Source organism: Pseudophryne corroboree, unplaced genomic scaffold (genome assembly GCF_028390025.1).
Source record: "Pseudophryne corroboree isolate aPseCor3 unplaced genomic scaffold, aPseCor3.hap2 scaffold_320, whole genome shotgun sequence".
In the NCBI taxonomy this organism is placed as follows: domain Eukaryota; kingdom Metazoa; phylum Chordata; class Amphibia; order Anura; family Myobatrachidae; genus Pseudophryne; species Pseudophryne corroboree.
In genome coordinates this window covers 444,442-719,903 of record NW_026969881.1, presented here as the reverse complement: position 1 = coordinate 719,903, position 275,462 = coordinate 444,442, and the positions used below count along the sequence as shown (strand labels likewise).

The 275,462-nt window shown below is 42.4% G+C and overlaps 113 non-coding genes and 7 pseudogenes across 113 annotated transcripts; 42 read left to right on the top strand and 78 right to left on the bottom strand.

The window, feature by feature from the left end:
* Positions 1-586: 586 nt before the first annotated feature.
* On the bottom strand, positions 587-749 carry LOC135017837 (U1 spliceosomal RNA). The gene has a single exon (XR_010215623.1). It is a non-coding gene; the product is annotated as a U1 spliceosomal RNA (small nuclear RNA).
* Positions 750-902: 153 nt separating this feature from the next.
* Positions 903-1,064, bottom strand: LOC135017667 (U1 spliceosomal RNA). The gene has a single exon (XR_010215461.1). It is a non-coding gene; the product is annotated as a U1 spliceosomal RNA (small nuclear RNA).
* A 674-nt stretch (positions 1,065-1,738) lies between these two features.
* Positions 1,739-1,901, bottom strand: LOC135017842 (U1 spliceosomal RNA). The gene has a single exon (XR_010215628.1). It is a non-coding gene; the product is annotated as a U1 spliceosomal RNA (small nuclear RNA).
* Positions 1,902-2,053: 152 nt separating this feature from the next.
* Positions 2,054-2,218, bottom strand: LOC135017850 (U1 spliceosomal RNA). Its single transcript, XR_010215636.1, has one exon. It is a non-coding gene; the product is annotated as a U1 spliceosomal RNA (small nuclear RNA).
* A 670-nt stretch (positions 2,219-2,888) lies between these two features.
* LOC135017900 (U1 spliceosomal RNA) lies at positions 2,889-3,051 on the bottom strand. The gene has a single exon (XR_010215679.1). It is a non-coding gene; the product is annotated as a U1 spliceosomal RNA (small nuclear RNA).
* A 152-nt stretch (positions 3,052-3,203) lies between these two features.
* Positions 3,204-3,367, bottom strand: LOC135018090 (U1 spliceosomal RNA). The gene has a single exon (XR_010215848.1). It is a non-coding gene; the product is annotated as a U1 spliceosomal RNA (small nuclear RNA).
* A 971-nt stretch (positions 3,368-4,338) lies between these two features.
* LOC135018092 (U1 spliceosomal RNA) lies at positions 4,339-4,502 on the bottom strand. The gene has a single exon (XR_010215850.1). It is a non-coding gene; the product is annotated as a U1 spliceosomal RNA (small nuclear RNA).
* A 674-nt stretch (positions 4,503-5,176) lies between these two features.
* On the bottom strand, positions 5,177-5,339 carry LOC135017965 (U1 spliceosomal RNA). Its single transcript, XR_010215732.1, has one exon. It is a non-coding gene; the product is annotated as a U1 spliceosomal RNA (small nuclear RNA).
* Positions 5,340-5,491: 152 nt separating this feature from the next.
* On the bottom strand, positions 5,492-5,655 carry LOC135017744 (U1 spliceosomal RNA). Its single transcript, XR_010215534.1, has one exon. It is a non-coding gene; the product is annotated as a U1 spliceosomal RNA (small nuclear RNA).
* A 692-nt stretch (positions 5,656-6,347) lies between these two features.
* On the bottom strand, positions 6,348-6,489 carry LOC135017816 (U1 spliceosomal RNA; annotated as a pseudogene).
* Positions 6,490-6,641: 152 nt separating this feature from the next.
* LOC135017693 (U1 spliceosomal RNA) lies at positions 6,642-6,805 on the bottom strand. The gene has a single exon (XR_010215487.1). It is a non-coding gene; the product is annotated as a U1 spliceosomal RNA (small nuclear RNA).
* A 33,236-nt stretch (positions 6,806-40,041) lies between these two features.
* On the top strand, positions 40,042-40,205 carry LOC135017683 (U1 spliceosomal RNA). Its single transcript, XR_010215478.1, has one exon. It is a non-coding gene; the product is annotated as a U1 spliceosomal RNA (small nuclear RNA).
* Positions 40,206-40,357: 152 nt separating this feature from the next.
* Positions 40,358-40,520, top strand: LOC135017906 (U1 spliceosomal RNA). Its single transcript, XR_010215685.1, has one exon. It is a non-coding gene; the product is annotated as a U1 spliceosomal RNA (small nuclear RNA).
* A 674-nt stretch (positions 40,521-41,194) lies between these two features.
* Positions 41,195-41,358, top strand: LOC135017746 (U1 spliceosomal RNA). Its single transcript, XR_010215536.1, has one exon. It is a non-coding gene; the product is annotated as a U1 spliceosomal RNA (small nuclear RNA).
* A 150-nt stretch (positions 41,359-41,508) lies between these two features.
* LOC135017824 (U1 spliceosomal RNA) lies at positions 41,509-41,672 on the top strand. The gene has a single exon (XR_010215611.1). It is a non-coding gene; the product is annotated as a U1 spliceosomal RNA (small nuclear RNA).
* A 9,811-nt stretch (positions 41,673-51,483) lies between these two features.
* Positions 51,484-51,647, top strand: LOC135017682 (U1 spliceosomal RNA). Its single transcript, XR_010215477.1, has one exon. It is a non-coding gene; the product is annotated as a U1 spliceosomal RNA (small nuclear RNA).
* Positions 51,648-51,799: 152 nt separating this feature from the next.
* Positions 51,800-51,962, top strand: LOC135017905 (U1 spliceosomal RNA). Its single transcript, XR_010215684.1, has one exon. It is a non-coding gene; the product is annotated as a U1 spliceosomal RNA (small nuclear RNA).
* A 674-nt stretch (positions 51,963-52,636) lies between these two features.
* On the top strand, positions 52,637-52,800 carry LOC135017745 (U1 spliceosomal RNA). Its single transcript, XR_010215535.1, has one exon. It is a non-coding gene; the product is annotated as a U1 spliceosomal RNA (small nuclear RNA).
* A 150-nt stretch (positions 52,801-52,950) lies between these two features.
* LOC135017823 (U1 spliceosomal RNA) lies at positions 52,951-53,114 on the top strand. The gene has a single exon (XR_010215610.1). It is a non-coding gene; the product is annotated as a U1 spliceosomal RNA (small nuclear RNA).
* Positions 53,115-62,935: 9,821 nt separating this feature from the next.
* Positions 62,936-63,099, top strand: LOC135017844 (U1 spliceosomal RNA). Its single transcript, XR_010215630.1, has one exon. It is a non-coding gene; the product is annotated as a U1 spliceosomal RNA (small nuclear RNA).
* Positions 63,100-63,251: 152 nt separating this feature from the next.
* LOC135017851 (U1 spliceosomal RNA) lies at positions 63,252-63,414 on the top strand. Its single transcript, XR_010215637.1, has one exon. It is a non-coding gene; the product is annotated as a U1 spliceosomal RNA (small nuclear RNA).
* Positions 63,415-64,088: 674 nt separating this feature from the next.
* On the top strand, positions 64,089-64,252 carry LOC135017718 (U1 spliceosomal RNA). Its single transcript, XR_010215511.1, has one exon. It is a non-coding gene; the product is annotated as a U1 spliceosomal RNA (small nuclear RNA).
* A 151-nt stretch (positions 64,253-64,403) lies between these two features.
* On the top strand, positions 64,404-64,567 carry LOC135017853 (U1 spliceosomal RNA). The gene has a single exon (XR_010215639.1). It is a non-coding gene; the product is annotated as a U1 spliceosomal RNA (small nuclear RNA).
* A 13,225-nt stretch (positions 64,568-77,792) lies between these two features.
* On the top strand, positions 77,793-77,956 carry LOC135017680 (U1 spliceosomal RNA). Its single transcript, XR_010215475.1, has one exon. It is a non-coding gene; the product is annotated as a U1 spliceosomal RNA (small nuclear RNA).
* Positions 77,957-78,108: 152 nt separating this feature from the next.
* On the top strand, positions 78,109-78,271 carry LOC135017964 (U1 spliceosomal RNA). Its single transcript, XR_010215731.1, has one exon. It is a non-coding gene; the product is annotated as a U1 spliceosomal RNA (small nuclear RNA).
* A 9,806-nt stretch (positions 78,272-88,077) lies between these two features.
* Positions 88,078-88,241, top strand: LOC135017717 (U1 spliceosomal RNA). Its single transcript, XR_010215510.1, has one exon. It is a non-coding gene; the product is annotated as a U1 spliceosomal RNA (small nuclear RNA).
* Positions 88,242-88,392: 151 nt separating this feature from the next.
* On the top strand, positions 88,393-88,556 carry LOC135017822 (U1 spliceosomal RNA). Its single transcript, XR_010215609.1, has one exon. It is a non-coding gene; the product is annotated as a U1 spliceosomal RNA (small nuclear RNA).
* Positions 88,557-102,730: 14,174 nt separating this feature from the next.
* Positions 102,731-102,893, bottom strand: LOC135017953 (U1 spliceosomal RNA). Its single transcript, XR_010215726.1, has one exon. It is a non-coding gene; the product is annotated as a U1 spliceosomal RNA (small nuclear RNA).
* Positions 102,894-103,045: 152 nt separating this feature from the next.
* On the bottom strand, positions 103,046-103,209 carry LOC135017789 (U1 spliceosomal RNA). Its single transcript, XR_010215579.1, has one exon. It is a non-coding gene; the product is annotated as a U1 spliceosomal RNA (small nuclear RNA).
* Positions 103,210-103,883: 674 nt separating this feature from the next.
* LOC135017828 (U1 spliceosomal RNA) lies at positions 103,884-104,046 on the bottom strand. The gene has a single exon (XR_010215615.1). It is a non-coding gene; the product is annotated as a U1 spliceosomal RNA (small nuclear RNA).
* Positions 104,047-104,198: 152 nt separating this feature from the next.
* LOC135017741 (U1 spliceosomal RNA) lies at positions 104,199-104,362 on the bottom strand. The gene has a single exon (XR_010215532.1). It is a non-coding gene; the product is annotated as a U1 spliceosomal RNA (small nuclear RNA).
* Positions 104,363-105,036: 674 nt separating this feature from the next.
* Positions 105,037-105,199, bottom strand: LOC135017841 (U1 spliceosomal RNA). Its single transcript, XR_010215627.1, has one exon. It is a non-coding gene; the product is annotated as a U1 spliceosomal RNA (small nuclear RNA).
* A 149-nt stretch (positions 105,200-105,348) lies between these two features.
* Positions 105,349-105,513, bottom strand: LOC135017896 (U1 spliceosomal RNA). The gene has a single exon (XR_010215675.1). It is a non-coding gene; the product is annotated as a U1 spliceosomal RNA (small nuclear RNA).
* Positions 105,514-106,183: 670 nt separating this feature from the next.
* On the bottom strand, positions 106,184-106,346 carry LOC135017793 (U1 spliceosomal RNA). Its single transcript, XR_010215582.1, has one exon. It is a non-coding gene; the product is annotated as a U1 spliceosomal RNA (small nuclear RNA).
* A 152-nt stretch (positions 106,347-106,498) lies between these two features.
* Positions 106,499-106,662, bottom strand: LOC135017731 (U1 spliceosomal RNA). The gene has a single exon (XR_010215523.1). It is a non-coding gene; the product is annotated as a U1 spliceosomal RNA (small nuclear RNA).
* Positions 106,663-107,336: 674 nt separating this feature from the next.
* Positions 107,337-107,499, bottom strand: LOC135017911 (U1 spliceosomal RNA). Its single transcript, XR_010215689.1, has one exon. It is a non-coding gene; the product is annotated as a U1 spliceosomal RNA (small nuclear RNA).
* Positions 107,500-107,651: 152 nt separating this feature from the next.
* On the bottom strand, positions 107,652-107,815 carry LOC135017739 (U1 spliceosomal RNA). Its single transcript, XR_010215530.1, has one exon. It is a non-coding gene; the product is annotated as a U1 spliceosomal RNA (small nuclear RNA).
* Positions 107,816-108,489: 674 nt separating this feature from the next.
* On the bottom strand, positions 108,490-108,652 carry LOC135017888 (U1 spliceosomal RNA). The gene has a single exon (XR_010215667.1). It is a non-coding gene; the product is annotated as a U1 spliceosomal RNA (small nuclear RNA).
* Positions 108,653-108,801: 149 nt separating this feature from the next.
* Positions 108,802-108,966, bottom strand: LOC135017894 (U1 spliceosomal RNA). The gene has a single exon (XR_010215673.1). It is a non-coding gene; the product is annotated as a U1 spliceosomal RNA (small nuclear RNA).
* A 670-nt stretch (positions 108,967-109,636) lies between these two features.
* On the bottom strand, positions 109,637-109,799 carry LOC135017813 (U1 spliceosomal RNA). Its single transcript, XR_010215602.1, has one exon. It is a non-coding gene; the product is annotated as a U1 spliceosomal RNA (small nuclear RNA).
* Positions 109,800-109,951: 152 nt separating this feature from the next.
* LOC135017730 (U1 spliceosomal RNA) lies at positions 109,952-110,115 on the bottom strand. The gene has a single exon (XR_010215522.1). It is a non-coding gene; the product is annotated as a U1 spliceosomal RNA (small nuclear RNA).
* Positions 110,116-111,087: 972 nt separating this feature from the next.
* LOC135017832 (U1 spliceosomal RNA) lies at positions 111,088-111,251 on the bottom strand. The gene has a single exon (XR_010215619.1). It is a non-coding gene; the product is annotated as a U1 spliceosomal RNA (small nuclear RNA).
* Positions 111,252-111,925: 674 nt separating this feature from the next.
* Positions 111,926-112,088, bottom strand: LOC135017985 (U1 spliceosomal RNA). Its single transcript, XR_010215749.1, has one exon. It is a non-coding gene; the product is annotated as a U1 spliceosomal RNA (small nuclear RNA).
* A 152-nt stretch (positions 112,089-112,240) lies between these two features.
* Positions 112,241-112,404, bottom strand: LOC135017708 (U1 spliceosomal RNA). The gene has a single exon (XR_010215501.1). It is a non-coding gene; the product is annotated as a U1 spliceosomal RNA (small nuclear RNA).
* Positions 112,405-113,075: 671 nt separating this feature from the next.
* Positions 113,076-113,238, bottom strand: LOC135017812 (U1 spliceosomal RNA). Its single transcript, XR_010215601.1, has one exon. It is a non-coding gene; the product is annotated as a U1 spliceosomal RNA (small nuclear RNA).
* A 152-nt stretch (positions 113,239-113,390) lies between these two features.
* LOC135018093 (U1 spliceosomal RNA) lies at positions 113,391-113,554 on the bottom strand. The gene has a single exon (XR_010215851.1). It is a non-coding gene; the product is annotated as a U1 spliceosomal RNA (small nuclear RNA).
* Positions 113,555-114,228: 674 nt separating this feature from the next.
* On the bottom strand, positions 114,229-114,391 carry LOC135017942 (U1 spliceosomal RNA). The gene has a single exon (XR_010215716.1). It is a non-coding gene; the product is annotated as a U1 spliceosomal RNA (small nuclear RNA).
* A 152-nt stretch (positions 114,392-114,543) lies between these two features.
* Positions 114,544-114,707, bottom strand: LOC135017699 (U1 spliceosomal RNA). The gene has a single exon (XR_010215493.1). It is a non-coding gene; the product is annotated as a U1 spliceosomal RNA (small nuclear RNA).
* A 144-nt stretch (positions 114,708-114,851) lies between these two features.
* On the top strand, positions 114,852-114,967 carry LOC135018030 (U5 spliceosomal RNA). Its single transcript, XR_010215788.1, has one exon. It is a non-coding gene; the product is annotated as a U5 spliceosomal RNA (small nuclear RNA).
* A 270-nt stretch (positions 114,968-115,237) lies between these two features.
* LOC135018084 (U5 spliceosomal RNA) lies at positions 115,238-115,354 on the top strand. The gene has a single exon (XR_010215842.1). It is a non-coding gene; the product is annotated as a U5 spliceosomal RNA (small nuclear RNA).
* Positions 115,355-115,640: 286 nt separating this feature from the next.
* Positions 115,641-115,753, top strand: LOC135018079 (U5 spliceosomal RNA). Its single transcript, XR_010215837.1, has one exon. It is a non-coding gene; the product is annotated as a U5 spliceosomal RNA (small nuclear RNA).
* A 4,814-nt stretch (positions 115,754-120,567) lies between these two features.
* On the bottom strand, positions 120,568-120,730 carry LOC135018086 (U1 spliceosomal RNA). Its single transcript, XR_010215844.1, has one exon. It is a non-coding gene; the product is annotated as a U1 spliceosomal RNA (small nuclear RNA).
* A 144-nt stretch (positions 120,731-120,874) lies between these two features.
* Positions 120,875-120,990, top strand: LOC135018044 (U5 spliceosomal RNA). The gene has a single exon (XR_010215801.1). It is a non-coding gene; the product is annotated as a U5 spliceosomal RNA (small nuclear RNA).
* A 270-nt stretch (positions 120,991-121,260) lies between these two features.
* Positions 121,261-121,376, top strand: LOC135018058 (U5 spliceosomal RNA). The gene has a single exon (XR_010215818.1). It is a non-coding gene; the product is annotated as a U5 spliceosomal RNA (small nuclear RNA).
* A 286-nt stretch (positions 121,377-121,662) lies between these two features.
* Positions 121,663-121,778, top strand: LOC135018012 (U5 spliceosomal RNA). The gene has a single exon (XR_010215770.1). It is a non-coding gene; the product is annotated as a U5 spliceosomal RNA (small nuclear RNA).
* A 275-nt stretch (positions 121,779-122,053) lies between these two features.
* Positions 122,054-122,169, top strand: LOC135018060 (U5 spliceosomal RNA). Its single transcript, XR_010215820.1, has one exon. It is a non-coding gene; the product is annotated as a U5 spliceosomal RNA (small nuclear RNA).
* A 6,626-nt stretch (positions 122,170-128,795) lies between these two features.
* On the bottom strand, positions 128,796-128,959 carry LOC135018008 (U1 spliceosomal RNA). Its single transcript, XR_010215766.1, has one exon. It is a non-coding gene; the product is annotated as a U1 spliceosomal RNA (small nuclear RNA).
* Positions 128,960-129,630: 671 nt separating this feature from the next.
* LOC135017978 (U1 spliceosomal RNA) lies at positions 129,631-129,793 on the bottom strand. The gene has a single exon (XR_010215743.1). It is a non-coding gene; the product is annotated as a U1 spliceosomal RNA (small nuclear RNA).
* A 152-nt stretch (positions 129,794-129,945) lies between these two features.
* LOC135017756 (U1 spliceosomal RNA) lies at positions 129,946-130,109 on the bottom strand. The gene has a single exon (XR_010215546.1). It is a non-coding gene; the product is annotated as a U1 spliceosomal RNA (small nuclear RNA).
* A 668-nt stretch (positions 130,110-130,777) lies between these two features.
* On the bottom strand, positions 130,778-130,941 carry LOC135017918 (U1 spliceosomal RNA). The gene has a single exon (XR_010215696.1). It is a non-coding gene; the product is annotated as a U1 spliceosomal RNA (small nuclear RNA).
* Positions 130,942-131,093: 152 nt separating this feature from the next.
* LOC135017677 (U1 spliceosomal RNA) lies at positions 131,094-131,257 on the bottom strand. Its single transcript, XR_010215471.1, has one exon. It is a non-coding gene; the product is annotated as a U1 spliceosomal RNA (small nuclear RNA).
* A 670-nt stretch (positions 131,258-131,927) lies between these two features.
* Positions 131,928-132,090, bottom strand: LOC135017969 (U1 spliceosomal RNA). Its single transcript, XR_010215736.1, has one exon. It is a non-coding gene; the product is annotated as a U1 spliceosomal RNA (small nuclear RNA).
* A 152-nt stretch (positions 132,091-132,242) lies between these two features.
* On the bottom strand, positions 132,243-132,406 carry LOC135017673 (U1 spliceosomal RNA). Its single transcript, XR_010215467.1, has one exon. It is a non-coding gene; the product is annotated as a U1 spliceosomal RNA (small nuclear RNA).
* A 702-nt stretch (positions 132,407-133,108) lies between these two features.
* On the bottom strand, positions 133,109-133,243 carry LOC135017961 (U1 spliceosomal RNA; annotated as a pseudogene).
* Positions 133,244-133,395: 152 nt separating this feature from the next.
* LOC135017788 (U1 spliceosomal RNA) lies at positions 133,396-133,559 on the bottom strand. The gene has a single exon (XR_010215578.1). It is a non-coding gene; the product is annotated as a U1 spliceosomal RNA (small nuclear RNA).
* A 2,361-nt stretch (positions 133,560-135,920) lies between these two features.
* LOC135017997 (U1 spliceosomal RNA) lies at positions 135,921-136,076 on the top strand. The gene has a single exon (XR_010215756.1). It is a non-coding gene; the product is annotated as a U1 spliceosomal RNA (small nuclear RNA).
* Positions 136,077-136,750: 674 nt separating this feature from the next.
* Positions 136,751-136,914, top strand: LOC135017814 (U1 spliceosomal RNA). The gene has a single exon (XR_010215603.1). It is a non-coding gene; the product is annotated as a U1 spliceosomal RNA (small nuclear RNA).
* Positions 136,915-137,066: 152 nt separating this feature from the next.
* On the top strand, positions 137,067-137,229 carry LOC135017949 (U1 spliceosomal RNA). Its single transcript, XR_010215723.1, has one exon. It is a non-coding gene; the product is annotated as a U1 spliceosomal RNA (small nuclear RNA).
* A 3,303-nt stretch (positions 137,230-140,532) lies between these two features.
* LOC135017692 (U1 spliceosomal RNA) lies at positions 140,533-140,696 on the bottom strand. The gene has a single exon (XR_010215486.1). It is a non-coding gene; the product is annotated as a U1 spliceosomal RNA (small nuclear RNA).
* Positions 140,697-141,388: 692 nt separating this feature from the next.
* On the bottom strand, positions 141,389-141,530 carry LOC135017929 (U1 spliceosomal RNA; annotated as a pseudogene).
* A 152-nt stretch (positions 141,531-141,682) lies between these two features.
* Positions 141,683-141,846, bottom strand: LOC135017755 (U1 spliceosomal RNA). Its single transcript, XR_010215545.1, has one exon. It is a non-coding gene; the product is annotated as a U1 spliceosomal RNA (small nuclear RNA).
* Positions 141,847-142,514: 668 nt separating this feature from the next.
* On the bottom strand, positions 142,515-142,678 carry LOC135017917 (U1 spliceosomal RNA). The gene has a single exon (XR_010215695.1). It is a non-coding gene; the product is annotated as a U1 spliceosomal RNA (small nuclear RNA).
* A 152-nt stretch (positions 142,679-142,830) lies between these two features.
* Positions 142,831-142,994, bottom strand: LOC135017710 (U1 spliceosomal RNA). The gene has a single exon (XR_010215503.1). It is a non-coding gene; the product is annotated as a U1 spliceosomal RNA (small nuclear RNA).
* A 670-nt stretch (positions 142,995-143,664) lies between these two features.
* Positions 143,665-143,827, bottom strand: LOC135017967 (U1 spliceosomal RNA). The gene has a single exon (XR_010215734.1). It is a non-coding gene; the product is annotated as a U1 spliceosomal RNA (small nuclear RNA).
* Positions 143,828-143,979: 152 nt separating this feature from the next.
* On the bottom strand, positions 143,980-144,143 carry LOC135017786 (U1 spliceosomal RNA). Its single transcript, XR_010215576.1, has one exon. It is a non-coding gene; the product is annotated as a U1 spliceosomal RNA (small nuclear RNA).
* A 2,361-nt stretch (positions 144,144-146,504) lies between these two features.
* LOC135017996 (U1 spliceosomal RNA) lies at positions 146,505-146,660 on the top strand. Its single transcript, XR_010215755.1, has one exon. It is a non-coding gene; the product is annotated as a U1 spliceosomal RNA (small nuclear RNA).
* A 674-nt stretch (positions 146,661-147,334) lies between these two features.
* Positions 147,335-147,498, top strand: LOC135017804 (U1 spliceosomal RNA). Its single transcript, XR_010215593.1, has one exon. It is a non-coding gene; the product is annotated as a U1 spliceosomal RNA (small nuclear RNA).
* A 152-nt stretch (positions 147,499-147,650) lies between these two features.
* LOC135017948 (U1 spliceosomal RNA) lies at positions 147,651-147,813 on the top strand. The gene has a single exon (XR_010215722.1). It is a non-coding gene; the product is annotated as a U1 spliceosomal RNA (small nuclear RNA).
* Positions 147,814-151,117: 3,304 nt separating this feature from the next.
* Positions 151,118-151,281, bottom strand: LOC135017691 (U1 spliceosomal RNA). The gene has a single exon (XR_010215485.1). It is a non-coding gene; the product is annotated as a U1 spliceosomal RNA (small nuclear RNA).
* Positions 151,282-151,973: 692 nt separating this feature from the next.
* On the bottom strand, positions 151,974-152,115 carry LOC135017928 (U1 spliceosomal RNA; annotated as a pseudogene).
* A 152-nt stretch (positions 152,116-152,267) lies between these two features.
* On the bottom strand, positions 152,268-152,431 carry LOC135017945 (U1 spliceosomal RNA). Its single transcript, XR_010215719.1, has one exon. It is a non-coding gene; the product is annotated as a U1 spliceosomal RNA (small nuclear RNA).
* A 692-nt stretch (positions 152,432-153,123) lies between these two features.
* Positions 153,124-153,265, bottom strand: LOC135017871 (U1 spliceosomal RNA; annotated as a pseudogene).
* Positions 153,266-153,417: 152 nt separating this feature from the next.
* Positions 153,418-153,581, bottom strand: LOC135018001 (U1 spliceosomal RNA). Its single transcript, XR_010215760.1, has one exon. It is a non-coding gene; the product is annotated as a U1 spliceosomal RNA (small nuclear RNA).
* A 6,744-nt stretch (positions 153,582-160,325) lies between these two features.
* Positions 160,326-160,441, bottom strand: LOC135018070 (U5 spliceosomal RNA). The gene has a single exon (XR_010215829.1). It is a non-coding gene; the product is annotated as a U5 spliceosomal RNA (small nuclear RNA).
* Positions 160,442-160,716: 275 nt separating this feature from the next.
* Positions 160,717-160,832, bottom strand: LOC135018006 (U5 spliceosomal RNA). The gene has a single exon (XR_010215764.1). It is a non-coding gene; the product is annotated as a U5 spliceosomal RNA (small nuclear RNA).
* A 274-nt stretch (positions 160,833-161,106) lies between these two features.
* LOC135018042 (U5 spliceosomal RNA) lies at positions 161,107-161,222 on the bottom strand. The gene has a single exon (XR_010215799.1). It is a non-coding gene; the product is annotated as a U5 spliceosomal RNA (small nuclear RNA).
* A 275-nt stretch (positions 161,223-161,497) lies between these two features.
* On the bottom strand, positions 161,498-161,613 carry LOC135018047 (U5 spliceosomal RNA). Its single transcript, XR_010215805.1, has one exon. It is a non-coding gene; the product is annotated as a U5 spliceosomal RNA (small nuclear RNA).
* A 274-nt stretch (positions 161,614-161,887) lies between these two features.
* On the bottom strand, positions 161,888-162,003 carry LOC135018018 (U5 spliceosomal RNA). Its single transcript, XR_010215776.1, has one exon. It is a non-coding gene; the product is annotated as a U5 spliceosomal RNA (small nuclear RNA).
* Positions 162,004-162,267: 264 nt separating this feature from the next.
* Positions 162,268-162,383, bottom strand: LOC135018053 (U5 spliceosomal RNA). Its single transcript, XR_010215812.1, has one exon. It is a non-coding gene; the product is annotated as a U5 spliceosomal RNA (small nuclear RNA).
* A 270-nt stretch (positions 162,384-162,653) lies between these two features.
* Positions 162,654-162,769, bottom strand: LOC135018035 (U5 spliceosomal RNA). The gene has a single exon (XR_010215793.1). It is a non-coding gene; the product is annotated as a U5 spliceosomal RNA (small nuclear RNA).
* A 144-nt stretch (positions 162,770-162,913) lies between these two features.
* On the top strand, positions 162,914-163,041 carry LOC135017991 (U1 spliceosomal RNA; annotated as a pseudogene).
* Positions 163,042-163,634: 593 nt separating this feature from the next.
* LOC135017681 (U1 spliceosomal RNA) lies at positions 163,635-163,798 on the top strand. Its single transcript, XR_010215476.1, has one exon. It is a non-coding gene; the product is annotated as a U1 spliceosomal RNA (small nuclear RNA).
* A 152-nt stretch (positions 163,799-163,950) lies between these two features.
* On the top strand, positions 163,951-164,113 carry LOC135017860 (U1 spliceosomal RNA). The gene has a single exon (XR_010215646.1). It is a non-coding gene; the product is annotated as a U1 spliceosomal RNA (small nuclear RNA).
* A 1,191-nt stretch (positions 164,114-165,304) lies between these two features.
* On the bottom strand, positions 165,305-165,467 carry LOC135017904 (U1 spliceosomal RNA). The gene has a single exon (XR_010215683.1). It is a non-coding gene; the product is annotated as a U1 spliceosomal RNA (small nuclear RNA).
* A 152-nt stretch (positions 165,468-165,619) lies between these two features.
* Positions 165,620-165,783, bottom strand: LOC135018083 (U1 spliceosomal RNA). The gene has a single exon (XR_010215841.1). It is a non-coding gene; the product is annotated as a U1 spliceosomal RNA (small nuclear RNA).
* A 20,614-nt stretch (positions 165,784-186,397) lies between these two features.
* On the top strand, positions 186,398-186,561 carry LOC135017665 (U1 spliceosomal RNA). Its single transcript, XR_010215459.1, has one exon. It is a non-coding gene; the product is annotated as a U1 spliceosomal RNA (small nuclear RNA).
* Positions 186,562-186,713: 152 nt separating this feature from the next.
* Positions 186,714-186,876, top strand: LOC135017852 (U1 spliceosomal RNA). Its single transcript, XR_010215638.1, has one exon. It is a non-coding gene; the product is annotated as a U1 spliceosomal RNA (small nuclear RNA).
* A 674-nt stretch (positions 186,877-187,550) lies between these two features.
* LOC135017877 (U1 spliceosomal RNA) lies at positions 187,551-187,714 on the top strand. Its single transcript, XR_010215656.1, has one exon. It is a non-coding gene; the product is annotated as a U1 spliceosomal RNA (small nuclear RNA).
* Positions 187,715-187,866: 152 nt separating this feature from the next.
* Positions 187,867-188,029, top strand: LOC135017835 (U1 spliceosomal RNA). The gene has a single exon (XR_010215622.1). It is a non-coding gene; the product is annotated as a U1 spliceosomal RNA (small nuclear RNA).
* A 674-nt stretch (positions 188,030-188,703) lies between these two features.
* LOC135017798 (U1 spliceosomal RNA) lies at positions 188,704-188,867 on the top strand. The gene has a single exon (XR_010215587.1). It is a non-coding gene; the product is annotated as a U1 spliceosomal RNA (small nuclear RNA).
* Positions 188,868-189,019: 152 nt separating this feature from the next.
* Positions 189,020-189,171, top strand: LOC135017972 (U1 spliceosomal RNA; annotated as a pseudogene).
* A 685-nt stretch (positions 189,172-189,856) lies between these two features.
* On the top strand, positions 189,857-190,020 carry LOC135017713 (U1 spliceosomal RNA). The gene has a single exon (XR_010215506.1). It is a non-coding gene; the product is annotated as a U1 spliceosomal RNA (small nuclear RNA).
* A 152-nt stretch (positions 190,021-190,172) lies between these two features.
* On the top strand, positions 190,173-190,335 carry LOC135017846 (U1 spliceosomal RNA). Its single transcript, XR_010215632.1, has one exon. It is a non-coding gene; the product is annotated as a U1 spliceosomal RNA (small nuclear RNA).
* Positions 190,336-191,009: 674 nt separating this feature from the next.
* LOC135017795 (U1 spliceosomal RNA) lies at positions 191,010-191,173 on the top strand. The gene has a single exon (XR_010215584.1). It is a non-coding gene; the product is annotated as a U1 spliceosomal RNA (small nuclear RNA).
* A 152-nt stretch (positions 191,174-191,325) lies between these two features.
* Positions 191,326-191,488, top strand: LOC135017834 (U1 spliceosomal RNA). Its single transcript, XR_010215621.1, has one exon. It is a non-coding gene; the product is annotated as a U1 spliceosomal RNA (small nuclear RNA).
* Positions 191,489-192,313: 825 nt separating this feature from the next.
* Positions 192,314-192,476, bottom strand: LOC135017879 (U1 spliceosomal RNA). Its single transcript, XR_010215658.1, has one exon. It is a non-coding gene; the product is annotated as a U1 spliceosomal RNA (small nuclear RNA).
* A 152-nt stretch (positions 192,477-192,628) lies between these two features.
* On the bottom strand, positions 192,629-192,792 carry LOC135017769 (U1 spliceosomal RNA). Its single transcript, XR_010215558.1, has one exon. It is a non-coding gene; the product is annotated as a U1 spliceosomal RNA (small nuclear RNA).
* Positions 192,793-193,466: 674 nt separating this feature from the next.
* Positions 193,467-193,629, bottom strand: LOC135017913 (U1 spliceosomal RNA). Its single transcript, XR_010215691.1, has one exon. It is a non-coding gene; the product is annotated as a U1 spliceosomal RNA (small nuclear RNA).
* Positions 193,630-193,781: 152 nt separating this feature from the next.
* LOC135017784 (U1 spliceosomal RNA) lies at positions 193,782-193,945 on the bottom strand. The gene has a single exon (XR_010215573.1). It is a non-coding gene; the product is annotated as a U1 spliceosomal RNA (small nuclear RNA).
* Positions 193,946-194,619: 674 nt separating this feature from the next.
* Positions 194,620-194,782, bottom strand: LOC135017878 (U1 spliceosomal RNA). The gene has a single exon (XR_010215657.1). It is a non-coding gene; the product is annotated as a U1 spliceosomal RNA (small nuclear RNA).
* A 152-nt stretch (positions 194,783-194,934) lies between these two features.
* On the bottom strand, positions 194,935-195,098 carry LOC135017762 (U1 spliceosomal RNA). The gene has a single exon (XR_010215551.1). It is a non-coding gene; the product is annotated as a U1 spliceosomal RNA (small nuclear RNA).
* Positions 195,099-195,772: 674 nt separating this feature from the next.
* On the bottom strand, positions 195,773-195,935 carry LOC135017876 (U1 spliceosomal RNA). Its single transcript, XR_010215655.1, has one exon. It is a non-coding gene; the product is annotated as a U1 spliceosomal RNA (small nuclear RNA).
* Positions 195,936-196,087: 152 nt separating this feature from the next.
* On the bottom strand, positions 196,088-196,251 carry LOC135017761 (U1 spliceosomal RNA). The gene has a single exon (XR_010215550.1). It is a non-coding gene; the product is annotated as a U1 spliceosomal RNA (small nuclear RNA).
* A 674-nt stretch (positions 196,252-196,925) lies between these two features.
* Positions 196,926-197,088, bottom strand: LOC135017908 (U1 spliceosomal RNA). Its single transcript, XR_010215686.1, has one exon. It is a non-coding gene; the product is annotated as a U1 spliceosomal RNA (small nuclear RNA).
* A 152-nt stretch (positions 197,089-197,240) lies between these two features.
* On the bottom strand, positions 197,241-197,404 carry LOC135017705 (U1 spliceosomal RNA). The gene has a single exon (XR_010215498.1). It is a non-coding gene; the product is annotated as a U1 spliceosomal RNA (small nuclear RNA).
* A 674-nt stretch (positions 197,405-198,078) lies between these two features.
* LOC135017890 (U1 spliceosomal RNA) lies at positions 198,079-198,241 on the bottom strand. Its single transcript, XR_010215669.1, has one exon. It is a non-coding gene; the product is annotated as a U1 spliceosomal RNA (small nuclear RNA).
* Positions 198,242-198,393: 152 nt separating this feature from the next.
* On the bottom strand, positions 198,394-198,558 carry LOC135017849 (U1 spliceosomal RNA). Its single transcript, XR_010215635.1, has one exon. It is a non-coding gene; the product is annotated as a U1 spliceosomal RNA (small nuclear RNA).
* A 671-nt stretch (positions 198,559-199,229) lies between these two features.
* Positions 199,230-199,392, bottom strand: LOC135017936 (U1 spliceosomal RNA). Its single transcript, XR_010215710.1, has one exon. It is a non-coding gene; the product is annotated as a U1 spliceosomal RNA (small nuclear RNA).
* Positions 199,393-199,544: 152 nt separating this feature from the next.
* Positions 199,545-199,709, bottom strand: LOC135018059 (U1 spliceosomal RNA). Its single transcript, XR_010215819.1, has one exon. It is a non-coding gene; the product is annotated as a U1 spliceosomal RNA (small nuclear RNA).
* A 972-nt stretch (positions 199,710-200,681) lies between these two features.
* On the bottom strand, positions 200,682-200,845 carry LOC135018091 (U1 spliceosomal RNA). The gene has a single exon (XR_010215849.1). It is a non-coding gene; the product is annotated as a U1 spliceosomal RNA (small nuclear RNA).
* Between the last annotated feature and the right edge of the window lie 74,617 nt (positions 200,846-275,462).

Sequence of the window (275,462 nt, the reverse complement as noted above, 5' to 3'; positions counted from 1 at the left end):
CATCTTGGGACAACAACTGCAGGGAGAACACATATTTTCAGATGAACATGGGAGGGCAAAAGGCTGCCTAATACTGAAGCACCCCCAAACAACAAACCAAATGCAACAACTAGTGCAAGCATTCCTGGGGGAAGTTCTGCAGAAGACGGATTTGCATACGGTGATGTCATCCAAGCAGTGGGTCAAAGTTGGCTTCAACCCTCATCTGCATATGAAAAGAGAAAAGGGGCGTGCAGGGCATGGCGGCCTTTTGCGGTGCTTGGATGACCCCTAGTTCGCATTAAACACCTCCACCCTCCTTTGGTGTGGGGCTCATGTTGGCCATGCCCCATCCCCTGAAGCATTCAAGCTGATTTCTTGCAGCAGCTGGGCACTGTAACAGCTCCAGAGCTGCTCTGTAAGGCAAGTAAAAGGGTGTGGGCCCTGCAGCACTACCTGTAGTTTGCATTGTGCATTGGAAGGCACAAAGTAAGCAGACGGGAGGAGAAGTCAGGATAGTGCACAAGGGTATAGAAGGGAGCGGCTGAAGAAAAGAGAAGTGGAAACAGACAGCAAACTAGGCTGGAGAGAGACCTGAGACAAAGAGATCTGAATTATACGAGAGCCGACCAGGGGAAACACAAATTATGCAGTCAAGTTTCCCACATTTGGGGAAATCGCAGGGGCAGCACACCCAGAGTGCAATGGGTGAGCCTTGCCCTGGGAGAAGCACCTTCATGATCATAGTATCTCACCTGGCAGGTAAGTAGGAGTTGGGCTAGAGCTGGGGAAAGTCGCTGTTCGGGCACCCCCCTGTCAAGTGAAAGAGATCCAACTGAGGCAGCACAAGGGAACTCTCAAAAGAAGAACAAGGCTAGAGGAAGATCTGAGACAAAGAAATCTGACTTTTTCCAGAGCTGACCAGAGGAAAGCACAAACACAGTCCCCACTACCACAAATAATGCAGTCGAGTTTCCCACATTTGGGGAAATCACAGGGGTCAGCATACCCAAAATGCAATGAATGAACCTCACCCTGGGAGAACAATCTTCATGACCATGGTATCTCCTATGCAAAATAAGTATGATTTGGGATAGGGCTGGGGAGGGCCGCTGCTCATGCACATCTCTGTCAAGTAAAGGAGATTCAACTGAGGCAGCACAAGGAAACTCTCATCTGGGGACAACAACTGCAGGGAGAACACATATTTTCAGATGAACATGGGAGGGCAGAAGGCTGCCTAATACTGAAGCACCCCCAAACAACAAACCAAATGCAACAACTAGTACAAGCATTCCTGGGGGAAGTTCTGCAGAAGACGGAATTGCATACGGTGATGTCATCCAAGCAGTGGGCCAAAGTTGGCTGGAACCCTCATCTGCATATGAAAAGAGAAAAGGGGTATGCAGGGCATGGCGGCCTTTTGCGGCGCTTGGATGACCCTTAGTTCGCATTAAACACCTCCACCCTCCTTCGGTGTGGGGCTCATGTTGGCCATGCCCCATCCCCTGAAGCATTCAAGCTGATTTCTTGCAGCAGCTTGGCACTGTAACAGCTCCAGAGCTGTTCAGTAAGGCAAGTAAAAGGGTGTGGGCCCTGCAGCACTACCTGTAGTTTGCATTGCGCATTGGAAGGCACAAAGTAAGCAGACAGGAGGAGAAGTCAGGATAGTGCACAAGGGTATAAAAGGGAGCGGCTCAAGAAAAGAGAAGTTGAAACAGACAGCAAACTAGGCTGGAGAGAGACCTGAGACAAAGAGATCTGAATTATACGAGACCTGACCAGGGGAAACACAAATTATGCAGTCAAGTTTCCCACATTTGGGGAAATCGCAGGGGCAGCACACCCAGAGTGCAATGGGTGAGCCTTGCCCTGGGAGAAGCACCTTCATGATCATAGTATCTCACCTGGCAGGTAAGTAGGAGTTGGGCTAGAGCTGGGGAGGGTCGCTGCTCGGGCACCCCCCTGTCAAGTGAAGGAGATCCAACTGAGGCAGCACAAGGAAACTCTCGAAAGAAGAACAAGGCTAGAGGAAGATCTGAAACAAAGAAATTTGACTTTTACCAGAGCTGACCAGAGGAAAACACAAACACAGTCCCCCACTACCAACAAATAAAGCAGTCGCGTTTCCCACATTTGGGGAAATCACAGGGGTCAGCATACCCAGAATGCAATGAATGAACCTCACCCTGGGAGAGTAATCTTCATGACCATGGTATCTCCTATGCAAAATAAGTATGATTTGGGATAGGGCTGGGGAGGGCCGCTGCTCATGCACATCTCTGTCAAGTAAAGGAGATTCAACTGAGGCAGCACAAGGGAACTCTCATCTGGGGACAACAACTGCAGGGAGAACACATATTTTCAGATGAACATGGGAGGGCAGAAGGCTGCCTAATACTGAAGCACCCCCAAACAACAAACCAAATGCAACAACTAGTGCAAGCATTCCTGGGGGAAGTTCTGCAGAAGACGGATTTGCATACGGTGATGTCATCCAAGCAGTGGGTCAAAGTTGGCTTCAACCCTCATCTGCATATGAAAAGAGAAAAGGGGCGTGCAGGGCATGGCGGCCTTTTGCGGTGCTTGGATGACCCTAGTTCGCATTAAACACCCCCACCCTCCTTTGGTGTGGGGCTCATGTTGGCCATGCCCCATCCCCTGAAGCATTCAAGCTGATTTATTGCAGCAGCTGGGCACTGTAACAGCTCCAGAGCTGCTATGAACGGCAAGTAAAAGAGTGTGGGCCCTGCAGCACTACCTGTAGTTTGCATTGTGCATTGGAAGGCACAAAGTAAGCAGACGGGAGAAGTCAGGATAGTGCGCAAGGGCATAGAAGGGAGCGGCTCAAGAAAAGAGAAGTTGAAACAGACAGCAAACTAGGCTGGAGAGAGACCTGAGACAAAGAGATCTGAATTATACGAGAGCCGACCAGGGGAAACACAAATTATGCAGTCAAGTTTCCCACATTTGGGGAAATCGCAGGAGCAGCACACCCAGAGTGCAATGGGTGAGCCTTGCCCTGGGAGAAGCACCTTCCTGATTATAGTATCTCACCTGGCAGGTAAGTAGGAGTTGGGCTAGAGCTTGGGAGGGTCGCTGCTCGGGCACCCCCCTGTCAAGTGAAGGAGATCCAACTGAGGCAGCACAAGGAAACTCTCGAAAGAAGAACAAGGCTAGAGGAAGATCTGAGACAAAGAAATCTGACTTTTACCAGAGCTGACCAGAGGAAAGCACAAACACAGTCCCCCACTACCACAAATAATGCAGTCGAGTTTCCCAAATTTGGGAAAATCACAGGGGTCAGCATACCCAGAATGCAATGAATGAACCTCACCCTGGGAGAACAATCTTCATGACCATGGTATCTCCTATGCAAAATAAGTATGATTTGGGATAGGGCTGGGGAGGGCCGCTGCTCAGGCACATCTCTGTCAAGTAAAGGAGATTCAACTGAGGCAGCACAAGGGAACTCTCATCTGGGGACAACAACTGCAGGGAGAACACATATTTTCAGATGAACATGGGAGGGCAGAAGGCTGCCTAATACTGAAGCACCCCCAAACAACAAACCAAATGCAACAACTAGTGCAAGCATTCCTGGGGAAGGCCTGCAGCAGATGGATTTGCATACGGTGATGTCATCCAAGTAGTGGGTCAAAGTTGGCTTCAACCCTCGTCTGCATATGAAAAGAGAAAAGGGGCGTGCAGGGCATGGCGGCCTTTTGCGGCGCTTGGATGACCCCTAGTTCGCATTAAACACCTCCACCCTCCTTCGGTGTGGGGCTCATGTTGGCTATGCCCCAGCCCCTGAAGCATTCAAGCTGATTTCTTGCAGCAGCTGGGCACTGTAACAGCTCCAGAGCTGCTCTGTACGGCAAGTAAAAGGGTGTGGGCCCTGCAGCACTACCTGTAGTTTGCATTGTGCATTGGAAGGCACAAAGTAAGCAGTCAGGAGGAGAAGTCAGGATAGTGCACAAGGGTATAAAAGGGAGGGGCTCATGAAAAAAGAAGTGGAAACAGACAGCAAACTAGGCTGGAGAGAGACCTGAGACAAAGAGATCTGAATTATACGAGAGCCGACCAGGGGAAACACAAATTATGCAGTCAAGCTTCCCACATTTGGGGAAATCAGAGTGCAATGGGTGAGCCTTGCCCTGGGAGAAGCACCTTCATGATCATAGTATCTCACCTGGCAGGTAAGTAGGAGTTGGGCTAGAGCTGGGGAGGGTCGCTGCTCGGGCACCCCCCTGTCAAGTGAAAGAGATCCAACTGAGGCAGCACAAGGGAACTCTCAAAAGAAGAACAAGGCTAGAGGAAGATCTGAGACAAAGAAATCTGACTTTTACCAGAGCTGACCAGAGGAAAGCACAAACACAGTCCCCCACTACCACAAATAATGCAGTCGAGTTTCCCACATTTGGGGAAATCACAGGGGTCAGCATACCCAGAATACAATGAATGAACCTCACCCTGGGAGAACAATCTTCATGACCATGGTATCTCCTATGCAAAATAAGTATGATTTGGGATAGGGCTGGGGAGGGCCGCTGCTCAGGCACATCTCTGTCAAGTAAAGGAGATTCAACTGAGGCAGCACAAGGGAACTCTCATCTGGGGACAACAACTGCAGGGAGAACACATATTTTCAGATGAACATGGGAGGGCAGAAGGCTGCCTAATACTGAAGCACCCCCAAACAACAAACCAAATGCAACAACTAGTGCAAGCATTCCTGGGGGAAGGCCTGCAGCAGATGGATTTGCATACGGTGATGTCATCCAAGCAGTGGGTCAAAGTTGGCTTCAACCCTCGTCTGCATATGAAAAGAGAAAAGGGGCGTGCAGGGCATGGCGGCCTTTTGCGGCGCTTGGATGACCCCTAGTTCACATTAAACACCTCCACCCTCCTTCGGTGTGGGGCTCATGTTGGCTATGCCCCAGCCCCTGAAGCATTCAAGCTGATTTCTTGCAGCAGCTGGGCACTGTAACAGCTCCAGAGCTGCTCTGTACGGCAAGTAAAAGGGTGTGGGCCCTGCAGCACTACCTGTAGTTTGCATTGTGCATTGGAAGGCACAAAGTAAGCAGACGGGAGGAGAAGTCAGGATAGTGCACAAGGGTATAAAAGGGAGGGGCTCATGAAAAAAGAAGTGGAAACAGACAGCAAACTAGGCTGGAGAGAGACCTGAGACAAAGAGATCTGAATTATACGAGAGCTGACCAGGGGAAACACAAATTATGCAGTCAAGCTTCCCACATTTGGGGAAATCGCAGGGGCACCACACCCAGAGTGCAATGGGTGAGCCTTGCCCTGGGAGAAGCACCTTCATGATCAAAGTGTCTCACCTGGCAGGTAAGTAGGAGTTGGGCTAGAGCTGGGGAGGGTCGCTGCTCTGGCACCCCCCTGTCAAGTGAAAGAGATCCAACTGAGGCAGCACAAGGGAACTCTCGAAAGAAGAACAAGGCTAGAGGAAGATCTGAGACAAATAAATCTGACTTTTACCAGAGCTGTCCAGAGGAAAGCACAAACACAGTCCCCCACTACCACAAATAATGCAGTCGTGTTTCCCACATTTGGGGAAATCACAGGGGTCAGCATACCCAGAATGCAATGAATGAACCTCACCCTGGGAGAACAATCTTCATGACCATGGTATCGCCTATGCAAAATAAGTATGATTTGGGATAGGGCTGGGGAGGGCCGCTGCTCAGGCACATCTCTGTCAAGTAAAGGAGATTCAACTGAGGCAGCACAAGGGAACTCTCATCTGGGGACAACAACTGCAGGGAGAACACATATTTCCAGATAAACATGGGAGGGCAGAAGGCTGCCTAATACTGAAGCACCCCCAAACAACAAACCAAATGCAACAACTAGTACAAGCATTCCTGGGGGAAGGCCAGCAGCAGATGGATTTGCATATGGTGATGTCATCCAAGCAGTGGGTCAAAGTTGGCTTCAACCCTCGTCTGCATATGAAAAGAGAAAAGGGGCGTGCAGGGCATGGCGGCCTTTTGCGGCGCTTGGATGACCCCTAGTTCGCATTAAACACCTCCACCCTCCTTCGGTGTGGGGCTCATGTTGGCTATGCCCCAGCCCCTGAAGCATTCAAGCTGATTTCTTGCAGCAGCTGGGCACTGTAACAGCTCCAGAGCTGCTCTGAACGGCAAGTAAAAGGGTGTGGGCCCTGCAGCACTACCTGTAGTTTGCATTGTGCATTGGAAGGCACAAAGTAAGCAGACGGGAGAAGTCAGGATAGTGCGCAAGGGCATAGAAGGGAGCGGCTCAAGAAAAGAGAAGTTGAAACAGACAGCAAACTAGGCTGGAGAGAGACCTGAGACAAAGAGATCTGAATTATATGAGAGCCGACCAGGGGAAACACAAATTATGCAGTCAAGTTTCCCACATTTGGGGAAATCGCAGGAGCAGCACACCCAGAGTGCAATGGGTGAGCCTTGCCCTGGGAGAAGCACCTACATGATCATAGTATCTCACCTGCCAGGTAAGTAGAAGTTGGGCTAGAGCTGGGGAGGGTCGCTGCTCGGGTACCCCCCTGTCAAGTGAAGGAGATCCAACTGAGGCAGCACAAGGGAACTCTCGAAAGAAGAACAAGGCTAGAGGAAGATCTGAGACAAATAAATCTGACTTTTACCAGAGCTGACCAGAGGAAAGCACAAACACAGTCCCCCACTACCACAAATAATGCAGTCGAGTTTCCCACATTTGGGGAAATCACAGGGGTCAGCATACCCAGAATGCAATGAATGAGCCTCACCCTGGGAGAACAATCTTCATGACCATGGTATCTCCTATGCAAAATAAGTATGATTTGGGATAGGGCTGGGGAGGGCCGCTGCTCAGGCACATCTCTGTCAAGTAAAGGAGATTCAACTGAGGCAGCACAAGGGAACTCTCATCTGGGGACAACAACTGCAGGGAGAACACAAATTTTCAGATGAACATGGGAGGGCAGAAGGCTGCCTAATAATGAAGCACCCCCAAACAACAAACCAAATGCAACAACTAGTGCAAGCATTCCTGGGGGAAGGCCTGCAGCAGATGGATTTGCATACGGTGATGTCATCCAAGCAGTGGGTCAAAGTTGGCTTCAACCCTCGTCTGCATATGAAAAGAGAAAAGGGGCGTGCAGGGCATGGCGGCCTTTTGCGGCGCTTGGATGACCCCTAGTTCGCATTAAACACCTCCACCCTCCTTCGGTGTGGGGCTCATGTTGGCTATGCCCCAGCCCCTGAAGCATTCAAGCTGATTTCTTGCAGCAGCTGGGCACTGTAACAGCTCCAGAGCTGCTCTGTACGGCAAGTAAAAGGGTGTGGGCCCTGCAGCACTACCTGTAGTTTGCATTGTGCATTGGAAGGCACAAAGTAAGCAGGCAAGGTCCAGAGAACAGTTAGAGGTCGGAGTAGCACTATCTCAAGTAGTACTACGACAGCACGGATGGATTCTAAATATTCCAAAATCGCAGCTGATTCCGACGACACGTCTGCTGTTCCTAGGGATGATTCTGGACACAGTACAGAAAAAGGTGTTTCTCCCGGAGGAGAAAGCCAAGGAGTTATCCGACATAGTCAGGAACCTCCTAAGACCAGGCCAAGTGTCAGTACATCAATGCACAATGGTCCTGGGAAAGATGGTGGCTTCTTACGAAGCGATTCCATTCGGCAGATTCCACGCAAGAACTTTTCAGTGGGATCTGCTGGACAAATGGTCCGGATCGCATCTTCAAATGCATCAGCGGATAACCCTGTCTCCAAGGACAAGGGTGTCTCTCCTGTGGTGGTTACAGAGTGCTCATCTCCTAGAGGGCCGCAGATTCGGCATTCAGGATTGGGTCCTGGTGACCACGGATGCCAGCCTGAGAGGCTGGGGAGCAGTCACACAGGGAAGAAATTTCCAGGGCTTGTGGTCAAGCATGGAAACGTCACTTCACATAAATATCCTGGAACTAAGGGCCATTTACAATGCCCTAAGTCAGGCAAGACCTCTGCTTCAGGGTCAGCCGGTGTTGATCCAGTCGGACAACATCACGGCAGTCGCCCACGTAAACAGACAGGGCGGCACAAGAAGCAGGAGGGCAATGATGGAAGTGGCAAGGATTCTTCGCTGGGCGGAGAATCATGTGATAGCACTGTCAGCAGTGTTCATTCCAGGAGTGGACAACTGGGAAGCAGACTTCCTCAGCAGACACGATCTTCACCCGGGGGAGTGGGGACTTCACCCAGAAGTCTTCCACATGATTGTGAACCGTTGGGAAAAACCAAAGGGTGGACATGATGGCGTCCCGCCTCAACAAAAAACTGGACAGATATTGCGCCAGGTCAAGGGACCCTCAGGCAATAGCTGTGGACTCTCTGGTAACACCGTGGGTGTACCAGTCAGTGTATGTGTTCCCTCCTCTTCCTCTCATACCAAAAGTACTGAGAATCATAAGAAGGAGAGGAGTAAAGACTATACTCGTGGCTCCGGATTGGCCAAGAAGGACTTGGTACCCGGAAATTCAAGAGATGCTCACGGAAGACCCGTGGCCTCTACCTCTAAGAAAGGACCTGCTCCAGCAGGGACCATGTCTGTTCCAAGACTTACCGCGGCTGCGTTTGACGGCATGGCGGTTGAACGCCGGATCCTGAAGGAAAAAGGCATTCCGGATGAAGTCATCCCTACCCTGATCAAAGCCAGGAAGGATGTAACCATACAACATTATCACCGTATTTGGCGTAAATATGTTGCGTGGTGCGAGGCCAGGAAGGCCCCTACAGAGGAATTTCAACTGGGTCGTTTCCCGCATTTCCTGCAAACAGGACTGTCTATGGGCTTCAAATTAGGGTCCATTAAGGTTCAAATTTCGGCCCTGTCAATATTCTTCCAAAAAGAACTGGCTTCTGTTCCTGAAGTTCAGACGTTTGTCAAGGGAGTACTGCATATACAGCCTCCTTTTGTGCCTCCAGTGGCACCTTGGGATCTCAATGTAGTTTTGGGATTCCTAAAATCACATTGGTTTGAACCACTCACCACTGTGGACTTAAAATATCTCACATGGAAAGTGGTAATGCTGTTAGCCCTGGCTTCAGCCAGGCGTGTCTCAGAATTGACCAAAACAAAAAACTGCAACAAACGAGTGCCTAATCATCAAAATAAAAAGTGAAAACCAATACGTGTTTCATAGAATTAAATAATCACAATTTTATGTTCCTGATAGTCTGCGCTTGCCGGAATACTATGTGTAGTATTGTGGTGATAGCATAGAAAAAGAACAAACGGCTGCGCTGAATATCAGGAACGAAACATGATGTACAGAGAGCCAACGTAAAAAATAACAATGTTTATTAATAAAACATATAAAAAGATTAATTGTCAAATAACCGGTGAAAAATATATACAAATATATATAAGAACAGTCACTAGACGTGAACTAGTGGTATATTGTAATGACTCAGCTTATTGGGGTGAAAAGTTCCGTGATTCACTTGTTAGATAGTTGATAAATACCAGGTGTGTTGGTAGGATCCTAATGAATAAAAAAGTCCCTCAGTTGAAATTGATATTCAATACCTTTCCAAAATGGGCTGGTAAGAGCCGAGCGTCCTCGGCTTCAATGTCCTGCAATGCCCATATACGCTGTGCAGCGGAAAGGAATGGATCGTCTCTCTCACAACCCGGTCGTGGCGGCGTGTGCGCTGAAGCCGCTGATGTCGGATGCTGTAGAAGGAGGGTGCAGCGGGGACCAAGGAACACCTGGAAGATTTCACCTGAGCTGAGTGTGGATAGGGGCGGGTCCTGACGCGTTTCGTCACGTTCACGTGACTTTCTCAAAGGTAGAATGTTCTTATATATATTTATATATATTTTTCACCGGTTATTTGACAATTAATCTTTTTATATGTTTTATTAATAAACATTGTTATTTTTTACGTTGGCTCTCTGTACATCGTGTCTCAGAATTGGCGGCTTTATCCTATAAAAGCCCTTACCTAATTTTTCATATGTGGTGCCTGCGGCTACTAGGGACTTGGAGGATTCCAAGTTGCTGGACGTAGTCAGGGCCCTGAAAATATATGTTTCCAGGACGGCTGGAGTCAGAAAATCTGATTCGCTGTTTATCCTGTATGCACCCAGCAAGCTGGGTGCTCCTGCTTCTAAGCAGACGATTGCTCGTTGGATTTGTAGTACAATTCAGCTTGCACATTCTGTGGCAGGCCTGCCACAGCCAAAATCTGTAAAAGCCCATTCCACACGGAAAGTGGGCTCATCTTGGGCGGCTGCCCGAGGGGTCTCGGCTTTACAACTTTGCCGAGCAGCTACTTGGTCAGGGGAAAACATGTTTGCTAAATTCTACAAATTTGATACCCTGGCTGAGGAGGACCTGGAGTTCTCTCATTCGGTGCTGCAGAGTCATCCGCACTCTCCCACCCGGTTGGGAGCTTTGGTATAATCCCCATGGTCCTTTCGGAGTCCCCAGCATCCACTAGGACGTTAGAGAAAATAAGAATTTACTTACCGATAATTCTATTTCTCATAGTCTGTAGTGGATGCTGGGCGCCCATCCCAAGTGCGGATTGTCTGCATTACTTGTACATAGTTATTGTTACAAAAATCGGGTTATTGTTGTTGTGAGCCATCTTTTCAGAGGCTCCTTCTGTTATCATGCTGTTAACTGGGTTCAGATCACAAGTTGTACGGTGTGATTGGTGTGGCTGGTATGAGTCTTACCCGGGATTCAAAATCCTTCCTTATTGTGTACGCTCGTCCGGGCACAGTATCCTAACTGAGGCTTGGAGGAGGGTCATAGGGGGAGGAGCCAGTGCACACCAGCTAGTCCTAAAGCTTTTACTTTGTGCCCAGTCTCCTGCGGAGCCGCTATTCCCCATGGTCCTTTCGGAGTCCCCAGCATCCACTACGGACTATGAGAAATAGAATTATCGGTAAGTAAATTCTTATTTTCTGGACTGTGTCCAGGATCATCCTTAGGAATAGAAGACGTGTCGTCGGAATCAGCTGCGATTTTGGAATATTAAGAATCCAACCGTGCTGCCGCAACACTACCTGAGATAGTGCTACCCCGACTACCAACTGTTCCCTGGATCTTGCCCTTATCCGGAGATCGTCCAAGTAAGGGATAATTAAAACTCCCTTCCTTCGAAGGAGTATCATCATTTCGGCCATTACTTTGGTAAAGACCCGGGGTGCCGTGGACAAACCAAACGGCAGCGTCTGAAACTGATAGTGACAGTTCTGTACCACAAACCTGAGGTACCCTTGGTGAGAAGGGTAATTTGGGACATGGAGATAAGCATCCTTGATGTCCAGAGACACCATATAATCCCCTTCTTCCCGGTTTGCCATCACCGCTCTGAGTGACTCCATCTTGAATTTGAACCTTTGTATGTAAGTGTTCAAGGATTTCAGATTTAAATTAGGTCTCACCGAGCCGTCCGGCTTCGGTACCACAAACAGCGTGGAATAATACCCCTTTCCCTGTTGTAGGAGGGGTACCTTGATTATCACCTGCTGGGAATACAGCTTGTGAATGGCTTCCCATACCGCCTCCCTGTCGGAGGGAGACGTCGGTAAAGCAGACTTTAGGAAAACGGCGAAGGGGAGACGTCTCAAATTCCAATTTGTACCCCTGAGATACCACCTGAAGGATCCAGGGGTCCACCTGTGAGTGAGCCCACTGCACGCTGAAATTTATGAGACGGGCCCCCACCGTTTCTGTTCCTGGGAACTGGCTGTTTGCTGCAGCCTTTTTCCTCTCCCTCTGCCACGGGGCAGAAATGAGGAGCCTTTTGCCCGCTTGCCCTTATGGGGCCCAAAGGACTGCGCCTGATAATACGGCGTCTTCTTATGTTGAGAGGCTACCTGGGGTAAAAATGTGGATTTCCCAGCCGTTGCCGTGGCCACCAGGTCTGTTAGACCTACCCCAAATAACTCCTCCCTTTTATAAGGCGATACTTCCATATGCCTTTTGGAATCAGCATCACCTGACCACTGTCTTGTCCATAACCCTCTTCTGGCAGAAATGGACAGCGCACTTACTCTTGATGCCAGTCGGCAAATATCCCTCTGTGCACAACGCATATATAGAAAGCATCTTTTAAATGCTCTATAGTCAGTAATATACTGTCCCTATCTAGGGTATCAATATTGTCAGTCAGGGAATCCGACCAAGCCACCCCAGCACTGCACATCCAGGCTGAGGCGATTGCTGGTCGCAGTATCACACCCGTGTGAGTGTATATACATTTTAGGATATTTTACTGCTTTCTGTCAGCAGGTTCCTTAAGGGCGGCCGTATCCGGGGACGGTAGTGCCACCTGTTTAGACAAGCGTGTGAGCGCTTTATTCACCCTAGGGGGTGTTTCCCAATGTGCCCTATCCTCTGGCGGGAAGGGGTATGATGCTAATAACTTTTTAGGAATTAACAGTTTTTATCGGGGGAAACCCACGCATCATCACACACTTCATTTAATTCCTCAGATGCAGGAAAAACTACAGGCAGTTTTTTCTCACCCAACATAATACCCTTTTTAGTGGTACTGGTATTATCAGAAATGTGTAAAAACATTTTCCATAGCCTCAATCATGTAACGTGTGGCCCTACTGGAAGTCACATTCGTCTCTTAATCGTCGACACTGGAATCAGTATCCGTGTCGGCGTCTGTATCTGCCATCTGCGGTAACGGGCGTTTTAGAGCCCCTGATGGCTTTTGAGACACCTGGACAGGCACAGGCTGAGTAGCCGGCTGTCTCATGTCATCAATCTTTTGTAAAGAGCTGACACTGTCACGTAATTCCTTCCATAAGCTCAGCCACTCAGGTGTCGACTCCCTAGGGGGTGACAACTCCATTACAGGCAATTGCTCCGCCTCCACACCATTTTCCTCCTCATACATGTCGACACAATCGTACCGACACACAGCACACACACAGGGAATGCTCTGATAGAGGACAGGACCCCACTAGCCCTTTGGGGAGACAGAGGGAGAGTATGCCAGCACACACCAGAGCGCTATATATATATATATATATATACAGGGATAACCTTATATAAGTGTTTTTCCCCTTATAGCTGCTGTATTGTTATACTACGCCTAATTAGTGCCCCCCTCTCTTTTTTAACCCCTTTCTGTAGTGTAGTAACTGCAGGGGAGAGCCAGGGAGTTTCCCTCCAACGGCGCTGTGAGAGAAAATGGCGCCAGTGTGCTGAGGAGATAGGCTCCGCCCCCTTCTCGGCGGCCTTTTCTCACGTTTTTCTGTGGAATCTGCCAGGGGTTAAAATTCATCCATATAGCCCTGGGGGCTATATGTGATGTATTTTCGCCAGCCAAGGTGTTTCTATTGCTGCTCAGGGCGCCCCCCCCTAGCGCCCTGCACCCTCAGTGACCGAAGTGTGAAGTGTGCTGAGGAGCAATGGCGCACAGCTGCAGTGCTGTGCGCTACCTTGGTGAAGACAGGATGTCTTCTGCCGCCGATTTTCCGGACCTCTTCTTGCTTCTGGCTCTGTAAGGGGGCCGGCGGCGCGGCTCTGGGACCGAGCTCCGAGGCTGGGCCTGTGTTCGGTCCCTCTGGAGCTAATGGTGTCCAGTAGCCTAAGAAGCCCAATCCACTCTGCACGCAGGTGAGTTCGCTTCTTCTCCCCTTAGTCCCTCGATGCAGTGAGCCTGTTGCCAGCAGGTCTCACTGAAAATAAAAAACCTAAAACAAAACTTTCACTAAGAAGCTCAGGAGAGCCCCTAGTGTGCACCCTTCTCGGCCGGGCACAAAAATCTAACTGAGGCTTGGAGGATTGTCATAGGGGGAGGAGCCAGTGCACACCAGGTAGTCCTAAAGCTTTACTTTTGTGCCCAGTATCCTGCGGAGCCGCTAATCCCCATGGTCCTTACGGAGTTCCCAGCATCCACTAGGACGTCAGAGAAACACTGATAGAGTACATTATATTTATGAATTAATTGCTTTCAGATTCTGCAGCAGCATCATCAGCACCACCAGTGTTACTCACAGTCACTTCACACTGACTGCTGCACAACACATCACTTAATTTCCGGGCCGCCCGCCACCTGGTGAAGAGACATGGGAGATGAAGGACCAGCAGTGCCACGTTGAGCGGAAGTATTGTTAATTAGTTACCCACACACTCCTTGTGACACCTGCTCCCCGTCTGCCCTCCCACCCGCCGCCTGCCGTCCGGAACCCGCACTGACAAGTAAGTCTCAGCAGAATGTGTCTGCCAGCAGCTCCCAGTCCCTCCTAGAGGAACACTGCCAGTGGTGTGGCGGCCGCGGCACACTAGGACTGAGAGACCGCAGCAGGAGGAAAGCACAGGTGGGCGGGAGGAGAGCATGGGCGGACATCACCACGTCACATTGCAAGGTGACGCCAGTCCCCCCAGTGAGGCCGCCGACGAATGCACTCAGCATAGTATTAGCAGCAGGCAGAGGGGGGTCGGGTGCAGCGGTGGTGGGAGGTACGGAAATGAGCTGCAGGCTAGGCTCCACCGATCACACACTCAGCGATCACTGTGCTACTCAAGCGTGGCGTGCAGCGGTGCTGGACATTAGGGAGTGCCTGTGCGCACCAGGCACCCCCTGTACGCACGCCTATGCGCTACCACCCCCCATATGCCACACTACATCACTATGCTACAGCCCTCCCATATGCTGCACTTCATAATTACACTATACCCCCCATACAACATACTACATCACCACACTACACTACTCACAATAAAATTAAAACATCCCAGTTCCTCATTCTTAATGAGCTCACGTGAGTTCTCTCCCCAACGGAGCTCCAGACCAAGTAACAATGAAGACACCAGCAGCGTGTAGGGGGCAGGCCTGGTCCACTTGTCAGGAGAGAGCAGTCACAGGAGGGTAAGAAGGGGGCGGGGCCTAGTCCTACAGACGGGAGAGAGCACAGACAGGAGAGAGCAAGGTACAGGGGTAGAAGGGGACGGAGCCTATTCTTACAGGCTTTCAAAATTCGACTTTAAAATTCGACATTTGACAAATTCGACTTTTCTGCAATGGTACAAATGCGGCAATTCGACAAAAGTATATTCAATTGAAGTTTGTAAATTCGACAACAGTGCTTTTAAACAGTAAATTCGTCATTTTCAATCCGCCACACTTTGCTGGCGGAATCTAATAAAAAATTTTTAAAAACATGTTTTTTTTTATGCAGTTTTTTTTTTTTGGTAATAGCATATCTATTTATATTAGAAGGGATTAGGTACTTGGTTTGTCTTTTTTGGAGGCACAAGTATTATTTATATATTTTTTAAAATATTATTTATTTTTTAAATGGAATGTGAAAAACCCGGAAAAAAAATTGCGTGGGTCCCCCCTCCAAAGCATAACCAGCCTCGGGCTCTTCGAGCCGGTCCTGGTTCTAAAAATCCGGGGGAAAAACGGACAGGGGATCCCCCGTATTTTTAAAACCAGCACCGGGCTCTGCGCCTGGTGCTGGTGCAAAAAATACGGGGGACAAAAAGAGTAGGGGTCCCCCGTATTTTTTACACCAGCATCGGGCTCCACTAGCTGGACAGATAATGCCACAGCCGGGGGTCACTTTTATACAGTGCCCTGCGGCCGTGGCATTAAATATCCAACTAGTCACCCCTGGCCGGGGTACCCTGGGGGAGTGGGGACCCCTTCAATCAAGGGGTCCCCCCCCCAGCCACCTAAGGGCCAGGGGTGAAGCCCGAGGCTGTCCCCCCCATCCAAGGGCTGCGGATGGGAGGCTGATAGCCTTGAGAAAATTTAAAGAATATTGTTTTTTCTAGTAGTACTACAAGTCCCAGCAAGCCTCCCCCGCAAGCTGGTACTTGGAGAACCACAAGTACCAGCATGCAGGAGAAAAACGGGCCCGCTGGTACCTGTAGTTCTACTGGGGGAAAAATACCCAAATAAAAACAGGACACAGACACCGTGAAAGTATAACTTTATTTCCCACCTGCCGACACACACATACTTACCTATGTTGACATGAAGCAGTCGGTCCTCTTCTCCAAGTAGAATCCACGGGTACCTGAAAATAAAAGATAATTATACTCACCTGATCCAGGTTCCAGATTAAATCCACGTACTTGGCAAAACAACAAACCGAACACCCGGACCAGACGGACTGAAAGGGGTCCCATGTTTACACATGGGATCCCTTTCCACGAATGCAGACATCCGAATCTCGCGAGAATCCGACAGCGGGATGATGACGTTCGTGCGCGCTCGGGCTAGCCGAGCAAGGCGGGAAGGTTCGAACCTGCCTCGGACCCGTGTAAAATGGGTGAAGTTCGGGGGGTTCGGATTCCGACGAACCGAACCCACTCATCACTAGTATGTACGTGATTGTCAGGTGCCGTGCGCGTACATACGTGTCAGTGCCGTGCGTGTACGTACGTGTGTGTCAAGTGTCGTGCGTGTACGTGTGTGTGTGTGTGTGTCAGGTGGCGCGTACCTACATGTGTGTATGTCAGGTGCTGTGCATGTGTGTACGTACAGGCGTGTGTCAGGTGCCGCGCGTGTACGTACGTGTGTGTGTGTGTGTGTGCCAGGAGCCGCGCGTGTACATGCGTGTGGGTGTCAGGAGCCGTGCGTATACGTACATACGTGTAGGTGTCAGGTGCCGTGCGTATACGTATATACGTGTGTGTGTCAGGAGCCGAGCGTGTTCGTACATGTGTGTGTGTGTGTGTGTGTGTGTGTGTCAGGAGCCACGCGTGTGTGTGTGTCAGGAGCCACGCGTGTTCGTACATGTGTGTCAGGTGCCGCACGTGTAAGTGTGTGTGTGTTTTAAATTCCGCGTGTGTACGTACGTATGTGTGTGCCTGGAGCCGCGCGTGTACATACATGTGTGTGTGTGTCAGGTGCTGTACGTGTATGTGTGTGTCTCAGGTGCTGCACGTGTATATGTGTGTATCTCAGGTGCTGCATTTGTATGTGTCAGCTGCCACGTGGGTGTCAGGTGTTGAGCGTGTATGTGTTTGTGTCGCATCTGTATGTGTGTGACTGTCAGGTGCTGCACGTGTATGTGTGTGTCAGGTGCTGCATGTATATATGTGTGTGTTAGGTGCTGTTCATGTATGTGGGAGTGGCAGGTGCTACATGTGTATATATGTGTGAGTGGCAGGTGCTGCGTGTGTATACGAGTGTGTGTGAGGTGCTGCGAGTGTATGTGTGTGTTAGGTGCTCTGAGTGTATATGATTGTGTGTCAGGTGCTGTGCGTGTGTGCGTTAAATGCCACATGTATGTATGTGTGTCAGGTGCTGCGTGTGTGTGTGGGTGTGTCAGGTGCTGCATGTCTGTGTGTGTGGGTGTGTCAGGTGCTGCATGTGTGTGTGTGTGTGTGTGTGTGTGTGTGTCTGTCAGGTGCTGCATGTGTGTGTCAGGTGCTGCATGTCTGCGTGTGTGTGTCAGGCGCTGCATGTCTGTGTCAGGTGCTGCGTGTGTGTGTGTCAAGTGCTGTGTGTGTGTGTCAGGTGCTGCGTATGTGTGTGTGTGTCAGGTGCTGCGTGTCTGTGTCAGGTGCTGCGTGTCTGCGTGTGTGTGTCAGGTGCTGCGTGTCTGCGTGTGTGTGTCAGGTGCTGCATGTCTGCGTGTGTGTGTCAGGTGCTGCGTGTGTGTGTGTGTGTCAGGTGCTGCGTGTCTGCGTGTGTGTGTCAGGTGCTGCGTGTCTGCGTGTGTGTGTCAGGCGCTGCATGTCTGTGTGTCAGGTGCTGCGTGTGTGTGTGTGTGTCAGGTGCTGTGTGTGTGTCAGGTGCTGCGTGCCGTGTGCGTGTGTCAGGTGCGTGAGTGTGCGTGTGTCAGGTGCGTGAGTGTGTGTGTGTCAGGTGCGTGAGTGTGTGTGTGTGTGTCAGGTGCGTGAGTGTGTGTGTCAGGTGCGTGAGTGTGTGTGTGTCAGGCGCTGCGTGTCTGTGTGTGTCAGGCGCTGCGTGTCTGTGTGTGTCAGGCGCTGCGTGTGAGTGTGTGCGTGTGTGTCAGGTCCGTGTGAGTGTCCGGTGCTGCGTCTGTGTGTGTGTGTCAGGTGCTGCGTGTGTGCGTGTGTGTCAGGCGCTGTGTGTGCGTGTGTCAGGCGCTGCAGGGAGGGCGGGGGGGGGACGGACACACAGCAGGGAGGGCGGGGGGAGAACGGACACACAGCAGAGAGGAGGAGGGGGGGTGGACGGACACAGCGGGAGGAGGGGGGGTGGCCGGACACAGCGGGAGGAGGGGGGGGGTGGCCGGACACAGCGGGAGGAGGGGGGGGTGGCCGGACACAGCGGGAGGGGGGGGTGGACGGACACAGCGGGAGGGGGGGGTGGACGGACACAGCGGGAGGGGGGGTGGCCGGACACAGCGGGAGGGGGGGGTGGCCGGACACAGCGGAAGGAGGGGAGGGTGGCCGGACACAGCGGGAGGAGGGGAGGGTGGCCGGACACAGCGGGAGGGGGGGGTGGCCAGACACAGCGGGAGTGGGGGGGGTGGCCGGTCACAGCGGGAGGGGGGGGTGGCCGGACACAGCGGGAGGTAGGGGGTGGACGGACACAGCGAGAGGGGGGGGGTGGCCGGACACAGCGGGAGGGGGGGTGGCCGGACACAGCGGGAGGAGGGGAGGGTGGCCGGACACAGCGGGAGGAGGGGAGGGTGGCCGGACACACAGCAGGGAGGGCGCGGGGGGGAACACACTGCAGGGAGGAGGGGGGGACACACAGCAGGGAGGGCAAGGGGGGGGGCGACGGACACACAGCAGGGGGGGGAGACGGACACACAGCAGGGAGGGCGAGAGGGGGAAGGGGGGGTGACTGGTGACCATAGAGACCTTGATAAATACCGCATACTGCAGGGAGGGAGGGCCGGACACAGCGGGAGGAGGAGGAGGGAGGAGTGGCCGGACACAGCTGCCCGAGACGCCTCCTACTGCCAGCCGCACCACAGACGCGGGGAGGAGATGCAGGCAGCCACCAGGGAAGGTCCGGCGGGCGGCCGGGCACACAGCGGGCAAGCGGGCGGGCGAGCGGGCGAGCGGGCGGGCGGGCGGGCGGGAGGGGAGGGTGGCCGGGCGGGCGAGAGGGGAGGGTGGCCGGACACGCGGGGGAGAAGTGGAAGCTGGGTACACAGCGGTGGGCTGCCTGACAGAACTCACCCAGTGCTACGCAGCTCCGGCGATCTCCTCCCGCTTCATGGACCTCAATGAACTCACACGCCGGGAACCGCTGGCTGTCCTCCTGCAGCTCCACGTGACTCCTTCCCGCTCTGTCTCCTCGTGCCCAACTGCCAGAGCTACTCTCTGTACACCCCCTGCTGGCGGTCACTGCGCAGGCGCAATAAATTGAAATGCCCTATCTCTATAATGGGGCATATTTCTCTTAATTAAAAAAACCCTATAACTTTCTGAAAAACCACAACCCCAAAAGGCACTACACTGGGGCATACTCTATCTAGTAAAACAAACCCCAAGTCTTAATTCGTCCTCTATATTGAGTTATGCCTTCCCAAAAAAATCTTCATTCACTCTATAGGAAAACGTTGTCAAAAAGCCACAGAGGGAGTGGCAGAAAAAAACTGACAGTTGGAACTTTAGCTTACTCCCAATTCCTCATTTTTTATTATTTTGCCCTGAAATTTGGCCTGCAGCAGCGGGTGACGATTCTACGCGTCCATGCCAAATTTCAGCTCAGTACGTCCTATCAGTTTTGAGGTGTAGCCCCTCAAACACCATGCCCCCATCTCAGAAGTTCCCTATGGGAGAATTCCGTTTGTTCGATTCAGCCTTAATATAAGGGCACGACCGTGCCCTTATAATTGACAGTATTGTTTTCTTTCAAAAATCCACTTAATTTTCTTTACCCGATTATTAAAATGGTAATTGACAAAAAACAAACTACATTGTCACCAGAAGAGCAATACAAAATGTACAAGTGATATATTAAAATCATCTTTCCAGCTTGAATTTCAATGATGCATTGGGGCAACGATTTTGTGAGAAACATCTTCACCCTTAAATAAAGATTTTCTTAATTCCTTACCTGTGTGCTAATTAGATATCACCTTGTTTTCACATTAAACAGACTTCCACATGAGAAAACAGCAAAGATGCAGTGGCGTTAATGTTTCCTGGTGTCAACCTGTATTATTTCCGTAGACATTGAAATGAGGATGCATCTTGCTGCCTTTCCAATGAAGCAAGTTTAATTTAGTAATAGGTGAAAAACCATCCCTACAAAGATGTTAATCAGATACTTGGCTTTGTGGACACTTTTCAGAGAACAAATTTGTTATCATAAAAATAAAGCCAGAAAATGAAGAGCTGTTTAATCACTCAATTGGATTTTTCTGCCAGCATATTTCTTTTTCTCTGCAACCCACTGCTAAATTGTGCTTCCTAGCTGTTTTTATAAAATCACTGAATCAAATCTAACTCTGATTACATCAGAGAAGGCCAGGTACCCTACACCATAACAGGGGTTTTCGAAATTTTGACTTGTCTACTTAAAGATCAAAAAAATCTGATAACAAGGTCAATTACATCCCTGGGTGGGATTGAACCACCAACCTTTTGGTTAATAGCCGTACACACTAAGTGATTGCGCCACAGCGACACTTTGCAAAAGTCCATACTGACAAAGGCTAATAAGCATTCATCTAGAACGTTTCCTATAAAAACTTTAAATAGTCAATAATCTGGAGAGTTTTTGTAAGATGTTTCTTCCATCAACCAATGAAGAAACACATTGGTACTTTCCCATGATGAGTGAGTGCTTCAGGATCTCTTGCACTTACATGTGCAGCAGAGTACTGTAATGGAAGCATGCTGGGTCCATAACCCAGAGGTAGGCAGATTGAAACTATCCTCTGCTATATGCATTTTTTTTTGTTAATTCAAGTAATCCAAAACTGGGATTGATATTTTTGCTCTTTTATTTTTACTTAAAGTACAATAACTTTTACCATTTTAATTTGTTTTAATAGTATATTGACAGTATTGTTTTCTTTCAAAAATCCAATTAATTTTCTTTACCCGATTATTAAAATGGTAATTGACAAAAACAAACTACATTGTCACCAGAAGAGCAATACAAAATGTACAAGTGATATATTAAAATCATCTTTCCAGCTTAAATTTCAATGATGCATTGGGGCAACGATTTTGTGAGAAACATCTTCACCCTTAAATAAAGATTTTCTTAATTCCTTACCTGTGTGCTAATTAGATATCACCTTGTTTTCACATTAAACAGACTTCCACATGAGAAAACAGCAAAGATGCAGTGGCGTTAATGTTTCCTGGTGTCAACCTGTATTATTTCCGTAGATATTGAAATGAGGATGCATCTTGCTGCCTTTCCAATGAAGCAAGTTTAATTTAGTAATAGGTGAAAAACCATCCCTACAAAGATGTTAATCAGATACTTGGCTTTGTGGACACTTTTCAGAGAACAAATTTGTTATCATAAAAATAAAGCCAGAAAATGAAGAGCTGTTTAATCACTCAATTGGATTTTTCTGCCAGCATTTTTCTTTTTCTCTGCAACCCACTGCTAAATTGTGCTTCCTAGCTGTTTTTTTTATAAAATCACTTAATCAAATCTAACTCTGATTACATCAGAGAAGGCCAGGTACCCTACACCATAAGAGGGGGTTTGCAATTTTGACTTGTCTACTTAAATATCACCAAAATCTGATCACAAGGTCAATTACGTCCCTGGGTGGGATTGAACCACCAACCTTTTGATTAATAGCTGAACACACTAACCGATTGCGCCACAGAGACACTTTGCAAAAAGTATATACTGACAAAGACTAATAAGCATTCATCTAGAACGTTTCCTAGAAAAACTTTAAAAAGTCAATAATCTGGAGAGTGTTTGTAAGATGTTTCTTCCAGCAACCAATGAAGAAACACATTGGTACTTTCGCATGATGAGTGAGTGCTTCAGGATCTCTTGCACTTACATGTGCAGCAGAGTACTGCAATGGAAGCATGCTGGGTCCATAACCCAGAGGTAGGCAGATTGAAACTATCCTTTGCTATATGCATTTTTTTTTTGTTCATTAAAGTAATCCAAAACTGGGATTGATATTTTAGCTTTTATTTTTACTTAAAGTACAATAACTTTTACCATTTTAATTTGTTTTAATAGTATATTGACAGTATTGTTTTCTTTCAAAAATCCACTTAATTTTCTTTACCCTATTATTAAAATGGTAATTGACAAAAACAAACTACATTGTCACCAGAAGAGCAATACAAAATGTACAAGTGATATATTAAAATCATCTTTCCAGCTTGAATTTCAATGATGCATTGGGGCAACGATTTTGTGAGAAACATCTTCACCCTTAAATAAAGATTTTCTTAATTCCTTACCTGTGTGCTAATTAGATATCACCTTGTTTTCACATTAAACAGACTTCCACATGAGAAAGCAGCAAGGATGCAGTGGCGTTAATGTTTCCTGGTGTCAACCTGTATTATTTCAGTAGATATTGAAATGAGGATGCATCTTGCTGCCTTTCCAATGAAGCAAGTTTAATTTAGTAATAGGTGAAAAACCATCCCTACAAAGATGTTAATCAGATACTTGGCTTTGTGGACACTTTTCAGAGAACAAATTTGTTAGCATAAAAATAAAGCCAGAAAATGAAGAGCTGTTTAATCAGTCAATTGGATTTTTTTGCCAGCATATTTCTTTTTCTCTGCAACCCACTGCTAAATTGTGCTTCCTAGCTGTTTTTATAAAATCACTGAATCAAATCTAACTCTGATTACATCAGAGAAGGCCAGGTACCCTACACCATAACAGGGGTTTTCGAAATTTTGACTTGTCTACTTAAATATCACCAAAATCTGATCACAAGGTCAATTACGTCCCTGGGTGGGATTGAACCACCAACCTTTTGATTAATAGCTGAACACACTAACCGATTGCGCCACAGAGACACTTTGCAAAAAGTACATACTGACAAAGACTAATAAGCATTCATCTAGAACGTTTCCTAGAAAAACTTTAAATAGTCAATAATCTGGAGAGTTTTTGTAAGATGTTTCTTCCATCAACCAATGAAGAAACACATTGGTACTTTCCCATGATGAGTGAGTGCTTCAGGATCTCTTGCACTTACATGTGCAGCAGAGTACTGTAATGGAAGCATGCTGGGTCCATAACCCAGAGGTAGGCAGATTGAAACTATCCTCTGCTATATGCATTTTTTTTTGTTAATTAAAGTAATCCAAAACTGGGATTGATATTTTTGCTCTTTTATTTTTACTTAAAGTACAATAACTTTTACCATTTTAATTTGTTTTAATAGTATATTGACAGTATTGTTTTCTTTCAAAAATCCAATTAATTTTCTTTACCCGATTATTAAAATGGTAATTGACAAAAACAAACTACATTGTCACCAGAAGAGCAATACAAAATGTACAAGTGATATATTAAAATCATCTTTCCAGCTTGAATTTCAATGATGCATTGGGGCAACAATTTTGTGAGAAACATCTTCACCCTTAAATAAAGATTTTCTTAATTCCTTACCTGTGTGCTAATTAGATATCACCTTGTTTTCACATTAAACAGACTTCCACATGAGAAAGCAGCAAGGATGCAGTGGCGTTAATGTTTCCTGGTGTCAACCTGTATTATTTCAGTAGATATTGAAATGAGGATGCATCTTGCTGCCTTTCCAATGAAGCAAGTTTAATTTAGTAATAGGTGAAAAACCATCCCTACAAATATGTTAATCAGATACTTGGCTTTGTGGACACTTTTCAGAGAACAAATTAGTTAGCATAAAAATAAAGCCAGAAAATGAAGAGCTGTTTAATCACTCAATTGGATTTTTCTGCCAGCATATTTCTTTTTCTCTGCAACCCACTGCTAAATTGTGCTTCCTAGCTGTTTTTATAAAATCACTGAATCAAATCTAACTCTGATTACATCAGAGAAGGCCAGGTACCCTACACCATAACAGGGGGTTTGAAATTTTGACTTGTCTACTTAAAGATCACCAAAATCTGATAACAAGGTCAATTAAGTCCCTGGGTGGGATTGAACCACCAACCTTTTGGTTAATAGCCTTACACACTAACTGATTGCGCCACAGCGACACTTTGCAAAAGTACATACTGACAAAGGCTAATAAGCATTCATCTAGAACGATTCCTAGAAACATTTTAAAAAGTCAATAATGTGGAGAGTTTTTGTATGATGTTTCTTCCATCAACCAATGAAGAAACACATTGGTACTTTCCCATGATGAGTGAGTGCTTCAGGATCTCTTGCACTTACATGTGCAGCAGAGTACTGTAATGGAAGCATGCTGGGTCCATAACCCAGAGGTAGGCAGATTGAAACTATCCTCTGCTATATGCATTTTTTTTTGTTAATTAAAGTAATCCAAAACTGGGATTGATATTTTTGCTCTTTTATTTTTACTTAAAGTACAATAACTTTTACCATTTTAATTTGTTTTAATAGTATATTGACAGTATTGTTTTCTTTCAAAAATCCAATTAATTTTCTTTACCCGATTATTAAAATGGTAATTGACAAAAGCAAACTACATTGTCACCAGAAGAGCAATACAAAATGTACAAGTGATATATTAAAATCATCTTTCCAGCTTGAATTTCAATGATGCATTGGGGCAACGATTTTGTGAGAAACATCTTCACCCTTAAATAAAGATTTTCTTAATTCCTTACCTGTGTGCTAATTAGATATCACCTTGTTTTCACATTAAACAGACTTCCACATGAGAAAGCAGCAAGGATGCAGTGGCGTTAATGTTTCCTGGTGTCAACCTGTATTATTTCAGTAGATATTGAAATGAGGATGCATCTTGCTGCCTTTCCAATGAAGCAAGTTTAATTTAGTAATAGGTGAAAAACCATCCCTACAAAGATGTTAATCAGATACTTGGCTTTGTGGACACTTTTCAGAGAACAAATTAGTTAGCATAAAAATAAAGCCAGAAAATGAAGAGCTGTTTAATCACTCAATTGGATTTTTCTGCCAGCATATTTCTTTTTCTCTGCAACCCACTGCTAAATTGTGCTTCCTAGCTGTTTTTATAAAATTACTGAATCAAATCTAACTCTGATTACATCAGAGAAGGCCAGGTACCCTACACCATAACAGGGGGTTTGAAATTTTGACTTGTCTACTTAAAGATCACCAAAATCTGATAACAAGGTCAATTAAGTCCCTGGGTGGGATTGAACCACCAACCTTTTGGTTAATAGCCTTACACACTAACTGATTGCGCCACAGCGACACTTTGCAAAAGTACATACTGACAAAGGCTAATAAGCATTCATCTAGAACGATTCCTAGAAACATTTTAAAAAGTCAATAATGTGGAGAGTTTTTGTAAGATGTTTCTTCCATCAACCAATGAAGAAACACATTGGTACTTTCCCATGATGAGTGAGTGCTTCAGGATCTCTTGCACTTACATGTGCAGCAGAGTACTGTAATGGAAGCATGCTGGGTCCATAACCCAGAGGTAGGCAGATTGAAACTATCCTCTGCTATATGCAATTTTTTTTGTTAATTAAAGTAATCCAAAACTGGGATTGATATTTTTGCTCTTTTATTTTTACTTAAAGTACAATAACTTTTACCATTTTAATTTGTTTTAATAGTATATTGACAGTATTGTTTTCTTTCAAAAATCCAATTAATTTTCTTTACCCGATTATTAAAATGGTAATTGACAAAAACAAACTACATTGTCACCAGAAGAGCAATACAAAATGTACAAGTGATATATTAAAATCATCTTTCCAGCTTAAATTTCAATGATGCATTGGGGCAACGATTTTGTGAGAAACATCTTCACCCTTAAATAAAGATTTTCTTAATTCCTTACCTGTGTGCTAATTAGATATCACCTTGTTTTCACATTAAACAGACTTCCACATGAGAAAACAGCAAAGATGCAGTGGCGTTAATGTTTCCTGGTGTCAACCTGTATTATTTCCGTAGATATTGAAATGAGGATGCATCTTGCTGCCTTTCCAATGAAGCAAGTTTAATTTAGTAATAGGTGAAAAACCATCCCTACAAAGATGTTAATCAGATACTTGGCTTTGTGGACACTTTTCAGAGAACAAATTTGTTATCATAAAAATAAAGCCAGAAAATGAAGAGCTGTTTAATCACTCAATTGGATTTTTCTGCCAGCATTTTTCTTTTTCTCTGCAACCCACTGCTAAATTGTGCTTCCTAGCTGTTTTTTTTATAAAATCACTTAATCAAATCTAACTCTGATTACATCAGAGAAGGCCAGGTACCCTACACCATAAGAGGGGGTTTGCAATTTTGACTTGTCTACTTAAATATCACCAAAATCTGATCACAAGGTCAATTACGTCCCTGGGTGGGATTGAACCACCAACCTTTTGATTAATAGCTGAACACACTAACCGATTGCGCCACAGAGACACTTTGCAAAAAGTATATACTGACAAAGACTAATAAGCATTCATCTAGAACGTTTCCTAGAAAAACTTTAAAAAGTCAATAATCTGGAGAGTGTTTGTAAGATGTTTCTTCCAGCAACCAATGAAGAAACACATTGGTACTTTCGCATGATGAGTGAGTGCTTCAGGATCTCTTGCACTTACATGTGCAGCAGAGTACTGCAATGGAAGCATGCTGGGTCCATAACCCAGAGGTAGGCAGATTGAAACTATCCTTTGCTATATGCATTTTTTTTTGTTCATTAAAGTAATCCAAAACTGGGATTGATATTTTAGCTTTTATTTTTACTTAAAGTACAATAACTTTTACCATTTTAATTTGTTTTAATAGTATATTGACAGTATTGTTTTCTTTCAAAAATCCACTTAATTTTCTTTACCCTATTATTAAAATGGTAATTGACAAAAACAAACTACATTGTCACCAGAAGAGCAATACAAAATGTACAAGTGATATATTAAAATCATCTTTCCAGCTTGAATTTCAATGATGCATTGGGGCAACGATTTTGTGAGAAACATCTTCACCCTTAAATAAAGATTTTCTTAATTCCTTACCTGTGTGCTAATTAGATATCACCTTGTTTTCACATTAAACAGACTTCCACATGAGAAAGCAGCAAGGATGCAGTGGCGTTAATGTTTCCTGGTGTCAACCTGTATTATTTCAGTAGATATTGAAATGAGGATGCATCTTGCTGCCTTTCCAATGAAGCAAGTTTAATTTAGTAATAGGTGAAAAACCATCCCTACAAAGATGTTAATCAGATACTTGGCTTTGTGGACACTTTTCAGAGAACAAATTTGTTAGCATAAAAATAAAGCCAGAAAATGAAGAGCTGTTTAATCAGTCAATTGGATTTTTTTGCCAGCATATTTCTTTTTCTCTGCAACCCACTGCTAAATTGTGCTTCCTAGCTGTTTTTATAAAATCACTGAATCAAATCTAACTCTGATTACATCAGAGAAGGCCAGGTACCCTACACCATAACAGGGGTTTTCGAAATTTTGACTTGTCTACTTAAATATCACCAAAATCTGATCACAAGGTCAATTACGTCCCTGGGTGGGATTGAACCACCAACCTTTTGATTAATAGCTGAACACACTAACCGATTGCGCCACAGAGACACTTTGCAAAAAGTACATACTGACAAAGACTAATAAGCATTCATCTAGAACGTTTCCTAGAAAAACTTTAAATAGTCAATAATCTGGAGAGTTTTTGTAAGATGTTTCTTCCATCAACCAATGAAGAAACACATTGGTACTTTCCCATGATGAGTGAGTGCTTCAGGATCTCTTGCACTTACATGTGCAGCAGAGTACTGTAATGGAAGCATGCTGGGTCCATAACCCAGAGGTAGGCAGATTGAAACTATCCTCTGCTATATGCATTTTTTTTTGTTAATTAAAGTAATCCAAAGCTGGGATTGATATTTTTGCTCTTTTATTTTTACTTAAAGTACAATAACTTTTACCATTTTAATTTGTTTTAATAGTATATTGACAGTATTGTTTTCTTTCAAAAATCCAATTAATTTTCTTTACCCGATTATTAAAATGGTAATTGACAAAAACAAACTACATTGTCACCAGAAGAGCAATACAAAATGTACAAGTGATATATTAAAATCATCTTTCCAGCTTGAATTTCAATGATGCATTGGGGCAACAATTTTGTGAGAAACATCTTCACCCTTAAATAAAGATTTTCTTAATTCCTTACCTGTGTGCTAATTAGATATCACCTTGTTTTCACATTAAACAGACTTCCACATGAGAAAGCAGCAAGGATGCAGTGGCGTTAATGTTTCCTGGTGTCAACCTGTATTATTTCAGTAGATATTGAAATGAGGATGCATCTTGCTGCCTTTCCAATGAAGCAAGTTTAATTTAGTAATAGGTGAAAAACCATCCCTACAAATATGTTAATCAGATACTTGGCTTTGTGGACACTTTTCAGAGAACAAATTAGTTAGCATAAAAATAAAGCCAGAAAATGAAGAGCTGTTTAATCACTCAATTGGATTTTTCTGCCAGCATATTTCTTTTTCTCTGCAACCCACTGCTAAATTGTGCTTCCTAGCTGTTTTTATAAAATCACTGAATCAAATCTAACTCTGATTACATCAGAGAAGGCCAGGTACCCTACACCATAACAGGGGGTTTGAAATTTTGACTTGTCTACTTAAAGATCACCAAAATCTGATAACAAGGTCAATTAAGTCCCTGGGTGGGATTGAACCACCAACCTTTTGGTTAATAGCCTTACACACTAACTGATTGCGCCACAGCGACACTTTGCAAAAGTACATACTGACAAAGGCTAATAAGCATTCATCTAGAACGATTCCTAGAAACATTTTAAAAAGTCAATAATGTGGAGAGTTTTTGTATGATGTTTCTTCCATCAACCAATGAAGAAACACATTGGTACTTTCCCATGATGAGTGAGTGCTTCAGGATCTCTTGCACTTACATGTGCAGCAGAGTACTGTAATGGAAGCATGCTGGGTCCATAACCCAGAGGTAGGCAGATTGAAACTATCCTCTGCTATATGCATTTTTTTTTGTTAATTAAAGTAATCCAAAACTGGGATTGATATTTTTGCTCTTTTATTTTTACTTAAAGTACAATAACTTTTACCATTTTAATTTGTTTTAATAGTATATTGACAGTATTGTTTTCTTTCAAAAATCCAATTAATTTTCTTTACCCGATTATTAAAATGGTAATTGACAAAAGCAAACTACATTGTCACCAGAAGAGCAATACAAAATGTACAAGTGATATATTAAAATCATCTTTCCAGCTTGAATTTCAATGATGCATTGGGGCAACGATTTTGTGAGAAACATCTTCACCCTTAAATAAAGATTTTCTTAATTCCTTACCTGTGTGCTAATTAGATATCACCTTGTTTTCACATTAAACAGACTTCCACATGAGAAAGCAGCAAGGATGCAGTGGCGTTAATGTTTCCTGGTGTCAACCTGTATTATTTCAGTAGATATTGAAATGAGGATGCATCTTGCTGCCTTTCCAATGAAGCAAGTTTAATTTAGTAATAGGTGAAAAACCATCCCTACAAAGATGTTAATCAGATACTTGGCTTTGTGGACACTTTTCAGAGAACAAATTAGTTAGCATAAAAATAAAGCCAGAAAATGAAGAGCTGTTTAATCACTCAATTGGATTTTTCTGCCAGCATATTTCTTTTTCTCTGCAACCCACTGCTAAATTGTGCTTCCTAGCTGTTTTTATAAAATTACTGAATCAAATCTAACTCTGATTACATCAGAGAAGGCCAGGTACCCTACACCATAACAGGGGGTTTGAAATTTTGACTTGTCTACTTAAAGATCACCAAAATCTGATAACAAGGTCAATTAAGTCCCTGGGTGGGATTGAACCACCAACCTTTTGGTTAATAGCCTTACACACTAACTGATTGCGCCACAGCGACACTTTGCAAAAGTACATACTGACAAAGGCTAATAAGCATTCATCTAGAACGATTCCTAGAAACATTTTAAAAAGTCAATAATGTGGAGAGTTTTTGTAAGATGTTTCTTCCATCAACCAATGAAGAAACACATTGGTACTTTCCCATGATGAGTGAGTGCTTCAGGATCTCTTGCACTTACATGTGCAGCAGAGTACTGTAATGGAAGCATGCTGGGTCCATAACCCAGAGGTAGGCAGATTGAAACTATCCTCTGCTATATGCAATTTTTTTTGTTAATTAAAGTAATCCAAAACTGGGATTGATATTTTTGCTCTTTTATTTTTACTTAAAGTACAATAACTTTTACCATTTTAATTTGTTTTAATAGTATATTGACAGTATTGTTTTCTTTCAAAAATCCAATTAATTTTCTTTACCCGATTATTAAAATGGTAATTGACAAAAACAAACTACATTGTCACCAGAAGAGCAATACAAAATGTACAAGTGATATATTAAAATCATCTTTCCAGCTTGAATTTCAATGATGCATTGGGGCAACGATTTTGTGAGAAACATCTTCACCCTTAAATAAAGATTTTCTTAATTCCTTACCTGTGTGCTAATTAGATATCACCTTGTTTTCACATTAAACAGACTTCCACATGAGAAAACAGCAAAGATGCAGTGGCGTTAATGTTTCCTGGTGTCAACCTGTATTATTTCCGTAGATATTGAAATGAGGATGCATCTTGCTGCCTTTCCAATGAAGCAAGTTTAATTTAGTAATAGGTGAAAAACCATCCCTACAAAGATGTTAATCAGATACTTGGCTTTGTGGACACTTTTCAGAGAACAAATTTGTTATCATAAAAATAAAGCCAGAAAATGAAGAGCTGTTTAATCACTCAATTGGATTTTTCTGCCAGCATTTTTCTTTTTCTCTGCAACCCACTGCTAAATTGTGCTTCCTAGCTGATTTTTTATAAAATCACTTAAACAAATCTAACTCTGATTACATCAGAGAAGGCCAGGTACCCTACACCATAAGAGGGGGTTTGCAATTTTGACTTGTCTACTTAAATATCACCAAAATCTGATCACAAGGTCAATTACGTCCCTGGGTGGGATTGAACCACCAACCTTTTGATTAATAGCTGAACACACTAACCGATTGTGCCACAGAGACACTTTGCAAAAAGTACATACTGACAAAGACTAATAAGCATTCATCTAGAACGTTTCCTAGAAAAACTTTAAAAAGTCAATAATCTGGAGAGTTTTTGTAAGATGTTTCTTCCAGCAACCAATGAAGAAACACATTGGTACTTTCGCATGATGAGTGAGTGCTTCAGGATCTCTTGCACTTACATGTGCAGCAGAGTACTGCAATGGAAGCATGCTGGGCCCATAACCCAGAGGTAGGCAGATTGAAACTATCCTTTGCTATATGCATTTTTTTTTTGTTCATTAAAGTAATCCAAAACTGGGATTGATATTTTAGCTTTTATTTTTACTTAAAGACAATAACTTTTACCATTTTAATTTGTTTTAATAGTATATTGACATTATTGTTTTCTTTCAAAAATCCACTTAATTTTCTTTACCCTATTATTAAAATGGTAATTGACAAAAACAAACTACATTGTCACCAGAAGAGCAATACAAAATGTACAAGTGATATATTAAAATCATCTTTCCAGCTTGAATTTCAATGATGCATTGGGGCAACGATTTTGTGAGAAACATCTTCACCCTTAAATAAAGATTTTCTTAATTCCTTACCTGTGTGCTAATTAGATATCACCTTGTTTTCACATTAAACAGACTTCCACATGAGAAAACAGCAAAGATGCAGTGGCGTTAATGTTTCCTGGTGTCAACCTGTATTATTTCCGTAGATATTGAAATGAGGATGCATCTTGCTGCCTTTCCAATGAAGCAAGTTTAATTTAGTAATAGGTGAAAAAACATCCCTACAAAGATGTTAATCAGATACTTGGCTTTGTGGACACTTTTCAGAGAACAAATTTGTTATCATAAAAATAAAGCCAGAAAATGAAGAGCTGTTTAATCACTCAATTGGATTTTTCTGCCAGCATTTTTCTTTTTCTCTGCAACCCACTGCTAAATTGTGCTTCCTAGCTGTTTTTTTATAAAATCACTTAATCAAATCTGATTACATCAGAGAAGGCCAGGTACCCTACACCATAAGAGGGGGTTTGCAATTTTGACTTGTCTACTTAAATATCACCAAAATCTGATTACAAGGTCAATTACGTCCCTGGGTGGGATTGAACCACCAACCTTTTGATTCATAGCTGAACACACTATCCGATTGCGCCACAGAGACACTTTGCGAAAAGTACATACTGACAAAGATTAATAAGCATTCATCTAGAACGTTTCCTAGAAAAACTTTAAAAAGTCAATAATCTGGAGAGTTTTTGTAAGATGTTTCTTCCAGCAACCAATGAAGAAACACATTGGTACTTTCGCATGATGAGTGAGTGCTTCAGGATCTCTTGCACTTACATGTGCAGCAGAGTACTGCAATGGAAGCATGCTGGGCCCATAACCCAGAGGTAGGCAGATTGAAACTATCCTTTGCTATATGCATTTTTTTTTTGTTCATTAAAGTAATCCAAAACTGGGGTTGATATTTTAGCTTTTATTTTTACTTAAAGTACAATAACTTTTACCATTTTAATTTGTTTTAGTGCAAATGGCATATCAGCAGTCAGCACTAACTGGTGACATGCCATTTGTACAAGTAAACCATGTGTGACTAATATATAAACATACTTTATTAAATAACACCTCAAACTATCATACCCAGGATTCAAACCTATAACCTGTTGAATTCTAATCAAACACCCTACCCATGGAGCTACTTGATCCTGCATCTTTTCTAACCTCCAAAAACAGATTCAGTTGCATTTTCCAGCGTGTTTTGTTTGCGCCTTTGCAAATGTCTTACATCGACAAACTTATTTAGTACTATTTTGCAAATAGGGTTACATTGTCGCAACATTGTGTTCCCTAATTGCTTGATTTTTTAAATGCAACAATGCAGACACCTGATAATTGCTCTGTGGAGTCTTATTTTGTGTTTTGTGTTTAGTCTTTAGATCTGAATTTGAATGTACTTGTGAACTAACTTAATTTCCTACTTCTAAATTCATTCCTAAATTCACTACTTACATGAATCCTGTAGTTGGGCATTTTGGGACTTCGATTGTGGGCATTGTTTTGTGTCCAGACCAGCAGCAGGTGGTGTGCATTTGCTGGAAAGGCATCGAAGACCTCCGATATGCTGCATCTCCTGATGTGTGTCTCCCTCAAGTGGCTGTCAGCAAATGCCTGCTAGACACCCCATTCCAAGCTGATTGTGACATCATGGAACATGCATCATAGAACAGGCATGCTAAAACATGGGTCTTCAACCTGCGACCCTCCAGCTGCTGTGGAACTACACATCCCAGCATGCCCTGCCTCAGTTTTAGCATACCTTAATAGCAAAACTGTGGCAGGGCATGCTGGGATGTGTAGTTTCACAGCAGCTGGAGGGCCACAGGATGAAGACCCATGTGCTAGAGCCAAGCCGCAGGTACATTGAATGCTAGCAAGCTGAATATTTAAATCCTTTTTGTTCCGCAGCATTCCAATGCGGAAGATTCCATGGAACCAGAGATCCTTCCATTGAGAAGGACATGCTGCCTGGATGACTACACTGTGCAAATTAAATCACGGAGCCAGTTGGCTTGTGGGTGGCTCTGGTGACTGGGTGGTTGGGTGGGTGGTGTGTCGGAAGTGGAGCGCATGCAAATGATTGTGTATCATCCAGCTAGTGAGAGAGAAAACTCATGCAGGAGTGTGCCTGCTTGTCAGTGGGTTATGCACCTTGCCAGACGTTAAATCTACATAGAGCAGCTGGAGGGGACAAGAGCAGGTTTGCAAAATATAGATAGAAGAGCATATATGCTGGCGCATTCTCCATGATTGTGTCAGCTTATGTTTTGGTGCACTGCACTTTCCTCCACTAAGTTTTAGCCATTTTTGTTAAGCTCAAGTGTAGTTGCTTCTCGGCCTTTTGGCTGTGATCTTGTATCGTGGTTGAAGGGTCTGCTGGAGGGAGGGATTGTTTTCTTCATTGGCGAAAGACCAAAGATATTCCAGGATGGAAGGCTTGGGAACACTATCTGTTTTTCAGTTGTGGAAGAGCACAGAGGTCGGATTGGACTACATTCTATAGTAAAGGATATCTTTCTATTTATTGACCCTCCCCTTATATGTGTCTGTGTTACAATAAAGCTTCGGTTTTGTGAATCCCTCACCCTCTTACACTCCACACCCATAGCCTTATTAACTGTTGTATTATTGTATAGTTTAAATGTATAGTGCAGTTCATGATTTATAGTGTAGACTGGCCTGTGCTGTAGTTCTTGAACTGTACTATACCGTCAGCATTTGTATTGTGTTTTGGCTGTGCTGCAACACTGTATTTATGTGTGCAATGTTTATGTATGTTTTTTTTATGTCAATAAAGACTGCTTTTTCAAGCCAATATCTGAAAACAATCAATGTTTATCTTTGATGGCAATAAAAGTGGTATGATATTTGATGCTTTTGAAATCCAATATCTGATATGTCCCCTATCTGGGAACCATATATTAAATGGCTTTTCAGAAAAGGGAGATGGGAGAAGAGCTTTCAGTACTTGTAGGACCGATGCACATAAAGAAGCAAAAAAACATACATAAACATTACACACATAAGTACCGCGTTGCGGCACAGCCAAAACACAATAGAAATGCTGATGGTATAGTACAGTTCAAGAACTACAGCACAGGCCAGCCTACACTATAAATCATGAACTGCACTATACATTTAAACTGTACAATAATACAACAGTTAATAAGGCTATGGGTGTGGAGTGTAAGAGGGTGAGGGAATCACAAGCCCGAAGCTTTATTGAAAGACTGACACATATAAGGGGAGGATTAATAAATAGAAAGACATCCTTTACTATAGAATGTAGTCCAATCCGGTCTTTCAACTCTTCCACAATTGAAAAACGGATAGTGTTCCCAAGCCTTCCATCCTGGAATATCTTTGGTCTTTCGCCAATGAAGAAAGCAATCCCTCCCTCCAGCAGACCCTTCAACCACAATACAAGATCACAGCCAAAAGGCCGAGAAGCAACTACACTTGAGCTTAACAAAAATGGCTAAAACTTAGTGGAGGAAAGTGCAGTGCACCAAAACATAAGCTGACACAATCATGGAGAATGCGCCAGCATATATGCTCTTCTATCTATATTTTGCAAACATGCTCTTGTCCCCTCCAGCTGCTCTATGTAGATTTAACGTCTGGCAAGGTGCATAACCCACTGACAAGCAGGCACACTCCTGCATGAGTTTTCACTCTCACTAGCTGGATGATACACAATCATTTGCATGTGCTCCACCTCCGACACACCACCCACCCAACCACCCAGTCACCAGAGCCACCCACAAACCAACTGGCTCCGTGATTTAATTTGCACAGTGTAGTCATCCAGGCAGCATGTCCTTCTCAATGGAAGGATCTCTGGTTCCATGGAATCTTCCGCATTGGAATGCTGCGGAACAAAAAGGATTTAAATATTCAGCTTGCTAGCATTCAATGTACCTGCGGCTTGGCTCTAGCACATGGGTCTTCATCCTGTGGCCCTCCAGCTGCTGTGAAACTACACATCCCAGCATGCCCTGCCACAGTTTTGCTATAAGGTATGCTAAAACTGAGGCAGGGCATGCTGGGATGTGTAGTTCCACAGCAGCTGGAGGGTCGCAGGTTGAAGACCCATGTTTTAGCATGCCTGTTCTATGATGCATGTTCCGTGATGTCACAATCAGCTTGGAATGGGGTGTCTAGCAGGCATTTGCTGACAGCCACTTGAGGGAGACACACATCAGGAGATGCAGCATATCGGAGGTCTTCGATGCCTTTCCAGCAAATGCACACCACCTGCTGCTGGTCTGGACACAAAACAATGCCCACAATCGAAGTCCCAAAATGCCCAACTACAGGATTCATGTAAGTAGTGAATTTAGGAATGAATTTAGAAGTAGGAAATTAAGTTAGTTCACAAGTACATTCAAATTCAGATCTAAAGTCTAGGTAGGCCTCACGTCCTGGCAGCCGCCAGCATTTAAAAATGCCTTGATTAGAGGTACGGAATTAAATGTAGATAAGAAGTAGACACAAAATAAGACTCCGCAGAGCAGTTATCAGGTGTTTTTATCAATTGTTGCATTTAAAAAATCAAGCAATTAGGGAACACAATGTTGCAACAATGTAACCCTATTTGCAAAATAGTACTAAATAAGTTTGTCGATGTAAGACATTTGCAAAGGCGCATCCAAAACACGCTGGAAAATGCTACTGAATCTGTTTTTGGAGGCTAGAATAGGAAATGTGCATCGGTCCTACAAGTACTGAAAGCTCTTCTCCCATCTCCCTTTTCTGAAAAGCCATTTAATATATGGTTCCCAGATAGGGGACATATCAGATATTGCCTTTCAAAAGCAGCAAATATCATACCACTTCTATTGCCATCAAAGATAAACATTGATTGTTTTCAGATATTGGATTGAAAAAGCAGTCTTTATTGACATAAAGAAGCAAAAAAACATACATAAACATTACACACATAAGTACTGTGTTGCAGCACAGCCAAAACACAATACAAATGCTGTCGGTATAGTACAGTTCAAGAACTACAGCACAGGTCAGCCTACACTATAAATCATGAACTGCACTATACATTTAAACAATACAATAGTTAATAAGGCTATGGGTGTGGAGTGTAAGAGGGTGACGGAATCACAAGCCCAAAGCTTTATTGAAAGACAGACACATATAAAGGGAGGATTAATAAATACAAAGATACCCTTTACTATAGAATGTAGTCCAATCCGGTCTTTCAACTCTTCCACAACTGAAAAACGGATAGTGTTCCCAAGCCTTCCATCCTGGAATATCTTCAGTCTCTCGCCAATGAAGAAAACAATCCCTCCAGCAGACTCTTCAACCACAATACAATATCACAGCCAAAAGAGCGAGAAGCAACTACACTTGCGTTTAAACAAAATGGCTAAAACTTAGTGAAAGTGCAGTGCACCAAAACATAAGCTGACACAATCATGGAGAATGCGCCAGCATATATGCTCTTCTGTCTATATTTTCCAAACCTGCTCTTGTCCCCTCCAGTTGCTCCATGTAGATTTGACGTCTGGCAAGGTGCATAACTCACTGACAAGCAGGCACACTCCTGCATGAGTTTTCTCTCTCACTAGCTGGATGATACACATTCATTTGCATGTGCTTCACCTCCGACACACCGCCCACCCAACCACCCAGTCACCAGAGCCACCCACAAGCCAACTGGCTCCGTGATTTAATTTGCACAGTGCAGTCATCCAGGCAGCATGTCCTTCTCAATGGAATAATCTCTGGTTCCATGGAATCTTCCGCATTGGAATGCTGCGGAACAAAAAGGATTTAAACATTCAGCTTGCTAGCATTCAATGTACCTGCGGTTTGGTTCTAGCACATGGGTCTTCATCCTGTTGCCCTCCAGCTGCTGTGAAACTACACATCCCAGCATGCCCTGCTACAGTTTTGCTTTTAAGGTATGCTAAAACTGAGGCAGGGCATGCTGGGATATGTAGTTCCACAGCAGCTGGAGGGTCGCAGGTTTGAAGACCCATGTTCTAGCATGCCTGTTCTATGATGCATGTTCCGTGATGTCACAATCAGCTTGGAATGGGGTGTCTAGCATGCATTTGCTGACAGCCACTTGAGGCAGACACACATCAGGAGATGCAGCATATCGGAGGTCTTCGATGCCTTTCCAGCAAATGCACACCACCAGCTGCTGGTCTGGACACAAAACAATGCCCACAATTGAAGGCTCAAAATGCCCAACTACAGGATTAATGTAAGTAGTGAATTTAGGAATGAATTTAGAAGTAGGAAATTAAGTTAGTTCACAAGTACATTCAAATTCAGATCTAAAGACTAGGTAGGCCTCACGTCCTGGCAGCACCCAGCATTTAAAAATGCCTTGATTATAGGTAGGGAATTAAATGTAGATAAGAAGTAGACACAAAAGAAGACTCCACAGAGCAATTATCAGGTGTCTTTATCAATTTTTGCATTTAAAAAATCAAGCAATTAGGGAACACAATGTTGCGACAATGTAACCCTATTTGCAAAATAGTACTAAATAAGTTTGTCGATGTAAGACATTTGCAAAGGCGCAAACAAAACACGCTGGAAAATGCAACTGAATCTGTTTTTGGAGGTTAGAATAGATGCAGGATCAAGTAGCTCAATGGGTAGGGTGTTTGATTAGAATTTAACAGGTTATAGGTTTGAATCCTGGGTATGATAGTTTGAGGTGTTATTTAATAAAGTATGTTTATATATTAGTCACACATGGCTTACTTGTACAAATGGCATGTCACCAGTTAGTGCTGACTGCTGATATGCCATTTACACAAACATGCCATGTGTGACTGTATATGCATTTAAGGAGGGCACCCCTGCAAAACCACAAACCATTGAGTGTCAAGTATACTAGATATATCTTCATATCTCATGTGCTTTCTCTGAGACCAATCTTGTTATGCCCCTTCCCCACAAGGCATGCGCCTTTTGTCCATATTGCAAAAATGGGGGGGAGGGCATATAATTCTCTGTCACAGGGCACCAAAAAGTCTAGTTATGGCTCTGGTATGCATTATGTAATCTGGCAGACCATCTCTCCAACACTGGCTGGTTGGAATAGAAATCCGGTTATCTATGTGAGCAAATGACCATCAACGATTTACTCTCAAACACTAAAAAATGGACAAAAATGGTCCCCTAAACAAATTGGTTAAATTTTGGGTTTAACCAATTTGTGTAATGACCATTTTTGACCACTTTTCTAGTGTTTGGGAGCAAATGGTTAATTGACATTTGCTCCTATACATTACCAGATTTTCATTCCATCCATCCAGACTGGATAGATAGCCTGACAGATAATTGTGTAGTGTACGCCCAGGATAACTGTTAGTCATGCTTTATTTTATGGCGGCACATAAATGGGTGGACAGATCCAGGGCAAGCACTGCCCACTCATGCATAGTTGTCAACTGATGTGAAGTTCCAGGGGGCAATCTCAGTTATAAAGAGAAGTATCTGGAAATTGTCCCTAGTTAAAAAAAAAAAATTTGATCAACTCCATTTATTTAGTATGATATCCCAGGTGATAGGATGCCGGCAGTCAGAACAACATACTTTATTAAATAACACATCTCAAACTACCATACCCAGGATTCAAACCTATAACCTGTTGAATTCTAATCAAACACCCTACCTATTGAGCTATTTGATCCTGCATAAAAATTGTGAACATTATATGAAGCTATTGGTACTTTGCAAAAAAAAAGAATCAGCATTACAACGCAGCAGATCCATGCAGTTTGCAGCCACACACTACATGTATCTGCTCAGCCACAATGCTGATTATTTCTTCACAAAGTACAAGGTGAGCTCCAAACAGAATTCTCTAGCTTAGAATTATACCTTTCTTTGCCAAACCTAGAAGTCGGGCCCCCCACCCTGGGATCCCCCAGAGGGAGGCCTGCACCGTCATGCGGCAGGCTTGTCCGTTTTGGAAGCAGGCTGATGGGCAGCCCAGGATTGCTTCAGTCTGGGCTTGGCAGGTCTGGAAACATGAGCTTGCTTTGGGTATGCCTGACCTTGGGTACGCTTTACCTGGAGGATGAAACGGCCAAGAAAAGTACTTTTAGCCTTCTGCGTGGTAGGAGTCATACTAGGTAGGCAAGCTGTTTTAGCAGTAGCCAGATCAGCTACAATCTTATTGAGGTCTTCTCCAAAAGGAGATTCAACTGAGGCAGCACAAGGGAACTCTCATCTGGGGACAACAACTGCAGGGAGAACACATATTTTCAGATGAACATGGTAGGGCAGAAGGCTGCCTAATACTGAAGCACCCCCAAACAACAAATCAAATGCAACTTACTTGACAGAGATGTGCCTGAGCAACGGCCCTCCCCAGCCCTATCCCAAATCATACTTATTTTGCATAGGAGATACCATGGTCATGAAGATTGTTCTCCCAGGGTTAGGTTCATTCATTGCATTCTGGGTATGCTGACCCCTGTGATTTCCCCAAATGTGGGAAACTCGACTGCATTATTTGTGGTAGTGGGGGACTGTGTTTGTGCTTTCCTCTGGTCAGCTCTGGTAAAATTCAGATTTCTTTGTCTCAGATCTTCCTCTAGCCTTGTTCTTCTTTCGAGAGTTCCCTTGTGCTGCCTCAGTTGGATCTCCTTCACTTGACAGGGGGGTGCCCGAGCAGCGACCCTCCCCAGCTCTAGCCCAACTCCTACTTACCTGCCAGGTGAGATACTATGATCATGAAGTTGCTTCTCCCAGGGCAAGGCTCACCCATTGCACTCTGGGTGTGCTGCCCCTGCGATTTCCCCAAATGTGGGAAACTTGACTGCATAATTTGAGTTTTCCCTGGTCGGCTCTCATGTAATTCAGATCTCTTTGTCTCAGGTCTCTCTCCAGCCTAGTTTGCTGTCTGGTTCCACTTCTTTTTTCTTGAGCCCCTCCCTTCTATACCCTTGTGCACTATCCTGACTTCTCCTCCCGTCTGCTTACTTTGTGCCTCCCAATGCACAATGCAAACTACGGGTAGTGCTGCAGGGCCCACACCCTTTTACTTGCTTTACAGAGCAGCTCTGGAGCTGTTACAGTGCCCAGCTGCTGCAAGAAATCAGCTTGAATGCTTCAGGGGCTGGGGAATGGCCAACATGAGCCCCACACCGAAGGAGGGTGGGGGTGCTTAATGCGAACTAGGGGTCATCCAAGCACCACAAAAGGCCTCCATGCCCTGCACGCTCCTTTTCTCTTTTCATATGCAGACGAGGGTTGAAGCCAACTTTGACCCACTGCTTGGATGACATCACCATATTCAAATCCATCTGCTGCAGGCCATCCCCCAGGAATGCTTGCACTAGTTGTTGCATTTGGTTTGTTGTTTGGGGGTGCTTCAGTATTAGGCAGCCTTCTGCCACCCCATGTTCATCTGAAAATATGTGTTCTCCCTGCAGTTGTTGTCCCCAGATGAGAGTTCCCTTGTGCTGCCTCAGTTGAATCTCCTTTACTTGACAGAGATGTGCCTGAGCAGCGGCCCTCCCCAGCCCTATCCCAAATCATACTTATTTTGCATAGGAGATACTATTGTCATGAAGATTGTTTTCCCAGGGTGAGGTTCATTCATTGCATTCTGGGTATGCTGACCCCTGTGATTTCCCCATATGTGGGAAACTCGACTGCATTATTTGTGGTAGTGGTGGACTGTGTTTGTGCTTTCCTCTGGTCAGCTCTGGTAAAGTCAGATTTCTTTGTCTCAGATCTTCCTCTAGCCTTGTTCTTCTTTTGAGAGTTCCCTTGTGCTGCCTCAGTTGGATCTCCTTCACTTGAAAGGTAGTGCCCGAGCAGCGACCCTCCCCAGCTCTAGCCCAACTCCTACTAACCTGCCAGGTGAGATACTATGATCATGAAGGTGCTTCTCCCAGGGCAAGGCTCACCCATTGCACTCTGGGTGTGCTGCCCCTTGCGATTTCCCCAAATGTGGGAAACTTGACTGCATAATTTGTGTTTCCCCTGGACGGCTCTCGTATAATTCAGATCTCTTTGTCTCAGGTCTCTCTCCAGCCTAGTATGCTGTCTGTTTCCACTTCTCTTTTCTTGAGCCCCTCCCTTCTATAACCTTGTGCACTATCCTGACTTCTCCTCCCGTCTGCTTACTTTGTGCCTTCCAATGCACAATGCAAACTACAGGTAGTGCTGCAGGGCCCACACCCTTTTACTTGCCTTACAGAGCAGCTCTGGAGCTGTTACAGTACCTAGCTGCTGCAAGAAATCAGCTTGAATGCTTCAGGGGCTGGGGCATGGCCAACATGAGCCCCACACCGAAGGAGGGTGGGGGTGTTTAATGCGAACTAGGGGTCATCCAAACGTCGCAAAAGGCCGCCATGCCCTGCATATCCCTTTTCTCTTTTCATAAGCAGACGAGGGTTGAAGCCAACTTTGACCCACTGCTTGGATGACATCACTTGCTGCCTTTCCAATGAAGCAAGTTTAATTTAGTAATAGGTGAAAAACCATCCCTACAAAGGTGTTAATCAGATACTTGGCTTTGTGGACACTTTTCAGAGAACAAATTAGTTAGCATAAAAATAAAGCCAGAAAATGAAGAGCTGTTTAATCACTCAATTGGATTTTTCTGCAAGCGTATTTCTTTTTCTCTGCAACCCACTGCTAAGTTGTGCTTCCTAGCTGTTCTTTTATAAAATCACTTAATCAAATCTAACTCTGATTACATCAGAGTAGGCCAGGTACCCTACACCATAAGAGGGGGTTTGAAATTTTGACTTGTCTACTTAAAGATCACCAAAATCTGATGACATGGTCAATAACATCCCTGGGTGGGATTGAACCACCAACCCTTTGGTTAATAACCAAACACACTAACCGATTGCACCACCGAGACACTTTGCAAAAGTACATACTGACAAAGGCTAATAAGCATTCATCTAGAACGTTTCCTAGAAAACTTTAAAAAGTCAATAATCTGGAGAGTTTTTGTAAGATGTTTCTTCCATCAACCAATGAAGAAACGCATTGGTACTTTCCCATGATGAGTGAGTGCTTCAGGATCTCTTGCACTTACATGTGCAGCAGAGTACTGCAATGGAAGCATGCTGGGCCCCTTAACCCAGAGGTAGGCAGATTGAAACTATCCTCTGCTATATGCATTTTTTTTTTGTTAATTAAAGTAATCCAAAACTGGGATTGATATTTTTGCTCTTTTATTTTTACTTAAAGTACAATAACTTTTACCATTTTAATTTGTTTTAATAGTATATTGACAGTATTGTTTTCTTTCAAAAATCCACTTAATTTTCTTTACCCGATTATTAAAATGGTAATTGACAAAAACAAACTACATTGTCACCAGAAGAGCAATACAAAATGTACAAGTGATATATTAAAATCATCTTTCCAGCTTGAATTTCAATGATGCATTGGGGCAACGATTTTGTGAGAAACATCTTACCATTAAATAAAGATTTTCTTAATTCCTTACCTGTGTGCTAATTAGATATCACCTTGTTTTCACATTAAACAGACTTCCACATGAGAAAGCACAAAGGATGCAGTGGCGTTAATGTTTCCTGGTGTCAACCTGTATTATTTCAGTAGATATTGAAATGAGGATGCATCTTGCTGCCTTTCCAATGAAGCAAGTTTAATTTAGTAATAGGTTAAAAACCATCCCTACAAAGGTGTTAATCAGAAACTTGGCTTTGTGGACACTTTTCAGAGAACAAATTTGTTAGCATAAAAATAAAGCCAGAAAATGAAGAGCAGTTTAATCACTCAATTGGATTTTTTTGCCAGCATATTTCTTTTTCTCTGCAACCCACTGCTAAATTGTGCTTCCTAGCTGTTGTTATAAAATCACTGAATCAAATCTAACTCTGATTACATCAGAGAAGGCCAGGTACCCTACACCATAAGAGGGGGTTTGAAATTTTGACTTGTCTACATAAAGATCACCAAAATCTGATAACAAGGTCAATTACGTCCCTGGGTGGGATTGAACCACCAACCTTTTGGTTAATAGCCTTACACAGTAACTGATTGCGCCACAGCAACACTTTGTAAAAGTCCATACTGACAAAGGCTAATAAGCATTCATCTAGAACGATTCCTAGAAACATTTTAAAAAGTCAATAATGTGGAGAGTTTTTGTAAGATGTTTCTTCCATCAACCAATGAAGAAACACATTGGTACTTTCCCATGATGAGTGAGTGCTTCAGGATCTCTTGCACTTACATGTGCAGCAGAGTACTGTAATGGAAGCATGCTGGGTCCATAACCCAGAGGTAGGCAGATTGAAACTATCCTTTGCTATATGCATTTTTTTTTTGTTCATTAAAGTAATCCAAAACTGGGATTGATATTTTAGCTTTTATTTTTACTTAAAGTACAATAACTTTTACCATTTTAATTTGTTTTAGTGCAAATGGCATATCAGCAGTCAGCACTAACTGGTGACATGCCATTTGTACAAGTAAGCAATGTGTGACTAATATATAAACATGCTTTATTAAATAACATCTCAAACTATCATACCCAGGATTCAAACCTATAACCTGTTGAATTCTAATCAAACACCCTACCCATGGAGCTACTTGATCCTGCATCTTTTCTAACCTCCAAAAACAGATTCAGTTGCATTTTCCAGCGTGTTTTGTTTGCGCCTTTGCAAATGTCTTACATCGACAAACTTATTTAGTACTATTTTGCAAATAGGGTTACATTGTCGCAACATTGTGTTCCCTAATTGCTTGATTTTTTAAATGCAACAATTGATAAAGACACCTGATAATTGCTCTGTGGAGTCTTATTTTGTGTTTTGTGTTTAGTCTTTAGATCTGAATTTGAATGTACTTGTGAACTAACTTAATTTCCTACTTCTAAATTCATTCCTAAATTCACTACTTACATGAATCCTGTAGTTGGGCATTTTGGGACTTCGATTGTGGGCATTGTTTTGTGTCCAGACCAGCAGCAGGTGGTGTGCATTTGCTGGAAAGGCATCGAAGACCTCCGATATGCTGCATCTCCTGATGTGTGTCTCCCTCAAGTGGCTGTCAGCAAATGCCTGCTAGACACCCCATTCCAAGCTGATTGTGACATCATGGAACATGCATCATAGAACAGGCATGCTAAAACATTGGTCTTCAACCTGCGACCCTCCAGCTGCTGTGGAACTACACATCCCAGCATGCCCTGCCTCAGTTTTAGCATACCTTAATAGCAAAACTGTGGCAGGGCATGCTGGGATGTGTAGTTTCACAGCAGCTGGAGGGCCACAGGATGAAGACCCATGTGCTAGAGCCAAGCCGCAGGTACATTGAATGCTAGCAAGCTGAATATTTAAATCCTTTTTGTTCCGCAGCATTCCAATGCGGAAGATTCCATGGAACCAGAGATCCTTCCATTGAGAAGGACATGCTGCCTGGATGACTACACTGTGCAAATTAAATCACGGAGCCAGTTGGCTTGTGGGTGGCTCTGGTGACTGGGTGGTTGGGTGGGTGGTGTGTCGGAAGTGGAGCGCATGCAAATGATTGTGTATCATCCAGCTAGTGAGAGAGAAAACTCATGCAGGAGTGTGCCTGCTTGTCAGTGGGTTATGCACCTTGCCAGACGTTAAATCTACATAGAGCAGCTGGAGGGGACAAGAGCAGGTTTGCAAAATATAGATAGAAGAGCATATATGCTGGCGCATTCTCCATGATTGTGTCAGCTTATGTTTTGGTGCACTGCACTTTCCTCCACTAAGTTTTAGCCATTTTTGTTAAGCTCAAGTGTAGTTGCTTCTCGGCCTTTTGGCTGTGATCTTGTATCGTGGTTGAAGGGTCTGCTGGAGGGAGGGATTGTTTTCTTCATTGGCGAAAAACCAAAGATATTCCAGGATGGAAGGCTTGGGAACACTATCTGTTTTTCAGTTGTGGAAGAGCACAGAGGTCGGATTGGACTACATTCTATAGTAAAGGATATCTTTCTATTTATTGACCCTCCCCTTATATGTGTCTGTGTTACAATAAAGCTTCGGTTTTGTGAATCCCTCACCCTCTTACACTCCACACCCATAGCCTTATTAACTGTTGTATTATTGTATAGTTTAAATGTATAGTGCAGTTCATGATTTATAGTGTAGACTGGCCTGTGCTGTAGTTCTTGAACTGTACTATACCGTCAGCATTTGTATTGTGTTTTGGCTGTGCTGCAACACTGTATTTATGTGTGCAATGTTTATGTATGTTTTTTTTATGTCAATAAAGACTGCTTTTTCAAGCCAATATCTGAAAACAATCAATGTTTATCTTTGATGGCAATAAAAGTGGTATGATATTTGATGCTTTTGAAATCCAATATCTGATATGTCCCCTATCTGGGAACCATATATTAAATGGCTTTTCAGAAAAGGGAGATGGGAGAAGAGCTTTCAGTACTTGTAGGACCGATGCACATAAAGAAGCAAAAAAACATACATAAACATTACACACATAAGTACCCGCGTTGCGGCACAGCCAAAACACAATAGAAATGCTGATGGTATAGTACAGTTCAAGAACTACAGCACAGGCCAGCCTACACTATAAATCATGAACTGCACTATACATTTAAACTGTACAATAATACAACAGTTAATAAGGCTATGGGTGTGGAGTGTAAGAGGGTGAGGGAATCACAAGCCCGAAGCTTTATTGAAAGACTGACACATATAAGGGGAGGATTAATAAATAGAAAGACATCCTTTACTATAGAATGTAGTCCAATCCGGTCTTTCAACTCTTCCACAATTGAAAAACGGATAGTGTTCCCAAGCCTTCCATCCTGGAATATCTTTGGTCTTTCGCCAATGAAGAAAGCAATCCCTCCCTCCAGCAGACCCTTCAACCACAATACAAGATCACAGCCAAAAGGCCGAGAAGCAACTACACTTGAGCTTAACAAAAATGGCTAAAACTTAGTGGAGGAAAGTGCAGTGCACCAAAACATAAGCTGACACAATCATGGAGAATGCGCCAGCATATATGCTCTTCTATCTATATTTTGCAAACATGCTCTTGTCCCCTCCAGCTGCTCTATGTAGATTTAACGTCTGGCAAGGTGCATAACCCACTGACAAGCAGGCACACTCCTGCATGAGTTTTCACTCTCACTAGCTGGATGATACACAATCATTTGCATGTGCTCCACCTCCGACACACCACCCACCCAACCACCCAGTCACCAGAGCCACCCACAAACCAACTGGCTCCGTGATTTAATTTGCACAGTGTAGTCATCCAGGCAGCATGTCCTTCTCAATGGAAGGATCTCTGGTTCCATGGAATCTTCCGCATTGGAATGCTGCGGAACAAAAAGGATTTAAATATTCAGCTTGCTAGCATTCAATGTACCTGCGGCTTGGCTCTAGCACATGGGTCTTCATCCTGTGGCCCTCCAGCTGCTGTGAAACTACACATCCCAGCATGCCCTGCCACAGTTTTGCTATAAGGTATGCTAAAACTGAGGCAGGGCATGCTGGGATGTGTAGTTCCACAGCAGCTGGAGGGTCGCAGGTTGAAGACCCATGTTTTAGCATGCCTGTTCTATGATGCATGTTCCGTGATGTCACAATCAGCTTGGAATGGGGTGTCTAGCAGGCATTTGCTGACAGCCACTTGAGGGAGACACACATCAGGAGATGCAGCATATCGGAGGTCTTCGATGCCTTTCCAGCAAATGCACACCACCTGCTGCTGGTCTGGACACAAAACAATGCCCACAATCGAAGTCCCAAAATGCCCAACTACAGGATTCATGTAAGTAGTGAATTTAGGAATGAATTTAGAAGTAGGAAATTAAGTTAGTTCACAAGTACATTCAAATTCAGATCTAAAGTCTAGGTAGGCCTCACGTCCTGGCAGCCGCCAGCATTTAAAAATGCCTTGATTAGAGGTACGGAATTAAATGTAGATAAGAAGTAGACACAAAATAAGACTCCGCAGAGCAGTTATCAGGTGTTTTTATCAATTGTTGCATTTAAAAAATCAAGCAATTAGGGAACACAATGTTGCAACAATGTAACCCTATTTGCAAAATAGTACTAAATAAGTTTGTCGATGTAAGACATTTGCAAAGGCGCATCCAAAACACGCTGGAAAATGCTACTGAATCTGTTTTTGGAGGCTAGAATAGGAAATGTGCATCGGTCCTACAAGTACTGAAAGCTCTTCTCCCATCTCCCTTTTCTGAAAAGCCATTTAATATATGGTTCCCAGATAGGGGACATATCAGATATTGCCTTTCAAAAGCAGCAAATATCATACCACTTCTATTGCCATCAAAGATAAACATTGATTGTTTTCAGATATTGGATTGAAAAAGCAGTCTTTATTGACATAAAGAAGCAAAAAAACATACATAAACATTACACACATAAGTACTGTGTTGCAGCACAGCCAAAACACAATACAAATGCTGTCGGTATAGTACAGTTCAAGAACTACAGCACAGGTCAGCCTACACTATAAATCATGAACTGCACTATACATTTAAACAATACAATAGTTAATAAGGCTATGGGTGTGGAGTGTAAGAGGGTGACGGAATCACAAGCCCAAAGCTTTATTGAAAGACAGACACATATAAAGGGAGGATTAATAAATACAAAGATACCCTTTACTATAGAATGTAGTCCAATCCGGTCTTTCAACTCTTCCACAACTGAAAAACGGATAGTGTTCCCAAGCCTTCCATCCTGGAATATCTTCAGTCTCTCGCCAATGAAGAAAACAATCCCTCCAGCAGACTCTTCAACCACAATACAATATCACAGCCAAAAGAGCGAGAAGCAACTACACTTGCGTTTAAACAAAATGGCTAAAACTTAGTGAAAGTGCAGTGCACCAAAACATAAGCTGACACAATCATGGAGAATGCGCCAGCATATATGCTCTTCTGTCTATATTTTCCAAACCTGCTCTTGTCCCCTCCAGTTGCTCCATGTAGATTTGACGTCTGGCAAGGTGCATAACTCACTGACAAGCAGGCACACTCCTGCATGAGTTTTCTCTCTCACTAGCTGGATGATACACATTCATTTGCATGTGCTTCACCTCCGACACACCGCCCACCCAACCACCCAGTCACCAGAGCCACCCACAAGCCAACTGGCTCCGTGATTTAATTTGCACAGTGCAGTCATCCAGGCAGCATGTCCTTCTCAATGGAATAATCTCTGGTTCCATGGAATCTTCCGCATTGGAATGCTGCGGAACAAAAAGGATTTAAACATTCAGCTTGCTAGCATTCAATGTACCTGCGGTTTGGTTCTAGCACATGGGTCTTCATCCTGTTGCCCTCCAGCTGCTGTGAAACTACACATCCCAGCATGCCCTGCTACAGTTTTGCTTTTAAGGTATGCTAAAACTGAGGCAGGGCATGCTGGGATATGTAGTTCCACAGCAGCTGGAGGGTCGCAGGTTTGAAGACCCATGTTCTAGCATGCCTGTTCTATGATGCATGTTCCGTGATGTCACAATCAGCTTGGAATGGGGTGTCTAGCATGCATTTGCTGACAGCCACTTGAGGCAGACACACATCAGGAGATGCAGCATATCGGAGGTCTTCGATGCCTTTCCAGCAAATGCACACCACCAGCTGCTGGTCTGGACACAAAACAATGCCCACAATTGAAGGCTCAAAATGCCCAACTACAGGATTAATGTAAGTAGTGAATTTAGGAATGAATTTAGAAGTAGGAAATTAAGTTAGTTCACAAGTACATTCAAATTCAGATCTAAAGACTAGGTAGGCCTCACGTCCTGGCAGCACCCAGCATTTAAAAATGCCTTGATTATAGGTAGGGAATTAAATGTAGATAAGAAGTAGACACAAAAGAAGACTCCACAGAGCAATTATCAGGTGTCTTTATCAATTTTTGCATTTAAAAAATCAAGCAATTAGGGAACACAATGTTGCGACAATGTAACCCTATTTGCAAAATAGTACTAAATAAGTTTGTCGATGTAAGACATTTGCAAAGGCGCAAACAAAACACGCTGGAAAATGCAACTGAATCTGTTTTTGGAGGTTAGAATAGATGCAGGATCAAGTAGCTCAATGGGTAGGGTGTTTGATTAGAATTTAACAGGTTATAGGTTTGAATCCTGGGTATGATAGTTTGAGGTGTTATTTAATAAAGTATGTTTATATATTAGTCACACATGGCTTACTTGTACAAATGGCATGTCACCAGTTAGTGCTGACTGCTGATATGCCATTTACACAAACATGCCATGTGTGACTGTATATGCATTTAAGGAGGGCACCCCTGCAAAACCACAAACCATTGAGTGTCAAGTATACTAGATATATCTTCATATCTCATGTGCTTTCTCTGAGACCAATCTTGTTATGCCCCTTCCCCACAAGGCATGCGCCTTTTGTCCATATTGCAAAAATGGGGGGGAGGGCATATAATTCTCTGTCACAGGGCACCAAAAAGTCTAGTTATGGCTCTGGTATGCATTATGTAATCTGGCAGACCATCTCTCCAACACTGGCTGGTTGGAATAGAAATCCGGTTATCTATGTGAGCAAATGACCATCAACGATTTACTCTCAAACACTAAAAAATGGACAAAAATGGTCCCCTAAACAAATTGGTTAAATTTTGGGTTTAACCAATTTGTGTAATGACCATTTTTGACCACTTTTCTAGTGTTTGGGAGCAAATGGTTAATTGACATTTGCTCCTATACATTACCAGATTTTCATTCCATCCATCCAGACTGGATAGATAGCCTGACAGATAATTGTGTAGTGTACGCCCAGGATAACTGTTAGTCATGCTTTATTTTATGGCGGCACATAAATGGGTGGACAGATCCAGGGCAAGCACTGCCCACTCATGCATAGTTGTCAACTGATGTGAAGTTCCAGGGGGCAATCTCAGTTATAAAGAGAAGTATCTGGAAATTGTCCCTAGTTAAAAAAAAAAAATTTGATCAACTCCATTTATTTAGTATGATATCCCAGGTGATAGGATGCCGGCAGTCAGAACAACATACTTTATTAAATAACACATCTCAAACTACCATACCCAGGATTCAAACCTATAACCTGTTGAATTCTAATCAAACACCCTACCTATTGAGCTATTTGATCCTGCATAAAAATTGTGAACATTATATGAAGCTATTGGTACTTTGCAAAAAAAAAGAATCAGCATTACAACGCAGCAGATCCATGCAGTTTGCAGCCACACACTACATGTATCTGCTCAGCCACAATGCTGATTATTTCTTCACAAAGTACAAGGTGAGCTCCAAACAGAATTCTCTAGCTTAGAATTATACCTTTCTTTGCCAAACCTAGAAGTCGGGCCCCCCACCCTGGGATCCCCCAGAGGGAGGCCTGCACCGTCATGCGGCAGGCTTGTCCGTTTTGGAAGCAGGCTGATGGGCAGCCCAGGATTGCTTCAGTCTGGGCTTGGCAGGTCTGGAAACATGAGCTTGCTTTGGGTATGCCTGACCTTGGGTACGCTTTACCTGGAGGATGAAACGGCCAAGAAAAGTACTTTTAGCCTTCTGCGTGGTAGGAGTCATACTAGGTAGGCAAGCTGTTTTAGCAGTAGCCAGATCAGCTACAATCTTATTGAGGTCTTCTCCAAAAGGAGATTCAACTGAGGCAGCACAAGGGAACTCTCATCTGGGGACAACAACTGCAGGGAGAACACATATTTTCAGATGAACATGGTAGGGCAGAAGGCTGCCTAATACTGAAGCACCCCCAAACAACAAATCAAATGCAACTTACTTGACAGAGATGTGCCTGAGCAACGGCCCTCCCCAGCCCTATCCCAAATCATACTTATTTTGCATAGGAGATACCATGGTCATGAAGATTGTTCTCCCAGGGTTAGGTTCATTCATTGCATTCTGGGTATGCTGACCCCTGTGATTTCCCCAAATGTGGGAAACTCGACTGCATTATTTGTGGTAGTGGGGGACTGTGTTTGTGCTTTCCTCTGGTCAGCTCTGGTAAAATTCAGATTTCTTTGTCTCAGATCTTCCTCTAGCCTTGTTCTTCTTTCGAGAGTTCCCTTGTGCTGCCTCAGTTGGATCTCCTTCACTTGACAGGGGGGTGCCCGAGCAGCGACCCTCCCCAGCTCTAGCCCAACTCCTACTTACCTGCCAGGTGAGATACTATGATCATGAAGTTGCTTCTCCCAGGGCAAGGCTCACCCATTGCACTCTGGGTGTGCTGCCCCTGCGATTTCCCCAAATGTGGGAAACTTGACTGCATAATTTGAGTTTTCCCTGGTCGGCTCTCATGTAATTCAGATCTCTTTGTCTCAGGTCTCTCTCCAGCCTAGTTTGCTGTCTGGTTCCACTTCTTTTTTCTTGAGCCCCTCCCTTCTATACCCTTGTGCACTATCCTGACTTCTCCTCCCGTCTGCTTACTTTGTGCCTCCCAATGCACAATGCAAACTACGGGTAGTGCTGCAGGGCCCACACCCTTTTACTTGCTTTACAGAGCAGCTCTGGAGCTGTTACAGTGCCCAGCTGCTGCAAGAAATCAGCTTGAATGCTTCAGGGGCTGGGGAATGGCCAACATGAGCCCCACACCGAAGGAGGGTGGGGGTGCTTAATGCGAACTAGGGGTCATCCAAGCACCACAAAAGGCCTCCATGCCCTGCACGCTCCTTTTCTCTTTTCATATGCAGACGAGGGTTGAAGCCAACTTTGACCCACTGCTTGGATGACATCACCATATTCAAATCCATCTGCTGCAGGCCATCCCCCAGGAATGCTTGCACTAGTTGTTGCATTTGGTTTGTTGTTTGGGGGTGCTTCAGTATTAGGCAGCCTTCTGCCACCCCATGTTCATCTGAAAATATGTGTTCTCCCTGCAGTTGTTGTCCCCAGATGAGAGTTCCCTTGTGCTGCCTCAGTTGAATCTCCTTTACTTGACAGAGATGTGCCTGAGCAGCGGCCCTCCCCAGCCCTATCCCAAATCATACTTATTTTGCATAGGAGATACTATTGTCATGAAGATTGTTTTCCCAGGGTGAGGTTCATTCATTGCATTCTGGGTATGCTGACCCCTGTGATTTCCCCATATGTGGGAAACTCGACTGCATTATTTGTGGTAGTGGTGGACTGTGTTTGTGCTTTCCTCTGGTCAGCTCTGGTAAAGTCAGATTTCTTTGTCTCAGATCTTCCTCTAGCCTTGTTCTTCTTTTGAGAGTTCCCTTGTGCTGCCTCAGTTGGATCTCCTTCACTTGAAAGGTAGTGCCCGAGCAGCGACCCTCCCCAGCTCTAGCCCAACTCCTACTAACCTGCCAGGTGAGATACTATGATCATGAAGGTGCTTCTCCCAGGGCAAGGCTCACCCATTGCACTCTGGGTGTGCTGCCCCTTGCGATTTCCCCAAATGTGGGAAACTTGACTGCATAATTTGTGTTTCCCCTGGACGGCTCTCGTATAATTCAGATCTCTTTGTCTCAGGTCTCTCTCCAGCCTAGTATGCTGTCTGTTTCCACTTCTCTTTTCTTGAGCCCCTCCCTTCTATAACCTTGTGCACTATCCTGACTTCTCCTCCCGTCTGCTTACTTTGTGCCTTCCAATGCACAATGCAAACTACAGGTAGTGCTGCAGGGCCCACACCCTTTTACTTGCCTTACAGAGCAGCTCTGGAGCTGTTACAGTACCTAGCTGCTGCAAGAAATCAGCTTGAATGCTTCAGGGGCTGGGGCATGGCCAACATGAGCCCCACACCGAAGGAGGGTGGGGGTGTTTAATGCGAACTAGGGGTCATCCAAGCGTCGCAAAAGGCCGCCATGCCCTGCATATCCCTTTTCTCTTTTCATAAGCAGACGAGGGTTGAAGCCAACTTTGACCCACTGCTTGGATGACATCACTTGCTGCCTTTCCAATGAAGCAAGTTTAATTTAGTAATAGGTGAAAAACCATCCCTACAAAGGTGTTAATCAGATACTTGGCTTTGTGGACACTTTTCAGAGAACAAATTAGTTAGCATAAAAATAAAGCCAGAAAATGAAGAGCTGTTTAATCACTCAATTGGATTTTTCTGCAAGCGTATTTCTTTTTCTCTGCAACCCACTGCTAAGTTGTGCTTCCTAGCTGTTCTTTTATAAAATCACTTAATCAAATCTAACTCTGATTACATCAGAGTAGGCCAGGTACCCTACACCATAAGAGGGGGTTTGAAATTTTGACTTGTCTACTTAAAGATCACCAAAATCTGATGACATGGTCAATAACATCCCTGGGTGGGATTGAACCACCAACCCTTTGGTTAATAACCAAACACACTAACCGATTGCACCACCGAGACACTTTGCAAAAGTACATACTGACAAAGGCTAATAAGCATTCATCTAGAACGTTTCCTAGAAAACTTTAAAAAGTCAATAATCTGGAGAGTTTTTGTAAGATGTTTCTTCCATCAACCAATGAAGAAACGCATTGGTACTTTCCCATGATGAGTGAGTGCTTCAGGATCTCTTGCACTTACATGTGCAGCAGAGTACTGCAATGGAAGCATGCTGGGCCCCTTAACCCAGAGGTAGGCAGATTGAAACTATCCTCTGCTATATGCATTTTTTTTTTGTTAATTAAAGTAATCCAAAACTGGGATTGATATTTTTGCTCTTTTATTTTTACTTAAAGTACAATAACTTTTACCATTTTAATTTGTTTTAATAGTATATTGACAGTATTGTTTTCTTTCAAAAATCCACTTAATTTTCTTTACCCGATTATTAAAATGGTAATTGACAAAAACAAACTACATTGTCACCAGAAGAGCAATACAAAATGTACAAGTGATATATTAAAATCATCTTTCCAGCTTGAATTTCAATGATGCATTGGGGCAACGATTTTGTGAGAAACATCTTACCATTAAATAAAGATTTTCTTAATTCCTTACCTGTGTGCTAATTAGATATCACCTTGTTTTCACATTAAACAGACTTCCACATGAGAAAGCACAAAGGATGCAGTGGCGTTAATGTTTCCTGGTGTCAACCTGTATTATTTCAGTAGATATTGAAATGAGGATGCATCTTGCTGCCTTTCCAATGAAGCAAGTTTAATTTAGTAATAGGTTAAAAACCATCCCTACAAAGGTGTTAATCAGAAACTTGGCTTTGTGGACACTTTTCAGAGAACAAATTTGTTAGCATAAAAATAAAGCCAGAAAATGAAGAGCAGTTTAATCACTCAATTGGATTTTTTTGCCAGCATATTTCTTTTTCTCTGCAACCCACTGCTAAATTGTGCTTCCTAGCTGTTGTTATAAAATCACTGAATCAAATCTAACTCTGATTACATCAGAGAAGGCCAGGTACCCTACACCATAAGAGGGGGTTTGAAATTTTGACTTGTCTACATAAAGATCACCAAAATCTGATAACAAGGTCAATTACGTCCCTGGGTGGGATTGAACCACCAACCTTTTGGTTAATAGCCTTACACAGTAACTGATTGCGCCACAGCAACACTTTGTAAAAGTCCATACTGACAAAGGCTAATAAGCATTCATCTAGAACGATTCCTAGAAACATTTTAAAAAGTCAATAATGTGGAGAGTTTTTGTAAGATGTTTCTTCCATCAACCAATGAAGAAACACATTGGTACTTTCCCATGATGAGTGAGTGCTTCAGGATCTCTTGCACTTACATGTGCAGCAGAGTACTGTAATGGAAGCATGCTGGGTCCATAACCCAGAGGTAGGCAGATTGAAACTATCCTTTGCTATATGCATTTTTTTTTTGTTCATTAAAGTAATCCAAAACTGGGATTGATATTTTAGCTTTTATTTTTACTTAAAGTACAATAACTTTTACCATTTTAATTTGTTTTAGTGCAAATGGCATATCAGCAGTCAGCACTAACTGGTGACATGCCATTTGTACAAGTAAGCAATGTGTGACTAATATATAAACATGCTTTATTAAATAACATCTCAAACTATCATACCCAGGATTCAAACCTATAACCTGTTGAATTCTAATCAAACACCCTACCCATGGAGCTACTTGATCCTGCATCTTTTCTAACCTCCAAAAACAGATTCAGTTGCATTTTCCAGCGTGTTTTGTTTGCGCCTTTGCAAATGTCTTACATCGACAAACTTATTTAGTACTATTTTGCAAATAGGGTTACATTGTCGCAACATTGTGTTCCCTAATTGCTTGATTTTTTAAATGCAACAATTGATAAAGACACCTGATAATTGCTCTGTGGAGTCTTATTTTGTGTTTTGTGTTTAGTCTTTAGATCTGAATTTGAATGTACTTGTGAACTAACTTAATTTCCTACTTCTAAATTCATTCCTAAATTCACTACTTACATGAATCCTGTAGTTGGGCATTTTGGGACTTCGATTGTGGGCATTGTTTTGTGTCCAGACCAGCAGCAGGTGGTGTGCATTTGCTGGAAAGGCATCGAAGACCTCCGATATGCTGCATCTCCTGATGTGTGTCTCCCTCAAGTGGCTGTCAGCAAATGCCTGCTAGACACCCCATTCCAAGCTGATTGTGACATCATGGAACATGCATCATAGAACAGGCATGCTAAAACATTGGTCTTCAACCTGCGACCCTCCAGCTGCTGTGGAACTACACATCCCAGCATGCCCTGCCTCAGTTTTAGCATACCTTAATAGCAAAACTGTGGCAGGGCATGCTGGGATGTGTAGTTTCACAGCAGCTGGAGGGCCACAGGATGAAGACCCATGTGCTAGAGCCAAGCCGCAGGTACATTGAATGCTAGCAAGCTGAATATTTAAATCCTTTTTGTTCCGCAGCATTCCAATGCGGAAGATTCCATGGAACCAGAGATCCTTCCATTGAGAAGGACATGCTGCCTGGATGACTACACTGTGCAAATTAAATCACGGAGCCAGTTGGCTTGTGGGTGGCTCTGGTGACTGGGTGGTTGGGTGGGTGGTGTGTCGGAAGTGGAGCGCATGCAAATGATTGTGTATCATCCAGCTAGTGAGAGAGAAAACTCATGCAGGAGTGTGCCTGCTTGTCAGTGGGTTATGCACCTTGCCAGACGTTAAATCTACATAGAGCAGCTGGAGGGGACAAGAGCAGGTTTGCAAAATATAGATAGAAGAGCATATATGCTGGCGCATTCTCCATGATTGTGTCAGCTTATGTTTTGGTGCACTGCACTTTCCTCCACTAAGTTTTAGCCATTTTTGTTAAGCTCAAGTGTAGTTGCTTCTCGGCCTTTTGGCTGTGATCTTGTATCGTGGTTGAAGGGTCTGCTGGAGGGAGGGATTGTTTTCTTCATTGGCGAAAAACCAAAGATATTCCAGGATGGAAGGCTTGGGAACACTATCTGTTTTTCAGTTGTGGAAGAGCACAGAGGTCGGATTGGACTACATTCTATAGTAAAGGATATCTTTCTATTTATTGACCCTCCCCTTATATGTGTCTGTGTTACAATAAAGCTTCGGTTTTGTGAATCCCTCACCCTCTTACACTCCACACCCATAGCCTTATTAACTGTTGTATTATTGTATAGTTTAAATGTATAGTGCAGTTCATGATTTATAGTGTAGACTGGCCTGTGCTGTAGTTCTTGAACTGTACTATACCGTCAGCATTTGTATTGTGTTTTGGCTGTGCTGCAACACTGTATTTATGTGTGCAATGTTTATGTATGTTTTTTTTTATGTCAATAAAGACTGCTTTTTCAAGCCAATATCTGAAAACAATCAATGTTTATCTTTGATGGCAATAAAAGTGGTATGATATTTGATGCTTTTGAAATCCAATATCTGATATGTCCCCTATCTGGGAACCATATATTAAATGGCTTTTCAGAAAAGGGAGATGGGAGAAGAGCTTTCAGTACTTGTAGGACCGATGCACATAAAGAAGCAAAAAAACATACATAAACATTACACACATAAGTACCCGCGTTGCGGCACAGCCAAAACACAATAGAAATGCTGATGGTATAGTACAGTTCAAGAACTACAGCACAGGCCAGCCTACACTATAAATCATGAACTGCACTATACATTTAAACTGTACAATAATACAACAGTTAATAAGGCTATGGGTGTGGAGTGTAAGAGGGTGAGGGAATCACAAGCCCGAAGCTTTATTGAAAGACTGACACATATAAAGGGAGGATTAATAAATAGAAAGACATCCTTTACTATAGAATGTAGTCCAATCCGGTCTTTCAACTCTTCCACAATTGAAAAACGGATAGTGTTCCCAAGCCTTCCATCCTGGAATATCTTTGGTCTTTCGCCAATGAAGAAAGCAATCCCTCCCTCCAGCAGACCCTTCAACCACAATACAAGATCACAGCCAAAAGGCCGAGAAGCAACTACACTTGAGCTTAACAAAAATGGCTAAAACTTAGTGGAGGAAAGTGCAGTGCACCAAAACATAAGCTGACACAATCATGGAGAATGCGCCAGCATATATGCTCTTCTATCTATATTTTGCAAACATGCTCTTGTCCCCTCCAGCTGCTCTATGTAGATTTAACGTCTGGCAAGGTGCATAACCCACTGACAAGCAGGCACACTCCTGCATGAGTTTTCACTCTCACTAGCTGGATGATACACAATCATTTGCATGTGCTCCACCTCCGACACACCACCCACCCAACCACCCAGTCACCAGAGCCACCCACAAACCAACTGGCTCCGTGATTTAATTTGCACAGTGTAGTCATCCAGGCAGCATGTCCTTCTCAATGGAAGGATCTCTGGTTCCATGGAATCTTCCGCATTGGAATGCTGCGGAACAAAAAGGATTTAAATATTCAGCTTGCTAGCATTCAATGTACCTGCGGCTTGGCTCTAGCACATGGGTCTTCATCCTGTGGCCCTCCAGCTGCTGTGAAACTACACATCCCAGCACGCCCTGCCACAGTTTTGCTATAAGGTATGCTAAAACTGAGGCAGGGCATGCTGGGATGTGTAATTCTACAGCAGCTGGAGGGTCGCAGGTTGAAGACCCATGTTTTAGCATGCCTGTTCTATGATGCATGTTCCGTGATGTCACAATCAGCTTGGAATGGGGTGTCTAGCTGGCATTTGCTGACAGCCACTTGAGGGAGACACACATCAGGAGATGCAGCATATCGGAGGTCTTCGATGCCTTTCCAGCAAATGCACACCACCTGCTGCTGGTCTGGACACAAAACAATGCCCACAATCGAAGTCCCAAAATGCCCAACTACAGGATTCATGTAAGTAGTGAATTTAGGAATGAATTTAGAAGTAGGAAATTAAGTTAGTTCACAAGTACATTCAAATTCAGATCTAAAGTCTAGGTAGGCCTCACGTCCTGGCAGCCGCCAGCATTTAAAAATGCCTTGATTAGAGGTACGGAATTAAATGTAGATAAGAAGTAGACACAAAATAAGACTCCGCAGAGCAGTTATCAGGTGTTTTTATCAATTGTTGCATTTAAAAAATCAAGCAATTAGGGAACACAATGTTGCAACAATGTAACCCTATTTGCAAAATAGTACTAAATAAGTTTGTCGATGTAAGACATTTGCAAAGGCGCATCCAAAACACGCTGGAAAATGCAACTGAATCTGTTTTTGGAGGCTAGAATAGGAAATGTGCATCGGTCCTACAAGTACTGAAAGCTCTTCTCCCATCTCCCTTTTCTGAAAAGCCATTTAATATATGGTTCCCAGATAGGGGACATATCAGATATTGCCTTTCAAAAGCAGCAAATATCATACCACTTCTATTGCCATCAAAGATAAACATTGATTGTTTTCAGATATTGGATTGAAAAAGCAGTCTTTATTGACATAAAGAAGCAAAAAAACATATATAAACATTACACACATAAGTACTGTGTTGCAGCACAGCCAAATCACAATACAAATGCTGTCGGTATAGTACAGTTCAAGAACTACAGTACAGGTCAGCCTACACTATAAATCATGAACTGCACTATACATTTAAACAATACAATAGTTAATAAGGCTATGGGTGTGGAGTGTAAGAGGGTGACGGAATCACAAGCCCAAAGCTTTATTGAAAGACAGACACATATAAAGGGAGGATTAATAAATACAAAGATACCCTTTACTATAGAATGTAGTCCAATCCGGTCTTTCAACTCTTCCACAACTGAAAAACGGATAGTGTTCCCAAGCCTTCCATCCTGGAATATCTTCAGTCTCTCGCCAATGAAGAAAACAATCCCTCCAGCAGACTCTTCAACCACAATACAATATCACAGCCAAAAGAGCGAGAAGCAACTACACTTGCGTTTAAACAAAATGGCTAAAACTTAGTGGAGGAAAGTGCAGTGCACCAAAACATAAGCTGACACAATCATGGAGAATGCGCCAGCATATATGCTCTTCTGTCTATATTTTCCAAACCTGCTCTTGTCCCCTCCAGTTGCTCCATGTAGATTTGACGTCTGGCAAGGTGCATAACTCACTGACAAACAGGCACACTCCTGCATGAGTTTTCTCTCTCACTAGCTGGATGATACACATTCATTTGCATGTGCTCCACCTCCGACACACCGCCCACCCAACCACCCAGTCACCAGAGCCACCCACAAGCCAACTGGCTCCGTGATTTAATTTGCACAGTGCAGTCATCCAGGCAGCATGTCCTTCTCAATGGAATAATCTCTGGTTCCATGGAATCTTCCGCATTGGAATGCTGCGGAACAAAAAGGATTTAAACATTCAGCTTGCTAGCATTCAATGTACCTGCGGTTTGGTTCTAGCACATGGGTCTTCATCCTGTGGCCCTCCAGCTGCTGTGAAACTACACATCCCAGCATGCCCTGCCACAGTTTTGCTATTAAGGTATGCTAAAACTGAGGCAGGGCATGCTGGGATATGTAGTTCCACAGCAGCTGGAGGGTCGCAGGTTGAAGACCCATGTTCTAGCATGCCTGTTCTATGATGCATGTTCCGTGATGTCACAATTAGCTTGGAATGGGGTGTCTAGCATGCATATGCTGACAGCCACTTGAGGCAGACACACATCAGGAGATGCAGCATATCGGAGGTCTTCGATGCCTTTCCAGCAAATGCACACCACCAGCTGCTGGTCTGGACACAAAACAATGCCCACAATTGAAGGCTCAAAATGCCCAACTACAGGATTAATGTAAGTAGTGAATTTAGGAATGAATTTAGAAGTAGGAAATTAAGTTAGTTCACAAGTACATTCAAATTCAGATCTAAAGACTAGGTAGGCCTCACGTCCTGGCAGCACCCAGCATTTAAAAATGCCTTGATTATAGGTAGGGAATTAAATGTAGATAAGAAGTAGACACAAAAGAAGACTCCACAGAGCAATTATCAGGTGTCTTTATCAATTTTTGCATTTAAAAAATCAAGCAATTAGGGAACACAATGTTGCGACAATGTAACCCTATTTGCAAAATAGTACTAAATTAGTTTGTCGATGTAAGACATTTGCAAAGGCGCAAACAAAACACGCTGGAAAATGCAACTGAATCTGTTATTGGAGGTTAGAATAGATGCAGGATCAAGTAGCTCAATGGGTAGGGTGTTTGATTAGAATTTAACAGGTTATAGGTTTGAATCCTGGGTATGATAGTTTGAGGTGTTATTTAATAAAGTATGTTTATATATTAGTCACACATGGCTTACTTGTACAAATGGCATGTCACCAGTTAGTGCTGACTGCTGATATGCCATTTACACAAACATGCCATGTGTGACTGTATATGCATTTAAGGAGGGCACCCCTGCAATACCACAAACCATTGAGTGTCAAGTATACTAGATATATCTTCATATCTCATGTGCTTTCTCTGAGACCAATCTTGTTATGCCCCTTCCCCACAAGGCATGCGCCTTTTGTCCATATTGCAAAAATGGGGGGGGAGGGCATATAATTCTCTGTCACAGGGCACCAAAAAGTCTAGTTATGGCTCTGGTATGCATTATGTAATCTGGCAGACCATCTCTCCAACACTGGCTGGTTGGAATAGAAATCCGGTTATCTATGTGAGCAAATGACCATCAACGATTTACTCTCAAACACTAAAAAATGGACAAAAATGGTCCCCTAAACAAATTGGTTAAATTTTGGGTTTAACCAATTTGTGTAATGACCATTTTTGACCACTTTTCTAGTGTTTGGGAGCAAATGGTTAATTGACATTTGCTCCTATACATTACCAGATTTTCATTCCATCCATCCAGACTGGATAGATAGCCTGACAGATAATTGTGTAGTGTACGCCCAGGATAACTGTTAGTCATGCTTTATTTTATGGCGGCACATAAATGGGTGGACAGATCCAGGGCAAGCACTGCCCACTCATGCATAGTTGTCAACTGATGTGAAGTTCCAGGGGGCAATCTCAGTTATAAAGAGAAGTATCTGGAAATTGTCCCTAGTTAAAAAAAAAAAAATTTTTTTTATCAACTCCATTTATTTAGTATGATATCCCAGGTGATAGGATGCCGGCAGTCAGAACAACATACTTTATTAAATAACACATCTCAAACTACCATACCCAGGATTCAAACCTATAACCTGTTGAATTCTAATCAAACACCCTACCTATTGAGCTATTTGATCCTGCATAAAAATTGTGAACATTATATGAAGCTATTGGTACTTTGCAAAAAAAAAGAATCAGCATTACAACGCAGCAGATCCATGCAGTTTGCAGCCACACACTACATGTATCTGCTCAGCCACAATGCTGATTATTTCTTCACAAAGTACAAGGTGAGCTCCAAACAGAATTCTCTAGCTTAGAATTATACCTTTCTTTGCCAAACCTAGAAGTCGGGCCCCCCACCCTGGGATCCCCCAGAGGGAGGCCTGCACCGTCATGCGGCAGGCTTGTCCGTTTTGGAAGCAGGCTGATGGGCAGCCCAGGATTGCTTCAGTCTGGGCTTGGCAGGTCTGGAAACATGAGCTTGCTTTGGGTATGCCTGACCTTGGGTACGCTTTACCTGGAGGATGAAAGGGCCAAGAAAAGTACTTTTAGCCTTCTGCGTGGTAGGAGTCATACTAGGTAGGCAAGCTGTTTTAGCAGTAGCCAGATCAGCTACAATCTTATTGAGGTCTTCTCCAAAAGGAGATTCAACTGAGGCAGCACAAGGGAACTCTCATCTGGGGACAACAACTGCAGGGAGAACACATATTTTCAGATGAACATGGTAGGGCAGAAGGCTGCCTAATACTGAAGCACCCCCAAACAACAAATCAAATGCAACTTACTTGACAATGATGTGCCTGAGCAACGGCCCTCCCCAGCCCTATCCCAAATCATACTTATTTTGCATAGGAGATACCATGGTCATGAAGATTGTTCTCCCAGGGTGAGGTTCATTCATTGCATTCTGGGTATGCTGACCCCTGTGATTTCCCCAAATGTGGGAAACTCGACTGCATTATTTGTGGTAGTGGGGGACTGTGTTTGTGCTTTCCTCTGGTCAGCTCTGGTAAAAGTCAGATTTCTTTGTCTCAGATCTTCCTCTAGCCTTGTTCTTCTTTCGAGAGTTCCCTTGTGCTGCCTCAGTTGGATCTCCTTCACTTGACAGGGGGGTGCCCGAGCAGCGACCCTCCCCAGCTCTAGCCCAACTCCTACTTACCTGCCAGGTGAGATACTATGATCATGAAGGTGCTTCTCCCAGGGCAAGGCTCACCCATTGCACTCTGGGTGTGCTGCCCCTGCGATTTCCCCAAATGTGGGAAACTTGACTGCATAATTTGAGTTTTCCCTGGTCGGCTCTCATGTAATTCAGATCTCTTTGTCTCAGGTCTCTCTCCAGCCTAGTTTGCTGTCTGGTTCCACTTCTTTTTTCTTGAGCCCCTCCCTTCTATACCCTTGTGCACTATCCTGACTTCTCCTCCCGTCTGCTTACTTTGTGCCTCCCAATGCACAATGCAAACTACGGGTAGTGCTGCAGGGCCCACACCCTTTTACTTGCTTTACAGAGCAGCTCTGGAGCTGTTACAGTGCCCAGCTGCAGCAAGAAATCAGCTTGAATGCTTCAGGGGCTGGGGAATGGCCAACATGAGCCCCACACCGAAGGAGGGTGGGGGTGCTTTATGCGAACTAGGGGTCATCCAAGCACCACAAAAGGCCTCCATGCCCTGCACGCTCCTTTTCTCTTTTCATATGCAGACGAGGGTTGAAGCCAACTTTGACCCACTGCTTGGATGACATCACCATATTCAAATCCATCTGCTGCAGGCCATCCCCCAGGAATGCTTGCACTAGTTGTTGCATTTGGTTTGTTGTTTGGGGGTGCTTCAGTATTAGGCAGCCTTCTGCCACCCCATGTTCATCTGAAAATATGTGTTCTCCCTGCAGTTGTTGTCCCCAGATGAGAGTTCCCTTGTGCTGCCTCAGTTGAATCTCCTTTACTTGACAGAGATGTGCCTGAGCAGCGGCCCTCCCCAGCCCTATCCCAAATCATACTTATTTTGCATAGGAGATACTATTGTCATGAAGATTGTTCTCCCAGGGTGAGGTTCATTCATTGCATTCTGGGTATGCTGACCCCTGTGATTTCCCCAAATGTGGGAAACTCGACTGCATTATTTGTGGTAGTGGTGGACTGTGTTTGTGCTTTCCTCTGGTCAGCTCTGGTAAAAGTCAGATTTCTTTGTCTCAGATCTTCCTCTAGCCTTGTTCTTCTTTTGAGAGTTCCCTTGTGCTGCCTCAGTTGGATCTCCTTCACTTGAAAGGTAGTGCCCGAGCAGCGACCCTCCCCAGCTCTAGCCCAACTCCTACTAACCTGCCAGGTGAGATACTATGATCATGAAGGTGCTTCTCCCAGGGCAAGGCTCACCCATTGCACTCTGGGAGTGCTGTCCCTTGCGATTTCCCCAAATGTGGGAAACTTGACTGCATAATTTGTGTTTCCCCTGGACGGCTCTCGTATAATTCAGATCTCTTTGTCTCAGGTCTCTCTCCAGCCTAGTATGCTGTCTGTTTCCACTTCTCTTTTCTTGAGCCCCTCCCTTCTATAACCTTGTGAACTATCCTGACTTCTCCTCCCGTCTGCTTACTTTGTGCCTTCCAATGCACAATGCAAACTACAGGTAGTGCTGCAGGGCCCACACCCTTTTACTTGCCTTACAGAGCAGCTCTGGAGCTGTTACAGTACCCAGCTGCTGCAAGAAATCAGCTTGAATGCTTCAGGGGCTGGGGCATGGCCAACATGAGCCCCACACCGAAGGAGGGTGGGGGTGTTTAATGCGAACTAGGGGTCATCCAAGCGTCGCAAAAGGCCGCCATGCCCTGCATATCCCTTTTCTCTTTTCATAAGCAGACGAGGGTTGAAGCCAACTTTGACCCACTGCTTGGATGACATCACTTGCTGCCTTTCCAATGAAGCAAGTTTAATTTAGTAATAGGTGAAAAACCATCCCTACAAAGGTGTTAATCAGATACTTGGCTTTGTGGACACTTTTCAGAGAACAAATTTGTTAGCATAAAAATAAAGCCAGAAAATGAAGAGCTGTTTAATCACTCAATTGGATTTTTCTGCAAGCGTATTTCTTTTTCTCTGCAACCCACTGCTAAGTTGTGCTTCCTAGCTGTTCTTTTATAAAATCACTTAATCAAATCTAACTCTGATTACATCAGAGAAGGCCAGGTACCCTACACCATAAGAGGGGGTTTGAAATTTTGACTTGTCTACTTAAAGATCACCAAAATCTGATAACAAGGTAAATTACGTCCCTGGGTAGGATTGAACCACCAACCTTTTGGTTAATAACCGAACACGCTAACTGATTGCGCCACAGAGACACATTGCAAAAGTATATACTGACAAAGGCTAATAAGCATTCATCTAGAACGTTTCCTAGAAAAACTTTAAAAAGTCAATAATCTGGAGAGTTTTTGTAAGATGTTTCTTCCATCAACCAATGAAGAAACACATTGGTACTTTCCCATGATGAGTGAGTGCTTCAGGATCTCTTGCACTTACATGTGCAGCAGAGTACTGCAATGGAAGCATGCTGGGCCCATAACCCAGAGGTAGGCAGATTGAAACTATCCTCTGCTATATGCATTTTTTTTTGTTAATTAAAGTAATCCAAAACTGGGATTGATATTTTTGCTCTTTTATTTTTACTTAAAGTACAATAACTTTTATTATTTTAATTTGTTTTAATAGTATATTGACAGTATTGTTTTCTTTCAAAAATCCACTTAATTTTCTTTACCCTATTATTCAAATGGTAATTGACAAAAACAAACTACATTGTCACCAGAAGAGCAATACAAAATGTACAAGTGATATATTAAAATCATCTTTCCAGCTTGAATTTCAATGATGCATTGGGGCAACGATTTTGTGAGAAACCTCTTCACCCTTAAATAAAGATTTTCTTAATTCCTTACCTGTGTGCTAATTAGATATCACCTTGTTTTCACATTAAACAGACTTCCACATGAGAAAGCAGCAAGGATGCAGTGGCGTTAATGTTTCCTGGTGTCAACCTGTATTATTTCAGTAGATATTGAAATGAGGATGCATCTTGCTGCCTTTCCAATGAAGCATGTTTAATTTAGTAATAGGTGAAAAACCATCCCTACAAAGGTGTTAATCAGATACTTGGCTTTGTGGACTCTTTTCAGAGAACAAATTTGTTAGCATAAAAATAAAGCCAGAAAATGAAGAGCTGTTTAATCACTCAATTGGATTTTTCTGCCAGCATATTTCTTTTTCTCTGCAACCCACTGCTAAATTGTGCTTCCTAGCTGTTTTTTTTTATAAAATCACTTAATCAAATCTAACTCTGATTACATCAGAGTAGGCCAGGTACCCTACACCATAAGAGAGGGTTTGAAATTTTGACTTGTCTACTTAAATATCACCAAAATCTGATCACAAGGTCAATTACGTCCCTGGGTGGGATTGAACCACCAACTTTTTGGTTAATAGCCGTACACACTAACTGATTGCGCTACAGCGACACTTTGCAAAAGTACATACTGACAAAGGCTAATAAGCATTCATCTAGAACGTTTCCTAGAAAAACTTTAAATAGTCAATAATCTGGAGAGTTTTTGTAAGATGTCTCTTCCATCAACCAATGAAGAAACACATTGGTACTTTCCCATGATGAGTGAGTGCTTCAGGATCTCTTGCACTTACATGTGCAGCAGAGTACTGTAATGGAAGCATGCTGGGTCCATAACCCAGAGGTAGGCAGATTGAAATTATCCTCTGCTATATGCATTTTTTTTGTTAATTAAAGTAATCCAAAACTGGGATTGATATTTTTGCTCTTTTTATTTTACTTAAAGTACAATAACTTTTACCTTTTTAATTTGTTTTAATAGTATATAGACAGTATTATTTTCTTTCAAAAATCCACTTAATTTTCTTTACCCGATTATTAAAATGGTAATTGACAAAAACAAACTACATTGTCACCAGAAAAGCAATACAAAATGTACAAGTGATATATTAAAATCATCTTTCCAGCTTGAATTTCAATGATGCATTGGGGCAACGATTTTGTGAGAAACATCTTACCATTACATAAAGAATTTCTTAATTCCTTACCTGTGTGCTAATTAGATATCACCTTGTTTTCACATTAAACAGACTTCCACATGAGAAAGCAGCAAGGATGCAGTGGCGTTAATGTTTCCTGGTGTCAACCTGTATTATTTCAGTAGATCTTGAAATGAGGATGCATCTTGCTGCCTTTCCAATGAAGCATTTTTAATTTAGTAATAGGTGAAAAACCATCCCTACAAAGGTGTTAATCAGATACTTGTCTTTGTGGACTCTTTTCAGAGAACAAATTTGTTAGCATAAAAATAAAGTCAGAAAATGAAGAGCTGTTTAATCACTCAATTGGATTTTTCTGCCAGCATATTTCTTTTTCTCTGCAACCCACTGCTAAATTGTGCTTCCTAGCTGTTTTTTTTATAAAATCACTTAATCAAATCTAACTCTGATTACATCAGAGTAGGCCAGGTACCCTACACCATAAGAGAGGGTTTGAAATTTTGACTTGTCTACTTAAATATCACCAAAATCTGATCACAAGGTCAATTACGTCCCTGGGTGGGATTGAACCACCAACTTTTTGGTTAATAGCCGTACACACTAACTGATTGCGCTACAGCGACACTTTGCAAAAGTACATACTGACAAAGGCTAATAAGCATTCATCTAGAACGTTTCCTAGAAAAACTTTAAATAGTCAATAATCTGGAGAGTTTTTGTAAGATGTTTCTTCCATCAACCAATGAAGAAACACATTGGTACTTTCCCATGATGAGTGAGTGCTTCAGGATCTCTTGCACTTACATGTGCAGCAGAGTACTGTAATGGAAGCATGCTGGGTCCATAACCCAGAGGTAGGCAGATTGAAATTATCCTCTGCTATATGCATTTTTTTTTGTTAATTAAAGTAATCCAAAACTGGGATTGATATTTTTGCTCTTTTTATTTTACTTAAAGTACAATAACTTTTACCTTTTTAATTTGTTTTAATAGTATATAGACAGTATTGTTTTCTTTCAAAAATCCACTTAATTTTCTTTACCCGATTATTAAAATGGTAATTGACAAAAACAAACTACATTGTCACCAGAAGAGCAATACAAAATGTACAAGTGATATATTAAAATCATCTTTCCAGCTTGAATTTCAATGATGCATTGGGGCAACGATTTTGTGAGAAACATCTTACCCTTAAATAAAGATTTTCTTAATTCCTTACCTGTGTGCTAATTAGATATCACCTTGTTTTCACATTAAACAGACTTCCACATGAGAAAGCAGCAAGGATGCAGTGGCGTTAATGTTTCCTGGTGTCAACCTGTATTATTTCAGTAGATATTGAAATGAGGATGCATCTTGCTGCCTTTCCAATGAAGCAAGTTTAATTTAGTAATAGGTGAAAAACCATCCCTACAAAGATGTTAATCCGATACTTGGCTTTGTGGACACTTTTCAGAGAACAAATTAGTTAGCATAAAAATAAAGCCAGAAAATGAAGAGCTGTTTAATCACTCAATTGGATTTTTCTGCCAGCATATTTCATTTTCTCTGCAACCCACTGCTAAATTGTGCTTCCTAGCTGTTTTTTGATAAAATCACTTAATCAAATCTAACTCTGATTACATCAGAGTAGGCCAGGTACCCTACACCATAAGAGGGGGTTTGAAATTTTGACTTGTCTACTTAAAGATCACCAAAATCTGATGACAAGGTCAATAACATCCCTGGGTGGGATTGAACCACCAACCCTTTGGTTAATAACCAAACACACTAACCGATTGCACCACAGAGACACTTTGCAAAAGTACATACTGACAAAGGCTAATAAGCATTCATCTAGAACGTTTCCTAGAAAACTTTAAAAAGTCAATAATCTGGAGAGTTTTGTAAGATGTTTCTTCCATCAACCAATGAAGAAACGCATTGGTACTTTCCCATGATGAGTGAGTGCTTCAGGATCTCTTGCACTTACATGTGCAGCAGAGTACTGCAATTGAAGCATGCTGGGCCCCTTAACCCAGAGGTAGGCAGATTGAAACTATCCTCTGCTATATGCATTTTTTTTTTGTTAATTAAAGTAATCCAAAACTGGGATTGATATTTTTGCTCTTTTATTTTTACTTAAAGTACAATAACTTTTACCATTTTAATTTGTTTTAATAGTATATTGACAGTATTGTTTTCTTTCAAAAATCCACTTAATTTTCTTTACCCTATTATTAAAATGGTAATTGACAAAAACAAACTACATTGTCACCAGAAGAGCAATACAAAATGTACAAGTGATATATTAAAATCATCTTTCCAGCTTGAATTTCAATGATGCATTGGGGCAACGATTTTGTGAGAAACATCTTCACCCTTAAATAAAGATTTTCTTAATTCCTTACCTGTGTGCTAATTAGATATCACCTTGTTTTCACATTAAACAGACTTCCACATGAGAAAGCAGCAAGGATGCAGTGGCGTTAATGTTTCCTGGTGTCAACCTGTATTATTTCAGTAGATATTGAAATGAGGATGCATCTTGCTGCCTTTCCAATGAAGCAAGTTTAATTTAGTAATAGGTGAAAAACCATCCCTACAAAGATGTTAATCAGATACTTGGCTTTGTGGACACTTTTCAGAGAACAAATTTGTTAGCATAAAAATAAAGCCAGAAAATGAAGAGCTGTTTAATCACTCAATTGGATTTTTTTGCCAGCATATTTCTTTTTCTCTGCAAACCACTGCTAAATTGTGCTTCCTAGCTGTTTTTATAAAATCACTGAATCAAATCTAACTCTGATTACATCAGAGAAGGCCAGGTACCCTACACCATAACAGGGGTTTTTGAAATTTTGACTTGTCTACTTAAAGATCACCAAAATCTGATAACAAGGTCAATTACATCCCTGGGTGGGATTGAACCACCAACCTTTTGGTTAATAGCCGTACACACTAACTGATTGCGCCACAGCGACACTTTGCAAAAGTACATACTGACAAAGGCTAATAAGCATTCATCTAGAACGTTTCCTAGAAAAACTTTAAATAGTCAATAATCTGGAGAGTTTTTGTAAGATGTTTCTTCCATCAACCAATGAAGAAACACATTGGTACTTTCCCATGATGAGTGAGTGCTTCAGGATCTCTTGCAATTACATGTGCAGCAGAGTACTGTAATGGAAGCATGCTGGGTCCATAGCCCAGAGGTAAGCAGATTGAAACTATCCTCTGCTATATGCGTTTTTTTTTGTTAATTCAAGTAATCCAAAACTGGGATTGATATTTTTGCTCTTTTATTTTTACTTAAAGTACAATAACTTTTACCATTTTCATTTGTTTTAGTGCAAATGGCATATCAGCAGTCAGCACTAACTGGTGACATGCCATTTGTACAAGTAAGCCATGTGTGACTAATATATAAACATGCTTTATTAAATAACACCTCAAACTATCATACCCAGGATTCAAACCTATAACCTGTTGAATTTTAATCAAACACCCTACCCATGGAGCTACTTGATCCTACATCTTTTCTAACCTCCAAAAACAGATTCAGTTGCATTTTCCAGCGTGTTTTGTTTGCGCCTTTGCAAATGTCTTACATCGACAAACTTATTTAGTACTATTTTGCAAATAGGGTTACATTGTCGCAACATTGTGTTCCCTAATTGCTTGATTTTTTAAATGCAACAATTGATAAAGACACCTGATAATTGCTCTGTGGAGTCTTATTTTGTGTTTTGTGTTTAGTCTTTAGATCTGAATTTGAATGTACTTGTGAACTAACTTAATTTCCTACTTCTAAATTCATTCCTAAATTCACTACTTACATGAATCCTGTAGTTGGGCATTTTGGGACTTCGATTGTGGGCATTGTTTTGTGTCCAGACCAGCAGCAGGTGGTGTGCATTTGCTGGAAAGGCATCGAAGACCTCCGATATGCTGCATCTCCTGATGTGTGTCTCCCTCAAGTGGCTGTCAGCAAATGCCTGCTAGACACCCCATTCCAAGCTGATTGTGACATCATGGAACATGCATCATAGAACAGGCATGCTAAAACATGGGTCTTCAACCTGCGACCCTCCAGCTGCTGTGGAACTATACATCCCAGCATGCCCTGCCTCAGTTTTAGCATACCTTAATAGCAAAACTGTGGCAGGGCATGCTGGGATGTGTAGTTTCACAGCAGCTGGAGGGCCACAGGATGAAGACCCATGTGCTAGAGCCAAGCCGCAGGTACATTGAATGCTAGCAAGCTGAATATTTAAATCCTTTTTGTTCCGCAGCATTCCAATGCGGAAGATTCCATGGAACCAGAGATCCTTCCATTGAGAAGGACATGCTGCCTGGATGACTACACTGTGCAAATTAAATCACGGAGCCAGTTGGCTTGTGGGTGGCTCTGGTGACTGGGTGGTTGGGTGGGTGGTGTGTCGGAAGTGGAGCGCATGCAAATGATTGTGTATCATCCAGCTAGTGAGAGAGAAAACTCATGCAGGAGTGTGCCTGCTTGTCAGTGGGTTATGCACCTTGCCAGACGTTAAATCTACATAGAGCAGCTGGAGGGGACAAGAGCAGGTTTGCAAAATATAGATAGAAGAGCATATATGCTGGCGCATTCTCCATGATTGTGTCAGCTTATGTTTTGGTGCACTGCACTTTCCTCCACTAAGTTTTAGCCATTTTTGTTAAGCTCAAGTGTAGTTTCTTCTCGGCCTTTTGGCTGTGATCTTGTATCGTGGTTGAAGGGTCTGCTGGAGGGAGGGATTGTTTTCTTCATTGGCGAAAGACCAAAGATATTCCAGGATGGAAGGCTTGGGAACACTATCTGTTTTTCAGTTGTGGAAGAGCACAGAGGTCGGATTGGACTACATTCTATAGTAAAGGATATCTTTCTATTTATTGACCCTCCCCTTATATGTGTCTGTGTTACAATAAAGCTTCGGTTTTGTGAATCCCTCACCCTCTTACACTCCACACCCATAGCCTTATTAACTGTTGTATTATTGTATAGTTTAAATGTATAGTGCAGTTCATGATTTATAGTGTAGACTGGCCTGTGCTGTAGTTCTTGAACTGTACTATACCGTCAGCATTTGTATTGTGTTTTGGCTGTGCTGCAACACTGTATTTATGTGTGCAATGTTTATGTATGTTTTTTTTTATGTCAATAAAGACTGCTTTTTCAAGCCAATATCTGAAAACAATCAATGTTTATCTTTGATGGCAATAAAAGTGGTATGATATTTGATGCTTTTGAAATCCAATATCTGATATGTCCCCTATCTGGGAACCATATATTAAATGGCTTTTCAGAAAAGGGAGATGGGAGAAGAGCTTTCAGTACTTGTAGGACCGATGCACATAAAGAAGCAAAAAAACATACATAAACATTACACACATAAGTACCCGCGTTGCGGCACAGCCAAAACACAATAGAAATGCTGACGGTATAGTACAGTTCAAGAACTACAGCACAGGCCAGCCTACACTATAAATCATGAACTGCACTATACATTTAAACTGTACAATAATACAACAGTTAATAAGGCTATGGGTGTGGAGTGTAAGAGGGTGAGGGAATCACAAGCCCGAAGCTTTATTGAAAGACTGACACATATAAGGGGAGGATTAATACATAGAAAGACATCCTTTACTATAGAATGTAGTTCAATCCGGTCTTTCAACTCTTCCACAATTGAAAAACGGATAGTGTTCCCAAGCCTTCCATCCTGGAATATCTTTGGTCTTTCGCCAATGAAGAAAGCAATCCCTCCCTCCAGCAGACCCTTCAACCACAATACAAGATCACAGCCAAAAGGCCGAGAAGCAACTACACTTGAGCTTAACAAAAATGGCTAAAACTTAGTGGAGGAAAGTGCAGTGCACCAAAACATAAGCTGACACAATCATGGAGAATGCGCCAGCATATATGCTCTTCTATCTATATTTTGCAAACCTGCTCTTGTCCCCTCCAGCTGCTCTATGTAGATTTAACGTCTGGCAAGGTGCATAACCCACTGACAAGCAGGCACACTCCTGCATGAGTTTTCACTCTCACTAGCTGGATGATACACAATCATTTGCATGTGCTCCACCTCCGACACACCACCCACCCAACCACCCAGTCACCAGAGCCACCCACAAACCAACTGGCTCCGTGATTTAATTTGCACAGTGTAGTCATCCAGGCAGCATGTCCTTCTCAATGGAAGGATCTCTGGTTCCATGGAATCTTCCGCATTGGAATGCTGCGGAACAAAAAGGATTTAAATATTCAGCTTGCTAGCATTCAATGTACCTGCGGCTTGGCTCTAGCACATGGGTCTTCATCCTGTGGCCCTCCAGCTGCTGTGAAACTACACATCCCAGCATGCCCTGCCACAGTTTTGCTATAAGGTATGCTAAAACTAAGGCAGGGCATGCTGGGATGTGTAGTTCCACAGCAGTTGGAGGGTCGCAGGTTGAAGACCCATGTTTTAGCATGCCTGTTCTATGATGCATGTTCCGTGATGTCACAATCAGCTTGGAATGGGGTGTCTAGCAGGCATTTGCTGACAGCCACTTGAGGGAGACACACATCAGGAGATGCAGCATATCGGAGGTCTTCGATGCCTTTCCAGCAAATGCACACCACCTGCTGCTGGTCTGGACACAAAACAATGCCCACAATCGAAGTCCCAAAATGCCCAACTACAGGATTCATGTAAGTAGTGAATTTAGGAATGAATTTAGAAGTAGGAAATTAAGTTAGTTCACAAGTACATTCAAATTCAGATCTAAAGTCTAGGTAGGCCTCACGTCCTGGCAGCCGCCAGCATTTAAAAATGCCTTGATTAGAGGTACGGAATTAAATGTAGATAAGAAGAAGACACAAAATAAGACTCCGCAGAGCAGTTATCAGGTATTTTTATCAATTGTTGCATTTAAAAAATCAAGCAATTAGGGAACACAATGTTGCAACAATGTAACCCTATTTGCAAAATAGTACTAAATAAGTTTGTCGATGTAAGACATTTGCAAAGGCGCATCCAAAACACGCTGGAAAATGCAACTGAATCTGTGTTTGGAGGCTAGAATAGGAAATGTGCATCGGTCCTACAAGTACTGAAAGCTCTTCTCCCATCTCCCTTTTCTGAAAAGCCATTTAATATATGGTTCCCAGATAGGGGACATATCAGATATTGCCTTTCAAAAGCAGCAAATATCATACCACTTCTATTGCCATCAAAGATAAACATTGATTGTTTTCAGATATTGGATTGAAAAAGCAGTCTTTATTGACATAAAGAAGCCATAAAACATACATAAACATTACACACATAAGTACTGTGTTGCAGCACAGCCAAAACACAATACAAATGCTGTCGGTATAGTACAGTTCAAGAACTACAGCACAGGTCAGCCTACACTATAAATCATGAACTGCACTATACATTTAAACAATACAATAGTTAATAAGGCTATGGGTGTGGAGTGTAAGAGGGTGACGGAATCACAAGCCCAAAGCTTTATTGAAAGACAGACACATATAAAGGGAGGATTAATAAATACAAAGATACCCTTTACTATAGAATGTAGTCCAATCCGGTCTTTCAACTCTTCCACAACTGAAAAACGGATAGTGTTCCCAAGCCTTCCATCCTGGAATATCTTCAGTCTCTCGCCAATGAAGAAAACAATCCCTCCAGCAGACTCTTCAACCACAATACAATATCACAGCCAAAAGAGCGAGAAGCAACTACACTTGCGTTTAAACAAAATGGCTAAAACTTAGTGGAGGAAAGTGCAGTGCACCAAAACATAAGCTGACACAATCATGGAGAATGCGCCAGCATATATGCTCTTCTGTCTATATTTTCCAAACCTGCTCTTGTCCCCTCCAGTTGCTCCATGTAGATTTGACGTCTGGCAAGGTGCATAACTCACTGACAAGCAGGCACACTCCTGCATGAGTTTTCTCTCTCACTAGCTGGATGATACACATTCATTTGCATGTGCTCTACCTCCGACACACCGCCCACCTAACCACCCAGTAACCAGAGCCACCCACAAGCCAACTGGCTCCGTGATTTAATTTGCACAGTGCAGTCATCCAGGCAGCATGTCCTTCTCAATGGAATAATCTCTGGTTCCATGGAATCTTCCACATTGGAATGCTGCGGAACAAAAAGGATTTAAACGTTCAGCTTGCTAGCATTCAATGTACCTGCGGTTTGGTTCTAGCACATGGGTCTTCATCCTGTGGCCCTCCAGCTGCTGTGAAACTACACATCCCAGCATGCCCTGCCACAGTTTTGCTATTAAGGTATGCTAAAACTGAGGCAGGGCATGCTGGGGTGTCTAGCATGCATTTGCTGACTGCCACTTGAGGCAGACACACATCAGGAGATGCAGCATATCGGAGGTCTTCGATGCCTTTCCAGCAAATGCACACCACCAGCTGCTGGTCTGGACACAAAACAATGCCCACAATTGAAGGCTCAAAATGCCCAACTACAGGATTAATGTAAGTAGTGAATTTAGGAATGAGTTTAGAAGTAGGAAATTAAGTTAGTTCACAAGTACATTCAAATTCAGATCTAAAGACTAGGTAGGCCTCACGTCCTGGCAGCACCCAGCATTTAAAAATGCCTTGATTATAGGTAGGGAATTAAATGTAGATAAGAAGTAGACACAAAAGAAGACTCCACAGAGCAATTATCAGGTGTCTTTATCAATTTTTGCATTTAAAAAATCAAGCAATTAGGGAACACAATGTTGCGACAATGTAACCCTATTTGCAAAATAGTACTAAATAAGTTTGTCGATGTAAGACATTTGCAAAGGCGCAAACAAAACACGCTGGAAAATGCAACTGAATCTGTTTTTGGAGGTTAGAATAGATGCAGGATCAAGTAGCTCAATGGGTAGGGTGTTTGATTAGAATTTAACAGGTTATAGGTTTGAATCCTGGGTATGATAGTTTGAGGTGTTATTTAATAAAGTATGTTTATATATTAGTCACACATGGCTTACTTGTACAAATGGCATGTCACCAGTTAGTGCTGACTGCTGATATGCCATTTACACAAACATGCCATGTGTGACTATATATGCATTTAAGGAGGGCACCCCTGCAATACCACAAACCATTGAGTGTCAAGTATACTAGATATATCTTCATATCTCATGTGCTTTCTCTGAGATCAATCTTGTTATGCCCCTTCCCCACAAGGCATGCGCCTTTTGTCCATATTGCAAAAATGGGGGGGAGGGCATATAATTCTCTGTCACAGGGCACCAAAAAGTCTAGTTATGGCTCTGGTATGCATTATGTAATCTGGCAGACCATCTCTCCAACACTGGCTGGTTGGAATAGAAATCCGGTTATCTATGTGAGCAAATGACCATCAACGATTTACTCTCAAACACTAAAAAATGGACAAAAATGGTCCCCTAAACAAATTGGTTAAATTTTGGGTTTAACCAATTTGTGTAATGACCATTTTTGACCACTTTTCTAGTGTTTGGGAGCAAATGGTTAATTGACATTTGCTCCTATACATTACCAGATTTTCATTCCATCCATCCAGACTGGATAGATAGCCTGACAGATAATTGTGTAGTGTACGCCCAGGATAACTGTTAGTCATGCTTTATTTTATGGCGGCACATAAATGGGTGGACAGATCCAGGGCAAGCACTGCCCACTCATGCATAGTTGTCAACTGATGTGAAGTTCCAGGGGGCAATCTCAGTTATAAAGAGAAGTATCTGGAAATTGTCCCTAGTTAAAAAAAAAAAAATTTGATCAACTCCATTTATTTAGTATGATATCCCAGGTGATAGGATGCCGGCAGTCAGAACAACATACTTTATTAAATAACACATCTCAAACTACCATACCCAGGATTCAAACCTATAACCTGTTGAATTCTAATCAAACACCCTACCTATTGAGCTATTTGATCCTGCATAAAAATTGTGAACATTATATGAAGCTATTGGTACTTTGCAAAAAAAAAGAATCAGCATTACAACGCAGCAGATCCATGCAGTTTGCAGCCACACACTACATGTATCTGCTCAGCCACAATGCTGATTATTTCTTCACAAAGTACAAGGTGAGCTCCAAACAGAATTCTCTAGCTTAGAATTATACCTTTCTTTGCCAAACCTAGAAGTCGGGCCCCCCACCCTGGGATCCCCCAGAGGGAGGCCTGCACCGTCATGCGGCAGGCTTGTCCGTTTTGGAAGCAGGCTGATGGGCAGCCCAGGATTGCTTCAGTCTGGGCTTGGCAGGTCTGGAAACATGAGCTTGCTTTGGGTATGCCTGACCTTGGGTACGCTTTACCTGGAGGATGAAAGGGCCAAGAAAAGTACTTTTAGCCTTCTGCGTGGTAGGAGTCATACTAGGTAGGCAAGCTGTTTTAGCAGTAGCCAGATCAGCTACAATCTTATTGAGGTCTTCTCCAAAAGGAGATTCAACTGAGGCAGCACAAGGGAACTCTCATCTGGGGACAACAACTGCAGGGAGAACACATATTTTCAGATGAACATGGTAGGGCAGAAGGCTGCCTAATACTGAAGCACCCCCAAACAACAAATCAAATGCAACTTACTTGACAGAGATGTGCCTGAGCAACGGCCCTCCCCAGCCCTATCCCAAATCATACTTATTTTGCATAGGAGATACCATGGTCATGAAGATTGTTCTCCCAGGGTTAGGTTCATTCATTGCATTCTGGGTATGCTGACCCCTGTGATTTCCCCAAATGTGGGAAACTCGACTGCATTATTTGTGGTAGTGGGGGACTGTGTTTGTGCTTTCCTCTGGTCAGCTCTGGTAAAAGTCAGATTTCTTTGTCTCAGATCTTCCTCTAGCCTTGTTCTTCTTTCGAGAGTTCCCTTGTGCTGCCTCAGTTGGATCTCCTTCACTTGACAGGGGGGTGCCCGAGCAGCGACCCTCCCCAGCTCTAGCCCAACTCCTACTTAGTTGCCAGGTGAGATACTATGATCATGAAGTTGCTTCTCCCAGGGCAAGGCTCACCCATTGCACTCTGGGTGTGCTGCCCCTGCGATTTCCCCAAATGTGGGAAACTTGACTGCATAATTTGAGTTTTCCCTGGTCGGCTCTCATGTAATTCAGATCTCTTTGTCTCAGGTCTCTCTCCAGCCTAGTTTGCTGTCTGGTTCTACTTCTTTTTTCTTGAGCCCCTCCCTTCTATACCCTTGTGCACTATCCTGACTTCTCCTCCCGTCTGCTTACTTTATGCCTCCCAATGCACAATGCAAACTACGGGTAGTGCTGCAGGGCCCACACCCTTTTACTTGCTTTACAGAGCAGCTCTGGAGCTGTTACAGTGCCCAGCTGCTGCAAGAAATCAGCTTGAATGCTTCAGGGGCTGGGGAATGGCCAACATGAGCCCCACACCGAAGGAGGGTGGGGGTGCTTAATGCGAACTAGGGGTCATCCAAGCACCACAAAAGGCCTCCATGCCCTGCACGCTCCTTTTCTCTTTTCATATGCAGACGAGGGTTGAAGCCAACTTTGACCCACTGCTTGGATGACATCACCATATTCAAATCCATCTGCTGCAGGCCATCCCCCAGGAATGCTTGCACTAGTTGTTGCATTTGGTTTGTTGTTTGGGGGTGCTTCAGTATTAGGCAGCCTTCTGCCACCCCATGTTCATCTGAAAATATGTGTTCTCCCTGCAGTTGTTGTCCCCAGATGAGAGTTCCCTTGTGCTGCCTCAGTTGAATCTCCTTTACTTGACAGAGATGTGCCTGAGCAGCGGCCCTCCCCAGCCCTATCCCAAATCAAAAAAACACAAAAACTACCCACACAGGTGTGACCCTCTGTAGGAAATCAGTAGCGCTGTCCCCACCATTTATCGGAGATAATCAATAAATAATTAAAAAATGGCTAATTACTATTAAATTTTAAAACATATAAATCATATTTTATTAACATATATTGCTGCAGCAAAATTGACATACATAAAAATGCATATTGTGTATAGTGGATGCCTTTAATGTAAATGCTCCACATACACAAATGTATATACTTAATTACGTTTATTCTCTGAGGCTTGGATTTTAATAAGCTGACTTCAAAATGTCCACATAGATTAATGATAGACCAATGAGCTCGGCATTTACGGACACTGCTTGCATGAGTATGTCCTTAATTAATTAATGTCCCGAAAAAGATGTGTGCACACATATATCACTTTGAATGGATAGTTACCATGGGCGATAAGTTTTTCATTCACCTCTTTAGAACAGTCTGTTTAGGACCGTCCCAATTGGAAAGACTCCCTCTGCTGGTGCTTGTCCATTTACTGCAGAATATCTGGAGACAATATCCACGGGAATCCGTCCACAGTGCTCCGGCTCCCTCTGCTGGTGGCTAACCGCAATTGCAGGTGGACTGGCTGTTTTGTCGTAGCCAGAAGCCGGTGATCGTGTAAAACAAGCAGGAGGTGATAGTCACTGCCAGTAGGTCCTTCGAAAACGCGTTTCTCCGCCTTCCCAGTGCGTTCAGCGGCTTCCTCAGTTCGAATGACCATCATCCCAATGAACACTTTATATAGCCCCACTTATTTGAAATTCCCGCGGCCATTCGCGCATGCGCACTCAAACGTGCGTTCCAAGCCTCAGTCTCATTACAAACTTTAAATAGACTCCAGCGGCCATTTTAGCTGGTTAAAACACACGATCCAAGCCTCATTATCACACCCGGAAGTTGCATCCATCGTTCTTATTAACAATATCAGAATCAAGCCTCGTTTTAAAACATAATTATCTACAACTTCATATTCAATTATACTGAACTCTAATGCAATTTGCTCAACAAGATTACGTCACTTAGTTTAATCATAATTAATTTATCATGATTACAAGTAATCCATGTCTTATTTGACAACATCAGTACAAATATGACCGTATTTAAGAACAATATTAATACTAGTCAACACATCCTATTTTATTAGCACAGGTGATAAATATATTAAATATACTGCTCAACAGTATCATTACTCGGAAATAAAAGGGGACTAATTTTGATTATAATTTGTACTTTATAATTTATAATTTAGATCCCCACACGCCATCTTGTGGTTCAAATACATAATTACATTAAGATCGAAAATGACATCATTATAACAAATACTTTTGTTAAGGAGGTAGATCAAAACCGATATTTACATTACAAAAGTAGTCATTTACAACGATGGAAGGATAATATACCGAAGGGCCAGTTCCTTCGGATAAAAAGGAATTGTTCCACCAAAGAAGGAGCAAGAGAACAAATGGAATCTCTCTATGGGGCGTTTCTTACGCAGGGGTATCCAATATCTGTTCTTGACCAGGCTTGGAAGGAGGTGGAAAATATGGAAAGAGACCATTTATTGGATACCACCAGCAAAAATACTAGAAAGAAAAATAACAAAATGACGGATAGGACAACAATGTTTGTAACTAAGTATAATACTAGTGCATACAAGATCAAGAGGATAATTAAGAAGAACTTTTCTATTCTCAAGTTGGATGAGATGTTGAACTCCAATGTAGTCCTTAGTGAACAGGTAATATTTCGGAAGTCAGATAGTCTGAAGTCCGCACTAGCTCCAAGTTTTTTTAGGAGACCTGGGGAAAAATCCATGGCTCCAGATGCCCAAGGGGGACAAATAGATACATGGATACCCAAACCGCCATTAGGGTTCCATAAGTGTGGTAGACTAAACTGTACAACATGCAAACACACAAAAAAGAAAACCACACAATTTGTCTCATCTGTATCGGGAGAGAAATTCAATATAAAAAGTTTTCTGAATTGTAGATCCATGTATGTTATCTACGTCTTACAGTGTGGTTGTGGAGCACAGTACGTGGGGCGCACCACTCGGGCACTTCACGTTAGGTTCATGGAGCATAAAAGACAGATAGATAAAAAAGTAGGAAACACCTACCTATACCGCCATATTTTGGAATGCAATGGAGGGAAAAGTGATAATCTACAAATCATGGCAATTGAACAAGTGGCGGTAACCAGTAGAGGAGGTGATAGGTATAAAAGGTTATGTAAGAAAGAGGCTTTCTGGATCTTTAGCCTAAAAACCTTGATCCCGCAGGGTCTGAATGATACGGTTGAGTTAAATAAAATCTAAGTTCAAATGTTTAATATTTATAATATAAATATTTGATTTTTATAAATATCATTCTTGACATATAATATATGGGGGGGTGGGATAGGATATGGTTCCTTATGATGCTGGATTAAGGAGATGGAGATAACAGGATTATGTATAACAATACGAAGGGGTGTAATTATGTATTTGAACCACAAGATGGCGTGTGGGGATCTAAATTATAAATTATAAAGTACAAATTATAATCAAAATTAGTCCCCTTTTATTTCCGAGTAATGATACTGTTGAGCAGTATATTTAATATATTTATCACCTGTGCTAATAAAATAGGATGTGTTGACTAGTATTAATATTGTTCTTAAATACGGTCATATTTGTACTGATGTTGTCAAATAAGACATGGATTACTTGTAATCATGATAAATTAATTATGATTAAACTAAGTGACGTAATCTTGTTGAGCAAATTGCATTAGAGTTCAGTATAATTGAATATGAAGTTGTAGATAATTATGTTTTAAAACGAGGCTTGATTCTTATATTGTTAATAAGAACGATGGATGCAACTTCCGGGTGTGATAATGAGGCTTGGATCGTGTGTTTTAACCAGCTAAAATGGCCGCTGGAGTCTATTTAAAGTTTGTAATGAGACTGAGGCTTGGAACGCACGTTTGAGTGCGCATGCGCGAATGGCCGCGGGAATTTCAAATAAGTGGGGCTATATAAAGTGTTCATTGGGATGATGGTCATTCGAACTGAGGAAGCCGCTGAACGCACTGGGAAGGCGGAGAAACGTGTTTTCGAAGGACCTACTGGCAGTGACTATCACCTCCTGCTTGTTTTACACGATCACCGGCTTCTGGCTACGACAAAACAGCCAGTCCACCTGCAATTGCGGTTAGCCACCAGCAGAGGGAGCCGGAGCACTGTGGACGGATTCCCGTGGATATTGTCTCCAGATATTCTGCAGTAAATGGACAAGCACCAGCAGAGGGAGTCTTTCCAATTGGGACGGTCCTAAACAGACTGTTCTAAAGAGGTGAATGAAAAACTTATCGCCCATGGTAACTATCCATTCAAAGTGATATATGTGTGCACACATCTTTTTCGGGACATTAATTAATTAAGGACATACTCATGCAAGCAGTGTCCGTAAATGCCGAGCTCATTGGTCTATCATTAATCTATGTGGACATTTTGAAGTCAGCTTATTAAAATCCAAGCCTCAGAGAATAAACGTAATTAAGTATATACATTTGTGTATGTGGAGCATTTACATTAAAGGCATCCACGATACACAATATGCATTTTTATGTATGTCAATTTTGCTGCAGCAATATATGTTAATAAAATATGATTTATATGTTTTAAAATGTAATAGTAATTAGCCATTTTTTAATTATTTATTGATTATCTCCGATAAATGGTGGGGACAGCGCTACTGATTTCCTACAGAGGGTCACACCTGTGTGGGTAGTTTTTGTGTTTTTTTGTTCAATATAGGGATTGCAATTATCCCTGTATCAGGAGCAGCAGTCTCCGCCATTGTCTAAAATCTCCTTGATCCAGCGGGTACTGGCGCCGGAGAGTGTATACTTCTGTCCACACAAGGTTGGTGTGTGGGCGGTTGTGTACACATCCAGTATCATTTATTCTTTGATTTGATTGTCTTAGGTAATTGCATCTCGGGCAGCAGGTAACTTGGGGAACCATTGATATGGCAGCGCTTAAGTGCATAGCTGAACGATTGGAAAGACGCAATGTGTATTTAAGAGGGGGGGAAGATATACAAATTATGGAGAGGGATGAGAATTTGGAGGATATGCATGGTTTATTCAATAGACTAGAAAATCTATGTATAGAGGAAACAAGGCACTGGTGGGACCAGGTGTCCTTACAGAAATATTTAGATCAAGGTTTGATACCCAGGGGATTGAGGATTTTAAAGACCTCTACGTTTAAAGAGGACAAGCAGTTTTCAGAGGAATGGAATAAATTACTAGATAATTGTTCCATAAACCTTATGAAATTGCTTGTCAGATTTAGGGAAGACAAAGTTAGTGTGATACAGAAGGAAATTGAAAAGACCCAGGATTTGTTGAAATCTTTTTCTGAAGACGAAGGATTCAATGAAAGAGATCTGAGAGTAAATCGTAAGGTGGAGGATTTTGAAAAAACCTTAGTCTTCAGAAAAAACAACAAACTAAATCGGGATAAATTAGACTATCAAAAGGGAGAGGTTCACACTTACAATAGAAGGAGGGACAACATCTATGACCAAAAACCCTCTAAAAGGGAATTAGGACCCAGACAAAATCTTGAACATAGATTAGGTCATTACAGGGGACCAAGAACCCCAATTGATCGGAGAGATTCCAGGAGTTTTAGGAATCAGGATGAGGGGAATTGGGAACCAAATACCTATAGGAATAGGCATGATAATTTATTCCAACAAAATAGTGTCAAATCCCCAGCCCCATATTCCAAGTGGAGTAGAAGAGACTCTGGAAGGGATGATTGGGTAGATATGGGAGGGAAGAATAGGCAACAGTCGAACACCCATGGTGGCACAAATAATTTTTTGGAGGACAGCCACAGATTCCAAAACCGTCCACAAAGAAAGTACGAAGGAACAGGGTGGTCCGGAAAAAGGCAAAGAGAACAAGAGCCAGAGGAAAGAGAGGAAAAAAGAGTAGGTCAAGTAAAAAACATGAAATTAAAGTGAAGGGAAAAGGGGTTTTTAATTTGTCCTCAAAAAAGTTGGGTCCAGATCAACTGAGATTGCTTGAAAAGGGCTTAAACTTTGCTCCCGCCCAAAAACCCAACTTATTCGATCTATTCGTTGATCTTAATAGATATATCAGAACGCTAAGTAGAAAGCGATATTTCGCGATGAAAAATATGAAGAAAAAAGGTATTGAAGGTAATCCCATTATATTGGATCAGGATGACCAATTAATGGTTGATATATTAGAATCCTTGGCAGATGAATCAACGAATGAGTCGAATAAGGAGGACTATACTAAAATATTTGATGGTAATGGGACAAACAGATTTAAAAATAAGTCTGAGTTTTACCCGCTGACTTATAGAGGGCCCTATATTGAGAGCTTCTATAAGTCAACATTAGAACAATTTAGGGAGATGTGCCAAAAATCAGAGAAACAATCGTTAAAGGATAATTTGAGTACTAAGGAACGATCAGCACTTAAAATCTTGAGGGGGGATCCCTCCTTGACTATTAAACAAGCTGATAAAGGCGGTGGGATTGTGGTAATGGATACAGTGATGTACTTGGCGGAGGCCAATAGACAATTAAACAACGTCCACCTGTATTCAAGACTGACCCACAATCCCACCGCACAGTTTCAAAAGGAATTAAAAATCTTGCTAAATAGGGCAGTGGATTTAGGTGCTATATCCAGAGAAACTCAATGTTTTTTGTTTTCTGATAATCCGGTAATTCCCACGTATTATTGTCTTCCAAAAGTACATAAAACTTTAATTAACCCCCCGGGAAGACCCATTATTGCGGGGGTAGATTCATTGACCAGCAATTTATCTTTTTTTATAGACAGTTTTTTACAGGGTTATGTTGTCAAATTAAAATCACACATTAAGGACACTACACATTTTTTAAATTTAATTAAAAATATTAAATGGCAGTCAACTTATTGTTTTATCACATGTGATGTAGAATCATTATATTCTAACATTGAGCACCAGTTGGGGATTGAGGCAGTGGCATTTTATCTGTTAAGAGACCCTAATATAGGGGAAGAATTGCGGTGGTTGATTTTGGAGAGTATTAGATTTATACTCGAACATAATTATTTTATTTTTGATAAACGATATTATTTACAGACTAGGGGGACGGCCATGGGAACCAGGTTCGCTCCGAGTTTCGCCAACCTGTTTATGGGGCGGTTCGAGGAACAACATGTGTGGACCAGTGATCTCGGGGCGAGCCTGGTTCTTTATGGCCGTTTCATTGATGATTTATTTTTCATTTGGGAGGGGAGCACTGAATCAGCAGAAGAATTTGTTGCCAGTTTGAATTGCAATAATTATGGTTTGAAGTTTACGGGGTACTGCCACCCCACACAGGTCACTTTTTTGGATATAGCACTTAAGATCGAAAATGACATCATTATAACAAATACTTTTGTTAAGGAGGTAGATCAAAACCGATATTTACATTACAAAAGTAGTCATTTACAACGATGGAAGGATAATATACCGAAGGGCCAGTTCCTTCGGATAAAAAGGAATTGTTCCACCAAAGAAGGAGCAAGAGAACAAATGGAATCTCTCTATGGGGCGTTTCTTACGCAGGGGTATCCAATATCTGTTCTTGACCAGGCTTGGAAGGAGGTGGAAAATATGGAAAGAGACCATTTATTGGATACCACCAGCAAAAATACTAGAAAGAAAAATAACAAAATGACGGATAGGACAACAATGTTTGTAACTAAGTATAATACTAGTGCATACAAGATCAAGAGGATAATTAAGAAGAACTTTTCTATTCTCAAGTTGGATGAGATGTTGAACTCCAATGTAGTCCTTAGTGAACAGGTAATATTTCGGAAGTCAGATAGTCTGAAGTCCGCACTAGCTCCAAGTTTTTTTAGGAGACCTGGGGAAAAATCCATGGCTCCAGATGCCCAAGGGGGACAAATAGATACATGGATACCCAAACCGCCATTAGGGTTCCATAAGTGTGGTAGACTAAACTGTACAACATGCAAACACACAAAAAAGAAAACCACACAATTTGTCTCATCTGTATCGGGAGAGAAATTCAATATAAAAAGTTTTCTGAATTGTAGATCCATGTATGTTATCTACGTCTTACAGTGTGGTTGTGGAGCACAGTACGTGGGGCGCACCACTCGGGCACTTCACGTTAGGTTCATGGAGCATAAAAGACAGATAGATAAAAAAGTAGGAAACACCTACCTATACCGCCATATTTTGGAATGCAATGGAGGGAAAAGTGATAATCTACAAATCATGGCAATTGAACAAGTGGCGGTAACCAGTAGAGGAGGTGATAGGTATAAAAGGTTATGTAAGAAAGAGGCTTTCTGGATCTTTAGCCTAAAAACCTTGATCCCGCAGGGTCTGAATGATACGGTTGAGTTAAATAAAATCTAAGTTCAAATGTTTAATATTTATAATATAAATATTTGATTTTTATAAATATCATTCTTGACATATAATATATGGGGGGGTGGGATAGGATATGGTTCCTTATGATGCTGGATTAAGGAGATGGAGATAACAGGATTATGTATAACAATACGAAGGGGTGTAATTATGTATTTGAACCACAAGATGGCGTGTGGGGATCTAAATTATAAATTATAAAGTACAAATTATAATCAAAATTAGTCCCCTTTTATTTCCGAGTAATGATACTGTTGAGCAGTATATTTAATATATTTATCACCTGTGCTAATAAAATAGGATGTGTTGACTAGTATTAATATTGTTCTTAAATACGGTCATATTTGTACTGATGTTGTCAAATAAGACATGGATTACTTGTAATCATGATAAATTAATTATGATTAAACTAAGTGACGTAATCTTGTTGAGCAAATTGCATTAGAGTTCAGTATAATTGAATATGAAGTTGTAGATAATTATGTTTTAAAACGAGGCTTGATTCTAATATTGTTAATAAGAACGATGGATGCAACTTCCGGGTGTGATAATGAGGCTTGGATCGTGTGTTTTAACCAGCTAAAATGGCCGCTGGAGTCTATTTAAAGTTTGTAATGAGACTGAGGCTTGGAACGCACGTTTGAGTGCGCATGCGCGAATGGCCGCGGGAATTTCAAATAAGTGGGGCTATATAAAGTGTTCATTGGGATGATGGTCATTCGAACTGAGGAAGCCGCTGAACGCACTGGGAAGGCGGAGAAACGCGTTTTCGAAGGACCTACTGGCAGTGACTATCACCTCCTGCTTGTTTTACACGATCACCGGCTTCTGGCTACGACAAAACAGCCAGTCCACCTGCAATTGCGGTTAGCCACCAGCAGAGGGAGCCGGAGCACTGTGGACGGATTCCCGTGGATATTGTCTCCAGATATTCTGCAGTAAATGGACAAGCACCAGCAGAGGGAGTCTTTCCAATTGGGACGGTCCTAAACAGACTGTTCTAAAGAGGTGAATGAAAAACTTATCGCCCATGGTAACTATCCATTCAAAGTGATATATGTGTGCACACATCTTTTTCGGGACATTAATTAATTAAGGACATACTCATGCAAGCAGTGTCCGTAAATGCCGAGCTCATTGGTCTATCATTAATCTATGTGGACATTTTGAAGTCAGCTTATTAAAATCCAAGCCTCAGAGAATAAACGTAATTAAGTATATACATTTGTGTATGTGGAGCATTTACATTAAAGGCATCCACTATACACAATATGCATTTTTATGTATGTCAATTTTGCTGCAGCAATATATGTTAATAAAATATGATTTATATGTTTTAAAATTTAATAGTAATTAGCCATTTTTTAATTATTTATTGATTATCTCCGATAAATGGTGGGGACAGCGCTACTGATTTCCTACAGAGGGTCACACCTGTGTGGGTAGTTTTTGTGTTTTTTTGTTCAATATAGGGATTGCAATTATCCCTGTATCAGGAGCAGCAGTCTCCGCCATTGTCTAAAATCTCCTTGATCCAGCGGGTACTGGCGCCGGAGAGTGTATACTTCTGTCCACACAAGGTTGGTGTGTGGGCGGTTGTGTACACATCCAGTATCATCTATCCCAAATCATACTTATTTTGCATAGGAGATACTATTGTCATGAAGATTGTTCTCCCAGGGTGAGGTTCATTCATTGCATTCTGGGTATGCTGACCCCTGTGATTTCCCCAAATGTGGGAAACTCGACTGCATTATTTGTGGTAGTGGTGGACTGTGTTTGTGCTTTCCTCTGGTCAGCTCTGGTAAAAGTCAGATTTCTTTGTCTCAGATCTTCCTCTAGCCTTGTTCTTCTTTTGAGAGTTCCCTTGTGCTGCCTCAGTTGGATCTCCTTCACTTGAAAGGTAGTGCCCGAGCAGCGACCCTCCCCAGCTCTAGCCCAACTCCTACTAACCTGCCAGGTGAGATACTATGATCATGAAGGTGCTTCTCCCAGGGCAAGGCTCACCCATTGCACTCTGGGTGTGCTGCCCCTTGCGATTTCCCCAAATGTGGGAAACTTGACTGCATAATTTGTGTTTCCCCTGGACGGCTCTCGTATAATTCAGATCTCTTTGTCTCAGGTCTCTCTCCAGCCTAGTATGCTGTCTGTTTCCACTTCTCTTTTCTTGAGCCCATCCCTTCTATAACCTTGTGCACTATCCTGACTTCTCCTCCCGTCTGCTTACTTTGTGCCTTCCAATGCACAATGCAAACTACAGGTAGTGCTGCAGGGCCCACACCCTTTTACTTGCCTTACAGAGCAGCTCTGGAGCTGTTACAGTACCCAGCTGCTGCAAGAAATCAGCTTGAATGCTTTAGGGGCTGGGGCATGGCCAACATGAGCCCCACACCGAAGGAGGGTGGGGGTGTTTATTGCGAACTAGGGGTCATCCAAGCGTCGCAAAAGGCCGCCATGCCCTGCATATCCCTTTTCTCTTTTCATAAGCAGACGAGGGATGAAGCCAACTTTGACCCACTGCTTGGATGACATCACTTGCTGCCTTTCCAATGAAGCAAGTTTAATTTAGTAATAGGTGAAAAACCATCCCTACAAAGGTGTTAATCAGATACTTGGCTTTGTGGACACTTTTCAGAGAACAAATTTGTTAGCATAAAAATAAAGCCAGAAAATGAAGAGCTGTTTAATCACTCAATTGGATTTTTCTGCAAGCGTATTTCTTTTTCTCTGCAACCCACTGCTAAGTTGTGCTTCCTAGCTGTTCTTTTATAAAATCACTTAATCAAATCTAACTCTGATTACATCAGAGAAGGCCAGGTACCCTACACCATAAGAGGGGGTTTGAAATTTTGACTTGTCTACTTAAAGATCACCAAAATCTGATAACAAAGTAAATTACGTCCCTGGGTAGGATTGAACCACCAACCTTTTGGTTAATAACCGAACACGCTAACTGATTGCGCCACAGAGACACATTGCAAAAGCATATACTGACAAAGGCTAATAAGCATTCATCTAGAACGTTTCCTAGAAAAACTTTAAAAAGTCAATAATCTGGAGAGTTTTTGTAAGATGTTTCTTCCATCAACCAATGAAGAAACACATTGGTACTTTCCCATGATGAGTGAGTGCTTCAGGATCTCTTGCACTTACATGTGCAGCAGAGTACTGCAATGGAAGCATGCTGGGCCCATAACCCAGAGGTAGGCAGATTGAAACTATCCTCTGCTATATGCATTTTTTTTTTGTTAATTAAAGTAATCCAAAACTGGGATTGATATTTTTGCTCTTTTATTTTTACTTAAAGTACAATAACTTTTATTATTTTAATTTGTTTTAATAGTATATTGACAGTATTGTTTTCTTTCAAAAATCCACTTAATTTTCTTTACCCTATTATTCAAATGGTAATTGACAAAAACAAACTACATTGTCACCAGAAGAGCAATACAAAATGTACAAGTGATATATTAAAATCATCTTTCCAGCTTGAATTTCAATGATGCATTGGGGCAACGATTTTGTGAGAAACCTCTTCACCCTTAAATAAAGATTTTCTTAATTCCTTACCTGTGTGCTAATTAGATATCACCTTGTTTTCACATTAAACAGACTTCCACATGAGAAAGCAGCAAGGATGCAGTGGCGTTAATGTTTCCTGGTGTCAACCTGTATTATTTCAGTAGATATTGAAATGAGGATGCATCTTGCTGCCTTTCCAATGAAGCATGTTTAATTTAGTAATAGGTGAAAAACCATCCCTACAAAGGTGTTAATCAGATACTTGGCTTTGTGGACTCTTTTCAGAGAACAAATTTGTTAGCATAAAAATAAAGCCAGAAAATGAAGAGCTGTTTAATCACTCAATTGGATTTTTCTGCCAGCATATTTCTTTTTCTCTGCAACCCACTGCTAAATTGTGCTTCCTAGCTGTTTTTTTTATAAAATCACTTAATCAAATCTAACTGATTACATCAGAGTAGGCCAGGTACCCTACACTATAAGAGAGGGTTTGAAATTTTGACTTGTCTACTTAAATATCACCAAAATCTGATCACAAGGTCAATTACGTCCCTGGGTGGGATTGAACCACCAACTTTTTGGTTAATAGCCTTACACACTAACTGATTGCGCTACAGCGACACTTTGTGAAAGTACATACTGACAAAGGCTAATAAGCATTCATCTAGAACGTTTCCTAGAAAAACTTTAAATAGTCAATAATCTGGAGAGTTTTTGTAAGATGTTTCTTCCATCAACCAATGAAGAAACACATTGGTACTTTCCCATGATGAGTGAGTGCTTCAGGATCTCTTGCACTTACTGTACATGTGCAGCAGAGTACTGTAATGGAAGCATGCTGGGTCCATAACCCAGAGGTAGGCAGATTGAAATTATCCTCTGCTATATGCATTTTTTTTTTGTTAATTAAAGTAATCCAAAACTGGGATTGATATTTTTGCTCTTTTTATTTTACTTAAAGTACAATAACTTTTACCTTTTTAATTTGTTTTAATAGTATATAGACAGTATTGTTTTCTTTCAAAAATCCACTTAATTTTCTTTACCCGATTATTAAAATGGTAATTGACAAAAACAAACTACATTGTCACCAGAAGAGCAATACAAAATGTACAAGTGATATATTAAAATCATCTTTCCAGCTTGAATTTCAATGATGCATTGGGGCAACGATTTTGTGAGAAACATCTTACCCTTAAATAAAGATTTTCTTAATTCCTTACCTGTGTGCTAATTAGATATCACCTTGTTTTCACATTAAACAGACTTCCACATGAGAAAGCAGCAAGGATGCAGTGGCGTTAATGTTTCCTGGTGTCAACCTGTATTATTTCAGTAGATATTGAAATGAGGATGCATCTTGCTGCCTTTCCAATGAAGCAAGTTTAATTTAGTAATAGGTGAAAAACCATCCCTACAAAGATGTTAATCCGATACTTGGCTTTGTGGACACTTTTCAGAGAATAAATTAGTTAGCATAAAAATAAAGCCAGAAAATGAAGAGCTGTTTAATCACTCAATTGGATTTTTCTGCCAGCATATTTCATTTTCTCTGCAAACCACTGCTAAATTGTGCTTCCTAGCTGTTTTTTGATAAAATCACTTAATCAAATCTAACTCTGATTACATCAGAGTAGGCCAGGTACCCTACACCATAAGAGGGGGTTTGAAATTTTGACTTGTCTACTTAAAGATCACCAAAATCTGATGACAAGGTCAATAACATCCCTGGGTGGGATTGAACCACCAACCCTTTGGTTAATAACCAAACACACTAACCGATTGCACCACAGAGACACTTTGCAAAAGTCCATACTGACAAAGGTTAATAAGCATTCATCTAGAACGTTTCCTAGAAAACTTTAAAAAGTCAATAATCTGGAGAGTTTTTGTAAGATGTTTCTTCCATCAACCAATGAAGAAACACATTGGTACTTTCCCATGATGAGTGAGTGCTTCAGAATCTCTTGCACTTACATGTGCAGCAGAGTACTGCAATGGAAGCATGCTGGGCCCCTTAACCCAGAGGTAGGCAGATTGAAACTATCCTCTGCTATATGCATTTTTTTTTTGTTAATTAAAGTAATCCAAAACTGGGATTGATATTTTTGCTCTTTTATTTTTACTTAAAGTACAATAACTTTTACCATTTTAATTTGTTTTAATAGTATATTGACAGTATTGTTTTCTTTCAAAAATCCACTTAATTTTCTTTACCCTATTATTAAAATGGTAATTGACAAAAACAAACTACATTGTCACCAGAAGAGCAATACAAAATGTACAAGTGATATATTAAAATCATCTTTCCAGCTTGAATTTCAATGATGCATTGGGGCAACGATTTTGTGAGAAACATCTTCACCCTTAAATAAAGATTTTCTTAATTCCTTACCTGTGTGCTAATTAGATATCACCTTGTTTTCACATTAAACAGACTTCCACATGAGAAAGCAGCAAGGATGCAGTGGCGTTAATGTTTCCTGGTGTCAACCTGTATTATTTCCGTAGATATTGAAATGAGGATGCATCTTGCTGCCTTTCCAATAAAGCAAGTTTAATTTAGCAATAGGTGAAAAACCATCCCTACAAAGATGTTAATCAGATACTTGGCTTTGTGGACACTTTTCAGAGAACAAATTTGTTAGCATAAAAATAAAGCCAGAAAATGAAGAGCTGTTTAATCACTCAATTGGATTTTTTTGCCAGCATATTTCTTTTTCTCTGCAAACCGCTGCTAAATTGTGCTTCCTAGCTGTTTTTATAAAATCACTGAATCAAATCTAACTCTGATTACATCAGAGAAGGCCAGGTACCCTACACCATAACAGGGGTTTTTGAAATTTTGACTTGTCTACTTAAAGATCACCAAAATCTGATAACAAGGTCAATTACATCCCTGGGTGGGATTGAACCACCAACCTTTTGGTTAATAGCCGTACACACTAACTGATTGCGCCACAGCGACACTTTGCAAAAGTACATACTGACAAAGGCTAATAAGCATTCATCTAGAACGTTTCCTAGAAAAACTTTAAATAGTCAATAATCTGGAGAGTTTTTGTAAGATGTTTCTTCCATCAACCAATGAAGAAACACATTGGTACTTTCCCATGATGAGTGAGTACTTCAGGATCTCTTGCAATTACATGTGCAGCAGAGTACTGTAATGGAAGCATGCTGGGTCCATAGCCCAGAGGTAGGCAGATTGAAACTATCCTCTGCTATATGCGTTTTTTTTTGTTAATTAAAGTAATCCAAAACTGGGATTGATATTTTTGCTCTTTTATTTTTACTTAAAGTACAATAACTTTTACCATTTTCATTTGTTTTAATAGTATATTGACAGTATTGTTTTCTTTCAAAAATCCACTTAATTTTCTTTACCCGATTATTAAAATGGTAATTGACAAAAACAAACTACATTGTCACCAGAAGAGCAATACAAAATGTACAAGTGATATATTAAAATCATCTTTCCAGCTTGAATTTCAATGATGCATTGGGGCAACGATTTTGTGAGAAACATCTTCACCCTTAAATAAAGATTTTCTTAATTCCTTACCTGTGTGCTAATTAGATATCACCTTGTTTTCACATTAAACAGACTTCCACATGAGAAAGCAGCAAGGATGCAGTGGCGTTAATGTTTCCTGGTGTCAACCTGTATTATTTCAGTAGATATTCAAATGAGGATGCATCTTGCTGCCTTTCCAATGAAGCAAGTTTAATTTAGTAATAGGTGAAAAACCATCCCTACAAAGGTGTTAATCAGAAACTTGGCTTTGTGGACACTTTTCAGAGAACAAATTTGTTAGCATAAAAATAAAGCCAGAAAATGAAGAGCTGTTTAATCACTCAATTGGATTTTTTTGCCAGCATATTTCTTTTTCTCAGCAACCCACTGCTAAATTGTGCTTCCTAGCTGTTTTTATAAAATCACTGAATCAAATCTAACTCTGATTACATCAGAGAAGGCCAGGTACCCTACACCATAAGAGGGGGTTTGAAATTTTGACTTGTCTACATAAAGATCACCAAAATCTGATAACAAGGTCAATTACATCCCTGGGTGGGATTGAACCACCAACCTTTTGGTTAATAGCCTTACACAGTAACTGATTGCGCCACAGCAACACTTTGCAAAAGTCCATACTGACAAAGGCTAATAAGCATTCATCTAGAACGATTCCTAGAAACATTTTAAAAAGTCAATAATGTGGAGAGTTTTTGTAAGATGTTTCTTCCATCAACCAATGAAGAAACACATTGGTACTTTCCCATGATGAGTGAGTGCTTCAGGATCTCTTGCACTTACATGTGCAGCAGAGTACTGTAATGGAAGCATGCTGGGTCCATAACCCAGAGGTAGGCAGATTGAAACTATCCTCTGCTATATGCATTTTTTTTGTTAATTAAAGTAATCTAAAACTGGGATTGATATTTTTGCTCTTTTATTTTTACTTAAAGTACAATAACTTTTACCATTTTAATTTGTTTTAATAGTATATTGACAGTATTGTTTTCTTTCAAAAATCCAATTAATTTTCTTTACCCGATTATTAAAATGGTAATTGACAAAAACAAACTACATTGTCACCAGAAGAGCAATACAAAATGTACAAATGATATATTAAAATCATCTTTCCAGCTTGAATTTAAATGATGCATTGGGGCAACGATTTTGTGAGAAACATCTTCACCCTTAAATAAACATTTTCTTAATTCCTTACCTGTGTGCTAATTAGATATCACCTTGTTTTCACATTAAACAGACTTCCACATGAGAAAGCAGCAAGGATGCAGTGGCGTTAATGTTTCCTGGTGTCAACCTGTATTATTTCAGTAGATATTGAAATGAGGATGCATCTTGTTGCCTTTCCAATGAAGCAAGTTTAATTTAGTAATAGGTGAAAAACCATCCCTACAAAGATGTTAATCAGATACTTGGCTTTGTGGACACTTTTCAGAGAACAAATTTGTTAGCATAAAAATAAAGCCAGAAAATGAAGAGCTATTTAATCACTCAATTTGATTTTTATGCCAGCATATTTCTTTTTCTCTGCAACCCACTGCTAAATTGTGCTTCCTAGCTGTTTTTATAAAATCACTGAATCAAATCTAACTCTGATTACATCAGAGAAGGCCAGGTACCCTACACCATAACAGGGGTTTTCGAAATTTTGACTTGTCTACATAAAGATCACCAAAATCTGATAACGAGGTCAATTACGTCCCTGGGTGGGATTGAACCACCAACCTTTTGGTTAATAGCCTTACACAGTAACTGATTGCACCACAGCAACACTTTGCAAAAGTCCATACTGACAAAGGCTAATAAGCATTCATCTAGAACGATTCCTAGAAACATTTTAAAAAGTCAATAATGTGGAGAGTTTTTGTAAGATGTTTCTTCCATCAACCAATGAAGAAACACATTGGTACTTTCCCATGATGAGTGAGTGCTTCAGGATCTCTTGCACTTACATGTGCAGCAGAGTACTGTAATGGAAGCATGCTGGGTCCATAACCCAGAGGTAGGCAGATTGAAACTATCCTCTGCTATATGCATTTTTTTTTGTTAATTAAAGTAATCCAAAACTGGGATTGATATTTTTGCTCTTTTATTTTTACTTAAAGTACAATAACTTTTACCATTTTAATTTGTTTTAATAGTATATTGACAATATTGTTTTCTTTCAAAAATCCACTTAATTTTCTTTACCCGATTATTAAAATGGTAATTGACAAAAACAAACTACATTATCACCAGAAGAGCAATATAAAATGTTCAAGTAATATATTAAAATCATCTTTCCAGCTTGGATTTCAATGATGCATTGGGGCAACGATTTTGTGAGAAACATCTTCACCCTTAAATAAAGATTTTCTTAATTCCTTACCTGTGTGCTAATTAGATATCACCTTGTTTTCACATTAAACAGACTTCCACATGAGAAAACAGCAAAGATGCAGTGGCGTTAATGTTTCATGGTGTCAACCTGTATTATTTCCGTAGATATTGAAATGAGGATGCATCTTGCTGCCTTTCCAATGAAGCAAGTTTAATTTAGTAATAGGTGAAAAACCATCCCTACAAAGATGTTAATCAGATACTTGGCTTTGTGGACACTTTTCAGAGAACAAATTTGTTATCATAAAAATAAAGCCAGAAAATGAAGAGCTGTTTAATCACTCAATTGGATTTTTCTGCCAGCATTTTTCTTTTTCTCTGCAACTCACTGCTAAATTGTGCTTCCTAGCTGTTTTTTTATAAAATCACTTAATCAAATCTAACTCTGATTACATCAGAGAAGGCCAGGTACCCTACACCATAAGAGGGGGTTTGCAATTTTGACTTGTCTACTTAAATATCACCAAAATCTGATCACAAGGTCAATCACGTCCCTGGGTGGGATTGAACCACCAACCTTTTGATTAATAGCTGAACACACTAACCGATTGCGCCACAGAGACACTTTGCAAAAAGTAAATACTGACAAAGACTAATAAGCATTCATCTAGAACGTTTCCTAGAAAAACTTTAAAAAGTCAATAATCTGGAGAGTTTTTGTAAGATGTTTCTTCCAGCAACCAATGAAGAAACACATTGGTACTTTCGCATGATGAGTGAGTGCTTCAGGATCTCTTGCACTTACATGTGCAGCAGAGTACTGTAATGGAAGCATGCTGGGTCCATAACCCAGAGGTAGGCAGATTGAAACTATCCTTTGCTATATGCATTTTTTTTTGTTCATTAAAGTAATCCAAAACTGGGATTGATATTTTAGCATTTATTTTTACTTAAAGTACAATAACTTTTACCATTTTAATTTGTTTTAATAGTATATTGACAGTATTGTTTTCTTTCAAAAATCCACTTAATTTTCTTTACCCTATTATTAAAATGGTAATTGACAAAAACAAACTACATTGTCACCAGAAGAGCAATACAAAATGTACAAGTGATATATTAAAATCATCTTTCCAGCTTGAATTTCAATGATGCATTGGGGCAACGATTTTGTGAGAAACATCTTCACCCTTAAATAAAGATTTTCTTAATTCCTTACCTGTGTGCTAATTAGATATCACCTTGTTTTCACATTAAACAGACTTCCACATGAGAAAGCAGCAAGGATGCAGTGGCGTTAATGTTTCCTGGTGTCAACCTGTATTATTTCAGTAGATATTGAAATGAGGATGCATCTTGCTGCCTTTCCAATGAAGCAAGTTTAATTTAGTAATAGGTGAAAAACCATCCCTACAAAGATGTTAATCAGATATTTGGCTTTGTGGAAACTTTTCAGAGAACAAATTTGTTAGCATAAAAGTAAAGCCAGAAAATGAAGAGCTGTTTAATCACTCAATTGGATTTTTTTGCCAGCATATTTCTTTTTCTCTGCAAACCACTGCTAAATTGTGCTTCCTAGCTGTTTTTATAAAATCACTGAATCAAATCTAACTCTGATTACATCAGAGAAGGCCAGGTACCCTACACCATAAGAGGGGTTTTTGAAATTTTGACTTGTCTACTTAAAGATCACCAAAATCTGATAACAAGGTCAATTACGTCCCTGGGTGGGATTGAACCACCAACCTTTTGGTTAATAGCCTTACACACTAACTGATTGCGCCACAGCGACACTTTGCAAAAGTACATACTGACAAAGGCTGATAAGCATTCATCTAGAACGTTTCCAAGAAAAACTTTAAATAGTCAATAATCTGGAGAGTTTTTGTAAGATGTTTCTTCCATCAACCAATGAAGAAACACATTGGTACTTTCCCATGATGAGTGAGTGCTTCAGGATCTCTTGCAATTACATGTGCAGCAGAGTACTGTAATGGAAGCATGCTGGGTCCATAGCCCAGAGGTAGGCAGATTGAAACTATCCTCTGCTATATGCATTTTTTTTTGTTAATTAAAGTAATCCAAAACTGGGATTGATATTTTTGCTCTTTTATTTTTACTTAAAGTACAATAACTTTTACCATTTTAATTTGTTTTAATAGTATATTGACAGTATTGTTTTCTTTCAAAAATCCACTTAATTTTCTTTACCCGATTATTAAAATGGTAATTGACAAAAATAAACTGATGAGGATACTACTGCAGTCTTTGTTTCGTCTGTACCCGCTGAAAGAGCAGCAAAAGGTGGAGATCTTGATGGGACAGTTGAAAGGGCTTGCACTTAGAGAGGTTACTTCCTGGCCTACTGAAGAGAAGAAGACTGTGGACCAGATCCTCAACAGGCTTGCTACCACATTTGACACAAGGACAGTGTCAGAACTTAAAATGCACTTCTTTGCTCGAAAGCAACAACCAGGAGAGTCACTCACGGGCTATGCCCTCAGCTTTCAGGAAGCACTCAGAGATGTTCAGCAAGCAGACCCTGAGGAAGTGCATGACAAAGAGAAAATGTTATTGGACCAGTTCACTGAAGTTGCAAGGGGCGAATTTGTAAAAACTCAGCTGCGACTATTGAGATTGCAGAAGCCTGGAAGCACATTCCTGGATTTTAAAGAGGCTGCGATTAAAGTTCTAGGCTCCAGTCTTACTTCAGGGGCTGTTCCACAAGAGTCTATTCCAGAGATGCCACGGTATCAAGAGAATTCTGATGCCCAGGAGTCAAGTTTTAAAGGAGCTACTTACCCACCTACAGTAAAAGGAGTGACAGTGCCATGTTCAAAGACATGCATATTTGACTCTTCTAGTGAGTTACGAAGTCTGCTGGCTGAACTGACACGTGGTGTGACAGAGATGCGCAGAGACCTGCAGATTCTGAAGAGACAGCAGGCACTGCTCCATGAAGAAATGGAATGGTGCCAGGAGAGGAGACCACTGAACAGTTCCCAATGGGACCTACATAGAAACAGGGAGACACTTTTTTCCAGCCACTTTGCCTCCCAAAGGCGACCCATTTTTCAAAGCTGTGAAGGAAGCGGACAAATTAAGAGAGAATTTGAGCAGCCAGATCATTTAAACTCCAAATTCATGTGGTTAACCCGTTATGTTAGCCAATGCCCGGTGGTTCAAGTTTGCATCAATGGAGTCTCAATGCCCGCTCTCTTAGACACTGGATCACAAGTGACCACAATACAAGCAACACAGTTTGAGCAGCATTGGACTGAGGAACAGATGTTTCCGTCAACTTCCACATTGATAAACCCGATTGCAAGCAATGGGCACTGCATCCCTTGCAAAGGATACTGGGAAGCTGAAATTCAAATCGGACGAACAGTGCTACCACAGCAAGGCTTCATCATCACCACTGCCCAAGATGATGGATTGCCTCCAGTGATAGTGGGCATGAATGTGTTGCGGAACTGCTGTGAGGAGCTCGTAGCAGCACTCCAAGGAGAGTTTCAAACTGACAAGCTCCAGGAGAAACAAGGCCTTCAACCTGGGATAGCCAAACAAAAGGGAAGAATGATAACAGAATTATCTGTAAGAGAGGAACATGAAAAAAATAAGGCTAGCCAAATAATGATAGAAATGCCCATCTCCAGTGTCCAGATTATCCGAAAGAATGCTTCAATGTTAGGCATGAATAATATAGCATCCAGTTCTAGAAACTGTGAGCAACCTATTCAAGGAACCAGTTTTGACCACCTGCAAGATAAAAGTCAGATGATAAGACACCTCAAAGCCTTACTGAAGATTGGGAAATACCTGACCAAGCGACAAAGGCAAGAATCCTCGCCAGAACTCCTGAAGTTGTTGAGACAGCGAGAAAGGCTGTTTGAAGAGAAAGGACAGTTGGTTCGATGTAGTGTGGATCCTAATACTCATTATAGGATCAGTCAACTTGTAATTCCAAGACAAAGTGCTTGTTATGTGCTTGAAGAATATCACGACAAGTCAGGTCACCCTGGGTGCAAAAGGATGGAAACAAGCATCTGGAAAAAGTTCTTTTGGGTTGAAATGAGGGAAGACATCAAGAGATGGTGCCGAAACTGTCCAACCTGTTCTGTAAGAAGAACCTTGCTGCCTCTTTCTCTCCAGAATCCATTGTCCCAAACCAGCTGTGATACTGAATCCCAAGATGGAATGGAAGAGGCTCATAAAATGTATTTACAGCAGACTAAGGTGGTTTGTCACCGACAAGGAGGCAAGAAGACTAGGGCTTGCAAAACAGAAAACCACCATAGTCAGCTGCAGTTTTGTACAGCATGTCCCAAAGACAGTTTAGAAAGAGTTCAATACTCATCCATGGCAGGGGGGTTGAGGTTTCCTAGACAAACTTTTCAAGACCATATACTGTCCAGATTTCAACCGATTGCTCCAGGAGCATGTGTTAATGTACTATAGCACAAAAGGAATTATACCTATCAGATACTGATGTTAAAAATGTTGATAAATGTTAATGTTTCAGACATAATCTGTGTTCACTAATGAATGTGACTGGATATAGTGAGAAGTTTATATAGGGATAAAACCAAAATGCGTGAGGACACGCATGTTTTGGGGGGGGGCACGTGTGATATCCCATAACAACAAGGACATTTTTGACAACAGTGTAGTTGCCTGTGCCATTTTAAATAAAGTTTATTTAAAAGAAAATTGAACAGCAGTTTGAGAAGTCAGTTGGAGCCATGGTGAGGAAAGAGCTGGCGACGCCATTACGCAGAGATGAGCAGCTGAGAGAGGGGAGACAAATAAGCTGAAAATTGCATGAGAGAGTAAGCAGTAGTGCAAAATACAGCAGTGGAAGTGCAGCAATTAACAAGTAAGAACGCCATGACACTCTCAGCCAAGAGAGTGCACAGCAAGTGTCAGAGACAGGAGAGTATAAAGCCTTTATACCAATGCTGACTGGCCTACATCTGAGGGGAAACTGCCTCAGAAACATCTATTGACTGGGTGAGATAAATCCATATTTATACTGAAACCTACTCCACTGCAAAGGACATTATCCTATATTTACTATACCTATGCAGCGATTTACATGGGAAGCAGCTCCAGTTTGTTTTAAACAATCATCTTTACTACACAGAGCTACAATATTTTGTTCACAGCTAAAGGAGACAATAGCTGCATATAACTATGTAACAACATAACCGGGCCCCAACGTGCACATAGAGACTCCCTGCAGTGACACCAATGTTATCTGGGACTTAAATATTGTCTGCATAAGTTGATTTCTATTACTAAGCAACATAGTATTAATCTCAGATTTAGTTATATTACCATTTGTGTAATGACTTAAAGTGTATATGGTGTCTGTGTTTAAGTTGCTTGAATCAAATCTTTCCCTTCCCTACTGTAATCAGTTCCTTTTCTGAGTTATGTGGTAAACCATTTATTCTTTCATACAAAGCCCTGCCTGCCTTTCTTTGTGTCTGGGGAAACCTTGCCTCTCTGCCAGGAATAGAGAAGAGCTGCTGCTGAAGGAGGAATAGTCCATCAAGGTATCCCTGACCTGTTCCACATAGTTTACACACTTGTTATACCGGGGTGTTACATTGTGTGTGACTGACCTTAGGAAGAAACCGGAGCCTCCGCTGCAGTGACCCAGCAACCAGGGCACGGGAGTATACAGTGCCGCTGGGAGTGATGAAGCTGCAGTAAAGATGTCTATTAGACCTAGCCTGCTGCAGCCCTTGTAGATTCTCATAAAAAAAGTTCTTCTTTTCTTGTCAAAATTAATAGCTAAGAATAGGCTGCTTGAGGCAGGCCCCTGTTAAGTGGCCTGCTACTGAAGGCAACAACTACAAACTGAGCTCCCTGTTCATGGAAGCGGGGTTATAGAGGAGAATGCGCTGAGCATCTTGGGAACAGTCAAAAGCTTTGAGCCGGTTGGTGCCTCAGATCAAGATCCTACTCTACACCCCAATGTGAATCCTTGTGGAGTCCAGTGTACCCCACAGAAGAAATTAATGTGTCACACCCATTGGCAGCAACCTTAGAATAGCTGCTGATGGGCACAATTGAGAAAGGAAGGGGGGGGACATTTGAATCCAGCACATAGATGCAATTCAAATATGTAATTTGAACCTTCCTATTTTAAAATATAATGGATGAACCTCACCCTGTGAGAACAATCTTCATGATATAGAGATCTCATATGCAAAATAAGTATGAGTTGGGATAGGGCTGGGGAGGGTGGCTGCTCGGGCAGCCCCTCCCCCGTCAAGTTAAGGAGATTCAACTGAGGAAGCACAAGGGAACTCTCGTCTGGGGACAACAACTGCAGGGAGACCACATCTTTTCAGATGAACATGGGAGGGCGGAAGGCTGCCTAATACTGAAGCACCATCAAATATCAAACCATATGCAATAACTAGTACAAGCATTCCTGGGGGAAGGTCTGCAGGAGACGAATTTGCATACGGTGATGTCATCCAAGCAGTGGGCCAAAGTTGGCTGGAACCCTCATCTGCATATGAAAAGAGAAAAGGGTTATGCAGGGCATGGCGGCATTTTGCGGCGCTTGGATGACCCCTAGTTCGCATTAAACACCTCCACCCTCCTTCGGTGTGGGGCTCATGTTGACTATGCCCCAGCCCCTGAAGCATTCAAGCTGATTTCTTGCAGCAGCTGGGCACTGTAACAGCTCCAGAGCTGCTCTGTAAGGCAAATAAAAGGGTGTGGGCCCTGCAGCACTACCTGTAGTTCGCATTGTGCGTTGGAAGGCACAAAGTAAGCAGACGGGAGAAGTCAGGATAGTGCGCAAGGGCATAGAAGGGAGCGGCTCAAGAATAGAGAAGTGGAAACAGACAGCAAACTAGGCTGGAGAGAGACCTGAGACAAAGAGATCTGAATTATACGAGAGCCGACCAGGGGAAACACAAATTATGCAGTCAAGTTTCCCACATTTGGGGAAATCGCAGGGGCAGCACAGCCAGAGTGCAATGGGTGAGCCTTGCCCTGGGAGAAGCACCTTCAAGATCATAGTATCTCACCTGGCAGGTAAATAGGAGTTGGGCTAGAGCTGGGGAGGGTCGCTGCTCGGGCACCCCCCTGTCAAGTGAAGGAGATCCAACTGAGGCAGCACAATGGAACTCTCGAAAGAAGAACAAGGCTAGAGGAAGATCTGAGACAAAGAAATCTGACTTTTACCAGAGCTGACCAGTGGAAAACACAAACACAGTCCCCCACTACCACAAATAATGCAGGCGAGTTTCCCACATTTGGGGAAATCACAGGGGTCAGCATACCCAGAATGCAATGAATGAACCTCACCCTGGGTGAACAATCTTCATGACCATGGTGTCTCCTATGCAAAATAAGTATGATTTGGGATAGGGCTGGGGAGGGCCGCTGCTCAGGCACATCTCTGTCAAGTAAAGGAAATTCAACTGAGGCAGCACAAGGGAACTCTCATCTGGGGACAACAACTGCAGGGAGAACACATATTTTCAGATGAACATGGGAGGGCAGAAGGCTGCCTAATACTGAAGCACCCCCAAACAACAAACCAAATGCAACAACTAGTGCAAGCATTCCTGGGGGAAGGCCTGCAGCAGATGGATTTGCATATGGCGATGTTATCCAAGCAGTGGGTCAAAGTTGGCTTCAACCCTCATCTGCATATGAAAAGAGAAAAGGGGCGTGCAGGGCATGGCGGCCTTTTGCGCTGCTTGGATGACCCCTAGATCGCATTAAACACCCCCACCCTCCTTTGGTGTGGGGCTCATGTTGGCCATGCCCCATCCCATGAAGCATTCAAGCTGATTTCTTGCAGCAGCTGGGCACTGTAACAGCTCCAGAGCTGCTCTGTAAGGCAAGTAAAAGGGTGTGGGCCCTGCAGCACTACCTGTAGTTTGCATTGTGCATTGGAAGGCACAAAGTAAGCAGACGGGAGGAGAAGTCAGGATAGTGCACAAGGGTATAGAAGGGAGGGGCTCAAGAAAATAGAAGTGGAAACAGACAGCAAACTAGGCTGGAGAGAGACCTGAGACAAAGAGATCTGAATTATACGAGAGCCGACCAGGGGAAACACAAATTATGCAGTCAAGTTTCCCACATTTGGGGAAATTGCAGGGGCAGCACACCCAGAGTGCAATGGGTGAGCCTTGCCCTGGGAGAAGCACCTTCATGATCATAGTATCTCACCTGGCAGGTAAGTAGGAGTTGGGCTAGAGCTGGGGAGGGTCGCTGCTCGGGCACCCCCCTGTCAAGTGAAGGAGATCCAACTGAGGCAGCACAAAGGAACTCTCGAAAGAAGAACAAGGCTAGAGGAAGATCTGAGACAAAGAAATCTGACTTTTACCAGAGCTGACCAGAGGAAAGCACAAACACAGTCCACCACTACCACAAATAATGCAGTCGAGTTTCCCACATTTGGGGAAATCACAGGGGTCAGCATACCCAGAGTGCAATGAATGAACCGCACCCTGGGAGAACAATCTTCATAACAATGGTATCTCCTATGCAAAATAAGTATGATTTGGGATATGGCTGGGGAGGGCCGCTGCTCAGGCACATCTCTGTCAAGTAAAGGAGATTCAACTGAGGCAGCACAAGGGAACTCTCATCTGGGGACAACAACTGCAGGGAGAACACATATTTTCAGATGAACATGGGAGGGCAGAAGGCTGCCTAATACTGAAGCACCCCCAAACAACAAACCAAATGCAACAACTAGTGCAAGCATTCCTGGGGGAAGGCCTGCAGCAGATAGATTTGCATATGGTGATGTCATCCAAGCAGTGGGTCAAAGTTGGCTTCAACCCTCGTCTGCATATGAAAAGAGAAAAGGGGCGTGCAGGGCATGGTGGCCTTTTGCAGCACTTGGCTGACCCCTAGTTTGCATTAAACACCTCCACCCTCCTTCGGTGTGGGGCTCATGTTGGCTATGCCCCAGCCCCTGAAGCATTCAAGCTGATTTCTTGCAGCAGCTGGGCACTGTAACAGCTCCAGAGCTGCTCTGTAAGGCAAGTAAAAGGGTGTGGGCCCTGCAGCACTACCTGTAGTTCGCATTGTGCGTTGGAAGGCACAAAGTAAGCAGAAAGGAGGAGAAGTCAGGATAGTGCGCAAGGGCATAGAAGGGAGCGGCTCAAGAAAAGAGAAGTGGAAACAGACAGCAAACTAGGCTGGAGAGAGACCTGAGACAAAGAGATCTGAATTATACGAGACCTGACCAGGGGAAACACAAATTATGCAGTCAAGTTTCCCACATTTGGGGAAATCGCAGGGGCAGCACACCCAGAGTGCAATGGGTGAGCCTTGCCCTGGGAGAAGCACCTTCATGATCATAGTATCTCACCTGGCAGGTAAGTAGGAGTTGGGCTAGAGCTGGGGAGGGTCGCTGCTCGGGCACCCCCCTGTCAAGTGAAGGAGATCCAACTGAGGCAGCACAAGGAAACTCTCGAAAGAAGAACAAGGCTAGAGGAAGATCTGAAACAAAGAAATCTGACTTTTACCAGAGATCAGAGGAAAACACAAACACAGTCCCCCACTACCAACAAATAAAGCAGTCACGTTTCCCACATTTGGGGAAATCACAGGGGTCAGCATACCCAGAATGCAATGAATGAACCTCACCCTGGGAGAGTAATCTTCATGACCATGGTATCTCCTATGCAAAATAAGTATGATTTGGGATAGGGCTGGGGAGGGCCGCTGCTCATGCACATCTCTGTCAAGTAAAGGAGATTCAACTGAGGCAGCACAAGGGAACTCTCATCTGGGGACAACAACTGCAGGGAGAACACATATTTTCAGATGAACATGGGAGGGCAGAAGGCTGCCTAATACTGAAGCACCCCCAAACAACAAACCAAATGCAACAACTAGTGCAAGCATTCCTGGGGGAAGTTCTGCAGAAGACGGATTTGCATATGGTGATGTCATCCAAGCAGTGGGTCAAAGTTGGCTTCAACCCTCATCTGCATATGAAAAGAGAAAAGGGGCGTGCAGGGCATGGCGGCCTTTTGCGGTGCTTGGATGACCCCTAGTTCGCATTAAACACCCCACCCTCCTTTGGTGTGGGGCTCATGTTGGCCATGCCCCATCCCCTGAAGCATTCAAGCTGATTTATTGCAGCAGCTGGGCACTGTAACAGCTCCAGAGCAGCTCTGAACGGCAAGTAAAAGGGTGTGGGCCCTGCAGCACTACCTGTAGTTTGCATTGTGCATTGGAAGGCACAAAGTAAGCAGACGGGAGAAGTCAGGATAGTGCGCAAGGGCATAGAAGGGAGCGGCTCAAGAAAAGAGAAGTTGAAACAGACAGCAAACTAGGCTGGAGAGAGACCTGAGACAAAGAGATCTGAATTACACGAGAGCCGACCAGGGGAAACACAAATTATGCAGTCAAGTTTCCCACATTTGGGGAAATCGCAGGAGCAGCACACCCAGAGTGCAATGGGTGAGCCTTGCCCTGGGAGAAGCACCTACATGATCATAGTATCTCACCTGCCAGGTAAGTAGAAGTTGGGCTAGAGCTGGGGAGGGTCGCTGCTCGGGTACCCCCCTGTCAAGTGAAGGAGATCCAACTGAGGCAGCACAAGGGAACTCTCGAAAGAAGAACAAGGCTAAAGGAAGATCTGAGACAAAGAAATCTGACTTTTACCAGAGCTGACCAGAGGAAAGCACAAACACAGTCCCCCACTACCACAAATAAAGCAGTCGAGTTTCCCACATTTGGGGAAATCACAGGGGTCAGCATACCCAGAATGCAATGAATGAACCTCACCGTGGGAGAACAATCTTCATGACCATGGTATCTCCTATGCAAAATAAGTATGATTTGGGATAGGGCTGGGGAGGGCCGCTGCTCAGGCACATCTCTGTCAAGTAAAGGAGATTCAACTGAGGCAGCACAAGGGAACTCTCATCTGGGGACAACAACTGCAGGGAGAACACATATTTTCAGATGAACATGGGAGGGCAGAAGGCTGCCTAATACTGAAGCACCCCCAAACAACAAACCAAATGCATCAACTAGTGCAAGCATTCCTGGGGGAAGGCCTGCAGCAGATGGATTTGCATATGGTGATGTCATCCAAGCAGTGGGTCAAAGTTGGCTTCAACCCTCGTCTGCATATGAAAAGAGAAAAGGGGCGTGCAGGGCATGGTGGCCTTTTGCGGCACTTGGCTGACCCCTAGTTTGCATTAAACACCTCCACCCTCCTTCGGTGTGGGGCTCATGTTGGCTATGCCCCAGCCCCTGAAGCATTCAAGCTGATTTCTTGCAGCAGCTGGGCACTGTAACAGCTCCAGAGCTGCTCTGTAAGGCAAGTAAAAGGGTGTGGGCCCTGCAGCACTACCTGTAGTTCGCATTGTGCGTTGGAAGGCACAAAGTAAGCAGAAAGGAGGAGAAGTCAGGATAGTGCGCAAGGGCATAGAAGGGAGCGGCTCAAGAAAAGAGAAGTGGAAACAGACAGCAAACTAGGCTGGAGAGAGACCTGAGACAAAGATATCTGAATTATACGAGACCTGACCAGGGGAAACACAAATTATGCAGTCAAGTTTCCCACATTTGGGGAAATCGCAGGAGCAGCACACCCAGAGTGCAATGGGTGAGCCTTGCCCTTGGAGAAGCACCTTCATGATCATAGTATCTCACCTGGCAGGTAAGTAGGAGTTGGGCTAGAGCTGGGGAGGGTCGCTGCTCGGGCACCCCCCTGTCAAGTGAAGGAGATCCAACTGAGGCAGCACAAAGGAACTCTCGAAAGAAGAACAAGGCTAGAGGAAGATCTGAGACAAAGAAATCTGACTTTTACCAGAGCTGACCAGAGGAAAGCACAAACACAGTCCACCACTACCACAAATAATGCAGTCGAGTTTCCCACATTTGGGGAAATCACAGGGGTCAGCATACCCAGAGTGCAATGAATGAACCGCACCCTGGGAGAACAATCTTCATAACAATGGTATCTCCTATGCAAAATAAGTATGATTTGGGATATGGCTGGGGAGGGCCGCTGCTCAGGCACATCTCTGTCAAGTAAAGGAGATTCAACTGAGGCAGCACAAGGGAACTCTCATCTGGGGACAACAACTGCAGGGAGAACACATATTTTCAGATGAACATGGGAGGGCAGAAGGCTGCCTAATACTGAAGCACCCCCAAACAACAAACCAAATGCAACAACTAGTGCAAGCATTCCTGGGGGAAGGCCTGCAGCAGATAGATTTGCATATGGTGATGTCATCCAAGCAGTGGGTCAAAGTTGGCTTCAACCCTCGTCTGCATATGAAAAGAGAAAAGGGGCGTGCAGGGCATGGTGGCCTTTTGCAGCACTTGGCTGACCCCTAGTTTGCATTAAACACCTCCACCCTCCTTCGGTGTGGGGCTCATGTTGGCTATGCCCCAGCCCCTGAAGCATTCAAGCTGATTTCTTGCAGCAGCTGGGCACTGTAACAGCTCCAGAGCTGCTCTGTAAGGCAAGTAAAAGGGTGTGGGCCCTGCAGCACTACCTGTAGTTCGCATTGTGCGTTGGAAGGCACAAAGTAAGCAGAAAGGAGGAGAAGTCAGGATAGTGCGCAAGGGCATAGAAGGGAGCGGCTCAAGAAAAGAGAAGTGGAAACAGACAGCAAACTAGGCTGGAGAGAGACCTGAGACAAAGAGATCTGAATTATACGAGACCTGACCAGGGGAAACACAAATTATGCAGTCAAGTTTCCCACATTTGGGGAAATCACAGGGGCAGCACACCCAGAGTGCAATGGGTGAGCCTTGCCCTGGGAGAAGCACCTTCATGATCATAGTATCTCACCTGGCAGGTAAGTAGGAGTTGGGCTAGAGCTGGGGAGGGTCGCTGCTCGGGCACCCCCCTGTCAAGTGAAGGAGATCCAACTGAGGCAGCACAAGGAAACTCTCGAAAGAAGAACAAGGCTAGAGGAAGATCTGAAACAAAGAAATCTGACTTTTACCAGAGATCAGAGGAAAACACAAACACAGTCCCCCACTACCAACAAATAAAGCAGTCACGTTTCCCACATTTGGGGAAATCACAGGGGTCAGCATACCCAGAATGCAATGAATGAACCTCACCCTGGGAGAGTAATCTTCATGACCATGGTATCTCCTATGCAAAATAAGTATGATTTGGGATAGGGCTGGGGAGGGCCGCTGCTCATGCACATCTCTGTCAAGTAAAGGAGATTCAACTGAGGCAGCACAAGGGAACTCTCATCTGGGGACAACAACTGCAGGGAGAACACATATTTTCAGATGAACATGGGAGGGCAGAAGGCTGCCTAATACTGAAGCACCCCCAAACAACAAACCAAATGCAACAACTAGTGCAAGCATTCCAGGGGGAAGTTCTGCAGAAGACGGATTTGCATACGGTGATGTCATCCAAGCAGTGGGTCAAAGTTGGCTTCAACCCTCATCTGCATATGAAAAGAGAAAAGGGGCGTGCAGGGCATGGCGGCCTTTTGCGGTGCTTGGATGACCCCTAGTTCGCATTAAACACCCCACCCTCCTTTGGTGTGGGGCTCATGTTGGCCATGCCCCATCCCCTGAAGCATTCAAGCTGATTTATTGCAGCAGCTGGGCACTGTAACAGCTCCAGAGCAGCTCTGAACGGCAAGTAAAAGGGTGTGGGCCCTGCAGCACTACCTGTAGTTTGCACTGTGCATTGGAAGGCACAAAGTAAGCAGACGGGAGAAGTCAGGATAGTGCGCAAGGGCATAGAAGGGAGCGGCTCAAGAAAAGAGAAGTTGAAACAGACAGCAAACTAGGCTGGAGAGAGACCTGAGACAAAGAGATCTGAATTATACGAGAGCCGACCAGGGGAAACACAAATTATGCAGTCAAGTTTCCCACATTTGGGGAAATCGCAGGAGCAGCACACCCAGAGTGCAATGGGTGAGCCTTGCCCTGGGAGAAGCACCTACATGATCATAGTATCTCACCTGCCAGGTAAGTAGAAGTTGGGCTAGAGCTGGGGAGGGTCGCTGCTCGGGTACCCCCCTGTCAAGTGAAGGAGATCCAACTGAGGCAGCACAAGGGAACTCTCGAAAGAAGAACAAGGCTAAAGGAAGATCTGAGACAAAGAAATCTGACTTTTACCAGAGCTGACCAGAGGAAAGCACAAACACAGTCCCCCACTACCACAAATAAAGCAGTCGAGTTTCCCACATTTGGGGAAATCACAGGGGTCAGCATACCCAGAATGCAATGAATGAACCTCACCGTGGGAGAACAATCTTCATGACCATGGTATCTCCTATGCAAAATAAGTATGATTTGGGATAGGGCTGGGGAGGGCCGCTGCTCAGGCACATCTCTGTCAAGTAAAGGAGATTCAACTGAGGCAGCACAAGGGAACTCTCATCTGGGGACAACAACTGCAGGGAGAACACATATTTTCAGATGAACATGGGAGGGCAGAAGGCTGCCTAATACTGAAGCACCCCCAAACAACAAACCAAATGCATCAACTAGTGCAAGCATTCCTGGGGGAAGGCCTGCAGCAGATGGATTTGCATACGGTGATGTCATCCAAGCAGTGGGTCAAAGTTGGCTTCAACCCTCATCTGCATATGAAAAGAGAAAAGGGGCGTGCAGGGCATGGCGGCCTTTTGCGGCGCTTGGATGACCCCTAGTTCGCATTAAACACCTCCACCCTCCTTCGGTGTGGGGCTCATGTTGGCTATGCCCCAGCCCCTGAAGCATTCAAGCTGATTTCTTGCAGCAGCTGGGCACTGTAACAGCTCCAGAGCTGCTCTGTACGGCAAGTAAAAGGGTGTGGGCCCTGCAGCACTACCTGTAGTTTGCATTGTGCATTGGAAGGCACAAAGTAAGCAGACAGGAGGAGAAGTCAGGATAGTGCACAAGGGTATAAAAGGGAGGGGCTCATGAAAAAAGAAGTGGAAACAGACAGCAAACTAGGCTGGAGAGAGACCTGAGACAAAGAGATCTGAATTATACGAGAGCCGACCAGGGGAAACACAAATTATGCAGTCAAGCTTCCCACATTTGGGGAAATCAGAGTGCAATGGGTGAGCCTTGCCCTGGGAGAAGCACCTTCATGATCATAGTATCTCACCTGGCAGGTAAGTAGGAGTTGGGCTAGAGCTGGGGAGGGTCGCTGCTCGGGCACCCCCCTGTCAAGTGAAAGAGATCCAACTGAGGCAGCACAAGGAAACTCTCGAAAGAAGAACAAGGCTAGAGGAAGATCTGAGACAAATAAATCTGACTTTTACCAGAGCTGACCAGAGGAAAGCACAAACACAGTCCCCCACTACCACAAATAATGCAGTCGAGTTTCCCACATTTGGGGAAATCACAGGGGTCAGCATACCCAGAATGCAATGAATGAACCTCACCCTGGGAGAACAATCTTCATGACCATGGTATCTCCTATGCAAAATAAGTATGATTTGGGATAGGGCTGGGGAGGGCCGCTGCTCAGGCACATCTCTGTCAAGTAAAGGAGATTCAACTGAGGCAGCACAAGGGAACTCTCATCTGGGGACAACAACTGCAGGGAGAACACATATTTTCAGATGAACATGGGAGGGCAGAAGGCTGCCTAATACTGAAGCACCCCCAAACAACAAACCAAATGCAACAACTAGTGCAAGCATTCCTGGGGGAAGGCCTGCAGCAGATGGATTTGCATACGGTGATGTCATCCAAGCAGTGGGTCAAAGTTGGCTTCAACCCTCGTCTGCATATGAAAAGAGAAAAGGGGCGTGCAAGGCATGGCGGCCTTTTGCGGTGCTTGGATGACCCCTAGTTCACATTAAACACCTCCACCCTCCTTCGGTGTGGGGCTCATGTTGGCTGTGCCCCAGCCCCTGAAGCATTCAAGCTGATTTCTTGCAGTAGCTGGGCACTGTAACAGCTCCAGAGCTGCTCTGTACGGCAAGTAAAAGGGTGTGGGCCCTACAGCACTACCTGTAGTTTGCATTGTGCATTGGAAGGCACAAAGTAAGCAGACAGGAGGAGAAGTCAGGATAGTGCACAAGGGTATAAAAGGGAGGGGCTCATGAAAAAAGAAGTGGAAACAGACAGCAAACTAGGCTGGAGAGAGACCTGAGACAAAGAGATCTGAATTATACGAGAGCCGACCAGGGGAAACACAAATTATGCAGTCAAGCTTCCCACATTTGGGGAAATCGCAGGGGCACCACACCCAGAGTGCAATGGGTGAGCCTTGCCCTGGGAGAAGATCCTTCATGATCATAGTATCTCACCTGGCAAGTAAGTAGGAGTTGGGCTAGAGCTGGGGAGGGTCGCTGCTCGGGCACCCCCCTGTCAAGTTAAAGAGATCCAACTGAGGCAGCACAAGGGAACTCTCGAAAGAAGAACAAGGCTAGAGGAAGATCTGAGACAAAGAAATCTGACTTTTACCAGAGCTGTCCAGAGGAAAGCACAAACACAGTCCCCCACTACCACAAATAATGCAGTCGAGTTTCCCACATTTGGGGAAATCACAGGGGTCAGCATACCCAGAATGCAATGAATGAACCTCACCCTGGGAGAACAATCTTCATGACCATGGTATCGCCTATGCAAAATAAGTATGATTTGGGATAGGGTTGGGAAGGGCCGCTGCTCAGGCACATCTCTGTCAAGTAAAGGAGATTCAACTAAGGCAGCACAAGGGAACTCTCATCTGGGGACAACAACTGCAGGGAGAACACATATTTTCAGATAAACATGGGAGGGCAGAAGGCTGCCTAATACTGAAGCACCCCCAAACAACAAACCAAATGCAACAACTAGTACAAGCATTCCTGGGGGAAGGCCTGCAGCAGATGGATTTGCATATAGTGATGTCATCCAAGCAGTGGGTCAAAGTTGGCTTCAACCCTCGTCTGCATATGAAAAGAGAAAAGGGGCGTGCAGGGCATGGCGGCCTTTTGCGGCGCTTGGATGACCCCTAGTTCGCATTAAACACCTCCACCCTCCTTCGGTGTGGGGCTCATGTTGGCTATGCCCCAGCCCCTGAAGCATTCAAGCTGATTTCTTGCAGCAGCTGGGCACTGTAACAGCTCCAGAGCTGCTCTGAACGGCAAGTAAAAGGGTGTGGGCCCTGCAGCACTACCTGTAGTTTGCATTGTGCATTGGAAGGCACAAAGTAAGCAGACGGGAGAAGTCAGGATAGTGCGCAAGGGCATAGAAGGGAGCGGCTCAAGAAAAGAGAAGTTGAAACAGACAGCAAACTAGGCTGGAGAGAGACCTGAGACAAAGAGATCTGAATTATACGAGAGCCGACCAGGGGAAACACAAATTATGCAGTCAAGTTTCCCACATTTGGGGAAATCGCAGGAGCAGCACACCCAGAGTGCAATGGGTGAGCCTTGCCCTGGGAGAAGCACCTACATGATCATAGTATCTCACCTGCCAGGTAAGTAGAAGTTGGGCTAGAGCTGGGAAGGGTCGCTGCTCGGGTACCCCCCTGTCAAGTGAAGGAGATTCAACTGAGGCAGCACAAGGGAACTCTCGAAAGAAGAACAAGGCTAGAGGAAGATCTGAGACAAATAAATCTGACTTTTACCAGAGCTGACCAGAGGAAAGCACAAACACAGTCCTCCACTACCACAAATAATGCAGTCGAGTTTCCCACATTTGGGGAAATCACAGGGGTCAGCATACCCAGAATGCAATGAATGAACCTCACCCTGAGAGAACAATCTTCATGACCATGGTATCTCCTATGCAAAATAAGTATGATTTGGGATAGGGCTGGGGAGGGCCGCTGCTCAGGCACATCTCTGTCAAGTAAAGGAGATTCAACTGAGGCAGCACAAGGGAACTCTCATCTGGGGACAACAACTGCAGGGAGAACACATATTTTCAGATGAACATGGGAGGGCAGAAGGCTGCCTAATAATGAAGCACCCCCAAACAACAAACCAAATGCAACAACTAGTGCAAGCATTCCTGGGGGAAGGCCTGCAGCAGATGGATTTGCATACGGTGATGTCATCCAAGCAGTGGGTCAAAGTTGGCTTCAACCCTCATCTGCATATGAAAAGAGAAAAGGGGCGTGCAGGGCATAGCGGCCTTTTGCGGCGCTTGGATGACCCCTAGTTCGCATTAAACACCTCCACCCTCCTTCGGTGTGGGGCTCATGTTGGCTATGCCCCAGCCCCTGAAGCATTCAAGCTGATTTCTTGCAGCAGCTGGGCACTGTAACAGCTCCAGAGCTGCTCTGTACGGCAAGTAAAAGGGTGTGGACCCTGCAGCACTACCTGTAGTTTGCATTGTGCATTGGAAGGCACAAAATAAGCAGACAAGAGGAGAAGTCAGGATAGTGCACAAGGGTATAAAAGGGAGGGGCTCATGAAAAAAGAAGTGGAAACAGACAGCAAACTAGGCTGGAGAGAGACCTGAGACAAAGAGATCTGAATTATACGAGAGCCGACCAGGGGAAACACAAATTATGCAGTCAAGCTTCCCACATTTGGGGAAATCGCAGGGGCACCACACCCAGAGTGCAATGGGTGAGCCTTGCCCTGGGAGAAGCACCTTCATGATCATAGTATCTCACCTGGCAGGTAAGTAGGAGTTAGGCTAGAGCTGGGGAGGGTCGCTACTCGGGCACCCCCCTGTCAAGTGAAAGAGATCCAACTGAGGCAGCACAAGGGAACTCTCGAAAGAAGAACAAGGCTAGAGGAAGATCTGAGACAAATAAATCTGACTTTTACCAGAGCTGACTAGAGGAAAGCACAAACACAGTCCCCCACTACCACAAATAATGCAGTCGAGTTTCCCACATTTGGGGAAATCACAGGGGTCAGCATACCCAGAATGCAATGAATGAACCTCACCCTGGGAGAACAATCTTCATGACCATGGTATCGCCTATGCAAAATAAGTATGATTTGGGATAGGGCTGGGGAGGGCCGCTGCTCAGGCACATCTCTGTCAAGTAAAGGAGATTCAGCTGAGGCAGCACAAGGGAACTCTCATCTGGGGACAACAACTGCAGGGAGAACACATATTTTCAGATAAAAATCTTGGTCATGCTCTGGTTTCTCTTCAGAACGAACAAATCTTTCGCCTCTTACTAAAGATTTCCGTGGAGAGGAGCAAAACCGAGTTTTATCTCAATTTTTGCATGCCCCATCTTTTTGGGGTTTCTTTTACCGGTTTAAAGATAGAATGAGTGTGCTTTAATGTAAGCTCATTTGCATAGAAATGACAGTAAATGTTTATTTATGTTCAAACAGAACTTTCTTGACCATGCTACTTGCTTTAAAGATCTGGGAGCACATGGAATACAGTACAAACCATGCTTATAGCAAGGAGAAGCCAGGTGAGAAATCTGCTTTCTTTCAAATTGGGCGCTCACTTTGATCTGAATGAGGACTGCTGGCACAGCACTCAGGCGACAGGTGGAATCTTGGTCATGCTCTGGTTTCTCTTCAGAATGAACAAATCTTTCGCCTTTTATTAAAGATTATCCGTGGAGAGGAGCAAAACTGAGTTTTATCTCAATTTTTGCATGCCCCATATTATTGGGGTTTCTTTTATCAGTTTAAAGACAGAACAAGTGTGCTTTCTTGTTAGCTTTAATGTAAGTTTATTTGCATAACAATGACAATAAATGTCTGTTTCTTTTCAAGCAGAACTTTCTTGACCATACTAATTGCTTGAAAGATCTGGGAGCACATGGAAAAGAGTACAAACCATGTTTATAGCAAGGGGAAGCCTGGTGAGAAATCTGCTTTCTTTCTTTCAAATTGGGTGCTCACTTTGAGCTGAATGAGGACTGCTGGCATGGCACTCAGGCGACAGGTGGAATCTTGGTCATGCTCTGGTTTCTCTTCAGAACGAACAAATCTTTCGCCTTTTACTAAAGATTTCCGTGGAGAGGAGCAAAACTGAGTTTTATCTCAATTTTTGCATGCCCCATATCATACCTCCCAACTGTCCCGATTTTCGCGGGACAGTCCCGTTTTTTGGGGACTGTCCCGCTGTCCCACCTGCGGGCCGCAGTGTCCCGCGGTGGGGAGGACAGTTGGGAGGCTCTGTCTGTCGCTGCCCTGCTTAGCAGAGCAGCGGTGAATAGTCGCTGTGCGCACAGCGTCTATTCACTGAAGTCAGAGGGAGAGGTGGCATGCCAGCGGCTCACAGAGCGCTGGGCATGCCCCCTCAGTGCCGAAAACGGGGGCGTGACTCGCGATCGCGGGTCCTCCCGCGAAGCCATGCCCCTTTTTACTTAGGCCACGCCCTTTTTGGGAGCGCGTGCGACTTCGCCGCGCGTGTGTCCCTCTTTGCGAGCCGACAAAGTTGGGAGGTATGCCCATATTATTGGGGTTTCTTTTATCAGTTTAAAGACAGAACGAGTGTGCTTTCTGGTTAGCTTTAATGTAAGTTTATTTGCATAACAATGACAGTAAATGTTTGTTTCTTTTCAAACAGAACTTTCTTGACCATGCTACTTGCTTGAAAGATCTGGGAGCACATGGAAAACAGTACAAACCATGCAGTATCACAAGAGCCTTTATTTGATCTTTCATGAAGATAGAGCAGAATTGGGGACACGTCAACAATTTCTGCCGAAGGTGGTTCATCTTTCCACATGGTGCCTTTGGCCACTGACACCTTCGTTGAGTCAAAGTCTCTGGCTGTGGTCAGAACTTTGAAAATTTATGTCACCAGAACGGTTCAGATTAGGAAAACAGAGGCTCTGTTTGTCCTGTATGCTCCCAACAGGATTGGGTGTCCTGCTTCCATGTAGACCATTATGCGCTGGATCTGTGGTAAGATTCAGCATGCTCATTCCATGGCAGGATTGCCGTTACTGAATTAGGTGAAGACCCATTCTACTAGAAAGGTGGGTTCATCCTGGGCAGCTGGTCGGGGAGTCTCGGCATTGCAACTTTGCCGAGCAGCTATTTAGTAAACACTTTTGCTAAGTTTTACAAGTTTGATACCTTGGCCGATGATAACTTCAAGTTGGGTAATTCGGTGCTGCAGAGTCGTACGCACTCTTCCACCCGTTCAAGAGCTTTGGTATAACCCCATGGTTCTTAATGTGACCCCAGCATCCTCTAGGTCGTATGAGAAAATAGGATTTTAATACCTACCGGTAAATCCTTTTCTCTTAGTCTGTAGAGGATGCTGGGCACCCGTCCCAGTCCATACTGTGTCTGCAGTTATTACTTGTGGTTATACACATGTTGTGTTATGGTTCTGGTCAGCTTTTTGCTGCAATTATTCATGCCGTTGGCTTGTGTTCTGTTGAATGCCACGTTCTGCGGCATGCTTAAGGTGTGAGCTGGTAAGATGCTCACCTTAGTTTAACAATAAATCCTTTCCTCGAAATGTCCGTCTCCATGGGCACAGTTCCTATAACTGGAGTCTGGAGGAGGGGCATAGAGGGAGGAGCCAGTTCACACCCTTTGATAGTCTTAAAGTGCCCATGTCTCTTGCGGATCCCGTCTATACCCCATGGTTCTTAATGTGACCCCAGCATCCTCTATGGACTAAGAGAAAAGGATGCCCTTGCGCACTATCCTGACTTCTCCTCCCGTCTGCTTACTTTGTGCCTTCCAACGCACAATGCAAACTACAGGTGGTGCTGCAGGGCCCACACCCTTTTACTTGCCTTACAGAACAGCTCTGGAGCTGTTACAGTGCCCAGCTGCTGCAAGAAATCAGCTTGAATGCTTCAGGGGATGGGGCATGGCCAACATGAGCCCCACACCAAAGGAGGGTGGGGGTGTTTAATGAGAACTAGGGGTCATCCAAGCACTGCAAAAGGCCGCCATGCCCTGCACGCCCCTTTTCTCTTTTCATATGCAGATGAGGGTTCCAGCCAACTTTGGCCCACTGCTTGAATAACATCACTGTATGCAAATCCGTCTGCTGCAGACCTTCCCCCAGGAAGGCTTGTACTAGATGTTGCATATGGTTTGATATTTGATGGTGCTTCAGTATTAGGCAGCCTTCCGCCCTCCCATGTTCATCTGAAAAGATGTGGTCTCCCTGCAGTTGTTGTCCCCAGACGAGAGTTCCCTTGTGCTTCCTCAGTTGAATCTCCTTAACTTGACGGGGGAGGGGCTGCCCGAGCAGCCACCCTCCCCAGCCCTATCCCAACTCATACTTATTTTGCATATGTGATCTCTTGATCATGAAGATTGTTCTCACAGGGTGAGGTTCATCCATTATATTTTAAAATAGGAAGGTACAAATTACATATTTGAATTGCATTTATGTGCTGGATTCAAATGTCCCCCCCCCCCCCTTCCTTTCTCAATTGTGCCCGTCAGCAGCTATTCTAAGGTTGCTGCCAATGGGTGTGACACATTAATTTCTTCTGTGGGGTACACTGGACTCCACAAGGATTCACATTGGGGTGTAGAGTAGGATCTTGATCTGAGGCACCAACCGGCTCAAAGCTTTTGACTGTTCCCAAGATGCTCAGTGCATTCTCCTCTATAACCCCGCTTCCATGAACAGGGAGCTCAGTTTGTAGTTGGTGCCTTCAGTAGCAGGCCACTTAACAGGGGCCTGCCTCAGGCAGCCTATTCTTAGCTATAAATTTTGACAAGAAAAGAAGAACTTGTTTTATGAGAATCTACAAGGGCTGCAGCAGGCTAGGTCTAATAGACATCTTTACTGCAGCTTCATCACTCCCAGCGGCGCTGTATACTCCCGTGCCCTGGTTGCTGGGTCACTGCAGCGGAGGGTCCGGTTTCATCCTAAGGTCAGTCACACACACACCACCCTTCCGGATCACGAGGCCGCTGATGAAGGGGAGCGTGGCCGTAGGGGGTGGACCGTGTGCGCACTGGCGTGGACACTGATTACTGGGCAGCCGCTCCACTAGCCACCAGGTACAGTTAAGGAGCACAGGTCTGGGGGTTTTTCTCCTATATTAACCCAATTTTGTACTGCCCGCAGCGCATTGTGATAGGTAATAGGGCCTGATTCAGGTTGGATTGCAATCACAATAAGCGATCCAACTGCAAAAATTGCTAAGAGCATACGCATGTGCCTGCATTTTCTGCGGCACCGCGCAGAGAATGCGATCGCCTCTGCCTGTCAATCGGGGCGGGGGGGGATAGGTGGGTCAGCAACACTCCATTTCCAAGTCAGGGATGGAGCGGTGCGGGGGCAAGGCTTCAAAATGGGGTCTGCAACGGAGTAGACACAGGGGGCGTGGTCACAGCGGCTGTATGACATCACATTCAGCCGCTGTGATCACAAAAATGGTGGCGGCTTCCTGCGCGCACATACAGTCTGCACCAGCAGGAGGCTACACCATTTTTTATGATCACGCTGAACTGCAGTGCGACTGCAATTACAGCATGGTCAAGAAGGGAGGCGTCATGCTGGGTGGCCATGCCCTTTCACTGTGCAGGAGCCAGCACCGCTCACACACTAGTCCCCGGGTGCAGCCCCCAACCCCCGGGACACCCGGAGCAACAAAATGTAGATTCAGGCCACCAGGCCACGCCCCTACCTATGAAACCATGCCTCCTTTTTACCATTGCGCTGCTTATCTGCGCGCACTGCATTACAATCTCCCTCGCCACCTCTCTGGGTGTCACCAGTGATAGTGACACCTCTGCCATGCTTGTAGCAGCTGGTCCTAAGATCTACGCCTCAAGCCCTGAGTGTTTGCCCTTGTGACTTGTTGATCATCATAGCGAAGCAGATGCTTACAGAAAACTGCAGGGGCTTAGATTGAAAATAAAAAAATTGATTGGTATAAGGTAGAGAGGAGCGGGTTCGGTTCTCCGAGAACCGAATTCCCCACGAACTCCACGTTGTTTACACTGGTCCGAGGCAGGCTCGGTTGTTCCCGCCTGACTCGCAAAACCTGAACAAGGGAAAATGTCATCATCCCGCTGTCGGATTCTCGCGAGATTCGGATTCCATATAAAGAGCTGCGCGTTGCCGCCATTTTTACTCGTGCATTGAAGAGAGAGCGGAATGGACGTGGCTATGTTCTCTCAGTGGAAATCTCAATATCAGTGCTCAGTATCAGTGGTTACTTATTGCTGCTCAGTAATACTAGTAGTGTGTCTCTCCTGCTCAGTGTCAGTTCTCAGTAGTATCCTCATCAGTGCTCAGTATCACTGCTCATTGTCTTGTGCTGCATTGTGGTGCTCAGCATACTACAGTACATTACTAATAGTCCAGTGCTGCATCTTGCTGCTCAGTGTCAGTTCTAGTATCCTCATCAGTGCTCACTATCACTGTTCATTGCATTTTGGTTTTCTGTATACTACAGTAACATAGTAATATAGTAACATATAGTAACATAGTTTTTGAGGTTGAATAGAGGCAAATTGCCCATCGTGTTCAACCTGTTTTAAGTTGTGATGATTCTACATACTTGCTGAATAATGTTTTATGACTAGTTAGCTACTATAACTCATGTTACCCCCGGATTAACCATGTTGATATTTTAAGTATTATAACCTTAGATAGCTTTTTCATTCAGAAATGTATCCATTCCTTTTTTAAATCCAATTACAGAGTCCGCCATTACCACCTTCCCTGGCAGGGAATTCCACATCCTGATTGCCCTAACAGTGAAGATCATAGTATCTCACCTGGCAGGTAAGTAGGAGTTGGGCTAGAGCTGTGGAGGATTGCTGCTCGGGCACCCCCTGTCAAGTGAAGGAGATCCAACTGAGGCAGCACAAGGGAACTCTCGAAAGAAGAACAAGGCTAGAGGAAGATCTGAGACAAAGAAATCTGACTTTTACCAGAGCTGACCAGAGGAAAGCACAAACACAGTCCCCCACTACCACAAATAATGCAGTCGAGTTTCCCACGTTGGGGAAATCACAGGGGTCAGCATACCCAGAATGCAATGAATGAACCTCACCCTGGGAGAACAATCTTCATGACCATGGTATCTCCTATGCAAAATAAGTATGATTTGGGATAGGGCTGGGGAGGGCCGCTGCTCAGGCACATCTCTGTCAAGTAAAGGAGATTCAACTGAGGCAGCACAAGGGAACTCTCATCTGGGGACAACAACTGCAGGGAGAACACATATTTTCAGATGAAAATCTTGGTCATGCTCTGGTTTCTCTTCAGAACGAACAAATCTTTCGCCTTTTACTAAAGATTTCCGTGGAGAGGAGCAAAACTGAGTTTTACCTCAATTTTTGCATGCCCCATCTTTTTGGATTTTCTTTTATCGGTTTAAAGATAGAATGAGTGTGCTTTAATGAAAGCTCATTTGCATAGAAATTACAGTAAATGTTTGTTTCTTTTCAAACAGAACTTTCTTGACCATGCTACTTGCTTGAAAGATCTGGGAGCACATGGAATACAGTACAAACCATGCTTATAGCAAGGAGAAGCCAGGTGAGAAATCTGCTTTCTTTCAAATTGGGCGCTCACTTTGATCTGAATGAGGACTGCTGGCATGGCACTCAGGCGACAGGTGGAATCTTGGTCATGCTCTGGTTTCTCTTCAGAATGAACAAATCTTTCGCCATTTATTAAAGATTTCCGTGGAGAGGAGCAAAACTGAGTTTTATCTCAATTTTTGCATGCCCCATATTATTGGGGTTTCTTTTATCAGTTTAAGGACAGAATGAGTGTGCTTTCTTGTTGGCTTTAATGTAAGTTTATTTGTATAACAATGACAGTAAATGTCTGTTTCTTTTCAAACAGAACTTTCTTGACCATGCTACTTGCTTGAAAGATCTGGGAGCACATGGAAAAGAGTACAAACCATGCTTATAGCAAGGGGAAGCCTGGTGAGAAATCTGCTTTCTTTCTTTCAAATTGGGTGCTCACTTTGAGCTGAATGAGGACTGCTGGCATGGCACTCAGGCGACAGGTGGAATCTTGGTCATGCTCTGGTTTCTCTTCAGAACGAACAAATCTTTCGCCTTTTACTAAAGATTTCCGTGGAGAGGAGCAAAACTGAGTTTTATCTCAAATTTTGCATTCCCCATCTTATTGGGGTTTTATTTTATCTGTTTAAAGATAGAACGAGTGTGCTTTAATGTAAGCTCATTTGCATAGAAATGACAGTAAATGTTTGTTTCTTTTCAAACAGAACTTTCTTGACTATACTAATTGCTTGAAAGATCTGGGAACACATGGAAAAGAGTACAAACCATGTTTATAGCTAGGGGAAGCCTGGTGAGAAATCTGCTATCTTTCTTTCAAATTGGGTGCTCACTTTGAGCTCAATGAGAACTGCTGGCATGGCACTCAGGCGACAGGTGGAATCTTGGTCATGCTCTGGTTTCTCTTCAGAACTAACAAATATTTCGCCTTTTATTAAAGATTTCCGTGGAGAGGAGCAAAACTGAGTTTTATCTCAATTTTTGCATGCCCCATATTTTTGGGGTTTCTTTTATCAGTTTAAAGACAGAACGAGTGTGCTTTCTTGTTAGCTTTAATGTAAGTTGCCATAGATGCAGTGAAACACACGTGTAGGGCACGGCGTGTCCGCGTGTATTTGACTCATGTGAAATGTTATAAAACAAAAATATATGATTATGATGTTAGCTGTTAGTCTCCACTAATAGGGAATAGAAGCTGAGCTATAAGAAAGGAATACACTAGATATGATGTCACTTAGCAGATACAATGTCTAAAGTGCATACAGATAGCTACTAATAACTCTTGATAAGAAAGTATATCAGTGTGGGTATATTTATATGATGGGATATTGGGACTAGTGAATATATATCACTCCTGCTGTCCAGATTGGCAATAACCAGACAATTATGATAAGAGTAGAGATGTCACATGGGCTGCTATAGATATTAATTTAATGCTGTATGTGTCATTTGTTACAAATGGATACATTTTCTATGAGTCAGCCTAGCAGCTGCATGTTCTAACAGAACACTATCCTCACACAGAATCTGCTAACCTTGAGATAACTAAATGACAGTGTGTAACAGTCTCTTTACTATAAGACTGTTACAAAGTAATATATATATTTGAAGTCAGTCTAGCAGCTGTGTGTTCCAGCAGTTTATAAGACAAAGAAAATCTCCTATTGTGGAATCTAGACACATGGGACTGCTGGCCTGTGTCATACTATTTCTATGTAATACCAGTAACATGTATATAACTGTTACATAATTGTTACAAATGGATAAATCTTTGAGTCAGCCTAGCAGCTGCATGTCCTAACAGGACACCATAAATCCTTTACAGTGTAACAAATTGATTGGTAACACTTAAAGGCTGGAGAGCAGTTATATGCCTTACTAGCATACTCAATATACCACATTATTACACCAGTTACCACGATTATTGACAGCGCATTTGATATATTATATTACCCTCACACTGAGTCTGTTTACCTTTAGATAACTAAGTGACCGAATATGTAACAGTTTCTCTATCATAAGACTGTTACAAAGTGAGATAGATATATTTGGAAGTCAGTCAAACAGCTGTGTGTTTCAGCGGTTTATAAGAAAATTCCTCATTGTGGAATCTGGACCACTAAGGGTTATTATATATATAGCACATGGAATTGCCACATCTCCCTATATGATAATTTCATTACACTGTAACATAATAAGAATTAACTCTTTAACAGTGTAAATAGAGAGTAATGAATCTCTGACACATGGAATATATTATTTCTTAGATGAATTGGATAAACCATTATGACAGACACTTTGCTTCCTAATAAGAATTGAGGTGGCTATACCTCTAAGGAAAGCATTATTGCCTACGCCTAGATCAGATTAAATAAGATCTGGCTGAATATATGAAGGAAGGTTGCTATTTATATGAGAATTGGAATTGCTATATTCCTTAAGGCAACCCCACCGATTGATATATGTTGTCAATTAAGTATATCTGAACGGCTATATCTGGACCAGATTTAATAAGATCTGGCTGATTATATGAAGGAGGGCTGCTATTTATATTGGAATTGCCATATTCCTTAAGGCAACCGCACCTGTTGGTATATCTCGCCAATTAACTATATCTAAACAGCTAAATTAAAGCTATTCATCATTTTTTTAGTTTGGATATTAATAAATATGATCTTTCCATGATGCATAGAGATTTCCCTATCAAGTGATTCCTTATCCGATATAGAAAGCTATCCCCCTGTGGTATTGAATTTAGGAATATAGTCTTAGGGGACACAGAGAAATAAGTGATCCCCATCTACCTAAGCACCCCACAAATTGGAGGTTAGCTTACCGGTTATACTCAATCACCCCCACAAATTCGCCAATGGGGATGGCTTCCCGGGAGGTAACCCCTATTGAGTGAAGGGAGTATATAGGATACGACCCAGTGGTACCTGACGACATAGATACTAACAGCTATTTAATAACATTACGCTAGAAAGTGATTATTAGCAACATATATATCTATATAAACAACCCCGCCAGGGTTGTGCCTTCAAAAATAATCACACACGGACACGCTTTTTAAACCTTTTTTTCACATCTCTTTATTCTTCTTATGCACATGTATGTTAGTTCTGTGATTTTAACCTTTATGTTTCACTGCAGTTTGGGATAATAATATTAATATTTATCCAATTTTAATACATACTTAATAAAGGTTATATTTTATGATTCATTCATTCTGTCCAGTGCGTCAACAGTGCAGATTTCTTCTTGTTTTTTCTCCCAAATTCTATAACAATGACAGTAAATGTTGTTTCTTTTCAAACAGAACTTTCTTGACCATGCTACTTGCTTGAAAGATCTGGGAGCACATGGAAAACAGTACAAACCATGCAGTATCACAAGAGCCTTTATTTGATCTTTCATGAAGATAGAGCAGAATTGAGGACACGTCAACAATTTCTGCCGAAGGTGGTTCATCTTTCCACATGGTGCCTTTGGCCACTGACACCTTCGTTGAGTCAAAGTCTCTGGCTGTGGTCAGAACTTTGAAAATTTATGTCACCAGAACGGTTCAGATTAGGAAAACAGAGGCTCTGTTTGTCCTGTATGCTCCCAACAGGATTGGGTGTCCTGCTTCCATGTAGACCATTATGCGCTGGATCTGTGGTAAGATTCAGCATGCTCATTCCATGGCAGGATTGCCGTTACTGAATTAGGTGAAGACCCATTCTACTAGAAAGGTGGGTTCATCCTGGGCAGCTGGTCGGGGAGTCTCGGCATTGCAACTTTGCCGAGCAGCTATTTAGTAAACACTTTTGCTAAGTTTTACAAGTTTGATACCTTGGCTGATGATAACCTCAAGTTGGGTCATTCGGTGCTGCAGAGTCGTACGCACTCTCCCACCCGTTCAAGAGCTTTGGTATAACCCCATGGTTCTTAATGTGACCCCAGCATCCTCTAGGTCGTATGAGAAAATAGGATTTTAATACCTACCGGTAAATCCTTTTCTCTTAGTCCGTAGAGGATGCTGGGCACCCGTCCCAGTCCATACTGTGTCTGCAGTTATTACTTGTGGTTATACACATGTTATGTTATGGTTCTGGTCAGCTTTTTGCTGCAATTGTTCATGCCGTTGGCTTGTGTTCTGTTGAATGCCACGTTCTGCGGCATGCTTAAGGTGTGAGCTGGTAAGATGCTCACCTTAGTTTAACAATAAATCCTTTCCTCGAAATGTCCGTCTCCCTGGGCACAGTTCCTATAACTGGAGTCTGGAGGAGGGGCATAGAGGGAGGAGCCAGTTCACACCCTTTGAAAGTCTTAAAGTGCCCATGTCTCTTGCGGATCCCGTCTATACCCCATGGTTCTTAATGTGACCCCAGCATCCTCTACGGACTAAGAGAAAAGGATGCCCTTGCGCACTATCCTGACTTCTCCTCCCGTCTGCTTACTTTGTGCCTTCCAACGCACAATGCGAACTACAGGTGGTGCTGCAGGGCCCACACCCTTTTACTTGCCTTACAGAACAGCTCTGGAGCTGTTACAGTGCCCAGCTGCTGCAAGAAATCAGCTTGAATGCTTCAGGGGATGGGGCATGGCCAACATGAGCCCCACACCAAAGTAGGGTGGGGGTGTTTAATGCGAACTAGGGGTCATCCAAGCACCGCAAAAGGCCGCCATGCCCTGCATGCCCCTTTTCTCTTTTCATATGCAGATGAGGGTTCCAGCCAACTTTGGCCCACATCTTGGATGACATCACCGTATGCAAATCCGTCTTCTGCAGACCTTCCCCCAGGAATGCTTGTACTAGTTGTTGCATATGGTTTGATATTTGATGGTGCTTCAATATTAGGCAGCCTTCCACCCTCCCATGTTCATCTGAACAGATGTGGTCTCCCTGCAGTTGTTGTCCCCAGACGAGAGTTCCCTTGTGCGTCCTCAGTTGAATCTCCTTAACTTGACGGGGGAGGGGCTGCCCGAGCAGCCACCCTCCCCAGCCCTATCCCAACTCATACTTATTTTGCATATGAGATCTCTTGATCATGAAGATTGTTCTCACAGGGTGAGGTTCATCCATTATATTTTAAAATAGGAAGGTACAAATTACATATTTGAATTGCATCTATGTGCTGGATTCAAATGTCCCCCCCCCCCCTTCCTTTCTCAATTGTGCCCGTCAGCAGCTATTCTAAGGTTGCTGCCAATGGGTGTGACACATTAATTTCTTCTGTTGGGTACACTGGACTCCACAAGGATTCACATTGGGGTGTAGAGTAGGATCTTGATCTGAGGCACCAACCGGCTCAAAGCTTTTGACTGTTCCCAAGATGCTCAGCGCATCCTCCTCTATAACCCCGCTTCCATGAACAGGGAGCTCAGTTTGTAGTTGGTGCCTTCAGTAGCAGGCCACTTAACAGGGGCCTGCCTCAGGCAGCCTATTCTTAGCTATTAATTTTGACAAGAAAAGAAGAACTTGTTTTATGAGAATCTACAAGGGCTGCAGCAGGCTAGGTCTAATAGACATCTTTACTGCAGCTTCATCACTCCCAGCGGCGCTGTATACTCCCGTGCCCTGGTTGCTGGGTCACTGCAGCGGAGGCTCCAGTTTCTTCCTAAGGTCAGTCACACACACACCGCCCTTCCGGATCACGAGGCCGCTGATGAAGGGGAGCGTGTCCGTAGGGGGTGGACCGTGTGCGCACTGGCGTGGACACTGATTACTGGGCAGCCGCTCCACTAGCCACCAGGTACAGTTAAGGAGCACAGGTCTGGGAGTTTTACTCCTATATTAACCCAATTTTGTACTGCCCGCAGCGCATTGTGATAGGTAATAGGGCCTGATTCAGGTTGGAATGCAATCACAATAAGCGATCCAACTGCAAAAATTGCTAACAGCATACGCATGTGCCTGCATTTTCTGCGGCACCCCGCAGAGAATGCGATCGCCTCTGCCTGTCAATCGGGGCGGGGGGGGAGAGGGGGGTCAGCAACACTCCATTTCCAAGTCAGGGATGGAGCGGTGCGGGGGCAAGGCTTCAAAATGGGGTCTGCAACGGAGGAGACACAGGGGGCGTGGTCACAGCGGCTGTATGACATCACATTCAGCCGCTGTGATCACAAAAATGGTGGCGGCTTCCTGCGCGCACATACAGTTTGCACCAGCAGGAGGCTACACCATTTTTTATGATCACGCTGAACTGCAGTGCGACTGCAATTACAGCATGGTCAAGAATGGAGGCGTCATGCTGGGTGGCCATGCCCTGTCACTGTGCAGGAGCCAGCACCGCACACACACTAGTCCCCGGGTGCAGCCCCCAACCCCCGGGACACCCGGAGCAACAAAATGTAGATTCAGGCCACCAGGCCACGCCCCTACCTATGAAACCATGCCTCCTTTTTACCATTGCGCTGCTTATCTGCGCGCACTGCATTACAATCTCCTTCGCCACCTCTCTGGGTGTCACCAGTGATAGTGACACCTCTGCCATGCTTGTAGCAGCTGGTCCTAAGATCTACGCCTCAAGCCCTGAGTGTTTGCCCTTGTGACTTGTTGATCATCATAGCGAAGCAGATGCTTACAGAAAACTGCAGGGGCTTAGATTGAAAATAAAAAAATTGATGGGTATAAGGTAGAGAGGAGCGGGTTCGGTTCTCCGAGAACCGAATTCCCGACGAACTCCATGTGGTTTACACTGGTCCGAGGCAGGCTCGGTTGTTCCCGCCTGACTCGGAAAACCTGAACAAGGGAAAATGTCATCATCCCGCTGTCGGATTCTCTCGAGATTCGGATTCCATATAAAGAGCTGCGCGTTGCCGCCATTTTTACTCGTGCATTGAAGAGAGAGCGGAGAGGACGTGGCTATGTTCTCTCAGTGGAAATCTCAATATCAGTGCTCAGTATCAGTGGTTACTTATTGCTGCTCAGTAATACTAGTAGTGTGTCTCTCCTGCTCAGTGTCAGTTCTCAGTAGTATCCTCATCAGTGCTCAGTATCACTGCTCATTGTCTTGTGCTGCATTGTGGTGCTCAGCATACTACAGTACATTACTAATAGTCCAGTGCTGCATCTTGCTGCTCAGTGTCAGTTCTAGTATCCTCATCAGTGCTCACTATCACTGCTCATTACATTGTGGTGTTCTGTATACTACAGTAACATAGTAATATAGTAACATATAGTAACATAGTTTTTGAGGTTGAATAGAGGCAAATTGCCCATCGTGTTCAACCTGTTTTAAGTTGTGATGATTCTACATACTTGCTGAATAATGTTTTATGACTAGTTAGCTACTATAACTCATGTTACCCCCGGATTAACCATGTTGATATTTTAAGTATTATAACCTTGGATAGCTTTTTCATTCAGAAATGTATCCATTCCTTTTTTAAATCCAATTACAGAGTCCGCCATTACCACCTTCCCTGGCAGGGAATTCCACATCCTGATTGCCCTAACAGTGAACATCATAGTATCTCACCTGGCAGGTAAGTAGGAGTTGGGCTAGAGCTGTGGAGGATTGCTGCTCGGGCACCCCCTGTCAAGTGAAGGAGATCCAACTGAGGCAGCACAAGGGAACTCTCGAAAGAAGAACAAGGCTAGAGGAAGATCTGAGACAAAGAAATCTGACTTTTACCAGAGCTGACCAGAGGAAAGCACAAACGCAGTCCCCCACTACCACAAATAATGCAGTCGAGTTTCCCACATTTGGGGAAATCACAGGGGTCAGCATACCCAGAGTGCAATGAATGAACCTCACCCTGGGAGAACAATCTTCATGACCATGGTATCTCCTATGCAAAATAAGTATGATTTGGGATAGGGCTGGGGAGGGCCGCTGCTCAGGCACATCTCTGTCAAGTAAAGGAGATTCAACTGAGGCAACACAAGGGAACTCTCATCTGGGGACAACAACTGCAGGGAGAACACATATTTTCAGATGAACATGGGAGGGCAGAAGGCTGCCTAACACTGAAGCACCCCCAAACAACAAACCAAATGCAACTACTAGTGCAAGCATTCCTGGGGGAAGGCCTGCAGCAGATGGATTTGCATATGGTGATGTCATCCAAGCAGTGGGTCAAAGTTGGCTTCAACCCTCGTCTGCATATGAAAATAAAAAAGGGGTGTGCAGGGCATGGCGGCCTTTTGCGGCGCTTGGATGACCCCTAGTTTGCATTAAACACCTCCACCTTCCTTCGGTGTGGGGCTCATGTTGGCTATGCCCCAGCCCCTGAAGCATTCAAGCTGATTTCTTGCAGCAGCTGGGCACTGTAACAGCTCCAGAGCTGCTCTGTAAAGCAAGTAAAAGGGTGTGGGCCCTGCAGCACTACCTGTAGTTTGCATTGTGCGTTGGAAGGCACAAAGTAAGCAGACGGGAGAAGTCAGGATAGTGCACAAGGGCATAGAAGGGAGCGGCTCAAGAAAAGAGAAGTGGAAACAGACAGCAAACTAGGCTGGAGAGAGACCTGAGACAAAGAGATCTGAATTATACGAGAGCCGACCAGAGGAAACACAAATTATGTAATCAAGTGTCCCACATTTGGGGAAATCGTAGGAGCAGCACACCCAGAGTGCATTGGGTGAGCCTTGCCCTGGGAGAAGCACCTTCCTGATCATAGTATCTCACCTGGCAGGTAAGTAGGAGTTGGGCTAGAGCTGGGGAGGGTCGCTGTTCGGGCACCCCCCTGTCAAGTGAAGGAGATCCAACTGAGGCAGCACAAGGAAACTCTCGAAAAAAGAACAAGGCTAGAGGAAGATCTGAGACAAAGAAATCTGACTTTTACCAGAGCTGACCAGAGGAAAGCACAAACACAGTCCCCCACTACCACAAATAATGCAGTCGAGTTTCCCACATTTGGGGAAATGACAGGGGTCAGCATACCCAGAATGCAATGAATGAACCTCACCCTGGGAGAACAATCTTCATGACAATGGTATCTCCTATGCAAAATAAGTATGATTTGGGATAGGGCTGGGGAGGGCCGCTGCTCAGGCACATCCCTGTCAAGTAAAGGAGATTCAACTGAGGCAGCACAAGGGAACTCTCATCTGGGGACAACAACTGCAGGGAGAACACATATTTTCAGAAGAACATGGGAGAGCAGAAGGCTGCCTAATACTGAAGCACCCCCAAACAACAAACCAAATGCAACAACTAGTACAAGCATTCCTGGGAAAAGGTCTGCAGAAGACGGATTTGCATACGGTGATGTCATCCAAGCAGTGGGCCAAAGTTGGCTGGAACCCTCATCTGCATATGAAAAGAGAAAAGGGGTATGCAGGGCATGGCGGCCTTTTGCGGCGCTTGGATGACCCTTAGTTCGCATTAAACACCTCCACCCTCCGTCGGTGTGGGGCTCATGTTGGCTATGCCCCAGCCCCTGAAGCATTCAAGCTGATTTCTTGCAGCAGCTGGGCACTGTAACAGCTCCAGAGCTGCTCTGTAAGGCAAGTAAAAGGGTGTTGGCCCTGCAGCACTACCTGTAGTTTGCATTGTGCGTTGGAAGGCACAAAGTAAGCAGACAGGAGAAGTCAGGAGAGTGCACAAGGGCAAGGCCAGGGGCTCAAGAAAAGAGAAGTGGAAACAGACAGCAAACTAGGCTGGAGAGAGACCTGAGACAAAGAGATCTGAATTATACGAGTAGCCGACCAGAGGAAACACAAATTATGTAGTCAAGTGTCCCACATTTGGGGAAATCGTAGGAGCAGCACACCCAGAGTGCAATGGGTGAGCCTTGCCCTGGGAGAAGCACCTTCCTGATCATAGTATCTCACCTGGCAGGTAAGTAGGAGTTGGGCTAGAGCTGGGGAGGGTCGCTGCTCGGGCACCCCCCTGTCAAGTGAAGGAAATCCAACTGAGGCAGCACAAGGAAACTCTCAAAAAAAGAACAAGGCTAGAGGAAGATCTGAGACAAAGAAATCTGACTTTTACCAGAGCTGACCAGAGGAAAGCACAAACACAGTCCCCCACTACCACAAATAATGCAGTCGAGTTTCCCACATTTGGGGAAATCACAGGGGTCAGCATACCCAGAATGCAATGAATGAACCTCACCCTGGAAGAACAATCTTCATGACCATGGTATCTCCTATGCAAAATAAGTATGATTTGGGATAGGGCTGGGGATGGCCGCTGCTCAGGCACATCTCTGTCAAGTAAAGGAGATTCAACTGAGGCAGCACAAGAGAACTCTCATCTGGGGACAACAACTGCAGGGAGAACACATATTTTCAGATGAACATGGGAGAGCAGAAGGCTGCCTAATACTGAAGCACCCCAAACAACAAACCAAATGCAACAACTAGTACAAGCATTCCTGGGGGAAGGTCTGCAGAAGACGTATTTGCATACGGTGATGTCATCCAAGCAGTGGGCCAAAGTTGGCTGGAACCCTCATCTGCATATGAAAAGAGAAAAGGGGTATGCAGGGCATGGCGGCCTTTTGCGGCGCTTGGATGACCCTTAGTTCGCATTAAACACCTCCACCCTCCGTCGGTGTGGGGCTCATGTTGGCTATGCCCCAGCCCCTGAAGCATTCAAGCTGATTTCTTGCAGCAGCTGGGCACTGTAACAGCTCCAGAGCTGCTCTGAAAGGCAAGTAAAAGGGTGTGGGCCCTGCAGCACTACCTGTAGTTTGCATTGTGCGTTGGAAGGCACAAAGTAAGCAGACAGGAGAAGTCAGGAGAGTGCACAAGGGCATAGAAGGCAGCGGCTCAAGAAAAGAGAAGTGGAAACAGACAGCAAACTAGGCTGGAGAGAGACCTGAGACAAAGAGATCTGAATTATACGAGAGCCGACCAGGGGAAACGCAAATTATGCAGTCAAGTTTCCCACATTTGGGGAAATCGCAGGAGCAGCACACCCAGAGTGCAATGGGTGAGCCTTGCCCTGGGAGAAGCACCTTCATGATCATAGTATCTCACCTGGCAGTTATGTAGGAGTTGGGCTAGAGCTGGGGAGGGTCGCTGCTCGGGTACCCCCCTGTCAAGTGAAGGAGATCAAACTGAGGCAGCACAATGGAACTCTCGAAAGAAGAACAAGGCTAGAGGAAGATCTGAGACAAAGAAATCTGACTTTTACCAGAGCTGACCAGAGGAAAACACAAACACAGTCCCCCACTACCACAAATAATGCAGTTGAGTTTCCCACATTTGGGGAAATCACAGGGGTCAGCATACCCAGAATGCAATGAATGAACCTCACCCTGGGAGAACAATCTTTATGACCATGGTATCTCCTATGCAAAATAAGTATGATTTGGGATAGGGCTGGGGAGGGCCGCTGCTCAGGCACATCTCTGTCAAGTAAAGGAGATTCAACTGAGGCAGCACAAGGGAACTCTCATCTGGGGACAACAACTGCCGGGAGAACACATATTTTCAGATGAACATGGGAGGGCAGAAGGCTGCCTAATACTGAAGCACCCCCAAACAACAAACCAAATGCAACAACTAGTACAAGCATTCCTGGGGGAAGGTCTGCAGAAGACGGATTTGCATACAGTGATGTCATCCAAGCAGTGGGCCAAAGTTGGCTGGAACCCTCATCTGCATATGAAAAGAGAAAAGGGGTATGCAGGGCATGGCGGCCTTTTGCGGCGCTTGGATGACCCTTAGTTCGCATTAAACACCCCCACCCTACTTCGGTGTGGGGCTCATGTTGGCCATGCCCCAGCCCCTGAAGCATTCAAGCTGATTTCTTGCAGCAGCTTGGCACTGTAACAGCTCCAGAGCTGCTCTGTAAGGCAAGTAAAAGGGTGTGGGCCCTGCAGCACTACCTGTAGTTTGCATTGTGCATCGGAAGGCACAAAGTAAGCAGACAGGAGGAGAAGTCAGGATAGTGCACAAGGGTATAGAAGGGAGGGGCTCAAGAAAAAAGAAGTGGAAACAGACAGCAAACTAGGCTGGAGAGAGACCTGAGACAAAGAGATCTGAATTATATGAGAGCCGACTAGGGGAAACACAAATTATGCAATCAAGTTTCCCATATTTGGGGAAATCGCAGGGGCAGCACACCCAGAGTGCAATGGGTGAGCCTTGCCCTGGGAGAAGCAACTTCATGATCATAGTATCTCACCTGGCAGGTAAGTAGGAGTTGGGCTAGAGCTGGGGAGGGTCGCTGCTCGGGCACCCCCCTGTCAAGTGAAGGAGATCCAACTGAGGCAGCACAAGGGAACTCTTGAAAGAAGAACAAGGCTAGAGGAAGATCTGAGACAAAGAAATCTGACTTTTACCAGAGCTGACCAGAGTAAAGCACAAACACAGTCCCCCACTACCACAAATAATGCAGTTGAGTTTCCCACATTTGGGGAAATCACAGAGGTCAGCATACCCAGAACGCAATGAATGAACCTAACCCTGGGAGAACAATCTTCATGACCATGGTATCTCCTATGCAAAATAAGTATGATTTGGGATAGGGCTGGGGAGGGCCGCTGCTCAGGCACATCTCTGTCAAGTAAAGGAGATTCAACTGAGGCAGCACAAGGGAACTCTCATCTGGGGACAACAACTGCAGGGAGAACACATATTTTCAGATGAACATGGGAGGGCAGAAGGCTGCCTAATACTGAAGCACCCCCAAACAACAAACCAAATGCAACAACTAGTGCAAGCATTCCTGGGGGAAGGCCTGCCGCAGATGGATTTGCATATGGTGCTGTCATCCAAGCAGTGGGTCAAAGTTGGCTTCAACCCTCGTCTGCATATGAAAAGAGAAAAGGGGCATGCAGGGCATGGCGGCCTTTTGCGGCGCTTGGCTGACCCCTAGTTTGCATTAAACACCTCCACCCTCCGTCGGTGTGGGGCTCATGTTGGCTATGCCCCAGCCCCTGAAGCATTCAAGCTGATTTCTTGCTGCAGCTGGGCACTGTAACAGCTCCAGAGCTGCTCTGTAAGGCAAGTAAAAGGGTGTGGGCCCTGCAGCACTACCTGTAGTTTGCATTGTGCGTTGGAAGGCACAAAGTAAGCAGACAGGAGAAGTCTGGAGAGTGCACAAGGGCATAGAAGGCAGCGGCTCAAGAAAAGAGAAGTGGAAACAGACAGCAAACTAGGCTGGAGAGAGACCTGAGACAAAGAGATCTGAATTATACGAGAGCCGACCAGGGGAAACACAAATTATGCAGTCAAGTTTCCCACAGGAGTATATAGGATACGACCCAGTGGTACCTGACGACATAGATACTAACAGCTATTTAATAACATTACGCTAGAAAGTGATTATTAGCAACATATATATCTATATAAACAACCCCGCCAGGGTTGTGCCTTCAAAAATAATCACACACGGACACGCTTTTTAAACCTTTTTTTCACATCTCTTTATTCTTCTTATGCACATGTATGTTAGTTCTGTGATTTTAACCTTTATGTTTCACTGCAGTTTGGGATAATAATATTAATATTTATCCAATTTTAATACATACTTAATAAAGGTTATATTTTATGATTCATTCATTCTGTCCAGTGCGTCAACAGTGCAGATTTCTTCTTGTTTTTTCTCCCAAATTCTATAACAATGACAGTAAATGTTGTTTCTTTTCAAACAGAACTTTCTTGACCATGCTTCTTGCTTGAAAGATCTGGGAGCACATGGAAAACAGTACAAACCATGCAGTATCACAAGAGCCTTTATTTGATATTTCATGAAGATAGAGCAGAATTGAGGACACGTCAACTATTTCTGCCGAAGGTGGTTCATCTTTCCACATGGTGCCTTTGGCCACTGACACCTTCGTTGAGTCAAAGTCTCTGGCTGTGGTCAGAACTTTGAAAATTTATGTCACCAGAACGGTTCAGATTAGGAAAACAGAGGCTCTGTTTGTCCTGTATGCTCCCAACAGGATTGGGTGTCCTGCTTCCATGTAGACAATTATGCGCTGGATCTGTGGTAAGATTCAGCATGCTCATTCCACGGCAGGATTGCCGTTACTGAATTAGGTGAAGACCCATTCTACTAGAAAGGTGGGTTCATCCTGGGCAGCTGGTCGGGGAGTCTCGGCATTGCAACTTTGCCGAGCAGCTATTTAGTAAACACTTTTGCTAAGTTTTACAAGTTTTAGAGTAAAGGAGATTCAACTGAGGCAGCACAAGGGAACTCTCATCTGGGGACAACAACTGCAGTGAGAACACATATTTTCAGATGAACATGGGAGGGCAGAAGGCTGCCTAATACTGAAGCACCCCCAAACAACAAACCAAATGCAACAACTAGTACAAGCATTCCTGGGGGAAGGTCTGCAGAAGACGGATATGCATATAGTGATGTCATCCAAGCAGTGGGCCAAAGTTGGCTGGAACCCTCATCTGCATATGAAAAGAGAAAAGGGGTATGCAGGGCATGGCGGCCTTTTGCGGCGCTTGGATGACCCTTAGTTCGCATTAAACACCCCCACCCTCCTTCGGTGTGGGGCTCATGTTGGCCATGCCCCAGCCCCTGAAGCATTCAAGCTGATTTCTTGCAGCAGCTTGGCACTGTAACAGCTTCAGAGCTGCTCTGTAAGGCAAGTAAAAGGGTGTGGGCCCTGCAGCACTACCTGTAGTTTGCATTGTGCATTGGAAGGCACAAAGTAAGCAGACAGGAGGAGAAGTCAGGATATTCCACAAGGGTATAGAAGGGAGGGGCTCAAGAAAAAAGAAGTGGAAACAGACAGCAAACTAGGCTGGAGAGAGACCTGAGACAAAGAGATCTGAATTATATGAGAGCCGACCAGGGGAAACACAAATTATGCAGTCAAGTTTCCCACATTTGGGGAAATCGCAGGGGCAGCACACCCAGGTGAGATACTATAATCAGGAAGGTGCTTCTCCCAGGGCAAGGCTCACCCATTGCACACTGGGTGTGCTGCTCCTACGATTTCCCCAAATGTGGGACACTTGACTGCATAATTTGTGTTTCCTCTGGTCGGCTCTCGTATAATTCAGATCTCTTTGTCTCAGGTCTCTCTCCAGCCTAGTTTGCTCTCTGTTTCCACTTCTTTTTTCTTGAGCCCCTCCCTTCTATACCCTTGTGCACTATCCTGACTTCTCCTCCCGTCTGCTTACTTTGTGCCTTCCAATGCACAATGCAAACTACAGGTAGTGCTGCAGGGCCCACACCCTTTTACTTGCCTTACAGAGCAGCTCTGGAGCTGTTACAGTGCCCAGCTGCTGCAAGAAATCAACTTGAATGCTTCATGGGATGGGGCATGGCCAACATGAGCCCCACACCAAAGGAGGGTGGGGGTGTTTAATGCGATCTAGGGGTCATCCAAGCACCGCAAAAGGCCGCCATGCCCTGCACGCCCCTTTTCTCTTTTCATATGCAGATGAGGGTTGAAGCCAACTTTGACCCACTGCTTGGATAACATCACCATATGCAAATCCATCTGCTGCAGGCCTTCCCCCAGGAATGCTTGCACTAGTTGTTGCATTTGGTTTGTTGTTTGGGGGTGCTTCAGGATTAGGCAGCCTTCTGCCCTCCCATGTTCATCTGAAAATATGTGTTCTCCCTGCAGTTGTTGTCCCCATATGAGAGTTCCCTTGTGCTGCCTCAGTTGAATCTCCTTTACTTGACAGAGATGTGCCTGAGCAGCGGCCCTCCCCAGCCCTATCCCAAATCATACTTATTTTGCATAGGAGACACCATGGTCATGATAATTGTTCACCCAGGGTGAGGTTCATTCATTGCATTCTGGGTATGCTGACCCCTGTGATTTACCCAAATGTGGGAAACTCGCCTGCATTATTTGTGGTAGTTGGGGACTGTGTTTGTGTTTTCCGCTGGTCAGCTCTGGTAAAAGTCAGATTTCTTTGTCTCAGATCTTCCTCTAGCCTTGTTCTTCTTTCGAGAGTTCCATTGTGCTGCCTCAGTTGGATCTCCTTCACTTGACAGGGGGGTGCCCGAGCAGCGACCCTCCCCAGCTCTAGCCCAACTCCTACTTACCTGCCAGGTGAGATACTATGATCTTGAAGGTGCTTCTCCCAGGGCAAGGCTCAACCATTGCACTCTGGGTGTGCTGCCCCTGCGATTTCCCCAAATATGGGAAACTTGACTGCATAATTTGTGTTTCCCCTGGTCGGCTCTCGTATAATTCAGATCTCTTTGTCTCAGGTCTCTCTCCAGCCTAGTTTGCTGTCTGTTTCCACTTCTCTTTTCTTGAGCCGCTCCCTTCTATGCCCTTGCGCACTATCCTGACTTCTCCCGTCTGCTTACTTTGTGCCTTCCAACGCACAATGCGAACTACAGGTAGTGCTGCAGGGCCCACACCCTTTTATTTGCCTTACAGAGCAGCTCTGGAGCTGTTACAGTGCCCAGCTGCTGCAAGAAATCAGCTTGAATGCTTCAGGGGCTGGGGCATAGCCAACATGAGCCCCACACCGAAGGAGGGTGGAGGTGTTTAATGCGAACTAGGGGTCATCCAAGCGCCGCAAAAGGCCGCCATGCCCTGCATAACCCTTTTCTCTTTTCATATGCAGATGAGGGTTCCAGCCAACTTTGGCCCACTGCTTGGATGACATCACCGTATGCAAATTCGTCTCCTGCAGACCTTCCCCCAGGAATGCTTGTACTAGTTATTGCATATGGTTTGATATTTGATGGTGCTTCAGTATTAGGCAGCCTTCCGCCCTCCCATGTTCATCTGAAAAAATGTGGTCTCCCTGCAGTTGTTGTCCCCAGACGAGAGTTCCCTTGTGCTTCCTCAGTTGAATCTCCTTAACTTGACGGGGGAGGGGCTTGCCCGAGCAGCCACCCTCCCCAGCCCTATCCCAACTCATACTTATTTTGCATATGAGATCTCTATATCATGAAGATTGTTATCACAGGGTGAAGTTCATCCATTATATTTTAAAATAGGAAGGTTCAAATTACATATTTGAATTGCATCTATGTGCTGGATTCAAATGTCCCCCCCCCTTCCTTTCTCAATTGTGCCCGTCAGCAGCTATTCTAAGGTTGCTGCCAATGGGTGTGACACATTAATTTCTTCTGTGGGGTACACTGGACTCCACAAGGATTCACATTGGGGTGTAGAGTAGGATCTTGATCTGAGGCACCAACCGGCTCAAAGCTTTTGACTGTTCCCAAGATGCTCAGCGCATTCTCCTCTATAACCCCGCTTCCATGAACAGGGAGCTCAGTTTGTAGTTGGTGCCTTCAGTAGCAGGCCACTTAACAGGGGCCTGCCTCAGGCAGCCTATTCTTAGCTATTAATTTTGACAAGAAAATAAGAACTTTTTTTATGAGAATCTACAAGGGCTGCAGCAGGCTAGGTCTAATAGACATCTTTACTGCAGCTTCATCACTCCCAGCGGCGCTGTATACTCCCGTGCCCTGGTTGCTGGGTCACTGCAGCGGAGGCTCCGGTTTCTTCCTAAGGTCAGTCACACACGCACCGCCCTTCCGGATCACGAGGCCGCTGATGAAGGGGAGCGTGGCCGTAGGGGGTGGACCGTGTGCGCACTGGCGTGGACACTGATTACTGGGCAGCCGCTCCACGAGCCACCAGGTACAGTTAAGGAGCACAGGTCTGGGGGTTTTTCTCCCATATTAAACCAATTTTGTACTGCCCGCAGCGCATTGTGATAGGTAATAGGGCCTGATTCAGGTTGGATTGCAATCACAGTAAGCGATCCAACTGCAAAAATTGCTAAGAGCATACGCATGTGCCTGCATTTTCTGCGGCACCCCGCAGAGAATGCGATCGCCTCTGCCTGTCAATCGGGGCAGGGGGGGAGAGGGGGGTCAGCAACACTCCATTTCCAAGTCAGGGATGGAGCGGTGCGGGGGCAAGGCTTCAAAATGGGGTCTGCAACGGAGGAGACACAGGGGGCGTGGTCACAGCGGCTGTATGACATCACATTCAGCCGCTGTGATCACAAAAATGGTGGCGGCTTCCTGCGCGCACATACAGTCTGCACCAGCAGGAGGCTACACCATTTTTTATGATCACGCTGAACTGCAGTGCGACTGCAATTACAGATTGGTCAAGAAGGGAGGCGTCATGCTGGGTGGCCATGTCCTGTCACTGTGCAGGAGCCAGCACCGCTCACACACTAGTCCCCGGGTGCAGCCCCCAACCCCCGGGACACCCGGAGCAACAAAATGTAGATTCAGGCCACCAGGCCACGCCCCTACCTATGAAACCATGCCTCCTTTTTACCATTGCGCTGCTTATCTGCGCGCACTGCATTACAATCTCCTTCGCCACCTCTCTGGGTGTCACCAGTGATAGTGACACCTCTGCCATGCTTGTAGCAGCTGGTCCTAAGATCTACGCCTCAAGCCCTGAGTGTTTGCCCTTGTGACTTGTTGATCATCATAGCGAAGCAGATGCTTACAGAAAACTGCAGGGGCTTAGATTGAAAATAAAAAAATATATGGGTATAAGGTAGAGAGGAGCGGGTTCGGTTCTCCGAGAACCGAATTCCCCACGAACTCCACGTGGTTTACACTGGTCCGAGGCAGGCTCGGTTGTTCCCGCCTGACTCGGAAAACCTGAACAAGGGAAAATGTCATCATCCCGCTGTCGGATTCTCGCGAGATTCGGATTTCATATAAAGAGCTGCGCGTTGCCGCCATTTTTACTCGTGCATTGAAGAGGGAGCGGAGAGGACGTGGCTATGTTCTCTCAGTGGAAATCTCAATATCAGTGCTCAGTATCAGTGGTTACTTATTGCTGCTCAGTAATACTAGTAGTGTGTCTCTCCTGCTCAGTGTCAGTTCTCAGTAGTATCCTCATCAGTGCTCAGTATCACTGCTCATTGTCTTGTGCTGCATTGTGGTGCTCAGCATACTACAGTACATTAGTAATAGTCCAGTGCTGCATCTTGCTGCTCAGTGTCAGTTCTAGTATCCTCATCAGTGCTCACTATCACTGCTCATTACATTGTGGTGTTCTGTATACTACAGTAACATAGTAATATAGTAACATATAGTAATATAGTTTTTGAGGTTGAAAAGAGGCAAATTGCCCATCGTGTTCAACCTGTTTTAAGTTGTGATGATTCTACATACTTGCTGAATAATGTTTTATGACTAGTTAACTACTACAACTCATGTTACCCCCGGATTAACCATGTTGATATTTTAAGTATTATAACCTTGGATAGCTTTTTCATTCAGAAATGTATCCATTCCTTTTTTAAATCCAATTACAGAGTCCGCCATTACCACCTTCCCTGGCAGGGAATTCCACATCCTGATTGCCCTAACAGTGAAGATCATAGTATCTCACCTGGCAGGTAAGTAGGAGTTGGGCTAGAGCTGTGGAGGATTGCTGCTTGGGCACCCCCTGTCAAGTGAAGGAGATCCAACTGAGGCAGCACAAGGGAACTCTCGAAAGAAGAACAAGGCTAGAGGAAGATCTGAGACAAAGAAATCTGACTTTTACCAGAGCTGACCAGAGGAAAGCACAAACACAGTCCCCCACTACCACAAATAATGCAGTCGAGTTTCCCACATTTGGGGAAATCACAGGGGTCAGCATACCCAGAATGCAATGAATGAACCTCACCCTGGGAGAACAATCTTCATGACCAAGGTATCTCCTATGCAAAATAAGTATGATTTGGGATAGGGCTGGGGAGGGCCGCTGCTCAGGCACATCTCTGTCAAGTAAAGGAGATTCAACTGAGGCAGCACAAGGGAACTCTCATCTGGGGACAACAAGTGCAGGGAGAACACATATTTTCAGATGAACATGGGAGGGCAGAAGGCTGCCTAAAACTGAAGCACCCCCAAACAACGAACCAAATGCAACTACTAGTGCAAGCATTCCTGGGGGAAGGCCTGCAGCAGATGGATTTGCATATGGTGATGTCATCCAAGCAGTGGGTCAAAGTTGGCTTCAACCCTCGTCTGCATATGAAAAGAAAAAAGGGGTGTGCAGGGCATGGCGGCCTTTTGCGGCGCTTGGATGACCCCTAGTTCGCATTAAACACCTCCACCCTCCTTCGGTGTGGGGCTCATGTTGGCTATGCCCCAGCCCCTGAAGCATTCAAGCTGATTTCTTGCAGCAGCTGGGCACTGTAACAGCTCCAGAGCTGCTCTGTAAAGCAAGTAAAAGGGTGTGGGCCCTGCAGCACTACCTGTAGTTTGCATTGTGCGTTGGAAGGCACAAAGTAAGCAGATGGGAGAAGTCAGGATAGTGCACAAGGGTATAGAAGGGAGGGGCTCAAGAAAAAAGAAGTGGAAACAGACAGCAAACTAGGCTGGAGAGAGACCTGAGACAAAGAGATCTGAATTATATGAGAGCCGACCAGGGGAAACACAAATTATGCAGTCAAGTTTCCCACATTTGGGGAAATCGCAGGGGCAGCACAGCCAGAGTGCAATGGGTGAGCCTTGCCCTGGGAGAAGCATCTTCATGATCATAGTATCTCACCTGGCAGGTAAGTAGGAGTTGGGCTAGAGCTGGGGAGGGTCGCTGTTCGGGCACCTCCCTGTCAAGTGAAGGAGATCCAACTGAGGCAGCACAAGGAAACTCTCGAAAAAAGAACAAGGCTAGAGGAAGATCTGAGACAAAGAAATCTGACTTTTACCAGAGCTGACCAGAGGAAAGCACAAACACAGTCCCCCACTACCACAAATAATGCAGTCGAGTTTCCCACATTTGGGGAAATGACAGGGGTCAGCATACCCAGAATGCAATGAATGAACCTCACCCTGGGAGAACAATCTTCATGACAATGGTATCTCCTATGCAAAATAAGTATGATTTGGGATAGGGCTGGGGAGGGCCGCTGCTCAGGCACATCCCTGTCAAGTAAAGGAGATTCAACTGAGGCAGCACAAGGGAACTCTCATCTGGGGACAACAACTGCAGGGAGAACACATATTTTCAGATGAACATGGGAGAGCAGAAGGCTGCCTAATACTGAAGCACCCCCAAACAACAAACCAAATGCAACAACTAGTACAAGCATTCCTGGGAAAAGGTCTGCAGAAGACGGATTTGCATACGGTGATGTCATCCAAGCAGTGGGCCAAAGTTGGCTGGAACCCTCATCTGCATATGAAAAGAGAAAAGGGGTATGCAGGGCATGGCGGCCTTTTGCGGCGCTTGGATGACCCTTAGTTCGCATTAAACACCTCCACCCTCCGTCGGTGTGGGGCTCATGTTGGCTATGCCCCAGCCCCTGAAGCATTCAAGCTGATTTCTTGCAGCAGCTGGGCACTGTAACAGCTCCAGAGCTGCTCTGTAAGGCAAGTAAAAGGGTGTTGGCCCTGCAGCACTACCTGTAGTTTGCATTGTGCGTTGGAAGGCACAAAGTAAGCAGACAGGAGAAGTCAGGAGAGTGCACAAGGGCAAGGGCAGGGGCTCAAGAAAAGAGAAGTGGAAACAGACAGCAAACTAGGCTGGAGAGAGACCTGAGACAAAGAGATCTGAATTATACGAGTAGCCGACCAGAGGAAACACAAATTATGTAGTCAAGTGTCCCACATTTGGGGAAATCGTAGGAGCAGCACACCCAGAGTGCAATGGGTGAGCCTTGCCCTGGGAGAAGCACCTTCCTGATCATAGTATCTCACCTGGCAGGTAAGTAGGAGTTGGGCTAGAGCTGGGGAGGGTCGCTGCTCGGGCACCCCCCTGTCAAGTGAAGGAAATCCAACTGAGGCAGCACAAGGAAACTCTCAAAAAAAGAACAAGGCTAGAGGAAGATCTGAGACAAAGAAATCTGACTTTTACCAGAGCTGACCAGAGGAAAGCACAAACACAGTCCCCCACTACCACAAATAATGCAGTAGAGTTTCCCACATTTGGGGAAATCACAGGGGTCAGCATACCCAGAATGCAATGAATGAACCTCACCCTGGAAGAACAATCTTCATGACCATGGTATCTCCTATGCAAAATAAGTATGATTTGGGATAGGGCTGGGGATGGCCGCTGCTCAGGCACATCTCTGTCAAGTAAAGGAGATTCAACTGAGGCAGCACAAGAGAACTCTCATCTGGGGACAACAACTGCAGGGAGAACACATATTTTCAGATGAACATGGGAGAGCAGAAGGCTGCCTAATACTGAAGCACCCCAAACAACAAACCAAATGCAACAACTAGTACAAGCATTCCTGGGGGAAGGTCTGCAGAAGACGTATTTGCATACGGTGATGTCATCCAAGCAGTGGGCCAAAGTTGGCTGGAACCCTCATCTGCATATGAAAAGAGAAAAGGGGTATGCAGGGCATGGCGGCCTTTTGCGGCGCTTGGATGACCCTTAGTTCGCATTAAACACCTCCACCCTCCGTCGGTGTGGGGCTCATGTTGGCTATGCCCCAGCCCCTGAAGCATTCAAGCTGATTTCTTGCAGCAGCTGGGCACTGTAACAGCTCCAGAGCTGCTCTGAAAGGCAAGTAAAAGGGTGTGGGCCCTGCAGCACTACCTGTAGTTTGCATTGTGCGTTGGAAGGCACAAAGTAAGCAGACAGGAGAAGTCAGGAGAGTGCACAAGGGCATAGAAGGCAGCGGCTCAAGAAAAGAGAAGTGGAAACAGACAGCAAACTAGGCTGGAGAGAGACCTGAGACAAAGAGATCTGAATTATACGAGAGCCGACCAGGGGAAACGCAAATTATGCAGTCAAGTTTCCCACATTTGGGGAAATCGCAGGAGCAGCACACCCAGAGTGCAATGGGTGAGCCTTGCCCTGGGAGAAGCACCTTCATGATCATAGTATCTCACCTGGCAGTTATGTAGGAGTTGGGCTAGAGCTGGGGAGGGTCGCTGCTCGGGTACCCCCCTGTCAAGTGAAGGAGATCCAACTGAGGCAGCACAAGGGAACTCTTGAAAGAAGAACAAGGCTAGAGGAAGATCTGAGACAAAGAAATCTGACTTTTACCAGAGCTGACCAGAGTAAAGCACAAACACAGTCCCCCACTACCACAAATAATGCAGTTGAGTTTCCCACATTTGGGGAAATCACAGAGGTCAGCATACCCAGAACGCAATGAATGAACCTAACCCTGGGAGAACAATCTTCATGACCATGGTATCTCCTATGCAAAATAAGTATGATTTGGGATAGGGCTGGGGAGGGCCGCTGCTCAGGCACATCTCTGTCAAGTAAAGGAGATTCAACTGAGGCAGCACAAGGGAACTCTCATCTGGGGACAACAACTGCAGGGAGAACACATATTTTCAGATGAACATGGGAGGGCAGAAGGCTGCCTAATACTGAAGCACCCCCAAACAACAAACCAAATGCAACAACTAGTGCAAGCATTCCTGGGGGAAGGCCTGCCGCAGATGGATTTGCATATGGTGCTGTCATCCAAGCAGTGGGTCAAAGTTGGCTTCAACCCTCGTCTGCATATGAAAAGAGAAAAGGGGCATGCAGGGCATGGCGGCCTTTTGCGGCGCTTGGCTGACCCCTAGTTTGCATTAAACACCTCCACCCTCCGTCGGTGTGGGGCTCATGTTGGCTATGCCCCAGCCCCTGGAGCATTCAAGCTGATTTCTTGCTGCAGCTGGGCACTGTAACAGCTCCAGAGCTGCTCTGTAAGGCAAGTAAAAGGGTGTGGGCCCTGCAGCACTACCTGTAGTTTGCATTGTGCGTTGGAAGGCACAAAGTAAGCAGACAGGAGAAGTCTGGAGAGTGCACAAGGGCATAGAAGGCAGCGGCTCAAGAAAAGAGAAGTGGAAACAGACAGCAAACTAGGCTGGAGAGAGACCTGAGACAAAGAGATCTGAATTATACGAGAGCCGACCAGGGGAAACACAAATTATGCAGTCAAGTTTCCCACAGGAGTATATAGGATACGACCCAGTGGTACCTGACGACATAGATACTAACAGCTATTTAATAACATTACGCTAGAAAGTGATTATTAGCAACATATATATCTATATAAACAACCCCGCCAGGGTTGTGCCTTCAAAAATAATCACACACGGACACGCTTTTTAAACCTTTTTTTCACATCTCTTTATTCTTCTTATGCACATGTATGTTAGTTCTGTGATTTTAACCTTTATGTTTCACTGCAGTTTGGGATAATAATATTAATATTTATCCAATTTTAATACATACTTAATAAAGGTTATATTTTATGATTCATTCATTCTGTCCAGTGCGTCAACAGTGCAGATTTCTTCTTGTTTTTTCTCCCAAATTCTATAACAATGACAGTAAATGTTGTTTCTTTTCAAACAGAACTTTCTTGACCATGCTTCTTGCTTGAAAGATCTGGGAGCACATGGAAAACAGTACAAACCATGCAGTATCACAAGAGCCTTTATTTGATATTTCATGAAGATAGAGCAGAATTGAGGACACGTCAACTATTTCTGCCGAAGGTGGTTCATCTTTCCACATGGTGCCTTTGGCCACTGACACCTTCGTTGAGTCAAAGTCTCTGGCTGTGGTCAGAACTTTGAAAATTTATGTCACCAGAACGGTTCAGATTAGGAAAACAGAGGCTCTGTTTGTCCTGTATGCTCCCAACAGGATTGGGTGTCCTGCTTCCATGTAGACAATTATGCGCTGGATCTGTGGTAAGATTCAGCATGCTCATTCCACGGCAGGATTGCCGTTACTGAATTAGGTGAAGACCCATTCTACTAGAAAGGTGGGTTCATCCTGGGCAGCTGGTCGGGGAGTCTCGGCATTGCAACTTTGCCGAGCAGCTATTTAGTAAACACTTTTGCTAAGTTTTACAAGTTTTAGAGTAAAGGAGATTCAACTGAGGCAGCACAAGGGAACTCTCATCTGGGGACAACAACTGCAGTGAGAACACATATTTTCAGATGAACATGGGAGGGCAGAAGGCTGCCTAATACTGAAGCACCCCCAAACAACAAACCAAATGCAACAACTAGTACAAGCATTCCTGGGGGAAGGTCTGCAGAAGACGGATATGCATATAGTGATGTCATCCAAGCAGTGGGCCAAAGTTGGCTGGAACCCTCATCTGCATATGAAAAGAGAAAAGGGGTATGCAGGGCATGGCGGCCTTTTGCGGCGCTTGGATGACCCTTAGTTCGCATTAAACACCCCCACCCTCCTTCGGTGTGGGGCTCATGTTGGCCATGCCCCAGCCCCTGAAGCATTCAAGCTGATTTCTTGCAGCAGCTTGGCACTGTAACAGCTTCAGAGCTGCTCTGTAAGGCAAGTAAAAGGGTGTGGGCCCTGCAGCACTACCTGTAGTTTGCATTGTGCATTGGAAGGCACAAAGTAAGCAGACAGGAGGAGAAGTCAGGATATTCCACAAGGGTATAGAAGGGAGGGGCTCAAGAAAAAAGAAGTGGAAACAGACAGCAAACTAGGCTGGAGAGAGACCTGAGACAAAGAGATCTGAATTATATGAGAGCCGACCAGGGGAAACACAAATTATGCAGTCAAGTTTCCCACATTTGGGGAAATCGCAGGGGCAGCACACCCAGGTGAGATACTATAATCAGGAAGGTGCTTCTCCCAGGGCAAGGCTCACCCATTGCACACTGGGTGTGCTGCTCCTACGATTTCCCCAAATGTGGGACACTTGACTGCATAATTTGTGTTTCCTCTGGTCGGCTCTCGTATAATTCAGATCTCTTTGTCTCAGGTCTCTCTCCAGCCTAGTTTGCTCTCTGTTTCCACTTCTTTTTTCTTGAGCCCCTCCCTTCTATACCCTTGTGCACTATCCTGACTTCTCCTCCCGTCTGCTTACTTTGTGCCTTCCAATGCACAATGCAAACTACAGGTAGTGCTGCAGGGCCCACACCCTTTTACTTGCCTTACAGAGCAGCTCTGGAGCTGTTACAGTGCCCAGCTGCTGCAAGAAATCAACTTGAATGCTTCATGGGATGGGGCATGGCCAACATGAGCCCCACACCAAAGGAGGGTGGGGGTGTTTAATGCGATCTAGGGGTCATCCAAGCACCGCAAAAGGCCGCCATGCCCTGCACGCCCCTTTTCTCTTTTCATATGCAGATGAGGGTTGAAGCCAACTTTGACCCACTGCTTGGATAACATCACCATATGCAAATCCATCTGCTGCAGGCCTTCCCCCAGGAATGCTTGCACTAGTTGTTGCATTTGGTTTGTTGTTTGGGGGTGCTTCAGTATTAGGCAGCCTTCTGCCCTCCCATGTTCATCTGAAAATATGTGTTCTCCCTGCAGTTGTTGTCCCCATATGAGAGTTCCCTTGTGCTGCCTCAGTTGAATCTCCTTTACTTGACAGAGATGTGCCTGAGCAGCGGCCCTCCCCAGCCCTATCCCAAATCATACTTATTTTGCATAGGAGACACCATGGTCATGAAAATTGTTCACCCAGGGTGAGGTTCATTCATTGCATTCTGGGTATGCTGACCCCTGTGATTTACCCAAATGTGGGAAACTCGCCTGCATTATTTGTGGTAGTTGGGGACTGTGTTTGTGTTTTCCGCTGGTCAGCTCTGGTAAAAGTCAGATTTCTTTGTCTCAGATCTTCCTCTAGCCTTGTTCTTCTTTCGAGAGTTCCATTGTGCTGCCTCAGTTGGATCTCCTTCACTTGACAGGGGGGTGCCCGAGCAGCGACCCTCCCCAGCTCTAGCCCAACTCCTACTTACCTGCCAGGTGAGATACTATGATCTTGAAGGTGCTTCTCCCAGGGCAAGGCTCAACCATTGCACTCTGGGTGTGCTGCCCCTGCGATTTCCCCAAATATGGGAAACTTGACTGCATAATTTGTGTTTCCCCTGGTCGGCTCTCGTATAATTCAGATCTCTTTGTCTCAGGTCTCTCTCCAGCCTAGTTTGCTGTCTGTTTCCACTTCTCTTTTCTTGAGCCGCTCCCTTCTATGCCCTTGCGCACTATCCTGACTTCTCCCGTCTGCTTACTTTGTGCCTTCCAACGCACAATGCGAACTACAGGTAGTGCTGCAGGGCCCACACCCTTTTATTTGCCTTACAGAGCAGCTCTGGAGCTGTTACAGTGCCCAGCTGCTGCAAGAAATCAGCTTGAATGCTTCAGGGGCTGGGGCATAGCCAACATGAGCCCCACACCGAAGGAGGGTGGAGGTGTTTAATGCGAACTAGGGGTCATCCAAGCGCCGCAAAAGGCCGCCATGCCCTGCATAACCCTTTTCTCTTTTCATATGCAGATGAGGGTTCCAGCCAACTTTGGCCCACTGCTTGGATGACATCACCGTATGCAAATTCGTCTCCTGCAGACCTTCCCCCAGGAATGCTTGTACTAGTTATTGCATATGGTTTGATATTTGATGGTGCTTCAGTATTAGGCAGCCTTCCGCCCTCCCATGTTCATCTGAAAAAATGTGGTCTCCCTGCAGTTGTTGTCCCCAGACGAGAGTTCCCTTGTGCTTCCTCAGTTGAATCTCCTTAACTTGACGGGGGAGGGGCTTGCCCGAGCAGCCACCCTCCCCAGCCCTATCCCAACTCATACTTATTTTGCATATGAGATCTCTATATCATGAAGATTGTTATCACAGGGTGAAGTTCATCCATTATATTTTAAAATAGGAAGGTTCAAATTACATATTTGAATTGCATCTATGTGCTGGATTCAAATGTCCCCCCCCCCTTCCTTTCTCAATTGTGCCCGTCAGCAGCTATTCTAAGGTTGCTGCCAATGGGTGTGACACATTAATTTCTTCTGTGGGGTACACTGGACTCCACAAGGATTCACATTGGGGTGTAGAGTAGGATCTTGATCTGAGGCACCAACCGGCTCAAAGCTTTTGACTGTTCCCAAGATGCTCAGCGCATTCTCCTCTATAACCCCGCTTCCATGAACAGGGAGCTCAGTTTGTAGTTGGTGCCTTCAGTAGCAGGCCACTTAACAGGGGCCTGCCTCAGGCAGCCTATTCTTAGCTATTAATTTTGACAAGAAAATAAGAACTTTTTTTATGAGAATCTACAAGGGCTGCAGCAGGCTAGGTCTAATAGACATCTTTACTGCAGCTTCATCACTCCCAGCGGCGCTGTATACTCCCGTGCCCTGGTTGCTGGGTCACTGCAGCGGAGGCTCCGGTTTCTTCCTAAGGTCAGTCACACACGCACCGCCCTTCCGGATCACGAGGCCGCTGATGAAGGGGAGCGTGGCCGTAGGGGGTGGACCGTGTGCGCACTGGCGTGGACACTGATTACTGGGCAGCCGCTCCACGAGCCACCAGGTACAGTTAAGGAGCACAGGTCTGGGGTTTTTTCTCCCATATTAAACCAATTTTGTACTGCCCGCAGCGCATTGTGATAGGTAATAGGGCCTGATTCAGGTTGGATTGCAATCACAGTAAGCGATCCAACTGCAAAAATTGCTAAGAGCATACGCATGTGCCTGCATTTTCTGCGGCACCCCGCAGAGAATGCGATCGCCTCTGCCTGTCAATCGGGGCAGGGGGGGAGAGGGGGGTCAGCAACACTCCATTTCCAAGTCAGGGATGGAGCGGTGCGGGGGCAAGGCTTCAAAATGGGGTCTGCAACGGAGGAGACACAGGGGGCGTGGTCACAGCGGCTGTATGACATCACATTCAGCCGCTGTGATCACAAAAATGGTGGCGGCTTCCTGCGCGCACATACAGTCTGCACCAGCAGGAGGCTACACCATTTTTTATGATCACGCTGAACTGCAGTGCGACTGCAATTACAGATTGGTCAAGAAGGGAGGCGTCATGCTGGGTGGCCATGTCCTGTCACTGTGCAGGAGCCAGCACCGCTCACACACTAGTCCCCGGGTGCAGCCCCCAACCCCCGGGACACCCGGAGCAACAAAATGTAGATTCAGGCCACCAGGCCACGCCCCTACCTATGAAACCATGCCTCCTTTTTACCATTGCGCTGCTTATCTGCGCGCACTGCATTACAATCTCCTTCGCCACCTCTCTGGGTGTCACCAGTGATAGTGACACCTCTGCCATGCTTGTAGCAGCTGGTCCTAAGATCTACGCCTCAAGCCCTGAGTGTTTGCCCTTGTGACTTGTTGATCATCATAGCGAAGCAGATGCTTACAGAAAACTGCAGGGGCTTAGATTGAAAATAAAAAAATATATGGGTATAAGGTAGAGAGGAGCGGGTTCGGTTCTCCGAGAACCGAATTCCCCACGAACTCCACGTGGTTTACACTGGTCCGAGGCAGGCTCGGTTGTTCCCGCCTGACTCGGAAAACCTGAACAAGGGAAAATGTCATCATCCCGCTGTCGGATTCTCGCGAGATTCGGATTTCATATAAAGAGCTGCGCGTTGCCGCCATTTTTACTCGTGCATTGAAGAGGGAGCGGAGAGGACGTGGCTATGTTCTCTCAGTGGAAATCTCAATATCAGTGCTCAGTATCAGTGGTTACTTATTGCTGCTCAGTAATACTAGTAGTGTGTCTCTCCTGCTCAGTGTCAGTTCTCAGTAGTATCCTCATCAGTGCTCAGTATCACTGCTCATTGTCTTGTGCTGCATTGTGGTGCTCAGCATACTACAGTACATTAGTAATAGTCCAGTGCTGCATCTTGCTGCTCAGTGTCAGTTCTAGTATCCTCATCAGTGCTCACTATCACTGCTCATTACATTGTGGTGTTCTGTATACTACAGTAACATAGTAATATAGTAACATATAGTAATATAGTTTTTGAGGTTGAAAAGAGGCAAATTGCCCATCGTGTTCAACCTGTTTTAAGTTGTGATGATTCTACATACTTGCTGAATAATGTTTTATGACTAGTTAACTACTACAACTCATGTTACCCCCGGATTAACCATGTTGATATTTTAAGTATTATAACCTTGGATAGCTTTTTCATTCAGAAATGTATCCATTCCTTTTTTAAATCCAATTACAGAGTCCGCCATTACCACCTTCCCTGGCAGGGAATTCCACATCCTGATTGCCCTAACAGTGAAGATCATAGTATCTCACCTGGCAGGTAAGTAGGAGTTGGGCTAGAGCTGTGGAGGATTGCTGCTTGGGCACCCCCTGTCAAGTGAAGGAGATCCAACTGAGGCAGCACAAGGGAACTCTCGAAAGAAGTACAAGGCTAGAGGAAGATCTGAGACAAAGAAATCTGACTTTTACCAGAGCTGACCAGAGGAAAGCACAAACACAGTCCCCCACTACCACAAATAATGCAGTCGAGTTTCCCACATTTGGGGAAATCACAGGGGTCAGCATACCCAGAATGCAATGAATGAACCTCACCCTGGGAGAACAATCTTCATGACCAAGGTATCTCCTATGCAAAATAAGTATGATTTGGGATAGGGCTGGGGAGGGCCGCTGCTCAGGCACATCTCTGTCAAGTAAAGGAGATTCAACTGAGGCAGCACAAGGGAACTCTCATCTGGGGACAACAAGTGCAGGGAGAACACATATTTTCAGATGAACATGGGAGGGCAGAAGGCTGCCTAAAACTGAAGCACCCCCAAACAACGAACCAAATGCAACTACTAGTGCAAGCATTCCTGGGGGAAGGCCTGCAGCAGATGGATTTGCATATGGTGATGTCATCCAAGCAGTGGGTCAAAGTTGGCTTCAACCCTCGTCTGCATATGAAAAGAAAAAAGGGGTGTGCAGGGCATGGCGGCCTTTTGCGGCGCTTGGATGACCCCTAGTTCGCATTAAACACCTCCACCCTCCTTCGGTGTGGGGCTCATGTTGGCTATGCCCCAGCCCCTGAAGCATTCAAGCTGATTTCTTGCAGCAGCTGGGCACTGTAACAGCTCCAGAGCTGCTCTGTAAAGCAAGTAAAAGGGTGTGGGCCCTGCAGCACTACCTGTAGTTTGCATTGTGCGTTGGAAGGCACAAAGTAAGCAGATGGGAGAAGTCAGGATAGTGCACAAGGGTATAGAAGGGAGGGGCTCAAGAAAAAAGAAGTGGAAACAGACAGCAAACTAGGCTGGAGAGAGACCTGAGACAAAGAGATCTGAATTATATGAGAGCCGACCAGGGGAAACACAAATTATGCAGTCAAGTTTCCCACATTTGGGGAAATCGCAGGGGCAGCACAGCCAGAGTGCAATGGGTGAGCCTTGCCCTGGGAGAAGCATCTTCATGATCATAGTATCTCACCTGGCAGGTAAGTAGGAGTTGGGCTAGAGCTGGGGAGGGTCGCTGCTCGGGCACCCCCCTGTCAAGTGAAGGAGATCCAACTGAGGCAGCACAAGGGAACTCTCGAAAGAAGAACAAGGCTAGAGGAAGATCTGAGACAAAGAAATCTGACTTTTACCAGAGCTGACCAGAGGAAAGCACAAACACAGTCCCCCACTACCACAAATAATGCAGTTGAGTTTCCCACATTTGGGGAAATCACAGGGGTCAGCATACCCAGAATGCAATGAATGAACCTAACCCTGGGAGAACAATCTTCATGACCATGGTATCTCCTATGCAAAATAAGTATGATTTGGGATAGGGCTGGGGAGGGCCGCTGCTCAGGCACATCTCTGTCAAGTAAAGGAGATTCAACTGAGGCAGCACAAGGGAACTCTCATCTGGGGACAACAACTGCAGGGAGAACACATATTTTCAGATGAACATGGGAGGGCAGAAGGCTGCCTAATACTGAAGCACCCCCAAACAACAAACCAAATGCAACAACTAGTGCAAGCATTCCTGGGGGAAGGCCTGCAGCAGATGGATTTGAATATGGTGATGTCATCCAAGCAGTGGGTCAAAGTTGGCTTCAACCCTCGTCTGCATATGAAAAGAATAAAGGGGTGTGCAGGGCATGGCGGCCTTTTGCGGCGCTTGGATGACCCCTAGTTCGCATTAAACACCTCCACCCTCCTTCGGTGTGGGGCTCATGTTGGCTATGCCCCAGCCCCTGAAGCATTCAAGCTGATTTCTTGCAGCAGCTGGGCACTGTAACAGCTCCAGAGCTGCTCTGTAAAGCAAGTAAAAGGGTGTGGGCCCTGCAGCACTACCTGTAGTTTGTATTGTGCGTTGGAAGGCACAAAGTAAGCAGACGGGAGAAGTCAGGATAGTGCACAAGGGTATAGAAGGGAGGGGCTCAAGAAAAAAGAAGTGGAAACAGACAGCAAACTAGGCTGGAGAGAGACCTGAGACAAAGAGATCTGAATTATATGAGAGCCGACCAGGGGAAACACAAATTATGCAGTCAAGTTTCCCACATTTGGGGAAATCGCAGGGGCAGCACACCCAGAGTGCAATGGGTGAGCCTTGCCCTGGGAGAAGCATCTTCATGATCATAGTATCTCACCTGGCAGGTAAGTAGGAGTTGGGCTAGAGCTGGGGAGGGTCGCTGCTCGGGCACCCCCCTGTCAAGTGAAGGAGATCCAACTGAGGCAGCACAAGGGAACTCTCGAAAGAAGAACAAGGCTAGAGGAAGATCTGAGACAAAGAAATCTGACTTTTACCAGAGCTGACCAGAGGAAAGCACAAACACAGTCCCCCACTACCACAAATAATGCAGTTGAGTTTCCCACATTTGGGGAAATCACAGGGGTCAGCATACCCAGAATGCAATGAATTAACCTAACCCTGGGAGAACAATCTTCATGACCATGGTATCTCCTATGCAAAATAAGTATGATTTGGGATAGGGCTGGGGAGGGCCGCTGCTCAGGCACATCTCTGTCAAGTAAAGGAGATTCAACTGAGGCAGCACAAGGGAACTCTCATCTGGGGACAACAACTGCAGGGAGAACACATATTTTCAGATGAACATGGGAGGGCAGAAGGCTGCCTAATACTGAAGCACCCCCAAACAACAAACCAAATGCAACAACTAGTGCAAGCATTCCTGGGGGAAGGCCTGCCGCAGATGGATTTGCATATGGTGATGTCATCCAAGCAGTGGGTCAAAGTTGGTTCAAACACCTTTGCAAAGTTCTATAAGTTTGATACCCTGGCTGAGGAGGACCTCCTGTTTGCTCAATCGGTGCTGCAAAGTCATCCGCACTCTCCTGCCCGTTTGGGAGCTTTGGTATAATCCCCATGGTCCTTACGGAGTCCCCAGCATCCTCTAGGACGTAAGAGAAAATAAGATTTTAAACCTACCGGTAAATCTTTTTCTCGTAGTCCGTAGAGGATGCTGGGTGCCCGTCCCAAGTGCGGTCTACTTCTGCAAGACTTGTATATAGTTATTGCTTACATAAGGGTTATATGTTAGTTTTCATCGGTCTTGGACTGATGCTATGTTGTTTTCATACTGTTAACTGGGTAGTATATCACAAGTTATACGGTGTGATTGGTGTGGCTGGTATGAATCTTGACCTTGGATTAACAAAAATCCTTTCCTCGTACTGTCCGTCTCCTCTGGGCACAGTTTCTCTAACTGAGGTATGGAGGAGGGGCATAGAGGGAGGAGCCAGTGCACACCCAGATCTAAAGTCTTTCTTAAAGTGCCCATGTCTGCTGCGGAGCCCGTCTATCCCCCATGGTCCTTACGGAGTCCCCATCATCCTCTACGGACTACGAGAAAAAAAAATTACCGGTAGGTTTAAAATGTTATTTTTTTCTCTGCAACCCACTGCTAAATTGTGCTTCCTAGCTGTTTTTTTATAAAATCACTTAATTAAATCTAACTCTGATTACGTCAGAGAAGGCCAGGTACCCTACACCATAAGAGGGGGTTTGAAATTTTGACTTGTCTACTTAAAGATCACCAAAATCTGATGACAAGGTCAATTACATCCCTGGGTGGGATTGAACCACCAACCTTTTGGTTAATAGCCCATGTAAGTGCAAGAAATCCTGAAGCACTCACTCATCATGGGAAAGTACCAATGTGTTTCTTACAAAAATTCTCCAGATTATTGACTTTTTAAAGTTTTTCTAGGAAACGTTCTAGATGAATGCTTATTAGCCTTTGTCAGTATTGACTTTTGCAAGGTGTCTCTGTGGCGCAATCGGTTAGCATGTTTGGCTATTAACCAAAAGGTTGGTGGTTCAATCCCACCCAGGGATGTAATTGACCTTGTAATCAGATTTTGGTGATCTTTAAGTAGACAAGTCAAAATTTCAAAAACCCCCCTTATGGTGTAGGGTACCTGGCCTTCTCTGATGTAATCAGAGTTAGATTTGATTAAGTGATTTTATAAAAAAACAGCTAGGAAGCACAATTTAGCAGTGAGTTGCAGAGAAAAAAAATTATGCTGGCAGAAAAGTCCAATTGAGTGATTAAACAGCTCTTCATTTTCTGATTTTATGTTTATGCTAACAAATTTGCTCTCTGAAAAGTGTCCACAAAGCCAAGTCTCTGATTAACACCTTTGTAGGAATGGTTTTTCACCTATTACTGAATTAAACTTGCTTCATTGGAAAGGCATCAAAGATGCATCCTCATTTCAATGTCTACTGAAATAATACAGGTTGACACCAGGAAACGTCACTGCATCCTTGCTGCTTCCTCATGGGGAAGTCTGTTTAATGTGAAAACAAGGTGATATCTAATCAGCACACAGGTAAGGAATTAAGAAAATCTTTCTTTATGGGTGAAGATGTTTCTCACAAATTGTTGTCCCAATGCATCATTGAAATTCAAGATGGAAGATGATTTTCATATATCACTTGTACATTTTGCATTGCTCTTCTGGTGACAATGTAGTTTGTTTTTGTCAATTACCATTTCAGTAATAGGGTAAAGAAAATTAAGTGGATTTTTTAAAGAAAACAATGCTGTCAATATACTATTAAAACAAATTAAAATGATAAAAGTTATTGTACTTTAAGTAAAAATAAAAGTGCCAAAATATCAATCCCAGTTTTTGATTACTTTAATTATAAAAAAAAAATGCACATAGCAGAGGATAGTTTCGATCAATCGACCTCTGGGTTATGGGCCCAGCATGCTTCCATTGCACTACTCTGCTGCTCATGGAAGTGTCAGAGATCCTGAAGACTAAATTGATTAAAGGCCTTAAAGTACTGGACTATAAGGAAAGACTTACTAGGCTGAATATTTATACACTAGAAAAGAGGTGCCTAAGAGGAGATATTATTAATATCTTCAAATATGTAAAGATACATAACAAAGAGTTATCAGAGGAATTATTTATTAAAAGAACACGTGGTCACTCGCTGCGACTGGAGGAAAGTTCAGAACGCAATGGAGGAAAGGTTTCTTCACTGTTAGGGCAATCAGGATGTGGAATTCCCTGCCAGGGAAGGTGGTAATGGCGGACTCTGTAATTGGATTTAAAAAAGGAATGGATACATTTCTGAATGAAAAAGCTATCCAAGGTTATAATACTTAAAATATCAACATGGTTAATCCGGGGGTAACATGAGTTATAGTAGCTAACTAGTCATAAAACATTATTCAGCAAGTATGTAGAATCATCACAACTTAAAACAGGTTGAACACGATGGGCAATTTGCCTCTATTCAACCTCAAAAACTATGTTACTATATTACTATGTTATTGTAGTATACAGAACACCACAATGCAATGAGCAGTGATAGTGAGCACTGATGAGGATACTAGAACTGACACTGAGCAGCAAGATGCAGCACTGGACTATTAGTAATGTACTGTATTATGCTGAGCAACACAATGCAGCACAAGACAATGAACAGTGATACTGAGCACTGATGAGGATACTACTGAGAACTGACACTGAGCAGGAGAGACACACTACTAGTATTACTGAGCAGCAATAAGTAACCACTGATACTGAGCACTGATATTGAGATTTCCACTGAGAGAACATAGCCACGTCCTCTCCGCTCTCTCTTCAATGCACGAGTAAAAATGGCAGCAACGCGCAGCTCTTTATATGGAATCCGAATCTCGCGAGAATCCGACAGCGGGATGATGACATTTTCCCTTGTTCAGGTTTTCCGAGTCAGGCGGGAACAACCGAGCCTGCCTCGGACCAGTGTAAACCACGTGGAGTTCGTGGGGAATTCGGTTCTCGGAGAACCGAACCCGCTCCTCTCTACCTTATACCCTATCAATTTTTTTATTTTCAATCTAAGCCCCTGCAGTTTTCTGTAAGCATCTGCTTCGCTATGATGATCAACAAGTCACAAGGGCAAACACTCAGGGTTTGAGGCGTAGATCTTAGGACCAGCTGCTACAAGCATGGCAGAGGTGTCACTATCACTGGTGACACCCAGAGAGGTGGCGAGGGAGATTGTAATGCAGTGCGCGCAGATAAGCAGTGCAATGGTAAAAAGGAGGCATGGTTTCATAGGTAGGGGCGTGGCCTGGTGGCCTGAATCTACATTTTGTTGCTCCGGGTGTCCCGGGGGTTGGGGGCTGCACCCGGGGACTAGTGTGTGAGCGGTGCTGGCTCCTGCAAAGTGACAGGGCATGGCCACCCAGCATGACGCCTCCCTTCTTGACCATGCTGTAATTGCAGTCGCACTGCAGTTCAGCGTGATCATAAAAAATGGTGTAGGCTCCTGCTGGTGCAGACTGTATGTGCGCGCAGGAAGCCGCCACCATTTTTGTGATCACAGCGGCTGAATGTGATGTCATACAGTCGCTGTGACCACGCCCCCTGTGTCTCCTCCGTTGCAGACCCCATTTTGAAGCCTTGCCCCCGCACCGCTCCATCCCTGACTTGGAAATGGAGTGTTGCTGACCCACCTCTCCCCCCCTTCCCCGCCCCGATTGACAGGCAGAGGCGATCACATTCTCTGCGGGGTGCCGCAGAAAATGCAGGCACATGCGTATGCTCTTAGCAATTTTTGCAGTTGGATCGCTTATTGTGATTGCAATCCAACCTGAATCAGGCCCTATTACCTATCACAATGCGCTGCGGGCAGTACAAAATTGGGTTAATATAGGAGAAAAACCCCCAGACCTGTGCTCCTTAACTGTACCTGGTGGCTAGTGGAGCGGCTGCCCAGTAATCAGTGTCCACCGCAGTGCGCACACGGCCCACCCCCTACGGCCTCGCTCCCCTTCAGCAGCGGCCTCGTGATCCGGAAGGGTGGTGTGTGTGTGACTGACCTTAGGATGAAACCGGAGCCTCCGCTGCAGTGACCCAGCAACCAGGGCACGGGAGTATACAGCGCCGCTGGGAGTGATGAAGCTGCAGTAAAGATGTCTATTAGACCTAGCCTGCTGCAGCCCTTGTAGATTCTCATAAAACAAGTTCTTCTTTTCTTGTCAAAATTAATAGCTAAGAATAGGCTGCCTGAGGCAGGCCCCTGTTAATTGGCCTGCTACTGAAGGCACCAACTACAAACTGAGCTCCCTGTTCATGGAAGCGGGGTTATAGAGGAGAATGCACTGAGCTTCTTGGGAACAGTCAAAAGCTTTGAGCCGGTTGGTGCCTCAGATCAAGATCCTACTCTACACCCCAATGTGAATCCTTGTGGAGTCCAGTGTACCCCACAGAAGAAATTAATGTGTCACACCCATTGGCAGCAACCTTAGAATAGCTGCTGACGGGCACAATTGAGAAAGGAAGGGGGGGGGGGACATTTGAATCCAGCACATAGATGCAATTCAAATATGTAATTCGTACCTTCCTATTTTAAAATATAATGGATGAACCTCACCCTGTGAGAACAATCTTCATGATCAAGAGATCTCATATGCAAAATAAATATGAGTTGGGATAGGGCTGGGGAGGGCTGCTCGGGCAGCACCTCCCCCGTCAAGTTAAGGAGATTCAACTGAGGAAGCACAAGGGAACTCTCGTCTGGGGACAACAACTGCAGGGAGACCACATCTTTTCAGATGAACATGGGAGGGCGGAAGGCTGCCTAATACTGAAGCACCATATGCAACAACTAGTACAAGCATTCCTGGGGGAAGGTCTGCAGCAGACGGATTTGCATACGGTGATGTTATCCAAGCAGTGGGCCAAAGTTGACTGGAACCCTCATCTGCATATGAAAAGAGAAAAGGGGCATGCAGGGCATGGCGGCCTTTTGCAGTGCTTGGATGACCCCTAGTTCACATTAAACACCCCCACCCTCCTTTGGTGTGGGGCTCATGTTGGCCATGCCCCATCCCCTGAAGCATTCAAGCTGATTTCTTGCAGCAGCTGGGCACTGTAACAGCTCCAGAGCTGTTCTGTAAGGCAAGTAAAAGGGTGTGGGCCCTGCAGCACCACCTGTAGTTCGCATTGTGCGTTGGAAGGCACAAAGTAAGCAGACGGGAGGAGAAGTCAGGATAGTGCGCAAGGGCATTCTTTTCTCTTAGTCCGTAGAGGATGCTGGGGTCACATTAAGAACCATGGGGTATAGACGGGATCCGCAAGAGACATGGGCACTTTAAGACTTTCAAAGGGTGTGAACTGGCTCCTCCCTCTATGCCCCTCCTCCAGACTCCAGTTATAGGAACTGTGCCCAGGGAGACGGACATTTCGAGGAAAGGATTTATTGTTAAACTAAGGTGAGCATCTTACCAGCTCACACCTTAAACATGCCGCAGAACGTGGCATTCAACAGAACACAAGCCAACGGCATGAACAATTGCAGCAAAAAGCTGACCAGAACCATAACACAACATGTGTATAACCACAAGTAATAACTGCAGACACAGTATGGACTGGGACGGGTGCCCAGCATCCTCTACAGACTAAGAGAAAAGGATTTACCGGTAGGTATTAAAATCCTATTTTCTCATACGACCTAGAGGATGCTGGGGTCACATTAAGAACCATGGGGTTATACCAAAGCTCTTGAACGGGTGGGAGAGTGCGTACGACTCTGCAGCACCGAATGACCCAACTTAAGGTTATCATCAGCCAAGGTATCAAACTTGTAAAACTTAGCAAAAGTGTTTACTAAATAGCTGCTCGGCAAAGTTGCAATGTCGAGACTCCCCGACCAGCTGCCAAGGATGAACCCACCTTTCTAGTAGAATGGGTCTTCACCTACTTCAGTAACGGCAATCCTGCCGTGGAACGAGCATGCTGAATCTTACCACAGATCCAGCGCATAATGGTCTGCATGGAAGCAGGACACCAAATCCTGTTGGGAGCATACAGGACAAACAGAGCCTCTGTTTTCCTAATCTGAACCGTTCTGGTGACATACATTTTCAAAGTTCTGACCACAGCCAGAGACTTTGACTCAACGAAGGTGTCAGTGGCCAAAGGCACCATGTGGAAAGATGAACCACCTTCGGCAGAAATTGTTGACGTGTCCTCAATTCTGCTCTATCTTCATGAAAGATCAAATAAAGGCTCTTGTGATACTGCATGGTTTGTACTGTTTTCCATGTGCTCCCAGACCTTTAAGCAAGTAGCATGGTCAAGAAAGTTCTGTTTGAAAAGAAACAACATTTACTGTCATTGTTATGCAAATAAACTTACATTAAAGCTAACAAGAAAGCACACTCGTTCTGTCTTTAAACTGATAAAAGAAACCCCAATAATATGGGGCATGCAAAAATTGAGATAAAACTCAGTTTTGCTCCTCTCCACGGAAATCTTTAATAAAAGGCGAAATATTTGTTAGTTCTGAAGAGAAACCAGAGCATGACCAAGATTCCACCTGTCGCCTGAGTGCCATGCCAGCAGTTCTCATTCAGCTGAAAGTGAGCACCCAATTTGAATGAAAGAAAGCAGATTTCTCACCAGGCTTCCCCTTGCTATAAACATGGTTTGTACTCTTTTCCATGTGCTCCCAGATCTTTCAAGCAATTAGTGTGGTCAAGAAAGTTCTGTTTGAAAAGAAACAAACATTTACTGTCATTTCTATGCAAATGAGCTTACATTAAAGCACACTCGTTCTATCTTTAAACCGATAAAATAAAACCCCAATAAGATGGGGCATGCAAAAATTGAGATAAAACTCAGTTTTGCTCCTCTCCACGGAAATCTTTAGTAAAAGGCGAAAGATTTGTTCGTTCTGAAGAGAAACCAGAACATGACCAAGATTCCACCTGTCGCCTGAGTGCCATGCCAGCAGTCCTCATTCAGCTCAAAGTGAGCACCCAATTTGAAAGAAAGAAAGCAGATTTCTCACCAGGCTTCCCCTTGCTATAAACATGGTTTGTACTCTTTTCCATGTGCTCCCAGATCTTTCAAGCAATTAGTATAGTCAAGAAAGTTCTGTTTGAAAAGAAACAAACATTTACTGTCATTTCTATGCAAATGAGCTTACATTAAAGCACACTCGTTCTATCTTTAAACCGATAAAAGAAACCCCAATAAGACGGAGCATGCAAAAATTGAGATAAAACTCAGTTTTGCTCCTCTCCACGGAAATCTTTAGTAAAAGGCGAAAGATCTGTTCGTTTTGAAGAGAAACCAGAGCATGACCAAGATTCCACCTGTCGCCTGAGTGCCATGCCAGCAATCCTCATTCAGCTCAAAGTGAGCACCCAATTTGAAAGAAAGAAAGCAGATTTCTCACCAGGCTTCCCCTTGCTATAAACATGGTTTGTACTCTTTTCCATGTGCTCCCAGATCTTTCAAGCAATTAGTGTGGTCAAGAAAGTACTGTTTGAAAAGAAACAAACATTTACTGTCATTTCTATGCAAATGAGCTTACATTAAAGCACACTCGTTCTATCTTTAAACCGATAAAATAAAATCACAATAAGATGGGGCATGCAAAAATTGAGATAAAACTCAGTTTTGCTCCTCTCCACGGAAATCTTTAGTAAAAGGCGAAAGATTTGTTCGTTCTGAAGAGAAACCAGAACATGACCAAGATTCCACCTGTCGCCTGAGTGCCATGCCAGCAGTCCTCATTCAGCTCAAAGTGAGCACCCAATTTGAAAGAAAGAAAGCAGATTTCTCACCAGGCTTCCCCTTGCTATAAACATGGTTTGTACTCTTTTCCATGTGCTCCCAGATCTTTCAAGCATTTAGTATAGTCAAGAAAGTTCTGTTTGAAAAGAAACAAACATTTACTGTCATTTCTATGCAAATGAGCTTACATTAAAGCACACTCGTTCTATCTTTAAACCGATAAAAGAAACCCCAATAAGACGGAGCATGCAAAAATTGAGATAAAACTCAGTTTTGCTCCTCTCCACGGAAATCTTTAGTAAAAGGCGAAAGATCTGTTCGTTTTGAAGAGAAACCAGAGTATGACTAAGATTCCACCTGTCGCCTGAGTGCCATGCCAGCAGTCCTCATTCAGCGCAAAGTGAGCACCCAATTTGAAAGAAAGAAAGCAGATTTCTCACCAGGCTTCCCCTTGCTATAAGCATGGTTTGTACTCTTTTCCATGTGCTCCCAGATCTTTCAAGCAATTAGAATGGTCAAGAAAGTTCTGCTTGAAAAGAAACAGACATTTATAGTCATTGTTATGCAAATAAACTTACATTAAAGCTAACAAGAAACTGATAAAAGAAACCCCAATAATATGGGGCATGCAAAAATTGAGATAAAACTCAGTTTTGCTCCTCTCCACAGAAATCTTTAATAAAAGGCGAAAGATTTGTTCGTTCTGAAGAGAAACCAGAGCATGACCAAGATTCCACCTGTCGCCTAAATGCTGTGCCAGCAGTCCTCATTCAGATCAAAGTGAGCGCCCAACTTGAAAGTAAGCAGATTTCTCACCTGGCTTCTCCTTGCTATAAGCATGGTTTGTACTGTATTCCATGTGCTCCCAGATCTTTCAAGCAAGTAGCATGGTCAAGAAAGTTCTGTTTGAAAAGAAACAAACATTTACTGTCATTTCTATGCAAATGAGCTTACATTAAAGCACACTCATTCTATCTTTAAACCGATAAAAGAAACCCCAAAAAGATGGGGCATGCAAAAATTGAGATAAAACTCGGTTTTGCTCCTCTCCACGGAAATCTTTAATAAAAGGCGAAAGATTTGTTCGTTCTGAAGAGAAACCAGAGCATGACCAAGATTTTTATCTGAAAATATGTGTTCTCCCTGCAGTTGTTGTCCCCAGATGAGAGTTCCCTTGTGCTGCCTCAGTTGAATCTCCTTTACTTGACAGAGATGTGCCTGAGCAGCGGCCCTCCCCAGCCCTATCCCAAATCATACTTATTTTGCATAGGAGATACCATGGTCATGAAGATTGTTCTCCCAGGGTGAGGTTCATTCATTGCATTCTGGGTATGCTGACCCCTGTGATTTTCCCAAATGTGGGAAACTCGCTTTTATACCCTTGTGCACTATCCTGACTTCTCCTCCTGTCTGCTTACTTTGTGCCTTCCAATGCACAATGCAAACTACAGGTAGTGCTGCAGGGCCCACACCCTTTTACTTGCCTTACAGAGCAGCTCTGGAGCTGATACAGTGCCAAGCTGCTGCAAGAAATCAGCTTGAATGCTTCAGGGGATGGGGCATGGCCAACATGAGCCCCACACCGAAGGAGGGTGGGGGTGTTTAATGCGAACTAAGGGTCGTCCAAGCGCCGCAAAAATCCGCCATGCCCTGCATACCCCTTTTCTCTTTTCATATGCAGATGAGGGTTCCAGCCAACTTTGGCCCACTGCTTGGATGACATCACCGTATACAAATCCGTCTTCTGCAGAACTTCCCCCAGGAATGCTTGCACTAGTTGTTGCATTTGGTTTGTTGTTTGGGGGTGCTTCAGTATTAGGCAGCCTTCTGCCCTCCCATGTTCATCTGAAAATATGTGTTCTCCCTGCAGTTGTTGTCCCCAGATGAGAGTTCCCTTGTGCTGCCTCAGTTGAATCTCCTTTACTTGACAGAGATGTGCATGAGCAGCGGCCCTCCCCAGCCCTATCCCAAATCATACTTATTTTGCATAGGAGATACCATGGTCATGAAGATTGTTCTCCCAGGGTGAGGTTCATTCATTGCATTTTGGGTATGCTGACCCCTGTGATTTACCCAAATGTGGGAAACTCAACTGCATTATTTGTGGTAGTGGGGGACTGTGTTTGTGCTTTCCTCTGGTCAGCTCTGTTAAAACTCAGATTTCTTTGTCTCAGATTTTCCTCTAGCCTTGTTCTTCTTTCGAGAGTTCCCTTGTGCTGCCTCAGGTGGATCTCCTTCACTTGACAGGGGGGTGCCCGAGCAGCGACCCTCCCCAGCTCTAGCCCAACTCCTACTTACCTGCCAGGTGAGATACTATGATCAGGAAGGTGCTTCTCCCAGGGCAAGGCTCACCCATTGCACTCTGGGTGTGCTGCTCCTACGATTTCCCCAAATGTGGGACACTTGACTGCATAATTTGTGTTTCCTCTGGTCGGCTCTCGTATAATTCAGATCTCTTTGTCTCAGGTCTTTCTCCAGCCTAGTTTGCTGTCTGTTTCCACTTCTTTTATCTTGAGCCCCTCCCTTCTATACCCTTGTGCACTATCCTGACTTCTCCTCCCGTCTGCTTACTTTGTGCCTTCCAATGCACAATGCAAACTACAGGTAGTGCTGCAGGGCCCACACAATCTTTTACTTGCCTTAAAGAGCAGCTCTGGAGCTGTTACAGTGCCCAGCTGCTGCAAGAAATCAGCTTGAATGCTTCAGGGGATGGGGCATGGCCAACATGAGCCCCACACCAAAGGTGGGTGGGGGTGTTTAATGCGAACTAGGGGTAATCCAAGCACCGCAAAAGGCCGCCATGCATTTTGGCTAAACCTCACCGAATTTTTTTTGTCGGATTCGGGTGTGTTTTGGATTCGGGTGTTTTGGGGAAATCACAGGGGTCAGCATACCCAGAATGCAATGAATGAACCTCACCCTGGGAGAACAATCTTCATGACAATAGTATCTCCTATGCAAAATAAGTATGATTTGGGATAGGGCTGGGGAGGGCCGTTGCTCAGGCACATCTCTGTCAAGTAAAGGAGATTCAACTGAGGCAGCACAAGGGAACTCTCATCTGGGGACAACAACTGCAGGGAGAACACATATTTTCAGATGAACATGGGGTGGCAGAAGGCTGCCTAATACTGAAGCACCCCCAAACAACAAACCAAATGCAACAACTAGTGCAAGCATTCCTGGGGGATGGCCTGCAGCAGATGGATTTGAATATGGTGATGTCATCCAAGCAGTGGGTCAAAGTTGGCTTCAACCCTCGTCTGCATATGAAAAGAGAAAAGGAGCGTGCAGGGCATGGAGGCCTTTTGTGGTGCTTGGATGACCCCTAGTTCACATTAAGCACCCCCACCCTCCTTCGGTGTGGGGCTCATGTTGGCCATTCCCCAGCCCCTGAAGCATTCAAGCTGATTTCTTGCAGCAGCTGGGCACTGTAACAGCTCCAGAGCTGCTCTGTAAAGCAAGTAAAAGGGTGTGGGCCCTGCAGCACTACCCGTAGTTTGCATTGTGCATTGGGAGGCACAAAGTAAGCAGACGGGAGGAGAAGTCAGGATAGTGCACAAGGGTATAGAAGGGAGGGGCTCAAGAAAAAAGAAGTGGAACCAGACAGCAAACTAGGCTGGAGAGAGACCTGAGACAAAGAGATCTGAATTACATGAGAGCCGACCAGGGAAAACTCAAATTATGCAGTCAAGTTTCCCACATTTGGGGAAATCGCAGGGGCAGCACACCCAGAGTGCAATGGGTGAGCCTTGCCCTGGGAGAAGCAACTTCATGATCATAGTATCTCACCTGGCAGGTAAGTAGGAGTTGGGCTAGAGCTGGGGAGGGTCGCTGCTCGGGCACCCCCCTGTCAAGTGAAGGAGATCCAACTGAGGCAGCACAAGGGAACTCTCGAAAGAAGAACAAGGCTAGAGGAAGATCTGAGACAAAGAAATCTGAATTTTACCAGAGCTGACCAGAGGAAAGCACAAATACAGTCCCCCACTACCACAAATAATGCAGTCGAGTTTCCCACATTTGGGGAAATCACAGGGGTCAGCATACCCAGAATGCAATGAATGAACCTAACCCTGGGAGAACAATCTTCATGACCATGGTATCTCCTATGCAAAATAAGTATGATTTGGGATAGGGCTGGGGAGGGCCGTTGCTCAGGCACATCTCTGTCAAGTAAGTTGCATTTGATTTGTTGTTTGGGGGTGCTTCAGTATTAGGCAGCCTTCTGCCCTACCATGTTCATCTGAAAATATGTGTTCTCCCTGCAGTTGTTGTCCCCAGATGAGAGTTCCCTTGTGCTGCCTCAGTTGAATCTCCTTTTGGAGAAGACCTCAATAAGATTGTAGCTGATCTGGCTACTGCTAAAACAGCTTGCCTACCTAGTATGACTCCTACCACGCAGAAGGCTAAAAGTACTTTTCTTGGCCCTTTCATCCTCCAGGTAAAGCGTACCCAAGGTCAGGCATACCCAAAGCAAGCTCATGTTTCCAGACCTGCCAAGCCCAGACTGAAGCAATCCTGGGCTGCCCATCAGCCTGCTTCCAAAACGGACAAGCCTGCCGCATGACGGTGCAGGCCTCCCTCTGGGGGATCCCAGGGTGGGGGACCCGACTTCTAGGTTTGGCAAAGAAAGGTATAATTCTAAGCTAGAGAATTCTGTTTGGAGCTCACCTTGTACTTTGTGAAGAAATAATCAGCATTGTGGCTGAGCAGATACATGTAGTGTGTGGCTGCAAACTGCATGGATCTGCTGCGTTGTAATGCTGATTCTTTTTTTTTGCAAAGTACCAATAGCTTCATATAATGTTCACAATTTTTATGCAGGATCAAATAGCTCAATAGGTAGGGTGTTTGATTAGAATTCAACAGGTTATAGGTTTGAATCCTGGGTATGGTAGTTTGAGATGTGTTATTTAATAAAGTATGTTGTTCTGACTGCCGGCATCCTATCACCTGGGATATCATACTAAATAAATGGAGTTGATCAAATTTTTTTTTTTTTTTTTAACTAGGGACAATTTCCAGATACTTCCCTTTATAACTGAGATTGCCCCCTGGAACTTCACATCAGTTGACAACTATGCATGAGTGGGCAGTGCTTGCCCTGGATCTGTCCACCCATTTATGTGCCGCCATAAAATAAAGCATGACTAACAGTTATCCTGGGCGTACACTACACAATTATCTGTCAGGCTATCTATCCAGTCTGGATGGTTGGAATGAAAATCTGGTAATGTATAGGAGCAAATGTCAATTAACCATTTGCTCCCAAACACTAGAAAAGTGGTCAAAAATGGTCATTACACAAATTGGTTAAACCCAAAATTTAACCAATTTGTTTAGGGGACCATTTTTGTCCATTTTTTAGTGTTTGAGAGTAAATCGTTGATGGTCATTTGCTCACATAGATAACCGGATTTCTATTCCAACCAGCCAGTGTTGGAGAGATGGTCTGCCAGATTACATAATGCATACTAGAGCCATAACTAGACTTTTTGGTGCCCTGTGACAGAGAATTATATGCCCTCCCCCCCATTTTTGCAATATGGACAAAAGGCGCATGCCTTGTGGGGAAGGGGCATAACAAGATTGGTCTCAGAGAAAGCACATGAGATATGAAGATATATCTAGTATACTTGACACTCAATGGTTTGTGGTATTGCAGGGGTGCCCTCCTTAAATGCATATACAGTCACACATGGCATGTTTGTGTAAATGGCATATCAGCAGTCAGCACTAACTGGTGACATGCCATTTGTACAAGTAAGCCATGTGTGACTAATATATAAACATACTTTATTAAATAACACCTCAAACTATCATACCCAGGATTCAAACCTAAAACCTGTTAAATTCTAATCAAACACCCTACCCATTGAGCTACTTGATCCTGCATCTATTCTAACCTCCAAAAACAGATTCAGTTGCATTTTCCAGCGTGTTTTGTTTGCGCCTTTGCAAATGTCTTACATCGACAAACTTATTTAGTACTATTTTGCAAATAGGGTTACATTGTCGCAACATTGTGTTCCCTAATTGCTTGATTTTTTAAATGCAAAAATTGATAAAGACACCTGATAATTGCTCTGTGGAGTCTTCTTTTGTGTCTACTTCTTATCTACATTTAATTCCCTACCTATAATCAAGGCATTTTTAAATGCTGGGTGCTGCCAGGACGTGAGGCCTACCTAGTCTTTAGATCTGAATTTGAATGTACTTGTGAACTAACTTAATTTCCTACTTCTAAATTCATTCCTAAATTCACTACTTACATTAATCCTGTAGTTGGGCATTTTGAGCCTTCAATTGTGGGCATTGTTTTGTGTCCAGACCAGCAGCTGGTGGTGTGCATTTGCTGGAAAGGCATCGAAGACCTCCGATATGCTGCATCTCCTGATGTGTGTCTGCCTCAAGTGGCTGTCAGCAAATGCATGCTAGACACCCCATTCCAAGCTGATTGTGACATCACGGAACATGCATCATAGAACAGGCATGCTAGAACATGGGTCTTCAACCTGCGACCCTCCAGCTGCTGTGGAACTACATATCCCAGCATGCCCTGCCTCAGTTTTAGCATACCTTAAAAGCAAAACTGTGGCAGGGCATGCTGGGATGTGTAGTTTCACAGCAGCTGGAGGGCCACAGGATGAAGACCCATGTGCTAGAACCAAACCGCAGGTACATTGAATGCTAGCAAGCTGAATGTTTAAATCCTTTTTGTTCCGCAGCATTCCAATGCGGAAGATTCCATGGAACCAGAGATTATTCCATTGAGAAGGACATGCTGCCTGGATGACTGCACTGTGCAAATTAAATCACGGAGCCAGTTGGCTTGTGGGTGGCTCTGGTGACTGGGTGGTTGGGTGGGCGGTGTGTCGGAGGTGGAGCACATGCAAATGAATGTGTATCATCCAGCTAGTGAGAGAGAAAACTCATGTAGGAGTGTGCCTGCTTGTCAGTGAGTTATGCACCTTGCCAGACGTCAAATCTACATGGAGCAACTGGAGGGGACAAGAGCAGGTTTGGAAAATATAGACAGAAGAGCATATATGCTGGCGCATTCTCCATGATTGTGTCAGCTTATGTTTTGGTGCACTGCACTTTCCTCCACTAAGTTTTAGCCATTTTGTTTAAACGCAAGTGTAGTTGCTTCTCGCTCTTTTGGCTGTGATATTGTATTGTGGTTGAAGAGTCTGCTGGAGGGATTGTTTTCTTCATTGGCGAGAGACTGAAGATATTCCAGGATGGAAGGCTTGGGAACACTATCCGTTTTTCAGTTGTGGAAGAGTTGAAAGACCGGATTGGACTACATTCTATAGTAAAGGGTATCTTTGTATTTATTAATCCTCCCTTTATATGTGTCTGTCTTTCAATAAAGCTTTGGGCTTGTGATTCCGTCACCCTCTTACACTCCACACCCATAGCCTTATTAACTATTGTATTGTTTAAATGTATAGTGCAGTTCATGATTTATAGTGTAGGCTGACCTGTGCTGTAGTTCTTGAACTGTACTATACCGACAGCATTTGTATTGTGTTTTGGCTGTGCTGCAACACAGTACTTATGTGTGTAATGTTTATGTATGTTTTTTTGCTTCTTTATGTCAATAAAGACTGCTTTTTCAATCCAATATCTGAAAACAATCAATGTTTATCTTTGATGGCAATAGAAGTGGTATGATATTTGCTGCTTTTGAAAGGCAATATCTGATATGTCCCCTATCTGGGAACCATATATTAAATGGCTTTTCAGAAAAGGGAGATGGGAGAAGAGCTTTCAGTACTTGTAGGACCGATGCACATTTCCTATTCTAGCCTCCAAAAACAGATTCAGTTGCATTTTCCAGCGTGTTTTGGATGCGCCTTTGCAAATGTCTTACATCGACAAACTTATTTAGTACTATTTTGCAAATAGGGTTACATTGTTGCAACATTGTGTTCCCTAATTGCTTGATTTTTTAAATGCAACAATTGATAAAAACACCTGATAACTGCTCTGCGGAGTCTTATTTTGTGTCTACTTCTTATCTACATTTAATTCCGTACCTCTAATCAAGGCATTTTTAAATGCTGGCGGCTGCCAGGACGTGAGGCCTACCTAGACTTTAGATCTGAATTTGAATGTACTTGTGAACTAACTTAATTTCCTACTTCTAAATTCATTCCTAAATTCACTACTTACATGAATCCTGTAGTTGGGCATTTTGGGACTTCGATTGTGGGCATTGTTTTGTGTCCAGACCAGCAGCAGGTGGTGTGCATTTGCTGGAAAGGCATCGAAGACCTCCGATATGCTGCATCTCCTGATGTGTGTCTCCCTCAAGTGGCTGTCAGCAAATGCCTGCTAGACACCCCATTCCAAGCTGATTGTGACATCACGGAACATGCATCATAGAACAGGCATGCTAAAACATGGGTCTTCAACCTGCGACCCTCCAGCTGCTGTGGAACTACACATCCCAGCATGCCCTGCCTCAGTTTTAGCATACCTTATAGCAAAACTGTGGCAGGGCATGCTGGGATGTGTAGTTTCACAGCAGCTGGAGGGCCACAGGATGAAGACCCATGTGCTAGAGCCAAGCCGCAGGTACATTGAATGCTAGCAAGCTGAATATTTAAATCCTTTTTGTTCCGCAGCATTCCAATGCGGAAGATTCCATGGAACCAGAGATCCTTCCATTGAGAAGGACATGCTGCCTGGATGACTACACTGTGCAAATTAAATCACGGAGCCAGTTGGCTTGTGGGTGGCTCTGGTGACTGGGTGGTTGGGTGGGTGGTGTGTCGGAGGTGGAGCACATGCAAATGATTGTGTATCATCCAGCTAGTGAGAGTGAAAACTCATGCAGGAGTGTGCCTGCTTGTCAGTGGGTTATGCACCTTGCCAGACGTTAAATCTACATAGAGCAGCTGGAGGGGACAAGAGCAGGTTTGCAAAATATAGATAGAAGAGCATATATGCTGGCGCATTCTCCATGATTGTGTCAGCTTATGTTTTGGTGCACTGCACTTTCCTCCACTAAGTTTTAGCCATTTTTGTTAAGCTCAAGTGTAGTTGCTTCTCGGCCTTTTGGCTGTGATCTTGTATTGTGGTTGAAGGGTCTGCTGGAGGGAGGGATTGCTTTCTTCATTGGCAAAAGACCAAAGATATTCCAGGATGGAAGGCTTGGGAACACTATCCGTTTTTCAATTGTGGAAGAGTTGAAAGACCGGATTGGACTACATTCTATAGTAAAGGATGTCTTTCTATTTATTAATCCTCCCCTTATATGTGTCAGTCTTTCAATAAAGCTTCGGGCTTGTGATTCCCTCACCCTCTTACACTCCACACCCATAGCCTTATTAACTGTTGTATTATTGTACAGTTTAAATGTATAGTGCAGTTCATGATTTATAGTGTAGGCTGGCCTGTGCTGTAGTTCTTGAACTGTACTATACCGTCAGCATTTCTATTGTGTTTTGGCATTGCCGCAACGCGGTACTTATGTGTGTAATGTTTATGTATGTTTTTTTGCTTCTTTATGTGCATCGGTCCTACAAGTACTGAAAGCTCTTCTCCCATCTCCCTTTTCTTAAAAGCCATTTAATATATGGTTCCCAGATAGGGGACATATCAGATATTGCCTTTCAAAAGCATCAAATATCATACCACTTTTATTGCCATCAAAGATAAACATTGATTGTTTTCAGATATTGGCTTGAAAAAGCAGTTTTTATTGACATTAAAAAAACATACATAAACATTACACACATAAGTACAGTGTTGCAGCACAGCCAAAACACAATACAAATGCTGACGGTATAGTACAGTTCCAGAACTACAGCACAGGCCAGCCTACACTATAAATCATGAACTGCACTATACATTTAAACTATACAATAATACAACAGTTAATAAGGCTATGGGTGTGGAGTGTAAGAGGGTGAGGGATTCACAAAACCGAAGCTTTATTGTAACACAGACACATATAAGGGGAGGGTCAATAAATAGAAAGATATCCTTTACTATAGAATGTAGTCCAATCCGACCTCTGTGCTCTTCCACAACTGAAAAACAGATAGTGTTCCCAAGCCTTCCATCCTGGAATATCTTTGGTCTTTCGCCAATGAAGAAAACAATCCCTCCCTCCAGCAGACCCTTCAACCACGATACAAGATCACAGCCAAAAGGCCGAGAAGCAACTACACTTGAGCTTAACAAAAATGGCTAAAACTTAGTGGAGGAAAGTGCAGTGCACCAAAACATAAGCTGACACAATCATGGAGAATGCGCCAGCATATATGCTCTTCTATCTATATTTTGCAAACCTGCTCTTGTCCCCTCCAGCTGCTCTATGTAGATTTAACGTCTGGCAAGGTGCATAACCCACTGACAAGCAGGCACACTCCTGCATGAGTTTTCTCTCTCACTAGCTGGATGATACACAATCATTTGCATGCGCTCCACTTCCGACACACCACCCACCCAACCACCCAGTCACCAGAGCCACCCACAAGCCAACTGGCTCCGTGATTTAATTTGCACAGTGTAGTCATCCAGGCAGCATGTCCTTCTCAATGGAAGGATCTCTGGTTCCATGGAATCTTCCGCATTGGAATGCTGCGGAACAAAAAGGATTTAAATATTCAGCTTGCTAGCATTCAATGTACCTGCGGCTTGGCTCTAGCACATGGGTCTTCATCCTGTGGCCCTCCAGCTGCTGTGAAACTACACATCCCAGCATGCCCTGCCACAGTTTTGCTATTAAGGTATGCTAAAACTGAGGCAGGGCATGCTGGGATGTGTAGTTCCACAGCAGCTGGAGGGTCGCAGGTTGAAGACCCATGTTTTAGCATGCCTGTTCTATGATGCATGTTCCATGATGTCACAATCAGCTTGGAATGGGGTGTCTAGCAGGCATTTGCTGACAGCCACTTGAGGGAGACACACATCAGGAGATGCAGCATATCGGAGGTCTTCGATGCCTTTCCAGCAAATGCACACCACCTGCTGCTGGTCTGGACACAAAACAATGCCCACAATCGAAGTCCCAAAATGCCCAACTACAGGATTCATGTAAGTAGTGAATTTAGGAATGAATTTAGAAGTAGGAAATTAAGTTAGTTCACAAGTACATTCAAATTCAGATCTAAAGACTAAACACAAAACACAAAATAAGACTCCACAGAGCAATTATCAGGTGTCTTTATCAATTGTTGCATTTAAAAAATCAAGCAATTAGGGAACACAATGTTGCGACAATGTAACCCTATTTGCAAAATAGTACTAAATAAGTTTGTCGATGTAAGACATTTGCAAAGGCGCAAACAAAACACGCTGGAAAATGCAACTGAATCTGTTTTTGGAGGTTAGAAAAGATGCAGGATCAAGTAGCTCCATGGGTAGGGTGTTTGATTAGAATTCAACAGGTTATAGGTTTGAATCCAGGGTATGATAGTTTGAGGTGTTATTTAATAAAGTATGTTTATATATTAGTCACACATGGCTTACTTGTACAAATGGCATGTCACCAGTTAGTGCTGACTGCTGATATGCCTTTTGCACTATAACAAATTAAAATGGTAAAAGTTATTGTACTTTAAGTAAAAATAAAAGCTAAAATATCAATCCCAGTTTTGGATTACTTTAATGAACAAAAAAAAATGCATATAGCAAAGGATAGTTTCAATCTGCCTACCTCTGGGTTATGGGCCCAGCATGCTTCCATTGCAGTACTCTGCTGCACATGTAAGTGCAAGAGATCCTGAAGCACTCACTCATCATGCGAAAGTACCAATGTGTTTCTTCATTGGTTGCTGGAAGAAACATCTTACAAAAACTCTCCAGATTATTGACTTTTTAAAGTTTTTCTAGGAAACGTTCTAGATGAATGCTTATTAATCTTTGTCAGTATGTACTTTTTGCAAAGTGTCTCTGTGGCGCAATCGGTTAGTGTGTTCAGCTATTAATCAAAAGGTTGGTGGTTCAATCCCACCCAGGGACGTAATTGACCTTGTAATCAGATTTTGGTGATATTTAAGTAGACAAGTCAAAATTGCAAACCCCCTCTTATGGTGTAGGGTACCTGGCCTTCTCTGATGTAATCAGAGTTAGATTTGATTAAGTGATTTTATAAAAAAAACAGCTAGGAAGCACAATTTAGCAGTGGGTTGCAGAGAAAAAGAAAAATGCTGGCAGAAAAATCCAATTGAGTGATTAAACAGCTCTTCATTTTCTGGGTTTATTTTTATGATAACAAATTTGTTCTCTGAAAAGTGTCCACAAAGCCAAGTATCTGATTAACATCTTTGTAGGGATGTTTTTTCACCTATTACTAAATTAAACTTGCTTCATTGGAAAGGCAGCAAGATGCATCCTCATTTCAATATCTACGGAAATAATACAGGTTGACACCAGGAAACATTAACGCCACTGCATCTTTGCTGTTTTCTCATGTGGAAGTCTGTTTAATGTGAAAACAAGGTGATATCTAATTAGCACACAGGTAAGGAATTAAGAAAATCTTTATTTAAGGGTGAAGATGTTTCTCACAAAATCGTTGCCCCAATGCATCATTGAAATTCAAGCTGGAAAGATGATTTTAATATATCACTTGTACATTTTGTATTGCTCTTCTGGTGACAATGTAGTTTGTTTTTGTCAATTACCATTTTAATAATCGGGTAAAGAAAATTAATTGGATTTTTGAAAGAAAACAATACTGTCAATATACTATTAAAACAAATTAAAATGGTAAAAGTTATTGTACTTTAAGTAAAAATAAAAGAGCAAAAATATCAATCCCAGTTTTGGATTAATTTAATTAACAAAAAAAAATGCATATAGCAGAGGATAGTTTCAATCTGCCTACCTCTGGGTTATGGACCCAGCATGCTTCCATTACAGTACTCTGCTGCACATGTAAGTGCAAGAGATCCTGAAGCACTCACTCGTCATGGGAAAGTACCAATGTGTTTCTTCATTGGTTGATGGAAGAAACATCTTACAAAAACTCTCCACATTATTGACTTTTTAAAATGTTTCTAGGAATCGTTCTAGATGAATGCTTATTAGCCTTTGTCAGTATGTACTTTTGCAAAGTGTCGCTGTGGCGCACTCAGTTAGTGTGTAAGGCTATTAACCAAAAGGTTGGTGGTTCAATCCCACCCAGGGACTTAATTGACCTTGTTATCAGATTTTGGTGATCTTTAAGTAGACAAGTCAAAATTTCAAACCCCCTGTTATGGTGTAGGGTACCTGGCCTTCTCTGATGTAATCAGAGTTAGATTTGATTCAGTGATTTTATAAAAACAGCTAGGAAGCACAATTTAGCAGTGGGTTGCAGAGAAAAAGAAATATGCTGGCAGAAAAATCCAATTGAGTGATTAAACAGCTCTTCATTTTCTGGCTTTATTTTTATGCTAACTAATTTGTTCTCTGAAAAGTGTCCACAAAGCCAAGTATCTGATTAACATATTTGTAGGGATGGTTTTTCACCTATTACTAAATTAAACTTGCTTCATTGGAAAGGCAGCAAGATGCATCCTCATTTCAATATCTACTGAAATAATACAGGTTGACACCAGGAAACATTAACGCCACTGCATCCTTGCTGCTTTCTCATGTGGAAGTCTGTTTAATGTGAAAACAAGGTGATATCTAATTAGCACACAGGTAAGGAATTAAGAAAATCTTTATTTAAGGGTGAAGATGTTTCTCACAAAATCGTTGCCCCAATGCATCATTGAAATTCAAGCTGGAAAGATGATTTTAATATATCACTTGTACATTTTGTATTGCTCTTCTGGTGACAATGTAGTTTGTTTTTGTCAATTACCATTTTAATAATAGGGTAAAGAAAATTAAGTGGATTTTTGAAAGAAAACAATACTGTCAATATACTATTAAAACAAATTAAAATGGTAAAAGTTATTGTACTTTAAGTAAAAATAAAAGCTAAAATATCAATCCCAGTTTTGGATTACTTTAATGAACAAAAAAAAAATGCATATAGCAAAGGATAGTTTCAATCTGCCTACCTCTGGGTTATGGGCCCAGCATGCTTCCATTGCAGTACTCTGCTGCACATGTAAGTGCAAGAGATCCTGAAGCACTCACTCATCATGCGAAAGTACCAATGTGTTTCTTCATTGGTTGCTGGAAGAAACATCTTACAAAAACTCTCCAGATTATTGACTTTTTAAAGTTTTTCTAGGAAACGTTCTAGATGAATGCTTATTAGTCTTTGTCAGTATGGACTTTTTGCAAAGTGTCTCTGTGGCGCAATCGGTTAGTGTGTTCAGCTATTAGTCAAAAGGTTGGTGGTTCAATCCCACCCAGGGACGTAATTGACCTTGTGATCAGATTTTGGTGATATTTAAGTAGACAAGTCAAAATTGCAAACCCCCTCTTATGGTGTAGGGTACCTGGCCTTCTCTGATGTAATCAGAGTTAGATTTGATTAAGTGATTTTATAAAAAATCAGCTAGGAAGCACAATTTAGCAGTGGGTTGCAGAGAAAAAGAAAAATGCTGGCAGAAAAATCCAATTGAGTGATTAAACAGCTCTTCATTTTCTGGCTTTATTTTTATGATAACAAATTTGTTCTCTGAAAAGTGTCCACAAAGCCAAGTATCTGATTAACATCTTTGTAGGGATGGTTTTTCACCTATTACTAAATTAAACTTGCTTCATTGGAAAGGCAGCAAGATGCATCCTCATTTCAATATCTACGGAAATAATACAGGTTGACACCAGGAAACATTAACGCCACTGCATCTTTGCTGTTTTCTCATGTGGAAGTCTGTTTAATGTGAAAACAAGGTGATATCTAATTAGCACACAGGTAAGGAATTAAGAAAATCTTTATTTAAGGGTGAAGATGTTTCTCACAAAATCGTTGCCCCAATGCATCATTGAAATTCAAGCTGGAAAGATGATTTTAATATATCACTTGTACATTTTGTATTGCTCTTCTGGTGACAATGTAGTTTGTTTTTGTCAATTACCATTTTAATAATCGGGTAAAGAAAATTAATTGGATTTTTGAAAGAAAACAATACTGTCAATATACTATTAAAACAAATTAAAATGGTAAAAGTTATTGTACTTTAAGTAAAAATAAAAGAGCAAAAATATCAATCCCAGTTTTGGATTACTTTAATTAACAAAAAAAATGCATATAGCAGAGGATAGTTTCAATCTGCCTACCTCTGGGTTATGGACCCAGCATGCTTCCATTACAGTACTCTGCTGCACATGTAAGTGCAAGAGATCCTGAAGCACTCACTCATCATGGGAAAGTACCAATGTGTTTCTTCATTGGTTGATGGAAGAAACATCTTACAAAAACTCTCCACATTATTGACTTTTTAAAATGTTTCTAGGAATCGTTCTAGATGAATGCTTATTAGCCTTTGTCAGTATATAGTTTTGCAAAGTGTCGCTGTGGCGCAATCAGTTAGTGTGTAAGGCTATTAACCAAAAGGTTGGTGGTTCAATCCCACCCAGGGACTTAATTGACCTTGTGATCAGATTTTGGTGATCTTTAAGTAGACAAGTCAAAATTTCAAACCCCCTGTTATGGTGTAGGGTACCTGGCCTTCTCTGATGTAATCAGAGTTAGATTTGATTCAGTGATTTTATAAAAACAGCTAGGAAGCACAATTTAGCAGTGGGTTGCAGAGAAAAAGAAATATGCTGGCAGAAAAATCCAATTGAGTGATTAAACAGCTCTTCATTTTCTGGCTTTATTTTTATGCTAACTAATTTGTTCTCTGAAAAGTGTCCACAAAGCCAAGTATCTGATTAACATATTTGTAGTGATGGTTTTTCACCTATTACTAAATTAAACTTGCTTCATTGGAAAGGCAGCAAGATGCATCCTCATTTCAATATCTACTGAAATAATACAGGTTGACACCAGGAAACATTAACGCCACTGCATCCTTGCTGCTTTCTCATGTGGAAGTCTGTTTAATGTGAAAACAAGGTGATATCTAATTAGCACACAGGTAAGGAATTAAGAAAATCTTTATTTAAGGGTGAAGATGTTTCTCACAAAATCGTTGCCCCAATGCATCATTGAAATTCAAGCTGGAAAGATGATTTTAATATATCACTTGTACATTTTGTATTGCTCTTCTGGTGACAATGTAGTTTGTTTTTGTCAATTACCATTTTAATAATCGGGTAAAGAAAATTAATTGGATTTTTGAAAGAAAACAATACTGTCAATATACTATTAAAACAAATTAAAATGGTAAAAGTTATTGTACTTTAAGTAAAAATAAAAGCTAAAATATCAATCCCAGTTTTGGATTACTTTAATGAACAAAAAAAAATGCATATAGCAAAGGATAGTTTCAATCTGCCTACCTCTGGGTTATGGGCCCAGCATGCTTCCAGTGCAGTACTCTGCTGCACATGTAAGTGCAAGAGATCCTGAAGCACTCACTCATCATGCGAAAGTACCAATGTGTTTCTTCATTGGTTGCTGGAAGAAACATCTTACAAAAACTCTCCAGATTATTGACTTTTTAAAGTTTTTCTAGGAAACGTTCTAGATGAATGCTTATTAGTCTTTGTCAGTATGAACTTTTTGCAAAGTGTCTCTGTGGCGCAATCGGTTAGTGTGTTCAGCTATTAATCAAAAGGTTGGTGGTTCAATCCCACCCAGGGACGTAATTGACCTTGTGATCAGATTTTGGTGATATTTAAGTAGACAAGTCAAAATTTCGAAAACCCCTGTTATGGTGTAGGGTACCTGGCCTTCTCTGATGTAATCAGAGTTAGATTTGATTCAGTGATTTTATAAAAACAGCTAGGAAGCACAATTTAGCAGTGGGTTGCAGAGAAAAAGAAATATGCTGGCAAAAAAATCCAATTGACTGATTAAACAGCTCTTCATTTTCTGGCTTTATTTTTATGCTAACAAATTTGTTCTCTGAAAAGTGTCCACAAAGCCAAGTATCTGATTAACATCTTTGTAGGGATGGTTTTTCACCTATTACTAAATTAAACTTGCTTCATTGGAAAGGCAGCAAGATGCATCCTCATTTCAATATCTACTGAAATAATACAGGTTGACACCAGGAAACATTAACGCCACTGCATCCTTGCTGCTTTCTCATGTGGAAGTCGGTTTAATGTGAAAACAAGGTGATATCTAATTAGCACACAGGTAAGGAATTAAGAAAATCTTTATTTAAGGGTGAAGATGTTTCTCACAAAATCGTTGCCCCAATGCATCATTGAAATTCAAGCTGGAAAGATGATTTTAATATATCACTTGTACATTTTGTATTGCTCTTCTGGTGACAATGTAGTTTGCTTTTGTCAATTACCATTTTAATAATCGGGTAAAGAAAATTAATTGGATTTTTGAAAGAAAACAATACTGTCAATATACTATTAAAACAAATTAAAATGGTAAAAGTTATTGTACTTTAAGTAAAAATAAAAGAGCAAAAATATCAATCCCAGTTTTGGATTACTTTAATTAACAAAAAAAAAATGCATATAGCAGAGGATAGTTTCAATCTGCCTACCTCTGGGTTATGGACCCAGCATGCTTCCATTACAGTACTCTGCTGCACATGTAAGTGCAAGAGATCCTGAAGCACTCACTCATCATGGGAAAGTACCAATGTGTTTCTTCATTGGTTGATGGAAGAAACATCTTACAAAAACTCTCCACATTATTGACTTTTTAAAATGTTTCTAGGAATCGTTCTAGATGAATGCTTATTAGCCTTTGTCAGTATATAGTTTTGCAAAGTGTCGCTGTGGCGCAATCAGTTAGTGTGTAAGGCTATTAACCAAAAGGTTGGTGGTTCAATCCCACCCAGGGACTTAATTGACCTTGTTATCAGATTTTGGTGATCTTTAAGTAGACAAGTCAAAATTTCAAACCCCCTGTTATGGTGTAGGGTACCTGGCCTTCTCTGATGTAATCAGAGTTAGATTTGATTCAGTGATTTTATAAAAACAGCTAGGAAGCACAATTTAGCAGTGGGTTGCAGAGAAAAAGAAATATGCTGGCAGAAAAATCCAATTGAGTGATTAAACAGCTCTTCATTTTCTGGCTTTATTTTTATGCTAACTAATTTGTTCTCTGAAAAGTGTCCACAAAGCCAAGTATCTGATTAACATATTTGTAGTGATGGTTTTTCACCTATTACTAAATTAAACTTGCTTCATTGGAAAGGCAGCAAGATGCATCCTCATTTCAATATCTACTGAAATAATACAGGTTGACACCAGGAAACATTAACGCCACTGCATCCTTGCTGCTTTCTCATGTGGAAGTCTGTTTAATGTGAAAACAAGGTGATATCTAATTAGCACACAGGTAAGGAATTAAGAAAATCTTTATTTAAGGGTGAAGATGTTTCTCACAAAATCGTTGCCCCAATGCATCATTGAAATTCAAGCTGGAAAGATGATTTTAATATATCACTTGTACATTTTGTATTGCTCTTCTGGTGACAATGTAGTTTGTTTTTGTCAATTACCATTTTAATAATCGGGTAAAGAAAATTAATTGGATTTTTGAAAGAAAACAATACTGTCAATATACTATTAAAACAAATTAAAATGGTAAAAGTTATTGTACTTTAAGTAAAAATAAAAGCTAAAATATCAATCCCAGTTTTGGATTACTTTAATGAACAAAAAAAAAATGCATATAGCAAAGGATAGTTTCAATCTGCCTACCTCTGGGTTATGGGCCCAGCATGCTTCCAGTGCAGTACTCTGCTGCACATGTAAGTGCAAGAGATCCTGAAGCACTCACTCATCATGCGAAAGTACCAATGTGTTTCTTCATTGGTTGCTGGAAGAAACATCTTACAAAAACTCTCCAGATTATTGACTTTTTAAAGTTTTTCTAGGAAACGTTCTAGATGAATGCTTATTAGTCTTTGTCAGTATGTACTTTTTGCAAAGTGTCTCTGTGGCGCAATCGGTTAGTGTGTTCAGCTATTAATCAAAAGGTTGGTGGTTCAATCCCACCCAGGGACGTAATTGACCTTGTGATCAGATTTTGGTGATATTTAAGTAGACAAGTCAAAATTTCGAAAACCCCTGTTATGGTGTAGGGTACCTGGCCTTCTCTGATGTAATCAGAGTTAGATTTGATTCAGTGATTTTATAAAAACAGCTAGGAAGCACAATTTAGCAGTGGGTTGCAGAGAAAAAGAAATATGCTGGCAAAAAAATCCAATTGACTGATTAAACAGCTCTTCATTTTCTGGCTTTATTTTTATGCTAACAAATTTGTTCTCTGAAAAGTGTCCACAAAGCCAAGTATCTGATTAACATCTTTGTAGGGATGGTTTTTCACCTATTACTAAATTAAACTTGCTTCATTGGAAAGGCAGCAAGATGCATCCTCATTTCAATATCTACTGAAATAATACAGGTTGACACCAGGAAACATTAACGCCACTGCATCCTTGCTGCTTTCTCATGTGGAAGTCTGTTTAATGTGAAAACAAGGTGATATCTAATTAGCACACAGGTAAGGAATTAAGAAAATCTTTATTTAAGGGTGAAGATGTTTCTCACAAAATCGTTGCCCCAATGCATCATTGAAATTCAAGCTGGAAAGATGATTTTAATATATCACTTGTACATTTTGTATTGCTCTTCTGGTGACAATGTAGTTTGTTTTTGTCAATTACCATTTTAATAATCGGGTAAAGAAAATTAATTGGATTTTTGAAAGAAAACAATACTGTCAATATACTATTAAAACAAATTAAAATGGTAAAAGTTATTGTACTTTAAGTAAAAATAAAAGCTAAAATATCAATCCCAGTTTTGGATTACTTTAATGAACAAAAAAAAAATGCATATAGCAAAGGATAGTTTCAATCTGCCTACCTCTGGGTTATGGGCCCAGCATGCTTCCAGTGCAGTACTCTGCTGCACATGTAAGTGCAAGAGATCCTGAAGCACTCACTCATCATGCGAAAGTACCAATGTGTTTCTTCATTGGTTGCTGGAAGAAACATCTTACAAAAACTCTCCAGATTATTGACTTTTTAAAGTTTTTCTAGGAAACGTTCTAGATGAATGCTTATTAGTCTTTGTCAGTATGTACTTTTTGCAAAGTGTCTCTGTGGCGCAATCGGTTAGTGTGTTCAGCTATTAATCAAAAGGTTGGTGGTTTAATCCCACCCAGGGATGTAATTGACCTTGTGATCAGATTTTGGTGATATTTAAGTAGACAAGTCAAAATTTCGAAAACCCCTGTTATGGTGTAGGGTACCTGGCCTTCTCTGATGTAATCAGAGTTAGATTTGATTCAGTGATTTTATAAAAACAGCTAGGAAGCACAATTTAGCAGTGGGTTGCAGAGAAAAAGAAATATGCTGGCAAAAAAATCCAATTGACTGATTAAACAGCTCTTCATTTTCTGGCTTTATTTTTATGCTAACAAATTTGTTCTCTGAAAAGTGTCCACAAAGCCAAGTATCTGATTAACATCTTTGTAGGGATGGTTTTTCACCTATTACTAAATTAAACTTGCTTCATTGGAAAGGCAGCAAGATGCATCCTCATTTCAATATCTACTGAAATAATACAGGTTGACACCAGGAAACATTAACGCCACTGCATCCTTGCTGCTTTCTCATGTGGAAGTCTGTTTAATGTGAAAACAAGGTGATATCTAATTAGCACACAGGTAAGGAATTAAGAAAATCTTTATTTAAGGGTGAAGATGTTTCTCACAAAATCGTTGCCCCAATGCATCATTGAAATTCAAGCTGGAAAGATGATTTTAATATATCACTTGTACATTTTGTATTGCTCTTCTGGTGACAATGTAGTTTGCTTTTGTCAATAACCATTTTAATAATCGGGTAAAGAAAATTAATTGGATTTTTGAAAGAAAACAATACTGTCAATATACTATTAAAACAAATTAAAATGGTAAAAGTTATTGTACTTTAAGTAAAAATAAAAGAGCAAAAATATCAATCCCAGTTTTGGATTACTTTAATTAACAAAAAAAAATGCATATAGCAGAGGATAGTTTCAATCTGCCTACCTCTGGGTTATGGACCCAGCATGCTTCCATTACAGTACTCTGCTGCACATGTAAGTGCAAGAGATCCTGAAGCACTCACTCATCATGGGAAAGTACCAATGTGTTTCTTCATTGGTTGATGGAAGAAACATCATACAAAAACTCTCCACATTATTGACTTTTTAAAATGTTTCTAGGAATCGTTCTAGATGAATGCTTATTAGCCTTTGTCAGTATGTACTTTTGCAAAGTGTCGCGGTGGCGCAATCAGTTAGTGTGTAAGGCTATTAACCAAAAGGTTGGTGGTTCAATCCCACCCAGGGACTTAATTGACCTTGTTATCAGATTTTGGTGATCTTTAAGTAGACAAGTCAAAATTTCAAACCCCCTGTTATGGTGTAGGGTACCTGGCCTTCTCTGATGTAATCAGAGTTAGATTTGATTCAGTGATTTTATAAAAACAGCTAGGAAGCACAATTTAGCAGTGGGTTGCAGAGAAAAAGAAAAATGCTGGCAGAAAAATCCAATTGAGTGATTAAACAGCTCTTCATTTTCTGGCTTTATTTTTATGCTAACTAATTTGTTCTCTGAAAAGTGTCCACAAAGCCAAGTATCTGATTAACATATTTGTAGGGATGGTTTTTCACCTATTACTAAATTAAACTTGCTTCATTGGAAAGGCAGCAAGATGCATCCTCATTTCAATATCTACTGAAATAATACAGGTTGACACCAGGAAACATTAACGCCACTGCATCCTTGCTGCTTTCTCATGTGGAAGTCTGTTTAATGTGAAAACAAGGTGATATCTAATTAGCACACAGGTAAGGAATTAAGAAAATCTTTATTTAAGGGTGAAGATGTTTCTCACAAAATCGTTGCCCCAATGCATCATTGAAATTCAAGCTGGAAAGATGATTTTAATATATCACTTGTACATTTTGTATTGCTCTTCTGGTGACAATGTAGTTTGTTTTTGTCAATTACCATTTTAATAATAGGGTAAAGAAAATTAAGTGGATTTTTGAAAGAAAACAATACTGTCAATATACTATTAAAACAAATTAAAATGGTAAAAGTTATTGTACTTTAAGTAAAAATAAAAGCTAAAATATCAATCCCAGTTTTGGATTACTTTAATGAACAAAAAAAAATGCATATAGCAAAGGATAGTTTCAATCTGCCTACCTCTGGGTTATGGACCCAGCATGCTTCCATTGCAGTACTCTGCTGCACATGTAAGTGCAAGAGATCCTGAAGCACTCACTCATCATGCGAAAGTACCAATGTGTTTCTTCATTGGTTGCTGGAAGAAACATCTTACAAACACTCTCCAGATTATTGACTTTTTAAAGTTTTTCTAGGAAACGTTCTAGATGAATGCTTATTAGTCTTTGTCAGTATATACTTTTCGCAAAGTGTCTCTGTGGCGCAATCGGTTAGTGTGTGCAGCTATTAATCAAAAGGTTGGTGGTTCAATCCCACCCAGGGACGTAATTGACCTTGTGATCAGATTTTGGTGATATTTAAGTAGACAAGTCAAAATTGCAAACCCCCTCTTATGGTGTAGGGTACCTGGCCTTCTCTGATGTAATCAGAGTTAGATTTGATTCAGTGATGTTATAAAAACAGCTAGGAAGCACAATTTAGCAGTGGGTTGCAGAGAAAAAGAAATATGCTGGCAGAAAAATCCAATTGAATGATTAAACAGCTCTTCATTTTCTGGCTTTATTTTTATGCTAACTAATTTGTTCTCTGAAAAGTGTCCACAAAGCCAAGTATCTGATTAACATATTTGTAGTGATGGTTTTTCACCTATTACTAAATTAAACTTGCTTCATTGGAAAGGCAGCAAGATGCATCCTCATTTCAATATCTACTGAAATAATACAGGTTGACACCAGGAAACATTAACGCCACTGCATCCTTGCTGCTTTCTCATGTGGAAGTCTGTTTAATGTGAAAACAAGGTGATATCTAATTAGCACACAGGTAAGGAATTAAGAAAATCTTTATTTAAGGGTGAAGATGTTTCTCACAAAATTGTTGCCCCAATGCATCATTGAAATTCAAGCTGAAAAGATGATTTTAATATATCACTTGTACATTTTGTATTGCTCTTCTGGTGACAATGTAGTTTGTTTTTGTCAATTACCATTTTAATAATCGGGTAAAGAAAATTAATTGGATTTTTGAAAGAAAACAATACTGTCAATATACTATTAAAAAAAATTAAAATGGTAAAAGTTATTGTACTTTAAGTAAAAATAAAAGCTAAAATATCAATCCCAGTTTTGGATTACTTTAATGAACAAAAAAAAAATGCATATAGCAAAGGATAGTTTCAATCTGCCTACCTCTGGGTTATGGGCCCAGCATGCTTCCAGTGCAGTACTCTGCTGCACATGTAAGTGCAAGAGATCCTGAAGCACTCACTCATCATGCGAAAGTACCAATGTGTTTCTTCATTGGTTGCTGGAAGAAACATCTTACAAAAACTCTCCAGATTATTGACTTTTTAAAGTTTTTCTAGGAAACGTTCTAGATGAATGCTTATTAGTCTTTGTCAGTATGTACTTTTTGCAAAGTGTCTCTGTGGCGCAATCGGTTAGTGTGTTCAGCTATTAATCAAAAGGTTGGTGGTTCAATCCCACCCAGGGACGTAATTGACCTTGTGATCAGATTTTGGTGATATTTAAGTAGACAAGTCAAAATTTCGAAAACCCCTGTTATGGTGTAGGGTACCTGGCCTTCTCTGATGTAATCAGAGTTAGATTTGATTCAGTGATTTTATAAAAACAGCTAGGAAGCACAATTTAGCAGTGGGTTGCAGAGAAAAAAGAAATATGCTGGCAAAAAAATCCAATTGACTGATTAAACAGCTCTTCATTTTCTGGCTTTATTTTTATGCTAACATGAAGGTGCTTCTCCCAGGGCAAGGCTCACCCATTGCACTCTGGGTGTGCTGCCCCTGCGATTTCCCCAAATGTGGGAAACTTGACTGCATAATTTGTGTTTCCCCTGGTCGGCTCTCGTATAATTCAGATCTCTTTGTCTCAGGTCTCTCTCCAGCCTAGTTTGCTGTCTGTTTCCACTTCTCTTTTCTTCAGCCGCTCCCTTCTATACCCTTGTGCACTATCCTGACTTCTCCTCCAGTCTGCTTACTTTGTGCCTTCCAATGCACAATGCAAACTACAGGAAGTGCTGCAGGGCCCACACCCTTTTACTTGCCTTACAGAGCAGCTCTGGAGCTGTTACAGTGCCCAGCTGCTGCAAGAAATCAGCTTGAATGCTTCAGGGGATGGGGCATGGCCAACATGAGCCCCACACCAAAGGAGGGTGGAGGTGTTTAATGCGAACTAGGGGTCATCCAAGCACCGCAAAAGGCCGCCATGCCCTGCACGCCCATTTTCTCTTTTCATATGCAGATGAGGGTTGAAGCCAACTTTGACCCACTGCTTGGATGACATCACCGTATGCAAATCCGTCTTCTGCAGAACTTCCCCCAGGAATGCTTGCACTAGTTGTTGCATTTGGTTTGTTGTTTGGGGGTGCTTCAGTATTAGGCAGCCTTCTGCCCTCCCATGTTCATCTGAAAATATGTGTTCTCCCTGCAGTTGTTGTCCCCAGATGAGAGTTCCCTTGTGCTGCCTCAGTTGAATCTCCTTTACTTGACAGAGATGTGCATGAGCAGCGGCCCTCCCCAGCCCTATTCCAAATCATACTTATTTTGCATAGGAGATACCATGGTCATGAAGATTGTTCTCCCAGGGTGAGGTTCATTCATTGCATTTTGGGTATGCTGACCCCTGTGATTTCCCCAAATGTGGGAAACTTGACTGCATTATTTGTGGTAGTGGGGGACTGTGTTTGTGCTTTCCTCTGGTCAGCTCTGGTAAAAGTCAGATTTCTTTGTCTCAGATTTTCCTCTAGCCTTGTTCTTCTTTCGAGAGTTCCCTTGTGCTGCCTCAGTTGGATCTCCTTCACTTTACAGGGGGGTACCCGAGCAGCGACCCTCCCCAGCTCTAGCCCAACTTCTACTTACCTGCCAGGTGAGATACTATGATCATGAAGGTGCTTCTCCCAGGGCAAGGCTCACCCATTGCACTCTGGGTGTGCTGCCCCTGCGATTTCCCCAAATGTGGGAAACTTGACTGCATAATTTGTGTTTCCCTTGGTCGGCTCTCGTATAATTCAGATCTCTTTGTCTCAGGTCTCTCTCCAGCCTAGTTTGCTGTCTGTTTCCACTTCTCTTTTCTTCAGCCGCTCCCTTCTATACCCTTGTGCACTATCCTGACTTCTCCTCCCGTCTGCTTACTTTGTGCCTTCCAATGCACAATGCAAACTACAGGTAGTGCTTCAGGGCCCACACCCTTTTACTTGCCTTACAGAGCAGCTCTGGAGCTGTTACAGTGCCCAGCTGCTGCAAGAAATCAGCTTGAATGCTTCAGGGGATGGGGCATGGCCAACATGAGCCCCACACCAAAGGAGGGTGGGGGTGTTTAATGCGAACTAGGGGTCATCCAAGCACTGCAAAAGGCCGCCATGCCCTGCATGCCCCTTTTCTCTTTTCATATGCAGATGAGGGTTCCAGTCAACTTTGGCCCACTGCTTGGATAACATCACCATATGCAAATCCGTCTGCTGCAGACCTTCCCCCAGGAGTGCTTGTACTAGTTGTTGCATATGGTTTGATATTTGATGGTGCTTCAGTATTAGGCAGCCTTCCGCCCTCCCATGTTCATCTGAAAAGATGTGGTCTCCCTGCAGTTGTTGTCCCCAGATGAGAGTTCCCTTGTGCTGCCTCAGTTGAATCTCCTTTGCTTGACAGAGATGTGCCTGAGCAGCGGCCCTCACCAGCCCTATCCCAAATCATACTTATTTTGCATAGGAGATACCATGGTCATGAAGATTGTTCTCCCAGGGTGAGGTTCATTCATTGCATTCTGGGTATGCTGACCCCTGTGATTTTCCCAAATGTGGGAAACTCGACTGCATTATTTGTGGTAGTGGGGGACTGTGTTTGTGCTTTCCTCTGGTCAGCTCTGGTAAAAGTCAGATTTCTTTGTCTCAGATCTTCCTCTAGCCTTGTTCTTCTTTCGAGAGTTCCCTGGTGCTGCCTCAGTTGGATCTCCTTCACTTCACAGGGGGGAACCCGAGCAGCGACCCTCCCCAGCTCTAGCCCAACTCCTACTTACCTGCCAGGTGAGATACTATGATCATGAAGGTGCTTCTCCCAGGGCAAGGCTCACCCATTGCACTCTGGGTGTGCTGCCCCTGCGATTTCCCCAAATGTGGGAAACTTGACTGCATAATTTGTGTTTCCCCTGGTCGGCTCTCGTATAATTCAGATCTCTTTGTCTCAGGTCTCTCTCCAGCCTAGTTTGCTGTCTGTTTCCACTTCTCTTTTCTTCAGCCGCTCCCTTCTATACCCTTGTGCACTATCCTGACTTCTCCTCCCGTCTGCTTACTTTGTGCCTTCCAATGCACAATGCGAACTACAGGTAGTGCTGCAGGGCCCACACCCTTTTACTTGCCTTACAGAGCAGCTCTGGAGCTGTTACAGTGCCCAGCTGCTGCAAGAAATCAGCTTGAATGCTTCAGGGGCTGGGGCATAGCCAACATGAGCCCCACACCAAAGGAGGGTGGAGGTGTTTAATGCAAACTAGGGGTCAGCCAAGCGCCGCAAAAGGCCACCATGCCCTGCACGCCCCTTTTCTCTTTTCATATGCAGACGAGGGTTGAAGCCAACTTTGACCCACTGCTTGGATGACATCACCATATGCAAATCCATCTGCGGCAGGCCTTCCCCCAGGAATGCTTGCACTAGTTGTTGCATTTGGTTTGTTGTTTGGGGGTGCTTCAGTATTAGGCAGCCTTCTGCCCTCCCATGTTCATCTGAAAATATATGTTCTCCCTGCAGTTGTTGTCCCAAGATGAGAGTTCCCTTGTGCTGCCTCAGTTGAATCTCCTTTACTTGACAGAGATGTGCATGAGCAGCGGCCCTCCCCAGCCCTATTCCAAATCATACTTATTTTGCATAGGAGATACCATGGTCATGAAGATTTTTCTCCCAGGGTGAGGTTCATTCATTGCATTTTGGGTATGCTGACCCCTGTGATTTCCCCAAATGTCGGAAACTTGACTGCATTATTTGTGGTAGTGGGAGACTGTGTTTGTGCTTTCCTCTGGTCAGCTCTGGTAAAAGTCAGATTTCTTTGTCTCAGATTTTCCTTTAGCCTTGTTCTTCTTTCGAGAGTTCCCTTGTGCTGCCTCAGTTGGATCTCCTTCACTTTACAGGGGGGTACCCGAGCAGCGACCCTCCCCAGCTCTAGCCCAACTCCTACTTACCTGCCAGGTGAGATACTATGATCATGAAGGTGCTTCTCCCAGGGCAAGGCTCACCCATTGTACTCTGGGTGTGATGCTCCTGCGATTTCCCCAAATGTGGGAATCTTGACTGCATAATTTGTGTTTCCCCTGGTCGGCTCACGTATAATTCAGATCTCTTTGTCTCAGGTCTCTCTCCAGCCTAGTTTGCTGTCTGTTTCCACTTCTCTTTTCTTCAGCCGCTCCCTTCTATACCCTTGTGCACTATCCTGACTTCTCCTCCCATCTGCTTACTTTGTGCCTTCCAATGCACAATGCAAACTACAGGTAGTGCTGCAGGGCCCACACCCTTTTACTTGCCTTACAGAGCAGCTCTGGAGCTGTTACAGTGCCCAGCTGCTGCAAGAAATCAACTTGAATGCTTCAGGGGCTGGGGCATAGCCAACATGAGCCCCACACCGAAGGAGGGTGGAGGTGTTTAATGCGAACTAGGGGTCATCCAAGCACCGCAAAAGGCCGCCATGCCCTGCACGCCCCTTTTCTCTTTTCATATGCAGATGAGGGTTGAAGCCAACTTTGACCCACTGCTTGGATGACATCACCGTATGCAAATCCATCTTCTGCAGAACTTCCCCCAGGAATGCTTGCACTAGTTGTTGCATTTGGTTTGTTGTTTGGGGGTGCTTCAGTATTAGGCAGCCTTCTGCCCTCCCATGTTCATCTGAAAATATGTGTTCTCCCTGCAGTTGTTGTCCCCAGATGAGAGTTCCCTTGTGCTGCCTCAGTTGAATCTCCTTTACTTGACAGAGATGTGCATGAGCAGCGGCCCTTCCCAGCCCTATTCCAAATCATACTTATTTTGCATAGGAGATACCATGGTCATGAAGATTGTTCTCCCAGGGTGAGGTTCATTCATTGCATTTTGGGTATGCTGACCTCTGTGATTTCCCCAAATGTGGGAAACTTGACTGCATTATTTGTGGTAGTGGGGGACTGTGTTTGTGCTTTCCTCTGGTCAGCTCTGGTAAAAGTCAGATTTCTTTGTCTCAGATCTTCCTCTAGCCTTGTTCTTCTTTCGAGAGTTCCCTTGTGCTGCCTCAGTTGGATCTCCTTCACTTTACAGGGGGGTACCCGAGCAGCGACCCTCCCCAGCTCTAGCCCAACTCCTACTTACCTGCCAGGTGAGATACTATGATCATGAAGGTGCTTCTCCCAGGGCAAGGCTCACCCATTGCACTCTGGGTGTGCTGCTCCTGCGATTTCCCCAAATGTGGGAAACTTGACTGCATAATTTGTGTTTCCCCTGGTCGGCTCTCGTATAATTCAGATCTCTTTGTCTCAGGTCTCTCTCCAGCCTAGTTTGCTGTCTGTTTCCACTTCACTTTTCTTGAGCCGCTCCCTTCTATGCCCTTGCGCACTATCCTGACTTCTCCTCCTGTCTGCTTACTTTGTGCCTTCCAACGCACAATGCGAACTACAGGTAGTGCTGCAGGGCCCACACCCTTTTACTTGCCTTACAGAGCAGCTCTGGAGCTGTTACAGTGCCCAGCTGCTGCAAGAATTCAGCTTGAATGCTTCAGGGGCTGGGGCATAGCCAACATGAGCCCCACACCAAAGGAGGGTGGAGGTGTTTAATGCAAACTAGGGGTCAGCCAAGCGCCGCAAAAGGCCACCATGCCCTGCACGCCCCTTTTCTCTTTTCATATGCAGACGAGGGTTGAAGCCAACTTTGACCAACTGCTTGGATGACATCACCATATGCAAATCCATCTGCGGCAGGCCTTCCCCCAGGAATGCTTGCACTAGTTGTTGCATTTGGTTTGTTGTTTGGGGGTGCTTCAGTATTAGGCAGCCTTCTGCCCTCCCATGTTCATCTGAAAATATATGTTCTCCCTGCAGTTGTTGTCCCAAGATGAGAGTTCCCTTGTGCTGCCTCAGTTGAATCTCCTTTACTTGACAGAGATGTGCATGAGCAGCGGCCCTCCCCAGCCCTCTTCCAAATCATACTTATTTTGCATAGGAGATACCATGGTCATGAAGAGTTTTCTCCCAGGGTGAGGTTCATTCATTGCATTTTGGGTATGCTGACCCCTGTGATTTCCCCAAATGTGGGAAACTCGACTGCATTATTTGTGGTAGTGGGAGGCTGTGTTTGTGATTTCTTCTGGTCAGCTCTGGTAAAAGTCAGATTTCTTTGTTTCAGATTTTCCTTTAGCCTTGTTCTTCTTTCGAGAGTTCCCTTGTGCTGCCTCAGTTGGATCTCCTTCACTTAACAGGGGGGTGCCCGAGCAGCGACCCTCCCTAGCTCTAGCCCAACTCCTACTTACCTGCCAGGTGAGATACTATGATCATGAAGGTGCTTCTCCCAGGGCAAGGCTCACCCATTGCACTCTGGGTGTGCTGCCCCTGCGATTTCCCCAAATGTGGGAAACTTGACTGCATAATTTGTGTTTCCCCTGGTCGGCTCTCGTATAATTCAGATCTCTTTGTCTCAGATCTCTCTCCAGCCTAGTTTGCTGTCTGTTTCCACTTCTCTTTTCTTCAGCCGCTCCCTTCTATACCCTTGTGCACTATCCTGACTTCTCCTCCCGTCTGCTTACTTTGTGCCTTCCAATGCACAATGCAAACTACAGGTAGTGCTGCAGGGCCCACACCCTTTTACTTGCCTTACAGAGCGTCTCTGGAGCTGTTACAGTGCCCAGCTGCTGCAAGAAATCTGCTTGAATGCTTCAGGGGATGGGACATGGCCAACATGAGCCCCACACCAAAGGAGGGTGGAGCAGAAGGCTGCCTAATACTGAAGCACCCCCAAACAACAAACCAAATGCAACAACTAGTGCAAGCATTCCTGGGGGAAGGCCTGCCGCAGATGGATTTGCATATGGTGATGTCATCCAAGCAGTGGGTCAAAGGTGGCTTCAACCCTCGTCTGCATATAAAAACAGAAAAGGGGCGTGCAGGGCATGGTGGCCTTTTGCGGCGCTTGACTGACCCCTAGTTTGCATTAAACACCTCCACCCTCCTTCGGTGTGGGGCTCATGTTGGCTATGCCCCAGCCCCTGAAGCATTCAAGCTGATTTCTTGCAGCAGCTGGCCACTGTAACAGCTCCAGAGCTGCTCTGTAAGGCAAGTAAAAGGGTGTGGGCCCTGCAGCACTACCTGTAGTTTGCATTGTGCATTGGAAGGCACAAAGTAAGCAGACGGGAGAAGTCAGGATAGTGCACAAGGGTATAGAAGGGAGCGGCTGAAGAAAAGAGAAGTGGAAACAGACAGCAAACTAGGCTGGAGAGAGACCTGAGACAAAGAGATCTGAATTATACGAGAGCCGACCAGGGGAAACACAAATTATGCAGTCAAGTTTCCCACATTTGGGGAAATCGCAGGAGCAGCACACCCAGAGTACAATGGGTGAGCCTTGCCCTGGGAGAAGCACCTTCATGATCATAGTATCTCACCTGGCAGGTAAGTAGGAGTTGGGCTAGAGCTGGGGAGGGGCGCTGCTCGGGTACCCCCCTGTAAAGTGAAGGAGATCCAACTGAGGCAGCACAAGGGAACTCTCGAAAGAAGAACAAGGCTAAAGGAAAATCTGAGACAAAGAAATCTGACTTTTACCAGAGCTGACCAGAAGAAATCACAAACACAGCCTCCCACTACCACAAATAATGCAGTCAAGTTTCCCACATTTGGGGAAATCACAGGGGTCAGCATACCCAAAATGCAATGAATAAACCTCACCCTGGGAGAAAAATCTTCATGACCATGGTATCTCCTATGCAAAATAAGTATGATTTGGAATAGGGCTGGGGAGGGCCGCTGCTCATGCACATCTCTGTCAAGTAAAGGAGATTTAACTGAGGCAACACAAGGGAACTCTCATCTGGGGACAACAACTGCAGGGAGAACATATATTTTCAGATGAACATGGGAGGGCAGAAGGCTGCCTAATACTGAAGCACCCCCAAACAACAAACCAAATGCAACAACTAGTGCATGCATTCCTGGGGGAAGGCCTGCCGCAGATGGATTTGCATATGGTGATGTCATCCAAGCAGTGGGTCAAAGTTGGCTTCAACCCTCGTCTGCATATGAAAAGAGAAAAGGGGCGTGCAGGGCATGGCGGCCTTTTGCGGTGCTTGGATGACCCCTAGTTCGCATTAAACACCTCCACCCTCTTTTGGTGTGGGGCTCATGTTGGCCATGCCCCATCCCCTGAAGCATTCAAGCAGATTTCTTGCAGCAGCTGGGCACTGTAACAGCTCCAGAGCTGCTCTGTAAGGCAAGTAAAAGGGTGTGGGCCCTGCAGCACTACCTGTAGTTTGCATTGTGCATTGGAAGGCACAAAGTAAGCAGACGGGAGGAGAAGTCAGGATAGTGCACAAGGTTATAGAAGGGAGCGGCTGAAGAAAAGAGAAGTGGAAACAGACAGCAAACTAGGCTGGAGAGAGACCTGAGACAAAGAGATCTGAATTATACGAGAGCCGACCAGGGGAAACACAAATTATGCAGTCAAGTTTCCCACATTTGAGGAAATCGCAGGGGCAGCACACCCAGAGTGCAATGGGTGAGCCTTGCCCTGGGAGAAGCACCATCATGATCATAGTATCTCACCTGGCAGGTAAGTAGGAGTTGGGCTAGAGCTGGGGAGGGTCTCTGCTCGGGCACCCCCCTGTCAAGTGAAGGAGATCCAACTGAGGCAGCACAAGGGAACTCTCAAAAGAAGAACAGGGCTAGAGGAAGATCTGAAACAAAGAAATCTGACTTTTACCAGAGCTGACCAGAGGAAAACACAAACACAGTCCCCCACTACCACAAATAAAGCAGTCGAGTTTCCCACATTTGGGGAAATCACAGGGGTCAGCATACCCAGAATGCAATGAATGAACCTCACCCTGGGAGAATAATCTTCATGACCATGGTATGTCCTATGCAAAATAAGTATGATTTGGGATAGAGCTGGGGTGGGCCGCTGCTCAGGCACATCTCTGTCAAGTTAAGGAGATTCAACTGAGGCAGCACAAGGGAACTCTCATCTGGGGACAACAACTGCAGGGAGACCACATCTTTTCAGATGAACATGGGAGGGCAGAAGGCTGCCTAATACTGAAGCACCCCCAAACAACAAACCAAATGCAACAACTAGTGCAAGCATTCCTGGGGGAAGTTCTGCAGAAGACGGATTTGCATACGGTGATGTCATCCAAGCAGTGGGTCAAAGTTGGCTTCAACCCTCATCTGCATATGAAAAGAGAAAAGGGGCGTGCAGGGCATGGCGGCTTTTTGCGGTGCTTGGATGACCCCTAGTTCGCATTAAACACCTCCACCTTCCTTTGGTGTGGGGCTCATGTTGGCCATGCCCCATCCCCTGAAGCATTCAAGCTGATTTCTTGCAGCAGCTGGGCACTGTAACAGCTCCAGAGCTGCTCTGTAAGGCAAGTAAAAGGGTGTGGGCCCTGCAGCACTACCTGTAGTTTGCATTGTGCATTGGAAGGCACAAAGTAAGCAGACGGGAGGAGAAGTCAGGATAGTGCACAAGGGTATAGAAGGGAGCGGCTGAAGAAAAGAGAAGTGGAAACAGACAGCAAACTAGGCTGGAGAGAGACCTGAGACAAAGAGATCTGAATTATACGAGAGCCGACCAGGGGAAACACAAATTATGCAGTCAAGTTTCCCACATTTGGGGAAATCGCAGGAGCAGCACACCCAGAGTACAATGGGTGAGCCTTGCCCTGGGAGAAGCACCTTCATGATCATAGTATCTCACCTGGCAGGTAAGTAGGAGTTGGGCTAGAGCTGGGGAGGGTCGCTGCTCGGGTACCCCCCTGTAAAGTGAAGGAGATCCAACTGAGGCAGCACAAGGGAACTCTCGAAAGAAGAACAAGGCTAAAGGAAAATCTGAGACAAAGAAATCTGACTTTTACCAGAGCTGACCAGAGGAAAGCACAAACACAGTCTCCCACTACCACAAATAATGCAGTCAAGTTTCCCACATTTGGGGAAATCACAGGGGTCAGCATACCCAAAATGCAATGAATGAACCTCACCCTGGGAGAAAAATCTTCATGACCATGGTATCTCCTATGCAAAATAAGTATGATTTGGAATAGGGCTGGGGAGGGCCGCTGCTCATGCACATCTCTGTCAAGTAAAGGAGATTCAACTGAGGCAGCACAAGGGAACTCTCATCTTGGGACAACAACTGCAGGGAGAACACATATTTTCAGATGAACATGGGAGGGCAGAAGGCTGCCTAATACTGAAGCACCTCCAAACAACAAACCAAATGCAACAACTAGTGCAAGCATTCCTGGGGGAAGGCCTGCCGCAGATGGATTTGCATATGGTGATGTCATCCAAGCAGTGGGTCAAAGTTGGCTTCAACCCTCGTCTGCATATGAAAACAGAAAAGGGGCGTGCAGGGCATGGTGGCCTTTTGCGGCGCTTGTCTGACCCCTAGTTTGCATTAAACACCTCCACCCTCCTTCGGTGTGGGGCTCATGTTGGCTATGCCCCAGCCCCTGAAGCATTCAAGCTGATTTCTTGCAGCAGCTGGGCACTGTAACAGCTCCAGAGCTGCTCTGTAAGGCAAGTAAAAGGGTGTGGGCCCTGCAGCACTACCTGTAGTTTGCATTGTGCATTGGAAGGCACAAAGTAAGCAGACGGGAGGAGAAGTCAGGATAGTGCACAAGGGTATAGAAGGGAGCGGCTGAAGAAAAGAGAAGTGGAAACAGACAGCAAACTAGGCTGGAGAGAGACCTGAGACAAAGAGATCTGAATTATACGAGAGCCGACCAGGGGAAACACAAATTATGCAGTCAAGTTTCCCACATTTGGGGAAATCGCAGGAGCAGCACACCCAGAGTACAATGGGTGAGCCTTGCCCTGGGAGAAGCACCTTCATGATCATAGTATCTCACCTGGCAGGTAAGTAGGAGTTGGGCTAGAGCTGGGGAGGGTCGCTGCTCGGGTACCCCCCTGTAAAGTGAAGGAGATCCAACTGAGGCAGCACAAGGGAACTCTCGAAAGAAGAACAAGGCTAAAGGAAAATCTGAGACAAAGAAATCTGACTTTTACCAGAGCTGACCAGAGGAAAGCACAAACACAGTCTCCCACTACCACAAATAATGCAGTCAAGTTTCCCACATTTGGGGAAATCACAGGGGTCAGCATACCCAAAATGCAATGAATGAACCTCACCCTGGGAGAAAAATCTTCATGACCATGGTATCTCCTATGCAAAATAAGTATGATTTGGAATAGGGCTGGGGAGGGCCGCTGCTCATGCACATCTCTGTCAAGTAAAGGAGATTCAACTGAGGCAGCACAAGGGAACTCTCATCTTGGGACAACAACTGCAGGGAGAACACATATTTTCAGATGAACATGGGAGGGCAAAAGGCTGCCTAATACTGAAGCACCCCCAAACAACAAACCAAATGCAACAACTAGTGCAAGCATTCCTGGGGGAAGTTCTGCAGAAGACGGATTTGCATACGGTGATGTCATCCAAGCAGTGGGTCAAAGTTGGCTTCAACCCTCATCTGCATATGAAAAGAGAAAAGGGGCGTGCAGGGCATGGCGGCCTTTTGCGGTGCTTGGATGACCCCTAGTTCGCATTAAACACCTCCACCCTCCTTTGGTGTGGGGCTCATGTTGGCCATGCCCCATCCCCTGAAGCATTCAAGCTGATTTCTTGCAGCAGCTGGGCACTGTAACAGCTCCAGAGCTGCTCTGTAAGGCAAGTAAAAGGGTGTGGGCCCTGCAGCACTACATGTAGTGTGCATTGTGCATTGGAAGGCACAAAGTAAGCAGACGGGAGGAGAAGTCAGGATAGTGCACAAGGGTATAGAAGGGAGCGGCTGAAGAAAAGAGAAGTGGAAACAGACAGCAAACTAGGCTGGAGAGAGACCTGAGACAAAGAGATCTGAATTATACGAGAGCCGACCAGGGGAAACACAAATTATGCAGTCAAGTTTCCCACATTTGGGGAAATCGCAGGGGCAGCACACTCAGAGTGCAATGGGTGAGCCTTGCCCTGGGAGAAGCACCTTCATGATCATAGTATCTCACCTGGCAGGTAAGTAGGAGTTGGGCTAGAGCTGGGGAAAGTCGCTGTTCGGGCACCCCCCTGTCAAGTGAAAGAGATCCAACTGAGGCAGCACAAGGGAACTCTCGAAAGAAGAACAAGGCTAGAGGAAGATCTGAGACAAAGAAATCTGACTTTTTCCAGAGCTGACCAGAGGAAAGCACAAACACAGTCCCCCACTACCACAAATAATGCAGTCGAGTTTCCCACATTTGGGGAAATCACAGGGGTCAGCATACCCAAAATGCAATGAATGAACCTCACCCTGGGAGAACAATCTTCATGACCATGGTATCTCCTATGCAAAATAAGTATGATTTGGGATAGGGCTGGGGAGGGCCGCTGCTCATGCACATCTCTGTCAAGTAAAGGAGATTCAACTGAGGCAGCACAAGGAAACTCTCATCTGGGGACAACAACTGCAGGGAGAACACATATTTTCAGATGAACATGGGAGGGCAGAAGGCTGCCTAATACTGAAGCACCCCCAAACAACAAACCAAATGCAACAACTAGTACAAGCATTCCTGGGGGAAGTTCTGCAGAAGACGGAATTGCATACGGTGATGTCATCCAAGCAGTGGGCCAAAGTTGGCTGGAACCCTCATCTGCATATGAAAAGAGAAAAGGGGTATGCAGGGCATGGCGGCCTTTTGCGGCGCTTGGATGACCCTTAGTTCGCATTAAACACCTCCACCCTCCTTCGGTGTGGGGCTCATGTTGGCCATGCCCCATCCCCTGAAGCATTCAAGCTGATTTCTTGCAGCAGCTTGGCACTGTAACAGCTCCAGAGCTGTTCAGTAAGGCAAGTAAAAGGGTGTGGGCCCTGCAGCACTACCTGTAGTTTGCATTGCGCATTGGAAGGCACAAAGTAAGCAGACAGGAGGAGAAGTCAGGATAGTGCACAAGGGTATAAAAGGGAGCGGCTCAAGAAAAGAGAAGTTGAAACAGACAGCAAACTAGGCTGGAGAGAGACCTGAGACAAAGAGATCTGAATTATACGAGACCTGACCAGGGGAAACACAAATTATGCAGTCAAGTTTCCCACATTTGGGGAAATCGCAGGGGCAGCACAACCAGAGTGCAATGGGTGAGCCTTGCCCTGGGAGAAGCACCTTCATGATCATAGTATCTCACCTGGCAGGTAAGTAGGAGTTGGGCTAGAGCTGGGGAGGGTCGCTGCTCGGGCACCCCCCTGTCAAGTGAAGGAGATCCAACTGAGGCAGCACAAGGAAACTCTCGAAAGAAGAACAAGGCTAGAGGAAGATCTGAAACAAAGAAATTTGACTTTTACCAGAGCTGACCAGAGGAAAACACAAACACAGTCCCCCACTACCAACAAATAAAGCAGTCGCGTTTCCCACATTTGGGGAAATCACAGGGGTCAGCATACCCAGAATGCAATGAATGAACCTCACCCTGGGAGAGTAATCTTCATGACCATGGTATCTCCTATGCAAAATAAGTATGATTTGGGATAGGGCTGGGGAGGGCCGCTGCTCATGCACATCTCTGTCAAGTAAAGGAGATTCAACTGAGGCAGCACAAGGGAACTCTCATCTGGGGACAACAACTGCAGGGAGAACACATATTTTCAGATGAACATGGGAGGGCAGAAGGCTGCCTAATACTGAAGCACCCCCAAACAACAAACCAAATGCAACAACTAGTGCAAGCATTCCTGGGGGAAGTTCTGCAGAAGACGGATTTGCATACGGTGATGTCATCCAAGCAGTGGGTCAAAGTTGGCTTCAACCCTCATCTGCATATGAAAAGAGAAAAGGGGCGTGCAGGGCATGGCGGCCTTTTGCGGTGCTTGGATGACCCCTAGTTCGCATTAAACACCCCCACCCTCCTTTGGTGTGGGGCTCATGTTTGCCATGCCCCATCCCCTGAAGCATTCAAGCTGATTTATTGCAGCAGCTGGGCACTGTAACAGCTCCAGAGCTGCTCTGAACGGCAAGTAAAAGGGTGTGGGCCCTGCAGCACTACCTGTAGTTTGCATTGTGCATTGGAAGGCACAAAGTAAGCAGACGGGAGAAGTCAGGATAGTGCGCAAGGGCATAGAAGGGAGCGGCTCAAGAAAAGAGAAGTTGAAACAGACAGCAAACTAGGCTGGAGAGAGACCTGAGACAAAGAGATCTGAATTATACGAGAGCCGACCAGGGGAAACACAAATTATGCAGTCAAGTTTCCCACATTTGGGGAAATCGCAGGAGCAGCACACCCAGAGTGCAATGGGTGAGCCTTGCCCTGGGAGATGCACCTTCCTGATTATAGTATCTCACCTGGCAGGTAAGTAGGAGTTGGGCTAGAGCTTGGGAGGGTCGCTGCTCGGGCACCCCCCTGTCAAGTGAAGGAGATCCAACTGAGGCAGCACAAGGAAACTCTCGAAAGAAGAACAAGGCTAGAGGAAGATCTGAGACAAAGAAATCTGACTTTTACCAGAGCTGACCAGAGGAAAGCACAAACACAGTCCCCCACTACCACAAATAATGCAGTCGAGTTTCCCCAAATTTGGGAAAATCACAGGGGTCAGCATACCCAGAATGCAATGAATGAACCTCACCCTGGGAGAACAATCTTCATGACCATGGTATCTCCTATGCAAAATAAGTATGATTTAGGATAGGGCTGAGGAGGGCCGCTGCTCAGGCACATCTCTGTCAAGTAAAGGAGATTCAACTGAGGCAGCACAAGGGAACTCTCATCTGGGGACAACAACTGCAGGGAGAACACATATTTTCAGATGAACATGGGAGGGCAGAAGGCTGCCTAATACTGAAGCACCCCCAAACAACAAACCAAATGCAACAACTAGTGCAAGCATTCCTGGGGGAAGGCCTGCAGCAGATGGATTTGCATACGGTGATGTCATCCAAGCAGTGGGTCAAAGTTGGCTTCAACCCTCGTCTGCATATGAAAAGAGAAAAGGGGCGTGCAGGGCATGGCGGCCTTTTGCGGCGCTTGGATGACCCCTAGTTCGCATTAAACACCTCCACCCTCCTTCGGTGTGGAGCTCATGTTGGCTATGCCCCAGCCCCTGAAGCATTCAAGCTGATTTCTTGCAGCAGCTGGGCACTGTAACAGCTCCAGAGCTGCTCTGTACGGCAAGTAAAAGGGTGTGGGCCCTGCAGCACTACCTGTAGTTTGCATTGTGCATTGGAAGGCACAAAGTAAGCAGACAGGAGGAGAAGTCAGGATAGTGCACAAGGGTATAAAAGGGAGGGGCTCATGAAAAAAGAAGTGGAAACAGACAGCAAACTAGGCTGGAGAGAGACCTGAGACAAAGAGATCTGAATTATACGAGAGCCGACCAGGGGAAACACAAATTATGCAGTCAAGCTTCCCACATTTGGGGAAATCAGAGTGCAATGGGTGAGCCTTGCCCTGGGAGAAGCACCTTTATGATCATAGTATCTCACCTGGCAGGTAAGTAGGAGTTGGGCTAGAGCTGGGGAGGGTCGCTGCTCGGGCACCCCCCTGTCAAGTGAAAGAGATCCAACTGAGGCAGCACAAGGGAACTCTCGAAAGAAGAACAAGGCTAGAGGAAGATCTGAGACAAATAAATCTGACTTTTACCAGAGCTGACCAGAGGAAAGCACAAACACAGTCCCCCACTACCACAAATAATGCAGTCGAGTTTCCCACATTTGGGGAAATCACAGGGGTCAGCATACCCAGAATACAATGAATGAACCTCACCCTGGGAGAACAATCTTCATGACCATGGTATCTCCTATGCAAAATAAGTATGATTTGGGATAGGGCTGGGGAGGGCCGCTGCTCAGGCACATCTCTGTCAAGTAAAGGAGATTCTACTGAGGCAGCACAAGGGAACTCTCATCTGGGGACAACAACTGCAGGGAGAACACATATTTTCAGATGAACATGGGAGGGCAGAAGGCTGCCTAATACTGAAGCACCCCCAAACAACAAACCAAATGCAACAACTAGTGCAAGCATTCCTGGGGGAAGGCCTGCAGCAGATGAATTTTAAAGCCTCCTGTTAGTGCTTCATCTACACGTTATAGCCCTGAATTTTCCAATGCCTATCTCTTTGCAAAAGAGAGATATCGGCAAGGAATAGCTGTATTGTACCTTTGCATTTTTCTCCCAAACGAAAGACACTAGAATGAAAATTTTAAAGCCTCCTGTTAGTGCTTCATCTACACGTTATAGCCCTGAATTTTCCAATGCCTATCTCTGTGCAAAAGAGAGATATCGGCAAGGAAATGCTGTATTGTACCTTTGCATTTTTCTCCCAAACGAAAGACACTAGAATGAAAATTTTAAAGCCTCCTGTTAGTGCTTCATCTACACGTTATAGCCCTGCATTTTCCAATGCCTATCTCTTTGCAAAAGAGAGATATCGGCAAGGAAAAGCTGCATTGTACCTTTGCATTTTTCTCCCAAACGAAAGACACTAGAATGAAAATTGTAAAGCCTCCTGTTAGTGCTTCATCTACACGTTATAGCCCTGCATTTTCCAATGCCTAGCTCTTTGCAAAAGAGAGATATTGGCAAGGAAAAGCTGTATTGTACCTTTGCATTTTTCTCCCAAACGAAGGACACTAGGTTGAAAATTTTAAAGCCTCCTATTAGTGCTTCATCTACACGTTATAGCCCTGAATTTTCCAATGCCTATCTCTTTGCAAAAGAGAGATATCGGCAAGGAAAAGCTGCATTGTACTTTTGCATTTTTCTCCCAAACGAAAGACACTAGAATGAAAATTTTAAAGCCTCCTTTTAGTGCTTCATCTACACGTAATAGTCCTGAATTTTCCAATGCCTATCTCTTTGCAAAAGAGAGATATCGGCAAGGAAATGCTGTATTGTACCTTTGCATTTTTCTCCCAAACGAAAGACACTAGAATGAAAATTTTAAAGCCTCCTGTTAGTGCTTCATCTACACGTTATAGCCCTGCATTTTCCTATGCCTATCTCTTTGCAAAAGAGAGATATCGGCAAGGAAAAGCTGTAATGTACCTTTGCATTTTTCTCCCAAACGAAAGACACTAGAATGAAAATTGTAAAGCCTCCTGTTAGTGCTTCATCTACACGTTATAGCCCTGAATTTTCCAATGCCTATCTCTTTGCAAAAGAGAGATATCGGCAAGGAAAAACTGTATTGTACCTTTGCATTTTTCTCCCAAACGAAAGACACTAGAATGAAAATTTTAAAGCCTCCTGTTAGTGCTTCATCTACACGTTATAGCCCTGAATTTTCCAATGCCTAGCTCTTTGCAAAAGAGAGATATTGGCAAGGAAAAGCTGTATTGTACCTTTGCATTTTTCTCCCAAACGAAGGACACTAGATTGAAAATTTTAAAGCCTCCTATTAGTGCTTCATCTACACGTTATAGCCCTGAATTTTCCAATGCCTATCTCTTTGCAAAAGAGAGATATCGGCAAGGAAAAGCTGCATTGTACTTTTGCATTTTTCTCCCAAACGAAAGACACTAGAATGAAAATTTTAAAGCCTCCTGTTAGTGCTTCATCTACACGTTATAGCCCTGAATTTTCCAATGCCTATCTCTGTGCAAAAGAGAGATATCGGCAAGGAAATGCTGTATTGTACCTTTGCATTTTTCTCCCAAACGAAAGACACTAGAATGAAAATTTTAAAGCCTCCTGTTAGTGCTTCATCTACACGTTATAGCCCTGCATTTTCCAATGCCTATCTCTTTGCAAAAGAGAGATATCGGCAAGGAAATGCTGCATTGTACCTTTGCATTTTTCTCCCAAACGAAAGACACTAGAATGAAAATTGTAAAGCCTCCTGTTAGTGCTTCATCTACACGTTATAGCCCTGCATTTTCCAATGCCTAGCTCTTTGCAAAAGAGAGATATTGGCAAGGAAAAGCTGTATTGTACCTTTGCATTTTTCTCCCAAACGAAGGACACTAGATTGAAAATTTTAAAGCCTCCTATTAGTGCTTCATCTACACGTTATAGCCCTGAATTTTCCAATGCCTATCTCTTTGCAAAAGAGAGATATCGGCAAGGAAAAGCTGCATTGTACTTTTGCATTTTTCTCCCAAACGAAAGACACTAGAATGAAAATTTTAAAGCCTCCTTTTAGTGCTTCATCTACACGTAATAGTCCTGAATTTTCCAATGCCTATCTCTTTGCAAAAGAGAGATATCGGCAAGGAAATGCTGTATTGTACCTTTGCATTTTTCTCCCAAACGAAAGACACTAGAATGAAAATTTTAAAGCCTCCTATTAGTGCTTCATCTACACGTTATAGCCCTGCATTTTCCAATGCCTATCTCTTTGCAAAAGAGAGATATCGGCAAGGAAAAGCTGTATTGTACCTTTGCATTTTTCTCCCAAACGAAAGACACTAGAATGAAAATTGTAAAGCCTCCTGTTAGTGCTTCATCTACACGTTATAGCCCTGAATTTTCCAATGCCTATCTCTTTGCAAAAGAGAGATATCGGCAAGGAAAAACTGTATTGTACCTTTGCATTTTTCTCCCAAACGAAAGACACTAGAATGAAAATTGTAAAGCCTCCTGTTAGTGCTTCATCTACACGTTATAGCCCTGCATTTTCCAATGCCTAGCTCTTTGCAAAAGAGAGATATTGGCAAGGAAAAGCTGTATTGTACCTTTGCATTTTTCTCCCAAACGAAGGACACTAGATTGAAAATTTTAAAGCCTCCTATTAGTGCTTCATCTACACGTTATAGCCCTGAATTTTCCAATGCCTATCTCTTTGCAAAAGAGAGATATCGGCAAGGAAAAGCTGCATTGTACTTTTGCATTTTTCTCCCAAACGAAAGACACTAGAATGAAAATTTTAAAGCCTCCTTTTAGTGCTTCATCTACACGTTATAGCCCTGCATTTTCCAATGCCTATCTCTTTGCAAAAGAGAGATATCGGCAAGGAAAAGCTGTATTGTACCTTTGCATTTTTCTCCCAAACGAAAGACACTAGAATGAAAATTGTAAAGCCTCCTGTTAGTGCTTCATCTACACGTTATAGCCCTGAATTTTCCAATGCCTATCTCTTTGCAAAAGAGAGATATCGGCAAGGAAAAACTGTATTGTACCTTTGCATTTTTCTCCCAAACGAAAGACACTAGAATGAAAATTTTAAAGCCTCCTGTTAGTGCTTCATCTACACGTTATAGCCCTGAATTTTCCAATGCCTAGCTCTTTGCAAAAGAGAGATATCGGCAAGGAAAAGCTGCATTGTACTTTTGCATTTTTCTCCCAAACGAAAGACACTAGAATGAAAATTTTAAAGCCTCCTTTTAGTGCTTCATCTACACGTAATAGTCCTGAATTTTCCAATGCCTATCTCTTTGCAAAAGAGAGATATCGGCAAGGAAATGCTGTATTGTACCTTTGCATTTTTCTCCCAAACGAAAGACACTAGAATGAAAATTTTAAAGCCTCCTGTTAGTGCTTCATCTACACGTTATAGCCCTGCATTTTCCAATGCCTATCTCTTTGCAAAAGAGAGATATCGGCAAGGAAAAGCTGTATTGTACCTTTGCATTTTTCTCCCAAACGAAAGACACTAGAATGAAAATTGTAAAGCCTCCTGTTAGTGCTTCATCTACACGTTATAGCCCTGAATTTTCCAATGCCTATCTCTTTGCAAAAGAGAGATATCGGCAAGGAAAAACTGTATTGTACCTTTGCATTTTTCTCCCAAACGAAAGACACTAGAATGAAAATTGTAAAGCCTCCTGTTAGTGCTTCATCTACACGTTATAGCCCTGCATTTTCCAATGCCTAGCTCTTTGCAAAAGAGAGATATTGGCAAGGAAAAGCTGTATTGTACCTTTGCATTTTTCTCCCAAACGAAGGACACTAGATTGAAAATTTTAAAGCCTCCTATTAGTGCTTCATCTACACGTTATAGCCCTGCATTTTCCAATGCCTATCTCTTTGCAAAAGAGAGATATCGGCAAGGAAAAGCTGCAATGTACTTTTGCATTTTTCTCCCAAACGAAAGACACTAGAATGAAAATTTTAAAGCCTCCTTTTAGTGCTTCATCTACACGTAATAGTCCTGAATTTTCCAATGCCTATCTCTTTGCAAAAGAGAGATATCGTCAAGGAAATGCTGTATTGTACCTTTGCATTTTTCTCCCAAACGAAAGACACTAGAATGAAAATTTTAAAGCCTCCTGTTAGTGCTTCATCTACACGTTATAGCCCTGCATTTTCCAATGCCTATCTCTTTGCAAAAGAGAGATATCGGCAAGGAAAAGCTGTATTGTACCTTTGCATTTTTCTCCCAAACGAAAGACACTAGAATGAAAATTGTAAAGCCTCCTGTTAGTGCTTCATCTACACGTTATAGCCCTGAATTTTCCAATGCCTATCTCTTTGCAAAAGAGAGATATCGGCAAGGAAAAATTGTATTGTACCTTTGCATTTTTCTCCCAAACGAAAGACACTAGAATGAAAATTTTAAAGCCTCCTGTTAGTGCTTCATCTACACGTTATTGCCCTGAATTTTCCAATGCCTAGCTCTTTGCAAAAGAGAGATATCGGCAAGGAAAAGCTGTATTGTACCTTTGCATTTTTCTCCCAAACGAAGGACACTAGATTGAAAATTTTAAAGCCTCCTATTAGTGCTTCATCTACACGTTATAGCCCTGAATTTTCCAATGCCTATCTCTTTGCAAAAGAGAGATATCGGCAAGGAAAAGCTGTATTGTACCTTTGCATTTTTCTCCCAAACGAAGGACACTAGAATGAAAATTTTAAAGCCTCCTGTTAGTGCTTCATCTACACGTTATAGCCCTGAATTTTCCAATGCCTATCTCTTTGCAAAAGAGAGATATCGGCAAGGAAAAGCTGTATTGTACCTTTGCATTTTTCTCCCAAACGAAAGACACTAGAATGAAAATTTTAAAGCCTCCTGTTAGTGCTTCATCTACACGTTATAGCCCTGCATTTTCCAATGCCTATCTCTTTGCAAAAGAGAGATATCGGCAAGGAAAAGCTGCATTGTACCTTTGCATTTTTCTCCCAAACGAAAGACACTAGAATGAAAATTGTAAAGCCTCCTGTTAGTGCTTCATCTACACGTTATAGCCCTGAATTTTCCAATGCCTATCTCTTTGCAAAAGAGAGATATCGGCAAGGAAAAGCTGCATTGTACTTTTGCATTTTTCTCCCAAACGAAAGACACTAGAATGAAAATTTTAAAGCCTCCTGTTAGTGCTTCATCTACACGTTATAGCCCTGCATTTTCAAATGCCTATCTCTTTGCAAAAGAGAGATATCGGCAAGGAAAAGCTGTATTGTACCTTTGCATTTTTCTCCCAAACGAAAGACACTAGAATGAAAATTGTAAAGCCTCCTGTTAGTGCTTCATCTACACGTTATAGCCCTGAATTTTCCAATGCCTATCTCTTTGCAAAAGAGAGATATCGGCAAGGAAAAACTGTATTGTACCTTTGCATTTTTCTCCCAAACGAAAGACACTAGAATGAAAATTTTAAAGCCTCCTGTTAGTGCTTCATCTACACGTAATAGTCCTGAATTTTCCAATGCCTATCTCTTTGCAAAAGAGAGATATCGGCAAGGAAATGCTGTATTGTACCTTTGCATTTTTCTCCCAAACGAAAGACACTAGAATGAAAATTTTAAAGCCTCCTGTTAGTGCTTCATCTACACGTTATAGCCCTGCATTTTTCAATGCCTATCTCTTTGCAAAAGAGAGATATCGGCAAGGAAAAGCTGTATTGTACCTTTGCATTTTTCTCCCAAACGAAAGACACTAGAATGAAAATTGTAAAGCCTCCTGTTAGTGCTTCATCTACACGTTATAGCCCTGAATTTTCCAATGCCTATCTCTTTGCAAAAGAGAGATATCGGCAAGGAAAAACTGTATTGTACCTTTGCATTTTTCTCCCAAACGAAAGACACTAGAATGAAAATTTTAAAGCCTCCTGTTAGTGCTTCATCTACACGTTATAGCCCTGAATTTTCCAATGCCTATCTCTTTGCAAAAGAGAGATATCGGCAAGGAAAAGCTGTATTGTACCTTTGCATTTTTCTCCCAAACGAAAGACACTAGAATGAAAATTTTAAAGCCTCCTGTTAGTGCTTCATCTACACGTTATAGCCCTGCATTTTCCAATGCCTATCTCTTTGCAAAAGAGAGATATCGGCAAGGAAAAGCTGCATTGTACCTTTGCATTTTTCTCCCAAACGAAAGACACTAGAATGAAAATTGTAAAGCCTCCTGTTAGTGCTTCATCTACACGTTATAGCCCTGAATTTTCCAATGCCTATCTCTTTGCAAAAGAGAGATATCGGCAAGGAAAAGCTGCATTGTACTTTTGCATTTTTCTCCCAAACGAAAGACACTAGAATGAAAATTTTAAAGCCTCCTTTTAGTGCTTCATCTACACGTAATAGTCCTGAATTTTCCAATGCCTATCTCTTTGCAAAAGAGAGATATCGGCAAGGAAATGCTGTATTGTACCTTTGCATTTTTCTCCCAAACGAAAGACACTAGAATGAAAATTTTAAAGCCTCCTGTTAGTGCTTCATCTACACGTTATAGCCCTGCATTTTCCAATGCCTATCTCTTTGCAAAAGAGAGATATCGGCAAGGAAAAGCTGCATTGTACCTTTGCATTTTTCTCCCAAACGAAAGACACTAGAATGAAAATTGTAAAGCCTCCTGTTAGTGCTTCATCTACACGTTATAGCCCTGAATTTTCCAATGCCTATCTCTTTGCAAAAGAGAGATATCGGCAAGGAAAAGCTGCATTGTACTTTTGCATTTTTCTCCCAAACGAAAGACACTAGAATGAAAATTTTAAAGCCTCCTGTTAGTGCTTCATCTACACGTTATAGCCCTGAATTTTCCAATGCCTATCTCTTTGCAAAAGAGAGATATCGGCAAGGAAAAGCTGTATTGTACCTTTGCATTTTTCTCCCAAACGAAAGACACTAGAATGAAAATTTTAAAGCCTCCTGTTAGTGCTTCATCTACACGTTATAGCCCTGCATTTTCCAATGCCTATCTCTTTGCAAAAGAGAGATATCGGCAAGGAAAAGCTGCATTGTACCTTTGCATTTTTCTCCCAAACGAAGGACACTAGATTGAAAATTTTAAAGCCTCCTATTAGTGCTTCATCTACACGTTATAGCCCTGCATTTTCCAATGCCTATCTCTTTGCAAAAGAGAGATATCGGCAAGGAAAAGCTGCAATGTACTTTTGCATTTTTCTCCCAAACGAAAGACACTAGAATGAAAATTTTAAAGCCTCCTTTTAGTGCTTCATCTACACGTAATAGTCCTGAATTTTCCAATGCCTATCTCTTTGCAAAAGAGAGATATCGTCAAGGAAATGCTGTATTGTACCTTTGCATTTTTCTCCCAAACGAAAGACACTAGAATGAAAATTTTAAAGCCTCCTGTTAGTGCTTCATCTACACGTTATAGCCCTGCATTTTCCAATGCCTATCTCTTTGCAAAAGAGAGATATCGGCAAGGAAAAGCTGTATTGTACCTTTGCATTTTTCTCCCAAACGAAAGACACTAGAATGAAAATTGTAAAGCCTCCTGTTAGTGCTTCATCTACACGTTATAGCCCTGAATTTTCCAATGCCTATCTCTTTGCAAAAGAGAGATATCGGCAAGGAAAAATTGTATTGTACCTTTGCATTTTTCTCCCAAACGAAAGACACTAGAATGAAAATTTTAAAGCCTCCTGTTAGTGCTTCATCTACACGTTATTGCCCTGAATTTTCCAATGCCTAGCTCTTTGCAAAAGAGAGATATCGGCAAGGAAAAGCTGTATTGTACCTTTGCATTTTTCTCCCAAACGAAGGACACTAGATTGAAAATTTTAAAGCCTCCTATTAGTGCTTCATCTACACGTTATAGCCCTGAATTTTCCAATGCCTATCTCTTTGCAAAAGAGAGATATCGGCAAGGAAAAGCTGTATTGTACCTTTGCATTTTTCTCCCAAACGAAGGACACTAGAATGAAAATTTTAAAGCCTCCTGTTAGTGCTTCATCTACACGTTATAGCCCTGAATTTTCCAATGCCTATCTCTTTGCAAAAGAGAGATATCGGCAAGGAAAAGCTGTATTGTACCTTTGCATTTTTCTCCCAAACGAAAGACACTAGAATGAAAATTTTAAAGCCTCCTATTAGTGCTTCATCTACACGTTATAGCCCTGAATTTTCCAATGCCTATCTCTTTGCAAAAGAGAGATATCGGCAAGGAAAAGCTGTATTGTACCTTTGCATTTTTCTCCCAAACGAAGGACACTAGAATGAAAATTTTAAAGCCTCCTGTTAGTGCTTCATCTACACGTTATAGCCCTGAATTTTCCAATGCCTATCTCTTTGCAAAAGAGAGATATCGGCAAGGAAAAGCTGTATTGTACCTTTGCATTTTTCTCCCAAACGAAGGACACTAGATTGAAAATTTTAAAGCCTCCTATTAGTGCTTCATCTACACGTTATAGCCCTGAATTTTCCAATGCCTATCTCTTTGCAAAAGAGAGATATCGGCAAGGAAAAGCTGTATTGTACCTTTGCATTTTTCTCCCAAACGAAGGACACTAGAATGAAAATTTTAAAGCCTCCTGTTAGTGCTTCATCTACACGTTATAGCCCTGAATTTTCCAATGCCTATCTCTTTGCAAAAGAGAGATATCGGCAAGGAAAAGCTGTATTTTACCTTTGCATTTTTCTCCCAAACGAAAGACACTAGAATGAAAATTTTAAAGCCTCCTATTAGTGCTTCATCTACACGTTATAGCCCTGAATTTTCCAATGCCTATCTCTTTGCAAAAGAGAGATATCGGCAAGGAAAAGCTGTATTGTACCTTTGCATTTTTCTCCCAAACGAAGGACACTAGAATGAAAATTTTAAAGCCTCCTGTTAGTGCTTCATCTACACGTTATAGCCCTGAATTTTCCAATGCCTATCTCTTTGCAAAAGAGAGATATCGGCAAGGAAAAGCTGTATTGTACCTTTGCATTTTTCTCCCAAACGAAAGACACTAGAATGAAAATTTTAAAGCCTCCTGTTAGTGCTTCATCTACACGTTATAGCCCTGCATTTTCCAATGCCTATCTCTTTGCAAAAGAGAGATATCGGCAAGGAAAAGCTGCATTGTACCTTTGCATTTTTCTCCCAAACGAAAGACACTAGAATGAAAATTGTAAAGCCTCCTGTTAGTGCTTCATCTACACGTTATTGCCCTGAATTTTCCAATGCCTAGCTCTTTGCAAAAGAGAGATATCGGCAAGGAAAAGCTGTATTGTACCTTTGCATTTTTCTCCCAAACGAAGGACACTAGATTGAAAATTTTAAAGCCTCCTATTAGTGCTTCATCTACACGTTATAGCCCTGAATTTTCCAATGCCTATCTCTTTGCAAAAGAGAGATATCGGCAAGGAAAAGCTGTATTGTACCTTTGCATTTTTCTCCCAAACGAAGGACACTAGAATGAAAATTTTAAAGCCTCCTGTTAGTGCTTCATCTACACGTTATAGCCCTGAATTTTCCAATGCCTATCTCTTTGCAAAAGAGAGATATCGGCAAGGAAAAGCTGTATTGTACCTTTGCATTTTTCTCCCAAACGAAAGACACTAGAATGAAAATTTTAAAGCCTCCTATTAGTGCTTCATCTACACGTTATAGCCCTGAATTTTCCAATGCCTATCTCTTTGCAAAAGAGAGATATCGGCAAGGAAAAGCTGTATTGTACCTTTGCATTTTTCTCCCAAACGAAGGACACTAGAATGAAAATTTTAAAGCCTCCTGTTAGTGCTTCATCTACACGTTATAGCCCTGAATTTTCCAATGCCTATCTCTTTGCAAAAGAGAGATATCGGCAAGGAAAAGCTGTATTGTACCTTTGCATTTTTCTCCCAAACGAAAGACACTAGAATGAAAATTTTAAAGCCTCCTATTAGTGCTTCATCTACACGTTATAGCCCTGAATTTTCCAATGCCTATCTCTTTGCAAAAGAGAGATATCGGCAAGGAAAAGCTGTATTGTACCTTTGCATTTTTCTCCCAAACGAAGGACACTAGAATGAAAATTTTAAAGCCTCCTGTTAGTGCTTCATCTACACGTTATAGCCCTGAATTTTCCAATGCCTATCTCTTTGCAAAAGAGAGATATCGGCAAGGAAAAGCTGTATTGTACCTTTGCATTTTTCTCCCAAACGAAAGACACTAGAATGAAAATTTTAAAGCCTCCTGTTAGTGCTTCATCTACACGTTATAGCCCTGCATTTTCCAATGCCTATCTCTTTGCAAAAGAGAGATATCGGCAAGGAAAAGCTGCATTGTACCTTTGCATTTTTCTCCCAAACGAAAGACACTAGAATGAAAATTGTAAAGCCTCCTGTTAGTGCTTCATCTACACGTTATAGCCCTGAATTTTCCAATGCCTATCTCTTTGCAAAAGAGAGATATCGGCAAGGAAAAGCTGCATTGTACTTTTGCATTTTTCTCCCAAACGAAAGACACTAGAATGAAAATTTTAAAGCCTCCTGTTAGTGCTTCATCTACACGTTATAGCCCTGCATTTTCAAATGCCTATCTCTTTGCAAAAGAGAGATATCGGCAAGGAAAAGCTGTATTGTACCTTTGCATTTTTCTCCCAAACGAAAGACACTAGAATGAAAATTGTAAAGCCTCCTGTTAGTGCTTCATCTACACGTTATAGCCCTGAATTTTCCAATGCCTATCTCTTTGCAAAAGAGAGATATCGGCAAGGAAAAGCTGCATTGTACTTTTGCATTTTTCTCCCAAACGAAAGACACTAGAATGAAAATTTTAAAGCCTCCTGTTAGTGCTTCATCTACACGTTATAGCCCTGCATTTTCAAATGCCTATCTCTTTGCAAAAGAGAGATATCGGCAAGGAAAAGCTGTATTGTACCTTTGCATTTTTCTCCCAAACGAAAGACACTAGAATGAAAATTGTAAAGCCTCCTGTTAGTGCTTCATCTACACGTTATAGCCCTGAATTTTCCAATGCCTATCTCTTTGCAAAAGAGAGATATCGGCAAGGAAAAACTGTATTGTACCTTTGCATTTTTCTCCCAAACGAAAGACACTAGAATGAAAATTTTAAAGCCTCCTGTTAGTGCTTCATCTACACGTAATAGTCCTGAATTTTCCAATGCCTATCTCTTTGCAAAAGAGAGATATCGGCAAGGAAATGCTGTATTGTACCTTTGCATTTTTCTCCCAAACGAAAGACACTAGAATGAAAATTTTAAAGCCTCCTGTTAGTGCTTCATCTACACGTTATAGCCCTGCATTTTTCAATGCCTATCTCTTTGCAAAAGAGAGATATCGGCAAGGAAAAGCTGTATTGTACCTTTGCATTTTTCTCCCAAACGAAAGACACTAGAATGAAAATTGTAAAGCCTCCTGTTAGTGCTTCATCTACACGTTATAGCCCTGAATTTTCCAATGCCTATCTCTTTGCAAAAGAGAGATATCGGCAAGGAAAAACTGTATTGTACCTTTGCATTTTTCTCCCAAACGAAAGACACTAGAATGAAAATTTTAAAGCCTCCTGTTAGTGCTTCATCTACACGTTATAGCCCTGAATTTTCCAATGCCTATCTCTTTGCAAAAGAGAGATATCGGCAAGGAAAAGCTGTATTGTACCTTTGCATTTTTCTCCCAAACGAAAGACACTAGAATGAAAATTTTAAAGCCTCCTGTTAGTGCTTCATCTACACGTTATAGCCCTGCATTTTCCAATGCCTATCTCTTTGCAAAAGAGAGATATCGGCAAGGAAAAGCTGCATTGTACCTTTGCATTTTTCTCCCAAACGAAAGACACTAGAATGAAAATTGTAAAGCCTCCTGTTAGTGCTTCATCTACACGTTATAGCCCTGAATTTTCCAATGCCTATCTCTTTGCAAAAGAGAGATATCGGCAAGGAAAAGCTGCATTGTACTTTTGCATTTTTCTCCCAAACGAAAGACACTAGAATGAAAATTTTAAAGCCTCCTTTTAGTGCTTCATCTACACGTAATAGTCCTGAATTTTCCAATGCCTATCTCTTTGCAAAAGAGAGATATCGGCAAGGAAATGCTGTATTGTACCTTTGCATTTTTCTCCCAAACGAAAGACACTAGAATGAAAATTGTAAAGCCTCCTGTTAGTGCTTCATCTACACGTTATAGCCCTGAATTTTCCAATGCCTATCTCTTTGCAAAAGAGAGATATCGGCAAGGAAAAGCTGCATTGTACTTTTGCATTTTTCTCCCAAACGAAAGACACTAGAATGAAAATTTTAAAGCCTCCTGTTAGTGCTTCATCTACACGTTATAGCCCTGCATTTTCAAATGCCTATCTCTTTGCAAAAGAGAGATATCGGCAAGGAAAAGCTGTATTGTACCTTTGCATTTTTCTCCCAAACGAAAGACACTAGAATGAAAATTGTAAAGCCTCCTGTTAGTGCTTCATCTACACGTTATAGCCCTGAATTTTCCAATGCCTATCTCTTTGCAAAAGAGAGATATCGGCAAGGAAAAGCTGCATTGTACTTTTGCATTTTTCTCCCAAACGAAAGACACTAGAATGAAAATTTTAAAGCCTCCTGTTAGTGCTTCATCTACACGTTATAGCCCTGCATTTTCAAATGCCTATCTCTTTGCAAAAGAGAGATATCGGCAAGGAAAAGCTGTATTGTACCTTTGCATTTTTCTCCCAAACGAAAGACACTAGAATGAAAATTGTAAAGCCTCCTGTTAGTGCTTCATCTACACGTTATAGCCCTGAATTTTCCAATGCCTATCTCTTTGCAAAAGAGAGATATCGGCAAGGAAAAACTGTATTGTACCTTTGCATTTTTCTCCCAAACGAAAGACACTAGAATGAAAATTTTAAAGCCTCCTGTTAGTGCTTCATCTACACGTAATAGTCCTGAATTTTCCAATGCCTATCTCTTTGCAAAAGAGAGATATCGGCAAGGAAATGCTGTATTGTACCTTTGCATTTTTCTCCCAAACGAAAGACACTAGAATGAAAATTTTAAAGCCTCCTGTTAGTGCTTCATCTACACGTTATAGCCCTGCATTTTTCAATGCCTATCTCTTTGCAAAAGAGAGATATCGGCAAGGAAAAGCTGTATTGTACCTTTGCATTTTTCTCCCAAACGAAAGACACTAGAATGAAAATTGTAAAGCCTCCTGTTAGTGCTTCATCTACACGTTATAGCCCTGAATTTTCCAATGCCTATCTCTTTGCAAAAGAGAGATATCGGCAAGGAAAAACTGTATTGTACCTTTGCATTTTTCTCCCAAACGAAAGACACTAGAATGAAAATTTTAAAGCCTCCTGTTAGTGCTTCATCTACACGTTATAGCCCTGAATTTTCCAATGCCTATCTCTTTGCAAAAGAGAGATATCGGCAAGGAAAAGCTGTATTGTACCTTTGCATTTTTCTCCCAAACGAAAGACACTAGAATGAAAATTTTAAAGCCTCCTGTTAGTGCTTCATCTACACGTTATAGCCCTGCATTTTCCAATGCCTATCTCTTTGCAAAAGAGAGATATCGGCAAGGAAAAGCTGCATTGTACCTTTGCATTTTTCTCCCAAACGAAAGACACTAGAATGAAAATTGTAAAGCCTCCTGTTAGTGCTTCATCTACACGTTATAGCCCTGAATTTTCCAATGCCTATCTCTTTGCAAAAGAGAGATATCGGCAAGGAAAAGCTGCATTGTACTTTTGCATTTTTCTCCCAAACGAAAGACACTAGAATGAAAATTTTAAAGCCTCCTTTTAGTGCTTCATCTACACGTAATAGTCCTGAATTTTCCAATGCCTATCTCTTTGCAAAAGAGAGATATCGGCAAGGAAATGCTGTATTGTACCTTTGCATTTTTCTCCCAAACGAAAGACACTAGAATGAAAATTTTAAAGCCTCCTGTTAGTGCTTCATCTACACGTTATAGCCCTGCATTTTCCAATGCCTATCTCTTTGCAAAAGAGAGATATCGGCAAGGAAAAGCTGCATTGTACCTTTGCATTTTTCTCCCAAACGAAAGACACTAGAATGAAAATTGTAAAGCCTCCTGTTAGTGCTTCATCTACACGTTATAGCCCTGAATTTTCCAATGCCTATCTCTTTGCAAAAGAGAGATATCGGCAAGGAAAAGCTGCATTGTACTTTTGCATTTTTCTCCCAAACGAAAGACACTAGAATGAAAATTTTAAAGCCTCCTGTTAGTGCTTCATCTACACGTTATAGCCCTGAATTTTCCAATGCCTATCTCTTTGCAAAAGAGAGATATCGGCAAGGAAAAGCTGTATTGTACCTTTGCATTTTTCTCCCAAACGAAAGACACTAGAATGAAAATTTTAAAGCCTCCTGTTAGTGCTTCATCTACACGTTATAGCCCTGCATTTTCCAATGCCTATCTCTTTGCAAAAGAGAGATATCGGCAAGGAAAAGCTGCATTGTACCTTTGCATTTTTCTCCCAAACGAAAGACACTAGAATGAAAATTGTAAAGCCTCCTGTTAGTGCTTCATCTACACGTTATAGCCCTGAATTTTCCAATGCCTATCTCTTTGCAAAAGAGAGATATCGGCAAGGAAAAGCTGCATTGTACTTTTGCATTTTTCTCCCAAACGAAAGACACTAGAATTAAAATTTTAAAGCCTCCTTTTAGTGCTTCATCTACACGTAATAGTCCTGAATTTTCCAATGCCTATCTCTTTGCAAAAGAGAGATATCGGCAAGGAAATGCTGTATTGTACCTTTGCATTTTTCTCCCAAACGAAAGACACTAGAATGAAAATTTTAAAGCCTCCTGTTAGTGCTTCATCTACACGTTATAGCCCTGCATTTTCCAATGCCTATCTCTTTGCAAAAGAGAGATATCAGCAAGGAAAAGCTGTATTGTACCTTTGCATTTTTCTCCCAAACGAAGGACACTAGAATGAAAATTTTAAAGCCTCCTGTTAGTGCTTCATCTACACGTTATAGCCCTGAATTTTCCAATGCCTATCTCTTTGCAAAAGAGAGATATCGGCAAGGAAAAGCTGTATTGTACCTTTGCATTTTTCTCCCAAACGAAAGACACTAGAATGAAAATTTTAAAGCCTCCTGTTAGTGCTTCATCTACACGTTATAGCCCTGAATTTTCCAATGCCTATCTCTGTGCAAAAGAGAGATATCGGCAAGGAAATGCTGTATTGTACCTTTGCATTTTTCTCCCAAACGAAAGACACTAGAATGAAAATTTTAAAGCCTCCCGTTAGTGCTTCATCTACACGTTATAGCCCTGCATTTTCCAATGCCTATCTCTTTGCAAAAGAGAGATATCGGCAAGGAAAAGCTGCATTGTACCTTTGCATTTTTCTCCCAAACGAAGGACACTAGATTGAAAATTTTAAAGCCTCCTATTAGTGCTTCATCTACACGTTATAGCCCTGAATTTTCCAATGCCTATCTCTTTGCAAAAGAGAGATATCGGCAAGGAAAAGCTGCATTGTACTTTTGCATTTTTCTCCCAAACGAAAGACACTAGAATGAAAATTTTAAAGCCTCCTGTTAATGCTTCATCTACACGTTATAGCCCTGAATTTTCCAATGCCTATCTCTGTGCAAAAGAGAGATATCGGCAAGGAAATGCTGTATTGTACCTTTGCATTTTTCTCCCAAACGAAAGACACTAGAATGAAAATTTTAAAGCCTCCTGTTAGTGCTTCATCTACACGTTATAGCCCTGCATTTTCCAATGCCTATCACTTTGCAAAAGAGAGATATCGGCAAGGAAAAGCTGCATTGTACCTTTGCATTTTTCTCCCAAACGAAAGACACTAGAATGAAAATTGTAAAGCCTCCTGTTAGTGCTTCATCTACACGTTATAGCCCTGAATTTTCCAATGCCTATCTCTTTGCAAAAGAGAGATATCGGCAAGGAAAAACTGTATTGTACCTTTGCATTTTTCTCCCAAACGAAAGACACTAGAATGAAAATTTTAAAGCCTCCTGTTAGTGCTTCATCTACACGTTATAGCCCTGAATTTTCCAATGCCTATCTCTTTGCAAAAGAGAGATATCGGCAAGGAAAAGCTGTATTGTACCTTTGCATTTTTCTCCCAAACGAAAGACACTAGAATGAAAATTTTAAAGCCTCCTGTTAGTGCTTCATCTACACGTTATAGCCCTGCATTTTCCAATGCCTATCTCTTTGCAAAAGAGAGATATCGGCAAGGAAAAGCTGCATTGTACCTTTGCATTTTTCTCCCAAACGAAAGACACTAGAATGAAAATTGTAAAGCCTCCTGTTAGTGCTTCATCTACACGTTATAGCCCTGAATTTTCCAATGCCTATCTCTTTGCAAAAGAGAGATATCGGCAAGGAAAAGCTGCATTGTACTTTTGCATTTTTCTCCCAAACGAAAGACACTAGAATGAAAATTTTAAAGCCTCCTTTTAGTGCTTCATCTACACGTAATAGTCCTGAATTTTCCAATGCCTATCTCTTTGCAAAAGAGAGATATCGGCAAGGAAATGCTGTATTGTACCTTTGCATTTTTCTCCCAAACGAAAGACACTAGAATGAAAATTTTAAAGCCTCCTGTTAGTGCTTCATCTACACGTTATAGCCCTGCATTTTCCAATGCCTATCTCTTTGCAAAAGAGAGATATCGGCAAGGAAAAGCTGTATTGTACCTTTGCATTTTTCTCCCAAACGAAGGACACTAGAATGAAAATTTTAAAGCCTCCTGTTAGTGCTTCATCTACACGTTATAGCCCTGAATTTTCCAATGCCTATCTCTTTGCAAAAGAGAGATATCGGCAAGGAAAAGCTGTATTGTACCTTTGCATTTTTCTCCCAAACGAAAGACACTAGAATGAAAATTTTAAAGCCTCCTGTTAGTGCTTCATCTACACGTTATAGCCCTGAATTTTCCAATGCCTATCTCTGTGCAAAAGAGAGATATCGGCAAGGAAATGCTGTATTGTACCTTTGCATTTTTCTCCCAAACGAAAGACACTAGAATGAAAATTTTAAAGCCTCCCGTTAGTGCTTCATCTACACGTTATAGCCCTGCATTTTCCAATGCCTATCTCTTTGCAAAAGAGAGATATCGGCAAGGAAAAGCTGTATTGTACCTTTGCATTTTTCTCCCAAACGAAAGACACTAGAATGAAAATTGTAAAGCCTCCTGTTAGTGCTTCATCTACACGTTATAGCCCTGAATTTTCCAATGCCTATCTCTTTGCAAAAGAGAGATATCGGCAAGGAAAAATTGTATTGTACCTTTGCATTTTTCTCCCAAACGAAAGACACTAGAATGAAAATTTTAAAGCCTCCTGTTAGTGCTTCATCTACACGTTATTGCCCTGAATTTTCCAATGCCTAGCTCTTTGCAAGAGAGATATCGGCAAGGAAAAGCTGTATTGTACCTTTGCATTTTTCTCCCAAACGAAGGACACTAGATTGAAAATTTTAAAGCCTCCTATTAGTGCTTCATCTACACGTTATAGCCCTGAATTTTCCAATGCCTATCTCTTTGCAAAAGAGAGATATCGGCAAGGAAAAGCTGTATTGTACCTTTGCATTTTTCTCCCAAACGAAGGACACTAGAATGAAAATTTTAAAGCCTCCTGTTAGTGCTTCATCTACACGTTATAGCCCTGAATTTTCCAATGCCTATCTCTTTGCAAAAGAGAGATATCGGCAAGGAAAAGCTGTATTGTACCTTTGCATTTTTCTCCCAAACGAAAGACACTAGAATGAAAATTTTAAAGCCTCCTGTTAGTGCTTCATCTACACGTTATAGCCCTGCATTTTCCAATGCCTATCTCTTTGCAAAAGAGAGATATCGGCAAGGAAAAGCTGCATTGTACCTTTGCATTTTTCTCCCAAACGAAAGACACTAGAATGAAAATTGTAAAGCCTCCTGTTAGTGCTTCATCTACACGTTATAGCCCTGAATTTTCCAATGCCTATCTCTTTGCAAAAGAGAGATATCGGCAAGGAAAAGCTGCATTGTACTTTTGCATTTTTCTCCCAAACGAAAGACACTAGAATGAAAATTTTAAAGCCTCCTGTTAGTGCTTCATCTACACGTTATAGCCCTGCATTTTCAAATGCCTATCTCTTTGCAAAAGAGAGATATCGGCAAGGTAAAGCTGTATTGTACCTTTGCATTTTTCTCCCAAACGAAAGACACTAGAATGAAAATTGTAAAGCCTCCTGTTAGTGCTTCATCTACACGTTATAGCCCTGAATTTTCCAATGCCTATCTCTTTGCAAAAGAGAGATATCGGCAAGGAAAAACTGTATTGTACCTTTGCATTTTTCTCCCAAACGAAAGACACTAGAATGAAAATTTTAAAGCCTCCTGTTAGTGCTTCATCTACACGTAATAGTCCTGAATTTTCCAATGCCTATCTCTTTGCAAAAGAGAGATATCGGCAAGGAAATGCTGTATTGTACCTTTGCATTTTTCTCCCAAACGAAAGACACTAGAATGAAAATTTTAAAGCCTCCTGTTAGTGCTTCATCTACACGTTATAGCCCTGAATTTTCCAATGCCTATCTCTTTGCAAAAGAGAGATATCGGCAAGGAAAAGCTGTATTGTACCTTTGCATTTTTCTCCCAAACGAAAGACACTAGAATGAAAATTTTAAAGCCTCCTGTTAGTGCTTCATCTACACGTTATAGCCCTGAATTTTCCAATGCCTATCTCTGTGCAAAAGAGAGATATCGGCAAGGAAATGCTGTATTGTACCTTTGCATTTTTCTCCCAAACGAAAGACACTAGAATGAAAATTTTAAAGCCTCCCGTTAGTGCTTCATCTACACGTTATAGCCCTGCATTTTCCAATGCCTATCTCTTTGCAAAAGAGAGATATCGGCAAGGAAAAGCTGCATTGTACCTTTGCATTTTTCTCCCAAACGAAGGACACTAGATTGAAAATTTTAAAGCCTCCTATTAGTGCTTCATCTACACGTTATAGCCCTGAATTTTCCAATGCCTATCTCTTTGCAAAAGAGAGATATCGGCAAGGAAAAGCTGCATTGTACTTTTGCATTTTTCTCCCAAACGAAAGACACTAGAATGAAAATTTTAAAGCCTCCTGTTAATGCTTCATCTACACGTTATAGCCCTGAATTTTCCAATGCCTATCTCTGTGCAAAAGAGAGATATCGGCAAGGAAATGCTGTATTGTACCTTTGCATTTTTCTCCCAAACGAAAGACACTAGAATGAAAATTTTAAAGCCTCCTGTTAGTGCTTCATCTACACGTTATAGCCCTGCATTTTCCAATGCCTATCACTTTGCAAAAGAGAGATATCGGCAAGGAAAAGCTGCATTGTACCTTTGCATTTTTCTCCCAAACGAAAGACACTAGAATGAAAATTGTAAAGCCTCCTGTTAGTGCTTCATCTACACGTTATAGCCCTGAATTTTCCAATGCCTATCTCTTTGCAAAAGAGAGATATCGGCAAGGAAAAACTGTATTGTACCTTTGCATTTTTCTCCCAAACGAAAGACACTAGAATGAAAATTTTAAAGCCTCCTGTTAGTGCTTCATCTACACGTTATAGCCCTTCATTTTCCAATGCCTATCTCTTTGCAAAAGAGAGATATCGGCAAGGAAAAGCTGCATTGTACCTTTGCATTTTTCTCCCAAACGAAAGACACTAGAATGAAAATTGTAAAGCCTCCTGTTAGTGCTTCATCTACACGTTATAGCCCTGAATTTTCCAATGCCTATCTCTTTGCAAAAGAGAGATATCGGCAAGGAAAAGCTGCATTGTACTTTTGCATTTTTCTCCCAAACGAAAGACACTAGAATGAAAATTTTAAAGCCTCCTTTTAGTGCTTCATCTACACGTAATAGTCCTGAATTTTCCAATGCCTATCTCTTTGCAAAAGAGAGATATCGGCAAGGAAATGCTGTATTGTACCTTTGCATTTTTCTCCCAAACGAAAGACACTAGAATGAAAATTGTAAAGCCTCCTGTTAGTGCTTCATCTACACGTTATAGCCCTGAATTTTCCAATGCCTATCTCTTTGCAAAAGAGAGATATCGGCAAGGAAAAGCTGCATTGTACCTTTGCATTTTTCTCCCAAACGAAAGACACTAGAATGAAAATTTTAAAGCCTCCTTTTAGTGCTTCATCTACACGTAATAGTCCTGAATTTTCCAATGCCTATCTCTTTGCAAAAGAGAGATATCGGCAAGGAAATGCTGTATTGTACCTTTGCATTTTTCTCCCAAACGAAAGACACTAGAATGAAAATTTTAAAGCCTCCTGTTAGTGCTTCATCTACACGTTATAGCCCTGCATTTTCCAATGCCTATCTCTTTGCAAAAGAGAGATATCGGCAAGGAAAAGCTGCATTGTACTTTTGCATTTTTCTCCCAAACGAAAGACACTAGAATGAAAATTTTAAAGCCTCCTGTTAGTGCTTCATCTACACGTTATAGCCCTGCATTTTCCAATGCCTATCTCTTTGCAAAAGAGAGATATCGGCAAGGAAAAGCTGCATTGTACCTTTGCATTTTTCTCCCAAACGAAAGACACTAGAATGAAAATTGTAAAGCCTCCTGTTAGTGCTTCATCTACACGTTATAGCCCTGAATTTTCCAATGCCTATCTCTTTGCAAAAGAGAGATATCGGCAAGGAAAAGCTGCATTGTACCTTTGCATTTTTCTCCCAAACGAAAGACACTAGAATGAAAATTTTAAAGCCTCCTTTTAGTGCTTCATCTACACGTAATAGTCCTGAATTTTCCAATGCCTATCTCTTTGCAAAAGAGAGATATCGGCAAGGAAATGCTGTATTGTACCTTTGCATTTTTCTCCCAAACGAAAGACACTAGAATGAAAATTGTAAAGCCTTCTGTTAGTGCTTCATCTACACGTTATAGCCCTGCATTTTCCAATGCCTATCTCTTTGCAAAAGAGAGATATCGGCAAGGAAAAGCTGTATTGTACCTTTGCATTTTTCTCCCAAACGAAAGACACTAGAATGAAAATTGTAAAGCCTCCTGTTAGTGCTTCATCTACACGTTATAGCCCTGAATTTTCCAATGCCTATCTCTTTGCAAAAGAGAGATATCGGCAAGGAAAAACTGTATTGTACCTTTGCATTTTTCTCCCAAACGAAAGACACTAGAATGAAAATTTTAAAGCCTCCTGTTAGTGCTTCATCTACACGTTATAGCCCTGAATTTTCCAATGCCTATCTCTTTGCAAAAGAGAGATATCGGCAAGGAAAAGCTGTATTGTACCTTTGCATTTTTCTCCCAAACGAAAGATACTAGAATGAAAATTTTAAAGCCTCCTGTTAGTGCTTCATCTACACGTTATAGCCCTGCATTTTCCAATGCCTATCTCTTTGCAAAAGAGAGATATCGGCAAGGAAAAGCTGTATTGTACCTTTGCATTTTTCTCCCAAACGAAGGACACTAGAATGAAAATTTTAAAGCCTCCTGTTAGTGCTTCATCTACACGTTATAGCCCTGAATTTTCCAATGCCTATCTCTTTGCAAAAGAGAGATATCGGCAAGGAAAAGCTGTATTGTACCTTTGCATTTTTCTCCCAAACGAAAGACACTAGAATGAAAATTTTAAAGCCTCCTGTTAGTGCTTCATCTACACGTTATAGCCCTGAATTTTCCAATGCCTATCTCTGTGCAAAAGAGAGATATCGGCAAGGAAATGCTGTATTGTACCTTTGCATTTTTCTCCCAAACGAAAGACACTAGAATGAAAATTTTAAAGCCTCCCGTTAGTGCTTCATCTACACGTTATAGCCCTGCATTTTCCAATGCCTATCTCTTTGCAAAAGAGAGATATCGGCAAGGAAAAGCTGCATTGTACCTTTGCATTTTTCTCCCAAACGAAGGACACTAGATTGAAAATTTTAAAGCCTCCTATTAGTGCTTCATCTACACGTTATAGCCCTGAATTTTCCAATGCCTATCTCTTTGCAAAAGAGAGATATCGGCAAGGAAAAGCTGCATTGTACTTTTGCATTTTTCTCCCAAACGAAAGACACTAGAATGAAATTTTTAAAGCCTCCTGTTAGTGCTTCATCTACACGTTATAGCCCTGAATTTTCCAATGCCTATCTCTGTGCAAAAGAGAGATATCGGCAAGGAAATGCTGTATTGTACCTTTGCATTTTTCTCCCAAACGAAAGACACTAGAATGAAAATTTTAAAGCCTCCTGTTAGTGCTTCATCTACACGTTATAGCCCTGCATTTTCCAATGCCTATCTCTTTGCAAAAGAGAGATATCGGCAAGGAAAAGCTGCATTGTACTTTTGCATTTTTCTCCCAAACGAAAGACACTAGAATGAAAATTTTAAAGCCTCCTGTTAGTGCTTCATCTACACGTTATAGCCCTGCATTTTCCAATGCCTATCTCTTTGCAAAAGAGAGATATCGGCAAGGAAAAGCTGCATTGTACCTTTGCATTTTTCTCCCAAACGAAAGACACTAGAATGAAAATTGTAAAGCCTCCTGTTAGTGCTTCATCTACACGTTATAGCCCTGAATTTTCCAATGCCTATCTCTTTGCAAAAGAGAGATATCGGCAAGGAAAAGCTGCATTGTACCTTTGCATTTTTCTCCCAAACGAAAGACACTAGAATGAAAATTTTAAAGCCTCCTTTTAGTGCTTCATCTACACGTAATAGTCCTGAATTTTCCAATGCCTATCTCTTTGCAAAAGAGAGATATCGGCAAGGAAATGCTGTATTGTACCTTTGCATTTTTCTCCCAAACGAAAGACACTAGAATGAAAATTTTAAAGCCTCCTGTTAGTGCTTCATCTACACGTTATAGCCCTGCATTTTCCAATGCCTATCTCTTTGCAAAAGAGAGATATCGGCAAGGAAAAGCTGCATTGTACTTTTGCATTTTTCTCCCAAACGAAAGACACTAGAATGAAAATTTTAAAGCCTCCTGTTAGTGCTTCATCTACACGTTATAGCCCTGCATTTTCCAATGCCTATCTCTTTGCAAAAGAGAGATATCGGCAAGGAAAAGCTGCATTGTACCTTTGCATTTTTCTCCCAAACGAAAGACACTAGAATGAAAATTGTAAAGCCTCCTGTTAGTGCTTCATCTACACGTTATAGCCCTGAATTTTCCAATGCCTATCTCTTTGCAAAAGAGAGATATCGGCAAGGAAAAGCTGCATTGTACCTTTGCATTTTTCTCCCAAACGAAAGACACTAGAATGAAAATTTTAAAGCCTCCTTTTAGTGCTTCATCTACACGTAATAGTCCTGAATTTTCCAATGCCTATCTCTTTGCAAAAGAGAGATATCGGCAAGGAAATGCTGTATTGTACCTTTGCATTTTTCTCCCAAACGAAAGACACTAGAATGAAAATTGTAAAGCCTTCTGTTAGTGCTTCATCTACACGTTATAGCCCTGCATTTTCCAATGCCTATCTCTTTGCAAAAGAGAGATATCGGCAAGGAAAAGCTGTATTGTACCTTTGCATTTTTCTCCCAAACGAAAGACACTAGAATGAAAATTGTAAAGCCTCCTGTTAGTGCTTCATCTACACGTTATAGCCCTGAATTTTCCAATGCCTATCTCTTTGCAAAAGAGAGATATCGGCAAGGAAAAACTGTATTGTACCTTTGCATTTTTCTCCCAAACGAAAGACACTAGAATGAAAATTTTAAAGCCTCCTGTTAGTGCTTCATCTACACGTTATAGCCCTGAATTTTCCAATGCCTATCTCTTTGCAAAAGAGAGATATCGGCAAGGAAAAGCTGTATTGTACCTTTGCATTTTTCTCCCAAACGAAAGATACTAGAATGAAAATTTTAAAGCCTCCTGTTAGTGCTTCATCTACACGTTATAGCCCTGCATTTTCCAATGCCTATCTCTTTGCAAAAGAGAGATATCGGCAAGGAAAAGCTGTATTGTACCTTTGCATTTTTCTCCCAAACGAAGGACACTAGAATGAAAATTTTAAAGCCTCCTGTTAGTGCTTCATCTACACGTTATAGCCCTGAATTTTCCAATGCCTATCTCTTTGCAAAAGAGAGATATCGGCAAGGAAAAGCTGTATTGTACCTTTGCATTTTTCTCCCAAACGAAAGACACTAGAATGAAAATTTTAAAGCCTCCTGTTAGTGCTTCATCTACACGTTATAGCCCTGAATTTTCCAATGCCTATCTCTGTGCAAAAGAGAGATATCGGCAAGGAAATGCTGTATTGTACCTTTGCATTTTTCTCCCAAACGAAAGACACTAGAATGAAAATTTTAAAGCCTCCCGTTAGTGCTTCATCTACACGTTATAGCCCTGCATTTTCCAATGCCTATCTCTTTGCAAAAGAGAGATATCGGCAAGGAAAAGCTGCATTGTACCTTTGCATTTTTCTCCCAAACGAAGGACACTAGATTGAAAATTTTAAAGCCTCCTATTAGTGCTTCATCTACACGTTATAGCCCTGAATTTTCCAATGCCTATCTCTTTGCAAAAGAGAGATATCGGCAAGGAAAAGCTGCATTGTACTTTTGCATTTTTCTCCCAAACGAAAGACACTAGAATGAAAATTTTAAAGCCTCCTTTTAGTGCTTCATCTACACGTAATAGTCCTGAATTTTCCAATGCCTATCTCTTTGCAAAAGAGAGATATCGGCAAGGAAATGCTGTATTGTACCTTTGCATTTTTCTCCCAAACGAAAGACACTAGAATGAAAATTTTAAAGCCTCCTGTTAGTGCTTCATCTACACGTTATAGCCCTGCATTTTCCAATGCCTATCTCTTTGCAAAAGAGAGATATCGGCAAGGAAAAGCTGTATTGTACCTTTGCATTTTTCTCCCAAACGAAAGACACTAGAATGAAAATTGTAAAGCCTCCTGTTAGTGCTTCATCTACACGTTATAGCCCTGAATTTTCCAATGCCTATCTCTTTGCAAAAGAGAGATATCGGCAAGGAAAAATTGTATTGTACCTTTGCTTTTTTCTCCCAAACGAAAGACACTAGAATGAAAATTTTAAAGCCTCCTGTTAGTGCTTCATCTACACGTTATTGCCCTGAATTTTCCAATGCCTAGCTCTTTGCAAAAGAGAGATATTGGCAAGGAAAAGCTGTTTTGTACCTTTGCATTTTTCTCCCAAACGAAGGACACTAGATTGAAAATTTTAAAGCCTCCTATTAGTGCTTCATCTACACGTTATAGCCCTGAATTTTCCAATGCCTATCTCTGTGCAAAAGAGAGATATCGGCAAGGAAATGCTGTATTGTACCTTTGCATTTTCTCCCAAACGAAAGACACTAGAATGAAAATTTTAAAGCCTCCTGTTAGTGCTTCATCTACACGTTATAGCCCTGCATTTTCCAATGCCTATCTCTTTGCAAAAGAGAGATATCGGCAAGGAAAAGCTGCATTGTACCTTTGCATTTTTCTCCCAAACGAAAGACACTAGAATGAAAATTGTAAAGCCTCCTGTTAGTGCTTCATCTACACGTTATAGCCCTGCATTTTCCAATGCCTAGCTCTTTGCAAAAGAGAGAATTTGGCAAGGAAAAGCTGCATTGTACTTTTGCATTTTTCTCCCAAACGAAAGACACTAGAATGAAAATTTTAAAGCCTCCTTTTAGTGCTTCATCTAGACGTAATAGTCCTGAATTTTCCAATGCCTATCTCTTTGCAAAAGAGAGATATCGGCAAGGAAAAGCTGTATTGTACCTTTGCATTTTTCTCCCAAACGAAAAACACTAGAATGAAAATTTTAAAGCCTCCTGTTAGTGCTTCATCTACACGTTATAGCCCTGAATTTTCCAATGCCTATCTCTTTGCAAAAGAGAGATATCGGCAAGGAAAAGCTGTATTGTACCTTTGCATTTTTCTCCCAAACGAAAGACACTAGAATGAAAATTGTAAAGCCTCCTGTTAGTGCTTCATCTACACGTTATAGCCCTGAATTTTCCAATGCCTATCTCTTTGCAAAAGAGAGATATCGGCAAGGAAAAACTGTATTGTACCTTTGCATTTTTCTCCCAAACGAAGGACACTAGATTGAAAATTTTAAAGCCTCCTATTAGTGCTTCATCTACACGTTATAGCCCTGAATTTTCCAATGCCTATCTCTTTGCAAAAGAGAGATATCGGCAAGGAAAAGCTGTATTGTACCTTTGCATTTTTCTCCCAAACGAAGGACACGAATGAAAATTTTAAAGCCTCCTGTTAGTGCTTCATCTACACGGTATAGCCCTCAATTTTCCAATGCCTATCTCTTTGCAAAAGAGAGATATCGGCAAGGAAAAGCTGTATTGTACCTTTGCATTTTTCTCCCAAACGAAAGACACTAGAATGAAAATTTGAAAGCCTCCTGTTAGTGCTTCATCTACACGTTATAGCCCTGAATTTTCCAATGCCTATCTCTGTGCAAAAGAGAGATATCGGCAAGGAAATGCTGTATTGTACCTTTGCATTTTTCTCCCAAACGAAAGACACTAGAATGAAAATTTTAAAGCCTCCTGTTAGTGCTTCATCTACACGTTATAGCCCTGCATTTTCCAATGCCTATCTCTTTGCAAAAGAGAGATATCGGCAAGGAAAAGCTGCATTGTACCTTTGCATTTTTCTCCCAAACGAAAGACACTAGAATGAAAATTGTAAAGCCTCCTGTTAGTGCTTCATCTACACGTTATAGCCCTGCATTTTCCAATGCCTAGCTCTTTGCAAAAGAGAGATATTGGCAAGGAAAAGCTGTATTGTACCTTTGCATTTTTCTCCCAAACGAAGGACATTAGAATGAAAATTTTAAAGCCTCCTGTTAGTGCTTCATCTACACGTTATAGCCCTGAATTTTCCAATGCCTATCTCTTTGCAAAAGAGAGATATCGGCAAGGAAAAGCTGTATTGTACCTTTGCATTTTTCTCCCAAACGAAAGACACTAGAATGAAAATTTTAAAGCCTCCTGTTAGTGCTTCATCTACACGTTATAGCCCTGAATTTTCCAATGCCTATCTCTGTGCAAAAGAGAGAAATCTGCAAGGAAATGCTGTATTGTACCTTTGCATTTTTCTCCCAAACGAAAGACACTAGAATGAAAATTTTAAAGCCTCCCGTTAGTGCTTCATCTACACGTTATAGCCCTGCATTTTCCAATGCCTATCTCTTTGCAAAAGAGAGATATCGGCAAGGAAAAGCTGCATTGTACCTTTGCATTTTTCTCCCAAACGAAGGACACTAGATTGAAAATTTTAAAGCCTCCTATTAGTGCTTCATCTACACGTTATAGCCCTGAATTTTCCAATGCCTATCTCTTTGCAAAAGAGAGATATCGGCAAGGAAAAGCTGCATTGTACTTTTGCATTTTTCTCCCAAACGAAAGACACTAGAATGAAATTTTTAAAGCCTCCTGTTAGTGCTTCATCTACACGTTATAGCCCTGAATTTTCCAATGCCTATCTGTGCAAAAGAGAGATATCGGCAAGGAAATGCTGTATTGTACCTTTGCATTTTTCTCCCAAACGAAAGACACTAGAATGAAAATTTTAAAGCCTCCTGTTAGTGCTTCATCTACACGTTATAGCCCTGCATTTTCCAATGCCTATCTCTTTGCAAAAGAGAGATATCGGCAAGGAAAAGCTGCATTGTACTTTTGCATTTTTCTCCCAAACGAAAGACACTAGAATGAAAATTTTAAAGCCTCCTGTTAGTGCTTCATCTACACGTTATAGCCCTGCATTTTCCAATGCCTATCTCTTTGCAAAAGAGAGATATCGGCAAGGAAAAGCTGCATTGTACCTTTGCATTTTTCTCCCAAACGAAAGACACTAGAATGAAAATTGTAAAGCCTCCTGTTAGTGCTTCATCTACACGTTATAGCCCTGAATTTTCCAATGCCTATCTCTTTGCAAAAGAGAGATATCGGCAAGGAAAAGCTGCATTGTACCTTTGCATTTTTCTCCCAAACGAAAGACACTAGAATGAAAATTTTAAAGCCTCCTTTTAGTGCTTCATCTACACGTAATAGTCCTGAATTTTCCAATGCCTATCTCTTTGCAAAAGAGAGATATCGGCAAGGAAATGCTGTATTGTACCTTTGCATTTTTCTCCCAAACGAAAGACACTAGAATGAAAATTGTAAAGCCTTCTGTTAGTGCTTCATCTACACGTTATAGCCCTGCATTTTCCAATGCCTATCTCTTTGCAAAAGAGAGATATCGGCAAGGAAAAGCTGTATTGTACCTTTGCATTTTTCTCCCAAACGAAAGACACTAGAATGAAAATTGTAAAGCCTCCTGTTAGTGCTTCATCTACACGTTATAGCCCTGAATTTTCCAATGCCTATCTCTTTGCAAAAGAGAGATATCGGCAAGGAAAAACTGTATTGTACCTTTGCATTTTTCTCCCAAACGAAAGACACTAGAATGAAAATTTTAAAGCCTCCTGTTAGTGCTTCATCTACACGTTATAGCCCTGAATTTTCCAATGCCTATCTCTTTGCAAAAGAGAGATATCGGCAAGGAAAAGCTGTATTGTACCTTTGCATTTTTCTCCCAAACGAAAGATACTAGAATGAAAATTTTAAAGCCTCCTGTTAGTGCTTCATCTACACGTTATAGCCCTGCATTTTCCAATGCCTATCTCTTTGCAAAAGAGAGATATCGGCAAGGAAAAGCTGTATTGTACCTTTGCATTTTTCTCCCAAACGAAGGACACTAGAATGAAAATTTTAAAGCCTCCTGTTAGTGCTTCATCTACACGTTATAGCCCTGAATTTTCCAATGCCTATCTCTTTGCAAAAGAGAGATATCGGCAAGGAAAAGCTGTATTGTACCTTTGCATTTTTCTCCCAAACGAAAGACACTAGAATGAAAATTTTAAAGCCTCCTGTTAGTGCTTCATCTACACGTTATAGCCCTGAATTTTCCAATGCCTATCTCTGTGCAAAAGAGAGATATCGGCAAGGAAATGCTGTATTGTACCTTTGCATTTTTCTCCCAAACGAAAGACACTAGAATGAAAATTTTAAAGCCTCCCGTTAGTGCTTCATCTACACGTTATAGCCCTGCATTTTCCAATGCCTATCTCTTTGCAAAAGAGAGATATCGGCAAGGAAAAGCTGCATTGTACCTTTGCATTTTTCTCCCAAACGAAGGACACTAGATTGAAAATTTTAAAGCCTCCTATTAGTGCTTCATCTACACGTTATAGCCCTGAATTTTCCAATGCCTATCTCTTTGCAAAAGAGAGATATCGGCAAGGAAAAGCTGCATTGTACTTTTGCATTTTTCTCCCAAACGAAAGACACTAGAATGAAAATTTTAAAGCCTCCTTTTAGTGCTTCATCTACACGTAATAGTCCTGAATTTTCCAATGCCTATCTCTTTGCAAAAGAGAGATATCGGCAAGGAAATGCTGTATTGTACCTTTGCATTTTTCTCCCAAACGAAAGACACTAGAATGAAAATTTTAAAGCCTCCTGTTAGTGCTTCATCTACACGTTATAGCCCTGCATTTTCCAATGCCTATCTCTTTGCAAAAGAGAGATATCGGCAAGGAAAAGCTGTATTGTACCTTTGCATTTTTCTCCCAAACGAAAGACACTAGAATGAAAATTGTAAAGCCTCCTGTTAGTGCTTCATCTACACGTTATAGCCCTGAATTTTCCAATGCCTATCTCTTTGCAAAAGAGAGATATCGGCAAGGAAAAATTGTATTGTACCTTTGCTTTTTTCTCCCAAACGAAAGACACTAGAATGAAAATTTTAAAGCCTCCTGTTAGTGCTTCATCTACACGTTATTGCCCTGAATTTTCCAATGCCTAGCTCTTTGCAAAAGAGAGATATTGGCAAGGAAAAGCTGTATTGTACCTTTGCATTTTTCTCCCAAACGAAGGACACTAGATTGAAAATTTTAAAGCCTCCTATTAGTGCTTCATCTACACGTTATAGCCCTGAATTTTCCAATGCCTATCTCTGTGCAAAAGAGAGATATCGGCAAGGAAATGCTGTATTGTACCTTTGCATTTTCTCCCAAACGAAAGACACTAGAATGAAAATTTTAAAGCCTCCTGTTAGTGCTTCATCTACACGTTATAGCCCTGCATTTTCCAATGCCTATCTCTTTGCAAAAGAGAGATATCGGCAAGGAAAAGCTGCATTGTACCTTTGCATTTTTCTCCCAAACGAAAGACACTAGAATGAAAATTGTAAAGCCTCCTGTTAGTGCTTCATCTACACGTTATAGCCCTGCATTTTCCAATGCCTAGCTCTTTGCAAAAGAGAGAATTTGGCAAGGAAAAGCTGCATTGTACTTTTGCATTTTTCTCCCAAACGAAAGACACTAGAATGAAAATTTTAAAGCCTCCTTTTAGTGCTTCATCTAGACGTAATAGTCCTGAATTTTCCAATGCCTATCTCTTTGCAAAAGAGAGATATCGGCAAGGAAAAGCTGTATTGTACCTTTGCATTTTTCTCCCAAACGAAAAACACTAGAATGAAAATTTTAAAGCCTCCTGTTAGTGCTTCATCTACACGTTATAGCCCTGAATTTTCCAATGCCTATCTCTTTGCAAAAGAGAGATATCGGCAAGGAAAAGCTGTATTGTACCTTTGCATTTTTCTCCCAAACGAAAGACACTAGAATGAAAATTGTAAAGCCTCCTGTTAGTGCTTCATCTACACGTTATAGCCCTGAATTTTCCAATGCCTATCTCTTTGCAAAAGAGAGATATCGGCAAGGAAAAACTGTATTGTACCTTTGCATTTTTCTCCCAAACGAAAGACACTAGAATGAAAATTTTAAAGCCTCCTGTTAGTGCTTCATCTACACGTTATAGCCCTGAATTTTCCAATGCCTAGCTCTTTGCAAAAGAGAGATATTGGCAAGGAAAAGCTGTATTGTACCTTTGCATTTTTCTCCCAAACGAAGGACACTAGATTGAAAATTTTAAAGCCTCCTATTAATGCTTCATCTACACGTTATAGCCCTGAATTTTCCAATGCCTATCTCTTTGCAAAAGAGAGATATCGGCAAGGAAAAGCTGTATTGTACCTTTGCATTTTTCTCCCAAACGAAGGACACGAATGAAAATTTTAAAGCCTCCTGTTAGTGCTTCATCTACACGGTATAGCCCTCAATTTTCCAATGCCTATCTCTTTGCAAAAGAGAGATATCGGCAAGGAAAAGCTGTATTGTACCTTTGCATTTTTCTCCCAAACGAAAGACACTAGAATGAAAATTTGAAAGCCTCCTGTTAGTGCTTCATCTACACGTTATAGCCCTGAATTTTCCAATGCCTATCTCTGTGCAAAAGAGAGATATCGGCAAGGAAATGCTGTATTGTACCTTTGCATTTTTCTCCCAAACGAAAGACACTAGAATGAAAATTTTAAAGCCTCCTGTTAGTGCTTCATCTACACGTTATAGCCCTGCATTTTCCAATGCCTATCTCTTTGCAAAAGAGAGATATCGGCAAGGAAAAGCTGCATTGTACCTTTGCATTTTTCTCCCAAACGAAAGACACTAGAATGAAAATTGTAAAGCCTCCTGTTAGTGCTTCATCTACACGTTATAGCCCTGCATTTTCCAATGCCTAGCTCTTTGCAAAAGAGAGATATTGGCAAGGAAAAGCTGTATTGTACCTTTGCATTTTTCTCCCAAACGAAGGACACTAGAATGAAAATTTTAAAGCCTCCTGTTAGTGCTTCATCTACACGTTATAGCCCTGAATTTTCCAATGCCTATCTCTTTGCAAAAGAGAGATATCGGCAAGGAAAAGCTGTATTGTACCTTTGCATTTTTCTCCCAAACGAAAGACACTAGAATGAAAATTTTAAAGCCTCCTGTTAGTGCTTCATCTACACGTTATAGCCCTGAATTTTCCAATGCCTATCTCTGTGCAAAAGAGAGAAATCTGCAAGGAAATGCTGTATTGTACCTTTGCATTTTTCTCCCAAACGAAAGACACTAGAATGAAAATTTGAAAGCCTCCTGTTAGTGCTTCATCTACACGTTATAGCCCTGCATTTTCCAATGCCTATCTCTTTGCAAAAGAGAGATATCGGCAAGGAAAAGCTGCATTGTACCTTTGCATTTTTCTCCCAAACGAAAGACACTAGAATGAAAATTGTAAAGCCTCCTGTTAGTGCTTCATCTACACGTTATAGCCCTGCATTTTCCAATGCCTAGCTCTTTGCAAAAGAGAGATATTGGCAAGGAAAAGCTGTATTGTACCTTTGCATTTTTCTCCCAAACGAAGGACACTAGATTGAAAATTTTAAAGCCTCCTGTTAGTGCTTCATCTACACGTTATAGCCATGAATTTTCCAATGCCTATCTCTGTGCAAAAGAGAGAAATCTGCAAGGAAATGCTGTATTGTACCTTTGCATTTTTCTCCCAAACGAAAGACACTAGAATGAAAATTTGAAAGTCTCCTGTTAGTGCTTCATCTACACGTTATAGCCCTGCATTTTCCAATGCCTATCTCTTTGCAAAAGAGAGATATCGGCAAGGAAAAGCTGCATTGTACCTTTGCATTTTTCTCCCAAACGAAAGACACTAGAATGAAAATTGTAAAGCCTCCTGTTAGTGCTTCATCTACACGTTATAGCCCTGCATTTTCCAATGCCTAGCTCTTTGCAAAAGAGAGATATTGGCAAGGAAAAGCTGTATTGTACCTTTGCATTTTTCTCCCAAACGAAAGACACTAGAATGAAAATTTTAAAGCCTCCTGTTAGTGCTTCATCTACACGTTATAGCCCTGAATTTTCCAATGCCTATCTCTTTGCAAAAGAGAGATATCGGCAAGGAAAAACTGTATTGTATCTTTGCATTTTTCTCCCAAACGAAAGACACTAGAATGAAAATTGTAAAGCTTCCTGTTAGTGCTTCATCTACACGTTATAGCCCTGAATTTTCCAATGCCTATCTCTTTGCAAAAGAGAGATATCGGCAAGGAAAAGCTGTATTGTACCTTTGCATTTTTCTCCCAAACGAAAGACACTAGAATGAAAATTTTAAAGCCTCCTGTTAGTGCTTCATCTACACGTTATAGCCCTGAATTTTCCAATGCCTATCTCTGTGCAAAAGAGAGATATCGGCAAGGAAATGCTGTATTGTACCTTTGCATTTTTCTCCCAAACGAAAGACACTAGAATGAAAATTTTAAAGCCTCCCGTTAGTGCTTCATCTACACGTTATAGCCCTGCATTTTCCAATGCCTATCTCTTTGCAAAAGAGAGATATCGGCAAGGAAAAGCTGCATTGTACCTTTGCATTTTTCTCCCAAACGAAGGACACTAGATTGAAAATTTTAAAGCCTCCTATTAGTGCTTCATCTACACGTTATAGCCCTGAATTTTCCAATGCCTATCTCTTTGCAAAAGAGAGATATCGGCAAGGAAAAGCTGCATTGTACTTTTGCATTTTTCTCCCAAACGAAAGACACTAGAATGAAAATGTTAAAGCCTCCTTTTAGTGCTTCATCTACACGTAATAGTCCTGAATTTTCCAATGCCTATCTCTTTGCAAAAGAGAGATATCGGCAAGGAAATGCTGTATTGTACCTTTGCATTTTTCTCCCAAACGAAAGACACTAGAATGAAAATTTTAAAGCCTCCTGTTAGTGCTTCATCTACACGTTATAGCCCTGCATTTTCCAATGCCTATCTCTTTGCAAAAGAGAGATATCGGCAAGGAAAAGCTGTATTGTACCTTTGCATTTTTCTCCCAAACGAAAGACACTAGAATGAAAATTGTAAAGCCTCCTGTTAGTGCTTCATCTACACGTTATAGCCCTGAATTTTCCAATGCCTATCTCTTTGCAAAAGAGAGATATCGGCAAGGAAAAATTGTATTGTACCTTTGCTTTTTTCTCCCAAACGAAAGACACTAGAATGAAAATTTTAAAGCCTCCTGTTAGTGCTTCATCTACACGTTATTGCCCTGAATTTTCCAATGCCTAGCTCTTTGCAAAAGAGAGATATTGGCAAGGAAAAGCTGTATTGTACCTTTGCATTTTTCTCCCAAACGAAGGACACTAGATTGAAAATTTTAAAGCCTCCTATTAGTGCTTCATCTACACGTTATAGCCCTGAATTTTCCAATGCCTATCTCTGTGCAAAAGAGAGATATCGGCAAGGAAATGCTGTATTGTACCTTTGCATTTTCTCCCAAACGAAAGACACTAGAATGAAAATTTTAAAGCCTCCTGTTAGTGCTTCATCTACACGTTATAGCCCTGCATTTTCCAATGCCTATCTCTTTGCAAAAGAGAGATATCGGCAAGGAAAAGCTGCATTGTACCTTTGCATTTTTCTCCCAAACGAAAGACACTAGAATGAAAATTGTAAAGCCTCCTGTTAGTGCTTCATCTACACGTTATAGCCCTGCATTTTCCAATGCCTAGCTCTTTGCAAAAGAGAGAATTTGGCAAGGAAAAGCTGCATTGTACTTTTGCATTTTTCTCCCAAACGAAAGACACTAGAATGAAAATTTTAAAGCCTCCTTTTAGTGCTTCATCTACACGTAATAGTCCTGAATTTTCCAATGCCTATCTCTTTGCAAAAGAGAGATATCGGCAAGGAAAAGCTGTATTGTACCTTTGCATTTTTCTCCCAAACGAAAAACACTAGAATGAAAATTTTAAAGCCTCCTGTTAGTGCTTCATCTACACGTTATAGCCCTGAATTTTCCAATGCCTATCTCTTTGCAAAAGAGAGATATCGGCAAGGAAAAGCTGTATTGTACCTTTGCATTTTTCTCCCAAACGAAAGACACTAGAATGAAAATTGTAAAGCCTCCTGTTAGTGCTTCATCTACACGTTATAGCCCTGAATTTTCCAATGCCTATCTCTTTGCAAAAGAGAGATATCGGCAAGGAAAAACTGTATTGTACCTTTGCATTTTTCTCCCAAACGAAAGACACTAGAATGAAAATTTTAAAGCCTCCTGTTAGTGCTTCATCTACACGTTATAGCCCTGAATTTTCCAATGCCTAGCTCTTTGCAAAAGAGAGATATTGGCAAGGAAAAGCTGTATTGTACCTTTGCATTTTTCTCCCAAACGAAGGACACTAGATTGAAAATTTTAAAGCCTCCTATTAGTGCTTCATCTACACGTTATAGCCCTGAATTTTCCAATGCCTATCTCTTTGCAAAAGAGAGATATCGGCAAGGAAAAGCTGTATTGTACCTTTGCATTTTTCTCCCAAACGAAGGACACGAATGAAAATTTTAAAGCCTCCTGTTAGTGCTTCATCTACACGGTATAGCCCTCAATTTTCCAATGCCTATCTCTTTGCAAAAGAGAGATATCGGCAAGGAAAAGCTGTATTGTACCTTTGCATTTTTCTCCCAAACGAAAGACACTAGAATGAAAATTTTAAAGCCTCCTGTTAGTGCTTCATCTACACGTTATAGCCCTGAATTTTCCAATGCCTATCTCTGTGCAAAAGAGAGATATCGGCAAGGAAATGCTGTATTGTACCTTTGCATTTTTCTCCCAAACGAAAGACACTAGAATGAAAATTTTAAAGCCTCCTGTTAGTGCTTCATCTACACGTTATAGCCCTGCATTTTCCAATGCCTATCTCTTTGCAAAAGAGAGATATCGGCAAGGAAAAGCTGCATTGTACCTTTGCATTTTTCTCCCAAACGAAAGACACTAGAATGAAAATTGTAAAGCCTCCTGTTAGTGCTTCATCTACACGTTATAGCCCTGCATTTTCCAATGCCTAGCTCTTTGCAAAAGAGAGATATTGGCAAGGAAAAGCTGTATTGTACCTTTGCATTTTTCTCCCAAACGAAGGACACTAGAATGAAAATTTTAAAGCCTCCTGTTAGTGCTTCATCTACACGTTATAGCCCTGAAATTTCCAATGCCTATCTCTTTGCAAAAGAGAGATATCGGCAAGGAAAAGCTGTATTGTACCTTTGCATTTTTCTCCCAAACGAAAGACACTAGAATGAAAATTTTAAAGCCTCCTGTTAGTGCTTCATCTACACGTTATAGCCCTGAATTTTCCAATGCCTATCTCTGTGCAAAAGAGAGAAATCTGCAAGGAAATGCTGTATTGTAACTTTGCATTTTTCTCCCAAACGAAAGACACTAGAATGAAAATTTGAAAGCCTCCTGTTAGTGCTTCATCTACACGTTATAGCCCTGCATTTTCCAATGCCTATCTCTTTGCAAAAGAGAGATATCGGCAAGGAAAAGCTGCATTGTACCTTTGCATTTTTCTCCCAAACGAAAGACACTAGAATGAAAATTGTAAAGCCTCCTGTTAGTGCTTCATCTACACGTTATAGCCCTGCATTTTCCAATGCCTAGCTCTTTGCAAAAGAGAGATATTGGCAAGGAAAAGCTGTATTGTACCTTTGCATTTTTCTCCCAAACGAAGGACACTAGATTGAAAATTTTAAATCCTCCTGTTAGTGCTTCATCTACACGTTATAGCCATGAATTTTCCAATGCCTATCTCTGTGCAAAAGAGAGAAATCTGCAAGGAAATGCTGTATTGTACCTTTGCATTTTTCTCCCAAACGAAAGACACTAGAATGAAAATTTGAAAGCCTCCTGTTAGTGCTTCATCTACACGTTATAGCCCTGCATTTTCCAATGCCTATCTCTTTGCAAAAGAGAGATATCGGCAAGGAAAAGCTGCATTGTACCTTTGCATTTTTCTCCCAAACGAAAGACACTAGAATGAAAATTGTAAAGCCTCCTGTTAGTGCTTCATCTACACGTTATAGCCCTGCATTTTCCAATGCCTAGCTCTTTGCAAAAGAGAGATATTGGCAAGGAAAAGCTGTATTGTACCTTTGCATTTTTCTCCCAAACGAAAGACACTAGAATGAAAATTTTAAAGCCTCCTGTTAGTGCTTCATCTACACGTTATAGCCCTGAATTTTCCAATGCCTATCTCTTTGCAAAAGAGAGATATCGGCAAGGAAAAACTGTATTGTATCTTTGCATTTTTCTCCCAAACGAAAGACACTAGAATGAAAATTGTAAAGCTTCCTGTTAGTGCTTCATCTACACGTTATAGCCCTGAATTTTCCAATGCCTAGCTCTTTGCAAAAGAGAAATATTGGCAAGGAAAAGCTGTATTGTACCTTTGCATTTTTCTCCCAAACGAAGGACACTAGATTGAAAATTTTAAAGCCTCCTATTAGTGCTTCATCTACACGTTATAGCCCTGAATTTTCCAATGCCTATCTCTTTGCAAAAGAGAGATATCGGCAAGGAAAAGCTGTATTGTACCTTTGCATTTTTCTCCCAAACGAAGGACACTAGAATGAAAATTTTAAAGCCTCCTGTTAGTGCTTCATCTACACGTTATAGCCCTGAATTTTCCAATGCCTATCTCTTTGCAAAAGAGAGATATCGGCAAGGAAAAGCTGTATTGTACCTTTGCATTTTTCTCCCAAACGAAAGACACTAGAATGAAAATTTTAAAGCCTCCTGTTAGTGCTTCATCTACACGTTATAGCCCTGCATTTTCCAATGCCTAGCTCTTTGCAAAAGAGAGATATTGGCAAGGAAAAGCTGTATTGTACCTTTGCATTTTTCTCCCAAACGAAGGACACTAGATTGAAAATTTTAAAGCCTCCTATTAGTGCTTCATCTACACGTTATAGCCCTGAATTTTCCAATGCCTATCTCTTTGCAAAAGAGAGATATCGGCAAGGAAAAGCTGCATTGTACTTTTGCATTTTTCTCCCAAACGAAAGACACTAGAATGAAAATTTTAAAGCCTCCTTTTAGTGCTTCATCTACACGTAATAGTCCTGAATTTTCCAATGCCTATCTCTTTGCAAAAGAGAGATATCGGCAAGGAAATGCTGTATTGTACCTTTGCATTTTTCTCCCAAACGAAAGACACTAGAATGAAAATTTTAAAGCCTCCTGTTAGTGCTTCATCTACACGTTATAGCCCTACATTTTCCAATGCCTATCTCTTTGCAAAAGAGAGATATCGGCAAGGAAAAGCTGTATTGTACCTTTGCATTTTTCTCCCAAACGAAAGACACTAGAATGAAAATTGTAAAGCCTCCTGTTAGTGCTTCATCTACACGTTATAGCCCTGAATTTTCCAATGCCTATCTCTTTGCAAAAGAGAGATATCGGCAAGGAAAAACTGTATTGTACCTTTGCATTTTTCTCCCAAACGAAAGACACTAGAATGAAAATTTTAAAGCCTCCTGTTAGTGCTTCATCTACACGTTATAGCCCTGAATTTTCCAATGCCTAGCTCTTTGCAAAAGAGAGATATTGGCAAGGAAAAGCTGTATTGTACCTTTGCATTTTTCTCCCAAACGAAGGACACTAGATTGAAAATTTTAAAGCCTCCTATTAGATCTTCATCTACACGTTATAGCCCTGAATTTTCCAATGCCTATCTCTTTGCAAAAGAGAGATATCGGCAAGGAAAAGCTGCATTGTACTTTTGCATTTTTCTCCCAAACGAAAGACACTAGAATGAAAATTTTAAAGCCTCCTTTTAGTGCTTCATCTACACGTAATAGTCCTGAATTTTCCAATGCCTATCTCTTTGCAAAAGAGAGATATCGGCAAGGAAATGCTGTATTGTACCTTTGCATTTTTCTCCCAAACGAAAGACACTAGAATGAAAATTTTAAAGCCTCCTGTTAGTGCTTCATCTACACGTTATAGCCCTGCATTTTCCAATGCCTATCTCTTTGCAAAAGAGAGATATCGGCAAGGAAAAGCTGTATTGTACCTTTGCATTTTTCTCCCAAACGAAAGACACTAGAATGAAAATTGTAAAGCCTCCTGTTAGTGCTTCATCTACACGTTATAGCCCTGAATTTTCCAATGCCTATCTCTTTGCAAAAGAGAGATATCGGCAAGGAAAAACTGTATTGTACCTTTGCATTTTTCTCCCAAACGAAAGACACTAGAATGAAAATTTTAAAGCCTCCTGTTAGTGCTTCATCTACACGTTATAGCCCTGCATTTTCCAATGCCTATCTCTTTGCAAAAGAGAGATATCGGCAAGGAAAAGCAGCATTGTACCTTTGCATTTTTCTCCCAAACGAAAGACACTAGAATGAAAATTGTAAAGCTTCCTGTTAGTGCTTCATCTACACGTTATAGCCCTGAATTTTCCAATGCCTAGCTCTTTGCAAAAGAGAGATATCGGCAAGGAAAAGCTGTATTGTACCTTTGCATTTTTCTCCCAAACGAAGGACACTAGATTGAAAATTTTAAAGCCTCCTATTAGTGCTTCATCTACACGTTATAGCCCTGAATTTTCCAATGCCTAGCTCTTTGCAAAAGAGAGATATCGGCAAGGAAGAGCGGTATTGTACCTTTGCATTTTTCTCCCAAACGAAAGACACTAGAATGAAAATTTTAAAGCCTCCTGTTAGTGCTTCATCTACACGTTATAGCCCTGAATTTTCCAATGCCTATCTCTTTGCAAAAGAGAGATATCGGCAAGGAAAAGCTGTATTGTACCTTTGCATTTTTCTCCCAAACGAAGGACACTAGAATGAAAATTTTAAAGCCTCCTATTAGTGCTTCATCTACACGTTATAGCCCTTAATTTTCCAATGCCTATCTCTTTGCAAAAGAGAGATATCGGCAAGGAAAAGCTGTATTGTACCTTTGCAGTTTTCTCCCAAACGAAGGACACTAGAATGAAAATTTTAAAGCCTCCTGTTAGTGCTTCATCTACACGTTATAGCCCTGAATTTTCCAATGCCTATCTCTTTGCAAAAGAGAGATATCGGCAAGGAAAAGCTGTATTGTACCTTTGCGTTTTTCTCCCAAACGAAAGACACTAGAATGAAAATTTTAAAGCCTCCTGTTAGTGCTTCATCTACACGGTATAGCCCTGAATTTTCCAATGCCTAGCTCTTTGCAAAAGAGAGATATTGGCAAGGAAAAGCTGTATTGTACCTTTGCATTTTTCTCCCAAACGAAAGACACTAGAATGAAAATTTTAAAGCCTCCTGTTAGTGCTTCATCTACACGTTATAGCCCTGCATTTTCCAATGCCTATCTCTTTGCAAAAGAGAGATATCGGCAAGGAAAAGCTGTATTGTACCTTTGCATTTTTCTCCCAAACGAAGGACACTAGATTGAAAATTTTAAAGCCTCCTATTAGTGCTTCATCTACACGTTATAGCCCTGAATTTTACAATGCCTATCTCTTTGCAAAAGAGAGATATCGGCAAGGAAAAGCTGTATTGTACCTTTGCATTTTTCTCCCAAACGAAGGACACTAGAATGAAAATTTTAAAGCCTCCTGTTAGTGCTTCATCTACACGTTATAGCCCTGAATTTTCCAATGCCTATATCTTTGCAAAAGAGAGATATCGGCAAGGAAAAGCTGTATTGTACCTTTGCATTTTTCTCCCAAACGAAAGACACTAGAATGAAAATTTTAAAGCCTCCTGTTAGTGCTTCATCTACACGTTATAGCCCTGAATTTTCCAATGCCTATCTCTGTGCAAAAGAGAGATATCGGCAAGGAAATGCTGTATTGTACCTTTGCATTTTTCTCCCAAACGAAAGACACTAGAATGAAAATTTTAAAGCCTCCTGTTAGTGCTTCATCTACACGTTATAGCCCTGCATTTTCCAATGCCTATCTCTTTGCAAAAGAGAGATATCGGCAAGGAAAAGCTGTATTGTACCTTTGCATTTTTCTCCCAAACGAAAGACACTAGAATGAAAATTTTAAAGCCTCCTGTTAGTGCTTCATCTACACGTTATAGCCCTGCATTTTCCAATGCCTAGCTCTTTGCAAAAGAGAGATATCGGCAAGGAAAAGCAGCATTGTACCTTTGCATTTTTCTCCCAAACGAAAGACACTAGAATGAAAATTGTAAAGCTTCCTGTTAGTGCTTCATCTACACGTTATAGCCCTGAATTTTCCAATGCCTAGCTCTTTGCAAAAGAGAGATATCGGCAAGGAAAAGCTGTATTGTACCTTTGCATTTTTCTCCCAAACGAAGGACACTAGATTGAAAATTTTAAAGCCTCCTATTAGTGCTTCATCTACACGTTATAGCCCTGAATTTTCCAATGCCTAGCTCTTTGCAAAAGAGAGATATCGGCAAGAAAAAGCGGTATTGTACCTTTGCATTTTTCTCCCAAACGAAAGACACTAGAATGAAAATTTTAAAGCCTCCTGTTAGTGCTTCATCTACACGTTATAGCCCTGAATTTTCCAATGCCTATCTCTTTGCAAAAGAGAGATATCGGCAAGGAAAAGCTGTATTGTACCTTTGCATTTTTCTCCCAAACGAAGGACACTAGAATGAAAATTTTAAAGCCTCCTATTAGTGCTTCATCTACACGTTATAGCCCTTAATTTTCCAATGCCTATCTCTTTGCAAAAGAGAGATATCGGCAAGGAAAAGCTGTATTGTACCTTTGCAGTTTTCTCCCAAACGAAGGACACTAGAATGAAAATTTTAAAGCCTCCTGTTAGTGCTTCATCTACACGTTATAGCCCTGAATTTTCCAATGCCTATCTCTTTGCAAAAGAGAGATATCGGCAAGGAAAAGCTGTATTGTACCTTTGCGTTTTTCTCCCAAACGAAAGACACTAGAATGAAAATTTTAAAGCCTCCTGTTAGTGCTTCATCTACACGTTATAGCCCTGAATTTTCCAATGCCTATCTCTTTGCAAAAGAGAGATATCGGCATGGAAAAGCTGTATTGTACCTTTGCATTTTTCTCCCAAACGAAGGACACTAGAATGAAAATTTAAAAGCCTCCTGTTAGTGCTTCATCTACACGGTATAGCCCTGAATTTTCCAATGCCTAGCTCTTTGCAAAAGAGAGATATTGGCAAGGAAAAGCTGTATTGTACCTTTGCATTTTTCTCCCAAACGAAAGACACTAGAATGAAAATTTTAAAGCCTCCTGTTAGTTCTTCATCTACACGTTATAGCCCTGCATTTTCCAATGCCTATCTCTTTGCAAAAGAGAGATATCGGCAAGGAAAAGCAGCATTGTACTTTTGCATTTTTCTCCCAAACGAAAGACACTAGAATGAAAATTTTAAAGCCTCCTGTTAGTGCTTCATCTACACGTTATAGCCCTGAATTTTCCAATGCCTAGCTCTTTGCAAAAGAGAGATATTGGCAAGGAAAAGCTGTATTGTACCTTTGCATTTTTCTCCCAAACGAAGGACACTAGATTGAAAATTTTAAAGCCACCTATTAGTGCTTCATCTACACGTTATAGCCCTGAATTTTCCAATGCCTATCTCTTTGCAAAAGAGAGATATCGGCAAGGAAAAGCTGTATTGTACCTTTGCATTTTTCTCCCAAACGAAGGACACTAGAATGAAAATTTTAAAGCCTCCTGTTATTGCTTCATCTACACATTATAGCCCTGAATTTTCCAATGCCTATCTCTTTGCAAAAGAGAGATATCGGCAAGGAAAAGCTGTATTGTACCTTTGCATTTTTCTCCCAAACGAAAGACACTAGAATGAAAATTTTAAAGCCTCCTGTTAGTGCTTCATCTACACGTTATAGCCCTGAATTTTACAATGCCTATCTCTTTGCAAAAGAGAGATATCGGCAAGGAAAAGCTGTATTGTACCTTTGCATTTTTCTCCCAAACGAAGGACACTAGAATGAAAATTTTAAAGCCTCCTGTTAGTGCTTCATCTACACGTTATAGCCCTGAATTTTCCAATGCCTATCTCTTTGCAAAAGAGAGATATCGGCAAGGAAAAGCTGTATTGTACCTTTGCATTTTTCTCCCAAACGAAAGACACTAGAATGAAAATTTGAAAGCCTCCTGTTAGTGCTTCATCTACACGTTATAGCCCTGAATTTTCCAATGCCTATCTCTTTGCAAAAGAGAGATATCGGCAAGGAAAAGCTGTATTGTACCTTTGCATTTTTCTCCCAAACGAAGGACACTAGAATGAAAATTTAAAAGCCTCCTGTTAGTGCTTCATCTACACGGTATAGCCCTGAATTTTCCAATGCCTAGCTCTTTGCAAAAGAGAGATATTGGCAAGGAAAAGCTGTATTGTACCTTTGCATTTTTCTCTCAAACGAAAGACACTAGAATGAAAATTTTAAAGCCTCCTGTTAGTGCTTCATCTACACGTTATAGCCCTGCATTTTCCAATGCCTATCTCTTTGCAAAAGAGAGATATCGGCAAGGAAAAGCAGCATTGTACTTTTGCATTTTTCTCCCAAACGAAAGACACTAGAATGAAAATTTTAAAGCCTCCTGTTAGTGCTTCATCTACACGTTATAGCCCTGAATTTTCCAATGCCTATCTCTTTGCAAAAGAGAGATATCGGCAAGGAAAAGCTGTATTGTACCTTTGCATTTTTCTCCCAAACGAAGGACACTAGATTGAAAATTTTAAAGCCTCCTATTAGTGCTTCATCTACACGTTATAGCCCTGAATTTTCCAATGCCTATCTCTTTGCAAAAGAGAGATATCGGCAAGGAAAAGCTGTATTGTACCTTTGCATTTTTCTCCCAAACGAAGGACACTAGAATGAAAATTTTAAAGCCTCCTGTTAGTGCTTCATCTACACGTTATAGCCCTGAATTTTCCAATGCCTATCTCTTTGCAAAAGAGAGATATCGGCAAGGAAAAGCTGTATTGTACCTTTGCATTTTTCTCCCAAACGAAAGACACTAGAATGAAAATTTTAAAGCCTCCTGTTAGTGCTTCATCTACACGTTATAGCCCTGAATTTTCCAATGCCTATCTCTTTGCAAAAGAGAGATATCGGCAAGGAAAAGCTGTATTGTACCTTTGCATTTTTCTCCCAAACGAAGGACACTAGAATGAAAATTTTAAAGCCTCCTGTTAGTGCTTCATCTACACGTTATAGCCCTGAATTTTCCAATGCCTATCTCTTTGCAAAAGAGAGATATCGGCAAGGAAAAGCTGTATTGTACCTTTGCATTTTTCTCCCAAACGAAGGACACTAGAATGTAAATTTAAAAGCCTCCTGTTAGTGCTTCATCTACACGTTATAGCCCTGAATTTTCCAATGCCTAGCTCTTTGCAAAAGAGAGATATTGGCAAGGAAAAGCTGTATTGTACCTTTGCATTTTTCTCTCAAACGAAAGACACTAGAATGAAAATTTTAAAGCCTCCTGTTAGTGCTTCATCTACACGTTATAGCCCTGCATTTTCCAATGCCTATCTCTTTGCAAAAGAGAGATATCGGCAAGGAAAAGCAGCATTGTACTTTTGCATTTTTCTCCCAAACGAAAGACACTAGAATGAAAATTTTAAAGCCTCCTGTTAGTGCTTCATCTACACGTTATAACCCTGAATTTTCCAATGCCTATCTCTTTGCAAAAGAGAGATATCGGCAAGGAAAAGCTGTATTGTACCTTTGCATTTTTCTCCCAAACGAAGGACACTAGATTGAAAATTTTAAAGCCTCCTATTAGTGCTTCATCTACACGTTATAGCCCTGAATTTTCCAATGCCTATCTCTTTGCAAAAGAGAGATATCGGCAAGGAAAAGCTGTATTGTACCTTTGCATTTTTCTCCCAAACGAAGGACACTAGAATGAAAATTTTAAAGCCTCCTGTTAGTGCTACATCTACACGTTATAGCCCTGAATTTTCCAATGCCTATCTCTTTGCAAAAGAGAGATATCGGCAAGGAAAAGCTGTATTGTACCTTTGCATTTTTCTCCCAAACGAAGGACACTAGAATGAAAATTTAAGAGCCTCCTGTTAGTGCTTCATCTGCACGTTATAGCCCTGAATTTTCCAATGCCTATCTCTTTGCAAAAGAGATATATTGGCAAGGAAAAACTGTATTGTACCTTTGCATTTTTCTCCCAAACGAAAGACACTAGAATGAAAATTTTAAAGCCTCCTGTTAGTGCTTCATCTACACGTTATAGCCCTGAATTTTCCAATGCCTATCTCTTTGCAAAAGAGAGATATCGGCAAGTAAAAGCTGTATTGTACCTTTGCATTTTTCTCCCAAACGAAGGACACTAGAATGAAAATTTTAAAGCCTCCTGTTAGTGCTTCATCTACACGTTATAGCCCTGAATTTTCCAATGCCTATCTCTTTGCAAAAGAGAGATATCGGCAAGGAAAAGCTGTATTGTACCTTTGCATTTTTCTCCCAAACGAAAGACACTAGAATGAAAATTTTAAAGCCTCCTGTTAGGGCTTCATCTACACGTTATAGCCCTGAATTTTCCAATGCCTATCTCTTTGCAAAAGAGAGATATCGGCAAGGAAAAGCTGTATTGTACCTTTGCATTTTTCTCCCAAACGAAGGACACTAGAATGAAAAATTAAAAGACTCCTGTTAGTGCTTCATCTACACGGTATAGCCCTGAATTTTCCAATGCCTAGCTCTTTGCAAAAGAGAGATATTGGCAAGGAAAAGCTGTATTGTACCTTTGCATTTTTCTCCCAAACGAAGGACACTAGAATGAAAATTTTAAAGCCTCCTGTTAGTGCTTCATCTGCACGTTATAGCCCTGAATTTTCCAATGCCTATCTCTTTGCAAAAGAGATATATTGGCAAGGAAAAACTGTATTGTACCTTTGCATTTTTCTCCTAAACGAAAGACACTAGAATGAAAATTTTAAAGCCTCCTGTTAGTGCTTCATCTACACGTTATAGCCCTGAATTTTCCAATGCCTAGCTCTTTGCAAAAGAGAGATATTGGCAAGGAAAAGCTGTATTGTACCTTTGCATTTTTCTCCCAAACGAAAGACACTAGAATGAAAATTTTAAAGCCTACTGTTAATGCTTCATCTACACGTTATAGCCCTGAATTTTCCAATGCCTAGCTCTTTGCAAAAGAGAGATATCGGCAAGGAAAAGCTGTATTGTACCTTTGCATTTTTCTCCCAAACGAAAGACACTAGAATGAAAATTTTAAAGCCTCCTGTTAGTGCTTCATCTACACGTTATAGCCCTGAATTTTCCAATGCCTATCTCTTTGCAAAAGAGAGATATCGGCAAGGAAAAGCTGTATTGTACCTTTGCATTTTTCTCCCAAACGGAGGACACTAGAATGAAAATTTTAAAGCCTCCTATTAGTGCTTCATCTACACGTTATAGCCCTGAATTTTCCAATGCCTATCTCTTTGCAAAAGAGAGATATCGGCAAGGAAAAGCTGTATTGTACCTTTGCATTTTTCTCCCAAACGAAGGACTCTAGAATGAAAATTAAAAGCCTCCTGTTAGTGCTTCATCTACACGGTATAGCCCTGAATTTTCCAATGCCTAGCTCTTTGCAAAAGAGAGATATTGGCAAGGAAAAGCTGTATTGTACCTTTGCATTTTTCTCCCAAACGAAGGACACTAGAATGAAAATTTTAAAGCCTCCTGTTAGTGCTTCACCTGCACGTTATAGCCCTGAATTTTCCAATGCCTATCTCTTTGCAAAAGAGATATATTGGCAAGGAAAAACTGTATTGTACCTTTGCATTTTTCTCCTAAACGAAAGACACTAGAATGAAAATTTTAAAGCCTCCTGTTAGTGCTTCATCTACACGTTATAGCCCTTAATTTTCCAATGCCTAGCTCTTTGCAAAAGAGAGATATTGGCAAGGAAAAGATGTATTGTACCTTTGCATTTTTCTCCCAAACGAAAGACACTAGAATGAAAATTTTAAAGCCTACTGTTAATGCTTCATCTACACGTTATAGCCCTGAATTTTCCAATGCCTAGCTCTTTGTAAAAGAGAGATATCGGCAAGGAAAAGCTGTATTGTACCTTTGCATTTTTCTCCCAAACGAAAGACACTAGAATGAAAATTTTAAAGCCTCCTGTTAGTGCTTCATCTACACGTTATAGCCCTGAATTTTCCAATGCCTATCTCTTTGCAAAAGAGAGATATCGGCAAGGAAAAGCTGTATTGTACCTTTGCATTTTTCTCCCAAACGAAGGACACTAGAATGAAAATTTTAAAGCCTCCTATTAGTGCTTCATCTACACGTTATAGCCCTGAATTTTCCAATGCCTATCTCTTTGCAAAAGAGAGATATCGGCAAGGAAAAGCTGTATTGTACCTTTGCATTTTTCTCCCAAACGAAGGACTCTAGAATTAAAATTTTAAAGCCTCCTGTTAGTGCTTCATCTACACGTTATAGCCCTGAATTTTCCAATGCCTATCTCTTTGCAAAAGAGAGATATCGGCAAGGAAAAGCTGTATTGTACCTTTGCATTTTTCTCCCAAACGAAGGACACTAGAATGAAAATTTTAAAGCCTCCTATTAGTGCTTCATCTACACGTTATAGCCCTTAATTTTCCAATGCCTATCTCTTTGCAAAAGAGAGATATCGGCAAGGAAAAGCTGTATTGTACCTTTGCAGTTTTCTCCCAAACGAAGGACACTAGAATGAAAATTTTAAAGCCTCCTGCTAGTGCTTCATCTACACGTTATAGCCCTGAATTTTCCAATGCCTATCTCTTTGCAAAAGAGAGATATCGGCAAGGAAAAGCTGTATTGTACCTTTGCGTTTTTCTCCCAAACGAAAGACACTAGAATGAAAATTTTAAAGCCTCCTGTTAGTGCTTCATCTACACGTTATAGCCCTGAATTTTCCAATGCCTATCTCTTTGCAAAAGAGAGATATCGGCATGGAAAAGCTGTATTGTACCTTTGCATTTTTCTCCCAAACGAAGGACACTAGAATGAAAATTTAAAAGCCTCCTGCTGGTGCTTCATCTACACGGTATAGCCCTGAATTTTCCAATGCCTAGCTCTTTGCAAAAGAGAGATATTGGCAAGGAAAAGCTGTATTGTACCTTTGCATTTTTCTCCCAAACGAAGGACACTAGATTGAAAATTTTAAAGCCTCCTATTAGTGTTTCATCTACACGTTATAGCCCTGAATTTTCCAATGCCTATCTCTTTGCAAAAGAGAGATATCGGCAAGGAAAAGCTGTATTGTACCTTTGCATTTTTCTCCCAAACGAAGGACACTAGATTGAAAATTTTAAAGCCTCCTGTTATTGCTTCATCTACACGTTATAGCCCTGAATTTTCCAATGCCTATCTCTTTGCAAAAGAGAGATATCGGCAAGGAAAAGCTGTATTGTACCTTTGCATTTTTCTCCCAAACGAAGGACACTAGAATGAAAATTTTAAAGCCTCCTGTTAGTGCTTCATCTACACGTTATAGCCCTGAATTTTCCAATGCCTATCTCTTTGCAAAAGAGAGATATCGGCAAGGAAAAGCTGTATTGTACCTTTGCATTTTTCTCCCAAACGAAAGACACTAGAATGAAAATTTTAAAGCCTCCTGTTAGTGCTTCATCTACACGTTATAGCCCTGAATTTTCCAATGCCTATCTCTTTGCAAAAGAGAGATATCGGCAAGGAAAAGCTGTATTGTACCTTTGCATTTTTCTCCCAAACGAAGGACACTAGAATGAAAATTTAAAAGCCTCCTGTTAGTGCTTCATCTACACGGTATAGCCCTGAATTTTCCAATGCCTAGCTCTTTGCAAAAGAGAGATATTGGCAAGGAAAAACTGTATTGTACCTTTGCATTTTTCTCTCAAACGAAAGACACTAGAATGAAAATTTTAAAGCCTCCTGTTAGTGCTTCATCTACACGTTATAGCCCTGCATTTTCCAATGCCTATCTCTTTGCAAAAGAGAGATATCGGCAAGGAAAAGCTGTATTGTACCTTTGCATTTTTCTCCCAAACGAAGGACACTAGATTGAAAATTTTAAAGCCTCCTATTAGTGCTTCATCTACACGTTATAGCCCTGAATTTTCCAATGCCTATCTCTTTGCAAAAGAGAGATATCGGCAAGGAAAAGCTGTATTGTACCTTTGCATTTTTCTCCCAAACGAAGGACACTAGAATGAAAATTTTAAAGCCTCCTGTTAGTGCTTCATCTACACGTTATAGCCCTGAATTTTCCAATGCCTATCTCTTTGCAAAAGAGAGATATCGGCAAGGAAAAGCTGTATTGTACCTTTGCATTTTTCTCCCAAACGAAGGACACTAGAATGAAAATTTAAAAGCCTCCTGTTAGTGCTTCATCTACACGTTATAGCCCTGAATTTTCCAATGCCTATCTCTTTGCAAAAGAGAGATATCGGCAAGGAAAAGCTGTATTGTACCTTTGCATTTTTCTCCCAAACGAAAGACACTAGAATGAAAATTTTAAAGCCTCCTGTTAGTGCTTCATCTACACGTTATAGCCCTGAATTTTCCAATGCCTAGCTCTTTGCAAAAGAGAGATATTGGCAAGGAAAAGCTGTATTGTACCTTTGCATTTTTCTCCCAAACGAAGGACACTAGATTGAAAATTTTAAAGCCTCCTATTAGTGCTTCATCTACACGTTATAGCCCTGAATTTTCCAATGCCTATCTCTTTGCAAAAGAGAGATATCGGCACGGAAAAGCTGTATTGTACCTTTGCATTTTTCTCCCAAACGAAGGACACTAGAATGAAAATTTTAAAGCCTCCTGTTAGTGCTTCATCTACACGTTATAGCCCTGAATTTTCCAATGCCTATCTCTTTGCAAAAGAGAGATATCGGCAAGGAAAAGCTGTATTGTACCTTTGCATTTTTCTCCCAAACGAAAGACACTAGAATGAAAATTTTAAAGCCTCCTGTTAGTGCTTCATCTACACGTTATAGCCCTGAATTTTCCAATGCCTATCTCTGTGCAAAAGAGAGATATCGGCAAGGAAATGCTGTATTGTACCTTTGCATTTTTCTCCCAAACGAAAGACACTAGAATGAAAATTTTAAAGCCTCCTGTTAGTGCTTCATCTACACGTTATAGCCCTGCATTTTCCAATGCCTATCTCTTTGCAAAAGAGAGATATCGGCAAGGAAAAGCTGCATTGTACCTTTGCATTTTTCTCCCAAACGAAAGACACTAGAATGAAAATTGTAAAGCCTCCTGTTAGTGCTTCATCTACACGTTATAGCCCTGAATTTTCCAATGCCTATCTCTTTGCAAAAGAGAGATATCGGCAAGGAAAAGCTGCATTGTACTTTTGCATTTTTCTCCCAAACGAAAGACACTAGAATGAAAATTTTAAAGCCTCCTGTTAGTGCTTCATCTACACGTTATAGCCCTGCATTTTCCAATGCCTATCTCTTTGCAAAAGAGAGATATCGGCAAGGAAAAGCTGCATTGTACCTTTGCATTTTTCTCCCAAACGAAAGACACTAGAATGAAAATTGTAAAGCCTCCTGTTAGTGCTTCATCTACACGTTATAGCCCTGAATTTTACAATGCCTATCTCTTTGCAAAAGAGAGATATCGGCAAGGAAAAGCTGCATTGTACTTTTGCATTTTTCTCCCAAACGAAAGACACTAGAATGAAAATTTTAAAGCCTCCTGTTAGTGCTTCATCTACACGTTATAGCCCTGCATTTTCCAATGCCTATCTCTTTGCAAAAGAGAGATATCGGCAAGGAAAAGCTGCATTGTACCTTTGCATTTTTCTCCCAAACGAAAGACACTAGAATGAAAATTGTAAAGCCTCCTGTTAGTGCTTCATCTACACGTTATAGCCCTGAATTTTACAATGCCTATCTCTTTGCAAAAGAGAGATATCGGCAAGGAAAAGCTGTATTGTACCTTTGCATTTTTCTCCCAAACGAAGGACACTAGAATGAAAATTTTAAAGCCTCCTGTTAGTGCTTCATCTACACGTTATAGCCCTGAATTTTCCAATGCCTATCTCTTTGCAAAAGAGAGATATCGGCAAGGAAAAGCTGTATTGTACCTTTGCATTTTTCTCCCAAACGAAAGACACTAGAATGAAAATTTGAAAGCCTCCTGTTAGTGCTTCATCTACACGTTATAGCCCTGAATTTTCCAATGCCTATCTCTTTGCAAAAGAGAGATATCGGCAAGGAAAAGCTGTATTGTACCTTTGCATTTTTCTCCCAAACGAAGGACACTAGAATGAAAATTTAAAAGCCTCCTGTTAGTGCTTCATCTACACGGTATAGCCCTGAATTTTCCAATGCCTAGCTCTTTGCAAAAGAGAGATATTGGCAAGGAAAAGCTGTATTGTACCTTTGCATTTTTCTCTCAAACGAAAGACACTAGAATGAAAATTTTAAAGCCTCCTGTTAGTGCTTCATCTACACGTTATAGCCCTGCATTTTCCAATGCCTATCTCTTTGCAAAAGAGAGATATCGGCAAGGAAAAGCAGCATTGTACTTTTGCATTTTTCTCCCAAACGAAAGACACTAGAATGAAAATTTTAAAGCCTCCTGTTAGTGCTTCATCTACACGTTATAGCCCTGAATTTTCCAATGCCTATCTCTTTGCAAAAGAGAGATATCGGCAAGGAAAAGCTGTATTGTACCTTTGCATTTTTCTCCCAAACGAAGGACACTAGATTGAAAATTTTAAAGCCTCCTATTAGTGCTTCATCTACACGTTATAGCCCTGAATTTTCCAATGCCTATCTCTTTGCAAAAGAGAGATATCGGCAAGGAAAAGCTGTATTGTACCTTTGCATTTTTCTCCCAAACGAAGGACACTAGAATGAAAATTTTAAAGCCTCCTGTTAGTGCTTCATCTACACGTTATAGCCCTGAATTTTCCAATGCCTATCTCTTTGCAAAAGAGAGATATCGGCAAGGAAAAGCTGTATTGTACCTTTGCATTTTTCTCCCAAACGAAAGACACTAGAATGAAAATTTTAAAGCCTCCTGTTAGTGCTTCATCTACACGTTATAGCCCTGAATTTTCCAATGCCTATCTCTTTGCAAAAGAGAGATATCGGCAAGGAAAAGCTGTATTGTACCTTTGCATTTTTCTCCCAAACGAAGGACACTAGAATGAAAATTTAAAAGCCTCCTGTTAGTGCTTCATCTACACGTTATAGCCCTGAATTTTCCAATGCCTATCTCTTTGCAAAAGAGAGATATCGGCAAGGAAAAGCTGTATTGTACCTTTGCATTTTTCTCCCAAACGAAGGACACTAGAATGAAAATTTTAAAGCCTCCTGTTATTGCTTCATCTACACGTTATAGCCCTGAATTTTCAAAATGCCTATCTCTTTGCAAAAGAGAGATATCGGCAAGGAAAAGCTGTATTGTACCTTTGCATTTTTCTCCCAAACGAAAGACACTAGAATGAAAATTTTAAAGCCTCCTGTTAGTGCTTCATCTACACGTTATAGCCCTGAATTTTACAATGCCTATCTCTTTGCAAAAGAGAGATATCGGCAAGGAAAAGCTGTATTGTACCTTTGCATTTTTCTCCCAAACGAAGGACACTAGAATGAAAATTTTAAAGCCTCCTGTTAGTGCTTCATCTACACGTTATAGCCCTGAATTTTCCAATGCCTATCTCTTTGCAAAAGAGAGATATCGGCAAGGAAAAGCTGTATTGTACCTTTGCATTTTTCTCCCAAACGAAAGACACTAGAATGAAAATTTTAAAGCCTCCTGTTAGTGCTTCATCTACACGTTATAGCCCTGAATTTTCCAATGCCTATCTCTTTGCAAAAGAGAGATATCGGCAAGGAAAAGCTGTATTGTACCTTTGCATTTTTCTCCCAAACGAAGGACACTAGAATGTAAATTTAAAAGCCTCCTGTTAGTGCTTCATCTACACGTTATAGCCCTGAATTTTCCAATGCCTAGCTCTTTGCAAAAGAGAGATATTGGCAAGGAAAAGCTGTATTGTACCTTTGCATTTTTCTCTCAAACGAAAGACACTAGAATGAAAATTTTAAAGCCTCCTGTTAGTGCTTCATCTACACGTTATAGCCCTGCATTTTCCAATGCCTATCTCTTTGCAAAAGAGAGATATCGGCAAGGAAAAGCAGCATTGTACTTTTGCATTTTTCTCCCAAACGAAAGACACTAGAATGAAAATTTTAAAGCCTCCTGTTAGTGCTTCATCTACACGTTATAACCCTGAATTTTCCAATGCCTATCTCTTTGCAAAAGAGAGATATCGGCAAGGAAAAGCTGTATTGTACCTTTGCATTTTTCTCCCAAACGAAGGACACTAGATTGAAAATTTTAAAGCCTCCTATTAGTGCTTCATCTACACGTTATAGCCCTGAATTTTCCAATGCCTATCTCTTTGCAAAAGAGAGATATCGGCAAGGAAAAGCTGTATTGTACCTTTGCATTTTTCTCCCAAACGAAGGACACTAGAATGAAAATTTTAAAGCCTCCTGTTAGTGCTACATCTACACGTTATAGCCCTGAATTTTCCAATGCCTATCTCTTTGCAAAAGAGAGATATCGGCAAGGAAAAGCTGTATTGTACCTTTGCATTTTTCTCCCAAACGAAGGACACTAGAATGAAAATTTAAGAGCCTCCTGTTAGTGCTTCATCTGCACGTTATAGCCCTGAATTTTCCAATGCCTATCTCTTTGCAAAAGAGATATATTGGCAAGGAAAAACTGTATTGTACCTTTGCATTTTTCTCCCAAACGAAAGACACTAGAATGAAAATGTTAAAGCCTCCTGTTAGTGCTTCATCTACACGTTATAGCCCTGAATTTTCCAATGCCTATCTCTTTGCAAAAGAGAGATATCGGCAAGGAAAAGCTGTATTGTACCTTTGCATTTTTCTCCCAAACGAAGGACACTAGAATGAAAATTTTAAAGCCTCCTGTTAGTGCTTCATCTACACGTTATAGCCCTGAATTTTCCAATGCCTATCTCTTTGCAAAAGAGAGATATCGGCAAGGAAAAGCTGTATTGTACCTTTGCATTTTTCTCCCAAACGAAAGACACTAGAATGAAAATTTTAAAGCCTCCTGTTAGGGCTTCATCTACACGTTATAGCCCTGAATTTTCCAATGCCTATCTCTTTGCAAAAGAGAGATATCGGCAAGGAAAAGCTGTATTGTACCTTTGCATTTTTCTCCCAAACGAAGGACACTAGAATGAAAAATTAAAAGACTCCTGTTAGTGCTTCATCTACACGGTATAGCCCTGAATTTTCCAATGCCTAGCTCTTTGCAAAAGAGAGATATTGGCAAGGAAAAGCTGTATTGTACCTTTGCATTTTTCTCCCAAACGAAGGACACTAGAATGAAAATTTTAAAGCCTCCTGTTAGTGCTTCATCTGCACGTTATAGCCCTGAATTTTCCAATGCCTATCTCTTTGCAAAAGAGATATATTGGCAAGGAAAAACTGTATTGTACCTTTGCATTTTTCTCCTAAACGAAAGACACTAGAATGAAAATTTTAAAGCCTCCTGTTAGTGCTTCATCTACACGTTATAGCCCTGAATTTTCCAATGCCTAGCTCTTTGCAAAAGAGAGATATTGGCAAGGAAAAGCTGTATTGTACCTTTGCATTTTTCTCCCAAACGAAAGACACTAGAATGAAAATTTTAAAGCCTACTGTTAATGCTTCATCTACACGTTATAGCCCTGAATTTTCCAATGCCTAGCTCTTTGCAAAAGAGAGATATCGGCAAGGAAAAGCTGTATTGTACCTTTGCATTTTTCTCCCAAACGAAAGACACTAGAATGAAAATTTTAAAGCCTCCTGTTAGTGCTTCATCTACACGTTATAGCCCTGAATTTTCCAATGCCTATCTCTTTGCAAAAGAGAGATATCGGCAAGGAAAAGCTGTATTGTACCTTTGCATTTTTCTCCCAAACGAAGGACACTAGAATGAAAATTTTAAAGCCTCCTATTAGTGCTTCATCTACACGTTATAGCCCTGAATTTTCCAATGCCTATCTCTTTGCAAAAGAGAGATATCGGCAAGGAAAAGCTGTATTGTACCTTTGCATTTTTCTCCCAAACGAAGGACTCTAGAATGAAAATTAAAAGCCTCCTGTTAGTGCTTCATCTACACGGTATAGCCCTGAATTTTCCAATGCCTAGCTCTTTGCAAAAGAGAGATATTGGCAAGGAAAAGCTGTATTGTACCTTTGCATTTTTCTCCCAAACGAAGGACACTAGAATGAAAATTTTAAAGCCTCCTGTTAGTGCTTCACCTGCACGTTATAGCCCTGAATTTTCCAATGCCTATCTCTTTGCAAAAGAGATATATTGGCAAGGAAAAACTGTATTGTACCTTTGCATTTTTCTCCTAAACGAAAGACACTAGAATGAAAATTTTAAAGCCTCCTGTTAGTGCTTCATCTACACGTTATAGCCCTTAATTTTCCAATGCCTAGCTCTTTGCAAAAGAGAGATATTGGCAAGGAAAAGATGTATTGTACCTTTGCATTTTTCTCCCAAACGAAAGACACTAGAATGAAAATTTTAAAGCCTACTGTTAATGCTTCATCTACACGTTATAGCCCTGAATTTTCCAATGCCTAGCTCTTTGCAAAAGAGAGATATCGGCAAGGAAAAGCTGTATTGTACCTTTGCATTTTTCTCCCAAACGAAAGACACTAGAATGAAAATTTTAAAGCCTCCTGTTAGTGCTTCATCTACACGTTATAGCCCTGAATTTTCCAATGCCTATCTCTTTGCAAAAGAGAGATATCGGCAAGGAAAAGCTGTATTGTACCTTTGCATTTTTCTCCCAAACGAAGGACACTAGAATGAAAATTTTAAAGCCTCCTATTAGTGCTTCATCTACACGTTATAGCCCTGAATTTTCCAATGCCTATCTCTTTGCAAAAGAGAGATATCGGCAAGGAAAAGCTGTATTGTACCTTTGCATTTTTCTCCCAAACGAAGGACTCTAGAATTAAAATTTTAAAGCCTCCTGTTAGTGCTTCATCTACACGTTATAGCCCTGAATTTTCCAATGCCTATCTCTTTGCAAAAGAGAGATATCGGCAAGGAAAAGCTGTATTGTACCTTTGCATTTTTCTCCCAAACGAAGGACACTAGAATGAAAATTTTAAAGCCTCCTATTAGTGCTTCATCTACACGTTATAGCCCTGAATTTTCCAATGCCTATCTCTTTGCAAAAGAGAGATATCGGCAAGGAAAAGCTGTATTGTACCTTTGCAGTTTTCTCCCAAACGAAGGACACTAGAATGAAAATTTTAAAGCCTCCTGCTAGTGCTTCATCTACACGTTATAGCCCTGAATTTTCCAATGCCTATCTCTTTGCAAAAGAGAGATATCGGCAAGGAAAAGCTGTATTGTACCTTTGCGTTTTTCTCCCAAACGAAAGACACTAGAATGAAAATTTTAAAGCCTCCTGTTAGTGCTTCATCTACACGTTATAGCCCTGAATTTTCCAATGCCTATCTCTTTGCAAAAGAGAGATATCGGCATGGAAAAGCTGTATTGTACCTTTGCATTTTTCTCCCAAACGAAGGACACTAGAATGAAAATTTAAAAGCCTCCTGCTGGTGCTTCATCTACACGGTATAGCCCTGAATTTTCCAATGCCTAGCTCTTTGCAAAAGAGAGATATTGGCAAGGAAAAGCTGTATTGTACCTTTGCATTTTTCTCCCAAACGAAGGACACTAGATTGAAAATTTTAAAGCCTCCTATTAGTGCTTCATCTACACGTTATAGCCCTGAATTTTCCAATGCCTATCTCTTTGCAAAAGAGAGATATCGGCAAGGAAAAGCTGTATTGTACCTTTGCATTTTTCTCCCAAACGAAGGACACTAGAATGAAAATTTTAAAGCCTCCTGTTAGTGCTTCATCTACACGTTATAGCCCTGAATTTTCCAATGCCTATCTCTTTGCAAAAGAGAGATATCGGCAAGGAAAAGCTGTATTGTACCTTTGCATTTTTCTCCCAAACGAAAGACACTAGAATGAAAATTTTAAAGCCTCCTGTTAGTGCTTCATCTACACGTTATAGCCCTGAATTTTCCAATGCCTATCTCTTTGCAAAAGAGAGATATCGGCAAGGAAAAGCTGTATTGTACCTTTGCATTTTTCTCCCAAACGAAGGACACTAGAATGAAAATTTAAAAGCCTCCTGTTAGTGCTTCATCTACACGGTATAGCCCTGAATTTTCCAATGCCTAGCTCTTTGCAAAAGAGAGATATTGGCAAGGAAAAACTGTATTGTACCTTTGCATTTTTCTCTCAAACGAAAGACACTAGAATGAAAATTTTAAAGCCTCCTGTTAGTGCTTCATCTACACGTTATAGCCCTGCATTTTCCAATGCCTATCTCTTTGCAAAAGAGAGATATCGGCAAGGAAAAGCTGTATTGTACCTTTGCATTTTTCTCCCAAACGAAGGACACTAGATTGAAAATTTTAAAGCCTCCTATTAGTGCTTCATCTACACGTTATAGCCCTGAATTTTCCAATGCCTATCTCTTTGCAAAAGAGAGATATCGGCAAGGAAAAGCTGTATTGTACCTTTGCATTTTTCTCCCAAACGAAGGACACTAGAATGAAAATTTTAAAGCCTCCTGTTAGTGCTTCATCTACACGTTATAGCCCTGAATTTTCCAATGCCTATCTCTTTGCAAAAGAGAGATATCGGCAAGGAAAAGCTGTATTGTACCTTTGCATTTTTCTCCCAAACGAAGGACACTAGAATGAAAATTTAAAAGCCTCCTGTTAGTGCTTCATCTACACGTTATAGCCCTGAATTTTCCAATGCCTATCTCTTTGCAAAAGAGAGATATCGGCAAGGAAAAGCTGTATTGTACCTTTGCATTTTTCTCCCAAACGAAGGACACTAGAATGAAAATTTTAAAGCCTCCTGTTATTGCTTCATCTACACGTTATAGCCCTGAATTTTCCAATGCCTATCTCTTTGCAAAAGAGAGATATCGGCAAGGAAAAGCTGTATTGTACCTTTGCATTTTTCTCCCAAACGAAAGACACTAGAATGAAAATTTTAAAGCCTCCTGTTAGTGCTTCATCTACACGTTATAGCCCTGAATTTTACAATGCCTATCTCTTTGCAAAAGAGAGATATCGGCAAGGAAAAGCTGTATTGTACCTTTGCATTTTTCTCCCAAACGAAGGACACTAGAATGAAAATTTTAAAGCCTCCTGTTAGTGCTTCATCTACACGTTATAGCCCTGAATTTTCCAATGCCTATCTCTTTGCAAAAGAGAGATATCGGCAAGGAAAAGCTGTATTGTACCTTTGCATTTTTCTCCCAAACGAAAGACACTAGAATGAAAATTTTAAAGCCTCCTGTTAGTGCTTCATCTACACGTTATAGCCCTGAATTTTCCAATGCCTATCTCTTTGCAAAAGAGAGATATCGGCAAGGAAAAGCTGTATTGTACCTTTGCATTTTTCTCCCAAACGAAGGACACTAGAATGAAAATTTAAAAGCCTCCTGTTAGTGCTTCATCTACACGTTATAGCCCTGAATTTTCCAATGCCTAGCTCTTTGCAAAAGAGAGATATTGGCAAGGAAAAGCTGTATTGTACCTTTGCATTTTTCTCTCAAACGAAAGACACTAGAATGAAAATTTTAAAGCCTCCTGTTAGTGCTTCATCTACACGTTATAGCCCTGCATTTTCCAATGCCTATCTCTTTGCAAAAGAGAGATATCGGCAAGGAAAAGCAGCATTGTACTTTTGCATTTTTCTCCCAAACGAAAGACACTAGAATGAAAATTTTAAAGCCTCCTGTTAGTGCTTCATCTACACGTTATAACCCTGAATTTTCCAATGCCTATCTCTTTGCAAAAGAGAGATATCGGCAAGGAAAAGCTGTATTGTACCTTTGCATTTTTCTCCCAAACGAAGGACACTAGATTGAAAATTTTAAAGCCTCCTATTAGTGCTTCATCTACACGTTATAGCCCTGAATTTTCCAATGCCTATCTCTTTGCAAAAGAGAGATATTGGCAAGGAAAAGCTGTATTGTACCTTTGCATTTTTCTCCCAAACGAAGGACACTAGAATGAAAATTTTAAAGCCTCCTGTTAGTGCTTCATCTACACGTTATAGCCCTGAATTTTCCAATGCCTATCTCTTTGCAAAAGAGAGATATCGGCAAGGAAAAGCTGTATTGTACCTTTGCATTTTTCTCCCAAACGAAAGACACTAGAATGAAAATTTTAAAGCCTCCTGTTAGTGCTTCATCTACACGTTATAGCCCTGAATTTTCCAATGCCTATCTCTTTGCAAAAGAGAGATATCGGCAAGGAAAAGCTGTATTGTACCTTTGCATTTTTCTCCCAAACGAAGGACACTAGAATGAAAATTTAAAAGCCTCCTGTTAGTGCTTCATCTTCACGGTATAGCCCTGAATTTTCCAATGCCTAGCTCTTTGCAAAAGAGAGATATTGGCAAGGAAAAGCTGTATTGTACCTTTGCATTTTTCTCCCAAACGAAGGACACTAGAATGAAAATTTTAAAGCCTCCTGTTAGTGCTTCATCTGCACGTTATAGCCCTGAATTTTCCAATGCCTATCTCTTTGCAAAAGAGATATATTGGCAAGGAAAAACTGTATTGTACCTTTGCATTTTTCTCCCAAACGAAAGACACTAGAATGAAAATTTTAAAGCCTCCTGTTAGTGCTTCATCTACACGTTATAGCCCTGAATTTTCCAATGCCTATCTCTTTGCAAAAGAGAGATATCGGCAAGGAAAAGCTGTATTGTACCTTTGCATTTTTCTCCCAAACGAAGGACACTAGAATGAAAATTTTAAAGCCTCCTGTTAGTGCTTCATCTACACGTTATAGCCCTGAATATTCCAATGCCTATCTCTTTGCAAAAGAGAGATATCGGCAAGGAAAAGCTGTATTGTACCTTTGCATTTTTCTCCCAAACGAAAGACACTAGAATGAAAATTTTAAAGCCTCCTGTTAGGGCTTCATCTACACGTTATAGCCCTGAATTTTCCAATGCCTATCTCTTTGCAAAAGAGAGATATCGGCAAGGAAAAGCTGTATTGTACCTTTGCATTTTTCTCCCAAACGAAGGACACTAGAATGAAAAATTAAAAGCCTCCTGTTAGTGCTTCATCTACACGGTATAGCCCTGAATTTTCCAATGCCTAGCTCTTTGCAAAAGAGAGATATTGGCAAGGAAAAGCTGTATTGTACCTTTGCATTTTTCTCCCAAACGAAGGACACTAGAATGAAAATTTGAAAGCCTCCTGTTAGTGCTTCATCTGCACGTTATAGCCCTGAATTTTCCAATGCCTATCTCTTTGCAAAAGAGATATATTGGCAAGGAAAAACTGTATTGTACCTTTGCATTTTTCTCCTAAACGAAAGACACTAGAATGAAAATTTTAAAGCCTCCTGTTAGTGCTTCATCTACACGTTATAGCCCTGAATTTTCCAATGCCTAGCTCTTTGCAAAAGAGAGATATTGGCAAGGAAAAGCTGTATTGTACCTTTGCATTTTTCTCCCAAACGAAAGACACTAGAATGAAAATTTTAAAGCCTACTGTTAATGCTTCATCTACACGTTATAGCCCTGAATTTTCCAATGCCTAGCTCTTTGCAAAAGAGAGATATCGGCAAGGAAAAGCTGTATTGTACCTTTGCATTTTTCTCCCAAACGAAAGACACTAGAATGAAAATTTTAAAGCCTCCTGTTAGTGCTTCATCTACACGTTATAGCCCTGAATTTTCCCATGCCTATCTCTTTGCAAAAGAGAGATATCGGCAAGGAAAAGCTGTATTGTACCTTTGCATTTTTCTCTCAAACGAAGGACACTAGAATGAAAATTTTAAAGCCTCCTATTAGTGCTTCATCTACACGTTATAGCCCTGAATTTTCCAATGCCTATCTATTTGCAAAAGAGAGATATCGGCAAGGAAAAGCTGTATTGTACCTTTGCATTTTTCTCTCAAACGAAGGACTCTAGAATGAAAATTAAAAGCCTCCTGTTAGTGCTTCATCTACACGGTATAGTCCTGAATTTTCCAATGCCTAGCTCTTTGCAAAAGAGAGATATTGGCAAGGAAAAGCTGTATTGTACCTTTGCATTTTTCTCCCAAACGAAGGACACTAGAATGAAAATTTTAAAGCCTCCTGTTAGTGCTTCATCTGCACGTTATAGCCCTGAATTTTCCAATGCCTATCTCTTTGCAAAAGAGATATATTGGCAAGGAAAAACTGTATTGTACCTTTGCATTTTTCTCCTAAACGAAAGACACTAGAATGAAAATTTTAAAGCCTCCTGTTAGTGCTTCATCTACACGTTATAGCCCTGAATTTTCCAATGCCTAGCTCTTTGCAAAAGAGAGATATTGGCAAGGAAAAGCTGTATTGTACCTTTGCATTTTTCTCCCAAACGAAAGACACTAGAATGAAAATTTTAAAGCCTACTGTTAATGCTTCATCTACACGTTATAGCCCTGAATTTTCCAATGCCTAGCTCTTTGCAAAAGAGAGATATCGGCAAGGAAAAGCTGTATTGTACCTTTGCATTTTTCTCCCAAACGAAAGACACTAGAATGAAAATTTTAAAGCCTCCTGTTAGTGCTTCATCTACACGTTATAGCCCTGAATTTTCCAATGCCTATCTCTTTGCAAAAGAGAGATATCGGCAAGGAAAAGCTGTATTGTACCTTTGCATTTTTCTCCCAAACGAAGGACACTAGAATGAAAATTTTAAAGCCTCCTATTAGTGCTTCATCTACACGTTATAGCCCTGAATTTTCCAATGCCTATCTCTTTGCAAAAGAGAGATATCGGCAAGGAAAAGCTGTATTGTACCTTTGCATTTTTCTCCCAAACGAAGGACTCTAGAATTAAAATTTTAAAGCCTCCTGTTAGTGCTTCATCTACACGTTATAGCCCTGAATTTTCCAATGCCTATCTCTTTGCAAAAGAGAGATATCGGCAAGGAAAAGCTGTATTGTACCTTTGCATTTTTCTCCCAAACGAAAGACACTAGAATGAAAATTTTAAAGCCTCCTGTTAGTGCTTCATCTACACGTTATAGCCCTGAATTTTCCAATGCCTATCTCTTTGCAAAAGAGAGATATCGGCAAGGAAATGCTGTATTGTACCTTTGCATTTTTCTCCCAAACGAAAGACACTAGAATGAAAATTTTAAAGCCTCCTGTTAGTGCTTCATCTACACGTTATAGCCCTGCATTTTCCAATGCCTATCTCTTTGCAAAAGAGAGATATCGGCAAGGAAAAGCTGCATTGTACTTTTGCATTTTTCTCCCAAACGAAAGACACTAGAATGAAAATTTTAAAGCCTCCTGTTAGTGCTTCATCTACACGTAATAGCCCTGAATTTTCCAATGCCTATCTCTTTACAAAAGAGAGATATCGGCAAGGAAATGCTGTATTGTACCTTTGCATTTTTCTCCCAAACGAAAGACACTAGAATGAAAATTTTAAAGCCTCCTGTTAGTGCTTCATCTACACGTTATAGCCCTGCATTTTCCAATGCCTATCTCTTTGCAAAAGAGAGATATCGGCAAGGAAAAGCTGCATTGTACTTTTGCATTTTTCTCCCAAACGAAAGACACTAGAATGAAAATTTTAAAGCCTCCTGTTAGTGCTTCATCTACACGTTATAGCCCTGAATTTTCCAATTCCTAGCTCTTTGCAAAAGAGAGATATTGGCAAGGAAAAGCTGTATTGTACCTTTGCATTTTTCTCCCAAACGAAAGACACTAGAATGAAAATTTTAAAGCCTCCTGTTAGTGCTTCATCTACACGTTATAGCCCTGAATTTTCCAATGCCTATCTCTTTGCAAAAGAGAGATATCGGCAAGGAAAAACTGTATTGTACCTTTGCATTTTTCTCCCAAACGAAAGACACTAGAATGAAAATTTTAAAGCCTACTGTTAGTGCTTCATCTACACGTTATAGCCCTGAATTTTCCAATGCCTAGCTCTTTGCAAAAGAGAGATATCGGCAAGGAAAAGCTGTATTGTACCTTTGCATTTTTCTCCCAAACGAAAGACACTAGAATGAAAATTTTAAAGCCTCCTGTTAGTGCTTCATCTACACGTTATAGCCCTGAATTTTCCAATGCCTATCTCTTTGCAAAAGAGAGATATCGGCAAGGAAAAGCTGTATTGTACCTTTGCATTTTTCTCCCAAACGAAGGACACTAGAATGAAAATTTAAAAGCCTCCTGTTAGTGCTTCATCTACACGTTATAGCCCTGAATTTTCCAATGCCTAGCTCTTTGCAAAAGAGAGATATTGGCAAGGAAAAGCTGTATTGTACCTTTGCATTTTTCTCCCAAACGAAGGACACTAGAATGAAAATTTTAAAGCCTCCTGTTAGTGCTTCATCTACACGTTATAGCCCTGAATTTTCCAATGCCTAGCTCTTTGCAAAAGAGAGATATCGGCAAGGAAAAGCTGTATTGTACCTTTGCAATTTTCTCCCAAACGAAAGACACTAGAATGAAAATTTTAAAGCCTCCTGTTAGTGCTTCATCTACACGTTATAGCCCTGCATTTTCCAATGCCTATCTCTTTGCAAAAGAGAGATATTGGCAAGGAAAAGCTGTATTGTACCTTTGCATTTTTCTCCCAAACGAAAGACACTAGAATGAAAATTTTAAAGCCTACTGTTAGTGCTTCATCTACACGTTATAGCTCTGAATTTTCCAATGCCTAGCTCTTTGCAAAAGAGAGATATCGGCAAGGAAAAGCTGTATTGTACCTTTGCATTTTTCTCCCAAACGAAAGACACTAGAATGAAAATTTTAAAGCCTCCTGTTAGTGCTTCATCTACACGTTATAGCCCTGAATTTTCCAATGCCTATCTCTTTGCAAAAGAGAGATATCGGCAAGGAAAAGCTGTATTGTACCTTTGCATTTTTCTCCCAAACGAAGGACACTAGAATGAAAATTTTAAAGCCTCCTATTAGTGCTTCATCTACACGTTATAGCCCTGAATTTTCCAATGCCTATCTCTTTGCAAAAGAGAGATATCGGCAAGGAAAAGCTGTATTGTACCTTTGCATTTTTCTCCCAAACGAAAGACACTAGAATGAAAATTTTAAAGCCTCCTGTTAGTGCTTCATCTACACGTTATAGCGCTGCATTTTCCAATGCCTATCTCTTTGCAAAAGAGAGATATCGGCAAGGAAATGCTGCATTGTACTTTTGCATTTTTCTCCCAAACGAAAGACACTAGAATGAAAATTTTAAAGCCTCCTGTTAGTGCTTCATCTACACGTAATAGCCCTGAATTTTCCAATGCCTATCTCTTTGCAAAAGAGAGATATCGGCAAGGAAATGCTGTATTGTACCTTTGCATTTTTCTCCCAAACGAAAGACACTAGAATGAAAATTTTAAAGCCTCCTGTTAGTGCTTCATCTACACGTTATAGCCCTGCATTTTCCAATGCCTATCTCTTTGCAAAAGAGAGATATCGGCAAGGAAAAGCTGCATTGTACTTTTGCATTTTTCTCCCAAACGAAAGACACTAGAATGAAAATTTTAAAGCCTCCTGTTAGTGCTTCATCTACACGTTATAGCCCTGAATTTTCCAATGCCTATCTCTTTGCAAAAGAGAGATATCGGCAAGGAAAAGCTGTATTGTACCTTTGCCTTTTTCTCCCAAACGAAGGACACTAGAATGAAAATTTTAAAGCCTCCTATTAGTGCTTCATCTACACGTTATAGCCCTGAATTTTCCAATGCCTATCTCTTTGCAAAAGAGAGATATCGGCAAGGAAAAGCTGTATTGTACCTTTGCATTTTTCTCCCAAACGAAGGACACTAGAATGAAAATTTTAAAGCCTCCTGTTAGTGCTTCATCTACACGTTATAGCGCTGCATTTTCCAATGCCTATCTCTTTGCAAAAGAGAGATATCGGCAAGGAAATGCTGTATTGTACCTTTGCATTTTTCTCCCAAACGAAAGACACTAGAATGAAAATTTTAAAGCCTCCTGTTAGTGCTTCATCTACACGTTATAGCCCTGAATTTTCCAATGCCTATCTCTTTGCAAAAGAGAGATATCGGCAAGGAAAAGCTGTATTGTACCTTTGCCTTTTTCTCCCAAACGAAGGACACTAGAATGAAAATTTTAAAGCCTCCTATTAGTGCTTCATCTACACGTTATAGCCCTGAATTTTCCAATGCCTAGCTCTTTGCAAAAGAGAGATATTGGCAAGGAAAAGCTGTATTGTACCTTTGCATTTTTCTCCCAAACGAAAGACACTAGAATGAAAATTTTAAAGCCTCCTGTTAGTGCTTCATCTACACGTTATAGCCCTGAATTTTCCAATGCCTATCTCTTTGCCAAAGAGAGATATCGGCAAGGAAAAACTGTATTGTACCTTTGCATTTTTCTCCCAAACGAAAGACACTAGAATGAAAATTTTAAAGCCTCCTGTTAGTGCTTCATCTACACGTTATAGCCCTGAATTTTCCAATGCCTATCTCTTTGCAAAAGAGAGATATCGGCAAGGAAAAGCTGTATTGTACCTTTGCATTTTTCTCCCAAACGAAGGACACTAGAATGAAAATTTAAAAGCCTCCTGTTAGTGCTTCATCTACACGGTATAGCCCTGAATTTTCCAATGCCTTGCTCTTTGCAAAAGAGAGATATTGGCAAGGAAAAGCTGTATTGTACCTTTGCATTTTTCTCCCAAACGAAGGAAACTAGAATGAAAATTTTAAAGCCTCCTGTTAGTGCTTCATCTACACGTTATAGCCCTGAATTTTCCAATGCCTATCTCTTTGCAAAAGAGAGATATCGGCAAGGAAAAACTGTATTGTACCTTTGCATTTTTCTCCCAAACGAAAGACACTAGAATGAAAATTTTAAAGCCTACTGTTAGTGCTTCATCTACACGTTATAGCCCTGAATTTTCCAATGCCTAGCTCTTTGCAAAAGAGAGATATCGGCAAGGAAAAGCTGTATTGTACCTTTGCATTTTTCTCCCAAACGAAAGACACTAGAATGAAAATTTTAAAGCCTCCTGTTAGTGCTTCATCTACACGTTATAGCCCTGAATTTTCCAATGCCTATCTCTTTGCAAAAGAGAGATATCGGCAAGGAAAAGCTGTATTGTACCTTTGCATTTTTCTCCCAAACGAAGGACACTAGAATGAAAATTTAAAAGCCTCCTGTTAGTGCTTCATCTACACGGTATAGCCCTGAATTTTCCAATGCCTAGCTCTTTGCAAAAGAGAGATATTGGCAAGGAAAAGCTGTATTGTACCTTTGCATTTTTCTCCCAAACGAAGGACACTAGAATGAAAATTTTAAAGCCTCCTGTTAGTGCTTCATCTACACGTTATAGCCCTGAATTTTCCAATGCCTAGCTCTTTGCAAAAGAGAGATATCGGCAAGGAAAAGCTGTATTGTACCTTTGCATTTTTCTCCCAAACGAAAGACACTAGAATGAAAATTTTAAAGCCTCCTGTTAGTGCTTCATCTACACGTTATAGCCCTGCATTTTCCAATGCCTATCTCTTTGCAAAAGAGAGATATTGGCAAGGAAAAGCTGTATTGTACCTTTGCATTTTTCTCCCAAACGAAAGACACTAGAATGAAAATTTTAAAGCCTACTGTTAGTGCTTCATCTACACGTTATAGCTCTGAATTTTCCAATGCCTAGCTCTTTGCAAAAGAGAGATATCGGCAAGGAAAAGCTGTATTGTACCTTTGCATTTTTCTCCCAAACGAAAGACACTAGAATGAAAATTTTAAAGCCTCCTGTTAGTGCTTCATCTACACGTTATAGCCCTGAATTTTCCAATGCCTATCTCTTTGCAAAAGAGAGATATCGGCAAGGAAAAGCTGTATTGTACCTTTGCATTTTTCTCCCAAACGAAGGACACTAGAATGAAAATTTTAAAGCCTCCTATTAGTGCTTCATCTACACGTTATAGCCCTGAATTTTCCAATGCCTATCTCTTTGCAAAAGAGAGATATCGGCAAGGAAAAGCTGTATTGTACCTTTGCATTTTTCTCCCAAACGAAAGACACTAGAATGAAAATTTTAAAGCCTCCTGTTAGTGCTTCATCTACACGTTATAGCGCTGCATTTTCCAATGCCTATCTCTTTGCAAAAGAGAGATATCGGCAAGGAAAAGCTGCATTGTACTTTTGCATTTTTCTCCCAAACGAAAGACACTAGAATGAAAATTTTAAAGCCTCCTGTTAGTGCTTCATCTACACGTAATAGCCCTGAATTTTTCAATGCCTATCTCTTTGCAAAAGAGAGATATCGGCAAGGAAATGCTGTATTGTACCTTTGCATTTTTCTCCCAAACGAAAGACACTAGAATGAAAATTTTAAAGCCTCCTGTTAGTGCTTCATCTACACGTTATAGCCCTGCATTTTCCAATGCCTATCTCTTTGCAAAAGAGAGATATCGGCAAGGAAAAGCTGCATTGTACTTTTGCATTTTTCTCCCAAACGAAAGACACTAGAATGAAAATTTTAAAGCCTCCTGTTAGTGCTTCATCTACACGTTATAGCCCTGAATTTTCCAATGCCTATCTCTTTGCAAAAGAGAGATATCGGCAAGGAAAAGCTGTATTGTACCTTTGCCTTTTTCTCCCAAACGAAAGACACTAGAATGAAAATTTTAAAGCCTCCTATTAGTGCTTCATCTACACGTTATAGCCCTGAATTTTCCAATGCCTATCTCTTTGCAAAAGAGAGATATCGGCAAGGAAAAGCTGTATTGTACCTTTGCATTTTTCTCCCAAACGAAGGACACTAGAATGAAAATTTTAAAGCCTCCTGTTAGTGCTTAATCTACACGTTATAGTCCTGAATTTTCCAATGCCTATCTCTTTGCAAAAGAGAGATATCGGCAAGGAAATGCTGTATTGTACCTTTGCATTTTTCTCCCAAACGAAAGACACTAGAATGAAAATTTTAAAGCCTCCTGTTAGTGCTTCATCTACACGTTATAGCCCTGCATTTTCCAATGCCTATCTCTTTGCAAAAGAGAGATATCGGCAAGGAAAAGCTGCATTGTACTTTTGCATTTTTCTCCCAAACGAAAGACACTAGAATGAAAATTTTAAAGCCTCCTGTTAGTGCTTCATCTACATGTTATAGCCCTGCATTTTCCAATGCCTATCTCTTTGCAAAAGAGAGATATCGGCAAGGAAAAGCTGCATTGTACTTTTGCATTTTTCTCCCAAACGAAAGACACTAGAATGAAAATTTTAAAGCCTCCTGTTAGTGCTTCATCTACACGTTATAGCCCTGAATTTTCCAATGCCTATCTCTTTGCAAAAGAGAGATATCGGCAAGGAAAAGCTGTATTGTACCTTTGCATTTTTCTCCCAAACGAAGGACACTAGAATAAAAATGTTAAAGCCTCCTGTTAGTGCTTCATCTACACGTTATAGCCCTGAATTTTCCAATGCCTATCTCTTTGCAAAAGAGAGATATCGGCAAGGAAATGCTGTATTGTACCTTTGCATTTTTCTCCCAAACGAAAGACACTAGAATGAAAATTTTAAAGCCTCCTGTTAGTGCTTCATCTACACGTTATAACCCTGCATTTTCCAATGCCTATCTCTTTGCAAAAGAGAGATATCGGCAAGGAAAAGCTGCATTGTACTTTTGCATTTTTCTCCCAAACGAAAGACACTAGAATGAAAATTTTAAAGCCTCCTGTTAGTGCTTCATCTACACGTTATAGCCCTGAATTTCCAATGCCTATCTCTTTGCAAAAGAGAGATATCGGCAAGGAAAAGCTGTATTGTACCTTTGCCTTTTTCTCCCAAACGAAGGACACTAGAATGAAAATTTTAAAGCCTCCTATTAGTGCTTCATCTACACGTTATAGCCCTGAATTTCCAATGCCTAGCTCTTTGCAAAAGAGAGATATCGGCAAGGAAAAGCTGTATTGTACCTTTGCATTTTTCTCCCAAACGAAAGACACTAGAATGAAAATTTTAAAGCCTACTGTTAGTGCTTCATCTACACGTTATAGCTCTGAATTTTCCAATGCCTAGCTCTTTGCAAAAGAGAGATATCGGCAAGGAAAAGCTGTATTGTACCTTTGCATTTTTCTCCCAAACGAAAGACACTAGAATGAAAATTTTAAAGCCTCCTGTTAGTGCTTCATCTACACGTTATAGCCCTGAATTTTCCAATGCCTATCTCTTTGCAAAAGAGAGATATCGGCAAGGAAAAGCTGTATTGTACCTTTGCATTTTTCTCCCAAACGAAGGACACTAGAATGAAAATTTTAAAGCCTCCTATTAGTGCTTCATCTACACGTTATAGCCCTGAATTTTCCAATGCCTATCTCTTTGCAAAAGAGAGATATCGGCAAGGAAAAGCTGTATTGTACCTTTGCATTTTTCTCCCAAACGAAAGACACTAGAATGAAAATTTTAAAGCCTCCTGTTAGTGCTTCATCTACACGTTATAGCCCTGCATTTTCCAATGCCTATCTCTTTGCAAAAGAGAGATATCGGCAAGGAAAAGCTGCATTGTACTTTTGCATTTTTCTCCCAAACGAAAGACACTAGAATGAAAATTTTAAAGCCTCCTGTTAGTGCTTCATCTACACGTTATAGCCCTGAATTTTCCAATGCCTATCTCTTTGCAAAAGAGAGATATCGGCAAGGAAAAGCTGTATTGTACCTTTGCCTTTTTCTCCCAAACGAAAGACACTAGAATGAAAATTTTAAAGCCTCCTATTAGTGCTTCATCTACACGTTATAGCCCTGAATTTTCCAATGCCTATCTCTTTGCAAAAGAGAGATATCGGCAAGGAAAAGCTGTATTGTACCTTTGCATTTTTCTCCCAAACGAAGGACACTAGAATGAAAATTTTAAAGCCTCCTGTTAGTGCTTAATCTACACGTTATAGCCCTGAATTTTCCAATGCCTATCTCTTTGCAAAAGAGAGATATCGGCAAGGAAATGCTGTATTGTACCTTTGCATTTTTCTCCCAAACGAAAGACACTAGAATGAAAATTTTAAAGCCTCCTGTTAGTGCTTCATCTACACGTTATAGCCCTGCATTTTCCAATGCCTATCTCTTTGCAAAAGAGAGATATCGGCAAGGAAAAGCTGCATTGTACTTTTGCATTTTTCTCCCAAACGAAAGACACTAGAATGAAAATTTTAAAGCCTCCTGTTAGTGCTTCATCTACATGTTATAGCCCTGCATTTTCCAATGCCTATCTCTTTGCAAAAGAGAGATATCGGCAAGGAAAAGCTGCATTGTACTTTTGCATTTTTCTCCCAAACGAAAGACACTAGAATGAAAATTTTAAAGCCTCCTGTTAGTGCTTCATCTACACGTTATAGCCCTGAATTTTCCAATGCCTATCTCTTTGCAAAAGAGAGATATCGGCAAGGAAAAGCTGTATTGTACCTTTGCATTTTTCTCCCAAACGAAGGACACTAGAATAAAAATGTTAAAGCCTCCTGTTAGTGCTTCATCTACACATTATAGCCCTGAATTTTCCAATGCCTATCTCTTTGCAAAAGAGAGATATCGGCAAGGAAATGCTGTATTGTACCTTTGCATTTTTCTCCCAAACGAAAGACACTAGAATGAAAATTTTAAAGCCTCCTGTTAGTGCTTCATCTACACGTTATAGCCCTGCATTTTCCAATGCCTATCTCTTTGCAAAAGAGAGATATCGGCAAGGAAAAGCTGCATTGTACTTTTGCATTTTTCTCCCAAACGAAAGACACTAGAATGAAAATTTTAAAGCCTCCTGTTAGTGCTTCATCTACACGTTATAGCCCTGAATTTCCAATGCCTATCTCTTTGCAAAAGAGAGATATCGGCAAGGAAAAGCTGTATTGTACCTTTGCCTTTTTCTCCCAAACGAAGGACACTAGAATGAAAATTTTAAAGCCTCCTATTAGTGCTTCATCTACACGTTATAGCCCTGAATTTTCCAATGCCTATCTCTTTGCAAAAGAGAGATATCGGCAAGGAAAAGCTGTATTGTACCTTTGCATTTTTCTCCCAAACGAAGGACACTAGAATGAAAATTTTAAAGCCTCCTGTTAGTGCTTAATCTACACGTTATAGCCCTGAATTTTCCAATGCCTATCTCTTTGCAAAAAAGAGATATCGGCAAGGAAAAGCTGTATTGTACCTTTGCATTTTTCTCCCAAACGAAAGACACTAGAATGAAAATTTTAAAGCCTCCTGTTAGTGCTTCATCTACACGTTATAGCGCTGCATTTTCCAATGCCTATCTCTTTGCAAAAGAGAGATATCGGCAAGGAAATGCTGTATTGTACCTTTGCATTTTTCTCCCAAACGAAAGACACTAGAATGAAAATTTTAAAGCCTCCTGTTAGTGCTTCATCTACACGTTATAGCCCTGCATTTTCCAATGCCTATCTCTTTGCAAAAGAGAGATATCGGCAAGGAAAAGCTGCATTGTACTTTTGCATTTTTCTCCCAAACGAAAGACACTAGAATGAAAATTTTAAAGCCTCCTGTTAGTGCTTAATCTACACGTTATAGCCCTGAATTTTCCAATGCCTATCTCTTTGCAAAAGAGAGATATCGGCAAGGAAATGCTGTATTGTACCTTTGCATTTTTCTCCCAAACGAAAGACACTAGAATGAAAATTTTAAAGCCTCCTGTTAGTGCTTCATCTACACGTTATAGCCCTGAATTTTCCAATGCCTATCTCTTTGCAAAAGAGAGATATCGGCAAGGAAAAGCTGTATTGTACCTTTGCCTTTTTCTCCCAAACGAAGGACACTAGAATGAAAATTTTAAAGCCTCCTATTAGTGCTTCATCTACACGTTATAGCCCTGAATTTTCCAATGCCTAGCTCTTTGCAAAAGAGAGATATTGGCAAGGAAAAGCTGTATTGTACCTTTGCATTTTTCTCCCAAACGAAAGACACTAGAATGAAAATTTTAAAGCCTCCTGTTAGTGCTTCATCTACACGTTATAGCCCTGAATTTTCCAATGCCTATCTCTTTGCCAAAGAGAGATATCGGCAAGGAAAAGCTGTATTGTACCTTTGCATTTTTCTCCCAAACGAAAGACACTAGAATGAAAATTTTAAAGCCTCCTGTTAGTGCTTCATCTACACGTTATAGCCCTGAATTTTCCAATGCCTATCTCTTTGCAAAAGAGAGATATCGGCAAGGAAAAGCTGTATTGTACCTTTGCATTTTTCTCCCAAACGAAGGACACTAGAATGAAAATTTAAAAGCCTCCTGTTAGTGCTTCATCTACACGGTATAGCCCTGAATTTTCCAATGCCTAGCTCTTTGCAAAAGAGAGATATTGGCAAGGAAAAGCTGTATTGTACCTTTGCATTTTTCTCCCAAACGAAGGACACTAGAATGAAAATTTTAAAGCCTCCTGTTAGTGCTTCATCTACACGTTATAGCCCTGAATTTTCCAATGCCTAGCTCTTTGCAAAAGAGAGATATCGGCAAGGAAAAGCTGTATTGTACCTTTGCATTTTTCTCCCAAACGAAAGACACTAGAATGAAAATTTTAAAGCCTCCTGTTAGTGCTTCATCTACACGTTATAGCCCTGCATTTTCCAATGCCTATCTCTTTGCAAAAGAGAGATATTGGCAAGGAAAAGCTGTATTGTACCTTTGCATTTTTCTCCCAAACGAAAGACACTAGAATGAAAATTTTAAAGCCTACTGTTAGTGCTTCATCTACACGTTATAGCTCTGAATTTTCCAATGCCTAGCTCTTTGCAAAAGAGAGATATCGGCAAGGAAAAGCTGTATTGTACCTTTGCATTTTTCTCCCAAACGAAAGACACTAGAATGAAAATTTTAAAGCCTCCTGTTAGTGCTTCATCTACACGTTATAGCCCTGAATTTTCCAATGCCTATCTCTTTGCAAAAGAGAGATATCGGCAAGGAAAAGCTGTATTGTACCTTTGCATTTTTCTCCCAAACGAAGGACACTAGAATGAAAATTTTAAAGCCTCCTATTAGTGCTTCATCTACACGTTATAGCCCTGAATTTTCCAATGCCTATCTCTTTGCAAAAGAGAGATATCGGCAAGGAAATGCTGTATTGTACCTTTGCATTTTTCTCCCAAACGAAAGACACTAGAATGAAAATTTTAAAGCCTCCTGTTAGTGCTTCATCTACACGTTATAGCCCTGCATTTTCCAATGCCTATCTCTTTGCAAAAGAGAGATATCGGCAAGGAAAAGCTGCATTGTACTTTTGCATTTTTCTCCCAAACGAAAGACACTAGAATGAAAATTTTAAAGCCTCCTGTTAGTGCTTCATCTACACGTTATAGCCCTGAATTTTCCAATGCCTATCTCTTTGCAAAAGAGAGATATCGGCAAGGAAAAGCTGTATTGTACCTTTGCCTTTTTCTCCCAAACGAAGGACACTAGAATGAAAATTTTAAAGCCTCCTATTAGTGCTTCATCTACACGTTATAGCCCTGAATTTTCCAATGCCTATCTCTTTGCAAAAGAGAGATATCGGCAAGGAAAAGCTGTATTGTACCTTTGCATTTTTCTCCCAAACGAAGGACACTAGAATGAAAATTTTAAAGCCTCCTGTTAGTGCTTAATCTACACGTTATAGCCCTGAATTTTCCAATGCCTATCTCTTTGCAAAAGAGAGATATCGGCAAGGAAATGCTGTATTGTACCTTTGCATTTTTCTCCCAAACGAAAGACACTAGAATGAAAATTTTAAAGCCTCCTGTTAGTGCTTCATCTACACGTTATAGCCCTGCATTTTCCAATGCCTATCTCTTTGCAAAAGAGAGATATCGGCAAGGAAAAGCTGCATTGTACTTTTGCATTTTTCTCCCAAACGAAAGACACTAGAATGAAAATTTTAAAGCCTCCTGTTAGTGCTTCATCTACACGTTATAGCCCTGAATTTTCCAATGCCTATCTCTTTGCAAAAGAGAGATATCGGCAAGGAAAAGCTGTATTGTACCTTTGCATTTTTCTACCAAACGAAGGACACTAGAATGAAAATTTTAAAGCCTCCTATTAGTGCTTCATCTACACGTTATAGCCCTGAATTTTCCAATGCCTATCTCTTTGCAAAAGAGAGATATCGGCAAGGAAAAGCTGTATTGTACCTTTGCATTTTTCTCCCAAACGAAAGACACTAGAATGAAAATTGTAAAGCCTCCTGTTAGTGCTTCATCTACACGTTATAGCCCTGAATTTTCCAATGCCTATCTCTTTGTTATCATGCTGTTAACTGGGTTCAGATCACAAGTTGTACGGTGTGATTGGTGTGGCTGGTATGAGTCTTACCCGGGATTCAAAATCCTTCCTTATTGTGTACGCTCGTCCGGGCACAGTATCCTAACTGAGGCTTGGAGGAGGGTCATAGGGGGAGGAGCCAGTGCACACCAGCTAGTCCTAAAGCTTTTACTTTGTGCCCAGTCTCCTGCGGAGCCGCTATTCCCCATGGTCCTTTCGGAGTCCCCAGCATCCACTACGGACTATGAGAAATAGAATTATCGGTAAGTAAATTCTTATTTTCTGGACTGTGTCCAGGATCATCCTTAGGAATAGAAGACGTGTCTTCGGGATCAGCTGCGATTTTGGAATATTAAGAATCCAACCGTGCTGCCGCAACACTACCTGAGATAGTGCTACCCCGACTACCAACTGTTCCCTGGATCTTGCCCTTATCCGGAGATCGTCCAAGTAAGG